The 233,352-nt window shown below is 41.3% G+C and overlaps 2 protein-coding genes and 2 long non-coding RNA genes across 14 annotated transcripts in view; 1 reads left to right on the forward strand and 3 right to left on the reverse strand.

Annotated features, from left to right (window-relative positions):
* The window catches only part of LOC309531345 (claudin-8-like), a 1,536-nt gene extending 970 nt beyond the window's left edge, over nt 1-566 (reverse strand). Inside the window, exon 1 of the mRNA XM_082220812.1 lies at nt 1-566. This exon is cut by the window's left edge and continues 970 nt beyond it. Within this exon, the coding sequence (XP_082076938.1) occupies nt 1-406 (406 nt within the window). The 5' untranslated portion in view covers nt 407-566.
* A 38,823-nt stretch (nt 567-39,389) lies between these two features.
* On the reverse strand, nt 39,390-41,958 carry LOC309531405. The gene is made up of 2 exons (XR_014219301.1): nt 41,682-41,958; nt 39,390-41,344 (listed from the first exon to the last, which is right to left on the reverse strand). It is a non-coding gene; the product is annotated as an uncharacterized lncRNA (long non-coding RNA).
* A 1,066-nt stretch (nt 41,959-43,024) lies between these two features.
* On the reverse strand, nt 43,025-231,936 carry TIAM1 (TIAM Rac1 associated GEF 1). 11 transcript variants are annotated; one of them, XM_082220684.1, is made up of 30 exons: nt 231,885-231,936; nt 187,873-187,926; nt 181,830-181,999; nt 128,633-128,808; nt 124,229-124,392; nt 120,865-121,844; nt 98,076-98,520; nt 94,060-94,232; nt 91,196-91,429; nt 88,840-89,025; nt 86,226-86,372; nt 85,563-85,637; nt 83,551-83,721; nt 78,331-78,435; nt 76,838-76,919; nt 74,775-74,861; nt 73,158-73,382; nt 69,665-69,768; nt 61,469-61,648; nt 60,400-60,468; nt 59,965-60,090; nt 58,588-58,696; nt 56,928-57,107; nt 55,796-55,914; nt 54,570-54,678; nt 52,182-52,240; nt 50,776-50,878; nt 48,753-48,840; nt 48,141-48,313; nt 43,025-45,925 (listed from the first exon to the last, which is right to left on the reverse strand). In XM_082220684.1, the coding sequence occupies exons 6-30, from the start codon at nt 121,831-121,833 to the stop codon at nt 45,441-45,443; spliced, it is 4,803 nt and encodes a 1,600-aa protein (XP_082076810.1). In that variant the 5' UTR covers nt 121,834-121,844; nt 124,229-124,392; nt 128,633-128,808; nt 181,830-181,999; nt 187,873-187,926; nt 231,885-231,936; the 3' UTR covers nt 43,025-45,440. The 11 variants fall into 11 exon arrangements, with proteins under 11 accessions (XP_082076810.1, XP_082076812.1, XP_082076814.1 ...); XM_082220686.1 differs by having other exon boundaries at nt 124,225-124,392; XM_082220688.1 differs by lacking the exon at nt 124,229-124,392 and having other exon boundaries at nt 61,469-61,573.
* On the forward strand, nt 220,454-227,006 carry LOC309531372. Its single transcript, XR_014219265.1, has 3 exons — nt 220,454-220,497; nt 222,889-223,055; nt 225,901-227,006. It is a non-coding gene; the product is annotated as an uncharacterized lncRNA (long non-coding RNA).
* Nucleotides 231,937-233,352: the final 1,416 nt, after the last annotated feature.

Raw genomic sequence — 233,352 nt, forward strand, 5'->3', positions numbered from 1 at the left:
CGACGATGCCAGTCACAATGAAAGTGATGCCACCTGCCAGCAAAATATACCCTTTTATTCGGTCGTCATTTCCTGTGCACTTTGTGCACTTCATGCCAAGGACAGCGACTGCAAATGCAAGGAACGCCAGGGCTGAAGCTGCGCACATCAGACCTCTTGAAGCCTGGAGGTCAGGAGGCAGAGCCAAGAGGGAGTCGTAGACCTTGCACTGCAGCCTGATGTTAGATTGCTGTATGCAGTTCATCCACAGGCCTTCCCAGGAGGTTTCAAAAACCACCACGTTGCTTTCAATGAAAGCAGTCACTCGCCACTGGGGCATGCCCGTGATGGCGAAAGTCCCAACTGCGCCAATGCCTCCAAGGATCAGTCCAGCAAACTGCAAAGCAGCAGAAGCAGCAGCAGCCATCTCTTCATTCCAGAACAGAGCTCCAGATACGTTCTGTTCAAGCGCAGGGCTGTAGGGTGTTTGTTCGTTTTGCAGGTACAGGTTGTCTGCAGAAGAGAAACCTTTCTCAAGCAGCTTGTGCAGCTGTCACCTGCAGAAATGCTTGCTAATTCAGACCAGTTTGAATCAGATGCATGCTGATTAGCACTCGGCTGCTTCCTTGCTGCTTGAGTGGAGCATTCCACTGCCCCCATCATTTGGAAAGGATGGAGTTATCTATCAGGTTTAACAACTTTCAAAGCCAGTGGAAGGTCAAACACAACAGGGTTTGCAACCAGAAAAATTCTTTCTGGAAGGCACACCTGTGTCTCTGAAGAAATTCTGTCATTTACCTTTTTTTTTCCTCCTCCTGGCAAAAGGTTAGATAGTACATAAACATTCTGAAATGGAGCCAAATGGCTTTAATATACAATCTGTAAACAAGCATTAAGTTTCCACCCCAAATAACTTTCAACGAGCCAAAGAGAAAACCCACAGGAGCGTTCAACTACAGTTGTGCTCATTAGCCTATGATTAGATATGTTTGCATAGAAAACTCCTTAAAATATTTTTGTGACGTGCAATAGTTGTCTAAAACTCTCAAAACACTACTGTGGATGTGCTGAAGTATACTCCACAGGCAAATTCATCTTCGGAACAGCTGCAGGTTAGTGGTAAGGCATCTGCCTTGCATGCAGATGACCCCAGGTTTAATCTCTGGTGTCTCTACGTAGGGGCTGGGAAAGACCCCTGTCTGGAATCCAGAAGAGCTGCTGCCAATCAGTGTAGACAGTAGTGGACAGCATGACCACCTGACTTCCCTCCAGCTAAGTCCCTGCTGCATGCTGCAACAGTAAAAGGGGAGGTGGAGGTGGGCACTACATTGGCAGGAACACCAGATTGGCTGGCACCATGCCCCTTCTCCATCCTGGTACACAGCAGCAACTCAGCCGGAGACAGGTCAGGTGGCAGGGGGATCACATAACAAGCCTAAGCCAGTTTCTCCTGTTCGCATCTTACATATAAGTAGCTTTACACAAATATCGCAGTTTGTAAATATTAGTGGAACAAGCTGATCAAACAGAAAAGGGTTACTTGTGCATGCAGAAGCCCTGTTGTCAAGAACAACTGAGGTAATACTGAAAGCTTGTACATGGGTTTAGAGTTTGCCCCTGGATTTTGGTCCCTCCAGATGAACATATTCTTGGTGGAATCTGCAGCATTCTAGAAGTTTATTAGTTGTTCTGCAACGCTATCACATTATTGCTATCTAGAGGGGCTACTGCACAATGAAAGCAGGACAAAAAAACCCAAACCCAGGACACTTGTAGTATGAAAAGGTTACAGGATTTCAGAAAGAAATCATGGCTAAGCACGAATTGGAAACAGAGTAGTATAACTGCCCCAAAACTTTTGCAGGTGCAAATCATTTTGAAAGCCAGGTTGCTTACGACTGCCCTGACAGCAATAAAAAGGATGTCTGAAGGGGTGTGGAGTTTGTGAAGAAGATCATTGTGCTTCGGTTTGACCTGCATTTCTAATCCTAGCTTTGTGCTGGTGGCACACAGTTTGTACTAGGGTGGATTGTGCTAGAATTTATAGCTATATCCTCAGGGTAGAGGCTGGGGCGACCTTCTTCTTGGGTCAGAATTCCATCCCAGCCTCTGCGTTGGTTGCCTGGCTTCTCATATTAGCAGCCCACAAACTCACTGACTTTTTAGATGTGGCGGCAGAGCTGGAAGTTGCCAGCATTCAGATCTTGGTTATATGAGAGGCCAAGTTCCAGTTCAAGAATGGATGGAGAAAGCTGATCAAAGGGAGCCTTTAGGGCCAGATACTGCCAGTAAGCCTGATGTTACCATCCTCTGGATTAATACATGGTGCAATCCATATTCAGCTCATTATCAAATCAATAAATGCATAATTAGGGAAGTACTGCAGCCTGGATTTTTGCCCATTTCCGCCTCATAACTGAAATCAATGTTCTCTGCCCTGTAACTCCTCACCTAATAACGTCTTCCCCTCAAGTCTTCCAAATCTGCCTTAACTAAGATAAGGCACTAAGAAACAGTCCTGTTAAAAAGTACAAGTAATGAATGCATGATGCAGACCCACTCCAACTCTGAATTTATATAGGATATTCAGAAACTTTGTAAATTAATCAATAGCACAGGTACCTGCTGAAATTAATTATGTGATTGTGCTGTATAAATTAAAACTGCTGCAATATAAAAAAGGTAGTACTTCTTATCAAAAACCTCCTCACCTGCAATTGGAAGAACTGCAACCACTGCAGAAGACTGCGTGCCCATTACTATACGTGTGGTTTCAAAGAGTGATCAAAAGCCCCCAGCAGCTCTCAGACATAACAACAGTAGAAATTTCAGCCTGGGAACTCTTGCTCTATTCCTTTAGTACTTCAATGTCAGATTGTGCCTTGGTAGGTAGGAAGTGAATGAGCACTAGTGAACTTGTCCCAATGTCAGCTCAAGACATTTTTCAACCTTAATGGAGTGTGTCTGCACCCCTGCTAGGGCCAACTCACTTTAAATTCTTGAAGAATGCTGCAGCCAACCAAAAACACTCTCCAAATATAGACAAAACATTGTTCTCTCTCTGTCTCTTTTACACATGCATACACACAAGAGACAGCCTTCCTTTGTCTAAGTGAATAAAACTGCCATTGTGTCAAACCTTATTTCCTCTTCCTACACACACAGCTATAATGTAAGAAATTTGTTTTAGCTCTCCATGCCCTGGACTTTTATGCAAGGTTTGAAATGCTTCTACACCACAGCTTCTGATTTTTATTAGGTGAAATCCACTGCGGATGTTCTACTCGCGGAACAACATTTGACCCAACTAAGGCGTCTACTAATGTTAAGAGAGGGGGAGGCCATTTCCTCCTGTTTCTCGTTCCCCCCTGCAGCCCCCCCCCCCACCTTCCATGCTATTTTGGAGGGCCCTCAACTGAAACAGATTTTCAGGGGGTTGCAGCAGCAAGGTGACATTGGCTGCCAATATGCTCCCAGGCCAAGTTCAAGGTTCTTGTGTAAATTTAATGAGCCCTAAACAACCTGGGTTCAAATTTCCTTGAGGATTGTCTGATCCCTTGTGCTACACCTCAATCACTGAGTTTCTCCAACAGAGGAGCTTCTGGTGGTTCCCCATGCCCCTGAGGTTCAGTTTGCCTTCACTAGGAACTAAGTCTTTAGGGTGGCAGGCCCTGCTCCATGGAACTCTGATTGTAGAACCACCCTGTCTTGTTTTAGATGTCTTCTGGAAACAAGCCATCACAATATGAATTTCTCTTTAAACCAGCCAGTATCAACTAGTGTTTTTTAATGTTTTAAATTATGTTTTATAGAAACATATAATCATAGAGTTTGAAGGGGTCCAAGGGTCATTTAGTCCAGCCCACTACAATGCTAAAGCATCCATGACAGATAACCATCCAACCTCTGTTTAAAAACCTCCAAGGAAGGAGAGTCCACCACCTCTCGTGGGAGTCTGTTCCACTGCTGAACAGCTCTTCCTGTCAGAAAGTTTGTCAGCAGCTCCTTTCTTGTAACTTGAAGCCAAGCCATTGCCTCAAGTCCTACCCTTCAGAGCAGGAGAAAACAAGCACCTTCCCTCTTCCATGTGACAGTCGTTAAGATATTTGAAGATGACTATCATATCTCCTCTCAGTCTCCTCTTTTCCAGGCCAAACATACCCAGCTCCTTCAAGTGTTCCCCATAAGGCTTGGTTTCCAGACCTTTGATCATCTTGGTTGCCCTCCTCTGCACATGTTCCAGCTTGTCAACATCCTTATTAAATTGTGGTGCCCAGAATTAGACAAGGTATTCCATGTGTGGTCTGACCAAGGCAGAATAGAGTGGTGCTATTACTTGATCTGGACACTATACTTCCGCTGGTAGTGTAGATATATTCCATGGATATTTATAGACTAGCTATATATATGTTGTGAGCCTCCTTTCTATATTATGTGAAAGAGCGGGCCAGGTTATGAATGTTCAAATAAATAAGCAAAATAGCTTAGTAACAGATAAAATCACCCAAAATATTAGCACAGAGATTTGGGCCCTGATTCCTAATATTTTTGTGCCTGTTTGTAATACTGATAGATTCTTGGGGCAGCTGCATATAGCTTGTGGACATTTTCAACTTCCAACTCTCACAAATGAATAAAAACAAAATCATTCCATTCTAGCAAGAATAGTCTGAATGAACAAAAAGTTGCTACATGGATAATAAAACAGCAACAACCCAGCATTCAGTCCCATTAGGTAGTGATTGTATTGATTTGTGTTAAATCGGGGCTAAATATGATGCCCACAGAGGACTCAGCGCTGAGAATTTTGTTGGTGCACTGGGAGGGGGAGTCCCACCCAGCACAAGTTGGCAAGGTGATTGGCCCTGATAACCAGCTATGCTGCCAAAGGGGACAGCTGATATATCCTGTAGGTCCATGACTGTAGATCCAGGGACTGATGCTGAGAATTGCCCAGGGTAAGAAAACAAACAGAAAAATGATAAAATAAAACATACAGATAAAAATGTGCTTAGCAGAAGAGTCTATTAAGAAGTTCACAACTAAAAACAGAACTTTAAGATTGTCTTAGTTTAATGGGACTTAAATAAATTGCTTAAGTGATGATGATGTTGATAATGAAACATAGTGGGGCTTGCCCTTCCTGAAACAATACATGCAGTAGAATTATTGAGACTATTTTTAAATGCTTAGACGTATTTTTGATTAAGCAGTATGTAACCTTTGCTAAATAAATAAATTAAATGGATCGAGATGTAGCAATGAAGCTCTCTAGTCAAATACTGTGTACAAAAAATGCATATACGTATTATGGAAAAGTGTGCATAATAATGCATATATTCATGAAAATAACATATAAAATGTATTATATTATTGGAGATTGCTTGCAAATATGCGTTTCAAATCTGTGAATCAGGAGAAATGTAATTTAAAAGCATGGCAAATTTTCATGAGGACTTACATTTTAAAAAGTCCTCGAGAATTTGCCAGCGTTTTAGTAGCTTCATTTAAACATGGCTCTGTGTAACAATTAACTTGCTTGTGCAGGATTCCACATGCTCCACAGGATGCTCTGAAGATATGAATCCCTGATGTAGTAATGCTGGAGGGACCGGCACTGGCAACCTGACTTAAACATGACCCTGACCCCCTGGACCCCTGCATCCAATACTCAGTTCTTGGTGAACTTTCTGCATTTCATTTAAACCATACCTTAGGCAAAGATATTTTTTCAAAACTATTCTTTCTTTCTTTTCTTTTCTTTCTTTCTTTCTTTCTTTCTTTCTTTCTTTCTTTCTTTCTTTCTTTTTCAACTCACATTGAGGGAGAAAGGCGTTTTCCATCAAAACTGACACACATTGTCTCAGGACCCAACTGCATGTGAGGCTGAACACATTACTTAGAAGCAGGTCCGGTTTTATAGGTTTAATACTAGGCATGCACATCAGAATTTATTGTCACTGCAGCAAATGTGAAGAGGAAATTTCGCCGTCCCCATCTGTGATCCAAATTAAAATTACTCCTGACCCCAAACTGCTATTAGCCTTTTAAAACATTCCCCTCCTTCATGTGCTTTAGTCTCAATGACAACCATGGGGCCTCGTCCTCACTGCTGCCTAACTAACTACAGTCATACCTCAGAAGTTGAACAGAATTCTTTCTGAAAGTCTGTTTGACTTCTGAAACATTCGACTTCCAAAGCGTGGCTTCTGATTAATCAAAAGCTGTGGAAGCCCCATCAGACTTTCGGTTTTCAAAAGAACATTCGAAAACCGGAACACTTACCTCTGGTTTTCGATCATTTGGGAGCCGGAACATTTGTCTCCCAAGGCGTTTGGTAGCTGAGATACAACTGTATTGAGTTTTTGGTTTCAGTAGGTCTTACGATCAGTATGTACAGTAGTTCTAAATCTTGAGTTGACAAGACACTGGTAAATATGCATGAGAGAGCAATCGTGTATTGACACGAACTTGAAAGTGATGACTTAATTGACCTTTTCCATCCATGGGCAATAGCACTTTTATTAGATGAAACTGCCATTCTGTTTGCTTTTGTCAGAAACTCACAGAGAAAGCATGAGTTCATTGAACCAATATCTGTTGGCAGGAATGTGCAAGCTCTGGAACTCACAGAGTTAGTTCATTAATGGACAAGATGAGATGGGGGGGGTTTCCCTATAAAACAAATAAGCTTAATTAAGAAACCAAGCACTGCAATCATGTCAGATGAAAAGTAGGAACCTCAGCTAGCCCTTGCCACATGAAACACATACAGTTGGGGAACAACGTTGCAATGATAATTTGAACCAAACTGTTATCATAGATTCATGAGGCTATGGTAACTGTTTAGTTGGAGCTAAAACAGCCTTATTGCAACACAGGGGGCATTTTCACATGGGATGCAGCTGGGAAGTGAAGTGTTAGCCCTCCCCTTGCAATGCTCAGCGATTTCCACCAATAATTCTCCACCATGCTGCAATTGGGCTTGAAATCGGTGTTTCGTTGGATCTAGTGAGACTGCAGGAGGGAGCAAATGGTTAAAGCTACCTACCCCATGCCAGGATCGCTATCTAAACTGGTGGTCTTGGTCCTGGTATTTGTGAAAGGTAAGACCTTGAAGGAAAACAATATGAATAATGTAATGTACAATTTGGCCTACAAGCTCCATAGCCAATGAGAAATGAGGACCAGGAAGGGCTATGTAATAGTCTGCTATCTATGGGTCTTATCTGCTGTTTCGAGTGACCAGATACTCCTCAGCTTTACTGCTCAATGGTTTTTGTGCTGCTTTTTCAGTTTAGAGTTTAAAGAATTTTAAGGTATTTGTTTGTAAGCCCCTTGGATAAACTTTTGTTTTGAAAGTTGGCATATAAATCCTTACAATCCTTAAATAAATTCAGCAGCTGTAGATTCTCTTTCTTCTCTTTCTGCCTTCGATGGAGTTTCCCTACCCTGACTTTGTTGAAATTACTGACACTAAGAACAGAAACTCTTTGATTTCACTGACCCTTGACCTTTCGGGATGGGGGTGCTTCTCTGAAAGGGGTGGTGCTGGGGTTTTCCTTATTATTTTTTGCAGAATATCTAACTGAATGAAGGATAGTCACTTACACAGCACATGTGCTTATTAATATGTATAAGCATGAACAAATATATTACAGAAATATATCAAACTGCAGAGGGGAAGAAGAGGACCAGGTGGCTTCTCAGTCTGCTCTTTAGGTGCTAAATGTTGGCTGGCAAGATCAAGGCCCCTGCAGATCTCCCTTCTTACAGTTTTTATATTTAAAACATACAGGACTCAAATTTATTTATTTTACAACTTTTTATGCCGCTTTATAATAGTAAAACATCAAAGCAGTTTGCAAATGAGGAACTATCCTTTGCAAACTAGAGCACCTGGCTATCCTAACTATATGCATGCTATTAGATTATTTTTATGAACACACATGCTTATCTCAAATATATTTTTGGTTGTTATGTTGAGTATTTCATTTCTGGATCCTTGCCTTTCCTCTAGAACTTTACGCCCCTAGACAGCAATGAGTCTTTTATAGTGCTAGGCTTCCACAAAGAGTTTTGCAATGGTTTCAGAAAAATCTTCACTTTATAATGAATATACATCAGGCAGCAAAAGTAAATAGCCACACACTTAGCTTTATGGTCGCTAAATTATTGAATGCTTGGGTTATAAGCACATTGCCGTTACAAATTACAGGCAAACAAAAGTTTGGAAATTATCGTTTAAAGTTGTTGTTGCATATTAATCTTAATGAGCAAAATGGAACGGTATGCCCGTTTAATCCCAAAACACTAGAAAGAGGCGCACTACTTCTTGCTCGCTTTTATGACTGGTTGCTATTCCCACTGCTGTTGTAATTCACTCTACTGCTTTTCAGTGCCAACAACATTAAAATCTCATTTCTCCTAAAGTATGTGTGCCTTTCTAGGGCTCGATACTCCCCACCTCTACCTATATTTTTTTAATGTCTGGAGGATGTTATTGGGGCAACTCAAGAAAACTATCAGTCGAAATAAAGTTTTGTTCAGTATGCATTTTTCTACTGTAAACAAGCAAAGTGCTGCAGTTGGTTAGCCAATCAGTAGTAACAGATTAAACACGGCTCTAGAAGGCAGGCTAAAGCAAGCTGTGCTGAGCTCCAAGAACTTCCCATTAATTTCAATAGGAGGGACAGGTTCACCTGCACATAGGAATACCTATATGAATGGACTCATTCCACTGAAATGAAAGGGGAACCCTTCCAGATAGATGAGTCCCTTGTGTGCATCTTGCCCAGAACAGATAATATTAGCGTCATGATTTCTAACCAATCCACTGGACTTGTAGGCTCACTGAGTCATTAACTACCATATGTAATTCTCCAAATGGGTGAACAAGGCTCCAGTCCTTTACACTATTAGAAACCTAGCCAACTTTATTTTCATTTTACTACCAGATTTACAAGGCCACATGAAGATTAGTCTAACTGTGTATTCAACAGCTACAGACTACAAAGCTCTAAACATTAGCACAGACATCTGCAGAGAAGAAGCCTACACATGATATGACAACTGCAATGCCTCAAGGACCACCACTCAGATGAGCCAATCCAGACTCTGCAATCATCCTGAGGCTCTTCTCTGACTTTATGAAGCAACTGCTTGATCCAATTGCCTTAAAGTGGCATTGGGTGCTCTAACCCAGTGGGGGTGGCGGGGAATAAAGTATAATTGAGGTGCATTCCTTCTTTTTCCTTATTGTTTAGAACACCCAAAGGCAAGACCATTTGTTCCACTCTCAACTCATTCCAGCAGTGACTTGTAACACAAGTTGTTCCAGGTCCTGAGACAACAACATACGCAACTCACCGCCATGGCACACAGTCATATTTGAATGTTATGCAACCTTAGGACCTTCAAAGCACAACCAACTCAGGTGTGCTTCCTTTTATCCTTTCATGTTATTTGCTTCCCCCACCCCAGTGTCATAAGAGACAAAGACCGAGAGCAGAACCCTGTAGATTTTAGACATCTGATTGAGTCATCCTACCTGGTCATTTCATTTCCTAGTGTTATCCATTAAGCACCTGTTTTCCATGACCTGAAATAAAATAATAATAATTAGGTTCTGGTCTCAGTTTTTATGATGATTATAAAAATTCTGTAACAATAAGGGCATTTTATTGGTGTGCATGGTGTGCATATTGTCAACAAAAGAGGAGGCAGAAGATACCATTTTGAAATTGAATGCACAGTTTTAATTAATGTAGGCTTTATTTTTACATTGTAGGCACGAGGGAAACTATTCAGAATCTAGGGCCTTCTGAAGACCAAGATCCTACCTAGTATGTACTTAATTTGGGAAGCTTCATTTCTCCTTTCTATATCTCATTAAATGATCTGTGAATGGATCCTAAGCCTTTTGCATAAAATAATGTTTAAAATGGCTTTTAATCAATCTTCTTGCAATGTAACACAAAGACAATTCAGTGACCCCTTTAAGATAAATTATCATTGCTCAAAGTAGCTAAACATAGAAAGTGTTTTTATGAGACAGAATATGAGAATGATTGAAATAAACAATTTTTGGTTTTTTTAATGTCAGAAATACTTTTTATTTATTAACTTCTTGACAGCTCTTCATTCAAATAGGGTCCTAGGGCATTTTACAAATGCCATTTAAAACACAATAAAGCAAAAATTAAACAATGCAATGATGATAAAACAGTCAACCACCAACATTTTCTAAAAACATTTGACAGTAGTGCTATTTATTCAGCTCCCCTGAATTTCCTCCAAAATGATGAAGCACTTACATAGGTCAAAGGGGCAATAATTCAAAACATGTGAAATTTAATAAATGCAGCAAAGAAATCATAGTTTTGTTGCTTTCTCCATGCAAACTTGTTTTCATTCCGCCACATATTTTACAGAAGTGGGAGAAATATATATATATATTCTCATTATAACTGCATGCAGCTTTCTCAGAGCACCTTTGAGAATAAGAAAAAATATTCAGCATTAGCAGGGCTGCAGACACCGTTCTTGACTTCTTTCTTGTTTACAAAGAAATTCAATACCTGAATGTACTGGAGAGAAGGGGGAAATAGCTATAACCCTCCTTTTCTGCCCCAAGCACTTCTGCACTTGGACACTATCAAGCACTGTCACAAACTTCCAGAAAAACTGGTATACTTTCCTTGGATGACAAAGTGTATCTCTGCATCATTAAGGACAAGAAGAACTAATGGCCTCAAATTTTAATCTGCTGTATCAGCATCAGGGACAGAAGAGCAAACATTCATCAGAGATGATGTTGTCAGGAGCATCCAAGCCAAGGTCCATCAACCTGGGCAGTTAGGCAGACATAGCACCTCAGATCTGCTGCCCTTTTATACTTTGCATGCTGATTGAAGCATCTGGGCTTGACCCTCACCTGTTCTGAGTCTACGCCAGCTGAGGAATCATACACCTCCTCCCAGAGCTAAGGAGCCCCAGCTAGGCTGTAGGTCTTTGCCTGACCCAGCTTCACAGAGTGTAAATCCCAAAGCAATTTAGAAGACAATGCAACCCTAATGCTCCATCTCTCCGCATTCATTGCTAGTCAGTCCCTTATCCCCTGTGATTCTTGCAGCCTGCCACTGCCTATGCTTATTTAAGAATTAGAATTATGTATATCACACTGTGAAAAGAGGAACTTGTTCCCTAGGAAGAGGACACAAGGTTGAAGTTTTTTATCCGCTGCCACTGACAAAGAAAAAGAAAAAGGAGTAGGTCCAAGTTCTGAAACAGTCTTTCCAAACACACTGTGCGTATTTATGAAGTCTGCCTAATTTTGATACTGTATTCCAATAGCAGGATTTGATTTAGGGTTGCAAAATCAGAGCATTCAACACACAACTAACTCGATACTTAATGATAGGTTCATGGTGACTTTTTAGGCAGCTGAAAAGAAACAAAAAGGTCACACTTTGTTACCACTAGACAAGACCTAAAATAAGCTGTTGTGCAGTGATTCTGTTTATTAAGCCTATCAAACAATTAACTCCTGTGCCTGCTAACACCTCAGGAGGTCCAACTTATGCTGCGCACATATAATAGCCATACTTCTCTAGATACATTATTTCTTAAGTATCAATTACTAAGTGACAGCAGTACAAGGGCATTCTGAAGTGGAAACTCCAACACTTTTCCAACTCATTTTAAAAATGGAAGGATAAACTGTGCATCACAAGGTAGACATGACTGTAGTCCATGATGCTCCTCATGCATGATCTGAACACACTCCTGATTCTTTCAGAAAGTTTTGCTCTCAAAAATTGTCTTCTGCATACACACCCACATGCCCTTTCAAATTCCCCAAGTGTTTGCTTTCTGTGTAAAGTGAGGAGTTTTAAAAAATTTAAATTGAGGTTCATTCAATCATGGAATTCCATTTCCTGCAGGTTTTAAGGTACTGAGCTCTGGAACCATTTTATCTCATCTTCTGTTTGACTGAACCAGGAAGTAAGAAAGAAGACTGCTCCAGCAAACTGAGATGGAAAAATACCGGGAAAGGGGAACAAAACTGCATATGGCCACAGGGCAAAGAAGAGACAAGTCTTAAAGAAATAGGAAAGGAGGCATAAAAGACACAGTGAGAAATATACTGGAGAAAGAGGCATGGCAGGTCCTACCATGGGGGTTTTATTGTAAGTAAAGAAGTAAACTTTTATTAAGGCAGTCTAACTCAGTGGCTAGGAAAGAGCAGAACCTAGACCCCATGTTCTAGAAGGGTCGAGAAGGAAAGACCATAAATCAATTACAAGAGCAATTGCCAAGTTCCAAGGGTGCATTCAGATGAAGGGAATCTTGTGTTAGTTGTTTTTTTTCCTGATTAAATATGCGAGGAAACAGTGCTCTGCCGTTTTTGCCATTTGTATTTTAATAGATTTGTTTTTATATTGTTTTAATTCTATTATAATTACAATTTAATTTGATTTTTAACTATTATATTTTATATGTTCTTAGCCTTCTGTATTTATTCTGTGCTGTTTTAATTTGTGTAAGCCGCCTTGAGTCCCAGTCTGAGGAATGCCAGAATTTGTCTGCAACAATCAGACTGAAGAGGAGGCAAAAGCAGAGAGCACAGCTAACAGCACCTGCCCCCACCAGAGACGGCCACAGGGCAAGCCATAGTGGTGGTTTCAGCATAGAAACTGGGTTTGTTTACACCATAGGTAGAAGAAGAAGAGGAGGAGATTGGATTTGATATCCCGCATTTCACTCCCCTTCAGGAGTCTCAAAGCGGCTAACATTGTCCTTTCCCTTCCTCCCCCACAACAAACACTCTGTGAGGTGAGTGGGGCTGAGAGACTTCAGAGAAGTGTGACTGGCCCAAGGTCACCCAGCAGCTGCATGTGGAGGAGCGGAGACGCGAACCCGGTTCCCCAGATTACGAGACTACCGCTCTTAACCACTACACCACTCTGGTAGGCAAACTAAGGCTGGGGGGATCCTGCCCAATCGCCTTCTAAATCCGGCCCGCAGACGGTCCAGGAATCAGTGTGTTTTTACATGAGTAGAATGTGTCCTTTTATTTAAAATGCATCTCTGGGTTGTTTGTGGGGCATAGGAATTCGTTCATTTTTTTTTTTTTCAAAATATAGTCTGACCCCGCAACAAGGTCTGAGGGACAGTGGACCGGCCCCCTGCTGGAAAAGTTTGCTGGCCCCTGGTTTACACCATCATTACCAATTGCTAAAATGATTGACTTGTAGGGGAAAGTTAAAATACCATAAGCATATCTGACCTTAGTCACATTTTGTTTCAGGCAGAATTTTTCCTCTTATGTGGTCTATGTGCATCAATGTAAAGTTTACTTAAGTGAATTAAGTCACAACCACAGCATACATTTAGAGCACTCTTAACCATTTTACCGCCATGGCTTGCCTCAAAGTTGTCTTTGCCAACTGGTGCTCTACCATGTTTTTCACTACAACTCCCATCAGCCCCAGGAAGCACAAATCTGGCCTGAGGTTGATGGGCATTTTAGTCAAACACATCTTGAAGGTACTAGGTCAGTGAAGGCTACCGCAAACTATAGTTACCAGGATTCTTGCAGGGGTGCAGGAGTGCTTTAAATGCACGGTGTGGGCAATCTAAGCTTCACAAGAGAAATGTCTTATCCCTGTAGTCCAATTCTGCCCTGCCTGATAATGGATTTCCAGTCCTGTCCATTTTGATGATTCAAAGAATACATTTGGAGTCGAGAGAGAACTTTTTGCAACTCCAGTAAGCTCCTAAAACACCAAAAGTAGATTTTTGTCAGGCTGTGTTCATTTATCTGGCTCTGTTTTTAAAATTAATTGGGTTCTTTGCTCCCACAATGGCTTTAAGAATAATTATCCTATTAACTTCAAGGCACCCATATAATTTTATGTGATCTAACTGTGTTCTTTAATTGTATTGTGAAATTGGTTCGAGATGCTTTATAGGAAGCGATTCATAAATGAAATAAATAATAATAATAACTGTATCAATTTTGCTCATACGCTAATGAAAACTAAATTTCAGAACTGGGCTGCAAAACTGAATGCTCCCAAAGATTGCAGGAATCCAGTCGAAGGACTAGATACAAATGATACAAATCCTGCCCAGGATTTTGAGTAGAGGTTGGGATTGTGCTTCTCACATAAGACCTCTTCAGACATTCAGCAAACAGAGTATAGGAGCCAACTCCTAGGGGCTGAGGTCCATTTAGACCCCCAATAAAAAAATTTGAGGGGGCCGCCCCCCATGTTGATGGGCATTGTCATTCAAATACTGTGTGCATGCCATGTCATGTGAACAATTACCGGTACACAGGGTGAGGCTTATCTGCCCTCCCCCCAATCTTTTATTAAAGCTGGCAGCCCTGAAACTGGGTATCCTAACATGTGAGAAAGGAGGGAAGGTTGTGCAACATGCAGGAAACTTACACAAGTAGAAGAAGCAGGCTCCCCATTTCAGACTATCAGCCTCAAACTTGTAGAGGATGTCAGAGATGTGACTAGGGAAAGCGGAGCTAGCAGGCTTGTTCCTGCACACATTCACACACACACTTCACATGTTAGGCCACACAGTTTACTGAATGTCTGAAGAGGGCTATAACCTTAGTCAGAACTAGGGCTGGAGGAGAAATTCAGTTCAGTTTGCTCTTTCCAAACTTAAACGCACGAACTGCAACACAACCAATACTCCAAAATTTGCACTCCTCCACATTTTCTCCAGCTCAGTAATGTTTACAAACATTACTGCAGCAAAGCATGCATTAAAATGCATACATTCAAGGAAATAACGTGCAAAATATGCATTAAGGGAAATTGCTCTGCACAAGTGTGCATATTAGGCAAACCTGCATGCAAAATGTATATATGTGAAAAACCAATTTGTGAAAAACCATTTTTTCCCCTTTGCAATCAAGTGGTACATATGTTTAAAAATTGGGAGAAATTCAACACTAAAATGTTGGTGAATTTGCATGAGGCCTTCCCCCCCCCAAAAAAAAATACAAACTGAGTGGAAATGTGGAGAACTGAATTTAAGAGTGGAAAGTGAACAGCTGTTGTTCAGACTGAGCTCTGGAGCTGTCCTGATCTAGTAGGAAAGTACTGCTATGTCAGGGGCACTGTTTACCGAGAAGCAAGATCAGAAGTGAAATCTTAGCAAGAGGAAACAAGCAAGACCCAGATATGATCTTTTACTCTTGAATACACACAGTCCTTATTCTCCCAGTCCTTATTTTTTTCCTTTTGTAGAAGCATTTCACATACCAGTGAGATCAATATTTAAGAAATATGTATATGGAATATTGGAAGCATTTCCCTAAATCAATCTTAAATGAAAGCATACTCCCCCTCACCCCAACTAATGTTTGGGAACTTGACACATTTGGATCTCTTCCTCTGCGCTCAGGATGGGAAGGAGAATGGATTATGCATTAGGTCAGGGAGGAAGGATCTGAAAGATTGTGTTCCCGCTAAGCTCCTCTCTCTCAAGCCTGATGCCCATATGGTCTATTAATAATAGAGTACTATAATTGAACAGCATTTTCCTTCAGATAAATCCCAAAGTAAGTTCCACGCAGACAGCAATCATTTAGCACAGTCTGACCAGCCAAACTGCAGTAACAAATGCGCCCAAGGGCACATTTACAGGAGAAAATCCCCGAGGGCCAAACACAATTCAGATACAGATACCAACAGTTTGACCCCTGTCCATTTTTAGAAAAATGATTTTAACCCACTCAGCTCCAAGCATCTGAAACACTTATAGTCTCTCTCCACCCCCGCCCCCCCAGTATAGAAATATTAAGATGTTTTTAATACATTCATTTTATGACATGCTTAGTTTGCCATATTGTTGAAAATGCCAAAACCAAATAAAAAGGTTGGGTTTTTTGGGGTTTTTTGAAAGCAGTTAAAGAAAAAGGATAGAAGCAGAGCAAGGTGGTTAAGAGCATATATCATGAACCAGGGTATCTCAAGTTCCAATATCTCCTCAGTTATTAAACCTACTTAATTAAGCCACTATTAAGCCCTTTTCAGACAAGACTGCGCCTCAACAAGTAGGCAAAATGAGGCAACCCTCTCAGGCAGCTGATTTGGGGTGCCGAGCAAACTTACACAGTTATTTATTTCTATTTTATTTTTAGTGCCAAGGAACAGGACATACACTTGTGGGGTTGCCTGCTTCAGGTACCAAAATAACTTCCCTTGCCTTTGGTACTGTGCACCAAATAGAGGTACGTACCATTTGCTAATTGGGCTCAGGCAGCAAAATGTTTTGAGCCAGCCTGCAACTGAGAACACTGAACACATGGAAGGGGAGCAGATCATGAGCAATAGTTATTCTGCCCTCTAATCTTTATGCAAAATAAAAAAATTCCTTCCAGTAGCACCTTAAAGACCAACTAAGTTAGTTCTTGGTATGAGCTTTCGTGTGCATGCACACTTCTTCAGATACACTGAAACAGAAGTTGCCAGATCCTTCTATATAGTGAGAAGGTGGGGAGGGGTATTACTCAGAAGGGTGGTGGGAATGGGAGATTGGCAGATAGCTGAGATGAGCCTGTTGACGACTCTTAACGACTGCAATAGGTCTTACAGGAAAAGGCAAGGGGTGAGAAGGTGAAAAATGGCTTAGTCATGTATAATGAGATAAGAATCCACCCTTCTGAGTAATACCCCTCCCCACCTTCTCACTATATAGAAGGAGCTGGCAACTTCTGTTTCAGTGTATCTGAAGAAGTGTGCATGCACACGAAAGCTCATACCAAGAACTAACTTAGTTGGTCTTTAAGGTGCTACTGGAAGGAATTTTTTTATTTTGACTATGGCAGACCAACACGGCTACCTATCTGTAACTAATCTTTATGCATAAGTCATACTTTGCAGACAATCTTGTATACAGAACCTAAGCTGACTCAATATATTTCATAGGGCCCTCTCTGCTGAGGGGAGAGAGAACCTACTCACCCAGCCTCTGTGTGCAAGACACAATCTATGAGGAGAGGTTGGGGCCTAGGGCCTGCTGTTACGATCCCAACATACTGGGTTCTCATTGTTTGAGCAGGTCTTTGGCCTCACTAGGACTTTATCCTCACTTTAATCTCTAACAAAGGGATAACACTAGTCTACTTTACAAGACTGAGGTCTTATATGTAGAGCAATATAAAACTGCTAAGAACTATCCATTCTTTGTCAAGAAAGCTTGTTTGAGTAAAAAAATATTGGATTGCTTTGAAACAATAAAAGTTGTGTTGCACATGGCATTTCGCCTGCACAGGTATGGAAAAGATTTATACTATTATGTTATATTTAAGCTTACTTCTAATCATGCATGCCCAGCACTATTTTTTATTTCATTTTTTTATATTTGGCCATACATACAAAACATGGCAAGATAATAAAAAGCATCGCTACAGCCCAATGAAGAAACACAATTTTCTTCAAACCTTTGCAATGTCTACTCAACAAACAAGGGGACACTGCAGAGGCACCTCAATCACAAAGGTGAAAAAGAAAGGAGAACAGATCTTCATAGGATGACCAATTAAACTGTGACATCAAAGTGCAAGTAGATAAATAGGTACTGCTCCGGCGGGAAGGTAAACAGCATTTCCGTGCACTGCTCTGGTCATCCACATGACCCGGAAGCTGTACGCCGGCTCCCTCGGCCAATAAAGCGAGATGAGCGCCGCAACCCTAGAGTCGGTCACGACTGGACCTAATGGTCAGGGGTCCCTTTACCTTTAACTAATATAGCATGATAGACCAGTACGCCAACTTGAATACCTTCATTCACAAGAAAAATGAAATGGTCCTTGGTCTTGGCCTTTAGAGAAGTTGATCAGTATCAGAGGTTAAGGGCTACGTGTTCACGAGGTGTTTCAGAAAATACACACAAAAGGAGCAGCATTTACAGCTGCAAATAAAACGCTTTAAGTGTGTTTTAAGTGAAATATACAATGTGAAACTAGATGGCTATGGTGAGCCTTGTGGAAAATTCAATGTACTTTTAAAAATACTTTTTTTAAAAGCATTTTCAGAACAGTTTTTATATGTGTGTGGATTCCACTTAAGTGCTATACAGTATATCTAATAATTAGTACCCAGTTATTCCACTGGGTCCTCAAAGTAGCTCATAAAACTTTCAGAAAATGCAAAGAATCCATTAAAATCCTTACAAAACAAACTCAGCCAGCATCTGATGGTCTTCAATGACCATGTGAGGTTGGAGTGGATCCACAATCCAGCTAGAGCACCTGCCAATGTCTTCATTGCATGCCTTCCTCTCTCTAGCCCAATTTACTTCTGAAGATTTCCCAAGGTATCAATTTCCTCAATTCCCTACCCACGTAATTCAGCTCTTCAATCTCTACCCACAATTATGTTTTAAGGACAACAAAAAGCTCTTTAAACACACACATAAAAACCACACACACACGGCTCCACTTTGCCATAATTGGGGATCTATATTGACTTTCTTTAGAGCAGTAATTGTGTTTTGTCTGCTTTTTCTTTTTTGCTTCAAACAAAAGGAGAGAAAAATGATAAAAGGTGAAATCCATATTTGGAAAGAAAGAAGTTCAAAGCAATACAACCTGTTCAAGAACAATAGCAGCAAAGTCAGGGCAAAGTTAAACCCGCGTAGTAATTTAGATGTCCATTAAGACAAGCAAAAGAATGTGTACTGCTTATGTAATTAAGTTACTGATAAATACTGGTTTGATCCTGACATACAAGTTGATCTTCTATTGTGCAAGAATTTCCTCACAGAGCTTTTCCAATTGCACCAACTAGTCTTGCTTTTAGGAATACTAACATTTCTCATTATTTTGCAAAAAAAACAACAATTCATTGCAGGAGGAGAGTTTGACAATAACAGTTTTCCTTTGTGAATATTCTACAGCTCTTTTTCAACCACATGACTGGAATTTTCCTCTGGATTCCATACTAACCTAGTGTGAAAATGATACAGAGCTCCATTTTGTATTATACTTTCAAGATTACTTCATTCTCTCCTAAAACACTCTTGGCATAAAAGCTGCGCCGCAGTTAAAGTTCTAGTTTCTTTTTCCTTTCTTTTTTAAAGGTGGGCGGGAGCATGCACTCATGGTTTTATAAAAAGTAATTTCATTGACATTCTCACAATTGTTGCTCTTTCACAAAGCAAACTATGTATACTGAAAGCTCAGGTTTTCACAAGGCTGTTCAGAGCGTCTCAATGGAAAACCCTGACCCAATGCCAACATGCCTTCACGTGGTGTCCAGAATCTAAATTAAGGCTATATGTTCTATCAAACTGTTGGGGTGGTGGAAAGGAATGGAGCGACTTAGCCCTGGCTTGGAGCACTCCACACAGCAACATTTTGTTACAGGGTCCCATTGTTACAGGGCACATTTTACGGCAAATCTATTAAACTCACAGTTTCCAAAACAACATGAAAACAGTATGTAAAGCATAGTTTCAAGAAACACATACTTTTTCTCTGATTTATCTGGTGTGCTCTCAATACTTCATTATGCCTGTATTTCCGACTGCATTGTACAAGCCTACAGTACTTGCTGAACTACTTACTCTGTTGATACATGGAATCTATCTATGGAAAACCTACATTAGCTATCCATGCAAAGGCTTAGGTTTGGGCTGAGGATTAGTTTAAGAGTACTTACGTGATGCAAGTAAATCTACTTTAGCTGCTCATTGCTATAACGTTCCTAGTTTAAAGAGAATTTACTGTATGGAAAGCTGCTTTTCTTCACTTCTAAAGTATATGCAAGAATATTATAAAGCGTAATTCTTCATGATCTACCGATCGCTATGTTCTGCCCCAGTTATATCTGCTATTTGAAATTCAGTTGTATTTCCCTGCAACATATTTCTGAGGTATCCCTTTCTGTTCTTGCTTTCTCACTTACATGCTTGTAACATATCACTCGAGGCTATGATTGGAAGCCCTTCTCCAGCGGTCTCCCACCACAAGAGACAGGCAAGTAGTGACTGAAGATACGGCCTTTTCCATCGTGTCACTCCAGCTTTGGAACTCTCTCCCTATAGGTTCTCACCTGGCACCATATCTACCAAATTCAAATCACCAGGTTACAATTTTTTCCTACCTAACCATTAATTTTCTGAATGGTAATTGATGCATTTGTACCCGCCGTTTTAGATGTGTTGCTGTGTTGTTTATCAAATATGAAGAAAACACATGTTAGAGAGCGGCCTGATACCAAGTCTGACCACTTATCTATCTAGCTCGGTATTGTCTAAACTCATTGGCGGTGGCTCTCCAAGGTTTCATGCAGAGAACATTTCCAGCCCTGTTTGGAGATGCCGCTGGGCTGCAGCTCTCCCCCCAAAATATGAGAATCTCCCAAAAAAAATCTGTTGAGCTGAGCAGGAACAAGATCCCAGAATAATAGCTTCTTCTGGTGGCTTTCTATTATAAGCAGATAGTGCTGAGCATTCTGTAAAATCAACATGTCATATATGCTTAGGAATTCCCTCTCCCCCATGTCAAGAATTTATAGCTGACTGCGTGCACTTAATATCAATTTAGATGGGAGTGGGAGATCATGTGCAGAAAAGGACAGCCAAAATGCTAATGGGAACAATTACCCTATGAAGAAAGGTTACTATATTAGGAGCTTTAAGACTTACCCCCCAAAAAAAGGTGAGAATGGGGCAGACATCATAGAAATGTAAACAATTATGCACCATCTGGGGAGAGTGAATAGAGAGAAGTTTTAATGCCTCTCTCATAGCACCAGAACCATCCAACATAGCTAAAGACAGGCAAAAAGAAGTACCATATTTTTTTGTGTATAACATGCCCTCGTGTATAAGACACCCTCTACTTTTGGGGATTCCAAATTAAGAAAATGGGGGAGAGTGCCTAGATTTGTTAAACATTTTGGGGGGAGGATTGCCAAGAATTGTTGAGCTTATTTTTGGGGGAATTGACCAGAGTTGTTGAAATTTTCTGGAGGGGGAGTTTTTGAGCAATTTTTTTGGGGGGGAATGCCGACAATCACTCACCCGATGGACAAACGCAAACAAATGCACATGTCGAAGAAGCCCAATTGCAGCAACGGCATCCAATCCGCAGCAGCCATTGCCGCATCCACCAATAACCCACCAAATAGGCGAAGCAGCAGCCAGTACACAGCAGCCATTGCTGCAGACACCATTCACCCGCCCAATCGCCACTGACAAGCTCCAGCTCATGGCTGCAACCAATCGCACACCACCTGCCTCAGCACTATCCATGTATAAGACGACCCCCCCCCCATTTTAAACATTCTTTTAAAGTAAAAAAAAAACCTCGTCTTACACACAGAAAAGTACAGTACTTCTTAACAAAGCAGCACTTAGTAGGAATGCTGACTGCACTACCACAAGACATAGCGATGGCTGCCAATTTGAATGACTTTAAAGAGGATCAGACAGATTCATGAAGGATGAGGCTCTCAGTGGATAATAATGGTTATATGTGCTTCCAGAATCAGAGGCAGCATGTTTATATCCCGCTCATCTGCAGGTTTCCCTTACACATCTGGCTGGCCTACATAAGCCCCTGTTCTGCTCTAACAGGCCTCTTGTTCTCACCACATTTTTCACTATTGTTTTTTCTGATTGCGACTCTTCAGCAATTATTGGGTGAAGAATGTTGGGGAGTGAGTATTGATTTAGAAATGGTGCAACCATTTGGATATTGATGAGAATAACCACAAATAGCCACAGGGAAGGTAGATACAAATATGAAATATGACATGTTTTCTAAAGATACTTATCAACTGGGTTTATTGTATTTTATCTGCTGTAAGCTGACAAAAGGAAAATGTGGATTTAAAAATTTTCAAATGAATAAAGCAGTTTGGAGTGCCAAGCTGCACAGTGCTCAAAGCTCTACAGAAGCTTGTGGGGAAATTGGCTATTTGGGAAAGCAATTCTGTAGCCCATGTTATTGCCTCAGTAGCTTTAGGGACTTTACACAGAAGGGGAGAGGGGTACAGCTTTTCTTTCTGCCAGGAATACCCAAGTTCATGGGGATCAGGGTGGAGGAAAGCCTAGTTGTTGTTGCTTTTCAATTATATTTGTGGGAACTATAGAGAGAAAAAGAGACAGCCACAGAGGGAAGCTGGCAATATAAAAAAAACATCAAAAACAAGCCCATAATGCTGCTTGCTACTAACATGCCAGTCAGTCCTTGAATTGTGTTAGCCCAGTCAGTGGTAGAATTCTACGTCTGAAATTGTAAATTTGAATGTTGTATGAATCACACACAGTCCTGAGTGGTGCTTTTGAACCAAGAGGGTGGGATATAATTGTTTTAATAAATCAAATAAACAAACATTTAATATATGCTACTCACTTCCAATTATGTATTTTTGCAATCAGGGTAAAGTGCAAACAACTGATTTCCTAAACTGAAGGATCACAATCAGAAATATTTTTCCCACTTTTTCCTATGAGGCTTGTCTGATGTTGCTGGGTAACTATCAAAGGAAACTTCAAAGCCCAGATCATTTTCCTTCACTTTAGAACACAAATTCAGTATAGCTCAATCCAAAACAATCTTACTTGGATCCTTTTAAACCCAGTTTATTCTGCTCACAAAAGATATATATTTTCAAAACATGTTCCATCTGTTTGGGGATTTTAGCATCTGTGGTGCTGAATATAGAGAAGAGGGAAAAGTTTCTGGAATTTCTAGTTTCTCAAGGCAATAAAGGTTGTGATTCTAAAAATGTTCAGGTTCTTAATACTTGCTAGAATTGAGCCCCACAATAATAATTTGTGGTCATTAGAACTATAATTTGTGAGGATCACTGGAAATATTTTAGGTTATCAGTAAATATGGGCAAGCACCAATGCACTATTTTAGTTGAAAAAATTGCTGATAAGGTTCCAGGGGTTCTGTGGGACATAGTTCGAATACCAACAATTAGGAAAAGAAAAAGATCCCAAATGTTAAATAATAGTTTGATTGTGTGCCATTTTCACTTTGGAAAACACATAACTTGATATTCAATCAGGATTATTCAAGAATAGTGACCTTTAACTTCAAATGTAAATACTTTCTGGAAATTGTTCATCATGAACATATTGCTGATAGTGCAAAGGAAATTCACATTTGAGTTAGCTGCAAAAACTCTGGCTTAACCTTGCAGTCATCCTTAATTAAAGTGGGATTTTCTTCAGTGTTACAGGTCACATGGACTTGAGCACTTACATAAACAGAGCAAGCCCTTTAGCTTGCACTACAATTCAACTGCTTCCATGAATTAGAATGACAGCACTGTGGCTCTGTCTTATGTCGGCTTTTTGACATATTAAATGCCTTAAACTATTTGTGAGCATAGCGAATCAATATTTATTCCAGCAATTCCGAGGTATTATATCAATGTAATGATGGACTTGTTCATTCATAGTGTATGCATACCAATGCAGGATGAATGAAGAATGTCAGATAGAATGCTAAGAAACTACTTGAATTATAAGGTAAAGAAACGCTTCCAGCTCTAAGTTGTCAGTTTAAAATATGGTCCATATGAGAGCAATTGTCAGAATATACTCATAAAATCATCACACAGTTGGAAGGGACCCCAATGGGCATCTAAGTTCAGCACCCTGCAATGCAGGAATCACAGCTAAAGAGTTCCTGACAGATGGCCATCCAAACTCTGCTTTAAAACCTCCATTGAAGAAGAGTCCACCACCCTTTGAGGTAGTCCAGTCCTGCTCTTGCAGTCAGAAAGTTCTTCCTAAAGTTTAGTTGGAATCACCTTTTTTGGAATTTGAATGCATTGGTTTGGCTCCTACCTTCTGGAGCAGCAGGAAACAAGCTTGCTCCATCTTCCATGTGACAGCCCTTCAGATATGTGAAGATGGCTATCATATCTCCTCTCAGTCTCCTCTTTTCACACCAAGCACACCTAACTCCCTCAACCATTCCTCAAAAGGCTTGGTTTCCAGACCCTTGATCGTCTTGGTTAGGGTTGCCAGACAGAAAATTTGTTGACCTTTTTCGCAAAATCTTGGGGGGAAATGACATTTCTGAGCTATTTTTAAAAAAAATTGCCCTAAACGACACTGCCAACATGGGTTGTGATTTATGCGATTGGGTTTCAATGATTTCTGACAGCTTCCAACGGCCAATTGCCAGGTAGGTCCAGGAAATTCTGGACGTATGGCAACCCTAATCTTGGTTGCCCTCCTCTGCACACATTCCAGTTTGTCAATATCCTCCTTATAAATGGTAGTGTCCAGAGCTGGACACAGGACTCCAGGTGTGGTCTGACTAAAGGAGAATGGAGCAGTCCTGTTACTTTCCAGTATACTTCTGAAGAAATAAAATTGTAGTACTGGACCATACAAGCCTTCACCTACCTGGTGCCCTGCAAATGATTTGAGGAAAAACTCCCACCAGCCCCTGCCAGCTGTTGCAGGGCATCAGGTTGGATGAGGCTGTGCTCTACAGTTATTAGCCTGAGGATAACTAGTGGTTGCATTAATCTGTTGTGTCAATTTCTCCTGTGGAGATAATTTTCTAACCCCTAATATTCCCCTCTCTGCCTCTGGTGTCTAGTAGGAAGGTGAGAAAAGCATTTTTGTGTCATTTCTTTAAGGTCCCCATCAGTGATGTCCAATATCATTTAACTGAAAGTCTAAGCGGATAAGTTTACTTTTTTATTGCAAACTTGTTTCTAGAATGTTTGCATGTCTTTGCAGTTCCTTACCAAATGACAACAGAGGAGCCGTTTTTGGAGCAATATTAACAGAAACAGTCATTCTGGTTGGTTAAGGCCAAAAATATTGCTGTTTGATTAAGAGCTGAGGATTCATTTTCTCCATGTTGGAAAAGCCTATTCTGAACCTTACAACCAGAGGTTCCAATACTTTTTGTACGGGCAGAAGAGAGCTGAAATCAATACCAATGCCTTATAAAAAAAAATTAAACCCTTTTGTCACTTTCTTGTTTCAATCTGTGGCTTTTGTTCAGTTAATTATGGGTGCCTATTGTGCTCTCTGAAGATTAGATCTTTTTCTTCTACATTTAAGTACTTCAAGCTAATTTATTTTTATTTCATGCCATCAGCTGCTTTTTCCAGCTTGCAAGAAGTTCATTGCTTTCCCCCTTATCAAATCTAAGGCCTTGTGCAGTCAAGCATCCATCAAGCACAAAAAGCAGAGTTTCCTTGCAAGAGCAGTGTCTCTCAGGGAGGGGGGATTTGGTTTTCACAGGCTCAGTTCATTTCTTTTCCTCTATACTCAGGGCAATAACATTAACAGAGTTAAACAGAGAAGAAAACAAAAATGCAAAATTTGCCTATGCAGAAATGACATAAGGAAACCTGAAAAGCTGCTCTTTGCCCTGCCAAAGCTAAATTATTGCCAAGGCCAATGTAATTGTGTAACATCTGAATTAATACTGCACACAATTTAATATGAATAATAAAAGAATGTTTAATGGCAAATACTTTGCAATACTGTAGCATTTCCTGCCCTGGTGCCATTCAGATGTTTTGACTAAAATTGCTATCATCCCTTACTATTGTCCTTTCTGGTTGGGGTTCGTGAGAGCTGTAGTCCACAATATTTTATTTATTTTATTTTATTTTATTTTATTTTATTTTTAAACCCGGCCTCCCCAGCCAAGGGGGCGGCTAACATCAGGTATAAAAACAATTGATTAAAATACAACTTAAAAACAAGGTTAAAATGCTACTTAAAATGCAGCCTCATTTCAGTGGAAGCCCAGATCAAAAACTGTTTGGGGGAGAAAACGTCAAATCTTCACCAAGGCCAACTATCCAGACTGGTCCTACGTGGGCCAGAAAAGCCAGGGAGGTCCCCAAATAGGGGTTCCATCACAGAAGGAAAAGGAATAACTGGAGGGAACGTGATTAGGAATGCTGTTTTATAGTACAGACAGCACTTAACTCCCCTGAAATATTATTATCATTGATGTGCTCAAAATGGAGTTGTTTCTCCTTCAATTATTTTTTGAAAAATTGTTTTACAGAAAAATTGAGTCACCACATATTATTTCAGGAACTGAAAAATCTGCCCTTTCCAAGGAAAAATATGAATATGGTAGGTGGCAGTGTGCATAAAAATGCAAACATTAGTGAAAACAACATTTAAAATGCATTCTATTGAAGGGAAACTACTTGCAAAAATGTGTGTATAAAGAGAAATGTGCAATAAAATGCAGATAAATGTTTCTGAGGGCGGTTTTTATTGCAAACTAATGTGGAAATGTGATGAACTTTAAAAAAAATGGGGGGGAAGTAACTGAGGGAAACAAAGACAAATTTGTCCATCTATCTGGGACCTTTTACATGCAAATTTTTGCTTATCATTAGGCTATGTTGCTTTCCCTAATAAGAGAAATACCTTTTGTGAAACACCAATATGCACTGGAGAACTGGAAAACGGATAAAATCCAGAGATGTTGGAGGACTTGCCATCCTTACAGGACTGTGAAAGCTGAGTCCTGAGGAAGGATCACAACCCACAAGCACAGAGTAGTATACCTCCATTATTAGATACCAGTAATATTTCCTTACAGAAACACCAGAGATGCATATCCTGGATCAAGAAACACTTGAAATAACCAAATATCTGTTTGTGAGGCAGGAAGATTTCATTTTTTCCTCACCCCTTCAACTGTTCAGTTTTTTCGGGCAATGTGGGTCCTGTGAAAGAGATACATATCATACTATCCCTTGTGTACATTATCCTATGCAGTCTATAGGAGCACTTCTGCCTCAGGTTCAGAAATGTTTTGAATCAAAGGGCCTTGTCACACTTGTTTTTTTCCATCAACAAAATTGGTCCCCGTGCTAAACCTCATTACGCCCTAATGCCTCCTCATGCTCTCTTCCAAATGGCTGGCTTTTATTGTCTGGATAACTGGAAGATAATAAAAAATCCTGACAGCAATATTACACTTGTCAAATCCCTCACCTACCGTGACAGCAGACAGGCATTTGGAGGAGACATTAATGCCATTACATCAACACAATTAATTCTGTTCACTGACTAAAACCTTGCACTCAGGAGAGAGAGAAAAAAGCATTAGCCTAATATCTTTATCTGTCTGACAAAGCTCAAATTAGTGCACTGCCAGGGAGGTGAACTTCATGTCAACATACAATTAACATAAAGAGAGCAGGCTTTTTGCAACAATGCGTTTTTGTTGCCATAGTGGTATGGGAGTAACAATACCTGTGTATGAACTCTGACACTAACCTCCTATGACGGCTTTGTCAACTCATGTCACTTCTCTGAAACTCAGTTTCCACTTGTCTTGCTACTGAATTGTCCTTCAACAGCCTGGCATTAGAAGTTGTTAACTTCCACGGCTAGGCATGCATACCTCAGGAGGGAAAGAGATCTTTAATCTCCTAGCCCTCAGTCTCTGGGGCTTAACATTATTATCATCATTGAATTATTAATCACCTTCTACTCCAGTGTTTCAAGGCAATTTACACATAAGATTATCTAACAAGAGTTAAAAACTCACCAAAAAAATCAAATACTGTACACACCAATTCAGCAACAGCAATCAATATTTAGAAACAGTTTCCTACAAATGTGTCAACCCGCCCAGGCCCACGAAAGGCAACTCTTCAGCTGTTGCTTGTATTTCAAAATCATTTGTTCTCCCTATTATCTCTAGGACAAAACCTGTGTGTTACTGATCAACTGTTTTACTCATTCTGAAGCTACTTGTAAAAAGACAGATACTATCCAGTCTACAAATGCTGACCCAGCAAAGTATCAAAGCATTTTTATTTATTTAATAGCACAAGCAATCCCTTTGAAACTAAATAGATGAGACCTATAGAGAAACTTAAAGGTTAGGAAAGTACCCTTAAAACTTTGGGATCAGTTGCTTCAGAGATCTCAGAAATTTCCTCAGTGTGGATGGTGAACACAAGTCTTGCCACTTTGTTAGTAGGCTAGATTGATTTCTGTCAGAATATATTTATTTATTTATTCATTCATACAAATGTTTATACATTCAATGTGGTGGCCATTTAATGCTGTACTATTTTAAATTAAAATGTCAAGATAAATTGTTGTCATTACACACAGCAGAATTACAAAATACACTGCCACAAGTGTGAGAGTACAAGAAGGTACATCGTCTTAAAACTGGGGGGGGGGGAGGGGGAGGTTGCTGAGAAATGATTAAGCTGCTTACCTTCTGAAGATGCTTTTTTAAAAAAAAACAACAACAAAAGACAACAACCATGCATCTAATTCTATAAATGCTCATTTTATTTAAATATTTTTACAAAATACTTAATATTTAAAAATCTATAAGGAGTGTACAGTATTAATAAACAATATCAATAACACAAAATGTAAAAGCAGTAAAATAGAAGTATAAATCTGTATAAAAACAAGTAAAAACAGTAATTCAGGGTCTAACTTTATGGGTCAGAGAAAGCCGGGGCAATACAGGCATTCATTCATTCACGCACACTTTATTACTACTGCTACCACATTTACACGAGTGGGGATTTGAACTTTGATCTGCAGGGTCCTAAGTCCAGCACCAACTATCTTGATGAGAGAGGGGTACACATAGCCTGAGGCAAAGGACAAGATGGGGTCCCCTCCTCATTTCAATTACAGAAGCTGGCTGAACTGGCAGCTGAATCATACTCCAACAATGGTGACAAAATGGCACCCTCCTCTGCGTCTGAGGGCCAGGACAGGCCATACAGCTTGGTCCTCTAACAGCAGGAAATGGCCAGGGGGCCTTAGGAGAGACAGCCAAGGGGCTGCCACTGCTGCCCTCCAGCATCTGCCACCTGAGACAGTTGCCTCACTTTGCCTAATATCAGGGCCTGGCCTCTATGCATACCTGTATGTGAAAATAAGTGAGTTGGGCCTACAGTAAGTGGCATAAAGGTTGAAGGGCTGGGCATTTATTTGCTCTGTTAATTGACTTTTCATTGCTTTGTTTCCATCACTAACAAACCTTTTTGACCTTGGCAGTGTCTGCAAGCATCTGGTGTGTTAAGCCAAAAGACTGTGCCGAGAAAAGGAATTTTATTAACCTAAGGGAGACTAAGGAGGAGACAGTATATATGGAGGCCCTGGCATGAGGCCATAGCAATACCCTTTTCTTCAAAGCTGTTTCTCTGAAACAAAAACCAGCTCACATTTCTGTTTTTCCCCTTGAAGGCAGAAGCACTCCCCCTCTGAGTAGCAACTTATTCCAACAGCGTTCAAATTAATTGCTTCAGTTGGAATGATAACTGAACAATAGCTAGCTTCTACCCAACAGCTACAGTTTCTGGAAGAGTGAATGCAAAACCCCTTGGGCGACTCGAAAAAGGTCCAACATACAGAGCATTACATACACAGACTTCTCTCTCTTTGGTATCTCAAGAAGGGCAACTTCAGTTTATTTATTTGAAAAATGTGGTCAGAACAGCAGGGCAAGGAAAGAGAAGAGTCTTAGGGTTTTAAAAAAGGATGTTCAAGGTTACAAATAGAATCATTCCCATCTCAACAGGATATTACATTGGCCAAAACAAGGATAGACTATATATTATTTATCTTCTGTTAAGAGATGTTGTACTACAAGCAAATCTCTTTGGTCACAGATGAGGTGCGAACACTTTCTCTGAGCAGGACCTCCCCCTCATAGAAGTTACCTCTATCTGATGTCCTGCACTCCCTTCCTTCTTCCTCAGCCCCACATACCACAGTTCCCAGGAAAGTTCCAGAACTTTGAAAGGACTGAACGAGTTACCAGAGAGAATGGGGCACCAAAGTTATCCTCCACCAATCCCCTTCTGCAGAATGATCTCTGGTTCCAACCCTTTGTGGATGGGCATTGTGTATATAACATTTCATCCTCATTCACGATGTCATATATTAGCCCTCCCCAGACCAGTGCTGTTCAGATTTTTATTTTTTTTATTACTACAGCTCCCATAAACTCTGGCCAATGGTCAGGGATGATGGTACCTGGATGGCAGCAAGATGGGGAAGACGGTTATGCACACTATTCTGTATGGCAACTGCAACAAAATTAGGAATTTATTTACCACTGTTTCCTTCAAGAGTGTTCACTTGCTCATCCTGAATTATTATGATCTCGGCATGAAATAATAACCAATCGCAACAGTTTTAAACTTTGTAAACCAGCAACATTTGGGGAGCTGGCTATGTCACCCTAGAAATCTTTTCTGAAGCACTGAACTTTCAGATATCTGTTGGAGTTTAGCTGTACCTCGTCCTATGCTTGCCTGTATATATGTGTAAATAAACTATATAGATATCACAACAACTCCTTAAGTCTCTTTTTGGCTTCGCTCCAAGAAAACAGAACCCAGATACATGTAACATCCCTGAAGTTCTCACCACTTGAAGAACTGGAATTTGTGAAACAATTTATTATCTTTTTAAAATGTTCTTTAGTCAATAATTCACGTAGGAAATATTTATCAATGGGTGGTTTCACAAATTCAATAAATAAAATAATCAGTAATAAAGTTCCAGTGATAAAGTTGAATCAGCACATCTGACTGCAAGACCCCCAATTACTGCTAGGCCCAACTGATTAACATGCCTTGTGTGGGTGGCCCAGAGGGATGATAAGACATGCTTGCTAGTACTACTTCTGTGAGGCAACTTTCTATCTAATCTGAACTCCATGCCTCCTTTGCCTCTCCAGCAATATATTCTTCCAACCAACTAGTTCCTTTAATATAGCAGCAGCTTCTTCACACAGACCTTGATCAAATACAAAATATAAGCTTGGAACAATCTTGGGCAAGATTCTTAGTCCAAGAGCTATCAGAAAGTAAGAAACTGAAATCCAGCTTCTTACTGTATTCAAAATATCGATTAAAAAAACAACAACTATGGGCTATCCCAGTCAGAAGTAACCAGTATGAGGTCCTCCAGATGTTGTTGGCATCCAGTTGTCATTAGTGCTGCCAGCATAGGCAATGGTCAGGGATGATGGGAGTTACACTCTGGCAATTTCCGGAGGGTACTAGGTTGGATAACATCATCTCAAATAGTGTAATGGAGAAACCAACGCTAATAGCAGAGGTCGCTGGAGAACCTGGTTTGTTACCTGAATAATGACTGGACAGAAATACTACGTGCGCTTGACTCCAGGCTGCCCTGGTTAGAGCAACGCATAAAAGAATCCTGCTTCAGGCATAGCTTGGTGTAAGGATAAATTTGGTTTGTAAAACTCACAGTGCACAGTCAGACACATCTGTTAGAGTATGTTTGCTCTCTTGCCAAGATAGTAAACAATCGAACGTAGATAAAATTTGTGCAGCTTTACAAGACAAAAAGTCTTGCCGGTTTCATAACAGGGTGCAAAACGTATGTTTAGCCCGCCAAGGTTTTAAAAACTGTCTATAAAATTGTTGGTGTGCAGTCTCCATATTTTCACCTGAATTGTCAGTGTGTATTCCAATTCACCAGTCAATTCATATTTTTCCTTAGATATCTAAAAGAGAGTACAAAACATCTGTCCTGCTCACAGAAGAACATCTGAAGTGTTCATGCCTTGAGGAACATTTACATGGCCAGATGGAGGTTATCAGGCATCTCTGCTCATGGCTCCCTGAGCAGCAGGAGCTGAGCTCTACTGTCCTGCCACCACCTGTTGAAGACATTTGTCTTCCAACAAGCCTTCTAACTGAAGACTTATGCATCATATACAGTGGTGCCTCGCAAGACGAAATTAATTCGTTCCGCAAGTTTTTTCTTCTTGCGAGTTTTTCGTCTTGCGAAGCACGGTTTCCCATAGGAATGCATTGAAAATCAATCAATGCGTTCCTATGGAGACCGTCCGGGGACAGAGGGGAAGCGCTGCTCTGTCCCCTCTTTTGAAGCAAGGGGCTGCGGGGAGAAGATAGCTTCTCCCCGCCGCCCCTTGCTTCAAAAGAGGTCTGGGGACAGCGGGGAAGAAGCGCTGCGCTTCCCGCTGTCCCCGGACCTGGGGCTGCGGGGAGAAGATCGCTTCTCCCCGCCGCCCCTTGCTTCAAAAGAGGTCCGGGGTGCGGGGGCAAGCTTCGTTTTGTGAAGCAAGCCCATAGGGAAATTCGTCTTGCGAGGCAACTCGAAAACAAAAAAACCTTTCGTTTTGCGAGTTTTTCGTCTCGCGAGGCGTTCGTCTTGCGGGGCACCACTGTATCTGTATTGGACTTGAATTTACTTCATATATGTAGTGCTTATTTACGTAATTATTTATTGAATTTATATACTGCCCTATACCCGGGGGGGGGGAGTGGGTCTCAGGGCGGTTCACAGAATAAAATCAAGATATAAAACCACAAAATACATAATAAAAATAAAAACAACAACCCAATAGCCCCCTCCCCCCCCAAAAAACCTGCATTTTAAAAGGGCATAGGATGTCAATCAGATCAACCAAAGGCCTAGTTTAAAAGGAACATTTTTGCCTGGTGTCTAAAGGTGTATATAAAGGCACCAGGTGAACTTCCCTGGGGAGAGCATTCCACAGATGGGGAGCCACTGCAGAGAAGGCCCATTCTTGTATTGCCACCCTCCGGACCACTCAAGGAGGTGGCACATTTTAAACTGTGGATATATATATATATATATATATATATATATATATATATATATATATGCTTTCGTAGATTTTCACGGGTATAGGAATGCAGGTTTTGGTGTCTTCGGGTGTCTTCCCGTGTAAGAGTCGGGGTGTCTGTGCGACGTTTCGACGAGGTCTCACTCGTCATCTTCAGGCTGGTGCTTTCGGCTTCTTGTTACTGGAACAGAGCAGAGTCTGGTGTTTGAGTTCCTATAAATACTGTTGAGGGGTGTGGTGTATAGCCTCCAACGTTCTGGGCAGAGAGGAAGTTCCTAGATTAGTGTGCCTTTTCTTCTTTTGTTCCTTAATTACTTGAGGGATATCTTGGGTGATTTCATGAGTGATATTCTGAATATCACTGGGTGGGTCATTAATTACTTGAGGGATATCTTGGGTGATTTCATGAGTGATATTCTGAATATCACTGGGTGGGTCATTAAGTGTAGATTAGTTGCTAAAGCTCTCGTGTCTTGACCTCTTGAGCTTGTGAAGAGTTTTTCTGAGAAGATGGCTGTGCTGCATTTAGTTGTGCTCTGGCTTGGCTTCGTGTATAGGGGCGAGCTATGGTTTTGTGCCTTGTGCCAGCCAGATCTGTGTAGGGATTGCAGGGGGGTGCAGCATCCGGAGGTGCCACTATAGTTTGGTTGCTGGATGGAGTCTGTAATATGTCTGTGGAGAGGGTCTGGGTTTGGGTCTGGTGTGGTTGATTGGTGACGGCGTTCTGTGTGCCTCTGGTTCTGGTGTCGGTTTTTGTGGGGAGGGCTAATTTCCAGATGTCTGGCAGGCGGGACGTGTCGTCACGCTTGTTCATGTTGTGAGGGTGTTTCTCTATCTCGATGGCTTCCATGATTATTCTCTTGTGGTGATGTTCCATGTTAAAGAGCAATTTGGAATCTGCAAAATTAATTTCGTGTCCTGTTTCTTTCATGTGTTGGAAAAGAGAGGAAGTTTTTTCTTCTTTTTTGACGGCATTCTTGTGTTCTGCGATACGTGCATTTATTCGTCTGTTTGTTTGTCCAATGTACGTGGCTGGGCAGACTTTGCAGGGTATTTCATAGACCCCTTGGTTTTCCAGCTGGATTTTGTCTTTTGGGTTTCTGAGGATATTTGCTATTTTTTGGTTGGTGCAGAAGGCTGTTTTGATATTGTGTTTATGGAGGATTTTGCTGATTTTGTCTGTAGTGCCCTTGATATAAGGAAGGAGGGCCATGCCATTGTTTTCTTCTGTGTCTTGGTTTTTGGGGGGTGTTTCTTTTTGGATTAGCTTCGTAACCCTGTTTTTCTGGTATCCATTGGCGATTAACACATTTGAGAGATTCTGTAACTCAGTTGTCAAGTGGTCTTTGTCAGCCAGGCGTTTGGTTCTGGAGATGAGAGTCTTGGCTACGGAGTTTATTTGTGCAGGGTGGTGGTGTGATTGTGCATGTAAGTAGCGGTTGGTGTGTGTTTTTTTCCGGTAGATAGTGTGTCCTAGGGAGCCATCAGGTTTTTTGTAGATTAGGACGTCAAGAAAGGGGAGTTGGTTGTTGTCTTCTATTTCCATAGTGAATTGTATTTTGGGGTGTAGGCTGTTGAGATGTGTGAGGAAGCTATCTAGTTTTTCTTTCCCGTGTGGCCAAATTACAAAGGTGTCGTCAACATATCTGAGCCAAAGTTTGGGTTTGTGTTCTGACTTGTCTAAAGCATTGGTTTCAAAGTGTTCCATGTACAGATTTGCGATGACCGGTGAGAGGGGTGATCCCATGGGTGCTCCTTCTATCTGTTTGTATCTTTGTCCATTGTGGATGAAGTACGTGTTGGTTAGGCAGTGGTTGGTCAGGTCCAGGATGTATTTGGGGGGGTTGTATTTGTTTTGAATGGCTGTCAAGGCTTCATTAATGGGCACTTGAGTGAAGAGAGATACAACATCGAAGCTCACAAGTAGGTCATCGGGATGTAGGTATTGTTTCTTTATTGTTTCTATGAACTGGAAGGAGTTAGTAACGTGTGAAGCGATGGATTCTGCATAGGGCTGAAGTTGCTTAGCGAGAAATTTAGCGAGATTTTGTAGAGGTGAGCCTATGGAGCTGACTATTGGTCTGAGTGGTGTTCCTTCTTTGTGTATCTTGGGGAGACCGTAGAGTTTGGGGCATCTGGATGATTTTTCTCTGGGGATGATTCTTAGCTGGATTTCTTCACTGATAGGAGAGGCTTTTATTTTGGATTTGGTGGTTTTTTCCAGATAGGTGGTGGGATCTGTTTTTATAGGTTGGTAGGTAGGGTCTTGGAGTAGATTTGATAGTTTTGCTTGGTAGTCCGATGTGTTCATCACAACAGTGGCGTTGCCTTTGTCTGCTGGGAGAATGATTATGTTGTTGTCTTTCCTCAGGTTGGTGAGTGCTTTCTGTTCTTCTTTGTGTAAATTGCTTCTGGGTGGTTTGCTGGAGCAGAGGATGTTGGTGACTTCAAGTCTGATTTTATTGGCTTCATCTGGGTCGATTTTGGTCAGGCTAGCTTCGACTCCGCATATGATGTTTTCCGTGGGGATGCGTCTCGGGGCGACTGCAAAGTTGAAACCTTTGGAGAGTACTTTGGTTTCAGTTGGGGTGAGGATCCTGTTTGATATGTTATGTACTGTTTGTTTCATGGGTTGTTGTGGAGGGTGGCTGGGCTTCTGGCGTTTTTCTAGTTTGTAGAGTTTGTTGGTGTGTCTGTCTGTCTTATGTGAGGTCTCAGTTTCAGCTCTCCAGACGGCTAGTTGTTTGCATTTGTCCCAGAGTGCAGGGTGGATTTTGTTGCATAGTTTGAGGTGAAGAGTGAGCAGATCTTTGTTGGTTTGGTTTAGTAGGTATCTTTTCTTATGTATTTCGTTTCTGATTAGGGATAGTTCAGTTCGTTTCAGGATCCTTTCGGTAGCTGGGGTTTTAGAGTGGAATTTAAGTTGGAAGCATGTGGGAGTTAAGTTGTTGTCTCGGCAGTTGCGTAGGAACAGGAGATCACATAAGATGGTGGCTCTTCGGATTTCTAGTTTCTCGTAGGTTCTTGTCAGCTGGAAGGTTTCCTCCCCGTAGAGGTGAGATATTTGCTTTCGTAGATTTTCACGGGTATAGGAATGCAGGTTTTGGTGTCTTCGGGTGTCTTCCCGTGTAAGAGTCGGGGTGTCTGTGCGACGTTTCGACGAGGTCTCACTCATCATCTTCAGGCTGGTGCTTTCGGCTTCTTGTTACTGGAACAGAGCAGAGTCTGGTGTTTGAGTTCCTATAAATACTGTTGAGGGGTGTGGTGTATAGCCTCCAACGTTCTGGGCAGAGAGGAAGTTCCTAGATTAGTGTGCCTTTTCTTCTTTTGTTCCTTAATTACTTGAGGGATATCTTGGGTGATTTCATGAGTGATATTCTGAATATCACTGGGTGGGTCATTAATTACTTGAGGGATATCTTGGGTGATTTCATGAGTGATATTCTGAATATCACTGGGTGGGTCATTAAGTGTAGATTAGTTGCTAAAGCTCTCGTGTCTTGACCTCTTGAGCTTGTGAAGAGTTTTTCTGAGAAGATGGCTGTGCTGCATTTAGTTGTGCTCTGGCTTGGCTTCGTGTATAGGGGCGAGCTATGGTTTTGTGCCTTGTGCCAGCCAGATCTGTGTAGGGATTGCAGGGGGGTGCAGCATCCGGAGGTGCCACTATAGTTTGGTTGCTGGATGGAGTCTGTAATATGTCTGTGGAGAGGGTCTGGGTTTGGGTCTGGTGTGGTTGATTGGTGACGGCGTTCTGTGTGCCTCTGGTTCTGGTGTCGGTTTTTGTGGGGAGGGCTAATTTCCAGATGTCTGGCAGGCGGGACGTGTCGTCACGCTTGTTCATGTTGTGAGGGTGTTTCTCTATCTCGATGGCTTCCATGATTATTCTCTTGTGGTGATGTTCCATGTTAAAGAGCAATTTGGAATCTGCAAAATTAATTTCGTGTCCTGTTTCTTTCATGTGTTGGAAAAGAGAGGAAGTTTTTTCTTCTTTTTTGACGGCATTCTTGTGTTCTGCGATACGTGCATTTATTCGTCTGTTTGTTTGTCCAATGTACGTGGCTGGGCAGACTTTGCAGGGTATTTCATAGACCCCTTGGTTTTCCAGCTGGATTTTGTCTTTTGGGTTTCTGAGGATATTTGCTATTTTTTGGTTGGTGCATATATATACAGATATATATGAGATATATATATATATGAGATATATACAGTGGTATCTCAGGTTAAGAACTTAATTCGTTCCAGAGGTCCATTCTTAACCTGAAACTGTTCTTAACCTGAGGTACCACTTTAGCTAATGGGGCCTCCCGCTGTTGCCGCCGCACAATTTCTGTTCTCATCCTGAAGCAAAGAGGTACTATTTCTGGGTTAGTGGAGTCTGTAACCTAAAGCGTCTGTAACCCAAGGTACCACTGTACTGTGTTTTTATATATTTTCATTGACATTACTAACAGCCCAAAAGTGCAGTGGCAGGATATTATATCATACCATATACAAAGCAAACAATGAATAAATAATAAGAAAAGGAAATGGTAATACACCAGTATGAATTGAGAGATCTGTATTTGCCAAGCTGGTGTGGATGGTGAATATTGACAATCTAGGTCCAAAGCATAAGAAATAACATCCCACCAGATGACACAGAAATGTTTTGGATCCTCCACCCTCCCACCTTGGAAACTCATAGTTGATGTGTATTTCCCCCACAATAGCCAAATTCCGTACGTTCTTATACCACACAAACAAATGCAGGTTTTTCAAGGTTTTGAATTGCTGGGCTATTGAAATCCTAGCTGCAGCTTACATCCATGTCAAAAGATCTCCAAAGCAACAAGCTTTCATGTTACCCATCCACATATTCAATAACGACAGTTATGGGGAAGCCTGAACCAGGTGATTTAATTATTTTTTTATATTTCTTAGCACATTTGGTATACTATACTATATTTTTGTAAGGGGAAAAAGTTGACGACAGAACAGCATGGGAGGGATGACGGAGCTGTGAGTGGAGGGGTGTTGGCAAGAGGCCAAGGGGGTTGGTGGGGCTGGCAGACAGACAGGGGTAGTGAGCAACGCATGCAGGGCTAGAAGCGTATGGTGTGTGTGTGTGTGTGTGTGTGTGAAATTGTTTACATGTGTGAAAATGTTTTAGCTGTTTTTACGCAATCAATTCTTCTGTGTGTGTTTTTACTGCTTCGTTTCATAAAGGAAATGAATACAGTTGTACCTTGGTTGGCTTGCGAGTCAAACGTTTTGGCTCCCGAACGCTGCAAACCTGGGAGTGAGTGTTCCCGTTTGCGAACGTTCTTTGGAACCCGAACATCTGACGTGGCTTACACAGCTTCCGATTGGCCGCAGGAGCTTCCTGCAGCCAATCAGAAGCCATGCCATGGTTTCAAAATGTTTTGGAAGTCAAATGGACTTCTGAGTTACCACTGTATATAAATAACTGGAGTTGTGGCCCTACAGATGTTGCTGCCCTAGAGCATTGCAGTCACAGTGGAGAACAGAGGACTAATTGGACAACTAGCCTGACCTGCTATAAGGCAGCTCACTACGTCCCTAAGAAGTCGGCTGCTTTAAACTGGTACTATTACATCAAACACGATTAGGCCATTTTGTGATTAGTGATTAAAAGACTAGAAAGGCGCTCCACTCCTAAAGGAGGTATTAGAGAGTTAATTAAAAGTTTTAATCTTCCTCAAATTAAAAGCAAATCTAAATTCATCCCTTAAAATTGCTTTTTCCTGATTGAATGACGCAAAATTCAAATGCAACCTAGAAAGATCATTGTTCTATATCTATCTGTATTCCGTTCCAGCGGCAAATACAAATAAGCAGAAAAGGCCTCTCGGTTTTAATTTAATTTTGATCTAAACCCAAATAGCACTGTGCTTACATTTTACCAAAAAAAAATCAATCAATCAAGGTTTTACACATTTTTCTTAAGGAAGGACTGCCCCCTTCTGGCCACACAACAGAAATGTTCCCAATTAATCATACTGACAAGTGTCATCAAATCTTTCTTTCTACGTGAAATTACTACGCAGCAATAAATCTATGAAATCAGAAAATTCTTGAACTACAGGGTTGTAAATTTTACAACCACAAGTATGTTTGGCATCGAAATTCACATTTAATGCTTTGACCAATGTAAATATGTTCTACACATTTTCCAGCATTCCAAAAATAACATTAGCTCTTATCTTATTAACTTGGTGTCTTAGCTTGGGTGCGCAGGCTGCCACCAGGGACCATATGTCTATTTGATGCCAGTTACCTATATTTGATTACCAACTTTGCCATAAATTTCATGCAACATCAATCAACATAAAATTGCATAAAGGCATCAAAACCTCAACTTCTTCAGTGGCTTAAAATTGCAGAGGTCTCCTTGATCCATTACAGCGCATGGCTCTCCTCCAACCATCACTAGGCTGTCCAGTGGTGTTATTTTATCATTACAGGATCTGTGCTTATTCCTTGCTCCTTTATTATTTTTTGTAAAGGATTTCCCCTCTAGTGGCCTTCATTGTAACGGATGCAGTGGGCAGGAAGCACCTATCTAGCTTTATTATGCATTCTTACTTATGAGAGTTGCTTCATTCAAGTCAACCGAAAGACACATACAAAACACCACAGTGTGGTTATAATTGCATTTCATTATCTTGAAGATTTTGTTTAGTGTTTGAATAACTTGGTGAAACGCCCTGCAGAGCCAGGGAAGGACTCAAGGGAGTTCAGGAATGCAGGGATTCCAAAGAAAGATGCATCAGGTCTAACAATTTATTAAAGAAGGTTAAAACTTACAACAAAGGTCCAACAGTTCCCTCCTTGCCCCGATCACAGCATTCTGCAGAATGGACTCCACAGAAAGGAGATTACTTGTCTGCACTCAAGTAAAGATACACACAGTCACCTGGGAACACAGGTGGATGGTATTAATGATTACCTCCCCCTCTAGCTATGCCTGGGGCTACATCAAAGCATGTGAAATGCATATGAGCTCAGTGCTACAGCTGCTACCAGTTAGGTAGGGGTCATCTTGACCATCAATATGCCGCAAGCGAGGCTTCCAGACCAGCTTGCCTTTTCGGGTCAACACATTTGGCTGCTTGATCTATGCACTGTTACGCATGCAATTAACTTCATTGGGAAAAAAGAGTAGTGCAGAATTATTAAAAGCAGATAATAAAACAGCCAGGGCTGAGCAAGATCAGAAAACACTCCCATTGCTGCCACCCTTCAAAAAGAACAAATTAGCAGAAGAAATGTGTGACATTTGCACAAAATTGGCTGTTTGAGAGGCTTTTAGAGGCTCCAGTTATGACCGGACAATGATAATGAAGGACAATGACTGGGAAGAAAAATGCTACCAAACATTTCTGTAGACATCCAGGCCAGTAGAAAACCATTAGTCTGTTAATGTACAAAGATAACCTGCTGGCCTTGCTCTCTGATAAAATACTCAGGCCGATGGAGGGCAGCTTTTTTATCAGAGAGGGGCAAGAATCCGGCCCTCTGGGGTCACACAGTTCCTCAAGGGAGAATTCTGGGCTGTTGAGCAAATGTCTCATTTTCAACTGTCTCCATTTCTCTTTTCTAACCAGCAGTCCTGGTGGCATACAGAGCAATGATCCAGCCCTCAATACACAGAGGTCCTGGTTCAAACCCCATGGCACCTGGCATATAGTGTGTGCTTTAATTAAAACTGAGATTGTTTTATTTTTAAAAAACTATGTAGACCATTAAAATAGACAGTGGCACATATTAGCTCAGCAAACTTCACTGACACCAACTTGAATCAAATTGCATGTCCCTTCAGTAGCGGACAAGCAAGGAATCTGGAAATCCACTCCTTTCTGGGTGTACAGATGTAGCATGGCATCCAGCTGGCTTACCTCTGGAAGGCTGCCGTTCAAAGACTCTGTTTAGAGCTGTGCATCTACACACACACACACACCATCATTTTTGTACCAACAGCTGCTCCCCTAGTGCTTAGATAGAAGTATCTGAGGATGTTCTTGAAATTGACTCAAGTTTCATGAAACAGATGTCAGATTATGCATCAGGTAGAACAGAGGAGATATCAGAAGGGCAGACTTGAACATCTACTGTGCAGACATTTAATTCGGGATTGGGAACAGAACGCTAGATGAACTGGGCCTCTGGTATGATCCAGTTCTTTCATTATTTTAACAGAAGAGTGAAAACTGGAAAGATAATTTTGTTATTAATGTGTTTTTGAAGTATTTGAAGAAAAGTGGCAGCTTTTAGACCAAAAATCTAAAAGCCAAAATATGCTAGGATTCCCTATTGTTTATCAAATGTCAGCCACAGCACCTGTGAACCAAGGGAAGTGCCTGTATAAACATCAGGATTACTGTGATGGACCAGGTGCAAGTTACTGGATTACACTTACCTTGTAACCTCTTCTCACTAATACTTCCCGCTGTTAAATCAAATTCGTCCTTGTATGGTTGGTTGATTTATAAATCAATGTTTGGTGCAATTATATTAGCCAAAATCCATGCCGATGGTGAACAATACACGGCGAATTTCAAAGGAGGTATTTCACCAAAATGAGATTAGTTCAATGGAAGTTGAAAAAGAGTGGCTTGTATCCAATGCAGTGCTAAGTAAACATCCTACCAAGACAAGGATTCCCACTTGCACTATTGGACTTCTCTTCTTCTCCCCCTTGCATACCCTGCCCCCTCCCCTAATCTGCTCCAGAGAGTTAAGAGGAATCCCAAAACAAATTTAGGAGCACACAGGTAAAGTCCCATTGCACAAGTGGAAATCCCACAAAACCCAGTTGCCCTTGAAATATGTTGTGGACAATTACCTTTTGTTAATCGGATAGCAACAGCCAATTCAATATTTTGAATTGCTTGCTACCAGTTAACAGATAAAAGTGCAGATGTGTTGTGGTGCTTGCCCAGAGAACTGCCCAGAATCTGTAAGCCCAGATAGGCAGTCTATCTTCCTGGAGACAATTCTATTGTCCTGTCAAGGAGTAAGGAGACTTTTACCATAGATCAGGTGCAAATGTGTGGCAAACTGATCAGCTGTATCCTCCGCACCATAGATGGAGGACCTGGAAATGGAAGAAAAGTAGCAGAATTGTTAAGCTGCTAATTTAATTGCTGGGGGGGGGGTCACTTTTCGCCACATGGTTCTCCAAGTGGCTTAAAATATAACGTGTACAAAATTCAGTAGGGAGGAGATGGGCCCACAGCACTGAAAGCACGGTTCCTTGATGGCATGAGTCATGCTTCTGGCCCATAGGGAACAACTAGTGATTTCTCCCCAATGATTTCAGTGATAGTCTTAGGGTGTGCTGGCAAGGTGGCCCTTAAAGGTATCCTGGGCCTTAGCTTTCAGGGCTAGTAGAAAAACATTGAACTTAGTTTGGTAGCAGATAGGAAGCCAGTGCAGGTTTTTTAACACCAGTGCCATGTGCTGGAGGTCAGTTCCCAGCACCAGTCTAGCCATAGTATTCTGCACTAATTGAAGCTTCCAGACCAGACCCAACGGCATCCCCCTCATAGGGCGCATTGCAATAATCCACCCTTGGGGTTACCTGCACGTGAACCACAGTGGTCAGGTTATCCCTATCCAGGAATGTCCAGAGCTGACAAAGCTAACAAAAGGCTCTCCTAGCAACAGAGGCCACCTGAGCTTCAAATGACAATGGTGGTTCAAGGAGTATTCCCATGCTATATCTCTTCTCCTTCGGAGGGAATGCAACCCCATTCCATTCAGCTAACTCTCCCAGAAGACCACCCACCCACAAAGCCGCCCAGGGTTCACACTCAAGCTTGTTAGGCTGAAAGGGGTCTCATGCCACAGCGGCCCTTAAGTGGGAAAACGAAGATGATTGATGAAGAAAAGGATGAAATAGGTGTCCATGCATACCCATAGCCTGTGCACCTCTCCTGTTTGTTCACAAGACTTAGAGAATTTCTGAATGTGCAAGCCTGCCCTGTTTTGGGGAAAGAGTGATGCGGGTGTACACTTTATGTTACCCAACATCCTCTTACAAAATAGATACAAGGACAGCACAGTTGAAACTTTGAGTCACAACTGACCGACAGTGCCAAATCAGGACCAGATCTGCAAGAAATTCAAGGTTCAGATAAGAGGACTTGTATTGTGCTACATATGTTGGGATCAAGAAACAGGTGTGTGTATTTGAAATGAGGGGATCTACTCAGCCAAAGTTAAGGCCTGCCTAAGTCTCATCAGTTTCAATAGGCGACCTAAACATGGGCTGGAACGTGCTTTCGGAATTTTAAGAATGCTTAGGCTTGCCTGGGTTGTGGTGATGTTCTTTCGTTAGCCAAAGGCAACAGTCTATACTGAAAGAGACCAGGATAGCCACACGCAGCCATGACAACGCTATTCCAATATTTTCCCCCGTATTGTTTTATTTGACAGGCATTTACAACGTTCCATTCATATACCTAAAAACATAAAAATAGACCTTCTTTCAGCTTATAAAAGAAATATATAAGAACCTTTGACATTGACAGTTCATGACGTTATGTACAAGAACAATGGCACCCTCCAAGTACAGGACGTTCAGCATTTGACAAGCTTATTGTATTCTACTGGGGACAGCTAAAACATTGTCATGTCTAATAAATTGGTACACAACCGACTTGAATTTAAATATAGTGAGATAACACAGGGTGTAAAAACCTTGCTAAAGCTTTTTAAGAAAACAATGAAGAGATTGCAAAAGTTAAAGACAATAAAACTTTCAAAACACTGAATATAGTGCGGGTGAGACTCCAATATTGGCTGGGACACAAGGCAGCTGGTGCTGCCGCCCGGTAACATTTTCCATTCATGTCTCAAAATATAGCCACAGCTGATTGTATAAAATAGAATCCCTAAAGCTATTATAAAATTTTAGGCTTTCAGCGTACCTACTAATGTGTCAAACATCAATAGATACAAAAATGATCCCTTCAAAAAACCCGAAACCAAACAACAAAACTCTCTCCCCCCTTTTTTTTCGCAGATCAAAACTAAAATGGGAAAGCTATATAAATATTTAAACAGAAAAAAGTGCTCTTTAAAAATTATTTGGAAATCTTTAAATTTCGGTCACAACTTTACCCTGTTACAGATGTTTAAATAAGAATTTTTTAATTGAAAAAAAGAAGAAGTTTTATTGTTCAGAACATTGCTCATATTCCACAGTGGGTTGGGGCAGGGGAGCAATCAATAAGTACACTGATATCACAGAGGATAATAATAGGAGGAGGTCAGGTTTTTTGGCCACAAAATGTTCAATTTTTCCTGAGCCCTAACTTCATCAACCACAGAGGATCAAACTCATCCTAGATGCAGACTGTCTATTCCAACAGAATTTACAGCAGGGATTAATTTAACCCTCTTGGTTTCTCAGCTATTTAATGACATTGCTAACTTAATTCCAGTCTCAAATATGTACAGCTGTCCAGTTTTATATTTATTTTACAAAAAGGAAAAAAAAGATTATCCCTAAGAGTTTCCAGTTTAGAATTATACTATAAAACCAACATCCTCAACCCTTTCTAAAAGGGTTGCTTTACATCCTAGAGTTGGAACGAAAACACAATCTCATGTACCTTTACTCGGAAACAAGTCCTGCTGTGTCAAATGAGACTTAGTCCCTAGCAAGTGTGCATAAGATTGCAGGCTAACACTGTAAAATTCCCATCCCTTTGTGCCCTTGCATTTCAGGTAAAATACAAAAAATATCTTTTTCAAGTGTTAAATTTGGATCTCTTTTTCAAATAAAAAAAGAGTTTGGCATTGTTATAATTTTTTTCTTTAATGTAAAACTAGAACTTCCAACGTTGACATTAAATCAGACTAGCCACAGACCAAAGAGAACTCGGCACAACATAAATTCCAGATTTTCCCTCACACATTCCTAAAATATACATAGTGTTGCTGGATCCAGAGATCCTCCCTAGGCGACAGTAAGCTTTGTGAATGCTACTGTGTACAAGTACCTCCCATGCCAAACAAACGCTTGGTGTTGTCAGTACTGATCACTTGTGAAGGGATGGGGGAAAGGGGAGGCTGGTTCTGGTTCCTCCCCAAGCAAGTGACTGGACCATTCCGAGCTGACAGCCCCAAATATCTGTTCAGCAGTGCATGCGCAGTGCAGCTCCACCCCATGCATACCCCTGGGTACTGAATGAAAGATTTTTTTCCCCTCCACTCAAACGCAAACCATGGCATCCCATAAATTAGGGAAGTCCATGCACTGATGTCTGCTTCTTGGCATGGAACTCCCTTGCTGGAGGAGAGTGAGAAATGTTGACGTTTAAGGGGGATATAAGAATACTGCAGCCTGAAAGAGTTATTCCTTGCAGCTTCCTTGCTTAAGATGAACCCATGATTGACATGTCACATATAAAATTTGTTTGCTGCTTGTGCTATCAACTTAAGCAAATTTGATGCATTATTATTATTATTTTTAAAAACCACATACACACAACCACAGCAATGTGTATTCTAGTAAGATCTATGCATCACATTTCAATATGCAGCGCCTGATTAGTTTCGAATAAATAAAGCCCTTGGTAATGTACAGAGAAGGACTCAAGCTCATTCCAGTTTGTTTTGCTTCCCCCTCCCCTGTTACGCATTACCTTAAAGGAAAAGAGAAAGTGGGGGAGGCTGTGTGGTTTCAACCAGTTTAGCTGCCATAACTGTATGTGCAAGTGTGCATTCCATAGGGTCATTCTCCACAATGTGTAAGGGGTGGGGGTTGGGGGCACATCTATGCCTACCATCTAATGAGAAAGTGGCAGCTCTAAAGCTCAGTGTTCAGTTTCCTTGGTGGTACGAAATCTTCACGGCGGACCCAGATGACCTCTTCACTGTTGCCTTCCATGCTGCCATTAATTCCAGAGAGAGCAGCTTGCTTCTTTAGCTGAGTCATTCTGGACGCATGCGTCCCCAAAGCAAACCGCACTTTGTCGCCTCGGCACGACTGGCTGCTTGTAATGGAAGCCGCCTGTAGCTGCTCCTGAAGTTCTTTTTCCACCATGGTGCTCCGCAGAGGCTCGCAGTATTCTTCGTCGTCACTGAGAATGTCGGTTTCTTTAATGTCCTCTTGCTCTTCGTACTGGCCGAGGTCAAACTGTTCTTCTACCCAGCGGTCAGTGTCCTTGTTGTTGGAGGCCTGCTGGGGCTCTTTCTCAGGACTGCTGGCGAACACGGCATCTGAATCAATGGTAAATCTGTTTCGAGCCAGCCTCCGCCGCCGCCTCCCAAGAGACTTGCTTGGGGCAGACACTGTGTGCACACACAAAAATAAAACCCCAGATGCTTTTACAAACAATTGGTTACAAAACACTTCCCCCCAGAATTTGGCTTCCAAATCCTTTTTCACAATTATATTAGTCAAGGGTCAGCTGCCAAGAAGAAGGTTGGGCAACACCAACGTTTTCTGTGCAGGCAACTCGAATTTTAGACAGTTTCTGGGAATTATAAATTTTGCCAGTGACCTTTGAGAAATCTGGCCTCCAGCAGCTCCTCACTCTAGGATAATGGACCCCATTTTGTTGCCTGTTTGCTTTTCGTGCCAGGGCCATAGTGACAAACAGCCAATCCTGCTTTGTGGAAAGGGTGGTTGGTATTTAATGGTCCTCCATCTTTGCAGCTCTATTATTCTATGGCACAGGTTGGGAACCTTTTGTCAGCCTGAGGTGCCATATGCCCTCATGGGAAGACTTCCAGGGTCTGCCTGCCAGAGATGGCAAGAGGCAAAAATGGCTGCAGTAGCAGAAGTGACTCTTACTTTGGTACATACAGTGGGTTGCATTCTAGCCATGCAAAAGGCAGAGGTGCGGAGCTACGCTGGTGAAGGGTGTGGCCTGATGGAAGGACTGCAGCTTGCGGAGAGTTCCAAAGGCTGGATTCAGAGGCTTGGCGTTTGGCCCGCAGGCTTGAACTTTCCTGTTCTAAGATCTCCTTAGAGGGAAAACATGCTTTCCCAAGAATTCTGCATGTCTTGCAGTGAATGCCATAGCTTTTGATGGGGGGATGCATTTCTGCACCCAGAAGAAACAAGCAATGGGAGATGCATGAAGAAATGCTGTTCAATAAGATTCTCTGACACATGCACCTCCCCTTCAAACTTCAGGCCATTCACTACATGACAAATGGTGTCCATGCTCAATAGGTCTCTGATGAACTGAAGCAACCAAAAATGCCCCGTGTGTAAATGCAGACCACCCTACTTTCTTATGAAATGGACCAAAAAAATGTATTTAAGGAAGGAACCAATTTCCTATTCCTTCTTGCTTAATTGTGAGCTTAAGAGGGGAAAGTGAGTTAAGGTTATACTCTCCTCCCCAGAAGTCCGCATAGCACAGGCTAAGTATGGATCAGATCCAGAGATTGTAGGGAACTGATAATGAATAGATGCTAAAGAAGACTGTACAAGTCCATGGATGTGTGTCTATTCCAAAGGAGAAGCAAACCCCTTTGGTCATTCTCAAGGTCTTCCCAGCAACTGTGTAGCTATTCCAGTACAAGTTGCTTGCTTGTGAATTAGGCTCAAACCTAATTCTAAGCTGTTTGATACTTAACCACCAATCAGAAACACCCCTAAACCTGACATCATAAAGTTAACAGTCAGGCTGTAGAATTTTAAAGTGGAGAAAAAGGTAGAGCATTACACAGTTCCTGCTCTCTTGAGACAAATGTTCTGCTATTTAGGAACAAAAGGAGTCAGCAGGAAATTAAGGGAGCTCTACAGCAGAAAGGAAAACGCCAGTTTGTTTTTCCTCAGCACTCATAACCAGGCCTCTGAGGTGCAGAGTATTGCACAAAAAGTCCTGCTGTGAATATTATTGGTCTGTTACAAAAGAGGTAAAAATACCCAGGATACATGGTTAATTTTTCACTTAGATCCAGGATAAAAATCCCGTAAAGCTCCATATTTTGCTTTTTTCTTGAAGACAGCACAACTTTTCCTCTCTACTCTGTCCCACAATTATACGCTTTCCAGTTTGTTAGTTTGCTGAAGGTCAACTGATAATGTGATAATGCAACCACCTGCCCTAAGTCATGGGAAATACAGGTAGTCCCCACCCCCAAAAGGCAGCCTATGAAATAAATAAAAGATGGAGACAGAAGCTGAAAAGTCAGCAATTTCCCTCTTGCTTCAAGGTCTACTACTAAATTGTGTAGGCATGGATCCACCTTACAAGGGGTCTTCTAAGGACAGAGACACTTGCCTTCCTAAACGTAAATGTCTGCCTATTGGTAACACATCTGATGGACTAGTAAATAACCCCACCTGGATAACTTTCAAGCTTGAAAGGTTCTTGCCAAAGTACAATCCCCCACACCCTGAGCAATGTGCTTTTAAAGGAAGAGTGAGATTTGAACTCATGAGGAACATGAAAGCACCACCACCATTTTGCACAAATAAAGAACTCAGGCGTGTCTTACAGCGGTGGTTGGGTTACCGGGATCTTGAAAAGCTGTAACCCTACAGTACCTGCCCTGTTCATAGCTGGCCTTGCACCTTTTAAAGCACTGAGTCTTTTTCCTCCAAAAGGAACATACTGCTGGGATGAAGGCAAACTTTCAGTTTTAAGAAGCTGCCTTCTGTGCTTGTCGCGTAATATTGAGTGAATAGACTTCAGAAAGTCCTTCCGATGATCTGGGGAACTAGATGAAAGAAAGGAAAAAAGGAACACAAGTAAGGCACCAAGCTAGCAAAACTGTTTGCATTTGCATTCTATTTATTTAACTTAATTTGCTGTATAATGTTGCAAGCTGCTGTACAATCTTAAGTGAGTTCACCCTCACAAGAATCCTGTTAGATCAGCCACTGTTCTAACACTACAGACCGGGAGCTAAGGAGCAGAACAATGTCAAGGCCACAGAAAGACCCTGGCAATGATCAGAATCAAACCCAGGTCTTCCAGTTCTATGCCCAGCTTTCCTCAACATTATCTAGTCCTCTGTGTAACTATTGATCTGTTCATTCATCTTTTGTTGGCTGCTCTTGGCTGTGGCTTTCAGAGTGGCTTACAATAAACAGTAACAATAAGCTTCATTACAAGAGTCAAATATATTTGTATATTTAAAAACAGCACTCTCTTACCTACAACAAAGGTGGAATGACCTCTCTGGCCTGCCTTCAGACTCAGATTTCACATGAACAATCTCACAGACAGAATTGGCCTCTGCGTCTAGAAGGAAGATAAAAACACTTTAAAAAAACCCAGTGTTTTGAATTTTCATGGCTACTACGGCCATCCCCCGTGACTGACAAAAGGGAGAGCTATGCAAGATTCACCAGAACTGTGTGAGCATCAGCTTCTAAAGACTGCACCAAATGAGAGTTTGGGTACTTCCAGAGGAGCCACAGGCTGCACAATCCACATTTTAAAGCAAAGAGAATGAAATAAGAGAACAGCCTTTGGGATGATCTCTTATTGCTTATTCTGGGGCTTCAAGGGCAACATTGCCAGTCGTAAGTTGTACTCTTGAGCCTGCATGTTACAGCACAACAGAGAAAAGAATTGTAGGCTCACTTGCCACAAAACTATTCCGCTATCTGTTTTTAGGGCTTCATGCAGCTTCTCTGCTTGCTAGTGGGCTTCCAGCTGTTCAACAAGATTCAGCTTTCACCAGAGTGAACCTAACAACTCATACAGCCAGGCCACATGCAGTGTACACCAGCAGCGCATATTAGGAATACTTGTTTCATGCACTTCAAAAAAGTGTCTCTCTATTTATTCTCCATGACAGCAGTTTCTGGAGATCAGATCAGACAATAGAATTTTTGTAGACCGATATGCAGTACTACAAGACAAGTGAGTTGCAATCAAGGAAGGACCAGATGAACATCAATGCTGACCTAAACCACCTTCCAAGTTGGAAACACAATCTGGCAGCTTGAGGTTTAAACCTTTCTTTATATATGTAGGAAATGAACGGTGGTTTGCTTGTTTTAATGGTTGGTCAGCAACATGAAGCCACTGGTTAAAAGGGATTGGGAATGCTCTGAAATAAGAAAAACTAACATTGCTATAGCATAGGACCCAGTCGTTCCCAGAAAGTCTTTTGAGTGACTCAAGCTCAGCAGTGATCAACCTCAAATAAGGCTGCCTTGCATGCCTAAACAAGCATTTCACTGAACATGGCAAATGAGGCCTGGGATCATGGCAGGATGATTCATTCAGTGCTCAGAAGAATGGCTTTGAGTGGCTTACAGAATATTAAAGGAATCAGTCACAATACTCCATCAAAATAAAAAATTTAACAGGCAAAGATTTAAGCCATTTCCTCTTTTAAAATCAGTCAAAATTTAGGCAAAGGTTTGCTGACATCTCTCACTTATGTGGCGGCAGCAGGGAGGCCATCCCTGAGCAAGATGTCTCAGCACCACCAAGGTGTTACCACCACCAAAGAGGCTCTAGAGTTAATGGTGAACCACTGCAATTAAATGGCAGGGTACCTGCTTCCTCAAAGGATCTGGAAGCACAAAAACTGGGGAGGCTTCCTTCAGTACATAGGTCATGTGGGACATTTAAGGTTAAAACCAGAATAATGAACTGCAGTCAGAAAGAAGTAATTAATCCATGTTTTTGGAGTGAAATTATATGGGTTCTACACTCGTGCCAGTGTTAATAATGAATTTTGGAACCATGGTATTTTACAAACTTTTTTCAAGGGCAAGCCCACACAGAGTTCACTACAGCAGAGATAGTGTGTTTTAATTTCAGGAGAAGCTGAACAGCCACATTTGCCACACCAAAAGGCATAGTATGCTAGACAGTTGCTGTATTTTTTCAGTCTTTCATTTGGTTTTACATCGAAGAGTCTGTTGAGGTTATTTTCTATTTTTCTGTTGTTGGAACTTGCTTTTATTTGCTCCATTTTTTGTACGTATGTTTTGGTACCTGCCTTGAATGTCTGGGAAAGCACAAAGGTTTTTAAGTAAGATAAACACATCATGGATGTTGGCTCATATTATGGCTCTTATGATCTGTATTGTTTTCTTGGTACTGTTGCTGTGGGTTGGTTTGTCATGATCTTTGGCTAGAACAACAAACTTACATTGTAGTAAAAAAATAAATTAAAAGCAGATCCAAACACAAAGAAAAATGTTTGCTTGCTACCTGCGCTTGCCGGTGCCCGAACTTGCAGAGCTTCTAAAGGAATCATGTGACGGAAACGGAATGGGTCTGAGTCTTCGTATATTGAAGCCCTGTGTGATCCTCCCTATATAAGAGCAGGGAGAGAACCATGCCTATTATTATTTTTATAGCACTGACTTCACACCTGTGGTCTGAAGTATCCACAGAAATAAAGCTAATGAAACTCTTTCCTACGAATGTGTTTTCCCTTTCCTTTAGCAATCTATCTCTGCCCATTTCTTAAGAATAATGTTGCTAGCCAGCACTGCATTCAGGTTTCTTTCATTCCACTTGCCTGGGAATGAAAGGCAATCACTCCTCTGTTGACCACCTCCCCATCCCACAGACCTGAGAAAACTTTAGGTTCAAATATCTCACAAATACTATTTGTCGGTTTTATTTTGCAATGTGGTGTACTGTCCATAGTATACTGTTTGCAGCTTCTTCCAGATCTGGGAACTGGTAATGACTTATCAAAGTCCGCTCAGCTTCTCTCAGCTAGTAAAGTACTAAGGCAGTGTTTCTCAATCTTTTTCAACCCATGCCCTCTTTTAACTAACATTTAAATCCCATACCCCCTTCAAACCTGGCTCCCCTAATTATTTTATTTGAATTTTCAAAAGGATTAAAACACTCCTGGCCCTCCGATCTACAATAGTCCCCCCCAACGCCCCTCCACATTTGAGAAACACTGCACTGTACAATGCAAGGTGTGCAATGCATTGTGTAGTTGCTGACTATGTCCAAAATAGCAACTGCAAGTGCCTGCAATGATTCTGAAAATGCCATATGAAATTGAGGAGAGCTGCTTAATATAAGCAACAGTTGTGCTCAGTTCCTTCAAAAGAATTGGGGTGAGGTGCACTGTCCACCTCAAGTTGCCCATCTGACTTTACTGGAAGTCACCTGCGATGTTGCCTATCCATTGGGAGGCTACCTTTGAAGGATAGCATTGTGCCCCTCAAAGGCATCCTTTGAGGGGCACAGCTTCCCAGCTGAGATGCAACCTGTGAGCACAATGCTATCTGTACACTTGGAGGTGGCATGCTTCTGAATACGAGCTGCTGAAACAAACAGGAGGAAAGAGCGCTGTTCCACTCAGATCCTGCTTTCTGGGTTTCTCGCAAGCATTTGGTTGGCCACTGTGAGAACAGGATGCTGTCCTAGACGGGCCATTGATCTGATACAACAGGGCTCTTCCTGTGTTCTTAAAGCTAACAGAAAGATGGAGTCCTTCAAAGGCAGCCCGGCTTCTGCCTCCACATCCCTTCCTGAGAGGTGACTTCACATGTGTAAGTCTATCTACTGGGAACTGCAAGGAAGCTTCAGCATGTGTTGGTTTTAAAGGAGTTACTGATAGTGTTATTTACTGTAATAGAATAACTTACCAATTTTTTCTTCTGTTTGGAGCCATCTTTATAGACAAGAACCACAGCAGTTTTGAATACTAGAGAGGGACCAAAATATAGAGAAAACCAGTAATTTGTAGCATGGAATAGATGGTTAAGTCAAAGGAGTGGGAAAAGGGGAGGTGGATACATCCCCAAGTACATATCCCATGCACCCAAACAACTAAGTTTATGCTTGGAAATTTCAAATGATTATCACATCATCATCATTTTCGTATTTATACCCCACCCATCTAACTGGGTTGTCCCAGCCTCTCTGGGCGGCTCCCAAAATATATAAAAACATAATAACATTATCATTGAAATATTTTACAATAAAAAACATGGTTGGGAAATATTATCATATGTAATGCTGATACATTAGCTTTCAAAACAATATAGTGATGGTGGGGGGTTATGAATGCAAAACATTAAAAAGACATAGCTTATTAAAAATATGAAATAATTTATACTACCTAGAATAGATGCTGACAAAATCAAGTGTCAGTACACTGTTTCCCCCCCACCCCAACTGCTACAGATATATTATTATACCTTTGCATGCAAGTATTCTAAATCATGCATGCAAGTATTCTAAATATATCTCAATCTACTGGTATATCTCTGATTGGTTTGCAGTAAATAGGCATGGATTTCTGACTTCCCCTCATCCTAACATTATATTCCTGAAATGAAGAAAGATTAAGGTAAACAGGAATGGGTTTGAGCATGGAAGGAGTGTGAGCACCATTCAGCTCTGATACCGAAAGCAAATTTATGGAATTTAATACTAAATTCATGTCTTTTGCATTAGGCTCTGGTTGGTGGATCTAAGTAAGGGCTCTAATAAAAAACGAAGCACATCTCACAAACCTGAAGTCTGCCCACCATACTTCTAGATAATAGCTTTATATTAAAACATTACAGACACTTAAACTGGTTATCATCAAACTACATATTGTGGGAATTATTTTATGCATTATAATGGGATTACTCCAGAGCAAGCAGTTTAATGATTACCAGTTAATTTTCTTGATTGAATAAGGTTCCTATAAGCAATCAACATAATAGTAGCTCATATATTTAAAAAGGACAAAATTCAGTGAATAAAGTCCCAGATATCCATAAGTTACAAAGCCAATGTATTACTTCAAAAGAGTTTTTTTTAAAATCCATGCTGCTAATCTTATTAAATTGTCATGCATTCCTAGTTCATCTGCAGGCAATTAATTCTGCCACACTGCTGTGCTAAGGAAAGGAACCAGCATCAACATTTACATGGGAGTAAAATGTAGGCCAATAGCCCTGATGGATCTAAATTGAGGATGGAAGGAGAAACTGGTTGATCATGGTTAGACACCATTTTCAACCAGAGCAGACTGGGCTCCTAAATTTACATGACTGACACGTGAAGAGTAATTTTCAGGATGTGCTGATTCAGTTCAGCCAAAACCTATAAGCTCATGGTACCCATGCCTAAGGGACGCGGGTGGCGCTGTGGGTTAAACCACAGAGCCTAGGATTTGCTGATCAGAAGGTCGGCGATTCAAATCCCCGCTACGGGGTGAGCTCCCGTTGCTCGGTCCCTGCTCCTGCCAACCTAGCAGTTTGAAAGCACGTCGTCAAAGTGCAAGTAGATAAATAGGTACCGCTCCGGCGGGAAGGTAAACGGTGTTTCCGTGCACTGCTCTGGTTCGCCAGAAGCGGCTTAGTCATGCTGACCCGGAAGCTGTACACCGGCTCCCTTGGCCAATAAAGCAAGATGAGCGCCGCAACCCCAGAGTCGGTCACGACTGGACCTAAAGGTCAGGGGTCCCTTTACCTTTACCCATGCCTAACCTACTCACAATACAGAGGCGATTTCATGAACTATACATTCCACATGGCAAGAGGAGCAATTTTGGTGCATGGAAGTCCTGTGGCACAACAGACACTACTTTTTTTTTAGGGGAAGGTACTTTTTCTTGCACTTACTGTTTATTGCTAAAGTAGTTTACATTTAAGCACTGGCCTGGTAGTCCACCTCTAGCAGCAAGGACTCCTATGCAGGCCAAACAGCAGGGATAGAACACTCTGCACCTCCCCTTTGCTTAGCATAAAAGCCAAGCTACCAGAAGAAGAAAGCCCCCTCTTCTGTGCCCAGCACAAAAATTTAGCAGGCTGCTGCAAGCGGAACACAGCTCCTCATTTCTCTTCTGCCAGGCCCCAGCACTGTTGCAAGCTAGCAACTTTTGTGGGCTTATTTGCAAGGCTGTGTTAAAGCACTAACCTGGAATGGTAGGAGACGCCCCTGGAGCTGTGACCCCAGAAACAATCACTGGCAAATTCTGCCTAAGTTCTAAATGAAAACTATCATTTGCTTTGTTTTGGGGGGGGGAAAGCACATACCAAATGCTGCCAATTCAGGTTCCTTTTTCCACTTCCCAAGCGATGTGGGAGGATTAAGCCAGATGACTGTGGTGTGCAAAAGTAAGTCTCCCATAGAAAGATCTGCAACCTGCCAACCAGAGAAACGCAGATAGAAAAGAAACGTCAGTGTGCATTTTAAAAACTGGTTTCATAAAATTATTGACACTGAAGCATGCAGGTGAATTCTTGTAATGGGATTTTAAAATGATGGCTTTGCAAGTCTAAACAAAAGAAATGCTTCAAAAACTGCAACGTGTGTCAAACGAAGGCCTGGAGGAGCAGATCTGGCCCCTGGGCCTGAGGTTCTCCATTCCTGGCCTACTGCAGGCTGTACTCCCTACCCCAAATGGAAGAGAGAAGATGCACTGGCTGGTGCTGAAAAGCAAGGCATGTGAATTTCATGTCCTCAGCATCAGCTGATGCTAGGAACAAGACAAGCAGTTCCAATTTTAGGCATTCCTAGTATATTTAAGATAATGTTTTTTCTTTGAATGATGCATGGGTAAATGTAATCTAACATAAACCAATGAAACCCATACAATTTATTGGCTAAGATTTCCTTGAATGACAGCCCTAGTCCTAACAATTTCCATTTTCAGCTTCCAGATAGGCTTTCTTTACAGGTATTAAACATTACTTTCTAATGCACCATTGGCCACATCATTGTTTCGAGGAATATAGGCTGAAAGCGAAGGAAAAGGAAACAAACCGAAGCAGCCTGGATATATAGATAGGACAGTCATATAGTGCATGGGTTGGATAGTTATGCATTATTTATTTAATTTAATAATTTATAAATCAGTTCCACTGGGGCATCCCAAAGTGATTTAAAATATAACAAAAATATAAAACAGGCTTATATAAAAGAGTTGCATATGTAAAAACAATTACAACTTATATGTAACAGTTTCAGACAAGAGACATAAAATCAGTTTAAACCCAGCACAGATATCATCTGGGATAAAGATCTCCTTTCAGAAGGCTATATATACCATACCAACACAGTACCTGAACCAGAATTTATACAGTTGCCACCAAGGCGTGTCTTCTGGAGTGTATGTGTTGTTTATGCTTTGTGAGACAGTGCAAGAAAATAGAACTAACAATTAGAAATAAGAGATTAAATTCTTAAGTCACAAAAGATATATCATCCTTTAAAAAAAATAATCAAAATATCTTCCAAACTATCAAGAACATGCCCTTACCTCTTTTTTGTCTCCTGTTTGCTCTGCAATGAGCTGGTCAAACACAGCACCATATTCCTCATGGATTTTCTGCATTTCATTAATATGGCTGGCAACTTTGTTCATTGTTTTTATGGCCACTAGAAGAAGAAAGGCAAAGAAACAGAAAGCAATGAGAGCAGAGATATCAGACTGCATTACTATCCTTTGGGAGATTTTGTCTGCATTACATTTCTACTGCATTTTTAGAATATATAGACAATTGTCCTTGTGCTCTTGGTTTGCAACACAACACCTTCCATCACAATGTATTTGACCTGCTGGCCGGGAATAGGTTATTCTTTTTCCTGCGTTATCTTTTCATTATGTCCCTCAGTCTGCAGCAATGCTGTGATTTATCAGCCAAACAGGAGAGTTAGTGCAGGCTGGGCAGAGTGTGTGAAGAAGCAGTGATTAAATTTGGACTCACTGAACTACAGTCTTGATAGTACTGAGGGACAGTAGCTGTGCAATTTTATTTTTAATGAATCACAACCAGTTAGGCAGCCATGCAATGCATACTACAGTATTGCACATACACCGTTTTTAACTACTCAGCAACACATGCAAAACTGAATGCTCTGCATGTGTTAATGCAACAGCATGACCACCCACTGGTGTGATCAATTACAGAACAGAATGTGCAGGTGTTGCCCTGTGTATGCACTCCTAGAGACTATCTTCAAGCACATAGCTTCTCAGTTAAGATCCCTAAAGTTTCCAGGGTGGGTTGACCTTATCTTTTCTGTACTGCTTGAAGGGCTTTGGCACATCTGAGAACATGCAACAAAACATCCCTTTATCCCTACCCCACATCTTCATAAGCAAGGACCAATTAAACCTCTAGGTGCAGGTTCCCCACATACCTTTAGCTACATGAACTCCTTTCAAGAGTTACAAATGTGGGTCACCTTGTAACATGTTAAGTGGCTTTACAGAACACAAGAAGGGCCCTCCTGGATTAGACCAAAGGCTTACCTGGTCCAGCATTCTGGTCTCCTGCAGCTGTCTGTGGGACACTTGCAAGTAGGATGCAGGAACATTTGACAAAAACAAATGCGTAATAAAACTTGGCACACGTTAAGCTTTAAAATCGCACTCAATATCAGCTTACCATCCAGGTGATAATGCTCTTCACTGTCTGCATCAGTGAGGGCAAAGAGTTCTTTCAGCAAAAGAGGGTACTTCAATATCCTCTGGATGGGTTTGATGAGGTACGACTCTAGCGTGGACGAGTGTTGTCGTCTGGGATTCTGAGCATCCAAAAAAGCCTTAAACGCAGTGTCTGTCTTAGCTAAAGGATTGGAAATAAAAAGCAACTCTCAGGACATGACAAAAATGTTTCGCTTCATTTTTTAAAAATATATATTATTACATATTATTTATCTACCACTCTCTCTGCCTGAAGGTACTCAAGGTGGCAAACAAAATACAGATTTACAATAAGATGAATATTATTAAATTTTAAGGTGTAGCCACCACCCATATGGTTTGTGGGGTGACAGATTTCTCAAGCACCATTCCAACAAGAAAACAGGAAGGCAGGTGATGAGGGTGGTGGGGAAAGCGGTGAGAAAAATACCCAAAACTCAAGCATGGAAATGTGACTTCATGAAAATGGATACGGAAACAGTCAGTTGAATGAGGTGCCTATAATGGAATCAGCTGACATGCACAGGGTTTGTACAGGGAGGTAAGGGAGTGTAAGTTTGCACATGGACTGCATTTTTTTTTAATCCACTTGGAAGGCACAAGAGAAAAGTATTGTTGGCTGGCAGTATTTGAAGATTGTGGTATGCAGCTTCATGGGCAGGTCATTAACAGAAGGCCTCTTCCCCTCCTAGGGCTTGCTCCCTGGAGGAGAGGGGGACTGTGGCACAGTGCTAAAGCAAACGCTTTACCTGCAGAGAGGTCTTAGGTTCAATCTCAGGCGTTTCAAGACACAACTAGGAAAGACTCCTGCCTGAAATCCTGGACAGCCCCTGCTAGATGGATCAATATTGATCTAGATGGACCAGTGGCCCAGCTTCCTCCCTGTGGTTTCCCATCAGATATTAAATACTGTATGGTGATTACATCCTCCCAACGCCATTTGAACTTCCTTGGTTGCCAGAAAGCTGATTAACGTTATATGACAATACAAGAAGCAACTCTCCATCTCCTCTCCTACCTAGAGCTACCTGCCTCATCCCACCCATAGCACCAGCCAACACATCCTCTATGTACACCATCCATGATAAATATTTGTATGGACTAGCAGAAAGGAGGCTTCATGAAATGGCTCCCTCTTTGGCCTCCCCCACTTGATATGTGCACAGACCTGAATGCAGTCCAGGGATCAATGGATCCCTGTGCAAAAATAAATCAACCTTATGTTACACTACAGAACTTGCAACTTCCTTTTCCACCATCTCGTTTGTTTGGGGAAGAGTTTGCTGATACAAGCACCCCAGTTTCCAGAAGATGAATTACTTAAGCAAAGAGAACTCTGAATAGGTTTGTTACCATCCAATATACAAGAGAAAAAAAGAGAGAAAAAGTGACACACATATTGTATCACTCATCATCCTGGTATTAAACCTGTATTAACAGTTTTGAAAGACCTCAAAAGATCGCACAGCAAAATAATCCATGTCTGTATTCACAGGGCTACAAGCACATATAGCTCTAGTATTGCCGAAACCCTGCACGTAGTGATGCAATGTTACGGCTTGAGAGAGGCTACCACACAATTTGAGAATAAGGGAGGTATGTTGCGTTCATATAGCTCTTACCTTTCACAAGAACTTTTGGAACTTTTGTATGGCTGGCACAAAAGGCACTGTAGAGCTTGAAACGATCAGCATAATAAAGGAATGACCCACCCAAGGAAAATAACACTTTCTAGGATCAAGAGAATGGAAAGCAGAGAATTTTAGCTGGTTTGTTTGTTTTTTAATAGTGCATTCAGACTTTCTATAAAGTATACAATACTTTTTCTCATCCCTCCGCCCATATCATACGACTAGAGCTTTTGAGACCAGAAGGGGAAGGAAGTTGGTAATTCGGAATACAAGGAATGTCTTAACTATCAACCGATTTCATTGGCAAGCCTCAGTTTCAAGCACAATAAGAATGTAAAAAAAAAAATGCACAAGATTCTACTTAGAACATTTCTATTGACAAAAAGCCTTGACGTGGGGGCAGGGGGAAAGGGCTACTGGAGTTTCCCTCTCTTCCTAATAAAATCTTAAAATGTGAATTCACAGGAATTTATTTATTTATTTATTTAATTCATAAACTTCCCTTTATCCAAGGATCACAGGGCAGTTTATAGTATTTACCCCCTCCCTACATTTTGCCATCTGGACATTTATGATGGATGCTTTTGGGGACCAATAAGAAAACACTGGCCCCTTTGGAGGAAGGTGGACATTTTCATTTCTGAAGGAGGTAGTTCAGAAATCTAGAATTCCCTCCTACCTTCAGAGGGAATGAGGAAAGTTTCTGGGTAGCATCCATAGCAACAGACCATCAAAAGCTGCTTCATGAAGGGAGAGATCACTACCAAGAGACTGACCTTATTATTTATTTAATGCACAGCCCTACAAGAAACCCACACCTAGGGATCATTTACCACACAATCCTGCTCTCTTACTGAGGTCAGATGAAAGTAAAAAACTGAAACAATCTGCACTTAAATGAAAAAGATTTATAGAACATGCACATATTCCCGTTTAGTAATGTTATAACCTAATAATACAATATTTAAAACAGTTTTCAGTTCTTCTGATACTGCTTCTTTGCAATTATTTTTTACTTTTTTTCTTTACATTTCTTTTATGTATTATGTAATTCCTGGTAACAGGAAAGAGAAGGGTAATAAAGAAGTGGCTTTCTTTTCTGCTTTTTTGTCAAGAGCAAACAGAATGCAGTTTATAGTTCAGATTTCCACAGTTATTTTCTAGAAAATGGCACACTAGCCTTGCCTGAAATGAGGTCTTAAGACAAGACAATGAAATTTCTGTTGTTTACTCTTCAACAAAAATACAAGTGAGAAACTGGATATGAAAACATCCTTATGGCATACTATGAATTGAATTGAATTGAATTAAATTAAATTAATGGAGAGTTAGGAGTAATGCTAATGAATAATTAAAATAAATGCTTACTTTAAACTGGTCAACTTTTTCAAGCTTTTCCAGATCTGGAACCAACCTCACCCCATCTTCAAGCGTTTTCAGGAATTCAACCTGAAATGCCACCATTTCAGTCAAATTTCCAAAGAGAACGTCAAGCTGGTGAGAAAGAAATAGGGAAACATGGGTTGAAATTTATTCCTCTCACATGAAATATGTAACAACACATTATCTCTACATTTTTAGACTCCTAAATGCCAGCAATCTGATTTTAGTATAAAAGTCTAATCCTGCTAACCAGCCTTTATTTGAACATGTTTGCCCTTACAAATCCTTGGCAATATCAGTCATCAGCTTCATTATGCTAAAAAATCCATTTCAGAATTTCACGGTTCGAATCTACACTGCATCTTGTTTAATTTCAGCCAACAAACCTTCCTGAACAATATGCTGGGAAAAGCTCCATACCTCTTCTTGAGTGAGGAATGTTTCCTTTTGCAGAGGCATCAGGTATCTCTCCATTAGACAATTTAAATCCTGGAAGTAAAAGAATATTACTTTAGATGCATTTTCTCCTAATCCTAGAAAGTATAGGTTTAAAGCATCTTCCTAGAGCTAGTTTGCACATAATGTAAACAGAATTTAGCAAAACGTAAAAGAAGACTCAGCACGTCTGATCTAAGCATTGGGCTCATACTCTCCCCCAACCCTCTCTTCATTCAGTGTGGTAAAGAAGGGTTTCTGCCTTGTTAACTTTCAGTTGCAAAGAACCCCTACATAGTGAACCATAAATTGTGGTAAAACACAATGATTGGTTAAACAAGCCATCTTAATAAACTATTGGCTAGGTCACATGACACAGTAAACAAAGCCAAGGCTTACAGGGACCATGCAAACATGTGGGCTCCCAGAGAGAGCCATTTGCAGCCACTTAGCTCCTGCCAGAACTTTGACATCAGCGGGGAATAGAAAAATGCCCTGCTCTACCAGGTTTGTGACTAAGAGACAGAAGTTTAAGACTAGGGATTTCACAAACAATCTAATGGGAGTGCTTGCAAAGGCGAACATGCTTTCTCTGGTGAGCAGGATACAGAGGAGCAGCTACTACTCCCACCTGACTCTAAGTTTCCACCACCACCACCCTTTCTTGTTCACCTCACTAAGCTTATCCAGGACTGGAGAAGATGGGAGATGGCGGTGGCGATGCTCAGAGCACCCATGCCCTTGTGAGGATTACACATTCCAGCATCACTTGTGGGAAACTGAGGGTTGTACCAATTTCCCCGCAGGGATGCTAGGGTGCGCAGTCCCAAGTGCTTTTCTGTGTCTGCTTCTTCCCTTTCTCCTGCATCAGCCAAGGTTTTCAGGCCATGGGGTGGGCAGGTGAAGACAATGGACAGTCCAGTTGCCCATGCGTTTTATGTGCAGGCTTCAGGGGAGCACACACAAAGGATCAAGCCCCTTTCAGGGTGAGCCCATCCCTCCACACTGCCTTTTATACATGACTATTAAGCATTTCCCAAAAGCAGCAGTTCACCTTGACATATGTGCGTTCTGTTTCAAGGAGTTCACAAATAACCTTGCGCAGTTTGTCAGCATCGGTTAGCTGTCTTGTAGTGGCTTGCTGAGGCCCAGTAAATTCCTGAGGGGTCACACAAGAGTCAGACGAATTCATCTCATGAAGACTGCGACAAAAAGCAGCAACCTGTTCTGTGCTCTTGAAAATTAAAAACACACATATAGCCGATGTTATTTGCCAGAAACAATGGTGCCATCGTTACCAGTCCCATTGAAATGTCCAGATTAAGCTATCATCATTGTTTCTCCGATTTAAAAAACGTCAAATTACCGGGCTCTTCTAAAGCAAAATGTGGCATATTACATCGACACCAGAAGAATGCAAATTACACATGATTACTTTTCTAAAGGAACTATGCGATGCTGTACACAAGGTAATTAAAGCATGCTACAAGCCCAGTCCTGAAGCCTGCTGCACTAGGAAATAGCTGCTTAGGACAGGGTTTACCAACTGCTGCATCAGCACAACTTCACAAGAGGTTATATCAACAGTGCAGAAATGTTATTCAGATGTCGCAGTAAGAGAGCTGGCTCAAATGTCCAGGTCTGAGATGCCAATTACTGAGATATTCACACCCTTAGGAGTTTGCTAGAATTGCTTGACACAAGATTGTTCCCAGGAGGCCAAGCAGAGAAGACACTGAATATGCCTTTTATTTTAAACTGACAGGTTTTACTACCACCCGCTTGTTTACCTCATTTGCCATTTTGTTGTTGCTGAGGGAAAGGGGCACGATGGCACTCCACAATACAGAAATTGCCCAGCTGCGCTACTATCTGGACAGGGATAGCCTAATTTCTGTTCTCTATGCTCTGATAATCTCTAGGTTTGATTACTGCAACATGTTATATGTAGGGCTGCCTCTGAAGACAGTTCAGAAACTTCCACTGGTGTAGAATTGCCATGTTGCTCACTGGGAGAAGACAATTTCAGCATATTACACCATTTCTGGTCCAGCTGAACTGGTTGCCAATTAAGTTTCTGGGCCCAATTCAAAGTGCTGGCTTTGACCTATAAAGCCTTAAATGGATTAGGACCTCACTGAGGTGGCTATCCATTTGTGCAATGCTCTCCCCAGGAAGGCTCATCTGGCACCATCATTACTTATCTTTACATGCCAGGTGTTTGTTTGATTAACCTTCTATGGCTTTTTAAATGTGTTGGTGGGAGAAGGGTTACTGATTTATGTTATGAAATGTCCTGTGACCTTCAAATGAAGGGCAGTATACAAATTTAATTAATATGACAACAACAGCAGAAAGGTCCAGAAGAACTGACAATAATCTAGACTGTTGCTGACCAGAAATGTCAATTAGAGGGTTGGAAGCTTGTAGCCACTATCTGACATCAAGCAAAAGTTTCTACAAAGCCTATTATTAGTTGATTAGCTCAAGAGCAGGAAAGCACAACACATACAGGACACAGTAGAGCATGAGACTCTTAATCTCAGAGTTGAGGGTTCAAGCCCCATGTTGGGCAAAAGATTCCTGCATTGCAGGGGGTTGGAGTAGATGACCCTTGGGGTCCCTTCCAACACTCCATTTCTACAATATACCAGGAGAGTAAACAGGAGCATTTTTGTTGGGGTCAAGGAATATGGAGATCTGAACTGGAAGGGGTGTTTCTGGTTCCAGTTCTTAGAAGAGGGAAATGTACCCTAATCATCCACAGATCATGAGGACCAAATGAACCTCTCCAGCTACCATATGCCCCTTGGAGAGCATATCAAAGGTATGTAGGAAACCAGAAAGCAATTGAGTTTCTTTATTGGTGTGTGGGATAGGTAAGGTTGAGTAATTGAAACAGAGACTTCAGCACAAGGTTATTTTTAGAGACTCTCTCCTACTGAATCTTTGCAGGATTTAGCTTGTGCTAACAGAAAGCTAAAAACACACACACAGCACTGACCCAATAAAAGTTATATAGCTTATGAAAATGTTATTTCATATTGCAATATGTGTTTGTATGTGAATATCATACAATGTGTATGTAATATACACACATATTCCACCAAGTCTTGCAAGTTTGCATTTGATTGTGAAGTTTATGGTTTGCTGAACCAGAAACAGAGCTCTAGTGCCTTATTGAACATTGTGTTTTGTTTTTTTGTGTGATTTCCATGAAGACCAATGAATTTAAATACATGACAAAAGGCATATGAGGCCAGCAGGTTTATAAGCCAGCAGGGGTTATATGGACATGCCTAACACAATTTTGATTGCTTAGAAAAAGGACCACCATAGTTGTGCAAATTGCAGTGGTCACATATAAAGCCAAGCCCCACACAGAGGAACAGTTTGACGCACAAGACATCAAAGCACAAATAAAAGTTTTAAAGAGAACTACAATCATGGACTTATTGACAGGACATGTCAATATCCTGACAAATACCGGTTCATAACAATTTTCAGAAGTTTTTACACAAACTTTTCTATCTTTAGACAAATTGCCTGCTATTATATCCAGAAGGAACAACACGTGATTCTTTAACATGCCAAAGATACAAAATACAGCCGAAAAACTGTACATGGAATTCTTAGCTGCTATAAGCATGAGCTTTCATAGGCAAGAATCTACTTCATCTGAGACCTGCTTAATCACATATCTTTAAAGTTAACTGATAGTAAAAGCAATAATTATCTCATCCACTAATATGGATCTTTTCTTGAAAAATATGTGTATTAAAGATCAGCATTTATTACATATTTTAAAGAGAAGTAGTAATTGCTGGAGATCCAAATTGTCATTCACTTCGGTTGGAAATAATCTGCATTTTTAGGCTTGCAGAATTAGATGCACCCAAGGACCAATAAAAGCCACATTAAAAATGCTCCCCCCCTTTCCACAATACAATAACATTTTGCTCCCCAAGATTTCTACCTCATCCAACTATAAAACAGCTGAATCTCAAATTTCACTGCTTATTTAATGTTCTTTCAGCTGGATAACAAATTTCACCCCCATCTCACCTTGTGTGATATTCTGGTGACCCAGATTATTGCATGTTCAAGGCAAGACTTGGAAAAAACCCCAATTTGCTTTGATAGCATCAGCCAATTATTCCTTTAAAATGCAGCATAACAACATAACATTCTCTCATTATTTCCGCTATATGGTAGATCTCACCATATGAAGCATATGCCGAAGAGAATCAGAAGCTCTCCCAGTGCCTTCATTTCTGGGCTTACGTTTAACTCTCCAATAAACTGACATCACCAAAACGATGTTACTCTGACAATACCATTATTCGCCATTTTCAGCAATAAAAAATGGACGGAGGGTAGACACACCCCACATCGAGATTTCTTGACCTACTTTATGGGTAAAAAAAAAAATACATATGCTCATTCCAGTTCATAGTATTCCTGACTGCTGGATACCTTCTTGCATGTTAATGAGAATGGGCAGCTACCAGATTCCTCTTGTATTCCTCTTCAGACTTTACACGCTCAATAGAGTCAACTAGAATGAAATTCTCTGATTTAAGCTGCAGAGTCAGTCCTTAATTCTCCCTTTCAAGGAGCTTTCGAAAAAGTACTCAAGCAAGGACAGCTTAAACTTGAAAGGAAGAAGCAAAATCCCCGGTGGAAAATAAATGTCTATTGCCTGAGGCTCCGGAGAGCTGATTGGCTACAACCTGTGCTGCACAAGAATATTAACATTTCCAGAAATAAAGCAGGTTGCCAATTAGAAATCTTTGAAAGCCAATAGCTGGTAAGATATTTTACAAATCATACCAGTAGACGGTGAGAGAACGTAATTAATGTGCTTTGAATGCAAGAAGCAAAACGACTGTCCTTCATTGCTAAAATTTAAGGGGGAAACATGTTCAAAATACTTTAATAATTTGAACAAAAATCATGACTCTTTGCTACCATCGCTAGCTAATTAGCTGCAGTGCTAAGATATAGCTGCCTTAATTTAGATGAAAGGCAACAAACAGCCAGCAGTTTTTTCTCCCCAAAAGGGGATTTGAAATAAAAATATCAAGTCAAAACAGGGCAGAGGGTGCATTTTACACCCACACAACCAAATCAGCACAGCTCATTTCGGGAATGAGTAGTACAAAATATATTTGCCCATTCAGAGTGGGTACAATCCACACTCTAATTTAGCTTTGTGATATCATTATGTAGGAAAATTAGACTGAACAGGTTTCATGCAGAAAACCAGATTTGGCTATATCACGAATGAAGAAAGACAGAAAACCAAATCAGAGTATAGACAATGCTTTTTGCTCTTGCTCTGAATTAGCACCATGGTGTTGTCACTTAGCCAATCTGATGGGCTGTAATGACAGGTTGTTATCGTGATGGCCATGTGATCCTTGACTGGCTCAGATTCTCTAAAGAAGAAGCCCTTTGAGCTTTTCGTTTGCTTGCTTTAAATTATACTGAGCCTGCGGATTGGGGAGAGAAGCAGCCCAAAAAAGAGGGGGGGCTATACCAGAAAAGCAAGGGGGGCTATATAAAACCTTTCAGCCTGTTGAAATCTCCTTTCCACCCCCCAAAAAACATTTTCATGGGTACCAATTCAACCCATCTGTGTGTACATATATGTACATCGTGTGTATTACAGGATAATACAATGGCTCTCCTCCCGCAGGGAGCATCTCAGTGACAGCCAGACCACCCCCAGTCAGATGTGAATTGAACAGCACAATGCTGTTAAAGTGTGATTGGTTTTTTTGGCAGAAAGCAAAGAGATGCAGTTGGAAACATCACTGGGATGAGAGGTCAACCAAATCCTTCCTTCTAGAGGTTTGCTTTTCCCAGCTTCATCCTATATTGCAGTACATCAATTTTGTCCAAAAGAAATAAATGGATACCATTAACACACACACACACACACACACACACACACACACACACACCATACTTCCAAGCCTGGATCAAGCCTAAGAAGGTTTGTTCTTTTCTATACTACTGACCTAAGTATGTGTGGTACAAAGCGGCTAATAAACATTTGGGGGTAGGCATTTAAGACTTATTAGAAACACTGTCCTACGAAGACTAATGATGCAACTGATATAACATAGTCTGCAGAAGAAATCTAACTGTAGATGTACAGTGGTGCCCCGCAAGACGAATGCCTCGCAATACAAAAAACTCGCTAGACGAAAGGTTTTTCCGTTCGCGATTTGCCTCGCAAGATGAATTTCCCCTATGGGCTTGCTTCGCAAGACGAAAACGTCTCGCGACTTTTTTTCTTTGACTAAAAACAAAGACATGTTTTGTTTATAAAGTTAATTTATTTTCCCTTACATTTTTGAACTGCTCTTTACAGTATGTGTGACTTTAAAGAGCAGTTAATAAACTGTTGTTGTACCAAATTTGGCTTTGTTTGGACTTTTTTTGACCATAGGAACGCATTAATTGATTTTCAATGCATTCCTATGGGATTTCATGCTTCGCAAGACGAAAAATTCGCTAGACGACAAAAATTGCGGAACGAATTAATTTCGTCTTGCGGGGCACCACTGTACAAAAGCACATTTAGTGTTGTACAAGGAAGGTGCTATTGCTGGAAAGCTTTGATTTAATTCAGCATAAATATAATGCTATGATAGAATTAGGAATGAAGTACGTAAAAGAACCACTTTTCAAGCATACACCCACATAAGGTTAATCAAGTGAGCTCCTATAATCTTTTGTTATTAAAGAGTCATAAATCACATAAGAATATAGGAAGAATGTGCTGTGCTAATGTGCTATGCATTATATATGAACGATTCAACTCAAAATACGAATTCATTTGCAATGCTTTCTCCAGTGTAAACACACACCTTTAACACAGGTTAAACAAGCAGCGTAAACACACACCTTTAAAACCTTTAATAAAAATCCAGAATTAATTCAAAAGTATGTCTCTCTTTAAAAACAAAACATGCATTTCAGCACATTAAGAGCACATTAAATAAATGGCATTTCGTTTATACAAAGCAAGTTTCCATTCCTTATTGTATTCTTCTGCTACAGAAGAGATTACACAAGTTAGAAAGGTATTACACTCGTCTACTGAGTATTAATGACTCAGCTAGTTTAAGAAAGTTGGTCATAAACGATGTATGTTTTGCTACATAGAGCTGACAAGCTACTGCATTTTCCCCTAATATACATATTTATTAACCTTAAAAACATATCTTTATCTAAGAGGCGGGTTCCTAAACTGTGGTCCGTGGACCAGCTGTAGTCTGAGCTTCATTTAAATGGTCCATGGCATGTCCACATTAAATATTCATATTGATCCCTAATTGTATGTTTATTGATTCTTTTATTTCTTATTTTATTGCACAACAATCTGAATTCTATAGAATTCAAATTGTGATGCAATGAAATATGTTATATACAAAACAAAAGAAGCATAAACATACAATTAAAAATAATACTTCATCCAGCAAAGTGCACTGCAATTGCTACAACAAGCAGAATAATAATTAAGTGATTCCACCAAGACCATCAGCAATATTCAAGTGGTCTATGGGGGAGAAAGTTTGGGACCACTGATCTAAGACATCTGCAGCTGAAAAGAAGAAAATCTCAGGACATGACCACTGCAGTTTGCAAAATGTAAAAATCTAGATAATAGCACAAACACCAGCATAAGAATATTTTAAAACTATGAACCAGTTCCCACACTACTCACTTTTAAAAATGAGACATACCCTTTCTAAACACCTTATTAATCCAGCAAAGACCATACTTAACATTTTAAGATCTACATACCTCTAGAGGTCAGAACTTCCCTTCTTTTCTAAGCCAGAAAACCCACCCAGCATCACTTACTATAATAGGTCCTGCAGGAAACCAGAGTGCAAACTTCAACAGCCTCCTGCTTGTCATATGAGCTCTGCATCTGAGCTCTAGTAGCTGATGCAATTTTGCAGCTGCTTCAAGCTTGGGAATACCTCCTGCTAGCAGACTTCCACTGTCTAGCTATCAAAGGAAGGGCTATAGGCTAGTTAGACAAAGGGGCAGGAAATCTGAGGCCATGAGGTTTTTCCTTCCTTTCCACTATGATATCCTAACAACACCATTTGTGGATTAATTCGTAACCAAGAGCCACCTCCCACAAGATTACTTTCTTACCTGGATACAATTTTGAGATTGGATATTTCATGTAACCCACATAAATATAGTCACGTATGATAATTACACACACATTTATTTTTTTACGTGTACACCCCACCAAATATATGATATACCACCAAATTCAGCTTCCTGCCTTGTGTTAATAAACATTAAAGTGCTTGTCACATGTGACAACCTGCATGTATTACAAACGTGGAATTTCATTCACAAAAAGTGGCATTCATTTAATAAATTTGTAATATGTGAAGCTGTCTTCAGGCAGAAGTTGTAATTAGTAAACTATTATGGGGAAACCATTGCAATACAGGAACACAAAAGGAAGCTCAGACCTACTTACCTTATCTGTTACTAACCATCAGAAAAATTCTGAAGGGGTTACACGCTTTCAGTGGAGTGTAAAATGAAAGCACTCATCAAACAACTTTTGAAATGCTTGTCCTCTTAATGCTGAATTGTATTTTTGCACACACAGTTACAAAAAAAAACCAACCTCGTCTTCACAGGGCACCCATAAAAATAAACTCATATGTTAATAAGCTCCCAATTGGGATGGGTATCCCAATTAATAATCCAGTTGTTTAGTCAGTTTAATTTAATTGTTGAGTTCCACTACAATTAAAAGGTAGAACACCTAACATTTCTTTCCATTTAGGATGCCTCCATGCAAACTCTGCAACAAGCAAAAATATATTTGAGCATATCATATATTAAGAATTATACGCAGAGGCAGGGCTGCATGTGAAAATGTCGCAAATGGCATTCAGGGAGACTCACAACCAAAGCAAAGGGGCTGTAGTGTTTTATATTCAAGATCATTATTACCACACCCACCCATGATGGGCAAAGGGGGAGCATTTGGGTACAGCAGGTGGTGTCGAGCTATAATCAAGGCTCTAATTGGGTTCATTCCATATCATGTAAACACTTAAAAAAAAAAAAACACCCCAAGGTAAACATTATCCTGGAAGAGACGCTCTAATCGCACACAGCTGTGAAGTCAGCATGCCAGCTTTTAGCCTGCAGTGATTCTGCTATTTACAATGTGAAAATGAAAGTTTCACACCTTGCCAGTTTTATCACCCTCACTGGACGACTCCAAGACATGCACTTCTGCCTCTTCTGGAGTTGTCTCAGCACAGCTGTCCTGATCATTGCAGAACAAGTGTCCTGTTAGGATGAGACAGAAGTGTGAAATAATGGGTTGAACAACAATTCAGAAGTGCAACACAGCAAATACTGTTATGTCATGAGCAAACACAAACACTTTTTAGCTCTCCAGTGCCATTATTAGAGCACACTTCACTTAGATCACTTGAAACTGCCATTAATGGAGCCTATTACTATTTGCAAAAAGTATACATCAGAGTGGGGTGGGGTCAGAGTAAAACTGAGTATTTTTCATAGCTTTGTGTGTAGTGTTGCTTGCATGAAACAACAAACATTTATGACACTAGATCTGCGGGAATGGGAGCAGTAATAATGAGATGACTTGATATATATTTAAAATTACCTACATTCTGCTCTAATAAGTAATACATTATGTTCATATATTGCTTCCAGAAATACCTTGAAGAGCTCAAAATAAAATACTGTATCTCAGATGGGCACAACAGTACTGCTTTTATTGGTCATTAAATGGTTGTTTTAATTTAATTGTCGTTGGCCACTTGAGTTCTGCTGAGGTAAGGCAGGCTACTAATGTTTTAAATAAATACATAATGAACAAGTAGTTTGTCAAATGCACCATGCAAATTGCCATGTGATCTACTGGTAAATGCCATAGGCTTTTAAAATTCTGCTGGCAAAATTGTTTCTTAACAACCTGAAAATTTGATATAATATTGATATTATTTCATATAATCTGATATAATAGGCAAACTCACAATTGCTACGTGAGTTTTAAGTCTGTTGATGAAACATGCTGAAGAGAGCAAAACTCAGAAAGAGCAATGGTGTATTTGTTTCATATATGACTCAAATCAAGAAGATACCTCAAATAATTGATATCAAAGCTGAAGTAAAATCCCTAATTGTTCAACTGGCTTGATTACTTGAGAATAGTTTTTAAATAATTATAAAAAAATCTAACACCATGGCACTGAAAATATATTACTTGAATAATAGATTTCATATTTAATCAAAATACTACCTATTCTTTAAAATGCCACCGACATATCCAATCTTGTTTGAGCAGCTTCATTTTGTCTACTATGATCAACAGTCCCTTTAAAGCCTTGTGGAATCTCACCCTATTCTGATGAGCCTAACACTTTTTATAGTTATCTGGGCCCTCTTTCCTGTTATAGGAAAAATGTGCCTTAATCTACTTCCTGCAGTATAGACTCCAGTCCCAGATAGAGAGCAAATGTTCATTTGGGCCTTAAGTGAACAGCTGAACACATGGAATGCTTTTTACTGTCTGCATCTATTTATTGGAAAACATGTTTGTGTGTACAAATAATTTCTACTGCTTGATATCATCAAATCCTTAAGTGGTTTACAAAAAAAGTAATGCAAAAACATTCAATAAAATTTCCTAAAACCAAAACTGTGTGTCACAAATAAAAATGAGTCATGTGTTATTGTGCATGTACACACATGCACAAACAAACAAACACACACAGAGCTGTCCCTATCAATTTAATGAAACCATATATTTTTACAATTGCTATTTAAACACAGTGCAGTAGTGTATGTTTACAGTTCACCTTTTAAAAACTTTTTATGGCACTCTGTAGTACTACGAAACTCTGGAAAAGACACATTCAACAGCGTGCAACTGCATGCTTCTTGTTCACATGAAACTGCAGCTTCATTTATTGTTCAGTGTGATGTGTGAACCAGACCACTGTGCCCAACCAAAATTGCACCAGGGATTTACGCACATGAATTATTCAAGTTACTATCTGGCTTGGATAATATACTGCCCTCAGTGAGGAGCATCTGACAGTGCAGTAAGTCATGTAAGAAGCTTCCTGGACATGGCCAGAACAATGTTACTTCACAGAAAGTAACAATGTTACTTCACAGAAAGTATGGGGCAGAAAATAAATTCAATAAATGAAATAATAAAAAAGAAAAAAGTGTAGCTTTAAACTCTGCTGGCTACAAAACGTTCACTCTGGAATCCTTAAAAAGTGAGATTTGAAAACAAGAATGAATGTTATTAAAAATTCATTTCCTGCTTCTTGAAGCTTTCCCTCCCTATGCTATGCAGTGCAAAGGGGCTCAGGAACAAGGCTGGCTGATGGTCCTGCACCTTGGTGCTTTGCTGATATACAGCATGGGGATAGGGGTCAACCATGGAAGCACATTCCTTCTTCCAACCTAATGCACACTTCCAGGAGATTATATCCTGTTCAGGGCTCAAGCAGGTCAGTTCCCTCTCCCCCTTTTCCGTTTTCCTCAGTTTTTACCTTACACTTCAAACATGTTGTTCCTCAACTGACCTCAACCATAGACTAAATTGTGCTTCTGCTGCTGCTCTTTTTCTTCTTCTTCTTCTTTTTTGCAGAAGTTGCAAACATCAGTGATATCCCAGAGTTCGTGACTATCTTTCCTACCATGCAAAAAGCCTTATCTTTTGTGCTGGAAAGCAGAAAAAGGAAAGATCTGGGGAGCTTCCTGTCTAGCTGCTTATTGCGCTTGTGTTTTCACACATAGGTGATATGGCACAGCTAGTTATCCCATACTTTCCACTACAATTTCCCATCACTTTTCTCTCAAGACTTTTTGCGGCTTGAAAAGTAACAAGGAAATTGTGCTTAGAAAGTGTAGGATAGCAACCAAATTTCATACAAATAGCCTGCCTGTTGGGAAGAACCTGGGCTTTTCTGGTAAAATATTCACACAAACAAGGTGAATCCATTGCTTCCCTTCCTTTCTTACCTGAACTCTTATTTCACTATGAACATTTAGGACCACAATGACTTAAAAAGCGTATTTCTTAGGATTTGTTTGTGCTTGTTTTGCCACTAGGATACTGCAAGTTTCCTGGTGAACACAGTAGTGTATGAAAGATGTTATAGTCTGTGGGCATACAAGGACATGCTTTGAACACCTGCTGTCGGAGTCTAATACCTCAGTCAGTATGAACTGCATGTTCAAAAGGTCCATTCCTCACTGCATCATTAAGAACATTTTCATCTTTGTTCTGTTATTAACCAAGCATGTTCAGTGGACAAATGAATCCTACACAGAACCGCTTTCACCTAGGACACTGCTGACATCTTGTGGCAAAACAGAGAGACACTTTCGAAAGCTGCCATAGCCCAAAAACTAAGCAACGTTTGGAACTTTTTAAATGTATCAATGTTTGCATCAGGTTTGCCTGGCAGTAGTATACATGAAGAAGTGTTTTTTTTTTAAAAAATAAAAATAAAAAGATGTTTGGAAGAGAGGTGAAGGAAGACACCGCAAGAGAAACATAAGATTAAAAAAAGTATCCTTTAAAATTGCAGCAGCTTCTGTTTTTGAAAGCAGCAAGTCTCTTTTATAGAACTGAAGAGTTGGAAGATTCAAAAATGTAAGCCCACAATGCTAGTAAACATGGGTACCTTGGCTATTGCCAACAGAGCGCAATGGACTGTCGGTCAGGTCGAGTGAACCATCTGTGCGGCGTTGTGGCAGCTGCATTAGTTTCTGCCCTGCCTGTCTCTCAGGATAAGTCCGTACTGTAAGGCACAGAGAAGGCTGAACAAGAACATCTCTTAGCATGGCTGAATTCAAGTCTTCAGCAGCTTTCTTATTGATTTCAACGATCTCATCACCAGCTTTCAGGCCTGCAAAGAGAAAGCAGAAAATCAAGAGTCGTACTCAAAGTTATCCATCAGATTTGGATTTCTATTCAGAATTTAAGATTTCATGTCTGCCTAAGGTGGGATTGGCTAACCTGTGGTCCTCCAGATGTTGGGGGACTCCAGCTCCCATCAGCCCCAGTCAGGAATGATGGGAGTTGGAGTCAAGAAGCATCTGGAGGGCCACTTCTGGCCTATATGCTATTTCTTTCAAACAAGAAACTTTTCGTTACTGAAAACCCCTTTTAGGGCACAAACCACAAAGATGTGCTGTAATGATACAACAGCCCAGTCCAGCCAAGCCAAGTGTGTCTGGCAACATGAGGCTCAGTCCAGAATGGAAGCGTTCTGGGTACTGTGCTCCATGTTTTACAATCTTGATTTTATTTGTCCATTCAATCATTTTATTAGAAAATAAGAATTATGTACATTTTACAAGTGGAAAAACTAAAACCAAGAAAGGTAAGTAACTCACCCAAGAGCATTATGTCAGTTCATGACTGAACAGGGAGCTGAGCCCCTTATAATTTATTTAGTTTTGCAAGAATACTAAAATTATGTTGTAATGATTGTGTGAAGGTTTCCAATGGTAGGATAAATGTCATAATTTAAAAAAAAAAATTTCAAAAGAAATGTATATTGCTGTCCAGTTTTCAAAGTTCTCACGTTAAGATATTCATGTTCTCAAAACATGCATGTAGATAGATATTTGAAAAAGAAATAACCATAATGTGATTTATCCCTGCCCCAACCCTCTTCGGAGGTTACTTCTTGTGATCATTTGAGTTATTTCTCCTATATCAACATGAAACAAAAGCATCACAAGATATAAAGATGCAGCAAAGGGAAGAATATCAACCTTCAGTGTCCAGAAAGATGTACAGTGGTACCTCGTTTTACATACTGTCCCCCTTATGAATGCTTTGGGTTACACACTCTGCTAATCCGGAAGTAGATGCCCATTGTTGCAAACTTTGCCCCAGGATGTGAGTGGAAATCACACACCAGCAGTGTGGCAGCAGCAGGAGGAGCCATTAGTGAAAGCCCAGCTCATGTTATGAGCTGTTTCCGGTTATGAACGGACCTCAGGAACGGATTAAGTACATAATACGAGGTACCACTGTATAGTCAACCTTCAACATAACTGTGTTACCAGCTTTACAATAAATTCATCTTTTAAAATTAAGAGACAGACTGAACAGTATCATAATTTGGAAGGTACCGGAGTTACACTTTTTGTCACCATTCCTAAATGATTTTTGTCATAGGTGCAATGGAGATCTGGTATAATCTTGAATAGCAGAAATAGGAAAGGGCTCATTTTGTTGAACACTGGAAAAGTTTTAAAGGGAAATACAACACCCCCTGGCACCCTACCTTTTTTGAAAGCCAGGCCTGTCTCTTTGACACTGTTTACATGGAGCCGCCGAATCCCCTCTTCTTCCACAGAGGACAGAGAAAAGCCTGTTGAAATACCCAGTGGCAAAACTGAGAACCATTTGATTTAATTTCACAAAAAGATCCATTCCATTAACTTTGCTTTAATCAAGTAAAACCATTTCTTTACCCTGTCAAATCTGACCAAACTCCCACCATTATTCATATAGTCTGTATGGAAATAATCTATGCAAGTTGCTCTCTAAAACAGAATACCACACTCCATGATGACGACAATAATACATGGTTTTTTTTATTTGTTTTGGGCAAAACATTATGGTTCTGTTTTCCGGATTCTGCACGTGCATGATACACAGAGAAAAAAGTGAATATATTAAGCAAAACATAGATCTCACTTACACTGAATTGTGTAATACACAGGCCTGACCAAGATTAAAGCCATGTTACCACTCCACATATTATACTTCTTCTAAATGTGGTAAGGCACAAGTGGCTCACATATATTTAAAACTGTGGGGGTGGGAGAAAGGGAAACAGACGCAGAGATACAGAGTGTTTCAGGGAAATGTTTTTTCAGGAAAATAACTGCCAACACCTGGATTAGATGTGTGCATCATACTTGATATCTGCATTTGACTTTGTCCTGCCTCGAGGTACATTCCGTTTGTATCATCTGCTCCAAAGTATGCAGGATGTAAATACATGTTAACTATCATGCATTATTTATTGCTTTCTCTAAAACGAGGCATTTGCTGCTCTGAAATTCGATGGCTTCCTAGGGAGATGTAGGCAGCAGCTTGCCTTTTTGTTTATTAAGCAAAATATTTATGACCCTCCTGGGGGAAATATATTTAACATAGTATTGGCCATTAGCTATAAGGAAGCAGATGTGATAGGATCCAATTCTCAATCAAACTGCCTTCAAAGTAATTTTTGTAGAGGGAAAGATACTTTCATTCATCACTTTCGAAAGAGAAAGGACAAAGAAAAGACAGTAGAATATCATTGTGTACTACGAAATACAGAAATCTCATTGTGTTTAGAGATTCAAAGCCAGCAAGAAAGGGTAATCTTAGATAATATATTCACTATGAACAGGACTGCCTAATGGAAGCCCAGCAGGAAAAAATGAGACCGTTGAATTATCACAGCTTCAGAGATGGATATTTGTGGTATAAAGGCAAAAATTGGTTGGGTTCAGGTGACTAGCACTAGGCAGTGTCTACATAACAAAGAAGTCAGTAGTTGTACATACTTTTAAAAAGGAGGGGGGTTTAATAAATTGCAATGCAAGCTAAACCATAACTACTCAGAAGTACGTCCTATTGAATACAATGGGGCTTAATCCCAGGTAAATTGGGTTAAGATGGCAACCTTATTTGCTAATGACCAACACATAATTTCTGTTAGAAGTATGTAAGCTACTTTAATGTGGGCAAGTAATTAAAAGTTTAAGTAATTTAACCCTGATGGTTTTATGTTATTTTTAATTTTCTATTGCTCTGTTCACTTTTACATTTAACAATTATGTATTGCTGTAGAGTTAATAATGTTGTTTGATTGTTCTTGTTTGTGATCGCTTTATTCTAAGCTGCTTTGGGGTAATCTTTGATCCTGAAAAGTGGCACAAGAGTCATTTACAATAAATGAATATCTTCTGCCGAAAGAAAAGGCAGACCTTGAAAAAAGTCTTTCTTGGGGATGATGCTGTGACTTGCTTAGTGTGAAAAGTCTTTATTTATTTAGCAAAGAGAGGCTTGATTCCTGGAAGGACTCATCTCTTGAAATGGCCAGCCTTTGCACTTAAAATCAACCCTCATGAAAATCTAGCACACCACTTCAGGCAAGACAAAAATGGCAGATTTGCCATGTTTCATTAGAAGGCTTAATACTGAGGCACACACTGTGACAGCTACGTGAATGACAGTCCTGAGATTTGACCACAGATGGTTTATTCAATAAATCTTCTGAAGATGTATTTAAAAGCATGCTTAGATATGTAAAGGCAAATATATATATATATATATAAATGTCAAACTCACCATAGTTATCAGACGACGTGTCAGATTTTTCAATCCGAATTTGCAGTGTAATTTTCTCACAGATTTCAATTTCTTTATACAACTGAAAATGCAAAAAGAGAGAGTAAGAGTCTGTTGTGAGGACATATATTGTCAGTTGTTATTTTTTCACACAGTCTCCTTTTAAAATTAAGAGTGAAGACAAAGATGTCTAAAGAAGAACCACAGCAATGTGAAGAGAATCTTGCGTTTCTCATTTTGTATTGTTATGTTGTGTTCTTCAGATGAAGGGCAGTATACAAATTTAATAAAAATAAGAACTTGGCAGATCATACTGCTAAATTAAATACTGGTTCACAACGTCATTGTTGACAGAAGGTGGTGGGAAAGGGATGGGTCTGCACTGAGGAGCAAGCTGAACTGCATGAATCAGAGTATATGCATATCTATACTCTGGTATACGCATAGCATTTCTAAAGAACAACAGTGAATTACTGCAGAAGTGTTGAGCTTCACTTTCAGCTGTTTAGATTTTCAGCCACAACCCTAGATTTCTCCTCAGAAGCAAGCTCCACTGAGCTCAATGGGACTTACTCCAAGGCAAGCACATACAGTCGTACCTTGGTTCTCAAACGGAATCTGTTCTGGAAGTCTGTTCAACTTCTGAAAATGTTTGAAAACCAAGGCGCAGCTTCCTGCACTCAATCGGAAGCCATTGAAGCTGCGTCAGACGTTCAGCTTCCAAAAAAAAGTTTGAAAACCAGAACATTCACTTCCCAGTTTGCGACGTTTGGGAGCCAAAACGTTCGAGTCACAGGGCGTTTGAGAACCAAGGTACAACTGTGTAAGATTGCTGCCTTGACCTCAGAAATAAAAGCACATAATTTCCCCTTTATCCAGTCGTCCTACTATTCATCTCCACTGGGGGTCAGTATCTACCATCTTTTTCATTGCATCAGAAATCCACATTTCTTTTCTCCATCTTGCTTGGCAAAGACCACCCCTCAATATCCATGGAAGCTTTCACAATGATGCTCCCTCTGTCTGAGAAAACGTAGACCCACCTCCCTTCTTTCCATATACACCAATCACAAGCCATGAATTTTATCACCCTGTTTAAAAGTGAATTACTAAAGTTAGTGTCTCATATAGCAATTAAGAGTGTTGGACTAGGATTAGAAGGCCTTGGTTCAAATCCTCACCCAGACTTAAAGCCTTCGGCCAGTCTCAAAACTACCCCACAGGGTTGTTGTGAAGAGGGGAGGACCATTTATACTTCTGTGTGCTCCTTGAAGGGTAGAATTCAAGTGTAATAATAACAACAATAATATCAGAATCAATATCTTTTGTTCCGCCACACAAGTAAATTATCTTGTGCTACTAGTTTAAAGTTACTGATCTTTATGAGTATCAATAGCTTGCAATTAATTACCAAAAAAGACCAAGCACTACAACAAGAGTCTTTTTCTCACAAGAAACGTTGCACAGAATTATTATTGAAGGGTGAGCATTACCAGTTCATAAATATCCTCTTCTGGCTTTGGTATGTAGGATTGCATTTGGTTTCCTGTCAGGAACTTAAGACGTAGATAGTGAGCTGAGTAATCCAGCTGATGTGCCTGAAAGGGGGGGGAGGGGGGAGAGAAGGTTACTGCAAGATATAGATAAGAGCACAAGTAACCATTTTCTTTTCATGAAAGATGTTCCTGTAAAATGAAGGGAAGGTCTTTTTGCTTAAAAGGATGTTTTATAAAGATACTGTCTAAACAACCCCGGAATAATTCTTTATTTGCCACTCAGAAAAGAAATGCTCGCTTATCCCCGTCTTGATATTGCAAAGATAACAGCATTCCTCTGAGTGGGAAGCCCTGCTGAAGTCCAGCTCTGCTCACCTACAGTGTGGATGAAAATACTGCTGGCGTAGATAAGAAGTTAATTGTATCATAGGAAAAGGGAACGGCTTGCTCCTAAAATCTGGCACATACAGTAGGAGACCAGGGGTGCTGCTTTCTGAATCTCACCAAAGTTTGCCATCACGTTATCAAATACTTGCTAATTTTGAATGATAAAGGGCTCCTAAAATTCCAGGCATTACATAATATTATCCCAAAACAGATAACCATGAATGTGTTTACCAGATTCTCTCATTATTTTTTTTTTAAAAAAGAGTTAGTTATCGTTAGCTGGATGTTATGGCATTTGCACTTCCACCTTCTTATTCCCTATTCCCTACAAGTGGAATTTATATATGCCATTTTAGAATTACTTCAGAAATCTGAAGCAGTTGAGGAATCCTAAAGCAAAGTCAAACAAGTGCAGCTTCAGCATTGCAGGGCTTGGACTAGATGACCCTTGGGCTCCTTCCAATTCTATGATTCTTTGATTCTCCTCACAATTAACAGAAGATCCGTTAACAAACAAAAAACGGCCCGCAGAATGGGCCCACATCTGCCTGAAAGGTAATGAATGTCTGGCTGTCCCACTACTACCATACTATCCCTACCTTTGAACAAACAGCTGCCGCTTCTGGCCCACTGACACAACCACAACTCTTTTCCACAGTAGGTAAAAGGACAGTAGTGCAAGGAAAAGTTCAGTGCGGAACAGAAAGCCAACCCAGCTTCCCCTCCTGTATTGAAAGGCTGACAGAAGGATTGGAATGTTTCTTCCCAAGGCCGGTGGCAGAAGTAGCAAGGCTGCATCTCTTTCGAAATTAAAACCCCACTAGTTCTCCAATACTCTGGCCTTTGGGGAAATAACATAACAGCATCTGGGTGGGAAGGGAGTGCAAATGAGCGCTGCCATTCATCTACACACCCGAGGGCAATCATTACTTGCCTCAGGCCTGTAGCAAATTCTAATCGGAGCCACATCAGCTATTGCATATGACACTGAGTTAACATCAGTCCCAATGTGGCCTACTGCCTCCAAATCTGTTGTGAAGACAGCATCTCTCCTTGCCTATTAGCACAGTTTTTGACCTAGTCAAAAAGCTCTAGGTTGTTTTTCATTTTCAGGCATCCCCTTCCTTCCCGCCCTCCCCCAATAAACCCAACTGAATTTGAACCGTTTTCAGCGTTGATGGAATTGGAAGGCAAGTCAGCTGCGTATCAGCGAACAAAAAGACTTGGTAAAGCCTGCCGCTTGAGAAACGTTCAGAAATGAAACTTGACAAGGCAGCGCAAGAACAGGCAAACAAAACCACGTGAATGGAACCAATGACCCACTAGCCTCCTTCCGACAGCCTCTTTCTGTCAGTCAGCAATCAGCAAAAACCTCATGTACATTCCACAGCTCATTCAGCTTTAGAGCTGTCAGGAGAAGCAGTGACTGAAAGGCATGTCAGCGAGATTTACTCCGACATGTTAAGAGAACCTACAGGGACTAGTGTCCCAGGCAGCACCAAGCTAACCACACATACCGAGGGCTATATGCTGATGCACAGCAATTTCTAAACTATTTACTTTCTTGTGGGGAAAGCCATAGCTCTCTCAGAATAAGGGAGACCTCCAAGAAAAGGTTGGTTGCTATGCCTATCATCATCATCAACTAAAAGGTCTGGCGGGGCAAGATTTGACCCTCTGGTTCTGAAGTTCAACTTACATACACCTTGTCTCGCAGATGTTCCAAGTTGCATCCACAGCAAACCCGGAAGTAAACACCAGGTTTGCCGTGATTCGTGCATGCGCGGAAGCAGCTTCTGGCGTCTGCACAGAAGCGCACTACTGCCAAATGTGCAAGCGCACAAGACGCCTCTTCTAGTGTCCCGTTTCGACCAGCAGACGGACCTCCAGAACAGATTATGTCCGCAGAGGTTCCACTGTAAAGCATGGGTTCTACCACTGAGCTACCTTTGTCCCACCACCCCAATGCTCAATACACAGCACACTACCCAGACAATCAACACAGTTATAGTAGGACAATAATCCTGGGCATCTATTCATTCTAGCATTTGAAACCCTTGGGTTCCCACCGTCAAGGGAAGATTTACAACATGGGGAATCTTAACAACACAATCTAGGGCATGAAGGAGTTCACATGAAATGTTTACTATACCAGAACTCGACTGGTTCTCAGGTGGCAGGTGGCAAACTGATGTGAAATGATGTGGATCAGAGAATTAAAGGAAAAAGAATGAGCTGAATACAAGAGACAGAAGAGAGAGATTTATTATTAGATGTTACAGAAAAGAATGCAACCCTAAGTATTTCCCTAAGCTGATAATTTGGTACGGAAAGAAGCAGATTCACAGGTTGAACTACAGATCAGTTTAGTCCAGTGGACTTGAAATTAATACAATTCCAACTGTGGCCCAATAGGTTTGTGGCTCAAAGCCTAAAAAGAAGTAGAACATGGGCTTAGGAATTTATCTTCACAAAATGTAAAGTATAGGGAAAAGAGCAGTCAATATCTGTTGGCTGAGAATCTGGCTTACTGCTTATGTAAAAGTTCTAAAAATAAAATGATTGCTAAGAACATTTTATAATTGTTGCCTATTGTGTCTTTTTTGAAAGTGTCATCTGCCTTTGGTTACAATGAGACATTTCTCACTGAGAGCGTCAGTACTCTCCAGAAATTCATTTGCCAGTGAATACAATATATAATTACCCATAATAAATGCTTTTCTTCATACCTTCTGTGCAACACTGGGCTTTTCTTTAAAAGTCATAAAGTTATGTTTCTGAAGGCATCATTTGAATATGAAAGATTCAAAGTGTTAAACAAATTGCTTTAAGGGTTTCAATTTAGTTGGTTAGTGGATGTTACAAGGGATGGACTTATATTTACCTTCCCGCCATAGTAGTACCTATTTATCTGTTTGCACTGGTATGCTTTCAAACTGCTAGGTTGGCAGGAGCTGGGACAGAGCAATGGAAGCTCACCCTGTCATGGGGATTTGAACTGCCGACCTTCTGATTGGCAAGCCGAAGAGGCTCAGTGGTTTAGACCAGAGCACCAACCGCATCCCTTTGTCCCATACTTAAAAGAATCCAACACTACAACTCAGAAAACAGATTAGTTAAATTTGTTGCAACCCAGCTAACAGTTATCTTTATCTGAAAATTCCTTCTCCTTTTTTTCCCAAACTAACAATTCACAAATTGTGACAGTCAGCAGACAAACAATCCCACTAATGTTTACTATGATACAACCTTTCATGGCTAATCTAAGTGTGAAAAGAGAGAATGTGTCACAGTACTAGAGGAAATTTCAAATGCTACTTGTATGCAGATTCAAGACCCATTTCCATGTTTGTATAGATCAGGGGTAGGCAACCTAAGGGCCGCGGGCCGGATGTGGCCCACAGGCCTTCTCAATCCGGCCCGCGGACGGTCTGGGAATCAGCATGTTTTTACATGAGTAGAATGTGTCCTTTTATTTAAAATGCATCTCTGGGTTATTTGTGGGGCCTGCCTGGTGTTTTTACATGAGTTGAATGTGTGCTTTTATTTAAAATTCATCTCTGAGTTATTTGTGGGGCATAGTAATTTATTCGTTTCCCCCCCCAAAAAAATATAGTCTGGCCCACCACATGGTCTGAGGGATGGTGGACCAGCCAGCGGCTGAAAAAGGTTGCTGACCCCTGGTATAGATGGATGTCATTAATCCTAAAAAATACACCTGAGAATCTAAAAGTATATGAATTCTTGTGCTGATTATAATGCAATGAGGTGCATATATCACACTCACAGCACACCTGAGTTCTGTCAACATCTTTCTTAGTTTAACCAAATACCAAACTTTAATTAAAAAAGAGTGAAGTTGAAAAGTTTTATTGCTTAGCGTGGAAACTGATAGAGAAGATACAGATGAAAAATAGGTGAATCACATGAAAAAGTAATAGAACATACTTAACTGAATGACAGAAAAATGTTTTGCTGAATATACAAATATAATCAATGGAAGCACACTGGAAGGGAACTGGTGCAAAGTTCATTATTCAAATGTGAATAAAAATAAATTTAGACCAAAAAGCTCAGGAGAAAATTCATTTCAACAGAGCTCACTCACTTTTCCAGTGGATAACAGCATTAAGTTCAGGTACCACAGGTGACAGGAATACTCAGCAAGAAGGTGTATAAAACCTCAAAGTTATACATTAATACAAAATAAAAATGATTCAGCATAAAAGAGCTCTAGTGCAGACAATAAGCTCCCGTTCGCGTAAAGCTTCCACCATTACTTAAATGGAAGGAACAGCTCAGCACGCGTGGAAAAGAGTGTGACTGAAACATTTACAGACCTCTGCACTGGAACATCACTATCTTGGATTTTGAACATCTTAATTTTAACCAAACTCACAATTGTGTGTGTGTGTGTGTGTGTGTGTGTGTGTGTGTGTGTAATACATATATAATTCTATTAAAACTTGTGCTGAAATGATAATAGCATAGGAGAATATAGGCACAAGCTACAAATAAATGCTAAGAAGCCAAAATAAAATAAAAAGGTAAACCTTAAAATTTAAATCTTCCATAAGGAGTGAGAATGTCAGAATGGTTTTTGGGATGTGAAATGACAAACATTTCCATACACATATGGTTGTCACAGATTGCAGATCATTCAAATGTGGGAAATCCATCTAGTTTTTGGTAAAATTAAACTACAGGACAGCTCATTATAGTTGGAACACTCTGAAACTGGGAGGGGGGAGGGGAGTAAAATGACTATAATCACAATTTCAAATAATCATAGAAAATTCAAAAATCTGTTTCCTATATTTCTTTTTTTACCTTACAAATCATTTCCAGGACATCCCGTGTTGTGTCCCCCGGGTGGACTACCGTCAGAGCAGACTGGTTATTTGGCAGGCAGTACCAGGATGGCGTAAAATACTCATGAACCCAGATGTCAGAATCAGGATTATGTGGGTGGACTGTGGTGAGCGCCACTTCTTTTTCTCTCTGAATAGAAATTCACACAGTTATTAACATGATTCTGCTCAAATACAACTGATTCATTTGCCAGTTAAACATAAATATAGGGCCATAAAGTATGCCTTTGTTTTCTATCAAATTAAATAACAAAATTAAAGCACTATATTACGGGTAGAGAGCTGGCTTCCCTGAAGGCAACCAATTAAAATTCAACCCCCAGAGGATTGTCAGCTGGCCTCCAAGTTGCCAACTCCCCTTCTTCTTCTTTGACGCCTATCCACTCTGGTAAAGGACAATTATTTGATGCCTGCATCCTTATTGCACATGCAATAGCAGAGTCAAGGGGGAAGCGTGCTTGCAAAAAACGCCTGGAATACATTGGACTTGGGACCAGGGGGGAATGTACGCACACACAAAAACCAAGAGGATAAATAAATCTAAGAAGAGACACCACTATTCTCACTATTCACAACAGAAAGAGTTGCAGGTGAGAAAGTCATTGTGGGTTTGGTTGAACTGTCCAGTGGCAACCTGCTGCATGCATTTAATTTTTTTATCATTATTATTATTTTGTAGGTTTAAGACGGACCCCTGAGGAATATAATTCCAAGCAAGTGACAGATGTATGGAATTCTCATTAGTTTTTAAATGCAATCACATCCCCATTTGCTCGATTAAAAATATGCCCCCTGGCCCAGACTTAATGGTGCTTCATCGCAGTATTCTTTAGGGAGTTACAGGGTAGGGCTGTAATTGGCAGAGCAGAAGTCTCTCTACAGTGTAGACATTGATCAAACACAGAGAACGGTGTGTTTATATGTCCTCATCAACCCAGATTAGCAGTGGTCTCTGTGAAGTCATTTTCCACATAAAAGTGAAATGTTCAATCCCTGTCTTTACATATCACGTTGCCTGTGCATTGTTATTGTTTGTGATATGGAAGCAATGTGAGGTTTCGCCATGCACAAAATAGTTTTGTGACAGTGGTGAAATGCATAATGTTGCCAAAGTATTTTTGACCTCATGAAAATCTAACACCTCTTCAGAGGAAAAGGACAGACTATGCTTCGCAGAATTAAGAGCAAAGCCACGTTTGGGGGCCTGGGGAATTGCTGAATGCAGGAAGGGGCCTTACCCTGAAGAAAGGGCTGCTCAAACCTTGAGAGGGCAAATATGGAGAACAGTTGTGGCAAGGTGTCAAGGAATATCAGGAACCACTGCATGCCTGGTTCTCCAGGCAAATAAGCAATTACAATTATAATCTTAGTGACCATAAGGTGGGATCCATATAAGAGGTAAGTATTATCCCAGTATATTCAGCTAAAGCCATTTTCCCCCAATGGCTACTTCAGCTCTACAGAGCTTTGAACACAGTAAACACAGCCCTGTAATTCCTCCTCAGTTTTTTCTTGAACCCGTGAAAAAAGAACTTTAATTTCAGAAACCAAATGAAACTCTCTGAAAATCCCTTCTGGAATCTGGGAGGCTGAGTATTTGTTTTGTTTTTGTTTTTTAGGGTGGGGAACCTGTGATCCTCCAGATGTTGCTGGACTCCAACTCCCATTGGCCCCAGCTGGCATAGCCAATGATCAGGGATGAGAGTTATAGTCCAACAACATCTGGAGGGCCACCGGCCCTCTGCAGCACACTTTGGAGCTGAGCAGTGCCAAGCTCCCTCTACCTCATTGCTTGGCCATGTTTCAAACAGGCTGACATCTGGCAGAGCCGAGCTGCTGCATGACTCGCTCTTCCCTTCAGTACTTTTACTTTGTCCTAAAGGAGTGGGCTTCATTCTAAAAACAGATTCACGAGCTAATTGGACTCCTTTGTGTAAATTAATAAAATCTTCTTCTTCTTCTTCTTTTTACCTTGCTTTCTTGAACAGTGTCATCAAATATTCCTTCTAAAGATTTCTTTACAGAATCAGCTCCTTCACCAAACACCTGCAGAGGCACAGAACGTGCTATTTTAAATTACAATAGGATGATGCAAATGCTTTCTAAATTTGGAAAGATCTCATGTTACTGGGACAAATGAATAAGTGTTTCAAGGGAGGAAATTATCATCTCAAATTAAAATTGGATAAAATTCCTTCCTGGCTAGGAAAACAGCCAAATGCAAATGGCTGTCTGGTCTAATCCAACAAGGGTGGTTGCCCCATCTAAACCGCGACCTACTGAGACCCATTCAGGGATGTGTGGGGAATCAGATCAAATGGAAAGTGGAGAAATGCAAGGCCAGAAAAGTGCACTTAAGAAACAGCTCATAAGCTGTGGTGAAATTCTAGCAATACTTCCAACAATTTATGAAGTGGTAACTCCAACTAGTGCCGATCTCATCACCACCCCAAACACCCTGTGTGGGAAACCAAAGGAAGATGCTTACCAAGATCTGCCACACTTCATTCCTGTATTTGTGGAAATGCAAAGTTCAGAGATTGTAGGAAAATTATATCAGATCCCCCAAAACAGGTTGGAGCTCAGGATCCAACCAAGAAGTTTGCAATTTTTTTCTCTCAAGAGGTAGGCTACCTGATTAATGCTTGGTCTCCCTTGCTTTTTCTTTGAAGTGGTGTCCAAACCCCAAAGGGAAGAGAAACGGCTTCTCCGTTTGCTTGCTGATCTCGACATCACCTGTGTTCTTCTCCTGACACCAGATTCGCCTGTGCGAGCGGCCACCTGCAAGGTGCATTAAAAGCCATTCAACCAAAGACACCACAATCAGAGCAAAGCTAGAGGGCCAGACCTCATAATGTTAACGAGGACCCATAGATGTTAAGGTGTGCCAAGATTTTAAAGAGGTTTGTATAAATTATGATGAATCAAAAATTACCTTGTATGTGCTGAGGACTGGGGCAGACATAGGGTGGTAATCAATAAAGTTTTCCTCAGAGGATACCCATTGAAATCAATATACCTAACTTAGTATGTTCATTATTTTAAACGGGTCTGCACTGAGTCAAACATCATACTTCTTTTCAGAAATCTATCAGTTTAAACCCATTTTTGGTTTGACTTTTAGAGCCAGATGCTAACACAGTGCTTCATTAGGACAAACTGCTGAACATTAACTATGTTTTACAATCAGCATTCATACACTAGATACATTTCATAGGTGGCAATTCTGTTACCATCCTACAAATTATATAATGCTTATAAATATCAATTGCTACTCTCAACAACAACGGGCTATTGTTTTCTCATCAAGGACTACGGCTAGCAGAAATTCCAAGTTATATTTTATTCTGAAAGCAAATTAAGGTAACATCACTTGGGCAGAGGACAACATTTTATACACCTGGGATTTTTCTCCCAACTGGTGAGTCCAAGTGGAATCACCAACTCTTGAGTCAGGTCGCCTATGTGGTCATTTTGTGAAAGACTGAGCAGCGAAAGGTATGACAAGGATGACTTATTATAGGAGCGCAGTTGGGAAATGAAACCAGTATGGCTATACTGTATTACGGAGAGAGCCCAGGGCAAGAGCTATGTAACATGCGTAAGAGCAATTTAATACGAAAACATCCTTTAGCTATAAGAGTTTATGAGTTAACAAGCACTTCTGTCAGTAACCCCTAGAGGGCAAACTGAGACAAAAAAACAACAACAAAGCACACCCTCTTTAAAGGGGGGGGGGCAGAGAAAAGGAGTTACTTCACTCCTAGGTTACCTCCACTTTTGCCTCCCCCAGCAGCTTATCCTCTTGGTCTCTCTCTCCATGGGGCTCAGTCTCCATGCCTTCCTACTCTCTAGCTTTCTGGGGCTCTCAGCTGCCTTTCTTGCTTAGGTGGCTTAGAAAGACTATCTCTGGTGCCCAACACTCTCCATCTGCTTCTCCCCTCTGAGAAGCAAAACAGAATATATTCAAATTGCCTTTCAGACACATTTTGGCTGCCCCTTCCACTCTGTTCTGGCTGCAGCTGTGGTGAGGGTGGGATCAGGGATAGGTCACTCTCTTACACAGCTCTAAAGTAGCTAACTACAAACATTGCTGGATAACTTCTCACTTTGTTATACATTATCCTCCTTCAGCATGATGAGCTGAGACCAGACAGCTATCCTTTTCTGGATAAAGTATTATTAAATCTATTAACTTGTTATCCAAAAGATTTACACGATCTAATCACAACACTAGCAGAAATAATGTAAAAGGTACCATAGATGATTGTTTCCACTTTTCAACTAAAATAGTTACCAAACTGGTTTTCCAACAATTGCTTATGCAATAATTGACTCAGTGATAGTTACGTCTATAATATATCTGTATATGCTCATGGGATATGAATTGATGGTGGTTGAGTGACTCCCCTATGAAGAAAGGTTGCAGCATTTGGGGCTTTTAAGTTGGGGGGAAAGGCAAATAAGAGGTGACATGAAATTATGCATTGCCTGGAGAAAATGGATAGCTAAAAGCCCCCCCCCCCAAATTCATGGACATCCAATGAAGCTGAACACTGTAATATTCAGGACAGATAAAGGAAAGTACGGAGATAAAATATGGAACTCGCTTCCACAGGAGGCAGGGATGGCTACCAACCTAGATGGCCTTAAAAGAGGGTTAGACAAGTTCATGGAGGAGGAGAGGGCTATTGAAGGCCATGACAGCTATGCTCTGCCTCCAGAGTTGGAGAAGTAATGCTTCTGAATAGCCATTGCTGGAAACCACAGGAGGGGGAATTGCTCCTATGCTCGAATCCTGCTTGCAGGTTTCCCACAGGCATCTGGTTGGCCAGTGAGAGGAAAGGAATAGATGGGCTATTGGCCTGATCCAGCAGGCTCTTCTCATCTTCTCACCATTAAGAATGAATGAGAATGATAGCCTTTACAATAAGGAATGGCAATAAAAAGGATTCTAGCATCCAAAATATATGAAACATAATAATAATAATAATAATAATAATAATAATAATAATAATAATTTTATCTCTGAGATGTTAAGACTGATTCAAATTTTTCACCCCCAAAATGCTAAAAATATTTGGAGGCAGACATATTTTTTGCTGACAGCAAAAGAGACCAAGCACAAACTTATATCACCAAGATGTACAGAGGCTGCACAGCAACAACACTCAGTTAACCTTCTTACAAAAGCACCAAGTGATTTCTATTTTAGCAACAATAACCTCTGGCATCAGTTTAAACTCACCAGTGCATGAAAAGAAGACACTGAAAAGATTCCAAGACGGCCCATTGCATCTTTAGTTGGGCGACTTGCAAATGCGAGCAGCGTTTTTGGATTTGGCAGTTCCCCGCCCTGGAGGCTAGCTAAGTAGCAACGATACCGAAAGAGATCCATTTGGAATTGTTCCAGGTTTTGTTCCCAAACGAAGATCTAGAAGAAGAAGATCACAGAGGTAAGTAAACATTAAAGTCCATATGATACAATATAATAACACACAAGTATAGATACCAGATTTTATAAAATTGTCTTTCACTGTCCAAATTTATTATATGTATAAGGGGGATTTAGATCTAAGTTGGAGCAAAGTAAATATCTTTATTTTCAAAGGGGGAGACATCCAAATACAACTATTACTTTGATACAATGCTAATAACATTAAAATTCTGGTTTTAATTTCCTTTTTATTGCAGCTGGATTCTCCTCTCACCGAGAGAGTGTTTTCCTGAAACACAATAGAGGTATGAAGACACCAGAACTACAGCAAAAAAAAAAAAAAAATCCCTAGGCTGTCAGCAGCAGCAGCAGCTTAAAAAGCAATGAAGTTTGTCATTGTACTAAAGAAAATGAATAAAGCACACTGGGGAATACATTAACATCTGTCAGATGCAGAGCAGAATGCCACCATCAGCCTGTGCCGTGCAGATTGCTAGTAGGGAACACTTTGAAAAGGATAGAAATCTCCATAATACTGCATAGTTTTTCTTTGGTTAACATTCTAGTAACATTTAGAGGCCTGGTTAAAGAGCTGCTGCAGCTCAGCAAAGGGGGCTCCATATGTTCCTTTCCATGATTAACACTGCAATCGTAAGTACACTTACTCAGAGGTAAGGCTTGGTGAACTCAGTGGGGCCTGCTCCTTAGTAAGTATCACACCATGAGAAGCCCACAAGCAGGACATGAATGCAATAGCATTTTTCCACTTGTGTTCCTTAGCGACTAAGTTTCAGAGACATAGGGCCTCTGAAGCAGGAGGAGATACATAGCCATTGTGATTAGCAGTCATTGATATCCTCAAAGAATTTGTTTAATCTGCTTTTAGACAAGGATGTAGCTCAGTGGCAGAGCATCTGCAGTGCATGCAGAAGGTGCCAGTTTCAATTGCTGGCATCCCCAGGTAGGGTGGGGAGATCTCCCTGCTGCCAGTCAGTGTAGACATCACTTGGGAAGACAGGCAAACTAATGCCAGTGTACTGGAAGAAGCAAAGATCACCAGTGTCAAAAGCAATGATTCTTCAACATCAACTTCGTTGTATCATCATGTGTTGCTTTTCTGCCCCACAGTCATATGTGGTATCCCTGCCTGATTTAGGGCAGGTTTACACTGGAGCTCACTTCACTGTACAATGGCTGCATTTGCCCTAATCTCAGTAAAATAAAGGAATTATGTGCAATAAAAAAACCCCCACATCAACTCTGTTGGACTGGTCATGTTGTGTGGATGGCTGATTATCGTCTTCCAAAGCAACTACTCTATTTGGAACTTAAAAATGGAAAGCGTAATGCTGGTGGTCAACACAAGAGATTTAAAGACTCTCTCTCAAGGCAAATCTAAAAAAATGCAGAATAAACACAGACACCTGGGAAACACTGGCCTGCAAGTGCTCCAACTGGAGAACAGCCTATACCAAAGGTGCCATGGGCTTTGAAGACGCTTGAACTCAGGACGAAAGGGAGAAATGTGCTAAGAGGAAGGCACGCTTGGCAAACCCTCGCCATGATCAACTCCTGCCTGAAAACCTATGTCCCCACTGTGGAAGGGCATATGGATCCAGAATTGGCCTCCACAGTCACTTATGGACTCACTGTTAAGACCATGTTCATGAAAGACAATCTTACTCAGCTACGAGCAATTGCCGAAGAAGAAGAAGAAGAAGACCAACCATGGGTTTGACTCAGTAAATGCAGGTTCCTATGTTCCCTTGCTTACAGCTACAAATGGCCACTGCAAGAGTAAGACAGATATTTGCCACCAGAGTAAATTTTCTTTTGGTCAAGTCAGCTGAACGTTGCCAAATTCAAACTGGAAGTATAAGGTACAGAAGACGACCAGATGCAATGCTCCACGGGGGAAGAAATATATGAAGCTTCTGAAGCTTCATTCTGAAGCCATATTAGCAATGACCACGCAAGCAACACAATTGAAAAAGAAAGCAGAAAGTCCAATGGATCCTCAGTTTTACACCAGCTACTTAAGATCATCACAATCGCTCTGTTACTACTGTGTTGTTTATTTAAAGTAGGACAATAACTGGAGCAGACACTTGTGGACACCTGAATTTTATTTTATAGTCATATATTTAATGCATGCAAGTGAGGTTACCTGATCAAGAATTGTCTTCTTCTTCTTGGAGTCTCTGACAGAAGACAAACTGAGGAAATGCATTTCCCCCATTTTCTTCATCTTCTCGTCCATATCAATCTTCTGCTCCAGTTTTTTAATCTCTGTTTTCAACAGCTTGACAGTGTCTTCTTTGTGGTGCTGTCGGGCCACTGCAGTCGCGCAAGCAGAATGAACTGCTGTAATCCAGTTCTCCAGTTCCGTTTGACTAGAAGTCTAAAAAACAGAGAAGTAGAATCCTGTTGGTTAAAACATGCTGGGTTTGAAATGATTCCACTTCTATTCATCTCACTTATGAGACATGTGATGAAGAGTCATTCTACTCTTAATTTGCCCTTTTGAAATCAGCATTAGAATCAAAATCTTCCACCAGTGCTTTTTGGCTGCAGAAGGTTCCCTAGCAATGGCTCAGGAATTAGCTTTTTAACCCATCGCAAATGCTACAATAATATTCGGCTCATCCTTGAGCACAATGATTTAGACCTTGAGGTAACCAGAAAGCATGCCTGTATATTTTATAGCATAATAATTACTCAGCTAGTCCGCTACAATTCATAAAATAATTAATGTACATGGTGCCCACTGATATCGTAAACGTAATGAAAACTATAGTGCTTTGTTGCTGAGAAAGCTTATAATCATTAATTATTATAGCCCCACAATACCTCTGTGAGACTACCAATGCTTTACAGCTGAGGAGGGAAACTAGCAATGAACAGAGCAGCCCACATCAAAGAGAAAGCAACTAGATTTTGAGCCACAAGGCAAAATACTCTTGCTCACCAAGCAATGCTACCAAGCTGGATAGTAACAACAGCTCTTTTAGCTGTGGAAATCAGACAGAACAATCCTGATTCTAAATGTACAGAAATCTGGGAGTGAAGTTAAAATTATAATGGATTTCCACCTCAAAAAAAAAACAGTCTTTGGTTACGGCAATGTTTTGACTGGGTGGTCACACAAAGGGGACATTATTATTATTATTATTATTATGTTAAGTTGCACTGGGGAGCGGGGAGATGTAGGAGGCCAGACTTACACAGCAAGTCTGGAAATAAGAAGGCCACTCTCCTTCCAAAGAAAAGGTGAAAGCCTACAAAGAAACTGCACACACCTGAAATACGAGCATGCAATTTTAAGATGCGGTAAGCATCTGGCAACACCAAGGGACTTTCAAATTTAATGGCTCTGTGTAGGCCTCATCACAGCTGCCTGGCTGAGGAGGAAATTAGTAGCAGGCGTGTGGCATGTTTGGATGCAAAAATGCAAGAATAGGATTACAATGAAAAATATCTTTTGGCAGGACTGAAAGACCATTATTAATGTTGTTGCCGTTGTCGTCATCGTTTTGAATTCAGTTACATCAGCAGTTTCTACTGAACCTAGAGAGTGGTAAATGAGATAAAAAAACCGTCGAGAACTTGTACACAGAAAATTCTAAACAGCAATTCCCGGTAAAGAAACTTATTTATTCTGTTTGCATGTTACTCTAAATGTACATGAATTATGTGGGCTAGGCTATATTATTGCTAGCTCAAATGATGTACATGCTCTAGCAGTTCTCTGAACAACACATCAAGCTTGTAGGCTACAGTAACTTGCCAATTATTTCCATAATTATGTCCAATTGTTCTTCCTCCCCTCTCATCCATCTCGTGTTTCAGCCTCAAAATCCTTTAGATTCAGAAGGGCTCCAACACACTGCAAACAAATAGCTTTACAATTCAAAAGAAAAGAACCCACTAATTCATTCTTTTTCCAAAAAAAAAGAAGTTCATTTTGTGCTCTTTCCCATGCGAGGTTACTGGAAAACCTAAGCTGATGTCTCAGCATGGAACTTGCAATAAATAAAGGTCTATGTTGCCATAAAAGCCATGCACTCCATGCGACCTTTCTGCCCCTTCCACATTTATTTTCTGAGAATCGAGGTTTCCTAAACAAAATGCATCTGTACAATTTTGCAGCAGTCTAAGTATGTAGATACGATTGGGGAGGGTCTTCATGGTCTATTACACTAATGCTGTTTCCATATGTTCTTGTACTACCCCCCCAGCCCAACCAAGTGAGCCACTCCAGTTTGGAAAAAGCACTTCATGCATGAAGGAAGGAAACCCCCCCCCCTTTAATGTAAATTATGGTACTCTCATTCGCTGCATATAGGAAAATAAACATAAGGCAGACAGATTAATTTAAAAAAAGATAGACAGAAGGCAAAAGCATAACTCTGAGGCTTTGTAGCCCCTGTGCATTTAGAGATTAGGACTTGTTTGCCAATATCCAGTATCTAAGTGTCAATAAAGAACAATGGTGGAGAAAGTATAGATGTACCGGTGGTCTGGCTCTGTATAAGGCTGCTTCCTATGTTCCTAGTTTGCGCTAAGCAACACAGTGTTCTATACCCTGATCTGCAACATAAAGAATTATTGGTCTGTGAAGTATATTTTCCCCAGATCTACTCAACCCTAAATATATTAACTGCACGTTTTACACATCTCCCTTTAGATCCTAGATATTATTTCCTTGTGGCAGAAGACGGTGCCCCAAATATGTCACAACATAGTGACTGCTCTACATAACAGAGTCTGGCCTCCCTAAGAAACTGGAAGCAGCTCTTTATCAACTCCAAGCTGAAGAAAGTCACAAAGCCATTTGGTTGCATCTTGACACTGAAGTGTATTGGAACCTGCCACAAAAGCAAAGACTACCCGCTGATAAAATAATTAGGCCGCTAAATAATCAGGTGTGAAGGTGCCATCTTTCAGCTGCTGGGGCACCATTTGGGTCTTTGCCTGAAGGAAGTGCAAAGAAAGAAAACAATTATGTAATGAACCAAGGACAGAACAAACCTGAAACAGAAAAGCATCACCAAGGGAATTGCTGAGGCAGAAAACATAGTCTTTCTTTGGGTGCTCAGGCACTGCTTGCACTATGCTGTTTTCCACCCAGACAGCATGTTTTGGGATGCTGTTGTGGTCTATTCCAGATCTGCCATCACTTTCGTAGAAGAATAATGTGCATCCTTAAGAAAAACAGCAAAGTATTAGGAAACTGCACACCTGAACAAGATAACACTGCAATTCTGTATCAAGCTTAGCATTGAGTTTCATGTTTACAAGCTATACAATGTCAATATTTCCAAAAATCAAAAATCTTAACACATATGGAAGTGCAACAGTGTGGAGTGCTGCTTTCAACCATTCATGCCTTCCTTCATAATACCTCATTCCATTTCACCTGGGTTCCTATCCCCATCTCCAAGAGTTAATCAGCATGCTGTGGCTGATGAGCTCTCTCTAAAGGTTTCCCCTTGCTTTTTTTGTATTTATGCAAACCTTGAGACTCTTGCTACAACCCATCTTGTGTGTTGGCCCAATTAGCAAACAGCACTCTCAGCCAGAACAACAGAAACAGGGAAAATGATAATGATTCCAGAAAAAGAATGCTTTAGCGTGATACAACATTGCATAGGCAATTTATAATCTGTGACCCTTTGTGACTGTTTTTCACACATATCATGGGTTTCTCTACGTGTCTCTTTCTCAAGAGAGCTCAGACAGTTGAAATTCCTTAATCACAGTACTCATTTGTACAGCATGCTCCAGAAAGTAATATGTTTTATATACATTTATATATGTTTTATAAATGCTGAATATATTTGTGTCAGCTAATTGCTAAAAGGTTGTGGTCCTTCAAACCTGATATTGTTCTTCAGGTATGCATTTTTTCCTTAGCACTGGTTTGAAATTTAAAATAAACGAATTTTAAAAATCTCTCTGGCCAAGAGACTCCGGATCTCTAACAAAAGTAACGTTACAACTAGCCTAGACAATAATAAAACTACAACATATATTATCCTCAAACACACCCCTGCCAGTACTTCCTGAGGTCTAGACTGGTTCATGTGCAACCCTTCAACCTTCAAAGTACTTTTGTGTGACTCAAAAGCAATTCTGAGACTCGAGGAACCAAAGGTTTTATTTTCAACGTGACATTTCTGGTCTTGATCTACAAGCAGCTCCACGACACAGAAGCAAACATGCTACTGCTGTAATGTATGAAGCCGTTGTAAGGAGATGGAAATAAGAAAAGGAACTTTCCATTTGTCCGAGCATGGTTTCAAAATTTCATATGGTTGAATTTATATTGCCCCTACAATGCCTTTGGCAATATGAGTATAGCGTCAATCAATCTATATAATGGTTGATGCAGGTTAATTCTTCTGTGGGTCCATGGTGGACTGGCATTATAAACTTAAAGGCAGGTCAAATTGCAAATAAATTTGTGAAAGTAACAGGCCAATATTAAGTGAAAGTAAAACCAGTTGTTAAGGAGAAACAGACCTGAAAATGATTGGCTTTAATGATTTAAAAAGCTAAAATACAACTGATGCCAGTTACAGTGTTTTATGGAGGTGAATAAACAGTCAGCATGTAAATAATTTTTAAGGAGTCCTTAAAGGCTAACAAATTTACTTTGGATTTTCTGGACTACAACCCACTTTTTCACATGCAGGAAATGATACACTGAGTTGCACTTTTACATATGAACCCAAATTCATGTCAGCCTTTACCCATAGGCACAATTTAACATATTGGTTTTTATGCATCAACCTATGAAAAGGGGGAAGTTAGCATGCAAATACATTGATGCTTAAAAACTATGGTCTGGTCTGAAAAACATTTCTTGCATTAATTGTACATTAGATGTGTAAAAGTAAATATATTCTATTTGAGTGGTGGGGATGCTACTAACTGATAAAGTCCTAACTTTGAGAAATGAACTTTGAGAAATTTTCTGAAAAAATAAATATGAGCTCATTTTATTAAAAGGCAGCAGAAAACAAACCCATAAGGTTTCCATTCTATTAGAATATTTAATCAGGTGATCAATGTGTTGTTATCAACACAGAAACTAATAGTTACTTAGAGTTAAGGTAGAACTTGGAAGGACAGAATTGAGGTTGCAATCCTGCACCTACTAATCTGTACCACTGAGAATGATGATGATGATGATGATGATTTATACCCTGCCCATCTGGTTGGGTTTCCCCAGCCTCTCTGGGCAGTTTACAGCATGTTTAAAAACATAATAAAAACATCAAGCATTAAAAACCTCCCGAAACACTGCACTGAGTGGAATTTGTTTTGAATAGATATGTATAGGATTGCACTGAAAGCATTCATGCTTTATCATGTAAATATAATAAACATCACTCTGGTTGCCTAACAGAAAATTCTCATTTTGTTTGGTTTAAAATTCTACATAGATTTTCTGCTGTCAAGTAATCTGCGGTTACCATGTTAACCCAAGACTGGCAGATACAATATTTTCAGCAAAAAGTACTTTTCAGCAAGACACAGCAGATGTTAACTTCAAAGCCTAAATACAAACATTATTAGACCGCTATTAAGCCTTGGTAATCCAAGAAACAAACAATCAGTGTAAGTCACACTTTAAAGTAACACCTCTTTTATGTTCCTCCTTCCCCCTTTCTTTCCTTCCAGATGGCTCTTTGTTTATTTGCACCACACCATCACACTCTCCCATCATGCTGCCTGGACTGGGATGATTGTGGCCTCTTCCTTTGCTCAGTCAGCCATGGTAAGTCTCTGATCTATTTCCCTGACCTCAGTTGCAATGTTACATGCATTCACCTCCTACAAACTGCTGCTCCAGGCAATGCTCATTACCAAAAGGAATAATAGTGAAATCACAAGGCCCACCTTTTATTCCTTGGACTCAGCATGTAACCTTGCGGTCTTTTGTGACCTTTCTGAACAATATAAAACAGAACTTGGTTGTAATGTGACTTCCCCCTTTTGATCTGCTTTGCTCAGAGTTCGTTTTTTGTTTTACTTTGGTCTCAATTCTTAAATAGATAGAATTAGAAAATGTATTTTAATTTGGAAGGAATCGTCCCAAACAGATCAAGGAAACCTATTTAGGTAACAGCTTGTCCTCAGTTTTCTCAGCCTGTTTAAGGGAATAGATAAGACTTTTCAGAACTGTGGTTCTCACACTCCTATTTCCAAGCCCTAACATTTTCAAATACATGTTCCATCTTAAGCGGAGAAGCAGAGGCAAAACCGCAAGAAGAATACCTACATTTCATATGAGCAGATTCAGAACCATCTCACCTAGGCTACACTTACCAGGCACACTGGCCCTATATGAAGAGCCAAATAGCCATAGATGAAGAGCCAAAGCATTGACTTTAAAGGACTGCCGTCACAGATTGGTTTCTAACATTCACTTTCATCCGCAGATCAAAGTGGATGAAGAATTCTGGTGGGTTTGAAATTATGCTTATAGCAAAAGCAGGGAAAATAAATAGCCAGTGGAAATAAAGACATGCTTAGAGAAGCTTCATGTTATATCTTGCCAGTTCCCATTATCTTTTACTGTCTGTCCACCTGTACTATCCCCTGTACAAATAGCTCTTCACAAGAAGGAGCACTGGCATGTGTGACAGGCATATTTTGGGTCTTGGTTTTTTGCATGTCATATCTGTATCTTCTCTTTACTCCAGGGAACTCCAAGTAACATTTTAGCCCCAGAACTACTCTTTTGTACATGTTTCTATAAGAGGCAGACCTAAGACCACTTCCTGAGCTTCCTGCCTAAAACTGGGGTGCGAAACTGGACTTGTTTTAAAAAACTGTGTTACATAAAAAAGTAACGCCTAGTTGTGCAACAAGCCTTTTGCAGAGTTATTTTAATAGATTTCATCTTATACTGCACTTTCAGAATATCGTGACCCACCCAATAAGTAAGCTGCTTAAGTAACACAAGATCTTCACTGCCACAAAATAGTTGCTGTACTCTCTGATCTCTTAAGAAAATAAGGGTGTATTCACAGTACCTTTTAAAGAAACCCAGTACTGCTTCCATTTCCTCCGTGCGGCTAACTCCACCTTCTTGTTCTTTTTGTGTACAAGAAAGTTCTTCACTGCAAGCGCTCCTGCTTTCCGTACCGTCCCCTGGCCTGCTGTAAGAAGTATGTCCGACTGTCCTGGGGAACTCAAAGTCCCACTGCTCTGCTCATCGCTCAGGGCAGATCCAGCTTCATCCAGGTTATCATTGGTGCTACTCATCTCCAACTCCCTCCGGAAGTTCTCATAGACTCCCTGACGAGCCCCATCTCCAGTGGAAGAGCTGCCACTGTCGCTGCCAGCAAAGGCCCGGCTGGTCGTTGGAGAGTAGCTGGAGTTTGTGGCATTGGAACGTCTGGAAAGAAGGTCGGTGTCAGTCGTTGCCCCCTCTATCCCACTGTCTGCAAATTCACTCCCTTCGCCTGCATTCACATCCTGTATTAACACAGTAAAGAAAAGCAAACATTATGGAGAAATGATGTCTCAATATAGTTATTGCATACTTTTTGAATAATTCTAGTACCATTCTTTTGCCTAAATATAAAAGAAGCTCCATTTCAAAATCAATTAAGTTATTCACTGCCCCATGTAAAAAATCCCTATTTAACTTATCTGACCGACCCGGTGATTACTCTTTTAAAACTTAATTGTTACGTTATTTATTTAACATAATTTATATACTGCTTAACTGCAAAAACCTCTAAGCAGTTACACAGAGCAGAAAATGTACATTTAATCCTCGGTAAAAGTTTATAAAGAACCAATTTGACATTTAAAAAAATTCAAAATATTAATTAAATCAGCAGTTTAAAAACATATGTTACAAAATAAAATTACATACATGTAAGTTTTATATATAAAGTGATTAAATATATTTATTGGAAACAATGCAGCATTTCTAACCCTTAATTATGGTCAGTGTGAGAGACTGAAACATGTGCTTAAGTTTTTTAATCTATTTTAATAAATTAAATATTTTTAGTTGAAAAGATAATATATACTCACTGAGAATGAAAATGCAAAAAGCCAACTTTTTTTTAAGATGGCCTTTGCTGATAATAGGTTTTGCTGTTGCTTAAAATGGCATGATCCCCTGACCCTCAGGCATATCTTTGGCAGGTACAGAGGTACAGGGGGTGCAATAAAGAAGAAGTGATAGGAAGACTCTATTGCATGAGCTGAGTTCTGTTAATGTTTCTTTGGATCCAAGCCCAATACTGGATGATGCCCATCAGTTTCTAATTGCTATGTTAAATCGGAACAACCTAATTTGTGTGCCTATGGTATATCAGAACTGAGGCATAAAGTACCTAAACATTGCTTAGAAATAGTCACCATTCGACTGCATGGGACTTTTTTCTATCATATGCAAAGGTCTGGAATAACAAACAGATAAAATAAAGCATTTTGGTTGCCATTTCAAAATATTTTCTGCATCTTATCAATGTTCAACAGCTGCAGAATATGATGTTCTCTTTTAAATGAACAAAAGATTCCCCACCCCCACCCCAAAAAAGTGAGGGGAGAAAAACAACCTCCAATGGAACGATGATTGCCCCTGAAAATTCAGAGGGGAAGTGCTAAATATAGATGTATTGAAATACGACAATTCGTTTTTGATATCTCTTCAGATTATCACTTTACTATTATTCCCCAAAGTAGATGCCTGTTAAAAGCTGTCAAATTTCCATCTCTTTCTGGCTAGAGGGTAGTTTCAGAACGTCGAATTACATATTCTTAAAATATATGCAAAGTAGTTCATAGAGCACTTCCATGGGATAGGAAGTGGGGAGAGAAAACAAGCACCCCAGCTAGCGGATCAAGGAGAATGTCTTACAAATCTGATTGGGTGCTCTGAGCAAAGCTAAGTGGTACAGCTGCTCCCTAGGCAGAGCTCCCTTTGAAATGGGACTGAACAATCACACCACTTGGAGCAAAGAGCTTTCTGAATGCTGGAAAATTGTGAATGGTTGCTGGCTGATGGGAGAGTCTGCTCAGCATACTGGCTTATGAATAATAATTCACATATATTGGAATATGCTTTTCACTTCTGCCCACCCACAAAAATCAAACTTATGCTTATACATATGCTATAGTGTGACATGAAAAGTACAGGACATAACTCTTTCTCACAGAGAAGATGGAGTGGTGTCATCAGCGCAGGCCTTTGGGACAGAACCCGTGAGTCCCTCTCAGAAGAATGAGGAGGGCCCATAACTGAGCTTCTCCATTTTCCCAATAAGTCCACCCAGTCCACTACACCACTGCAAAGAGGTACACAAGGAAGCAGTCTGGTCTTGTGTGACTTCCTGAAAGCCTATTAGATACCAAGTCTGAAATGCTAAGTCTTGCATCATCCTAATTTCTCTACTCCCAGTATTCAGCCTATCTTCAGCCATCTGAAGACTGAGGGTTTTGTTCTGCTCTTTATCATTCACTGAACTGGGGCAATTCCCAACATCATAAAATAATTTCCTAGTTCACTGGAACACACTTAGAGAGGAGATTTTAGAGAGACCCATTGGAACATGGTCTACATACCTGCCTATCTATCTATATAATTTAGCCACAGCAAAGGAGCGTGGGAGTTAAATAGGGTAGGTGGGTGGGAAGAGAGATTCCAAGAGGTTGCTTTTGGGATGACTGGCTACCAATACATAGCAAGCCTCATTTCACTACTGTGCAAATGTCAGTATTAGACTGACACAGCCCCTGTGGTTAATCTAGACCAAGCTGTCAAAAAGGATAAAAATAAGAGTCTCTCTGAGGAGGATTAAATGCTTCTTGTGCTTGGTTATTAGAAAAAGTGGGTCATCCTTATATGTAATTAATTTCTAATTCCATCGTTATGAAATGGTTACTCGGTATTTTAAACACCGTTTCTAAGTAAAGGTTACTGAAATATCCATATTTTTGTTTATTGTCTCTATTTTTTTTAGATGTCTACTTTAATAATACAGTGGTACCTCGGGTTACAAAAGCTTCGGGTTACAAACGCTTCAGGTTACAGACTCCGTTAAGCCAGAAGTAGTATCTCGGGTTAAGAACTTTACTTCAGGATGAGAACAGAAATCGTGCGGCAGCAGTGCGGTGGCAGTGGGAGGCCCCCATTAGCTAAAGTGGTACCTCAGGTTAAGAAGTTTCAGGTTAAGAACGGACCTCCGGAATGAATTAAGTTCTCAACCAGAGGTACCACTGTAATTGTTTTATTGAACTACGTTTAGTACAGCTCAATAATATCTAAGTGTGTTTTAAATAAGAGCTATTGAAGCAGAATATTAACCAGAGATATTAAGAGAAATTTTAAACTGTTACATACAAATAGAATGGATTTGATAGTTCAGAATTATTCCCTATCTCTCCAGGACTTGAGAATTACAGCCCTGCAATACTGCTTCTAGCCACCAGCCACACAATCCAAAAAGTGCAGAGCACCCTACAATATTATCTAGGACAGGACCACATGAAGGCACCAATAAATAACACCACATTGTGCTCATACCAGACAATAAAATAGGTATATAATGTAAGATGATGGTGATTATTTGCTGCAGTAAATGGGATAACCTCTCTTTTAACTGTGGAATTTTATTTTGAAATAAACTTTAAAAGATACATGAAACAATGAGGAACAACACCACATAACAACTTCAGAAGTCACTAATTGTGTGTGGTGAGGGGACTCGTTGAATACTGTTCCTTAGTAATACATGGTTACATATTTGGGGCAATTAGAAGCTTAAGGAGAAGTTCCTAAACTATGGAGTAAATTAGCAGAAGCTTGAAGGCCTTCTACACAGGAAAAAAATGGAAATAAATTTATTTATTTATACGCCATCTTTCATCTGAGGATCACAGCACAGGGTGGTTCTGCAATAAGCTTGCAAAAAGTTTTATGTCCCAGAAGTCAATTCTGGAGACAAAACAGTATTTTTGGATTGAACACAATGAGGCTGCTTCCAAATTGAGCTCAACGCTCTAAAAAGTTATATCTGTGTTCACCTTATGCCACTCTGTAACGTATTAAACTGTTTATATTTTACATAAACACAAAGAAACCAATGACATTTCCTACAGGCACTTTAAAATGTTGTGATTAACACATTTCTCGCTTTCAGTTAAAAGCAGATCATCTGAAAGTCACATAAAATTATCCCTTGACAAAAATATTTCACAACTAATCAGTTTCACAGTGAGCGAGTGAGTCAGGCATTAAACAGGTGGGCTTTGTTTAAGTCATCATTTTGGGCACATAAGACACTTGGCTCCATGTTCAGATTTGCAAAATGCTCGCTCATTCACACATCAGAAAATACACATCAGGTGGTTTGAATTCTCATGGTTCCATAGTGACTACTAGCCCAAAACCTTTGGCTGAAATTCTAAGTAAATTTAGTTATGCTTCACATACTACATTACTGAAATGCACATGGACCGCAAAGTTGCTGCAGTCAGCTTTTCAGAAGCAGTAAGCCTAATCTGGAAACCCCCTCAAAGTGATTCTGGAACTCGTGGATAAGTTGTAGCAAAGGAGAGCCCTATAGAGACATCCTCTTTTTATGGTGTAGACTAAGGATAGGGAACCTGTGGTTCTCCAGGTGTTATTGGCCTCCCAACTCCCATCAGCCTCAGCCAGCATGGCCAAAGGACAAGGATGACAGAAGGTGCTGTCCAACAACATCTGAAGGGCCATAGGTTCCCAATTGAGGTATGGGAAGCATGCGGCCTACTATTCTTAACTTGTGAGCATCCCACCTGAAAACTCACATGGGGAGGAAACAAGTAGATACTGAATGGCTCTGACACAAAGTGACTTGAATGAATCAGAAGCACATGAAGGATACATCAGAAATGCCAGTATGCTATCAATATGGAGTAATGGTGGTAGGAATTAAAGGAGGTAAATTGAGGATAAAAGGGTGTTTTTTGTTTCATTTGGTACTTCTACAAAACTGCTGATACCTTCCCGCTCTTGCGCACAAGGATGGTGATGTTCTAGGACAGCTCAAGTTAAAAACTGATGAGTACGTGATTACAGATTTTCTGCATTTCCTTTACAGCTCTGCGAATTCTACAGAATTGAATGTACTACAGAGGAAGGAGAGCTGATACTCTAGAAGGCAGACAAGAAAGGTCAAAAAAGCACAGGATGAGTGAGTCAGCCTTTTAAGCATGCAACACTAAAAAAAATAACAACACCAATAAGCATTTATAGAGCTTCAAGTGTTCAAAATACCTCACCTACCTCTCAGCAGTTCTTAAAAGAGGCCCATAAGACAAATTTTTACTATCCCCCATCCTATGCATTCTTATTTGCACATATTGCGGAAACTGGGTGTTTGGAGGAGAGTAGGGCGCTGAGCCTAAGAGAATATTCACTTGCTAAGGCCATCTAGTAAGTTTAATGCATGTGGTGAGATTTGAATTTAAACTTGTTGGCTCATAACACACACTCTGAGCCACTCCATTAGACCATGAAGAAGAAAAAAAGATTTAGGACTGGCAGGATGTGTGCTATATATTGCTATGAAAACAGAAACTCTCTTTGCTGGAAACAAACGCCAAAGCTGATCCAGGGAGAATAGTACTTTTAACTTTTAAGAGCTATTTTGTGTGCAAAGCCTTCCAAAATATGAAATGTTACCAGGTATTTTACAACTTTCCTGGAAGTGAAGTTCAAAAATAAATCACCTCCACTCTACAAAAAATACATCATCTCCACCTGCACCTGGGTGAAACTCCACAGGATCCATATGCTCATTGCATAACAGCTTCTCTTGCTTAGGTTGCCTGAGGGTAATCTCCAGCTTTTTCTCAAGCTGTTTCTCTAGAAGCAACAATTAAAAGGAGTGAAAGAGGGTTTAACCCTTTCCTCTCACAAATCGAGTATGGATTGCAATGCCTAGGTAATATAAAGAGGAGAACAGGTACAGGCAGTCTTCTTCCCCCCTCTAAATTATTGTTCTTACAAATCCAGGGAGAGCTGGTTAGGTTGAATGGATCTGTACTGAGTTTGTTACATGGAGGCATGATTAGGTGATTGCTTCAGGATAAGCCTCGCCTTCAACCTACAAGTACCACAAAGGTACCCTTATCACAATCTTTGTAGCACAGGAGGGAGCTTCTGCAGTGTGAAGAGAATACGGGAAGCACCTAATCACCTAATCACATGGGAATCCATACTGAGAGTCCTCCCTGCATGAGCAATGCTCTTGTCACTTCACTGCTAGAAAGAAATGGAGGTTCTCTTTCACTAGACATAATACTGAGGTGTGTCCTGTCTGGTTTCAGGTACTGGGTACCAGTAGATTAAAAAAATGGCAAATACTGTATTGGCCTGAATATAAGCCACACCTTTAAAATTCGGGGGGGGGGGAGGGAGAGAGAAAAAAGACAATATCCAAATATAATACATTCCCTTAAATTTCAGCAAGCACTCACACCCATTCCATTTGTCTGTTTCAGTGGCGACGTTGTAAAAGCCCATTTTTGTAAGGTCGCAAATTTAAGCCGCACTTTAATTTTTGTAAGGTCGCAAATTTAAGCCGCACTTATATTCAGGCCAATACAGTGACATTATTCCAACACTTTCACCCTTGTTTGATAGACTCTTAGCTATCTTCTTCTCAACTAGGGAAACAATTCCAACACTGAAGCACATAAACCTCTTCATGTTCTCTGAGAACAAGGCCACAAATTTATATTATCATCTATCATATAAAATGGACGAATTTCGAAAGCTACAGCTGAGTTAATTTTTTTTAAGCTGGTATATCATCGAAGGAAGCAAAATACCTCATACTTATAATGTTACATGCAAAAATCCTCCAGGCTTTAAAATTATTTTTTATTAAGTGCATTCATTACCTACCCTTCACCAGGAGGTGCCAGAGGAGGCCACGCGATAATAAAACAAAACAGTGTAACACAAGAATCATAGCAAAAATCACATCATTACAACACTTATAAAAATCACTATCAGTGGGATAAAACAACCAAAACATTTCCAAAAGATATGCCTTAGCATGCGAGAACTGCACTATGTTAAAAAGATAAAGACCAACTCTACTGATAAGCTTTTTGTGGGGGGGGAGGAAAGAAGAGAAATCTGTTAGCAAAGAAACAAGAGTAGGCCTCTTCCATCAGAGAGTCCACAGATCTAGTCAACCAGGGAAGACACAAGGAACAAAAAACTCCTTGCCCAAGTTCACAAACTGCAGTGATCCCAAAACACAGAAAAGTCTGTGATATGTGGCCTGCAGTTCTGTTGAACTCAAAACCAGCCCCAAAGTATTAAGCTACGGTGTATCTTCAACAAGACTGTGTGCATATTTACTAAAAGAACTTGATAATATTAGCCCAGTGGAATATAAACCATCCACATTACTGCCAGTATCCAATTTCCCCACAGTGTCTGTCATAGACTCTCCCTGCAATGCTAAGCCTTAATATGGCTTAGTTGCTTATTCTGCCTAGCATTTTCTTCTGCAGAAGGAAGCAGAACCTCACCCATTTCCTAAACTACATAATTCAGTAGCAGAATCCAAAGATACAGAGGGAGGCTTCTTTCCTGACAACCTACTGGGCCCCTCCCTACTATCCACTTCCCAGACCACTGGGTCCCTCCCCAAGGATCCAATTTCACACTCTCCTCTTAATGCTCCTTCCCCTCTGACCAGCGCTGCCAGAAGTCTCCATGGGGGTCACAACAGGAGGAAGGGTTGGAGCTGCCCATCTCAGGCAGTGCGCTGTCTTTTGCGGGCCCTGGACCAGCACCTCCTCTCCTCCACCAATTCAAGCTCTTCCCATAGGTCCAGTAACCTAGAAAAAGCACCACTGAATATCCAGGTTTGTATTTCCCCTGCAATGGGAGGCAAAGCACAGGGACCATTTCCTTTCGTCATCTTTTTGTGAACTCTGATCCCAAAAGTTCATTATCTCCTCATTCCAAATCTGAACAGCACTGCTTTATGGTAAACACAGGACAGCACTTGGTTGGCTTTTGATACCATCGGCCATGGTATCTTTCTAGAGCGACTGTCTGAACTAGGTTTGGGTGGCACCTCTTTGCGGTGGTACCAGTCCTACTTGGATGGTCGTTCCCAGAAGGTGTTGCTTGGGGAATGCTTTTCAGCCCCGTGGAACCTTCAATGTGGGGTTCTGCAGGGCTGAGTCCTATGCCCACAATGTTTAACATCTACATGAAACAACTGGGTGCGGTTATCCGGAGATTTGGAGTACATAGTCAGCTGTATGCTGATGACACTCAGCTCTAAATCTCCTTTACATCTGCAGGTTAGGCAGCAGAAGTGCTGGACCACTGCCTTGCCTCGATAATGAGAGCCAACAAACTGAAACTCAATCCAAATGAGGCACTGTTAGTGGGTGGTTACCTAGAAAGGATGGGTGGGAGATCGCCTGCTCTTGATGGGGTTACACTTCCTCTGAAGGAGCAGATTCATAGCTTGGGGGTACTCCTGGATCTTCTGCTGTTGCTCAGGGCTCAGGCGGCCTCCGTGGCCTGGTGTGCCTTCCATCAGCTTGGGCTGGGGCCCAGCTACGCCCCTATCTGGACAGGGATAGCCTAACTACTGTTGTCTATGCTCTGGTAACCTCAAGGTTAGATTACTGCAATGCGTTATACGTAGGGCTGCCTCTGAAGATGGTTTGGAAACTTCAACTAGTGTGGAATTCAGCGGCCAGGTTGCTCACTGGAGCAAGACGGTTTGAGCATATTACACCGATCTTGGTCCGACTGCACTGGCTACCGATTAGTTTTTGGACCTAGTTTAAAGTGCTGGTTTTGACCTATAAAGCCTGAAATGGCTCAGGACTGCAATACCTCAAGGACTGCCTCTTTCCATATGAACCTACCCGAACCCTGAGATCATCTTCTGAGGCCCTTCTCATGTGCCTCCTTCCTTGAGAGGTTCAGAGGGTGGCAATACAAGAACGGGCCTTCTCTGCAGTGGCTCCCCATCTGTGGAATGCTCTCCCCAGGGAAGTTCACCTGGCGCCTTCATTATACACCTTTACGCACCAGGCAAATATGTTCCTTTATAACCAGGCCTTTGGGTGATTTGATTGACATCCAATGCCCTTTAAAAATGTGGGGTTTGGGGGGAGGGGGGTTATTGGGTTGCTGTTTTAATTTTGATTATATATATTGTGGTTTTATATTTTGTTTTTGTTTTGGGAACCACCCTGAGACCTTCAGGTATATGGTGGTATATAAATCCAATAAATTAATAATAAATAAATAAATAAATAAATAAATAATATTATTACATACATTTTCAGTTTCTTCCCTTGCGATTATTAAAATGTCGCAAATGTTGGTGCCCCAGGCAAACAAATGAGTGGAAAAGTTACTGTGTCACAATAGCCAGGGAATAGGAGCAATTGGTAGGATTATAATTAAAGTTTCTTCCTCCCTTACCCAGCTGCATCACCCATCTCCCACTGCATCACCTATAAATTTGCATGCTTGTGCAAGAGCTCTTCAGTTACTACAAAAGAAAAAAACTGGTGCAACAAGATCTGCCCTGCCCCATCATACAATTAAGTATGTAGATTGCTACACACTTGCTGAAAGAGGAGTGCTGCTTATTTATCGTACTGATGATGTCATTTGCCATGTCATATACATGTTGGATAGAGCTGGTAGGTAAGAAGATATAATCATGAGCCTATCCTCTGCTACACTCACTACTTTTTTGCAGCAAACTGCAAACACAGTGAAGAGCTGGCAAACTAATGTTACTACTAAAGTTTTCCAACTGTAATATCTAATTCCAGTTTGGGGGCAAAATAGAATTAGTGGCAACCACAATTTGTCCAGTTCAGATACAATATCAAATTATGGTTTTTGGTGCAATGCAGGAATATGTGGAAGGCAAATATGCAAAAGATTCATATAGTTCAGCCTTAATGTCTAAATCATTTTCTTCCTTTAAAAAAAATATTTTTTTTTTTTCATGCATAATTTTTATTAGTTTACAAAAGTCAAAACACAAAATAAGCTATATCAAACTCATAACATTCACCAAAAGAAAGAAAAAAGACTTCCTTCAGTCGTTCCACGAATCGTCCATAATGACAATAAACAATATATCCGCGTTTCTATGTTTGTAATGCCATAAGTCGTTCTCATTCATCCATTTTCTTTTGGCATTACCCTTTACCTCTTACAGAGCACCTCTGAAACCTACTAGTGTTATTTGTTCATTACTTAAGCTTTCCAGATATTTCGTAAAGCTTTCCCAATTTTTAACAAACCTCTGATCTTTTGTATATCTAATTTTACCTGTCATCCTGTCCATCTCCACATAATCTAATAGTTTGGATCTCCATTCCTCCGTTGTCGGTAAGCTCTCTTGTTTCCAGTTCTTAGCTATTAAGACCCTTGCTGCCGTTGTTGCATATTGGAACAATTTGTAGTCTTTCTTCTTTATCTCCTTTTCTACCAAACCTAGCAGAAACGCTTCAGGTCTTTTAACAAAGGTATATCTTAGCATTTTCTTCAGTTCATTATATACATTCTCCCAAAACTCTGTGACCTTTCGGCATTCCCACCACATATGGTAGAATGTCCCCTCCCTCTCCTTGCATTTCCAACATTTGTTACAGGATCCATACATTTTAGCTAGTTTGACCGGAGTCAGGTACCAGCGGTAAAACATTTTCATTAAATTCTCTTTAAGTGTCACACAGGCCGTGAATTTGATATGTTGATTCCAGAGTTTATCCCACTCTTCTTGGTAGATATTACGACCGAAATCCCTGGCCCAACCATCTTACAAAACTACATGGATTGTATTGAAAGAAAACGTCTTCTATTTTTTTGGCTGGCAGAGTTTAGCAAATTGATTACTGAAGAATGGATATTTGGAAATATCTGTTCCATTTGGGGGCACTCAAAGCACCTGAGGTTTGGAAAGATGAGGGCAGAATTTTGCAGGTCTGTCATTCTCCTTTCTCTTTTTGGCTTGGCTGCTAATAAGTTTAAGTGTTGAAACAAAGGCACTATTAACTTTAACCTACAGCCAGCAATAACAATTGCCTTATCCCAGGAGTATCCCTTTGCTGATCCCATCAGTGGTTGGATAGCCAAGTGTGCTTAGTTAAGAGCTCATTCTCAAATACATAATACAGTGGTAACTCGGGTTATGAATGTAATTTGTTCCGGAAGTCCATTCTTAACCCGAAATCGTTCTTAACCTGAGGAACGCTTTTGCTAAGGGGGCCACCCACTGCCTCTGTGCCACCAGCACACAATTTCTGTTCTCATCCTGGGGCAAAGTTCTCAACCCGAGGTACTACTTCCGGGTTAGCAGAGTTTGTAACCCAAAGTGTTTGTAACCTGAGGTACCACTGGAACAGAGAAATGGAACTGTAACCAATCTAGAATTTTGTTCTTAGGAAGTGTTTGCCTATTGATGCAAGAAAATGGTTATAATCTATATTGTGCTATGAATTTAGATATGATGGGACTGTGCTGCTGTTGTCAGCACTTTCACATAGCTGGTGTCACTGTGTTATGATGAAAGATGTGCCATCTGTGCCCAACAACTCTTTGTCCTACATTTAGTTAGACTATATAGATACGACCTTGAAGGTGGTATCAGTTTTGGTGGTCTAGGTAGAAAATGCAGATTCCATGAGATGAACAATGGTCTGACTTTAGGAACGCTTTCTTTTTCAAATAATTTTTGTTAAAGGTTTTCTTGGTTTACAAAAGTGCATGCACTGTCTCTTCTTTCAGATTGTGAAGTCTTTTCTACAGATCAGTGACATTTGATATGAGACATTAGTGTGGGACACAGTATAGGGTTGGGGGAGAAGAGAGAGGGGAAAGGGGTGGGAAACCTATGCTCTTTTATATAGTGTGCATGTGGGTTTTTTGACAGCATCAACTGGGTAGGCTTTCTGCATGGTGGTTTGTCTTGTTCAACCGATCTCTTTAATTCTGAAGAAATTGGGCCATTTCATATGTCAAAGCTTAAGTGGCCCATCAAAGTATATATCAAAAACTGTGGCTGTGACACCTGTGTTTTTGCAAAGGTGTACTTTGTAGGTAGACCCATCAGGGAGCTGATTGGTTGCAGTTCCCTATTTGAATGTTGACTTGATTGCCTCTGCATAGTGTGAGAGAAGGGCCTATGATAGGGGTCACCAACCTAAGGCCCATGGGGGGTCATTAAGCTCTCCCATGGACCCCTGCTGCCCACTTGGGGACCCCCGCCACCCGCTCAGTGGGCTCCCATGCACCGCACTAAACCATCACAGAGCAGGGACCGCCTTCTGCAATGGCTTCCCATTGGCTGCAGGAAGCTCCTGCAGCCAATGATAAGCTGCGCATGCCTCCTCCGTGCTGGAAATAGCATTTGCACATGCGCACGCACACACTCCGGCCCACCGCGGCATCTGCGGGATCGTGAACCAGCCCAGGTCACAAAACTTTGCCGACCCCTGGCCTATGACTTTGCTGCCTTTACACAAACTATTACATGATCTATATTAAAGCAAACTTAAACCTTGCTTTGAGAACATGTTTGAACATGCGCAAGATTAAACCAGAAAAAAATGCTGAACAAGTCAATAAGACATCTGGAAAAGGTTTACCTGAACAATCATGTAAATGAATAAAAACAGTGTCTCATGGCACCCCTCTGAAAATGAATGTGTGTGGCTGAGATAGATTTCCCAAACCAGATGCCAACTAGGTCATAGCAAAATGCACAAAAACATTCTGAAAATAAATGTTTCAAACATGCACTTAACTGGAAAGGTTAACTGTTGGAAATTACACCCATCTAATCGAGCACAGTACCCCAAACTGTCAGTTGTGGCAACTCATTGTGCATTTTTGCATGGAGGTCCTTGAAACGTATAATATATAACCAAGAGGTTTTCTGCAGTTAAAAAACTACTATTGTCTAAATCTCAAAATCCCACTGCTAAGACATTTTGTACAACAACAAAAATTATTAGAGCCATTATCTGGAGCTGACTTTTGACTGATAGCACAAAATAGGAGAGTCAGAGAAGAACAATGTCTATTCTAGGAGTACAAACCATTTGCTATTACATACTAGAATACGAATCCCTATCTGTTTTAATACATGATATTATCTCATACACTCAAAGTGTGGCCTTCAGGTCATGCTTTCAGGATAACCTTAAAGCTGTTTGACTGATTTTTGGAATAATTTTATGTTCATTACAGCAAACACATGGCGGAAAATAAGAGAAATTTTATTTCTCATGTTAAACACAGATGCATCTTTCATATGTCAAATATTCAAGGCATAAAATGATTTTCCTGCACATTTGTTTGCAGAAGTTATGCATGAAAACCTAAGAGGGTAAGTGGAGCTTTTCTGGCCACATTAGTCCAAAATCCTGCATCCCACATTGGCCAGTCAGTTGTTTTTTGGAACCCCACACTAGACATGAAGGCAGCAGCACTCCCTGCTACTGCCACCCAGCAATGGACATTCAGTGACTTTGTAGTTAAGCAACGCCTACAGAATTTGTCTAATCCTCTTTCAAAGACACCTAAACTCATGGTTATCTCTGCATCTTGCAAAAGTTTAATACCCAGTGCTATTTTTCTAGAAAAGGAGGTGCCAGAACTCACCATGAACACCTCTTTCACTCTCTTAGAATGGCAATGGTACCCACCTGAGAGGTGCCGGAACTGAGTTCTGGCAAGTTCCAGCAGGGGGGGAAAGGCCCTGCTAATACCACAGATTAATTATGCATTATGTGTGAATAAGCCATCTCTTTTCTTCATCTCGAATCTACTGCCAATCAACTATTGAGTGACACCTTCCCATGTTTTGATATCATGAGAGAGACACACTGAACATGATTTTATAAATGTCAGTCAAACCTGAAACACATTAACCTTTCCTCATAGGAAACATGTTCCAACCCTTTTCTCATTTTGCTTGCCCTTTTCTGCATATTGCTTGATGTATATGCAATGGGCTTTGAGAAACACAATTTTTTTTAATACACATCACAGAAATCTACAAACAACCTATGTCCTTTCCTTATCAGTATTATCTGTTCCCCAACAGACATACAGAAAAGCATATGCTGCCTTTTCAATGTGGGTTGAATGTGACAGCAACTCTCATTGCACTCAAAATTAATTGCTTTCATTAAAGATTAAATAGGGCCAAAGTTGGATAGAATGTTAAGTTTCAGATCCTGTTTTGCTTTTAAATGCTTTGATAGAGCAGCGTGTGCTGTATATTGGCTTGGTAGCATTTTACTGTTTTTATTACTGCAGACTGCACAGAACTGTTGATAACAGAGCAAGCTAAAAACACCCAGAGAGAGAAATAAACAAACATACAACATTCCTTGCGCCCTCCAGAAACATGCTGGTCACAGCCCATCTAACGCAGCTACTCAGAAATATTCATAAGCATTTTACATGTTCAGCAAACAAATGAGGGAAAGGGGCATCATTTTATCATCTCTCAGTTCTCATTTAATTCCTTTTGAGATTTCACTCCCTCCAACTTCTGGTTTCATTTGCCCAAATATTTTCTGTACTTCTGCATCCTGTGGGGTTCCTCCAAGCCTGCTGGCAAGTCCCTCTTCAGCATGGGTGGTGCCATTTTAACTAGATAAGCAACAGCTGAACATCACAAATAGAGGAAATGATTAAAAAGTTATCAAAACATTAAACAACTGTTTCTAAGTCAGTTCCTTTGGCATATATTGAAAAAAAGGCTTCCATGCCCAGGAATGCTATGAAGAGCTACGTGTCTCCTGAGTTCTCCTTCTGCTAACCAAGCAGGACCTCAAAGAAATAAAATGCTACCCCTTCTGATCACTCCATGCACCTTTGAAGCAGAGCAGCAGTAGGTACCTTGAGGTTCACTAGATCAAAGTTCTTAGGTAATACCTGTGCTATGTTAGTCCTGTGAGATTGCATGCCTCAGATCTTCAGGAAAAAAATTAGATCTGCTCTTAGGAATGTAGGAAGCTTGATTTATCTTGAGTCACACCATTGCTCATCTAGCTCATCATTGCTCAGTTGCTCTCAAGGGTATGAGGCAGATGTTTTCCCCATCACTTGCTACCCAATCCTTCCAAATGGAGATGCCTCAGAACTTCTGCAAGCAAAAGATGTGCTCTACAATTGAGACATGGTCTAGCCTTCGAAGGCCCAGTTCACATGTTGCTTGAAACCACAATTAAGCTTAACTGTAGTTTAAAGGTGAAGGTGCAGCATGCTGCTGCCCAAAGAGCAACTTGCGGCTGTTTTGCTCCTCCTCCTGTTGTACTACCAGGATCTGACCCATGGCTTGCCTTAGCAAAACATCCAAACCCAGGAACATGGTTAGTCTCTCTCCAAACAAACCACAAGCTATAACTATCATTTGTTCTTGCCTTACCACTCATTGTTTGTTTGGAGAGAGACAAGCCTTGATTTGGATATAATGCTAAGACAAACCATAGCTTGGTTTCTGGTAGCATGGTGGCAGCAGGAGAGCAGCGTAGTGCTACAATTCTTCCCTATACACCAGCATGTGGCATGTTGATCTTTGAACCATTGTTTAACCAAACTATTGTTTAAAGTGAACTGCTTATGTAATTTAAGTTCATCTGAAGAATGTGTGTGTGCAGACAGAACAACATGAGTGCTGAGAATGAGTTTATTTTTAGTGGATTTTATTAATTTGCTTGTTTTCTCATTATCAATCCGCACCTGGAGTAATGTGTCCAGTTTTGGGTGCCACAAATGAAGGAGGATATTGACAAGCTGGAACATGTGCAGAGGAGGGCAACTAAGATGATCAAGGGTCTGGAAACCAAGCCATATTAAGAATGGTTGAGGGGGTTGGGTATGTTTAAGCTAGGAAAAGAGGAGCCTGAGATGACCTATGATAGCCAGCTTCAAATATCTAAAGAGCTGTCACATGGAGAATGGAGCAAGCTCATTTTCTCTTGCCCCGGAGGCTAGAACCTGAACCAATGGCTTCAAGTTTCAAGAAAGGAGAATATTAATTAAAAATTTAGGACTGTATCTTTCATCCTGCTCCAAACTACGGTACCTAGAAGTCAATCACAGTGGTTTCAATGGAGTTAACTTCCAATAAGTATGCTTGAGATTCCACCTAAATCCCAATGTGGCTTTGTGCCCTGGTATTATTTCTTAGTGTTTTAACTCTAATTAATGCCACTAAATACAAATTAATTACCTTGGTTTTAAACCCAGGGGGATTAGACTACAAAACCTCTTATGGAGACAAGGCAACAGAGGTGCACAAAGTTTCCCAAATCCCCTTCAGTATGGAGTATATCTATAATCAAGAGGGGTCACAAGTATTTTAAAGGCCATTTTGGGCTATGTGTCTCCACCCATCCTTATTTTTAATGAAAGCTGTGTTTAGTCTACCAGACAAGTGGTAGATTTCTCAACTCCTCAGTGTTACCTTCTGACAAACACATCCGATTTCAATCTTGTCTTTCAGGTCTGAAAAGCCGAAGCTGTGGAGAACTCATTTGGAAACCTAAACAGAACGCAATTACTGCAAAGTGCTCTTACGTTTAACGTGTGTGTGTGTGTGTGTGTGTGTGTGTCACAATTGTGTGACAATTTGCTCCTACCTCCAATGATATGGATTTAAAATTTTATTTTGAAGTATAGTGTCAGGACACATAGCTATTCATTTTGTAATCAAAATGACAAGCTAGGTAACAGCTCTCGCTCCCACCAGCCATTACTTTAAAGGAAGATTCATAGGAGCTGACAATGGTGAATTAAGTATTGATTGCAGAATTATAATTCCAGCTAAAAACCCATCCGTAGCGGGTGAGGGAGGGGAGTTTAAGGGAGCAAAAGCACTTTGCTAAATCTGTACATTTTTAGGCGCGACAGCTGCACATCAAATCGTTTTTTCAGAAACTTCACACAGTATGGGCATATTATTGTTACTAATTTTATATTGATTTTATATGTACACAGGTGCTGTGGTTTTCTAACTGCTTTGAATCCTAGGATCCGAAGCTGGTAAGGATTATGATGATTTTTTGAGGGAAAGAGATCTAGTCCCTTATCAGAACTGCAGTCTGCAGGGCTTCTGTGGTGAAACGGAATGGCTACTAAACCAGTGAGTAAAGCAGAAAGGCTCTGTGTTCCTCTTTCCATTGATAATTAGCACTTCAAAAAGAGGGAAACTGTAAACAGTAGAGCAGAAAAGGAAGGAAAGAGTCACACACACACACACACACACACACACACACAGAGAGAGAGAGAGAGCGCAATAAATTGTTCCTTTTTTGTTTTCCATAATCACCACTATTCCCAAAATGTGTATTTACCAATTCAGTGGTTTGTAAAACTTTGCCAGAGTTTTGTTTCAGGGAGGAAGGATGTCAAATAAACTGCTCATTGGAACATTTGCTCTCTTGACAGGTGAATAAAATGCAAGAAAAAGGTGGTACCAAGCTGAATGCAAGGAGCTGGTCTGGTATTCTTCCCTCAGCGGCAAAAGCTGAATTGTATTTTCCCTTCAACTCTCTAGGAGGTCTTGCTCAGCTATAGTGAACACTTAATATTAAAATGAAACTGCTGTGTGGGTGCCCCCAAAACAACTCCTAGATATTAATTGCATGTGCATATTGACACTAATTATTTCCAAAGCACTAAAAGGCTGTCCCAATTAAAGAAAAGCAACTCCCACGTTTAAGCTCCAATTTAAATAAGTGATGCTAAGAAGGGGGGGAGTTATACTACTAAGCTTCAGGAAACTAAGATTCTATTCGCTTTCTCAAAAGAAAACAAAGAACATTTCCTTCGGCTATGTCTGCATAATGAGGTCATAAACACTGGTAGACTAAAAGAATACTGGGTTCTCTGCTCCTTTTCAGTTTCACTTTGTAAGTGAAAGACTCCAGAATCCATTTTAGAAGCCAGTTTGAGCACTAAAAAATGGATCTCCCATTTTTTCCAACCAAGAGAACATGTACACAGTATGTATAAAGCAACTTCTGATCAGCACTGAAGGACAGCGAGGTAGGAAGTTAGGCTTGTAGTTCTGACAGTTTTGAGGAAGGCCAGTACTTTCAGGCACCCCTTAATTTGTTCTTTTCCCTGTAGCTTAAAGCTGTCAAGAGGAATGTGGGCGTGTTCAGATTTGTAGCTTTCATTGACTTATTGATTGATTGATTGATTGATTGATTTGATTTGACTTTAAAACCATTAAAAAGATCCCAATGAAATCTACAATACCAAATCAGAACAATAAAAAATCCATTAATAAAACCATTAAAATATACATAAACCAATTACATTTAAAAATTACCACCTATCAAATTTAATTAGCACAATACAGGCAGCATAATAATGGTCTTGGGTACCTCAGTCTGTCAAAGGACCCAAGTGAAAGTAATGTCTTCAAATGCTACCAAAAACTCAATAATGAGGATGGCAACTGGATCTCTATGGGGAGGTAATTCCGCTGATGTTGTGTCCCATATCACTGCACAATGGGCTGTGATGGTCAGAAGTAGCATCATAAGGGCTTCCCCCAACAGACCTTAACAACTGATAATGAGAAACATACTCAAGCATTTGGGACCAAACTCATTCAGCATTATATGTATTAATTCCAAAATTCTTGATTGGCCCCAGTAGCATACAATATATTGGTAAACAGTTGTTATGTGGTCCCAGTTAAATATGCCACCACAACTCCAGCAGCCATAATCTGCATTAGCTACAGCTTCCAGACTGTCTATAAGAGCACATTATGGTTGACTAATTGCAAAGTTACCAGAACACTGGTTCTTCTAGTAAGTCTATCTTGATCCAGGAACAGCTGTACTTGGTGTACCAGCCGGAGGTGGAAATAAGACACTTCTTGCCACTGCTGCCATCTACGGTACGTCTCCAATGCCAGTGTTAAATTGAAGAGCACCTCTCTTCCCCACAAGCGAAGGAGCTGCTCTTTCAGGAAGAAAAGTTCTATCTAGAACCAACTGTCTCTCCATTTCCTGAACACAAAAGCTGTCCATCAACACCTCCATCATGTCAGGATTCAGTGCCAATTTACTGGCTCTCATCCAGCCCATTACTGCCTCCTGACACTGCCCTTTCCCCTCAAGGAACCTAGATGCTAAAACAGCATAGAGACAAGACAGAGCCCTGTGCTCATAGGACAGAGCAAAATACATAGAACAATTGCCCAGTGGCTGAGCAGCAGCACCCCAATGATGCTCTTTCAAAACAGCACTGCAGCACTGGAACAGAACCACTACACCGCTGTTCCTCACCATATCATTGTATCTCCAACTCCCAACCTGCAGAGCTACTTCAGGAGGACATCATGGTTGATGGTATCAAAGGCTGCAGCGTGATCAAGAAGAATCAACAGGCTCGCTCTCCTTTTCTGTCTCTCTACCAATACAGGTTATCACCCAGCATGGTCAAAGCTGATTTAGCGCTGAAACCAGGCCTGAATCCAGATTGAAATGGGTCAAGATAATTCCTTTCATTCCAAACAAATCTGAAATTGTCCAGCTACTGCCCTGTCCACCACCTTGCCTGAAAAGGGGGTATTAGCAGAACCTTTGGGTCAGTCAACTGATTTCAATGGGTTTATTTTCAAGTATGGCTTAGTTTGATAGCGTAGAGATGCAGGTGGTGCTGTGGTTTAAACCACTAAGCCTCTTGGGCTTGCCAGTTGGAAGGTCTGCAGTTCAAATCCGCGTGACGGAGTGAGCTCCTGTTGCTCTGTCCCAGCTTCTACCAACCTAGCAGTTCGAAAGCACGCCAGCGTTAGATAAATAGGTACCACTGCGGCAGGAAGGTAAGCGGTGCTTCCATGTGCTCTGGCACTCGTCGCAGTCCTCTGTGTACCAGTAGCAGTTTAGTCATGCTGGTCACATGACCTGGAAAGCTGTCCGTGGACAAACGCCGGCTCCCTCACCCTAAAAAGCGAGATGAGCGGCCACACTCCAGATTCGCCTTTGGATGAACAACTGTGAGGTTCTTTACCTTTGCCTCTCTAGTTGGATATCACCAACAGCTTTAATTTGTGCTCAGCAGCCTTGATAGAACTGTGCAGAACGTCTATATTGATGTTGCATAAGCACCCCTACTAAAAGGCTGATGCTTTTTGGGTTTTTTTTGTTTTTAATATAGAGCTTCTGCTGTGGGAAAACAGCATCATCTGTTTCAGAATGTCATTTTTATATTTAGAAACAGCACATCTTCATGGATCAAACGCAAGCAGCTAATCCAGATACCCGCCTCCAGTTACCTCCTACAAGTTAGTGCCAACTGATGCATTCTTTTTCTTCCCGTCTCTCCCCCTCCCCATCCATTCAGGCTTCTCCTTGCCATCCAGTGGGCATCTTTCGCTGATGTGTTATTTATCCCAACACCTACACTTGTAGAAGCTGTTCATCTGACCAGCTCACACTGTCAGATCTAATTGCACTTAAGAATGGTGCATTGCCCAAACTTAACTCAGCATCAGGATGCAAGTCAGATGGTTTATCACCCCTATCCAATTCCTACGTGAAGTGTTTTTCTTTTTCCGGGTCACAAGATAAGAGTCTGCATTCTCTCCTACATATGTACTAAAATGGAACATAAAATAAAATCAGAGTAGTCACTGAAGCATGCTGTCTAGCGCTAGTCTTGACCTATTTGTTCAGGCTTCTTTCTGGGATTGTTCAATTTCATCCGCTAGCTACATTTCACAACAGAGAGCTACAAAAGGCAAATACCAAAAACCAAGAAACGCTATAACTAACCTCATTTGAGCAATTACTTCTTAGAAGATGAATGCCGTAAAGACTATTAATTACAAATATATGTCAACAGGAAGAGTTGCACATTGAATATACCGTATACAGGATAAATTTCATAGTTTCCTTTTGACCTGACTCATACTCTTACTTAGGTTGAGAGCAGACCGGTACAACATGCAGAATATGCCATCTCTAGAACTTACAGTAGCTACAAAATAATAAAGAAAATAGCAAACGTTTAAACTTGGTCAAGTCAAGAAATTTCTGTTTGGGACAATGTTAAGCCTATGGTTGGCATGATTGTATATTTATGAAAATATACATTTTATGTCATTGGATGTCCATATAAAGGGGGATAAGAAAGGTATGGTTCTTTCTTTATTAGCCCCAACATTTCCCGTCTTGGTTTGTCAGCTATTATTTGTAGAACTACTTGACAGAGGAAGTTGGCTTATATTTGTCTATTCATGCATGTTGTATTTATACCATACAATGAAAAGGCACTTACATCCCTAGAAAACATGGAGGTGTGGTCCCAATTAATAGGTAAGTAGATTTTGGAGTAATAGTTTGGTTGGAGAAAAGGTACTGCGTTATCCCTAGAAGGCTGACTTGGTGGCTGTGCCTGAAACTGGCACATCAGTTAAAGCTACTAGCTTCAGGACATGCTTCGTAGCCTATCTCAAAGCCACTCATATCATCTGAGCTAAAAGAACACCTCCATGCAAGGTCTTGGCAACTGCTTAAGGCCTGAGAAAAAAACAACATCATGCAAATTTAAGACCAGAGTCTCATATCACTGCTACAGCTGGTCACAGGAAACTGACAAGGGGAAAGAGGAACTTGAGTATATCAAATCAGGGAGGAAATGATGGAATAGAGAAATCGGGCAGCAGAATAAGGCATTTTAGAATTTCTTGATAGCGATAACCAGTATGGCCAGGGAGATGATCTGGGAGATAAAGCTGATGGCACTTTATGCATGCTGATAAATGATGGAAATTCCCACCCTTTGCACTAGGAGTGGAGACATGCCACAGCCAGCACCATGCAAGTGCAGAGTTGCTGAATGGACAGCTGCCCCAGACACGAATTCTACACAAACTCCATTACCAAGCAGCAGCTACTGGCAATTCTGCCTACAAACCATCTCACCAGGGCCACTGGTGACAACAAAACAGCTCTCACCTTCAATTTATATGTCAATTAACTGTGATGAATGGTTGTGGTATTCTTGTTATTTTTTATGCACTGAGAATGAAACATATTTAATAAAAAGTAATAGAACATCAGGAAATGTTAAAAGTAGCATTGTTTCAAAGCCTACAGAGCCACCATTTTTCTTTTTGACTCGACAAAGTAGTAGTTTTCTCCTTTTCTCCGCAGCAGCAGTGGGCAGCAGGCTCCGCTCTGCGCCGGGAGGAAGCTGGGCAGCTTCCTCCCGGCGTGGAGCCCGCCGCCCACTGCAGCCATACCCAGCATATAAGACGACCCCCGACTTTTTAACCTCTTTTCCGGGGTTAAAAAGTCGTCTTATATGCCAGAATCTACAGTACGTTGCTGCTAACAATTAAGCCACTGATAACTAAGATGATATTTGCATATATGATCTTTTACCACCCAAATGTTTTGTTATGTGAATATTTTGTCATGAAAATATGACTCTCATGAACCATGGTAGTTCTATAGTCTAATAACTGCAATCTGATTCTTAGGAAAGTCCCCTTACCAACAACTCCAATACTAAGAGTGTATATTGTTGTTGTTGTTGTTAGAATAGGTTGTATATAGATAAAATCACCTAGGAATCAAGTTCTACTTAATCATCAGGAAAGTATTGGTTCTGTCCGTGGCTGCATTGACTCTTCATTACAAATCAAGGATCTGAATGGAACATAGCTAGCAAACGATTTCAATTTTTAAAAACCCAGCATATTTATAGCAGTGAACACCACAGGTTGTCAAGTTTGAAATAAGATATGGGTCTTTTACCTGAGTTGTTTTTGCTCGTCTGCCATGCATACTGTTGCTATGGCTCATTTTTGGGTGAGTGATTCCTTCCGAGAGGCAATGAGATTTTCTGCAGGGGAGCGTGTTGTAATTACTGTAAGAAGGAACATTCTCTGTTGTGGCTGGTGACATTTTGTGGTTCTCCATATCTGGAATATGAGACATTAAATTCCGACAGTACCCTCCTAGCGTATTTCGTGGACCCCCATTGATTGCAGCATTTGAGTTTTTTGGAGTATACAAGTCACTCATGGAATTGGCGCGCTGGCAGGTGACCAATGGCTGGCGACTGCTGCCCGCCTCTCTCCCTCGAGTCTCCTCACTTTCCTTCTCCTCAGTAGAGCCTAGGATTTCTTCGTTGCTTGTCAAATGTTCTTGACTGAGATCAGAGAGTGAAAATTCCAAACTGTCCTCGCGCCATATATCTGCAGATTTTGAACGTTTCTTCTTGAAACTTATAGGCTCCAAGAAATTGGTCCCATTTGTTGAATACGAATGTTGCCTGCTACCCCCTTCAGCCAGATATGTTGATTCATCTCCATAAAGTCTACCGCTTTCTGAATTTGGCATACTCTGTACTGAGGCTGCCATGAGGACTGTGCTGCTATCCACGCTGGGAGTAACCGAAGAATCAGTGTGGTAAGAAACTGGCCTTAAACCCATATCCATCCTGTCTACCCAGATTGGGCTTCCAAAATCCTCCAAGTTGGCTTCTTGGGTAAAGGGCTCCAGGCCATTCTCTGCTAATGACTGAGGAATACTAGGAGTACTGCTAGATCGTGTGCTTACTTCTGAATTCCTGTGAATAATTTTTCCTGAGGAAGCATGTCTGGTCCGGCGTGATGCTTTGTTCGAAAGGCGAAGGGAACGTGATGTATGTTTTCTTCCCAAGCTGGCATGTTTCTCTCCATAAAATTGATGTTCTACATTTTGGCTCTCTGCATTTCCCATGGTTTAAGGGTCTGAAAGAACAAGAAACATGAATGTGTTACAAATGCAACCTATATTCTCCAAACGTAAAGCGTTCCCCCCCCCCCTTTTCGTGTTAATAAAAGATTAGTTTAACCTGCCAGTGTTCCTGACAGACCCACTCATTATCCTATATATCAAGCAGCTGCTCTGTATGGATCTGACAAAACATGCCCAAGTCTCACAATGCCATGAGGTAATAAACAATACATATGCCATTACTTCCAAATTCATATGTTGATCTATGAAATATAACCTGAATAAAAAGCAACACAGGCTTCACTGAAATAAAATCAAAAGGTAGCCAAGGGGTTGAATTAACCGATTATTTTCCCCACACCCCACAACAATACAAAATGCTTTTCTGTGACCCATGACTTTGTTTAACCCTCAGTCTGAAACTGAAATGGTTTACGCGAGGTGTGTCTGACTGTGAGTGGGTATGTATATACATGTATCTTTTTTGTGCTCTCATACACAATTCAACAAATACCTGCCCTCTGTATTATGGCATGTGCTCATATATCAGTGTTTGCTGAAAACTTATTCTCCCAAGACTCAATTGGTAATTAATCCAACTGTTCTTATTATTTTATTGCTTTTATTATCATCACTGTATAGGTGTTAAGTTCCACTGCAATTTTTGCACTGTGCTGTAAACTTCTTTCAGATTTTTAGAAGAAAACAAGTATTAAAATATTTTTAAATACAATAAAATATAACGAAATTAATAGGAGTGCTGACTATAATAATCCAGTGGAATTTAAGAGTCAACGTTGCTCTTTTTCAAGTTTTATATTTTATATCTCAGCAATGTGTCAAACCGGTTACCAATGAACACACTTGAACACAGTGGAATTTTTATTTTAAAAATTTGGACTTATGAGTTAAGAATGTATTCACAAGCCACTCAGGGCAGTGAGAATGGCAAAATTAGAAATCATGTTTCCCTAAAACAGGATGCATACATGTTGCAGTGCTAATGGGAGATCAGGATAAACCAAGTTACTACTACTCAGGGGGTCAAACCAAACCTGAATGAAAATCCCAGAAAGAAACTTGATATTTTCTGGACAGAACCCTGAACCATTATCCAAAAGCCCCTCTTGAACATGACCTGGAACCACAACTCTCATCACCACCAAAAATCCAGACAAACTGGGCTACTTATTCTGGAATAAGAGCTCAGCCAAAAAAAAACCCTCTGGTGTGGAAATCTTAAAAGCTCCACCCGAAGCAGAATGGCTCAGAATAAGTCAAAGAAGAAAACAAAATGTCCCAAAGCGTTAGTGTTTCAGATTGCTCAAGGCTCTGGAATCTGCAGACACCTCCATGCAAATAGATTAAATGAATGAAGGCTTCCTTGCCTCAGTCAAACTAATGAATGGACAGCAGGTCAAGGGCTGGATCCAAAGGGGAGCTCACATTCCAAGATGGTGGATGGCATGAAGTGATAGAGGTAGAATTCAAACTGTTTGGAATAACAAAAAGGAGGAAAAAACAGGGCTGTGTGTATCCCACAATTCTACAGGAATGCCGAAAAACCAGCAAATGTGATATTCTTAAAAATGCTTTCTAGTTTTAAAATGGTAGTTTGTAGCCTCATAGTTCTGGTGATTGTGGGCAATAGCTGATGAAACCTCAGAAGCCAGAGAATTTGCTAAACATTCTTCAGTTGTTTGAGAGAAGGACGTTATACAGCTCCTGCCCTTCCCACAGACAAACACAAGCAGATTATGCCTAAAGATAGATGCAGAAGCAGAAAGAGCTGCAATTGCTTCTCTTTTTTATATTAAAATCCATTTTTAGCACACCAGTCGCATGGTAGTATGTCATTCTTGCCTCTCCCTGATACCACCTTGCCCAGCTGGGAAAGGAAGTGTCCTGCACTTGGGTGCCAGAGATGGCTTCCATCTCAGCATCCTGACTTTCAAGGCACTTTGTTCCTCAGACGGAAGAGGAGAAAGCCAACAGCAGCAACCAGGCAGCTGAGCAAATGTACTGCATAAGGACAAGAATGATATGTCAACTGTTCAATTTACTAGTACACTGGAGACAGGTGTTAATACCAAATGAGGGCTGACAGCTCCATGAAAGTTGTTTCTATACTAGATCTGTCTTTAGTCTCAAATATGCAAAATAGTACAACCTACCTATGCAAAATACAAATTCATTTAAAGTTAGTTTAATTTGTTACATGACTTATACAAGTTTCCTCGTCACTGAATACTGGTTACCCTTGGTGCAAAATTCTCTCTTAACAGTGTGAAACACACAGTCCTGGGGAAGGTCCACACCCACATACACACACACAAGATACTCAAATGTCATCCGCAATTGTCAGTAGGACATTTCAAGAATTAAATGTTCTACCTACATAGCGAGGCTCCACTGCCATTCTTTTGGAGAAGGGCTTACAAATTTGACAACAGAGCAGCTCCACCATTCTCTCCACCATTTTCCATTTTTGTTTAAAATTCTATCTCCCCCAACAGTGGAAAGGGCAGCAGAAATCCATCCATTTATCACTCTTCGATCATCCTAAGTAGAAGCACAACACAGTACTTAAGAATGTTCAAGGGGCAACTAATCTCTTTCAGGCAACCTTAAGAGTGTAGTCTTAACTGCAATTAGGAGACTTTCAGAACAATCCTATACTTATTTACTCAGAAGTAAATGTCAATGTGTTCAACTGGCCTTGCTCCAAGGCAAGTGTGCTTAGTCTCAACATGTTCTGCTGTGTATTAGAAAGGATACAAAGAGGTTTTACAGTGAAGGTTTGCAACTACCAACTAAAAGGTTTCAAACCAAAGCAGCCAAATTCACCTTACATTCTTTAGAGCTGGGAAAATCTAAGTTCTAATGGATCATTCTCGAAAATTATGAGATCACTATTTTGTGCCAGATGAAGAAGGAGCATGAGACTCCACTACTGAGAAAGGAGCTGCTAATTTTAGACCAACTTGCTATACAGAAACTCAGTCCCTAGACACGCAGCAACTTGCCCAATGAATAAAGCAACTGCATGCATTTTGCCAGTTCAGCACATGCAATGAACCCAACACAGAACATAAATAATGCACAAAATCATAAAAAAATTAAAAAGCTTCCCCCCAAAAAAGAACCCAAGAGTAATCTCTATTGAGCAAGAAATAAAAGCAGCTAGGAGAAAAGTGCTTTCCCTCAAAGAGCATTCATTTGCTACCACAAAATTCAGTAGCTGTGATAATGGTTCTCTTAATACCATCATCTTTGGGAATACAAATACAGGTGTTCGTGGGTAAGTTTTAGCAAGAAATAGGTCGTGATAAAAGGCATCTGTTGAATAGTACTCTGACGTAAGCAGACCATCCTTAATACGTTGGACATGATGCAAGTTGAGGGTTTTAACTTGTCCTGGATTATGTTCAAAGAATGACAGGCATTACACAAGACTTTTAACTCACCACCCAAGTTAACAAAAATGTAAATCCTACTTTTTAAATGAGACTTTTAGGCATATTTGAAGGGTTGAAATACAGGTTGGATACCAACAGACTGCAGCAATCATCTGAGGGCAGAGGGCCTTCTTGGCAGTAGCACCCTCCTCGTGATACACCCTCCCATCAGATGTTAAGGAAATGAACATTAAGAAAACATCTGAAGCCAGCCCTTTATCAGGTTTTTAAAGTTTGAGGTTTGACTATGTTTTTATATGTATTATAAGCTTCCCAAAGTATAAATAATATATAGCAACAGCAGCAGCAGCAACAGGAACAGCAGCAGCAGCAACAACAACAACCAACAACAACAACCAACAACAACAACAACAACGTGGCATAATGGCTAAAATGCTAACTTAATATATGAGCTTTTAAGTCAACCTGTCTGGTCCAAATGCCCTCCCTCCTTGGGCTCCCACTAAACTGCAGTCATTACTGCATAAGCGGTGCGGGAGGGAGCACAACCAACAACCGGACCCTCTTTTTGTGCTTTAATAGGACAGACCCTTCTTTGCCTTGTTTTGAGTGGCCAGTATTACATATTTCTTTTAGCTGCCTTGAGTTTCAGTTGGAAAGAAAGGTAGGATGCAAGTATTTTATATCAATCATGAAGAAAAATTGGAGGTTCTTGAGGAAGAGAGGAAGTGGAGTCACCTCCATGGCGTGGCTTGAGTGGGAGGAGATGGGGGGCTGCATCAAGCCACCATCAACAGGGAAGCCAGCGAAGATGCACATCCACTGTGGCTGCTGCTGCTGCTTTCCTACTGACTGAGAAAAGCTGCTCCGCCTCAGTACCAGGGGAAGGAAGTGCCAGAGGGCCTTGAAGTGAAGGTAATCAGCAGACCTGTTCTCCATAGGTGTGAGGGGAAGGCAGCGCCTCGCAATCGGCTCCCCTGTTTTCCCTCAACGTGAGAGAAGGTTGGAGTGTTCCGAGTCTCCCTCAGCGTGAGGGAAGGCAGCTCAGATCAGCAGTGTCAGCGGCTGAGATCATCGTGCAGTATCCTCTCACGAGGAGCAATATATTGCTGTGTATTGCCAGGTCAAAATCGTTATCACAGTGTGGTTTCAAAAATGATTTTGGCCTATATATTGAAAAATCACACAGTGCGAAAACAGACTATAAAATTTGCGATATTGCCGTGCAAAAGTGACTAAGAATTAGTTGGGGGGAGGCAAGGGGTGGGACCGTGGACCCTCTGGGTGTGCTCCCAGGGGTCCCTGGATCCCTAATTGGGAACCACTGTTCTAAGGCATATGCAGGTAACTTACAGCTCTCGAAATATAGTCTCTTACTCCTATCAGTCCCAACCAGATAGCCAATGGTCAGGGATGATGGGAGTTGTAGTCCAATAACATCTGGAGGGCCATATCCTTGGGTAACAAGATAACACATGTGAAGTTCCTGGAATTCTCTCAAGTGCTATAGAAATGCTAAAGTAAAGTGATTGGGTGATTAAATGCAACAAGATGATTTGTTTGAAGGGAATTGGCTATTGGGTTTATTGCTCTCACATCAAAGTCCACCAAAGAAGACTTACAACATTGCAGATCTGCCATTAAAAGCCACAATCCAATACAGAGTTAAGCATGCTTGATCCCACTGAAGGCAAACAAACTTAAAGCGCACTTTGGTCTGTGTTAGCCATTGTTTTGATAATTGAACAGGGACCCCCTACATTACTACACACACATTTAACTGCAAGACCAAATCAGTCATTATCCATCTTTCTATATATTAGGTACAAGGAGAAGATTTCCAAAGATAGAGAATGCTGATTCTCCCAACCCTTCCATGCAGACAGGCATCCTCATCAACTAAGTTTTTTATTCTATTTTCCTGGAACGCTTTTTTATTTCCGAATTAAGCTCCATACTATATACCAGGGTTTCTCAAACTTGGGTCTCCAGCTGCTTTTGGACTACAGTTCCTATGATTCCTGACCACTGGTCCTGCTAGCTAGGGATGATGGGAGTTGTAGTCCAAAACCAGCCGGACACCCAAGTTTGGGGAACATTGCTATATATGAAAGAACTATGAAAAATTAAATTTAACCACCAAAGTTTTAGGCTTTATGAACTTCATAGTTTCACCATTAAATACAAAGTACCTTGTAAGACAACAGATTGCAAATTTAAAATTAGATTCTGGTGGGAGGCTGTTAGCATGAAATCTGTATTTTCTGCTCACAGCCAAGCTTTAATACTGTGAAAATGGGACGAAAGATCCAACCAATAGCATGCCCTTTGTTTCCAAAAACAAACCAGCCATCCACTGAAATAGAATTTACCTTGTTTGGGCTCAAAGCACACGTAACAGCAGGAGACTAATTTCTCTAAGCCCAGCTATGCCATAGTCACCTCCAAAGTCATGGCCAAGGTAAGATTTTTGGAGCGAAAGGGGTATGCAGGAAAAATATCTGAACCAACCTGGCAGCTGCCATTTAGAACAGGGCAGGGAACCTGTGGCCTTCCAGGTGATGTTGGACTGCCAACTCCCAGCAGCCCGATCTAGCATGGCCAATGGTCACAGGTGATGGAAGCAGCCCAGCAACATCTAGAGAGCCACAGATTCCTACCTCTTCCCTATAGCCTCTTGCAATAGGTGCTTTACAGTTACATCAAGAATATAGGAATGTGTGCCATGTGTAAGTGCCTATCCCGCCTTTCCTCTAAAAAGCAAAATGAAACCGAGCCCTTCACCATTCCTCTCTTCATTATATAATTGGAAAAGACCTACATTTAAAGAAATGGATCTGCCGGCATCACATTTAAATTGTGTCTCAATCTGATGAATCAGATAAAATAAAGCACTATAGTCCGTATTCATCAAAGTCTTCTTGTTTGTGCACATACTCCTGTTCCTTAAATTTATTTTTAATATCCTCTCTGCAAATAAAAATTAACTTAATTTGCTCATTTATTCATCTACTTTAAATATATACCCTTATAAACCTGCAGTAGTTTTAACCTTTTTAAAGTCTCTTATTACTCGGCACTTCACAAGAAACCATAACAAAGCATATCACAGGTGTGGGGTTTTTTAAGTTATAAATCTATGGCCAGATACTTTGTTTCATAATCAGCACATTGAAGTATAAAATGCATTCGGGAAACGTCCTGCAGGCAATTCAAAGCAGAAAACAAAGGGAAGGAGGGAATAAAGGATCTCATCAGTTGCCACCAAATGGAAATTCCAGTTCTCCTATACTGCTCAACAGGTAGACTGGTAAGCCACATTCTCCTCCCAAAACTGCACACCAGGGAGCAAATTCCCATGCAAAATGCTTAAACATACATACCTTACAAGGCAGCACTGGTATGCTGCACTTTCTCCAAAAGAAATGTGGGATATAGATGTATATAACTGCAAATGCTATTAAAATGAGCAGTTACTGGAACTGCAGAATCTGTCACCAGCTGCCACCCAATGACTCCATTACTGTCTTGTCGGAGCCTGTGAATATATGCCAAAAACCTGTTGGGGAAGAAAAGAGAGAGAGAAGCAAAGGAAAAGGATTAGCCAGTCTGGATATAAAGTTCCACTTTAGTAATTTACTGCGTGGAAATGACAAGAATCAACATTAAACTGTATAATAATTACACTTGTATATTATTAGAAGTGTGTGCAGGCAGGGAAACGATTAGGACATTATATAGAGGTACGCCCTGTCTGCTTTTCAAAATGAGGTACAGTATACAGTCATGGTTATTCCATGGGAAATTTATAGAAGAAACGGGATATTCTTGCAAATTTGCATCCTTCGCTTAAGAAGGGCAAAGCAGAGGGGAAGCAAAACTGATACAGATAGAGGCAGACAAACAAAAGAGGGTTCTATTCAGAGAAGTATTTTTCAGCCATCTTCATAAATTCTTGTACAAGGAGGCTGTCTATGAACCAACCTCAAAAAGCAAAGAAAAGGAGACATGAAAGCACTCTATTGAAAATGTCTTTATGCATTGACAAAAGCTCAGAATACAAGCTGAATTTTAAAAGGGCGGCAACTGAAGGAACTGGTTTAACTGGATTCTTTGAAAAGAAATTACACAATTAAATACATAGCTACCAGTACAGGCCCCACTGACAGAATGAGACACAAGCAACAGCCTGGTTTTCCACCTATTTCTGTATTAAAGGCAGCAGGTAAGTGATGGAAGTGCATTATTCAAAACAAAAAGAATGCAACGTATCATTCACCAATAGGGCATTAAAGTCACTGGCATTTCAGAAAAAGATACCTGTTTCTAGAGTGATAGGCACAGTAAGTAGGAGGGGGCAATCTCATAAGAACTCACTGAGTCCTGATGGTTCTTAAAAGTGGGAAAAACAAAAATTAAAATAAGCTTACACTCCTCTGTTCAGCCTTGCTCCTCATTTACAGGGATCAGAACAAGAAGGAAGAGGGTTAGTGCCATTTTGTTTACTTCCTTCTGCTCTGTGCTTCTCTCCCCTCATATTTCTTTAAGCTGCTGTTGAGCTCTGAGTCTGAAAAGGAATTTATGTGTTGCCTAGAAGCTGGCAGAAATTAATATCATGAAGCTCCTGTACAGTGAAACAGGCTCATTATCACGCCAGCTGCCAATAATTTACTATGCTAGATTCCCAATAGCAAACAAAGGTCCTACAGGCAACTATTCTTCCAACTGCATCTTGTATTCCGTCTTTTTTGTTTTAAAAATATACTTGAAAAGAAAAGGCATTGACTTGCGGAAGGGGGGTGGTTTTAAAGCAATGATAACTATGTCCATAGACTGTAATATTGTTCCAGTAAACTCTTCCATGACAATGGCTCAGTTCTGATGAAACTCAAACTATAGTTTGGTACTATTTGAAAGCTTCAAGTGTGTCTATTTTCCTGTCCTCCTCCTTTTATGTACACTACAGTGGTACCTCGGGTTACATATGCTTCAGGTTACATACGCTTCAGGTTACAGACTCCGTTAACCCAGAAATAGTGCTTCAGGTTAATAACTTTGCTTCAGGATGAGAACAGAAATCGTCCTCTGGCGGCATGGCGGCAGCAGGAGGCCCCATTAGCTAAAGTGGTGCTTCAGGTTAAGAACAGTTTCAGGTTAAGAACGGACCTCCGGAACGACTTAAGTACTTAACCCGAGGTACCACTGTACTATGATTTCCTTCCACCATGGAAGTAGAACCAAAGTTGGAAGGTTCAGAGGTAATGAGAAACTATGGGTTTGGCACAAACCAGGAAAAGGAATCTCAGAATGCAAGGAGGAGGAAGAAGGCAGGTAGGCGTGCTTGCACCCAAGACTCATTCACATACTGCTAATCCTCAGTTCAGTGTTTTATTTATTTATTTGTTTCATGAGATTTATACAGCACTTGACTGTAAAGTACCTCAAAGTGGATTACAAAAAACAGTTTGGTACACCTGAACCAAACCAGTATTTGGCAAATAAAGAGGAGAGATCTTACAGCACAATCCTAAGCATGCTGACTCAGAAGGAAGTCCCACAGAGTTTAACTGGAACGTAATCTCTTGTAAGTATGCATAAGATTGAATATTTAATTTTCAACATTTTGTTCTAATAATACCATTCCCTTTCTATGAAGGCTTGGCCACATTACCTAAAAGCCAGAGACACAAGCACTGCAATGCTTCAGGTTCAAGACTTTGGAATTTCAAATCACAAAGAAATGATTTTGAACAAAGAAAATACCCAGGAGGAAGCAGATTACTTGCCGCTCCTGTTTTTCACCTTCATTGTTTTGTGGTCGTTTCTGAATTGCAAGCTTCTGTTGGATTTTGTTTCCAATTGCTGCACTGTACATACCGTGTCAAGAGTGAAACATGAATGCTTCCACATAAGCTAAGAAATAAACCCTGCTTGGAAATGGTACAGTCTGGCTCTCAGAACATGTTCCTTGAGATTGCTAGGAACTCAGCACAGAGTCGTAACAGCTATCAATTAAACATGTCTGAAAAAGAGCACACACTAAAACTTTTGCGGACAACTTGCCTTTCTGCCAGCAACTAAGCTTCCGCTTCACAAGGTGGGTCATGTTGCTTCACCTTCACGAATATAGCTCTAGGAAATGCCAGTTTCAAAAGGCAGGTTTCACTGTAGGAGGTCCTAGCAAGGAACATGCCTCAAAATAACCAATTCTGGTGGGGAAGGGGAAACCTCTCAATGAGTGGAGCAACATTACAATTAGAGCAAACAGCTGAGTTCCTAAGAGAGAGGGTTTTAATATGGCAACTGGCAATTCCATTTAGCTGGAGGGCAACTTTGCTCAGCTGCTGTGCTACAGTATATTGCCATCCATATCCACTGAGCAGAGGATCCCATTCAGAAGCAAGCACACACCGTTGCCTCCCCAGTGGTCACCAGTTTACATCACAACAGCTGTGTTCATTAAGGCAAATGCAGCACTGCCCCACTTGTCTCAGTCTTGATTCCTCCAAGCCCACTTGCTTTCTTACACACAAGCAATCCAGGCTATCTGCTTCTTCAGTCAAATGTTGCTTCTCGTGGAGTTCAAGAGGCATGAGGATGGGGACAAAAAATTAGCTCTGCCTCTCTTGGCTCAGACTCCACCTACTGCTGGTCTCCTTGCTTTCCACACCACGCTTCGCCAAAAAGCACCAGCCACCACTGAACAGGGGTCTTTAGACATTTCCAGGGACCACCAGCATCAACCGTTCTAAATTTCAAGTGATGAGCAGCAGTGACTAAGTCAGAATCTAGATGTCATTTCAGAAAGGTTGGTTTATCCCCTCATTCTCCTTAATACCCAAAACGCAAATTGTGATCTTCTAGTGAAAAATCTGTATTCCTTCCTCCAGCCAAGCATGTCTATGATTGCAAGTGCTACTTCTGCTACAGATGTCAAGATTATGAGTACTCTTGACTAGGTTCATATATCACTTGCATTCTCCAATATGTTTTTTAAAACATATTTAATCTCTCCCTGTCCCCCATTCCTAGGCTAAAAGCTCCCAGCTGCACTTCTCCAGCACAGCACCTATTTTACCAACTGAAAAATATGGGAAAATGAGAAAGCTAGAAGCAGCCGTTACACACTATTTAGTATGCTTTTTTCTTTTCTCACCTTAGTTATTGGCTGTGCATAAGCACTCTTTCCCCACACCCCAAGTTTTTGAGCACATGTGTAACTTGCTTGTCTGCAGCAATGAAATGTGATCTCCTGGATCCCAGCTAGGCTCCTTAAAAACAAGGCAACTTTGCCCCACAGTGACTCACATCAGGATAGTGTTCGTTTGTTTGTTTGATTGATTGATTGCACTATCAGTACATGGTCCAGCCTAGAACCAAGAAAGAAGGTGGTTAACTTTTCAGCCACCTCAAGAAGCTCTGGGATGATAACACATTTTGGAATGCTGCTGTGTGGGAGTAGGTGGCTACATCTGATAAATTTTCACACAAAAATATTATGCTACAAAATTGGTATAATTTGTGGTTGAAGCATATGGCTGAGGTGTTTGAGCTAATGGTGAACAATTATTCTTGGTAAATGCGATGCAATGTGAATCAGCGTAAGGACTTTTATTGTTAGGTATGTCACTGCAAACCAGTTTATATAAAACTAGAAAATGTCTGGCTGTCCAAGTCCAAAACTGACATGTATCACTGAGTTCTTTATACCTCCCCCCCACCTCATCTCTTCATAAACTACATTTACAGGTTTTTCACTCGGTGAATTATTATCATTATTATGTGTTTATTTATACCTCACCTTTTTTCCTTGACAGTAATTGGTCTTTTAAAGTTCCCCGTTGCAACACAGATGGACACATATACAAAACACAAACACCTAAACTTGAGGTGAGGGGGGAATGTATCAAAAAGTAATTTTATAGATATTTATTTGGGCTGTGTGGAAGGCAACTTTCTTTTTCAGCCATAGTAGTTGTTTTTAAAGGAACCTTCACAAACAAAGAAGCAGATAAACCTGTCAAATAAATTATTCCTCCAGCATGAGCATCAATCCTACACAAATTCTATAATTAGAAATATAATTATCCCTCTCAAAAGACCTTGTATCTCTATGTAAGTGACAGGTCACATCCTCCAAACAACAATTAAAACTAGCAAAATCAGAAACGGGAATTAATAGCAACCTATAAAGAGCACAGCACATAGGCGGGCACCACAGCAGGGGACACCCCCTGTACAAATGCTCTTCTGAGTGCAGGGTGCGTGTTTGCGCATAAAAATGATACCAAACTCTAGAAGAATGCATTGAAGAAAGCGAGAACTCCAAAGACAGAAGTTACAAAACATGGGAAGCAACACCACAGTAGAAAAAAGTGAAGTGCTACAAGACTGGGTACTGTACTTTGATTCTGGCCAGTGGTTCAAAATGCAAAACAAACCTCCCAACCAGTGGCGTAAAAAGTTCAGGTGGTACCCGGTGCAGAAAATTTCTTCTCACATTGAATTTATTTATTTATTTTTTGCCTGAAAAAATGGTTTGGCTTTATTTCATATTTTGAGGGGGAGCCGGAGCTGTTGAACTTTTCTGGGGGAAGCCCAAGTTGTTGAGCCCTTCAGCTGAGGGGGAGCCAGCAGGAGGACCATGTTGGCAGCGCGGCAAAGCCACAGCATCTATCACACCCGGGGCGGACTGCACCCGCCACACCCACCTTGCTCCGCCCCTGCTCCTTACCAGTAAAGAACATTATGATCGCTAACCACCATGGCTATGTTCTTCCTTCAGGGTTAGAGGCAATATGCCTCTGAATACGCGTTGCTAAGAACTCCAGGTGAGGAGAGCTCACAGGTATCTGGTTGGCCACTATGGAAACAGGATGTTGGGCCCGAAAGGCCTTTGGCCGGACCCACCAGAGCTTTTTTTATAGTCAGGTACAAGATACTGGCATCAGGCTTTGCAGTAGTATGGGAGTACTACAATAAGCCAGAAGCTTTAAGAGTTAAATAATAATAATAATACTATATTTCAGGATGCTGCCACGGGGAAAGAAACAGGGGCTGTTTGTTTTTTAAAAGTGGAACCTGGGTCTCAGTTCTACTATCTAAGAAGCCTTCCTTCTTAACAGTGTGGAGACAATATTGCAGCACTCCAGTAACATGGGGAAAGGCAGTCAGATTATTATTTACTTCATATTATCTGTTGTTTTAAGTAAGAGGAACAGCTACAGACGGGAGTAGTGCTAAATGGGGATGAATAAATAAGGGGTGGGGACTAGAAGGCAACAGCGGCTTCAACTGATTTTTTCTTTTCTTCCTACTGGCTCAACTGCTCTATAATAAAATACCTATATATTTCTAGGACAGCCTCAAGGTCTTCTCTGGCTCTCCCTCAAAGAATTAGTCTTTACCAGGTGAAGAATCAAATAACTGTTCCCTGCTAATTGGTGGCACTGAAGATCAGCACAGAATCCCATGTCTTTTTCCTGCCCTTGTTGGGTACTTTCACTATCTGAGTTCAAAATGAGTATCTGGGGTTAGTAATGTGCCACACAGCAGTATTCCTGGGCCTTGAAACAAATTCTTGCAAACTGAAAAAAACTGTTACTGGCTGAACGTTAAAAGCAGAGTAGCGCAAAAATGTTTGGGAAGAGTCCAAGATTTATCCTTCTCTGCCCTTAATATTAAGATATAAGAGAAAACTATGAGAAACCATTTAGCATCCTAATTCCAGGGAAGCAAACAACAATGTATTACAAGGAAGAGCAAGTGCTGGTGCTATCTGTGAAATCAGAGGAATCTTTTTTGCCCTGGGGCTCTCTGTGTTGTAAGATCAGGATTCCAGAACCTTGCTCCCCACCCCCCTGGCTAGTCCAATCTTATTCTTGTCTTTGTTGCTCCCAAGAGTTAGTAACATTTTCTCTTTCAGGTATTAATCAATTTAACTGCAAATGTTATTAAGAGCGTACTAGGTGTTATGAGGAAAATTCACAAACCACTTTGTGCTGGAATCATGCCACTGTTCCAATTCCTCTATGCCAGTTCTGTGAATTGGACAGTGTTGTTTGTATGTGATATTTTCCCAAATGTCCGAACTGTTCATGAAGGCTTTAATTAAGAGTTCTGTGTAGTTATTTTTGCAACTGCCAGCAAGTAACTATAAAATTCTGCCTAGCTCAATTCTAATATTCTGGTACACAGTGTCGCTGCAGAACCAAATGTGCAGAAAGGTGTCTTGTGGACGTTCCATTGTTGATTTCAACAGGGCTTCTACAGATGAATGTTCAGAATACATTCTGAACCAGAGTGTTCAGAATACAAGACTCTTTTTGGGTACAATCCTTACTGGACGCTCCTATATGTGCAATACTCAAGTTTTCATTTTAGAAAAACAAATACATAGTGCACTGCTTTATGCTGAGCAAACTGATACTAAATCAAAGTATTAACATTTTTTCATTTCCAATGAACACTTAGCATCCCACTCCTAAATATATTTATTTAGAAGCAAGGATTGCCTAGAACAAGGGGGAAATTTTATACTTTCATATAGAAAACAGCACACAAGCTACCTTTAAAAACCTTTATTGGTGAACAGCCCTAATATCACTAACTATGATGACTATACGCACAAGTATTTCACTGTGAGTCTATGTGATGAGGGGCTATAGTTAGTCACAACTTCCCAACATATGTACATATAGTGAAATGCATATAATAATTATATATGGCCACAAACAACAGATTATTTTCTACAAAGGAAATGCTTTCTGCATAGGGATTTTATCATATTTGAACCAGCTCTTAAAAGTTAATGCAGCTTTCTCATAGGCCTGTTAGAAGCGGGAGGTAGCAGAATTTTAGCTATTCACTGAGCTATGTTACTTGAAAAATACAGCCAGCATTATCCAGCCAAAGTTAGGCACTTTAAAGTCCTATCAATTTCAATGGAAGAATTAGGAGTGTAGAAATGAATTTATCATCTAAGCTGAGGCTGCCAAAAACTGACATTTACACAAGATGTAGATTCTAAATTGAGCAAAGTTTTACTGCTGTGACAAAGTTTTATTAGCAAATTTGAAAAATTCTACCATGTTCAGGCATATAAGGGGGCTGGGAAAGGTAGAATCAAGAACAGGTTGAGTAATAGTGCAGATCTTCATGGGTTCAGAGATCTCTCATGTAACTTTACAATTTGTATCTGTTATCTTGATAAGTAATCCAAATACTGGCTGCTCACATTGCATCTGAAAAGTAGCATGTCACTCTGAAAAACTACTGATATCTTAGAAGATTAACAATAAATCTGGAACTCTTTAGGGTACCCACAATACTTTTTTTTTATTCTGTGAACAAAATAGCGTGACTGCCTCTCTGATATTTTTAGATAAAGTGTTACTGAGTCAAAGAGAAATGCATGAACAGAAGTTGCAGAGCAACCATTTCACCTGAACCTGATAAATTACTTGCAGATTATGCAGTCTAGTTGAGAACAGGGCCAGCTTCCTGGAATTTATGCAAATATGCAAACCAGCTGAAATCTACAAGCGATTGTTGCACCCTTTTTTAATTGATTACGGTCAAATGTTGCAAATTGATGTGGTAGCTTGCAGAATGATACTTAATATTTTGCTCACTGGATAAAACCTGCAATTGGAGGTGGATGCTAGAAAACCCTGTAAGACTGCCCATTTATAAATGAGTTATATACTCAGGGAGAGGGAGGGAGTACAAGGTGCTGTCCCTTTGAATCAATCTGCAAAAGGTATGGAAAAGTTCAGAGCTGGCTTTCTGTCCTAAAATCTGAGTTCAGGCAAGGACTCCAAGCAAAATACAGACGCTCTTGCTTTCATTTCAAACTGTGTAATATACCCAATGAATCCCACACCACCAGTGGGTGACATCTGTAAAACTGTAATTAACTACTGGTATTTGAACAGCGCTCAGAATAGCTAAAGTCACTTCTTGATGCTTCTTGTGACTTTGTGGGGGTGGTTTGAAGAACAAAAGATGACGTTCTAATATCCTACTTCACACCATTAGAATGTGGAAAGATCGTGGTAGTTCTCCATTCTTGTTCACAATAATGTGTTGAAGGGTTTATCACTTATCATCCCAATTTTTAAAACAGCAGGAGAAAGCACATATTGCAAGTTTATCTGTGTGAATGCATCCCTTCAGTGCAAATTCCTTGACTCACATATTCTTTTCATTGAAATTAGTCAGTGGGACAGTCCACATTTTTTCATTTGTATATTAGAGCACATTTATTAACATTTTATTATGTTATTCTTCCCCTAGCCCCAAAATTAAAACAGCTTTGGGAAGAGGTGACATTTGAGGAGGCATTTATTTTATTTAGACCGTTTCCACACTGCTTAAACTATAACAAAATCTCTAAGTGGAATACAATTCTTTTTAAGGTTACCAAAATGCACAATGAAACCATGAATACAAATTACTAATAAATACATGCAGATAGCATTTCTTTATCCTTTCAAAAAACTTGGGAAGCTGGGATAGCTAGGTTGGTAAAGCATGAGACTCTTAATCTCAGGGTTCTGGATTCAAGCTCCTTTTTGGTCAAAGGATTCCTGAACTGCAGGGGACTGGACTAGATTACCCTCATGGTCTCTTCTAACTCTAAGATTCTATCTCCACTTATGACTTCTCAGCTTCCTGCCTCTCACTCAGGGCCCCAACAAACTCAAAGATCACTCCCCCCAAATCCCACCCTGGAACCTGCTGACATACTAGTCTCCCACTCTTTTCTTGCTTTTTATGGGAAGGAACAAAGGTAGATGTAGCGTCCTCAGGCTGCTCACAGCTATGTTCAGCTGCTCTCAGCACACCCAGTTCCAGGCTACAGCAGGTTTGTCCTGGCGAGTTTCCTATGGAGTCTAAAGCATCGGTAGGCAAACTAAGGCCCGGGGGCCAGATGCGGCCCAATTGCCTTCTAAATCCGGCCCGCAGACAGTCCAGGAATCAGTGTATTTTTATATGAGTAGAATGTGTCCTTTTATTTAAAATGCATCTCTGGGTTATTTGTGGGACATAGGAATTAATTCATTTCCCCCCCAAAAAATATAGTCTGCCCCCCCCCACAAGGTCTGAGGGACGGTGGACCGGCCCCCTGTTGAAAAAGTTTGCTGAACCCTGGTCTAAAGGGTGGCAAATAGAACACCGCTCACTCAGTTTTTTCTCTGGCACCTCTGCTCACTTCTCCACCTCCATCTACTTTCAGCTGGGGGTGGGGGCTTTGCTTAAGCTTCCACTCAAAACTATACTCTCTTTTCTTCACCCTGCCAGGAACCCTGTAGGGGATGGAACAAGAGGGGTGAGGAGGGGCAATTTGCCATGAAGAAACAGCAGGTGGTGAAAACATAAAGACCCCCCCCCCCGAGTTTCTCTGTACAAGATTTCCTCTTTCCAAAACTGTTCTTTCTTTAAAACAGAACCGTGTCAGGGTTCCATTACATGTGTTCATGCATAACGTATAGTTAACAGCCAACATGTGTTTAATTTCCATTCATTTCAATCACGCTTAAGACTGGATGGAGATTTTGGGCCTCTGATTTCAATCAGCCCTGCCATCAAAAGGCAGTGTGCGACCAAAGGTCCACAGAAACAGTGGGCTTTCCATTGGTGGAGTTGTTTGAAGATGACAGATCCTGAGATGAATGAATGACAGAGCACCAAGCAAGCAAAATAGTCTCTCCGGAATGATATATGGCTGACCTCTCAACAAACAATTGCCATACAGATAGATGTTTTGCTGGTTTCAAAAGCAGCTGCATGCCAGAAAGTGCCTGGTGAAACCTGATATTTAAATGCATGCATCTTATCTATATTTACTGAGGGAATGATAAAGGAATTCTATTACCATCTTTTGCATAGGCCTTAACATGCCTCAACACATTTTGAAATTTTGAAACAAAACCATATACAGGATTGTTGACTGCATATTCTGATGCACAGGACATTCCCCCTCACCCTCTGTGTTATTTGAGAAGCTTACCTAAAGCTACACTGCTAAATATGGTGTCTACAGACTTAGCAAAAGGTAAACCAGACATAATATTTTCATGCAAATACCTCCCTCGGGCAGTGTAAGGATGTTTCAAATTAAGAAAGAGAGGTGTTTGCACATTCTGAAAGGGGCAAATGGATGCATGCTTTATATAGTTGTATACACATATGTATATCCATGAACTTACTGAAGTTCTGCTTGGGAAATCATGGTAAACTGGTATGCTTTGTTTTTATTTTGCCACATAATTTTTGTATCCTTCACAATAGGAAAACACATACAAGTAATTGGGGGGGGTGTAAATATTTGTTGCCTCAATTTCCTGTTGAAATTGACCATAACAGTAAAATCCAGACACTCCTATGAAGTGCAGAACATCCCTCTTAAAATCTACAAGATTCCTCCAGTATAATTAGCTTCCAGACAACAGCCATCCACTGCCATTTGAAAAATGCAATCTATATGTAGGCACAGGGTTGGTCATTGTTGGTTTGTTTTTAAAAGAAGGTGATTAGGTGAATTAGATGCACAAATGCCTTCTGTATGGGGAAAACAGATTTTTATCCAGCAATTCTACAATGTGGGAGTACATTGCAAGGGCACTGCCAAAGCTATTAAGTTTGCGGTAAGCTACTCTCCTGGTTGCTTGTGACCAGTATTCAAAACTGGGATAGAAAAGCTAGGAGCCAAATAACTTGTTGGACCTGGGTTGTGGCTGCCAAAACAGAATGTCTAGTAGCCATTGGGGGCGGGGACAGTTTTTATTTATTATTTTGATAAGCATGAACTAATACGCAGTTCACATTAGAGACACATTGTTAATATCACATTTTTGTCAGAAATTCTTAATACATGTTTAATTTTGTGTTTAGAATAAAAATATTGGTACCATACTTCAGTTTTCAAAACACTCTACTCTTTATTGTTAAACTCCTTAATATATAGTCTGTCTTTAACTTATACTTTGGGAGTTCAACGCACATTCTTTTCAGTAATCCTTGAGTGTCAGCCAGGTGCAAAAAATGCCACCCAGACTTTTTGAGGTCTTGCAAATGGGAGAATCTTTAGGCGCAAAATGCGTCTGGTGACCTGCTAATTTTGAACCCTGCTTGTGTCAAGAAAAAAAATATTTAGAAAAGTTGTTTCTAAACAGCAGGCATGTATGTGTAGGCAGGGCATCTGTTGACTTAAGGCCAAACTAGATACCTGGTGCATGAAGACCGTGATTTTGAGAGGAAAAGGAGAGGGTGGAGGATAGATACACCAGCCATTTCTCTTCTGCAGCTGTCCCTCACCCCCCCCCCACACACACACAATGCCAAACATTTGTCTGGGAATCAGAGTGGAAGGAGTGGTTGCAGGATAATCAAGACAACAGGGGAAGGATTGGAGAACCCCATACCTACTTGCATACCTCTACAAACCATAGCTTCACCCACTGCCTTTTTCTGCTAGGTTCCCAGTCTCAGGGTCTGCTGAAGCATGTCCTATTTCAGCCCATATCTGCAAGGCTGGCTTTACTCTCTAGACATTCCTATGTGAAAGGCTGTACATATGTTTGCAAGCTAGGCCACAATGAACCTGTGAGCACAGCAGTACAAGTTCAGCATTGTTTTGCTCGTATTTAGAACCGGGCAAATGACATCCAAAAGAAACCATAGTGCTCATAACCCTCAATAATTACAATGCTGTCTGCAAATTAGTTAGTATTCTGATCTGTTTCAACAAAGGCAACCATCAATAAATATAAGCTCAGATGCTCCATGGCAACTCTAAAATACAAGCTAACTAATTAAATCTCTTACTACTCATAACTACTGAGCTGTAATTGATGGGTTTCAAGGAGCATTATACATAAAGAAACATTCTCACAATAATTTATAACTTGTAAGGCACCGACAGAATACTTTGGGTGATCATGAAGTGCACAGCCTGGAGGCTGAAAACACAAAGTTTGGAATGAAAAATGGCTAATGGCTCTCTAAAGATAACTAATTAAACTCACAGAGTGCATTTTAAAAAATTTAAATGGTAATATCATATAATCTATGGCCATCAATGATCTTCTACTAAATTAATTGATATGAAGAAATAATTTGCATCGGATTTCGAGGGTTTCCCTGGTAGTTCTTAGCACCATTACTAGGGTAGCCATGTATTCTCCCTTGCAGAGGGTCGCCCAGGCTGCCTAGTCTAAGTCTAGAGCAAAGGCAAACCAGAACAGTAACTTGACAACAGACTGAGCAGACACACAGGTCACCTGGCCACAGCCTTTCCCACTAGAAATTTATATTTATAATAATTATTTCTAAATCTGCATATATAAGCAAAAGCAAAAAAATTCTGCAAATTCGCATTATATATGTTCAACTCTATTGGGAGAGGGAAATGTGGGTTAAATTGATCCTAGTTCCCAGCAATGTGCTTTGACTGCAACAATATTGTCCCCAAATAGTAACTGCTGTGACCTGGTCATCTGATCCCTGACACAGCTGACAAAACTATATCTATATATTTATCTGTCTACACACATTTTCACCTCCAATTACTCTTTTAAAATATTGTGCATGGTAAGGTAAATAGAGATGATTATTTTTCCTTCTCCCTCTCATATAATATAAACCTGGGGTCGTCCAACAAAGCAGAATGTTGAAAGATTCAGGATAGACTCTGTACAAACTGCATACTACAAAATTCATTACCACACAATGTAGCGGTGGTTTTGTAAAGGGTGTTAGGGAAATACACAGAGAATAAGGCTGTCAGTTGACTACTAGACTATGTGCCTGCAATGTCAGAGGCAGTATGCCTTTGAATACCAGCTCTGGGAGCACAAGTGGGCCTTCCTTGAAAAGCTGGAAATATTAAGAACATGTTTCAGCCCTCTTGAGCACTAGGGATAGGGAAAGTTGCAAAATTGGAATGAAACCAAAGGAATGAATGGGCATGTGTTTAGAACTAGGCAGCTGAATGATGCTATCTGTGCCTTGGAGTTCTAAGAACTAATAATTGGTTATGGAAACAAAGTAGACATCATTTAGCAATATTCAAGTTAATAAAGATTTTTAAAACCCACAATTTCCTTAGTATATGAACAAATATTGTAATAACTTTAGAATGAATAGTTCTAATCAACTCACATTGTCCCTATGTTTGGAGCTGGAGTTACTTACTGATTGTGAAATTGCAACACGATTTTTTTAAATGGGAAACAATTTATAAATAGAATCAAATAAATATCAGAATATGGCACTTATGATTCTCACTTTTCTGCCTTCATATCCTCTCTCCCATTACCCCCACAAAAAAAGAAATTCTTAGCAACTGTTTTTGAAGTTTCCAAAGATGAAGGCAAGCTTAGTGGGTTAACGTGTCATCACTAGATAGAAGTTTAGTGGTGCTTTTGGTCTTTGTGGCTTCTGGCTTAACTACATGGCAAAACTACCTCAAGGCTTTTAATTTCATACTGACTTTGTAACTCTGGGGGATCTTCATTACAGAGGCCTTTCTTTTATGTCAATGGTTTTATTTCAGGTCTGTTTGACCTGACCACTCCCTGTCTAACAGATGCCTTTCCCTAGGCCTTGGCCATTATTATTCAAAAGTTTTAACAAGAGTTTCTTCACAAATGCATATGCTAGAATATACACCAAAGTGAGCACGGCTTTATTCATGCCTCAGGCTGATGAATGATAGACCAACAGGCCCCAGTGTATTAAAAGCCCCAATCCACAAAACTGTACTCTCAAAGAGCCCTCACTATTCCCAGGGTGATAGCTGTTGCTCAAGTTCTTACTGAACCCCAAGAAAGCAATGTTACAACATTTTCCTTAGACTTCACATAAGCCGCCCTGGCATGCCATTACAGCAGTGAAAACCTATACCTTCATTATTCATGACTGTTGCTTGGAGGAAACCCAAGCCCCTTTCTATAGGACAGTTCCTTATGTTGTATGCCTATACTCAACCACTGCTAGCCAAGAACAGTGATCATCTGCCTCGCATAAGACAAAGGCAATCTACAAGATGCAGATGTAGCTTTGCATTATTACAGACGCTTGGAGCACTTTCTAATTAAGCAGTTCCCCCATAAAATAAAATAAAATAAAATAATAATTGTGGGCCCTAGACTGGCGTAATTTATGGTCACCACTTCTCTCTCCTACCCCCTATGCTGTGTGTGTGTGTGTGTGTGTGTGTGTGTGTAACAGAGTAGTCAGGGGAGGGTGGTATCTCATATTGTGTAGGGCTTTGGAACAGGACGAAGGACTCTCAACTCTTGTGATAGCCCCAAAGCTCAATGCAACATGAGAAATCCCTCTCCATAGAGACTCAGGGGAAAAAACCTCCATCTCAATGCATCCTACCCATTTCTGTGTAGGGGGAAAGTGAGGGTTTCTACTATCATGTTTTGAGCTCCCAGTTCATCACTCACAACTATCTTGGCCAATGGTCAGGAATATTTCATAGATATTGCACAGAATCAGAGTTGGAAGGATCATTTATTCCAACCACCTGCAATGCAGGAATATGCAGCTGTCCCTTACAGGGACTGAATCTGCAACCTTGGCGTTGTCAGTACCATACTCTAGCCAACTGAGCTTAGCAACAGCTACCACCCTTGTGGGTTGAGGGAATTGTAGTAGTGTTTTCACTTCAGTGCTTTGTATACTCGTTGCAGAGTATTTTTCCTCTTTCCACACTAGGCTGTTTTTCTTAACCCTTCCTTAAGTGCTGCTACCATTATAGACACATTCCTTGAACTGGTAGAAGCTAATATACCCAAGAATTACCATATTATCTGCTTCTGCTATGAAAAACGGTAGACAGAATATGGCTTAATATACTTACTTTGCATGAGATCATGATCCAACCAGTTCAGCACGTATGAGGGAGATATACACAAATGCTTTAATCCTGCTGCAGTCTATAGGATTTAACACTAGGCTAAACAACGTCCAAACCTTCAACATTTCTAAACAAAGAAATCCACCCTTTCATATAAAGAAAAGTACAATCAAGTGAGGTGGATTATTATTTTCCCACATTTGCACAGAGTTTCATCAAACAACCCCCTTTCGGGCTGGATTTGTTGGAAATGTTTTGTGTTCTGACTTCTTGAAAGCCTTGTGACTGTCCCACAGAGCAGCCAAACAACCAAAAGAGAACATACCTGCTGAGCTAAAGAAGGGAAATCTTCACATTTGTTTATTTGAGGGGGTATAGCCAGCAGTAAATATTTAAAGGCAAGCTGCATTCTGAGTCTAAATGCAGTAATGCTGAAGTACAATTCCATTCCCAACCGTAATTAAATTATAAATGTTTAAGGGATTTGTGTAACTTTTTCCCTCCGGTTCTGCAGTATCTGTAGCCTGACTCTGCTAATCCTGTGTTCAGTGCTCTGTATTCTGACCTTCTTAATATCTCCATGCAAGAATGCTGAAACGCTATAGTCTATTAATAATTTATTCCTCTCATCTAGCAATGGATTATTGTTCCATAAAACTCACTGGAACATGCTAGACGCACACTCCTCCCTTCCCCCTACGCAATCAACAGCCCAGAAATACACTTTAAAAGGAAACAATGTTAAGCCTAGCCCCTTTGAACATTTGCTCTTAAGCACTGTGGTCGCTTAATTCTGGATTCAGCTGTGATTTACAAATTATTATTACGAAAGCGAAAACGGATTAAAAATGCAAGCGGTTGACGAGTTGCCATTTCACCCAGAGAGCTTTATCGCTACTTGTATCAGGTTTTCTTGCATGATCAGTTTTCATAATAAAGCACAGGTGAACAGCATCAGGGTAAGACTGAGCATTCATTGAAACAGTGGCACATACCAGGTGACACCATAAAAATGAACAGATTGATTATGGAAAAGGTTTTTGTGGGATATTTCTGATGAAGTTGACTCTAGGCCATGAAAGCTTTTGCCACAATTAATTTGCTGATTTTAAGGGTGCCGAAAGACTTTTGGTCGATGTTTAGGAATGCCCCAAATTGCCCTGAAAGCCAACAGTGAAATATGGGATGCACCAGTCAAGAAGAAAATCAAATGATGTGAACTGAAAGTTTGCAACTCAAAATAAGAACAAGGAGAGAGGATGCTGCCTACATCCTTAGATTAGAACAATGTTTCCCAACCTTTTTTGGGCAAAGGCACACTTGTTTCATGAAAAAAATCTTGAGGCACACCACCATTACAGCCCCGTGACGTCAGCGCGCAGTGTCACGCCGGGAGGGACATGAATTGCTAGCAAATTACATAATCACCGCCTTGAGGGCTGGCTCATCTTCTCCGAAGGCAGAACCCCATTAATTAACAGCACAGACTCACACCATAGCCAAGACGAGGGGGGAAAACCTCAGTCATGCACAGTCATGCACATGTGGGGGCTAAATGAGGACGAAGACCGGGCAGAGAGCAGGGTTCAAATCACCCCACCTGGCCAGGACAATCCCTGGGTGCTCCCTTGGGCCACTCGCCTGACCCACCTCGCAGGGCTGTTGTTGCGAGGATAACACGGGGAGAACCACACGCGCCCCCGGGAGCTCCTTGGAGGAGAAAGCGGGCGATGAATGCAATGCACGAAATATATGAGAGGCGATCAGGTTTTGCAGGTGAGGGGCCCCCGCCAGCCTCCGCTTCCAACACCCGGCGCAACGACGCCGAAGTTTCCCCCCGGGCTCGGCTCGGGGAGCAGCGCTGCTCCCCCCCGGCTCCCCTTCGCCCTCCCGGCTCTCTCTGCCGCCCACTGGGGACCCCCCTCACCTGCCAAGTCCGGAGCGCCGGTGGAAGTTGCATGCATGCATGCAGGGCACTGCATTGCCATTGCATTGCACTGCACTCCATGCAACGCCTGCACGCATGCATTGCCTTGCACGCACGCCAAGGGGTCTCCCCGCGGTCCGATGCGTCCCCTCCGGCGCGGATGCAGCATTGCAAAAATAAAACCCCCCGACGCAGCCCTACCTGGGGGGCAACCTCCGCCTCCGCCGCTCCGCCTCCGCGGGGATCCCCGGGCTCCATCCTGCCGCCCGATCTCCGCGGGGGTGCAGGCAGGCTGCGCGGGGGCTGCGCGGAAGAGCCCCTGCCCGCCCGGCCGCCGCGCTCATTCCATGGCCGGGAGAAGAGCGCTTCAAACAAAACGCCCGGCCTGCCAGGCCACGCTGGGAAACGTAGTTCGCGCACCCCGCGCAGGCGCGGAGCCCAAGGGCGAGGGGACTACGGATCCCGGCAGCCCCCATGCCGGGGACGGAGGAGGAGAGGCCGGGTGCAGGGATGGAGGGACGGGTGGGCGAGCGAGCAAGTGGCAGCCGCCAAGCCTTGGCCGAGAGCCAGGAAGGGCCTCCCCGGAGGAGGAGGAGGAGGGAGGCGCAGAGCGGGAGGGAGGGAGGGAACCCCAGGGGTCATCTAGTGACGGCGCCCCGATCGAAAATTTGACTAAAAAAAAAAAATCTTTCGAATTTTTTAATTTTTCCCGCGGCACACCAGGCAACATCTCGCGGCACACTAGTGTGCCGCGGAACAGTAGTTGGGAAACACTGGATTAGAAGACAAGATCCAGGCCCTTATTTCTTGTAGGTTAATAGGTGCACAGGGAAGAATCTGTGAATGACCCAAGACAGATAGCAAAGGATGGCTGAACAACATTGGAATCTTCTAGGCAATATCCAGATAACCAACCTGGGATAATAGTCAATGAATATGGTTATGTAAACAAGTAGATTAGAGCTGTTCCTCTTAACACCTCACCCCATTCAGTGGCCCAATTCAGACGTAACTAGAAAACTTGGATCAGATTCTGGTTCAAATACGGCAAGCCAGGTTCTGGGCAATCCAAAGTTAATGGTTTGCTATATATGGATGAGTTGGCAAAATGACATTTGTTCCAAAACACAATTGGGAGCTTGTCACCTCATCCCCTCGTGTGCAAAGAACCACAGTTCATATCAACAAACCATAACTGCATATTAAAACCAAGTTCACATATTAAAAATAGTGCATTTTTGTCTCAAGCAGAAGTCAGTGTTACTGAGGATGTTAACATACTAGACATATGGTATCAGTAATACTTTATCACTGACTCTATAGAAAGGAGAACCACAAGATCCAGTTCCATATATGTAAAAGCTGGAAAGTATGGCCCTGACAACTACCTACACACGCCCCATGAAATGTATGGTCACTTTCATAATATTTGCACATTACTTTTGAGGAACCAACTAGTAAGGAAAAGTGCTCTAAATAAAGCATTTTATAGGTGCTACCATACCTAAGCACATAATTGCCACAGCAATTTTCGGGGCATTTCAAAATGAAATTATCAGTTTTAAGCTCAAGATGAGGTGGCACACCCACACAAGCATTTCTCAGAGGCTTTTTTTTTTAAAAAAATGTTAATCCTCTTTAGATCAGCCCAGGAATGTAACGCTTCCAAAATGAATAACTGTCTTGACAATGGGGTTTTCAGATGAAGTGTCACAAGCAGCAATCACCTGTCTTAATTAAGGTACAGAAAATATATTTTCTGTCTCTGCCCCTGAGAAATTATTCTAGATGACAAAGTACCACGTCAATGGATGACGTTTGGAATCCAGCTAAACTGTAGCTATATAATATCACACAAGTATCAGCAGAGAATATTCTTCTGAACTATATACCTACCATATGGAAATTAACAACTGTACAACTGTACAAAAAAAATTGATTTTTACGTGTTCTAATGGTAGCCAAGAGGCTGATATTGATGAACTGGAAGAGTAAAGATATTATCTCCTTTAATCAGTGGATTGATAATAACACTTGCAACCTACGAACGGACTATTTACAGACAGAGACTCTGCCTGGATAAATACGACAATATTTGGAACAAATGTATACAAAAGGTAAAGGTAGCCCCAACCATTAGGTCCAGTAGCAGACGACTCTGGGTTTGCGGCGCTCATCTCACTTTACTGGCAGAGGGAGCCGCATTTGTCCGCAGACAGCTTCTAGGTCATGTGGCCAGCATGACTAAGCCACTTCTGGCGAACCAGAGCAGCGCATGGAAACGCCGTTTACCTTCCCACCGGAATGGTAGCTATTTATCTACTTGCACCTGATGTGCTTTCAAACTGCTAGGTGGGCAGGAGCAGGGACCGAACAACGGGAGCTCACCCTGTCATGGGGATTCGAACTGCCGACCTTCTGAACGGCAAGCCCTAGGCTCTGTGGTTTAGACCACAGAGCCACCAGCGTCCCTATACAAAATGAGGTATTAATACAAAATGTAGTAGACTATTAATATTTCTATTAGTATTAGGATAATAATATCAAATTTATAAAAGGATGTATGGGTTAGGGTATTTTTTGTATATATTCATATAATGTCCCGTCCCCTCCCCCCTTTACACAGTTCTGTGTTTTGTTCTTTTTCCTTTTTTCTTCTTTTTGTATCACTTTACAAATGGGACTTCTCTGCAGTGGCTCCCTCCTTGTGGAATGCTCTCTCCAGGGCGGTTCAGTTGGTGCCTTCATTATACACCTCTAGGTGCCAGACAAAAAACATTCCCCTTCAACCAGGCCTTGGGCTGATTGACATCTAGTCAATCTAAATTGTGCTGTGGAAGGGGGGAGGGTTATTGGTTTGTTTCTGTTCTTATTTTTATTATACATTTTGTGTTTTCTGTATGGGAATTTTATGTTGTGAACTGCCCTGAGAACTATGGATATAAGGCAGTATACAAATTTAATAAATAAAAAAGTAACTAAATGCAAACTGCTAACCTGAATGCTTTTTATAGGTAGGAAAAGGGGCACTGGGGGTGAATTTATGGAACCAAGGGGGCAGCGGAACCACTGCTTCAATATCTCAAACAAACAATAATACTACAAAAGGGCTGTGTTGCCTTAACACAAAAGTTAGGGGTTGCCTTAATAAAGTTCAGAGTAGCCCTGCAGAATGCACTGCAGTGCTCAGAAATAGTTTGAAAGTCCAACAGCAGCAGACCACAGCCCTTCGTTACATGTGTAAATGCTGTAGAAACAACCTTCCCGGTTTTCAAGATTTCACTACTCGTAACAGGATCGTGAGCGATACTGGAAATTTTCACAAGACGACTTTAAACTGTTCTAGAGAAGGTAACTGGTAATTATGGAACCAGACAGCTTTGGGGAAAGGTGCATATTTAATGAGTAACATGAGATGCCTCTCTTTCTCTCAGGAAATACTGCTACTAAATCCAGCACTTCTTAACATTCAAAAACCATGTGCCTTTTCCTTCTACTGCCCTGCAAAGAGGGATAAATGCTTCGGGGGAAATGCACCTTTTAATTGTACATGAAGGAGGGAGATATGCCTCCTTTTCAGCACAGAGGAAAGAACCATGCAGGTTATAATTCTTTCAGCACATAACCAACACCACAACGCATAGTGTGCGTACACACACAAACACAGAGGGAGGGAGGGAGTCAAAAAAAGAGCTATAAACTATATCCAACAGGAGAATTATCAGAGTTTCTTTTTACAAAGGTAACCACTTACCATTAATCAGTAGCACCAACATATCCTCTGGTCTCATTTCACAAAGCACTCAGATCCAGCCAGCAACAAAAAATGAGGAAGCGTGAGTCTTTCATTCCGCTTCTGGCTCAGAATGTGGGTGTAACTTGCTAAGTTTCATGCTAAGTAGAGATGGGTCATTTGGGTGTGTTTAAAAGGTTCTCTCTCATCCCCCTCTCCTCCCCCTCTCTGTAGTCAAGTCTAAGGCTTTGCTTTTGCATTTTTCACATGCAGAAGAGAGCAGGCTGTTGGGATCCTCTTCAACTTCCTCAAATCTAAATACAAACACCACCTCAGCAGGGTCTCTTGAATAGGGATGCCATTAACAGCGGGTTTAGCCAGTCACTGAAAAACACAGCAACCCAAGAGAAAGGCTAAACGCTTGGAATGGCACTTCAGCTGCTTTCACACATGTGCCCCATGAGCAACAGACTGAAGCCAAGTAATCTCCAGGAAAAGTCAAAACAAAGAGGAGGTGGGCTGCTCCTGCCTGAGGAGTTGGATTAGGGGTTATGATGTTCCTGCCAAACCATGGCAGAATGAATGGCATGCCCAGAGGTTCAGTCTAGGATCTCTAGTCTCCAATACACACTTGAGTGAATGACATAGCTATAGCCCCATTCATTCCCACAATAACCGTACAGCTATAATCCTTGAAGCACTTTAGAGGAAATCTGTCCCCATGCAAACTGTTCTCACATTGAGAGCTTGTGCTTCTCACTGCAGGGAGTGTGGGAGAAGTGATGTGAAGCTTCTGTTTTGGAACATACAAAGAAGAATAATACAAAAAAAAAGAAGCAGCGAGTCACTTGCACTTCCTGTTCCTACTCCTCCACTCCCTCCCACATATTGCATAATGTTCTATCTTGGGAAATGTTCTTCTTCCTCACTAGATCCACACATATCAAAAAGTTCTAGGCTGACCTGGAGGTTTGTTTCTAAGACTCAAAGAATACTTCCATCACATCACTGAACAGTGTGCCAATACAGAGCCATGTTCTTAGTACTCCAGGAAGAGCAGCCCTGCACAGAAAGTCCTGGATGGTCATAACACCAGACAAGAATTCTTATTTTTTTACTGTATGTTTTATTTACCATGCCCAAGGGTTGTTTGGAAAATAGCATTACTTATTATATTCCCTCAGTCATGCAGAATATGACTCCACATAGAGCTTGAGAAACAATTCTGACATCATAAACATGAGTCTGGCAAAGGAGGACTGTGGTCATCATGAACAAATTGGGACTATGCATGGGAGGGTGAGAGGCAACTCTCCAACACCACATTTTACAGGTCATCACCGTCTGGAGGACCTGCTGGGGAATATGGAAAAGCACTTTGTAACCAACTTCACCATTTCCTGATAATATACAGAAATAAATCTTTAGACAAACCCCAATACAGTCGTACCTCGGAAGTGGAATGCCTTGCAAGATGAACGTTTTGGCTCCCAAATGCTGCAAACCCAGAAGTGATTGTTCCGGTTTGCAAATTATCTTTGGAACCCGAACATCCGTCATGGCTTTCGATTGGCTGCAGAAGCTTCCTGCAGTCAATCAGAAGCCATGCCTTGGTTCCCAAACATTTTGGAAGTCAAACGGACTTCTAGAATGGATTCTGTTCAACTTCTGAGGTATGACTGCAGACCAAATCAGAGGCCTTCCAACTACCACCCCAAACTCACCCCCAAATAGGCAATTCTATTTATGAGATACCACTATCTTCCTTAGGAAGCTATAGTTTAGCAACAGTACCCTGGTGAATACTATTTAGGCAGCCGTGAATTCTATGCACCAATATTCCCCACAAAATGGAAGGCTACAAGAAATTTTATCTCTGATGATGCCATAATTCATCTGACCACCAAGTTTTGCCATTTTCTCATCTCTATCCATTGTTTCCCTTGAGGAGGTCTATTCAGGTTGGTGACACTACCATGCATAGCTGTCAACTAACAGATTTGAAAATAAGGGACCAGCAGCCTTGAAAATAAGGGACCAGCAGCCAAAATAAGGGACCTGCAGCCTCACCTGTTCCAGGCACTTCAGTCTTCCTGTCCTCCTGCAGTCTGGTCAAACTCATGCTGGTAGCTTTGAGAACACTGTCCAACCAACTTTATAACCAGAGGTTCAACTGAATATAATCTGAATCACATGCACCACAAGGCCTATGCAGCCTCAACTTAAGATGGCTCCCCGGCCTGGCTTTGCACTGCAAAGTTTGCAGCAGCACGTGCAACAAAATGGCGTCCAGCATTCAAAAAACCCCTCAGCTTGCATTAACTAGCCACACACAAGGCATGCAAGCTCCACCCCCCAGTCGTTCTTAGACTTCTTATTGGGTGAGCAACACAGCCAAGCAACACAGTTGGAGCCTCCCTCCTCCCTGGCCGGCAGGAAGGGAGGGAGAGGAGCTGCTTCCTTTGAAATTTAAGGGACATCATTTAAGGGACATCCATCAGTAAGGGACAGCAGCGGGACATGGCGCTGAAATAAGGGACTGTCCCTTCAAATAAGGGACACTTGCAGCTATGCTACCATGCAGACTCATTTTGCAATGGTATGCCATCATATTCATGGCTGACTTCAAACAATACTTCCTCAGCTTCTATCTTCAAAAGGCATCTTCTGCACCTGAGATACATCACCTAGACCTACATAATGGAGGACCTTGAAAAATCATACCAGGATTTCCAACATTTTCCATCCCTTTATCAACCTAAGCCTAGACCAGTACATGTAGCAGTTTCAGTTCGTGGAACTATGCAGTGAACAGATATGTAATTACCATCTTGTATTAAAAACCCACTGAACACAACATGCTTCCAGCTACTGCCCCAAGCATATCACACAATCCATCATCTCTATAGCAGAGCCCTACAATACAACATCAACCACTTGTGCTGTTCTTCTATTCATGTTGTGTGCATTACCCAACTCTGCTGCTACAGAGGATGGAACTGAATCCAGGTTTTGTATGCATCCAAGCTATATATGTACACAACCACACTATATGTGAGTTCCTCTGAACTACATGTAAGTCAAAGAGATATGAATACAACCACACATACTACTCCTTCTGTTGGGGAGAATCTCACCTTATAGGCAATAGTTCTTCATACACAAGGCAGTGTGAATTTGGAATTTGGTTGTGAAACTGTAAGGCACATGAGTGAGATGCAGTGATCACCAAAACAGCAGCACAGATAAGCAATTTTCAGACATTTTCCACTTTCTTCCTCTGAAATACTGCATGATTAATTCACATAGGAGCTTTTCCTAACTTCATTCTGAAATGCAGCTGATTCAGGAGACTGTAAGGAAACCCGGGAAATTCCTTATCCAACTGACATGATAAATTACTTGGAAAGTTAAGTGGAACTTTGGGGTTTCAGTACTGAGAATACAACTACACAAATCTGCCATAAAAACACTACACTGAGATTTTCCAATATTACCATCATACATTATTGCTACTTGAAACGATCTCTGTGTGATGGCTACTCCATTCAGCAACCTTCGCGTACTGGCTCATCATGCAACTCTTTCCACATTGTATGGTTTATTCCCACACCAGTAACAAGCGGTTGTGATGGCAGCTCACAACAACAAGATAACAAACAATTTTGCAGGGGACAAGTCAGCAATGCATATAAATGGGTAGATTCGACTTTTAACATAATTAATGGTGCTTGCAAAATGAATCACAGCACAATTCTATCTGGAAGGAAGCTCCATGGTGTTTAATGGGGGTTGTTCACAGGTAAGCATGCACAGATTGCAGCCTTAATTAATGCCTTTTCTATCGTGCATAACCATGCACTTTGACATGTGATATCTCTGGATGTCAAATGGTCAAGTTAAATCAAAGGCCTTGCTTCACTCAACCAATAAAAGAAAGGCCAGCACAAACATTAGTTTAAATTCAGGTTGGGAAAATGAACAACACTGATTGTGAAATATTATTACCAAGACACTGAATAAAAAACCTCATATTTCTTAACAAAATCTACAACAGAATCTAAAGCATTGGGGTCAGATCCAATGTTGTTGTTCTGTTAGTACAGACTGCCACTTGCTCAAGAAAACTTCATGTCTCCCCTGCAGCCAACCCACACTCTCAAAATATGCCCTAGAGGATTGGAAGACCCGGGAGGCAGATTCTGAGGGCGCTCAAGGAAATGAGACGAAGGGGAAGTCCCAGGGCATGAGTGGAACTTGTAGACACATAAAGTTGGATATACAAATGGTATTCTTAGAATTTTCCTGGGGCTAATCTGAATGTTATTTCAGAGGGGAAGCTACATTATTCAGCTGCAGCAAAAACAATGAGTGATTAATTTTCCAACTGTTTGGTGTAGATATGTTTAGGAAGGCCATGGTTATGCAAAAAGAAGAAGTACAGTGGTGCCTCGCAAGATGAAAAGAATCCGTTCCCCGAGTCTCTTCGTCTTGCGGTTTTTTCGTCTTGCGAAGCAAGCCCATTAATGGCTTAGCGGATTAGCGCTATTAGCGGCTTAGTGGATCAGCTGATAAGCGGTTTAGCGGCTTAGGATCAGCTGATAAGCGGCTTAGCGGCTTGGGAAAAAGGGGGGGAACCCGCAGGAACTCGCAAGACATTTTCGTCTTGCGAAGCACGCCCATAGGAAATTCGTTTTGCGAAGCACCTCCAAAACGGAAAACCCTTTCATCTAGCGGGTTTTTCGTCTTGCGAGGCATTCGTCTTGCGGGGCACCACTGTATTTTATCGTTCTAAGAAGATGCACATGAACATACACACATACATGTACTATGATAATCCCATTCACAGGCAGCTTGCGTTCCACATTTCTCCACTAATTTCTCAATTTTCACGCCACTGCAAACACTTTACCTATAGCCCCCTAAGGACCTCCTCCTTTCCCTTTGACACAAACTAGACGAGAGCAGCCCAGCACACAGAAGTTCTCCTCATCCAAGTCAGCCTTGCTGCTACAGAGGTGTATTCAGTGAGTAGCTGTAGGGGAAGTGATGGGATGGAGGAGGAGGAGGACCACAACCAAAACCATCACAGGCTTTCTGATTCTCTAACCTTACTTACCAAGCTTGATGGATTACAGCAGGGGTAGCCAATGTGGCACCCTGCAAATGTTGTGGGACTCCAACTCCCATCATCCTCAGCCAGCATAGCCAATGGCCAGAGGTGCTGGAAGTTGCAGTCCAGCAACATCTGGAAGGCCCCATGCTGCCTGACTCTGGATTAGCGATTTTAAAAATTAAACATAAAATTCTCTTCCCAAAATCCCAATGAAAAAAATGGATGTACGGAATACCTACTTAAAACCCCATTAAAACAGCTAAAACATAATGAATTCTACCCGGCCCTTGTATGCACTTAACCCTGGTCCCCGAAAGCCAAACCTAATAAAAAGGACTTACAAGTGCAATAACAGTCGGTTATTTATAGGCACTAGTCATACTGATGGCTGTAAAATGCAAATTGTTATAACGCACTCCTGTGTTCTGGGCCACTAGGGCACTTTAAATATTTACAAGTTCACAAGACGGAAAAGAGTATCATTCATTATCCAGAAACACAAGCATTGCCGACACTGCAGTTCCATGGAGAAGTCCTATCTATTCCAAATCAAAAGCAAAGTCTAGCAGCTAAGCAAGTGTAGGCACACACTCCTAAGAGGAGAAATATTCCCACCAACTGCAACTGGTAGAGAACAAATGACAGCAGGTCCATTATTTTGTCACAACAAACAGCAATATCATATCCAACTGGCCTTACCATTTTGTAAAGTCATTATTAGAGTCTTGTGCTACCCAAGATTCCTATATAAACTGATGTGATCTTCCTCTGGAGAGCACTTCAAAAAACAACAACACACAGCTAACAAAGGGAGTCATGTCAATTTGACCTTTGGCTCATTTTTAATTAACGGATGAAGGAAAACACAGAGAATCTGACCTTTCAACATTAAGGGGTAAAAGGCATACCAAAAATAAATGCCAACAGGTGCAAAGAGAATGACTGCAAAGATACAGGTAGAGTAGTATACCTTGCATGTATTTTATGCTGACACAGAGCTTGATCCCATTTAAAGTTAAAGGGTAAAGGGTCCCCTGACTGTTAGGTCCAGTCACGGACGACTCTGGGGTTGCGGTACTCATCTCGCTTTATTGGCTGAGGAAGTCGGTGTACAGCTTCCGGGTCATGTGGCCAGCATGACTAAGCCGCTTCTGGCAAACCAGAGCAGTGCACGGAAACACCGCTTACCTTCCCGCTAGAGCGGTACCTATTTATCTACTTGCACTTTGATGTGCTTTCAAACTGCTAGCTTGGCAGGAGCAGGGACCGAGCAACAGGAGCTCACCCCGTTGCGGGGATTCGAACCGCCGACCTTCGGATCAGCAAGCCCTAGGCTCTGTGGTTTAGATTACAGCGCCACCCGCGTCCTATTTAGGCCCATGCAAAAGCCAAATGTTCTGGTGGAGACAAATAGCTCTTTCCTTGGCCATGCATTTGAGAAAGGTAATTAGCTTACCTTTCCTCTCTGGTGGGAATCAGCTGTAAGCCCAGCAGACATGCCTACAGTTCAAGTCTGACAAAGGGAGGTGATTCATAGAGATGACATACTATAGTCTGAGCATGTTCTAAAATAACGAGTGACACATACCAGTTGGGGTAGGTTCACAGTAGAGAGTTTGACTGACAACACCCTTGCCGATAGCCCTTGAAGGCAAAACAATGACTTGTTGGCTCATGCCCGCAGTATTTTGAGAACAGGCCTTTCCAGACTCTCGCTCATCCTATTAAATGGCCAGCGAAGTTGAGATAGTCTGGTAGAAGCCTTCGCGTGTACTGAGGGACCAAACCCCTTTGCCTTTCTTGCCACATTAATCCTAGCTAAAATGCAGTGTTTTTACTACCTGGGCTATACAGTTTTGCACCCAACTTGTAAACTTTCCATATAAACACCAAAATGGCACTCCATCAGCCCATGTCCAAGAGCATGCCGGGTCCAGACTTCATAGCAGATCCTGAGCATGTTGCCAAAAATACACAATCTCAGAGTAGCAAAGTATTCAACAAGTTGCCTCTCATCTCAAGTGGTGCAATATAAAGGTTGGAACAAGTTTTACTTTTAGTGAGACACAGAGAGCAATTCTCTCACCTCAGTGACCTGTTGGCGTTTCCAACTGCATCTCTTTTCCTTCTCCCTACAACAGTCTGAAGAGCAAAGCTATAGGCAAGTAGAGTAAGAAAAGGAACAGCAGAAAAATAACTAGGGGGAAGGGATTGACAGCAGAACTAAAGGCACTGCTCTGCTCTGCTGGCTGCTATCTGCTGTCCCCAAGTGTACAGTGTACTATGTCTTTTCTAGAGTTGCCATATTTCAAAAAGTAAAAACTAGGACACCCTGAAAGTTGTTGATCTTTTTAAAGGAAGACCCCAAAACTGACTTGCCTAAGATTCTGGACAAAGCACCACTTTTCGGAAATTTCCCATGGATGTCAATTCCGCCTTTGAAATCCCGCTAATGTCTGGGGAAATCTGGACGTATAGCAGCCCTGTCTTTTCCCATGCTGTGTATAAACACGTGCACACACCCGCTCTTGCTCATTACCCATAAAACCAACTTCATTCTGAAAATTTCTCATGGACCGTCAGGCTTGCCACATCTAAGTGCTTCAACTGTTCATGTATTCAAAAATTCTCCCCCCACCCGCACTGTCTATATTTTAACACCCAGGAGTCCACCTGCCATGTACTTCAAAATAAACCTTTTCCACAGCATGGGTTAAGGCTACAGTTTTCTGGATACCTCCTACGCCTGACAAACTGCACTTGAACTAATTAAGCTGATATAAGAAGAGCAAGTTATAATTCAACTGTTGTTGTTTTGCTTCTCTCCCATTCCCTTTCCCCCTTTTTCAAAGCTGCTTTGGTACAGAGTCACATTCACCTACATTAAACACCTGAGTGCTGAATAAAGTATTACAGTTTTATATCTTCCTATTAATATCAGCTCTGGCAGAGTTCCTTACCCTAATTATGCCACAAGACTAGATGAAGAGTATCCTTCCAGATTCCCAGACAAACTGGAGACAACATGCTCTTCCAAATGCAATCCCGTATCCAAGCTTTGGGATCTGCCTCTGTGAAGTGTTTGATCAACATCACCCTGTCTGTGTCCACACCACGCTGAAGAAATCTCTACCTGACACACAGGGTGGGGAAAACAGGGCTATGCAGCCTCCTCAGTGTAGGTGCATGTTGAAACAGAACACTGGGAACAGACACAACTGAACCCTAATAAATGTCAACAGATTGTCACACCCTGAAACACCTGCTAATTAGCATCCACTGTCATGTGTTAACCCATTGCTTAAACGCTATCATTTGGAGCAAAAATAGGCTTGGGAGTAACTTTCAGAGCATTTGAAATGCAAGCCATCCTCTGATTTGGGTAGCACTGAAATGTGAAATTTTAAAACAAGGAGCTGACTTTACTGCAGATCATTAAAAAAAGCTTTTGAAGGGAGAGAAAACCAGGGAAACTGTAGCAGACCACTTGAAGCATTCATCCCCCCCCAAAAAAAAATCTGGGAAGTATAGTTTGTTAAGAGTGCTGAGAGGAAACCCCTATTCCTCTGACAGAGATACAATTCCCAGAGTTCCCTAAGAAGAGGGATTGATTCCAAACTACTCTTAAAATTCTAGCTATGAGGGGGAAAGGGGTTTCCTAAGAACTCTCAGGAGAACAAACTACAGGTGTTGGGATGGGAAAGCTCTTTTAGACTGGGAGTGTGCTTCCATCCCCCAGCCCTGGTCTCCACTGACTGTCATCCTTGACCATTAGGCATAATGGTTGCAACTGATGGGAATTAGGAGCCCAACAACATCTGAAAGGCCACAGGTTCCCTAACTCTGACATAGAACAGATCCTGCAGTACTATACTTATATTGGGCAGAGCCAGTTCATGGGAACATCAGTATAGTATAAGTGTGGATTACCTAATTAAGTGTGTATGAATCTGTGCTTATATGTTCAGGTTACCCAAAAAATATTTTCTCTGAAATGCCAGATTTCCAGCCTTTTCATTCATGCATCTTAGCCAGTAATAAAAGATGCTGCAGTCTACCATTTCCTGCAAAAATTAAAATAGTTAAGAAAACCTTTTTACAAGCTATAGGAGCCCTAATGACTATAATCCTGTCTTCTCTTCTTTACATTTTATTGGGAAAATATTTCAGGTACTGAAAGGAAGATTTGTGACGCCACACAGTTCTTTATACTATTCAAAAAGAAATCAGAACTAGTCAAATCCTGATTCCCACCCCTTACCCCAAGGCATTAAAAGTACACCACTTCCCTGTAATGACAGAGAAGTTGTGGTCTGAACAATATGGTTAGAAGGCCAATTAACAGATCCGTTTTGGGAAGCGGTAGGTGCCTCTGTTTTTTTCCTTTTTAGTGTTTGTTCTCTGTACCTTAATTTTCCTTCTTGCAGCAAACTGCAAAGCATATTACAGTGGTACCTCGGGTTAAGAACTTAATCCGTTCTGGAGGTCTGTTCTTAACCTGAAACTGTTCTTAACCTGAGGTACCAGTTTAGCTTATGGGGCCTCCTGCTGCCGCTGTGCTGCTGCCACACGATTTCTGTTCTCATCCTGAAGCAAAGTTCTAAACCTGAGGTACTACTTCTGGGTTAGTGGAGTCTGTAACCTGAAGCGTCTGTAACCTGAGGTACCACTGTACTGGGGAATCAAAGAGCTGTGGCTCAGTGCTAGAGCACACGAGGGCTGGGCGATGTCAGCTTTTCAACATCACAGCATATCACCAGCCAAACATCACAGTCTGGCGATATACCCCAATGTTGAAAAAACAATCTACATTGGTCTCAGCCTGTGAGAAATTGCCACAGCTCTCACTGCAGAAGCTGAGGCGGTTTCACCCCAGTGCCTAGTAAGCTCAGCTGGGGTGCCAGGCTCCTTTAACTGCTCCTTTAACTGCTTGGCCGAGGGGAATGGCAACCGCACACTCCTCAGCCAAGCAGTTTAAAGATTCAGAGGGAGGAACAAGATGTATCGGTGCCTTGCCGATACAGCTTTTTTCTCCCACTATGCAGTATGATATATCGCTGGCGAAACCGCCACCGCTCCTCAGTCCCTCTGCTAGCAATGCTCACAAGAGGAAGTCACCAGCAGAGGGACTCAGGAGCAGTGGCAGTTCCACCAGCGATATACCGCTGAGTGAAGCTGACATCGCGGTCTGCTCCTCATACTGGTCCTGGGTGATATATTGATATGTCGCCCAGGCCTAGAGCAGACAGCCCCAGATTTAATCCCCAGCATCTGCAAGTGAGGCTGAGAAAGACCCTGATCTGTAAATACCGAGGGAAGAGGGAAAAATACAAAAAAGGCCCATTCACACATTTTCCCCAGAGTTTGCAAGAGGACACACACACTCCATTCCAGCTTGCAGCCAAAGCTTTTCTCCAAACCAGGCTGGCAAGCCATCCTGCAGACCTCTTTTGAAAAAACTAAATCACTCATCTGCGGGTTTTACAAAAAACAAAAACCCTGCTGTGTGCATTCAGTTCTTTGGCAACATGTAAATGGGCTTTCTGGATCCTGGCAAAAGCCACAGCAGAGGCACATCTGCCTCTGCCTTTTAATCATTAAGGCGAGCACAAATTTGTTATGTATTACTCCAACCATTGCTATGAAAATGATTTTTTTAAAAAAGGGGGCAATCAACAAAATTGTTTTACATAGTGGTGTTGTCTTCAGAGACAGAAATATTTTGCATTTCGGTAGCACCTCAGAAGGTACCATTGTTATGTGGATGGAGAAATAGCAAATAAGTGCTAAAAACAGGATAGACTGTAGCCGGAAATACATTACAGGCTTGGAATGCAAAGAGCTTGTGTCAGTGTTTCAGACAGATATGGCAGTTCTAATGGTAAGGGCTAGGGTATGGGTTATTTGTGCAAGGAGAGAAAGTCACTACTAAAAGGTAGAATTCAAAATTTCATTCAAGACAACAAACTATGGTTTGCAACTCCGCTGCAAACCAGGATCACATCCCAGTACAGTGGTACCTCAGGTTAAGTACTTACCGTATTTTTTGCTCTATAAGACTCACTTTTTCCCTCCTAAAAAGTAAGCGGAAATATATGTGCGTCTTATGGAGCGAATGCAGGCTGCACAGCTATCCCAGAAGCCAGAACAGCAAGAGGGATCACTGCTTTTGCTGTGCAGCGATCCCTCTTGTTGTTCTGGCTTCTGAGATTCAGAATATTTTTTTTCTTGTTTTCCTCCTCCCAAAACTAGGTGCGTCTTGTGGTCTGGTGTGTCTTATAGAGCGAAAAATACGGTAATTTGTTCCGGAGGTCCGTTCTTAACCTGAAACTGTTCTTAACCTGAAGCACCACTTTAGCTAATGGGGCCTCCTGCTGCTGCCGTGCCGCCAGAGCCCGATTTCTGTTCTTAACCTGAAGCACTATTTCTGGGTTAGCGGAGTCTGTAACCTGAAGTGTATGTAACCTGAGGTACCACCGTATACTGTTTTGGGGTTGCAGAGCAAGCACAAACCAAAGCTTATTATTTTGGACAAAACATCCTTATTATAGCTCTGTTAGGCATACAAGATAACCAACCCTGCCTTGTCATGTGAAGGTGGGGAGTGGGGAGGATGGGGCACTGCAGTACACTTTAGCCTTGAAGAGAGCTTATGGCTTTTCTCAAATGAGGAAGAGGAAATAAGACATACAGAAGGGGAGGTGGTTGAACATGAGCCCAAGGCTGAGATATGATACTAACTATGGGACTTAGACACCAAACCACTTCATGTTTTTTACAGTTTTCACATGAAAGCTAAAAAGAAACCAAAGTGTGCTCCTATATGGCTGTGCTCTAGGAGAAGGCTGCAGGTTTTGTAAAAAAAAAACAAAAACTTCTCATCCATGGGTACACCCCCCCCCCCCAGTTATGTGAAGAACCTGCACACCAGCGCTGCTAATAAGCTGATGGGTGTTTGCGGTACTTTTCTTCTAGAAAAAAAGGTGCTGGTGCTGTGTACCCTTGAGTAATCCCAGAGAAAAGCACTGAGTGTTTGGGGAATGTGCCTGTGGTAGTTGTTCTCTACACAATCAGGTCAGTGCAAGCAGAGCTGCTTACAAATATTATAGTCCCTGCCTAAAGTGCTACCAGACAGAAGTGATTTCAGGATCCTCTCCATAAGTTCTATGAAATAATAATAATTATTATTAATATTATTATTACCCCGCCCATCTGGCTGGGTTTTCCCAGCTGCTCTCATTTAGCCTTCAGAGAAAGAACATTCAACAGCTATCGGAGGATGTGATTAGAAAGATTTTTATTTTAATGTCTATCAGTTACATGGAACGTATCTGTCAGTTAAAAATGACAAAAACAGATTCTGGCTTGCTATCTAGGAAAAGATCATGATTAAACTTCCCAGTAAACACACCTGATTAAAAATAAATAATTTGGTTCATCGTGCCTACTTTGAAATTTGTCTGAGTGTGCATGTGTATGTATACTCTCTCTCTCTCTCTCTCTCTCTCTCTCTCTCTGTGTGTGTGTGTGTGGAGAGAAAGAGAAATAGAGAAAGAAGCACACACAGACACACACATATAGGCTAAATAGTATGCCAAATATTGCAAGTTTTTCGTTATTAAATCAGAGCACTGAGTTCAGAACAATTAGTTATCTTGCACGTGGGTTTGCATTTGGAAGTCTTTAGAGGCCGCCTGCTGCCAGGCTCTTCTGGAAATCCAGCTGGCAGTCATAAAGCTATTACTTCATTTGGTTGCATTTTGTACTTGTATCTGCCTTCTGGGTACAGAAGGCACCAGGCGAGGGCAGTGGGGGGGGGAATAAATATGTGCAGACCAGAGTTTGATTCCATATAGTACTGTTTCGTTTTAGTCAAGTTGCTCCTAAATTTATATTCATCCACAAGAGATTGTGGGTGGCATCTGATCGTGATTGTCTGCTGACACAAAGAAAATCAGTCAGCAAAACGGGGTGGGGGAAATTTCTGGCGATTCCCTCACTCCACACACAGTGGCTCACATCCCCACTAAATCTGCTCCAGAGAGGTGGAGACCCCACAGGAGAGATTTAGGGAGATTTACGGAGAGGGTTCAGGGTGCTGCAGGAGAGAAGATTGCCAAAAAATCTCTTTCTCCATTCAAGTGATGCATCATTCTCTTTGTCCATATCCTTCTTGACATTCTTCTTCCAACAGGCTTTTGGGAACTGACTTTTTTAAGGAAAGGCCTGGAACTATGATGTTTTTATTGTAAAGATCTGTATATAATAGATCATATATATTAATGTTTAATTGTTTTTTTAATTATTGCTTTTTCTATGTTTTAGCTGTAAGCCACCTTGAATCCCTGTCAGAGCAAAAGACAGAAAGCAAACAAACTGTCATATCCTGTAATGTTAGACATCACTCATTGTTTTTAGATAGACACTTAGTAATCACCATTCATAACAGTGTAACTGGTGTAAAACACCTGCAGCAGCAAAGTGAACCCCTATGTTACTATAATTCAAATTTGTAATTACATTTATCTTGCAAAACTATTTCAACTATTTAATATTTCGCAACTCAGAATCCATCTGTTCTGTAGCTCTTGTTTTCATCCAACGAAAGCTCCTTTATAAAATTCAGTAAAAGCATCCCACCCCACTTACAAGCGGGAAAGAAAATTGAAGTGGTCTCAGTATACTTCCAGCAAAGGCCATGCTAGTTTCCTCAGAGAACAGAAATACCTCCACACTTATATTACAAGCAGACAATCCCAACACCAGTGCAGTGTAACCAGTGCAGAATAGACAGAGGGCCTTTCCAAATACTCTTGACAGCCCATTCTATCTCAGCAGTTGATTTAAGTGGAAGGCAAAAGAGACAGAGAGAGATAATGCCACAGCATACAAATGAAAATCTGAAAGGGTCTCTCTTCCTTGTGTTTTAAAATAAGAGATCTGGCTCTGTGGAGGTGACTCATGAGTAGAATGCCTTATGTACTGAAGGCTTGCAAAACTAAGGCCTGAACATGTAAATTAAATTGTCAACCTGTGTTGGTTTTATTACAGGCAACATAAATGACTGTTATTGCTTTTATTCTGTCTGCAATTTGTGTACAGCAATCAGCATTTTAAAGCTATAAATATACAAGCCTTTTGCTTTGTTATTCCATACAAGATTTAGTGTGCGGTGGAGCTTGGAGAGCGGCAAGTAACTGGGTGGCTGGAATGGGTAATCTCATATCCTCTATTAGCACAAGGAAAGAGATGCTGTGGGGAGAATGGCATCCAATCAAGGTCTTTTACACACAGACCAGTTATCATGGAGTAACTATGAATCGTGCGTTGCATCCCTAGAGCTACTGCCTATGTAAAACACTTCTTGAACTAAAAAAAAAATTCAATTAGATTTCATAAGCAGCACAGCATTACTGAGAGTTAGCTCTGGGTTGACAATTTAGGAAGGACATTTTTGCCAACGTGATCTGACTCCTGGCTCAAAGGCTGGCTTTACTTTCCCTACCACTGATCAAGGCAGCTTTGTATTTAAATTAAACACTTTCTGGGTAGCCACAGAGAAAAACAAGGAATTACATACAGGGAACTGAGTGGGAAGGTGAAGGAGGGACTCTGCACGCCCTCCCTCCTCCAGCCCACTCACAAGGCAAAATGTATCAGCTGGTTCAGGAATGGTTCCAATATGTGCCTAAAACAAGGCCCCTTGAAGCTAAAGCGGTAGCTCAAACTTTCAAAGACAATCGTCCTTCAAGAAATAGTTTTTGCTTGGAACATGACAGGCAGAAAAGGTTTGTGGTACTTGCTGTTGTTCTTACACAGCTGCTATTTTTCTTTTCCAAATCAAGACTGACCAAGAGGCGAGCCCACAACATATATGTGGGTTTGCGACTGATATACTCCATTTGCTTTGAAGTTAATCACATCCATTTTGTATTGGCTAAATTCCCTGATATCTGCAAATGTCCGTGCACTTTTAAACTCTATCCCTGTAGTATGGGGATTAACAACTGGGCAACCAAAGTGGATTTTATTGTGGCAGCCAAGAGACTTGTGTTTCAAAGTTGGAAGGGTAATACCCACTGTCTATATTAAACAATGGTTTGAGGAACTGGCTCATTCAAACTCATTTCACATAGGCATCGATTCTGTGTGGATACCTATTCTGACAAATGGAGGGCTTGTATTAATTTGCATGTTTCATTTAAGATCCATGTACTGTATTTGCCACTGAATTTGCAATGTGAACTGAAGGTGATTTATTCTTATTACTATTTGTATATAATAATAACATATATTATTAATATTCCTTTTCTTCCTTAATTATATCCCCCCTCCTTTCCCATGTTAAATTTGCAAATAAAAATAATTCTAAAAACTACTGGCAACAGGAGGGAGGGGTGAAGCCAGATAATCCTCCCACAGCTCAAAGCATCCTGAAGGAAATGCAAGCACTTGCTGGGAGTGAGTCTCTTCCACAATACCTGCAGTCCATTTAATGTGCATATGTTGACTGTCAAACAGCTTAACTAAATAGCCTTGGCCCTAGAAGTCCAATAACCGTTTCCAAAAATGAAAAAGGAATGCTAAGTTCTGGCAAAGAACTGGCAGGCACTTTGACCCTAAAACAGATTCATTTGGCAGTCAGCAAAGCTGATTTCTAAGGAACTAACTTCAATATGAGTGTGTTCAAGGCAGAGCTGCCAGACTCAACACATGGGAAGTTATAATGATAGAATTTGAGTGTGTTGTTTGAATTGTTCCAAGTACACACTTAAAATTATTTTTTAAGGCTTTTAAAATTGCATTTATACCATAATAGTTATTTTTAAGTGACATCACCATTATATTTCATAAGGGTAGTATTAAATCCTGTATTTCTGAATGGGAATGTAACTTAAGACAATGGAACATTGGTTTGCTTAGTATTAAGTATTTTTGAATTTTGTTTAAATAAATATTTGCATAAATATTGTTTAAAGGTAAGTCACTGAGAAAGAGCATATTCCCAGTGTTTATGTGGTAGATTTTATTTATTTGGTAAAGCTCAACACAAAAAACATTCTGAGTGGTTTGCATAGAAACAGTAAAGAACAAAAATAACATTTCCTAGAAACTAAATAGAAATGAGATAGGCACAAAGAACAACTGTATATCACAACTTAACAGTGTACAAAAAAAAAGCTTTAGAGCCAGAGTCTAGTAAAGGTTAGGTAGATAAAAGTTTCTAAGAGACATTAAAATGTCATTACTGTCTCTGCCTTATGAGTTACCTATGAGTTAACACCCACCTTCTGAATCACTATCACCAAGGAGGGCCACTTCTGCATTGACACACAGTGACAATCCACTGGTTGTCAGAAAACCAGCGATTTCTTCTTGGAAGATCATGAAGATTGGCTTGATCTATACCAGAGGATACTGTCTACTAGGTATCCTTGTTCCAAGTTGTTTGGTGTTTTAAGAACCTGTGACCTCAGCTCACCTTTGGCACTGAAAACAAATTCCTATGTTAAGAATGTGGTCCAGAGGGACCACTAATACATCTTTTGCAGCTGGATCTGGTTGGTAGATCTTGCAAATGAAGTAAAGCCAAGCAGATTTGATTAGCCGAATGTCTGTCCACTCTTGTTCTCAAATAGGCTCACTTTTCTCTTTACACCACCTTTTTGCAAACTCCTCTTTTCTCCATTGTACAAGTGTTGACTTTGAATTACCATGGGTGTACCACATCACAGTTGTCCTCTCCCCGCCCCCCACCAGCATGGATTTCTCTGCGGGTGGGAAACAGACCGCAAACAGCTAGTATCTGGAATTCCCAATGGGGCCACAAATTGTTAGGGAAGGGATTGCAGCCGGCCCACAATCCTTGTACAGGCCTGCTCTCTGGCAATGAAAAAATAGCTAGAGTTTTAAATCAAAAGCACTACATACATTGAAAGGAAAAGAAACCCAATGCTACAAGTTTAGGTATGCAAAGAATGCTGCCCTTGGTGACCTGAACAAATTGCTTCTAGACCATGAGCCAATTCAGTCCTACCCTCCCAGCACACCAGCAGGGAAGTCATTATCATCAACTTAAGTGAGCAAGTTCTTGACTTGAGAGCATCCAATTTAATACTGAATTCAAGATGCAGGAGGGAAGCCTGACAAGAAACTGACTACCAGTGTTAACTGCATGTGCAATGGAGAACTGAGCTCAGGGTGGTTGAAAGACGGCACAGAGCGTGATGTAATTTCCTAAAGAGCACATCTATGATTCTACACAAAAGACTGCTGTAGACCAGCTGTGTTAACACTCTCTTGTGAGGCTAATGTTTAACAGTTGTGAGAAGAGTAATGGAAGTCTACAAGAGCCTTGCAGAGCTGTACTTTTTGGTAGCATTTCCACTTATTAAGGCATTAATATTCATATTCAACTTAATTCCTCAAGCTTCTTCCTTCTTCTATGCTGCTTCAGTGGGCAAACTGTTTTCTTCCTGTACCTCACCCTAAAGTTCCAAACTGGCGCCAACACTGTTAATTTCCAAGCACTAACAAAACAGGTTGTCTTCGACTGTAGTCAAGCAAATCCTGACTAAATCTTATGAAGTTTAAATTTACAGGTATTTTCTTGATTTTTAAAATAGGCTTTAGAGATACAATAATCTCATGTGTCTGAATAGCCTGGGAGATACGTGAAGAATTTGGTTTGGAACAGAAATCACAAAGGGGATTCCCTAGATTTAAATTATACCTGACAGGTGAAATTCTGTGGTCACCTTAAAACCCTCCAGGGAAAGATTCCAAAACTCTCCTCAGTAGCTTTGTTTTCAACTTATCATGCTCTTAGGTCATATTTCCCAATAGCAAAATGGCTTTGCGGCAACTTGAACTCCTTCTAAATCTTCTGTCAGGGTGTTTTGTGTGTGTGTGTGTGTGTGTGTGTGTTCTTCCTCTTTATTATGACACCCTTTCAGATGTTTTAAATCATCTGCCAGGACCACCATTTCATCTTTTTCCCCCTTTAACCATGAGCAGCTCATTCAGAATTTCTTCTCACATATCCCAAAGCTTTGATTATCTTTGCATAACTCCTCTTCATATCCTCCAGTTTGCTGGCTGGTAAATGCCATCAAGTGGTAAAATCGAACTAGGCCCTTGGCACTCTGCCCCAACATGGACTGATTAAAGCACCAGCACCATCTTCTTTACCGTACAAGTTTATGTCAGAAGCAGCTTTTTAAGATATGAGCTGGCTCTGGCCTTTAAGATTATTACTATTTACTATATCCTGCCCCACCTCTCAGAGAAGCCTAGGATGGCAAAATCCACAAGCAACAAAACCACCAAAATATCTAAAAGCAATTCCAATAACAGACACAGATTGCGGGAAATATCTACTTGAAAGGCTTGTTAAAAGAGTAAGGTCATTAGTAGGCAGCAAAAAGTCAACAAACATGGCATCTGTCTAATACTTAACAAGAGAAAATTTCAAAGGTAGGTGCCATGACACTAAAGGCTCAATTCCTATATTGTGCAGAATGGACTTCCTAATATGATGGTATCTTCAGGTGGCCCTCTCCTGCATTGCTCAGTGGTTGATTGGGTGGGTAATATAAGGGATGAGACTATTTTTTAGGTTTTGTATACTGGAACCAGCACCTCAAACTTAGCCCAGTTCCAAATTGGCAGCCAGGTCAGTGAGTTAAATCAGAGCTGTGATTGATGGGTGCTAGAGAGAAATGTAGTGTCATACAAGCCTCAGGGAAGACCCAAAAATAGCTTCAAAATGAGCCACAAAGTTCCTTCTTTAGGCAATGAAGGAGGATCTTCCTGGTTCGTTTTGAAGCTGATTTTGGGCTTTCCTTGGTGCCTGTGTCACTCTAGTTTTCTCACTGTAGAGTCAGACAATGGAGAAGGACTACAGGGTTCATTCTTAACAGGCTACTGCTTAATTATGGAGCTGGTTTTTCATCTTCCGTGGAAGAGAAGTGATTGTTGCCCAGAGGAAAAGAATGGAGAAATCCAAGGTTTTAGTGTAGCTGTGACCGGGTAATAGCATGTCCACCCAAAATCAAAAGGTAGCGGCAAAGACACGGGTGCATGCTCTTTCTAGCTCAGGTTCAATTTCATGTAAAAAAAAGCTGCGTTTTTAATGGGTAATTAAAAAAGAAAAACCCTCATAATGCAAATGTAAATAAAAACCCATCATTAGTATGTGCATTCTGCTGCAGTTGCTGAGAAATTATGAACTACATGAAAAATAGCCCATACTAATATCACTGGGGGTGGGGGCTGTGAGAAAGCTGTGTATGACAACCCTGCAGTATAGTCTAGTATTGTCACTTAGTCCTTTGGTGTGTTGGGCTTTTTTTTAAAAAAGGGAAATGCAATGCAAGGGTCTGTTTAGTTGACTGAAGCAGCAATATGGGGGAATGGGGGAGATTATTGATTTCTTTTCCATGTGCTTGGTGGGGAGCTGTAGTTCAACAACATCTGGAGGACCAAAGGTTCCCCCCACCTGAATCAGATAATACTGAGCTAGATACACCAGTTATATGTCCTGATATAAAGCAGCTTCCTATGTAAAACTATCCTGCTATGCACACATGCACCCTTCTAATATGGGAGCTTCCCATATGTGATGGGTTGGGACCATAGCTGTCAAGTGTCCCTTATTTGAAGGGACAGTCCCTTATTCCAGCACAATGTCCCGCTGCTGTCCCTTATTGATGGATGTCCCTTAAATTTCAAAGGAAGCGGCTCCTCTCTCTCCCTCCCTCCCTGCCAGCCAGGGAGGAGGGAGGCTCCAACTGTGTTGCTTGGCTGTGTTGCTCACCCAATAAGCTGCCTGGGCTTTCTGCCTTTGGCTCAGAGGGGCTCAGAAGTTGAACATACCTGTGCTGAGTGCTCGGATCGGAATCGGAAAGTTGGTTGGACAGTGTTCTCAAAGCTACCCAGCACGCGTTTGACCAGACTGCAGGAGGACAGGAAGACTGGAGTGCCTGGAACAGGTGAGGCTGCAGGTCCCTTATTTTGGCTGCTGGTCCCTTATTTTCAAGGCTGCTGGTCCCTTATTTTCAAATCTGTAAGTTGACAGCTATCGTTGGGAATGAACCATGAATGAAGTATTTTAGGAGTTTCCTATGCTATAATGTAGCACAGCCTCTAGAACTCCCCACACTATAGTGCAATCATATGCATGATTTCTCAGAAGTATATTAGCATAGGATTACAGCACCTTTATCTTAAGTCTTCTTTACCAGCATCTTAAAATTTCTCCATAACTAGTGATGCCTAGAATCTTTAAAGTGCCTGCAAAAAAATGAAATCCATTGCTTTTCACATCTGAAACCACAAGCCAGGTGCCACCCTGTGTGTGGCTTACATCACTTTGCAATGTACCTTTGATGGATGCAGAAACTTATGCCTAAAAAGGAACACCTGTGTTCTTAGCAACCAGGCAATCTGAATTATACTGCTATATTATACATTTGTAAGTTTACATCAACAGAATATTGGTGAGCAAATGTCTTCTTACGTCAAGGTCAGATTGCTAAACAAATTTTTACAGTTGTTAACAGTAGTTATTTTACCTCCAGGAAGGGGGGAAATGATTCAAAGGGAACCAACTGGGAACCAATTCTCCCAAAGAGAGACCATAGGATACATTTATATAGCCTTATTTATTCCAGCAGAACTGTATCAGTTTAACATACCTCTCAATCACGACACACTATATAGCCATTTAAATATATGGGTAATGCTTCCCTTTCTTCCCACAATAGCCATAATCCATCATCTTTCACTCAAGGAAACATGAAATGTTTCGAGCCCTTACACAATTCTCCACATAGTATTTTCTTCCATTTATTCAATGGCAGGGGGAAAGCAGATCTTCCATTAATAATAAGGCAAAGAAGATTTCAGAGGACTGTACAGACTGTGATGTGCATGCTGATTTGCAGGATTCAGGGAAGCGCAATGCAGAAGGCAGCAGGCAAGGTTCTCAACTGCTGTGGCTGCCAGGAGCACAGCTCAAGTTCAGCTGTGACCTTAAAGAGTGTCCACCAATCTTTACATGATAGAAAGTAAAACTCCTTTAGCACAGATTCGCAATAGGAGGAAAAGTAAGTCCATTTTAACATTGGGTGGCCGACCCAGAACTGTCATTCTGCAGAGCAACGCCAACAACACACTGCACCCATCCGAGGGAGCTTTGAATAGAACAATCCTTCCTTGTGCCAGAACTGCTGTGACGATAGGCATTTTGCCAACACTAAATAAAGGACTGATGTATCTTAGTAATCACGCTGATGGACCTTCATCAGTAATACTCAACGGTGTGCCCCTGATGGTTACCTGTGGCCCTCCCAACTGGTTGGCCAATGCTCAGGGATGAGTGGGGCTGTAATTCAGCAATGCTTGGAGAGTCACAGGTTCCCCATCCTGTTCTATGCCCAACCATCTATGAAGCAAGAGAGAAGAGTGCTGGTCCCTATGGTGTGGCCCTAGGCAGCTGCCAGTTCACTTGTCTTCTGGCATGGGTCATGAAGTGCCCTGATCTAGATTACAGAACTATCTATTCCAGCCAAACATTAGTGTTATAAAAATTCTCCATTTATTACTGACCTTTCATTCTTGCATGTATGATGCACGTTTTCTGCTTCGGTGCAACACCATCTGCTACCCCAGCAGCTGCACTTACACCCAAATTTGTGCCCAAATGTACTCTTTTCTGTTGTCCTATTTAGATCAGCAATGAAGTTCTGTGTTCCAAAAACCTCACATTTAATGAATTGTTTGGTTAGTATCCCCAATCATCTCTATACTTTTTCTTATAAAATTAACTGTTTCAGGTTTTGCCTGTCACAAACAGCCACTATTTAGTAGATTAAAAATGAATATTTGGGACAAACCCAAAACCTAGTTTGACTGGTTCACTCTATGCAGAGCCAGAAAATAGTTTACGTATATTTGACCTTGGAAACAACTTTTTGTGCAAAATGTATCTCCACTGAAGCAGAAAATTTAATTTTGTGAAGTATGGTACAAGAAACTACAATTATTACAGTCTTGCTTTTGTATTTATCAACACAGACTGGCCTCTGCTTTTCCTGGACCCAAGGCCTGCTGCTGGGACAGCAACTTTGCATTTTTTAAATTAAATTCTGGAATCTCTCTCCAATCACAAACTCCTTTTGAAAATAATGGGTTTTTCTTTTCTTTTCAAGAACACTGCACCTTGAAATTTGGTAAGGCCAGTGAGGATCAGTTTTTTTGTGTATGAAATGGATTAAAGCCACAAACCCCTATTGCCCCAGAATAATCAACACCAAATTTTGTTACTGGGCACAATGAATAATAAAAAATGTACAGTGTTTTTATAAAATACATTTTGCTTGATTTTTAAAAGACACAATAACAGTGTAGCCCATTGTTCAGGCTAAGCATTAAAGACAGGAAAGCATTTCCATAACAGCATTTGGAGGGGGAGAAGGAGTTGATGCGGAATTGCTTCAGCTGATCAGTTCCAGTCCCAGCTATGTGGTCCTCACCACAGTAAACCACTTCCTCATGGACTGCCACCACACAGGAGCATTTTTAAACAGTGCTCACTGTAATGTATTAATCCACCTTGAGTCAAAGTTCCTGCACTTGCTTTCTCAAATTGCAGCAAAATCACACAATGCATACAACTCCCTTTTAGGATGTTCTCCTTGGACAGTCGCCAGCCATGCCCAACATTCTGGCAGGGCCCACGGCTGATGCCTCCCCTTGTCTCACCTTAGAAAACTTCTGACCTAGCATTTCAAACAGTACCCTTTGAATTTCCCACAATGGCCCTGGTTTAGCATCACCCTGTGACAGGATGAGTGTTGGTTGGAGTACTGCCAACACAGCCAGATAAGCCTGCCAAGGCCCACTGGAAGAGGAAGAGGAAGACACTTTGTACAGGCCCCCTTCAAACCTGGACACAGCCCCGCCTCCTGGGTTTCTACTACTACTACTACTACTACTACTAGCCAGTGTGGTGTAGTGGTTAAGAGCGATAGACTCATAATCTGGGGAACCGGGTTCTCGTCTCCGCTCCTCCACATGCAGCTGCTGGGTGACCTTGGGCCAGTCACACTTCTGTGAAGTCTCTCAGCCCCACTCACCTCACAGAGTGTTTGTTGTGGGGGAGGAAGGGAAAGGACAATGTTAGCCGCTTTGAGACTCCTGAAGGGGAGTGAAAGGCGGGATATCAAATCCAAACTCTTCTCTATTATTATTATTATTATTATTATTATTATTATTATTATTATTATACCACCCTTCATCTGAAGATTACAGGGCAATTTACAATATACAAACACAAAAATCCGCACCATAATAACGAACAAAACAATAACCCAACCCAAACAGTTTAAAAGGCCAAATACTGTTTATTAGCCAAAGGCTTAGCAAATAATGGGGGTGGGGGGACCCTGCACATAATGCTATTTTATGTTATCAATCAGCAGCAGTGCTTCAGAGAGCCTTACTTAAACCTTACTTTCTGAATTCCACTATTCAGTCAATAGCTTTCATTAGTGACTCCATGTTTACACTATAACCCTTCAAAAAGTTAAGCAGCAAAATGGAAACCCATGCTGTATACCAAATGGCTGTTATGTTCTGAAACATCCTTACACTTCCTGTAACCTGTTCCTGCTGGTGACTAGGAATGCATGCTTGGGGTGCTAATTTTCTAAAGAAATGACCTGCATATGTCTTTAAGAGCACAAACAACTCCCCATTAACACTATTGTTTACGCAAATTGACTACCAGCTCTTCCACATTTAGATGTTCTGAATCATCCTCATTTATCTTGCATAGTTAAAACTTGTTGAACACTTTTTTATCTTTCTCGGATGTGGCTGCTGCACTGGCCTGCCTCTAATTACCCAATCCATTTTACATCACCTCATTTTTTCACATGGTACTCTCAGGTTATCCTAACTAAAATGAGAGGTAGAAAATAAATAAATGTTTTAAACAGAGGCAGCTAACACGATTTGCAGAGGGGTCTGATCTGTCACCAAGGAAATTCTTCTGGTCCCCCAGGACTCTAATTTGGGCAGCATTGGGAAAAGAAAAACAAAAAAGTAGACACAGCACTGGGTTAGGTAGAGAGGTTTAACCTCTCCATCTAGATAAGCTCCCTGATGAGGATATAAATTGTCCCCTCCCTGGTCATCAGACTGATCATTACATGAGCAGCATGGGGTGATAATCGCCTGCCCCAGCTCATCTGGGTTGGTGCCAATGGTGAATGTGGTCTTCCAGGCAAAAATGGTTAGCTACCCCATGGTTTTATAGAAAAGTTGTCTATATAACGTGAGTGACTCCAAGAGCTGCAGTGAAGGAATAAATGCAACACTTTAAAACCAAATAATTCAAATGCAACAAAACAGAATAGAGAAAATGTGAGTATTATTAAGCATCCAATATTTACATTACCCATACTCATATTTACATATTAATTCTGCTAACATTCGTGTTTGCTAAACAAATGCTTGATATACAATAAAACACATTATCTATTCAAGAAGTAACATAAATTATTTATTCCAAATTTGATTTTTAAAATCCTTTTTATAGTTCCTTGAAAAAACATGATTTATCATTGTCAGTTTTAACTGGAATTATCTTTCTAGAGCAGCTATGCAAATTTGGTCTGAAATGACCACTGGAACAGACCAAAAGCCTATTGCGTCCAGCATCCCATAACACAAACAAATTTGTGTTATTTGAAGGAGGGGAGATGCACACGCAGAATGCATTATACACTGTTATTGCATCGGACATCCCATGGCTATCCGCTACAATCTTCAAAGATACAGGACAAGTATATGGTTCAAACATTGTACGGCTTTTTCTATAAATTTGGCTTGCATAGTTTCATCTGTCCTGGGATGTCACTTTGCCTTTATTTATAAAGCAGAATACTTACAGAAAGTGGTGAAACTTCCAAGTGGGGTCACTTTGCAAAAGCATCCCTTCTGTGTTATGCCTTCTGGAAGACTGACTGGCAGAAAGGTTTTGCTTGTATGATGGCAGCAACTTACTGTAGTACCAACAACTATAGCCCTGTTTGGGTATGTTGTTTGCATATATGTTAGATGCAAGTAGGGTGAGCAGGGATGAATGCACTCAGCTGTCCCTCCCTGCCACTGCCATGCGCCTTACTCGCCACAAGTTGGAGGGTCAAGCTTGAAGAGGGGACCCTCTTCTACTTGAGGAGCTCGCACCAAGTGACATCGAACTCTGCAAAATTGGCATTCAAATTCAGGAAGGGAGTCTCCACTAGAAGGAGGGAGCTTTCCACTTCAGATTTCGCCCTCCAACTCATGGACCTTGGGGGGGACAGGACAGCAATTTGAGGAGAGGCACTATCATGCTCATTCTCACATGTAGCCTTTACACACGAGCAACATACCTGAATCAGATCAACCTCAGACATGAGTACTCAAAATGCCTAGTTCTTTTATTCTCAAGGGAGGGAGAGGGAAAAGAGAGAATTTAATCTGAACCAAAAGTGTGTAGGAAGAATATTCAGCATGTAGGAGTAAGAGAATAATATTTTAGCTGGATATTGCAGCTGTCAGAGAGAATTCTGAGACTGCACTCCCACACAAAGCAGATGCATCTATTCACTTCTGATTTTAGGTGGTGTTCAAATGTTCTCCCACTTCCCAGTTACGGAAAGTGCTCAGAAAACCCTTTCCTCTGCTCATGAGCATTATGCCCTCACTGCTCTTCCAGCTTCTGAAAATTAACAAAAATGTAGATTAAGTTTATCTTTTAGAAGTTGGATGCTTGCATTGCAAATTTCAAGAAGCTTTTTGCCTTTAAAACAGATGCACACAACTCATTTCAGAATTATGTTATCCATGGCAAAATTAAAACAAATGATGATTTAATGACCACAAGTGTGTTGCTCCTGCCTTGCTCATGCCTGTGCTACACAGGAGAGAAAACAAGCCAGAGTCCAGCTTGCCATGAGATGTAAACCCAGGCTCATGGCTGGTTTCTCTTCAACCCAGAGGTAAGACAACAAACCTTTGTTTCTCCTTCTGGTTTGTTTGGTGTGAAACAAGCTACAAGCCATCATCATGATTACAAGCCTTTCCTCTCGGCTTCCAGTTCCATGACAGTGGGAGAGCGTAGGCGATGGAAAAACAAGGATGATAGAGGGTAAATCATTCTTGCAAATTCCCCCCAAGAACGGGCTTCACTCGCACTCTGTCTCAGTACCTGGCTCTAGCTGCAGCATGGAGTGCAGGAGCCAGGGAGGCGCTGAGTACAAAAGTACTTCGCGTGGCAAAAACCCTCCAATGCTGTCATTAAGAAACAGAGGTTCTCTTGTTAATCAGAGCTTAACTGGACTAAAGTACAGGTGTGTGCTAGAAGAGATGAGATCGCAAACTGAGGACAAACCAACTGCAAGGACTTTAAGGTTTGAATTTGAGATAAAATTCAATTTGCACTTCATTCGGTACAAACGTCGGCGGGAAGGGGAGCCTACGGTTTGTTTATTTAAAGTTTTCCTCTCTACATTTATGATTCGGCAACCCTCCCCTGAATGTTAGTTCAAATTATACCTGTACAAGTGAGGATGGAAGAAATTGGATTTAAAATATGGATTATAACATCAAACTGAACTGTGTGTGTAAAAAAGGGGGAAAGGGAGGGAAGCTCTATTTTGCAAAAGGTTTATGATGGAGACTTAGAGCTAACTCTTCCGCATCCTTTATTATCTATGAAGTGAACTGAATAACACTAAGAGGACTTGGAATTTAATTTAACTGGAAGGATAATTGGCCATATATCTTCAGCTGGAAGGTTGAAAGAAGTCTGTGAGCTGCCAAGGAACTGATAAGGTTTCTTATTAAGTCATCTATAATTCAACAGGCTGCTCTTCTTCCCAGGCTGAGGGGGGAAAATGGTGACAACAGTTTATTTACTGGGACAGAGCAACTTTTGCAGCTGCTGTTCTCGGTGCAAAACAAGGAAGCATGAGATGGAGAAAGAACAATGATATAGTTTGAGTCCCTCACTTGAGGTTTTATAAATCATTTAATGTGTCAACACAAATAGAAGTTATTAACATGTGGGGGGCCTACTTTAATTAAATTATATAATTTGGTATGTGAATAATTGGTATTAATAATTGTATTATAAATTGGCATTGTTATAATGAGGCTGTTATTGGAATGTAATTGAAAACGAATAAAAAAATATATCTATGACCAGTCTTTCCTCTCCATGGAACACATTTAAGAGCAGGAGAGGAGCAAAGCACTTTGTATGCATTCAACCATAGTTTAATTTAAACTGTGGTTTAACATTGCATGGGAAGTGGGTCAGAGGGAGGCTTGATTCACAGGGCTTCTTGGGAGAGTAAATTCCAAGGTTGGAAAGGAGCACCATGAACACGATCTTCTGCTGTCCCATATAGTATCCATGTCAAGAAGAAATTACATGACTGTAGGAAGTGGATTCATATTAAGACCAATATACTGCTCCTTCCCCACCCTGCACTTACTCACATTTACATGATAGAGTCAGTTTATGTACATCTGAACACAGTCATAGCTAATGCTTTAGCTGGCTCTCCAAGCACATAAGTAAACTGCTAAACCTGCCTCTAAGGGAGGATGCCATTACATCTTCTACTGTACAAGCATCCATATTGTGGATATGGGCAAAGGAAGAATTTGAATTGGCATGCAGCTTCTGCCCTGCACTTAGTCCTGAAGCACAAATTTTTTATTTAATTTATTACGGCATTTACCATATTTACTCGAGTCTAATGTGCAGTCGGATCTAATTTTCCAAACCTTGAAACCCCAAAAAAATCTGCTGGAAAATGTAATGCGCATCAGCAAAAAGTTCACTCTTTACAAGAATAAAAATTTATTAGTAGCTTCTTCATGGCTTTCCCCGCAAGCGAAAAAAATAAAAATATGAGGCTTTTCCTGGCAGAAAAAACCACGAAGCAAACACCAGACCTGCCACAAAACCCTGGCGGCAGCAGAGTTTTGAAGAAACTGTATTTACTCGAGTCTAATGCACCATCAAATATAAGGCACATCACATTTTTCACAGTGTGATTTGGCAAAAAAGTGTGCATTACACTTGAGTAAATACAGTATATCCCACCTTTCCTCCACAGAGCTCAAGCTGGCACACACTGTTCTTCCCACAGTATTTATTTGGTTATTTATTTCGGTGTATATCCTACCTTTTCCCACAACACAATGTGATTGATATATAAAAAACAGACTAAGGTAATCATCATATATATGTACCCATGAAATCAGTGTGAAAAAAATCATCATAGGTTAAAGTCCTGTTGCTTTCAATAGGAACTAAATGCAACAAAAAGGAAGAAGCATTCAGCTGTGTTTTACTCTGGATCTAACCCAGAATATTATCCTAACCTGGTTAACCTCAGCTATTAAAACCCAGCCCAACAAGGAAGTCTTGCAACGCCTCTGGAAGGGCATGCAGCTGGTTGTTAAAATTTACTGCCCCTAAGAAAAATGTGTTGTCAGTAAGCAAAGAGTTCCACAGCAAAGACCAATTAATTCCATCCACATAGATAGAAATTCACATCTGTAAGACAGCAGCTCATAAGAAAATACAGACTCCCAGACCCCTGTTAAGGAAATAAGTATGTCCAGCTCAGGAATTCTCACCTCTAACAACACTGATCTGTCCCTTAGGTTCCACTTCTTGGCCTACTAAGAATTTTTCAGAGTGATAAGTAGCCTCTTGATGAAACATCCCAGTTAAGCGTTGTTGCTCAGCTGTCTGACTAGGAAGATCCTTATTCAAACCTCACTCACACACGAAGCTCAGTGGATTACATTGGAACAGTCACTAGCTATCAGCCCAATCTACACCACAGGGTTGTTGCAAGGGTGAAATTGGGAAGTGGGAAGCATGTATGCTTGGAAGAAAGGTGGGATATTGATGTAATAAAAATGGTTGTTGCACATGTTGAATTAGAAGCAAGTGCCACTCTGAGACTTATTACCAAGTAAATGTGCCTTACAGCCTAAATTCCCAAATAGGGAACGGGGCTCGAATATGCCCATGCATCTCAAAAGGGCATATACACAACACACAACAGGCATGATAAATGGTGTTGTGATGTTTTAAATAAACGGATCTTTGAAATGCTGATAGATGTCTCAGTCGCCACACTATTATTACCATCAAGGCAATAACACGCTTACTGAGATGCAATAAAATGGGTTGTTACATTAACAATAGCCTCCACGATAAAATAATTTGCCACCTTCTCAATTATCACAAGGAAAACATTATGCAAGGGAGTCCCAAGCTGCCATTTAAAATGTGGTGCATCAGCTTTGGCTCTCTCTGGATACCTGTATATGAGCGCAGAGGAAATGGATAGGAAGAAAGAACCAAAAAATATACCCCTTATCTGGCAAAAGGGAAGCACCTGTATTTTCTCCTAGAAGAGAGGATGGGTTAGATCCAAAGGGACTTTTGTATGAACTGAAGGTATTTCTGCTTGTGCAAATAGAGTTCACAATTGTACTGAATTACACACCTTGATCCCTGTTACAACCCTCCCCCCCCCATCACTTCTCATGTCATTCCAAAGGGCTTCTCAACCCCCCACCCCCAGGAGCACATTTGGGGGGCACAGAAAGCACAAAGAGATATAAGCTAAGAAAAACTGATGGAGAAATCATCTTGTGGATTAACAGATCAAATCTTTTAAAATTTCTCTTGACAAGAGCTAACTATGGCTTAAATTGGAATACAGGCAGAATCACTTTCTTTTGTTTAGATGTTCTAATAGTGTCCATATCACTATTTAATGCTAACAGATGTTGAATATTGCTAAACTAAAGAAATTAGTAGCATATGGGGGAGATATGCTAAAAAAAAAAATACAGCTTACTTTTCATTTTTAGCTTTAGACTTAATGTAAATTATACATCTAATCCCAACTATGAATCACTATACTGATCACAGAGTCATAGAACTGCAGAGCTGGAAGGGATCCAGAGGGTCATCTAGTCCAACCCCCCGTTATGCAGGAATCTCAGCTTGATCATACATGACAAATAGAGCAGCTTCTCTTGTTTTAGATACCAATATGGAGATTAACAATATCACCATGTAGTAAGCATGTCACATGTGACTTGGAAAAGAAGAAAGTAGCAGAAAGCATTAAATGTTTTCTGACACGTTGGAACAGCTTGCTATAAGATCAATTATCAGAGAAAGGAAATCCCATGTTTCAGGATGAAGTCCTATCCTTGGCACATGTTAGGAAGGAAGCTCAACCACATAAAACACTGCTGCTACTCCCCTCCTTCCTCTAAATATAAAAGGAACTGGCCAGCAATGGAAGGGTGATACCAGATGTGGAAGGAAACGCTTTGATCAATAACTAGAAAAATGTGTTATAATTAAGATCTACCCCTGGAAATTAAGGCACATAGCTCCTCTTCTTTCATTTGCTTTAATCATGTCAACATGACAAAAATCTGTCATCTCCTGGCCTGGCCATAAGGAAACAGTGGTTCAGATCCAGACAAGTTCTTCCCAATTTGGTTTTGGAGAGCAGGTGGGTCACATGCAGCCGTCGACCACTCTATGCAGCCCACCAAGCCCCAGGAAGCCTGTCTGCAGTTCCCAGCTCATGAGTTATATCAGCTCTGCAGTAGTGGAAAGATGGAAACAGGGACAACAATCTTTTCTCCACTGCCCAGATGATGGCTGCTCAGCAAAGCAGCAGGGACCTTGCATGGAATGATAAACCAAACAATGGCATAACAAAAAAACGTAAGCATAAGAGTTCCGGGAGAGAATATCAAGGTCCTCCTCTGGTCCTGATGCTGAGCTGCAGTAAGGTAAGGCATGGTGTGGGCTGAGTGGGTAGTCCAAACCCAGGATTGTGGCTTATCTCGCTCCAGACAAATCACAAGGTGTAACCAAGGTTACATGCTGAGTCAAGTTCAGCAGCAGAAGGTCATGAGGCACAGGAGGAGCAATCTGCTCTCTTGTGAACACCCAGTCTTACTAAGCCATCATTTGCCTCAGTGGGATGTGCAAACTGGCTCAGTGTGTTTCTGTGCAATGTCATTGAATATCCCCAAGTTCTAGTATAAGAGATAAGGAGAAAGGGGAATATATGTGCATCTCTAATTCCTTGTTGCTACTAACACGTCTTTTATAAATATTTCAGCTGGCTATTTTGGAAGGGATTTTGCCCTCAGTCCTCTCAGAAGTCAGTTGGGGGGCAAATGTTCTCCTCACCAAGTGATCTATCTTTGAAGCCACCATATTTTTTTTAGGTGCTTGGTTCGTATCCAGCAAATGGTAACTGCAGAGCCCAGAGTTATAAGAACTGAACTATGTAGTTCTACCTGATCCCCATCACATGGTTACTACAAAGTTTAATTCTTGTTGGTAGTGTGTGCAGTGTGGAGAATGATAGAGACTTGTAGGAGGACAGGAACCTCCGGGTGTCAAGTCTGCCCACTGGTTGATGAAGCTCAGTACTGTCTACAGTGACTACCAGCAGCTCCCTAGAGTTTCAATCAGGAGACTTTCCTAGCTGTGTTTTGAATTCTCGGGGATTGAACCTGAGATATTTTGGCATGCAAAGCATGTACTCAACCACTGAGCTATGGTCCTTTCCCAAAATAGGTATACCATAGAGTTGTTGTTGTTGTTGTGTGGTTAAAAAAAGGAAAAAAGGAAGTGCCTGCCTTGGAGCAGAAGACTGGACATGATAATGGAGCATTTCTTACAGCTTCACGTTCTATGGCTTGAAGTCTCTCACAATGAAAAGGCAGGCTATTCATTACTGAATATTATGTATATTGCATAACAGATTGAGAAAACAGTACAATAAAATTACAGAACGTACCTCTGCTCCATGGGAAAAGCAGCTAAATGCTCTTGAAGTATTGCAACCCTAATGCGTTGTTTTCCAGGGTCCAACAGCAACAATTTACGCAGCTCACATCAAAGAACAGCGTGGCTTTTCAAGGCAATACATGTCTCTTAAGAGGATGTGTTCACCAAGCAGATCACAAGCTGGAAATTAAGTCAAATACATATATACAGATGAGGGATAAAAAAATACACATCGAAAAAAACCATATTTTAAGTTCAATTAACATTTTATTTTAATGTGGAAACAGCAAAAGGAATTTCTCTTATGGCTCAAATAACCTTACCTAATTCACAGTGCCAGTCTTACATACAATACAATAAGCCTCATTTGATTCAATTACTTGAAGGAGACTGAAGGCATTAAGGGAGACCATAATGCTACATCCTCACATTCAGAGATATTCTGCCACATTTAAGTATTTCTGGTGCTGGGCTTGGGGCTATTATTAGCTATATCTGGTTGCTAGGGAAGGCTTTGGTAATGACATGCACCAGCCAGAAAACAGAATCTGATTTGCAAAAGACGTTGGGAGTGGAACAGTTTAAAATTATGGTTGAAGGGAGAAATGTATAGGTCCAGTCATATCCTGTAATTACAAAGTGGCATATCAACAGAACTGGGAAACACCTGCGCCCTGACCTTAGAACTCATTATCTAGCAAGAAGGTGGAGGTAAGCACTGTATGTAACTGACCATCTTTTCCAGGACAAGAAAAAAGTCATTCACCAATCGAGGACTCCTATATGCTTCATTCAGGGAAGGGACGAGCAGGTGTTGAATTTCATTTTATCTCTCACATTGTAATTCTACTTAAAAGCAATCCCCATTGCGTTCAATGGGACTTGCTTTCATGTAAGTGTGCATGGGACTTATCCACACATAGGAATAAGCCCTACTGATCTCAGTAGACCTTTATTCTGAGGAAATATGCTCCACAATCCTCCTCATTCAACCATAAGATTATTCTGGTTATAAATTTTACAGGTATAGGAACAAAGCTGAGAGGCAGAATGTCCTGTTAAAAAGGTAACATACTGAATGACTTTGTCTCAGTTCCACTGAAACATTTCACACGTACAGCTAAGTAAAATTAACCAGGTACAGTCATACCTCGTGTTGCGTTCCGCTCTTGTTAGAGACTTTCAGCTTACAAGCACGGCAAATCCGGAAGTGTTTACTTCTGGGTTTGCTGCCTGCGCATGCGCAGAAGCAATCTGCGTGCTTCGCGCACATGCAGAAGCACTTGATCGCGATGTGCATATGTGCAGAAGAGGCGCTCTAGTTGCAGACTTTTTGGGGCACGAATGACACCCCAAAACAGATTAAGTCTGCAACTAGAGGTACCACTGTACAAAACTAACACCCCTACAACTTTTTTCAGGTCTCATAAACAAATTAGGTTACACCTTTAGAAAACAATTTTGAAGTATTTAATCCCCAAAGTGCATTTTTTGGAAGGGGAAAAGAAAGGGAAAGTAGTTTTGACATAAAAAAGACAATGAAGATGGGAAGAATTTCTCAAAATGTTTTGAAGCATGAAGACCTGTTGAACTTCTAGCTTCTTATGAAGGTTGTGCATGGATTTAACATATTATCTCAGGCATTTAATCAGGCCACATCTGCTGAATCCGGCAAGCATTAAGCTTCTTCTCAAACCTATACTTTCTTCACTTTTTGGAACGTAAAATGAAGAAAGGAAAAAGCAACTTGTCTAAAAGCATTCAAGACCAATGAGTGATCTACTAAGCTATTAAAAAAACAATCTAACCTTTCCTCTTAGTAGCTGGTGGATCAAGTTTGCAGAATCTTAGGAGCTTCAGAAAATGTATTGTTTTAGCCATTTTAAAATTATCATGTTACACTACATACAGATGTTATTCGTTACATGAGTGCAACAGCAGCAACTCTCCCTTGTACATTTTAAATCAATAACTGTGTGCTATTCCTTCATTACAATTTCTTCATGCACAAAAATAAGCCCAACCATTTCACATTTGTTCACAGTGAAGCCTACTGATGCTATTATAATGTGTAGTTTGGAAAAGTCACTGCCGTCTGCCAAACCAAGAGGGTAAAGTTCCAATTGCTCCTCAGAAGGCTTCCCTTCGGACAGTGCCATATCTAAGGGAAGCGGAACACTAAGAAAGTATGCATATCAAATTTTAGAAAACCGCCAAGCAATTTTTTTCTGGGTGAATGCCTTTAATGGCCTAAGATACATGCAGTAATTAAAAGAATAGTTCCCTTATGGCCAACAACGAAGAAGATTTAATTATGCATTAAGCTATTGGGGATGAAAGAATCATATAACACTTTTGTATTTCTCCTTGGCTGCATTATATAACTGTTGCCTAGTAGAATTTAGCATGTTTTATGTATGTTTTGTTAGAAATTCAAACCACAGAAACACAGAAATCTCTATCGTATGAAGATTGAAGAAAGGTGTGTGGGTGTGTGAAGATGAAACAACTTGTAGCATTTATCTTGCCTCCAGTTGTATACTCTGACATATGCCCATATTTGGAGCTTTGGTATGACTCAACATGGCAATTTTTATTAAGTTCATAAGCTCTCTTGGTTTTAAAGAGGGAAAATCAGACCATAAGAAGTATCTAAAGATATTGATTAGACAGACACAAATAACAAGCACAGGACAGCCCAACTTTTCATACCTGTGGGCCGCTGACTGTCTTGTTGCACAGGTGGGAGGAACAAGGTGAAAATTTCACACACACACACACACACACACACACACACACAAGCCCTCACGCTGCCTTCCCAAAGCTGGCTAAGCAAGGCGCCATGCTTTGGGAAGGAGGCTCTGGAAGGGTCCTAGAGCCTTCCCATCTCCTTTCCAAAGCTGGGAAGGAAGAGGGAGAACTCTAGGACCGTCTCAGAACCTTCACATCTCCTTCTCAAAGCCCAGCACTTTGCTTACCTGGCTTTGAGAAGGCCACCACCAAGGGGCCGCATGCAGCCCTTAGGCCATGCGTTGGACCACCCTGAACTAGCAAATGTATCTGTAGTTGATAGCATCCAACCCCAGAGGCCTCATCAATAGCTTCAATTAGATATTTTGAAATGAGTTCTTGCAACCATCACAACTGCGGTGAAGATTCTTACTTGATCAGTTTCTCTACCCCTTAATATTAAGGACACAGGACAAGAGTAACATACATTTCACTTTTGATAACAGGGATTCCCCATGTATCAATACCAGTTAAAACAAAATAGATCAATCAGTGTCCAAGTATAAGCCTTACTCATAAAAAATATATATAATTGACGAATCACCGTTTCTGATCAAGATCTAAGTAATAGGTGAAAGGATCTGAGCAGATTTCAAAGGGAACATATAATTCTGTGCACTGGTCAAAGACTCCAAATTTGAACACACATCCAATGGCACATGAAAAGAGGAAGAGAAGAAAGAAGAAGCTTCCAGGAAGAAATGATATACAAAATGTTTTCATGACAAAGGGTTATATCAACATTAGAGTAGAGCCATTGAAATTAATGGACATGACTAAATTAGGTCCACAGATCTACTCTGAATATAACTTGGTTGGATACAACCCAATATCTTTTTTGATTAAGTTTACCAGCCCTTATTCCATAGAGGGATGTCATTTGAGGTCCTTACTGTGAACAGAATATATATATATATATATATATATATATATATATATATATATATGCTTTCGTAGATTTTCACGGGTACAGGAATGTAGGTTTTGGTGTCTTCGGGTGTCTTCCCGTGTAAGAGTCGGGGTGTCTGGGCGACGTTTCGACGAGGTCTCACTCGTCATCTTCAGGCTGGTGCTTTCGGCTTCTTGTTACTGGAACAGAGCAAAATCTGGTGTTTGAGTTCCTATAAATACTGTTGAGGGGTGTGGTGTATAGCCTCCAACGTTCTGGGCAGAGAGGAAGTTCCTAGATTAGTGTGCCTTTTCTTCTTTTGTTCCTTAATTACTTGAGGGATATCTTGAGTGATTTCATGAGTGATATTCTGAATACCACTGGGTGGGTCATTAAGTGTAGATTAGTTGCTAAAGCTTTCGTGTCTTGACCTCTTGAGCTTGTGAAGAGTTTTTCTGAGAAGATGGCTGTGCTGCACAACTAAATGCAGCACAACTAAATGCAGCACAGCCATCTTCTCAGAAAAACTCTTCACAAGCTCAAGAGGTCAAGACACGAAAGCTTTAGCAACTAATCTACACTTAATGACCCACCCAGTGGTATTCAGAATATCACTCATGAAATCACTCAAGATATCCCTCAAGTAATTAAGGAACAAAAGAAGAAAAGGCACACTAATCTAGGAACTTCCTCTCTGCCCAGAACGTTGGAGGCTATACACCACACCCCTCAACAGTATTTATAGGAACTCAAACACCAGATTTTGCTCTGTTCCAGTAACAAGAAGCCGAAAGCACCAGCCTGAAGATGACGAGTGAGACCTCGTCGAAACGTCGCCCAGACACCCCGACTCTTACACGGGAAGACACCCGAAGACACCAAAACCTACATATATATATATATATATATATATATATATATATATATATGGCACTAGAAAAGGATACTGTATTTATTATCACATTACTTGGACTGCTTGTCATTCGGAAGTGTTCTTTTCTCTCAATGCTCTCAAGTTTATTGTAAGTGTTTAAAACTGCTTATCAGCTCAAATGTTGGAGTGAGCCCTCACTGTTAAGGTGAGGTGGAGACAATAACTGAACTAATCCAATTGTTATCTTAATTTTCAAGTTATATATGCAGTAATGCTTCTACCTTCTGATCAACTAGTCACTAATCTTTATTTGAACACAGGGGGTTAGGAGACCTATTACTACAGATACCGGGGTTTAATAAAATACACAGAATCCAGCCATCAAAGTACTCAGTGCTTCTTTTACTCAATACAATACCAGACCTTGCACATTTATTGCCCTTACAAGGTCTTACAAGCCCCACATGCATATGTATGCTCTAAGACAGTGCTAAGAGGGCAGTTAAGACAGATCAAGGAGAAGAGGTCACAACTCTGCTGGTGAATGTGGTCCAGCAGGTAAAGACCTACAGGAACTTGGTAGGCCCCTGCCCAGAAACACCAGTCAGAACATGCAAGTTGTAAGGCCATCTGTTATAGCTATACAGAAGCCAACTCTACCTTTCTTTGGGATGAAAGGCATGGGGCAGGAGATTTCCTGATAAAGGAAGGACTGAGGAACTCATGGGCATCCCTGGCCTGCAGAAAGATGAAGGTTATTGCAGGAGAGAGAAAAGGAAACAAATGGTGAATGCCCTATCTCCCTTACACAGGGGGCCCCACTACAAACACATCAGAGGGATATGGGAAGCACATGACAAGTAGCTAGAACATGTTAGGGTCCCAAGTTTAAAAGAATGGTTCATTCAATGGGTGACTCTTGAATTATGTCTGTCGGAAAACATCACACTGGAACTGAAAATGTGCATTTTATTTTAGGGGGAAATTCCAAAAAATACTCTTTTTTTTTTTTTGCAAGCTCCTGATTATGGATCTTCTTTCTTCTCTAACAACCTAAGCTTGTTATTTTCAGTCAAGACTGAGCACCACTAAAGAAATTCATGAAAAGAAGAGTATGTCACATTAGGAGCTCTTAGACTATTTTGGGCAATTGGTTACTAAAACCTAATGTACTATTAATCTAGATCCACCCCAAATTCCCTTTCTTTTCTCCAGAGCTAACAGGACCACCATTTCTCATTTTAATATTTGCTCCTTAGGTGGTTAATCCTTTCTAAAGTTCTCATGACTCATATGTGTATACTGCTAAAATATTCATTTATCTCACTACAGTGTTTTTATTCTTAATCCCACACTTCATTGGCAAGCTCACCCAATGGAATGCATCTGTGGACGCAGACAAAGAATTATCCAGTCTTAACAAGCACCTTAAACTTTAAAAGAGCTTTCATTTATCCTGGATCTATGTAAACAATGAGAATGGGGAAGTATTATACGTACAAGCCTGGGAAATAGGAAATGCAGGAATCATTTCTTCACTTCACAGCTTTAACCCTGGAAAACAAAATTACACAAAAGCCATCAATGCACAGCATGTGCCAACCTGCATATTTAATAAGTTCTGGTCACACAGTAATTAAATCATCAAAACAGTATCCAATCCAAGAAAAAAGACACATACTTAAGACATCTTGTTCCTTGGGAATAATTTCAAAAGAAAAGAAAACAACAACTCATGTGCTCTAGGTGATATGACCCTCCCCCAGTGCTTTTTTCGGGGGGCAGGGTGCAGGGGTACGTGTACCCCTAAACATCTTGTGAATCTAAGTTTGACCTCATTGAGGGGCAGTATTTCAATATGAGCAGGAAAATGAGTGTACCCCTAAACATTGTTTTAGAAAAAAAAACACTGCCCTCCCCTATATATAATGCATACAAACAATTTTTCTAGTTGGTTCTCTCAAAAACGTGGCATCTGCAACAAGGCCGACTTTACTTCTTTAGGACAGATACAAGCATATTCTCAACTGTTTCACAAAAAATTGATGGGACTTAATGGAGAAAAGCTAGTCAATGTTATTGTGCCAAACTTGCTTAAGCGCTAGATGCCACAACTACATAGACATGTATTTAGTGTAATGTTCCAAAAAGGCTATTTTAGGAAACTACTAATTTTACTTGTGAGATAATGATCAGATGGAACACAAGCAACGACAACACTAACAAAATTTGAACCGGGTATCTTCAAAAGGCAAACTTAGGAGTGATTTGCGCTATGAAGAGCCAGTATGACAAAACAGATACAGTCCTGGTAAATAGACACAACTGAAGTGTATGCCACCTTTTTTGGAATGTTCCTCAAAGGGTTATTATTTTGTTATGTTACGCATTTTGTATTTTTATATTGTAAACAGTCCTGTGGTCCTTGGATGAAGGGTAGTAGATTTAATATTAAATAATAATAATAATAATAATAATAATAATAATAATAATAATAATAAATTTTTATTTATATCCCGCCCTCCCCAGCCGAAGCCGGGCTCAGGGCGGCTAACAACACTAAAAAAGTGCAACAATATAAAAACATCATAAGAATTAATTAAAATCAAAATTAATGGCAACCATAAACTAAAGTATTGTAAAGATTGCTGAAGGAGGGAGTCAGGCTGTGCCCTAGCCAAAGGCCTGGTGGAACAGCTCTGTCTTGCAGGCCCTGCGGAAAGATGTCAAGTCCTGCAGGGCCCTTGTCTCTTGTGACAGAGCGTTCCACCAGGTTGGAGCCGCAGCCGAAAAAGCCCTGGCTCTAGTTGAGGCCAGCCTAACCTCTCTGTGGCCTGGGACCTTCAAGATGTTTTTATTAGAGGACCGTAAGTTCCTCTGTGGGGCATACCAGGAGAGGCGGTCCCGTAGATACGAGGGTCCTAGGCCGTATAGGGCTTTAAAGGTTAAAACCAGCACCTTAAACCTGATCCTGTACTCCACTGGGAGCCAGTGCAGCTGGTATAGCACCGGATGAATGTGATCCCGCAGCGAAGACCCCGTAAGGAGTCTCGCTGCGGCATTCTGCACCCGCTGGAGTTTCTGGGTCAGTCTCAAGGGCAGCCCCACGTAGAGCGAGTTACAATAATCCAGTCTGGAGGTGACCGTCGCGTGGATCACAGTGGCTAGGTCAGGGCGAGAGAGGTAAGGGGCCAACTGCTTAGCTTGGCGGAGATGAAAAAATGCCGCCTTTGTTATAGCTGCAATCTGCGCCTCCATAGAGAGGGAGGTATCGAAGATTACACCCAAACTCTTAACGGACGGTGCTGGCACTAATTGCACCCCCCGCAAGAGATGGGAGTTGCCCCCTCAATCCCATATCGTCCCGTCCCAGCCAGAGGACCTCTGTCTTCGAAGGATTTAACTTCAACCGGCTCCCACGTAACCATCCAGCCACAGCTTCCAAGCATCTGATCAGTGTGTCTGGGGCCGAGTCAGGATGGCCATCCATCAACAGATAGAGTTGGGTGTCATCGGCATACTGATGGCAGCCCAGCCCAAAACTCCGGACAAGCTGGGCGAGGGGGCGCATAAAGATGTTAAAAAGCATCGGGGAGAGAATTGCACCCTGAGGCACTCCACACACCAAGGAGTGGCGGGATGACAGTTCCCCCCCAAGCGCCACCCTCTGTCCCCAACCAGAGAGAAACGAGCGCAGCCATTGAAGGACTGCGCCCTGGATCCCCACGTCGGCGAGTCGGTGGTCCAAAAGTTCGTGATCGACCATGTCGAAAGCTGCTGACAGATCTAGAAGAATCAGCAGCCCCGACCCGCCTCGGTCCAGCTGTCTACGGAGATCATCTGTTTGGGCGACCAGAGCCGTCTCGGTCCCATGACCAGCGCGGAAGCCGGACTGGAATGGATCCAGAGCCGATGTTTCATCCAGAAACCTACCAAGCTGTTCAGCAACCGCTCTCTCAATCACCTTGCCCAGGAATGGAAGATTCGAAACTGGGCGGTAATTGGATAGATCTAAGGGATCTAATGATGTTTTCTTTAAGAGCGGACGCACCACTGCCTCCTTCAGTTCCCCTGGGAATGTCCCGGTGCCAAGGGACAAATTGATGATATCCCCCAGGGGGGCCCGCACCTTGTCTGGACATGCTCTAATCAGCCAAGACGGGCACGGGTCGAGAGGACAAGTGGTGGGCTTTCCAGCTCGGAGGAGTCTGTCCACATCGGCTGGGGATATCCGGTCAAAGTGGTCCAATACTGGACCCGAGGACAGTTGAGGGGCCTCCAGTTCTTTTATTGTATCCAAATTGGCAGGGAGGTCATGGCGGAGCGACAGGACCTTCTCCGCAAAAAAGCTCGCAAATGCCTCACAGCTATGTGTCGAATTGTTATTTAAATTTGGCTGTCCTTCGAGGGACGTTAAAGACCGAATTATACTAAATAATTGTGCCGGGCGAGAGCTAGCGGATGCAATGGAGGCCGAGAAGTAGGACTTCTTGGCGGCCTTCACTGCCATCTCATAGGTTTTCATAAAAACCCTATAAGATGTTCTTGAGGCTCCGTCACGGGCACCCCGCCATACTCGCTCTAGCCGTCTGAGGTCCCGCTTCATTTTCCGGAGCTCCTCAGTAAACCAGGGAGCCCGGTTTCTGCGGGGTCGCAGAGGGCGCTTAGGTGCGATCTCATTGATGGCTGCCAGGAGCTGGGTATTCCAGCCCTCAACAAGCTCAGTCAATGAGTCGCCAGGGGGAGAAAGGTCCCGCAAGGCTTGACGGAATCTATCAGGGTCCATCAGCCTCCGCGGGCGAGCCCAAATCGGCTCACCACCTAAGCAGGGTGGGGGTGGAACATCAATCCTGGCTTTCAGAGCATAGTGATCCGACCATGGCACCTTCATCGAAGGAGACAGGATCACATCTATACCGACGCCAAAGATCAGATCCAGCGTGTGGCCTGCTTGATGTGTGGGGCCCGAAACAAACTGGGAGAGCCCTAGTGTCGCCATGGAAGACACCAGGTCCAGAGCCTGTGAGGAGGGAGTGGCATCGGCATGGATGTTGAAGTCCCCCAATACCAATAGGTTAGGGAACTCCAAGGTCCAGCCGGCCACCGCCTCCAGCAGGCCTGACAGGGTGGCTGCTGGTGCGCTAGGTGGCCGGTACACCAGCCAGACAGCCAAGCTCACCTCGGAGCCCCACACTAGGCCAACACATTCAATGCCGGGGATCGATGGCGGTGGTACAGCCCTGAAAGAACAGTCTTCCCGGATTAATAATGCCACCCCTCCCCCCCGGCCCACAGTCCGTGACTGGTGGAGGACGGAGAAACCCGGGGGCGCCATCTCTCGTAAGGTAACAGTTACCCCTTCGCGCACCCAGGTCTCCGTCACACAAGCCAGGTCGACCCCCTGCGAGATGATGAAATCTCGCAGGGTGGCGGTTTTGTTGCCTATAGACCTGGCATTGCACAACACCAGTGACGGAGGTGAGTAATCCTTTCTCACCCTACCCTCGTCTCTCGGGATGGGGCGCAGATTGGAAGGGGTACGAGCATATCCGTATCTCGATCCCCTTCGCCTATGCCATCTGCCCCCACCGCCATACCTCCCTCGCCCCTCCACAGTAGGAATAATAATAAATAAATACACAGTCATACCTTGGTTGTCAAACACCTTTGCACACATACATTTTGGCTCCCGAATGCCAAAAACTCAGAAGTAAGTGTTCTAGTTTTCAAACGTTCTTTGGAAGCCAAAAGTATGACGTGGCTGATGTGGCTTCCGATTGAGTGCAGGAAGCACTCGAATGGTTCTGGGAGTCGACTCTGGACTCCCTGAACAGATTAAGATTGACAACCAAGGTACCACTGTAAAATAAAGTATGCACGTGTGGCATCAATTGCAAAAGTGTACTTTCTTTTATGTACTATAATAGGAACATCTCAAAAATTCTTTGGAGGAGTGGCCAGGACCAAGCAAGATTTAAACATCTCTGGTGGACTTGTAGGACTGTGAGAAATGCCTAGATTGAAAAGATCGATTGCAAAACACAAACTATAATTAAACACTATGGTTATTCTATTGGGAAAGTTAACAGAGATCACACTTCAAAAAGTTAGATCAGTGGTAGCAACACACAAACCATCTACGAAACAATAGAATTTGAATCCAATGTATAAAGCATCACATGATGAGAAATATGGAAGGAAGTAGGTAAGTGAACCAAGTTGTTAAAACATTCGTATAGGTTTATTTTTCACCAGCACAACAAATAAATTTCATTTATTATAGTACTCTCTGGTGTGTTTCTTTTTTGTTTTTCTGTACTAACAAACTTTTTTTCTTTTCAAACAAAATGATGGAGTTATTTATTACTGCATTTTTACTGCTTTTTTAAAATTGGAGGGTAGATACAAATACCACGCAATGAAAATGGCTTTTCTATTTGGCATGTTCACTACATTATTAGTGAGCAGAAGATATCTACCCATTTCCCCCTGTAAAAAGCTGGAAGATATGTTGGGGTATTTGTAAAATATTATGCAAATGATTATGACCTACATTAAACAAAATTCAAAGACTGACTGAGAAGCAAACCTACCTTTGCAAAGCATTAATGAAACCCTACAAAATGATCCATTGTGGATACTGACCCATGCCTTGCTCAGGGCCCTAATGATTTTATGACTGCAGTACATCGGCCATGCATTACCCATTTCATATTCCAGAAATAATGACTGACTTGACTCTTCCCACCCAGCCCATAAATTAGCCTGTCTCTTCATTCACCTTCCAGAAATTTTCCAAGGAAACCTGTTATGACTCTACACATCAGAAAGTAAGACTTAAAAAATGAATATCTAGCCAACTATAAAACAGAAAATCTTAGATTGTTCAGATTCACATCAATTTGTACAGATTGCAGATGACAAAACTGTACAAATGGGGTGTAAATGCTACAAGAGAAGAACAGAAGCCTCTATAAATGTCTGTTCCCTGGGTAGTTGGAGCCCCTTAAACTCCTGCATAGAGAAGTCAAAGACAACTGCTTTTATGTTAGGGCTCAATGAGAGTTCATTAGGAAATTTTACAGAAAACCGCTGAACGGTTGCCTAACAGCATAGAGACTTCTGTGCTGATATGACCTAGATTAAGAGATAAACATCTATACTGGGGAAGGGGGGTACATTTACCCTCCCCCAAATGAATTTTTCGCATACAGTTTTATATTTATAGAAGGGATCGTTTATTCTTTATAAAAGGACAAGTGCATGTGGAGTAGAACCGAAAACAATCTACCAAACCATTTACTCCACAAATACTGGCTACAATGCCTTCCTAGTACTGTAGTTGCTCAAGAAGAGAGGTAAAAACCATCACTTTCTCGCAAGGGTCACTTGTTCAACTGCACATGGAAAAATAAGGAATGAGTGATTAATTGCTGCAATATGGAATTTCTTACTGGCAGCTTTTATTAACAACTTCTTAGTCAGCAGGGCTTGAAAAGTCCACTCACTTGTAGCAACTCGGAAGCTCTCCCTGGAGAGCAGAGGACCCACATGCTATCAATCTGACAATACTTTTAGAAAAGAAAAAGTCATAGCTCCAAAGAAAATAAGAGCTTGTTCTAAAGATCCTGCATGTTGCTGCCTGTTTTTTCCTCCTCCTCTTTTTGCATAGGGTTATCTAGCGGCAAATAGTTATCGATATACAAGCCGAAGAAGAAGAAGAAGAAGAAGAAGAAGAAGAAGAAGTAGTAGTTTGGATTTGATATCCCGCCTTTCACTCCCCTTCAGGAGTCTCAAAGCGGCTAACATTCTCCTTTCCCTTCCTCCCCCACAACAAACACTCTGTGAGGTGAGTGGGGCTGAGAGACTTCAGAGAAGTGGGACTGGCCCAAGGTCACCCAGCAGCTGCATGTGGAGGAGCGGAGACGCGAACCCAGTTCCCCAGATTACGAGACTACCGCTCTTAACCAATACACCACACTGGCTCTAGATCGATTAAGCACTCCTAAGAAGAATGGCAACTTCACACTGCACTTACGTATCTGGATGTCAAGAACTGTATTATCCAATTCAGGACAGGCTTTAAGTTGCTTGTGGGGCAAGACAGAATACATTCCACCTGTCCTACCCCAGGCACTGGAGCTGAATCGGCAACAGATATGACGTATAAGGAATTGCCACATGCTAGCCAATTATGAAGCAGCTGGTGTTAAGGAAACCAGCCATTACATTATTGCACCTGCACGGAAGAAAACAAGGCTCAGGGAGCCTTCTCCTTTCAATTTCACAGCACCCAGGTGGCATAAGCACTCACCCATTAAAAGAGCCAGCTGGCATCCGCCGACCAAAGAATCAGGTTGTTTTGCCTGTCCAAAGCCTTCCCCTAACCTGGCGGCTGCACAAAAATATTTGGTTGGTTGAATGTTGATACTGGGTCACAAATTGGTCACTCCTGGTAAAATTTGTTTACCCCTACACCCCATTATAGTCTGGCCATGGCAATTTTTGCATTGAGAGCCTCAAGAATGGATTGCTGAAATGTGCTATATGTGGGGCTACCCTTGGGTCTAGTCTGGAAGTTCCAGCTGGTGTCAAAGGCTGCTGCTAGACTGTTGGCAGGGACAGACTACCACCAGCATGTTACTCTGTTGCTTAAGAGCTTGCATTCGCTGCCCATATGCTACTGGGCCAAGTTCCAGTTTCTTGTATTAATTTACAATGCCCTTAACAACTTGGGTCTAGAATGCATTAAGGACCACCTGATTCCTTATATACCAATCACCAAGGTCTATGAAACAGTTACTGATAGTGGTCCCCAGGGCAAAAAGACATAGCTTGTATCAAGCAGGAGCTATGTTGCTCAGTATTGTGGGCTCCATTCCAGGGAATTCCCACCCAGCTGAGATAGACAGGTTCCCTCCCTGTTGAATTTCCAGCACTAGGTGAATAGCTTTTTCATCCAGCCGAAATTGTAATTACAATTTTTTCTGATTTTACAGTTAATTTTAGCCTATTTTATTATATCCTTTGAAACTTTATTGTACACCACTTAAAGACTACAGTGTTAAGCGACGTATGAATAGTTGAAATAAATACATAATAAATATGTCCAAATAAAGCATTTGGCTCAGCTGAAGTGCTATTTACATAGAAGAACCTCAGTTGCATTGATCCTGACAGTTCAAAATACAGACTAAGAGATTAAAATGCCAGGCATACCACCTCCCTGCTGCAAAACAGGGCCACCCATCCATCAGCTCCCACACACACACACAAACACACACACAGATCTGCTTACACAAATAGTTCCTTGAGTAGAGAGACAGCTGGAAAGTCTGTACAGCAAGCAGCTCCTGATTATTCAAACCACACAAGAACAGCTCTGCCGGATCAAGCCAGTGGCTCATCGAGTCCAGCATCCTGTTCTCACAGTGGCCAATCAGATGCCCAGGAGAAGCTTACAAGTAGGACATGAGCACAACGGGCCCTCCCCACTCCTGCAGCTTCCAGCAACCGGTACTCAGAAGCATTACTGCCTCCCACTGCAAAGGCAGAGTATAACTAACACACATTGCAGGGACAGGGAAAAACACATGCACAAACAAACACCAAAAACCAGGATCACCAGCCGATCTGACTTGAAGGAAAATCTGAAACATGGCATCCAAGCTTTGATCAAAACGCATCCAATGAATTTTTCCAACGGGACTTTTTCTCAAGGTACATCTTCAAACCATCCAAAGGTGCTTTTAAAGCAGATTTCAAAGCAACTCAAACTCAGCACAACCATAGAGTAGAGCTTCATTGCTTCTTCAAACCTTAGAAAGCTTGGATACTACTCATTGCTGCAGTTGCTCTTGGCGTCAGGAACAATCAGAAAACATGAATTCTTGCTGCACTTCAAGTGGCCTCCAAAGCTTAGTAATGTCAGAGAGAAGACCTTCACTTCCTACAATATTCAGATGAAAGAGGCATGATCTTGTCCAAAGATAAATTTTGGCAGACTACCAAACTTAGCTTAAATTGGTAGATGGCTATACTCTAAGTAACTCTCCCCTCATGGATATAAAACGGTCACTAATGTTAAGCTTCAGACAGATAGATAAATAAGAAAAGTGTTCTGAAAAACATTTAAAAAAAAAAACAACAGAATCCAGGAAGTATCCTACTACTGTACTACCAAATATATTTGGTGACAAGGTATCTGGGCTATTTGCTCAACTGACAAATATCTACCGTAATCACCAGATATCTGATCTTGGTGGAGGAGCCTTCTCCGCCTTTTCCCTTTCATAAGCCAATATTGTACAACACCAAGACTTGCTGAAACTTGTAAACTGTTCTCATACTTTTAATTTTCTTGCATAAACCTAAAAGGAGCAAACAGTCTTTCAAGAACTATCTTTAGTCAAAATGGTTTGGGTGATGAGGAAAGAGAGGGGGAAAGGGAGATAATGAAAAAGCAAATATCAACAGACTCCATTTTTTTTAAAGTCTGTTTTATTTACAGTGGCCTCAGAACTATAGGCAATTTTCTCTATGTAGCACAGCAGTATGCTACTAGTCCCAACCTGGAATTGCACAGAGGGAGAAGCTCTGCTAAGTTTGGTAGGACGCAAACTGTGCAGATCTTGCAGATGATGACCCATAAAATACTTATGTGTCCTGGTTTTACTGCTTGCCTGGGACTGCAAAAACATATGAATTGTCACAACCTGACAGACCACAAGTGTAGCTGGTATGATTTGCTCAGCTTGATGGGCCACAGGTTGTACAAGTCACTGGGGAACGGGGAGAGAGAAAGAGGAGACAGGCAGGCAGCCAATTTTTCACCCAGCTACTTCCCTGCAGAACTTCTGCTACTCACCTCCAGGCAAGTGACAAATTGGGAAATAGGCAAGGAAATATCTTTTATTAGTATCTGCTCTGCTGGCATGTCAAGGTACCCGAGTTCTTCACCAGACAGTCAAAAGGGAATTCTCTGCTCTATAATACAGGGGTAGAATATGCTTTGCTCTATATATACTCCTCCGATATAAACTCCCAACAAATCCTGTTATTTTCTTTCACACAGATCTACAGCATACCACAGCTTTGACCCCTGCAACTTCCTTGTTCTATAAAGTCGGTTTATTAACCTTAACACATGCTGGTGAGCCTAATAGCAAGTAGAATATTAAAAGGAATAGAGGTGCTAAGAAAGGTACACAACTAACATGATGTCTTTAACAGCTTGTAGGTATTTTATTTCCACCAGTGATGTTTGTTGTAAGGATGCTCAAATTACGTATGCTGCTGACAAATGCAGCCTCACTAGGTAAGATCCAGAAATTGGCTTCTTTTATATAACCTCCTGCGTCTGTGACTCAATTATGGGGGAGTGCTTACCATGGAAACTGCAGGGAAGATGCTTTTCTCATGACAGACTGCACACTTTTTTGGAGTGGGGGAAGGAATTGTCAATAGAAAAAGGTACTTCCAACATCTTGATGCAAAGATTTATCCTCAGTAAAGCAACAAAACAAAAGCTGCATCACGTGGCTTTGCGTCTTTCTATTTTCTAAAGCAGTTTTTCATGACTTGCGTATCACATGCCTCTACATCAGCTTCCCCCAACCTTGTGCTCCCTGGATGTTTTTAACTACATCCCCCATCTGCCTCGGCCAGCACAGCTGCTCTACATCTTCCCTACCAAACCAACACCCCTCCCCAAACCTCTTCTAAACAGTCTTTGACAGTCTGAGTCTCCAATTTAGAGTGGGAGAAGGACAAAGATGAACTTTGCTATATATCTTCCTGCCAAAGCAAGTAGCTTAGGAGCTATCCGTGAAGACAGGCAAAGTCACTACTTCTCTGAACCAATACAGCAGAGCCTGTTTGTGGCAAGTCAGACAATATGTCTGTGTTTCGGTGTTTGTATCTACTGCTATTCCATGCATGAAAGGAGGGTGACACAGCCCATGAACCTTTGCCCGTGTTACAGGGAACCAGGCAGAGGGCCTTCTTGGTAGTGGTACCCACCCTGTAGAACGCCCTCCCACCAGATGTCAAAGAGAAAAACAACTACCAGACTTTTAGAAGACATCTGAAGGCAGCCCTGTTTAGGGAAGCTTTTCAAGTTTGACGCACTATTGTATTTTAATATTTTGTTGGAAGCAGCCCAGATTGGCTGGGGAAACCCAGCCAGATGGGCGGGGTATAAATAAATAAATAAATAAATAAATAAATAAATAAATAAATATTTTTATTTTTTATTTTTATTCCCTGCAGCAACCTGCTGGCAAACCAGTGTGCTAGTCCTTTATCTCCTTTCCCACTCTCACCTGAAACGGGGGGAGAAGAGAATATAGTACTTCAACAGTTGATGTAGTCCAGTTTGTGCAGTCTCCCTCCCACCTGCTTGGGAAGACCAAGCAAGATCAAGCCATGTCAGTCATAGGGGGGTTCTTGCTCTCACCTGCACGGCTTGTTCCTAGTTTTCCTTCTCTACAAGTTGTTTTAAGAAGCCCAAAGTAAGGGAGGGAGGAAGCTGTCAGTGGAGAAGGCTGAGCAGCACCCCACGTGAGTCCAGTGACACATCAGCTGACAATTCCTTCTCCAAGAATACATTTTGCTAGTGTCAGTAATGTTATTCTGTAGCAGACCTGCATAATCCCAAAGATTAGAGCAAGGCAATAAAGATTTCCATCATCAAGACAACTGGGAGGTAAGGCTTCAACTTCCCAACTATTAGTAGTTCAAGGTGATCTCAAAAATGCATAAAAGGGGAGGTTAGGCTGTTCCTGCTCTAGAGTGCTCAACATTCTGGAGCATTTACATCGCTTCTCAATAGGTGGAAACACCCATTATAAAAGGCTTGCTCATGTGCCTAATTCCACCTTGAAAATACAAAAGCAAGGTATACAGGAGCACTGCAGTTCAAAAGCTGTAAAGCAGCGACCATGTACTTTATCGAGTAACATGTCACAGTGCTATCTTCCAACTCCCTGAAGCCAATCAGAAGAGAAGGCAGCAGCACAACAAAACATACAGTGCAAAGCACTTCAGAATTCAGACGTCATAAGCTTCCTGTAGTAAGGGCAAGAAAAGCCATGAATTCACAGCAAATAACCTTCAGAGAGATCTCCAACTGCTCACAGTAAGAGGGAAGATAAAGCAATGTAAAATTAACTAGCAGAGATAATCACAGGTGTTAGTGCAACAGAACAGGGTATTCTGCGTTAACAAAGTACAAAAGTCAAACATCCTGGGTTTATGTCGAGATTTACTTAGCATTACACACCAGAGATATTAACAAGTGGGTCTGCATTTATAAGATAACTTAGTGCAGAATGTTTCTGATAGTTATGAATTTGTGGTATATTGATGTTTTCCCTTGCCTTTTGGGGGCATCTATCACTTGCTACAGAGCTGGCTATTCTATATTTTTATGGCATATCAGGTTTGAAGAGATTACCATAGTACATTCTTATTGCAGAGCTTTATGCTATCCCACCCCTTGCCATGAACTGAAAGCATCATCAATCTTGTGTATATCACACTGTCAAATTGCAAAATTACATATATGAATGAAATTTGACTTGGAATCAAATTCTTGGAATCAATTTCTGCCTTCACTTTCACTTAAGCCATATGCTACGTATAAAATAAGATCCCTACCTTGAAGAAATAAAACAGAGGAATGTTGCAGAGGAATTCAGAGTTCATTTTGCTAGCATCATCATTCTATGCAAGACATTTTTCTCTTCCTTCCAAGCGCCAATTAATATTTGTGTACCACCAATTAATATTTGTAGCTAGATTATTTTGTTAAAAGGCCAAGTGGTTTTCATAGACAGTGCTGCAATGCCATTGACATGCTTCTGGATTAATAAAAGGACACATTCTACTTATGTAAAAACACACTGATTCCTGGACCGTCTGCGGGCCGGATTGAGAGGGTGATTGGGGCCGCAACCGGCCCCCGGGCCTTAGGTTGCCTACCCCTGCTCTTGCCTCTTGCCCACCCAAGAGAATCTTAAAGCCTTTAGTCTTAGAGCAGCATCCCACATTTTCAACTATTTTTTTCTTCAAATTGCAAAAAAACACAGATAGCAATGTTGACTCATAAGAAAAAATTCAAAATCCACATCAGGGCACCAGGACAATTTAGGCCAAGCAAATGTTATAAACTATTGTGCAGGTTTTTGAGTTCATCAGGCTGGGTGGTAAACAAAACTTGGGGGTGTAGGGTAGGAGATGGAGAGATGAACTGGCTGAAGTTGGAGCCATGAATGGAATCTGGATTTAGGTCCCAGTCTGAAAATGGAGTATGGGAAAAGTTAGCAGTCATTCAAATAAGGCTCTGCTAGATGTTTTGCAGTTTCAGGTTGTATCCAAGTTTGTTAGGAAGGGGTGGTTGCAGGGGGAACATACAACAGTCTGTTCAAGTTTTCATATCCAAAATGGCAAGGATGGGAGACTTGTGGGCCTCCAAAGGCTGGGATCCAGGTCCCATCAATTCTGACCTTTCACTGTGCATAGAACAATTGGTAATTTAATTCACAACTAAGTGAATGATTAAGAGTTTCAAAGAAGACCAGATCTACAGAAACGAACATAATTCTGTTTCAGATACTCATAAACAAGCATACAGATAAAAAAAATAAAATAAAGTGTATTGTATGTTTATGTACAACTGCCATAAATTCAGTCACCAAAATTTTCAGATATTTTGGTTATTGGAACATAGAATGTCCTGCATTTATATTGATTGTGTACACTGGCCAATGAAGAGTTTTATGGCAACTTACAAATTTATTGTAGCATAAGCTCTTGTGGTCCAGAGCCCACGTAGTCAGATGCAGCTAATCAGTGACCCATTCACCAACACTTGTAACTGAAGCAGGTTGCTAAGCAACCAATTTTTACTCCAGATACCTTTGAAAGCTAGCATAGCACTGGATAAAAGTAAACAAAACCACTACCCTAAGAACCCATTTTAAAATGTTCACAAAATCCTACACATCTTTACTTAGGGGGAAAAATACCCACTATGTTCATAGATGTTTAATCCTTTAAAGAGTTGGAAGCATAAAAACACAAAAATGCATGCCATAACAACAAATAAATAAAATACCCCCCCCCCCAGTTTAAAAGGCTTTCTTTAATTAGCCAAAGGGCCTGAAAGAGGAATGCTTTTGCCTGGTGTCTGAAGATATGTAAGGAAGGCAACAGGCAAGCCTCCCTGGGGAGAGCCTGCCCCATGTGGGGAGCCACTGCAGAAAAGGTCCTCTCTCATGTTGCCACCCTCCAGACCTCTTGTGGAGGAAGCACATGAACAAGGGCCTCAGGTGATGATTGAAGGGTCTGGGTAGGTTCATATGGGGAAAGGCAATCCTTGAGGTATTGAGATCCCGAGCCGTTTAAGGCTACATAGATCAAAACCAGCACTTTGAACTGGGTCCGGAAACTAACTGGCAGCTACTGCAGTCAAGCCAGAATTGGTGTTCTATGTTCAAATCATCTTGCCCCGGTGAGCATCCTGGCCACTGAATTCTGCACAAGCTAAAGTTCCTGAACTGCATTACAGTAATCTAACCAAGAGGTTACCAGAGCACAGACAACAGACAATAGGCGATCCCTGTGTAGATAAGGGCAAAGCTGGGCCACCAGTCGAAGCTGATGGTAGGCACTCTGCGCCACCGAGGCCTCAAGCTACAACAGTGGTTCCAGAATTGGCCCCAAGCTGCATACCAGCTCCTTCAGAGGGAGTATAATCTATCAAGAGCAAACCACCTCTCATCCATCCAGTCTAGGGAACGGCCCATTAACAGTGCCTCAGCTTTATCTGAACTGAGTCTCAGTTTATTGTACAATGCACAAATTTAGGTGAAGTTCACACAAAATGCAGATTGACTGTGGGTATTCATAGATAAGTCTCTGTTGCAGTTTCACCTCTCTCTCTCTCTCTCTCTCTCTCTCTCTTCTTTCTTTCTTTCTTTCTTTCTTTCTGTGTTTCTCTTTTAAGACCAATATTACTATTAAGTATTTTATAAACATATATGCCTGAGCAAAGTCTCAGACATGCACAGGCATTTCCAGTCTGACTATTGTATTTTAGACAAACTTTTAGACAGTGAAGAGAACACAAGCTCTCTTTAACATCAGGAACTTGTCAGACTTCATAACCAGCATTTTAAACACACCTTTCCAGTCTCATCAGAATGCAGTGCATGCAAAAGGGGAGCAGATGGCCTTATAGTAAAAGCACAAGGCATAATTCACTGGAGGTGCCAAGAGCAGAACTGGAAGCAGGAAAAGGAAGCCACAGCTCAACACCATGACTGATTTTATTCTTGTATTTACACTACCTCTATGTTGCGAGTTCTGCTACCACGTGGTTTGGCCAATTTTAACGGGAATACATAGAAGCAAATACAGTACTCCAGAATTACACTTGTCCTCTCCTTAATGAAATTATATAACTTTTAAAAGGACATTTGCAGTCATTTTCCCAACTACTTTTCAGCATGGTAGCTGATACTCAAGCTCATTTCGACCACCAGTGGACAGGTGAGTGTTGACAGAAGTCTGCACACTATGATCTTTAGAATACCCAGTTCTATCAGACTGCACAGACATGCTGAAACTCAGTGCGTTCACAATTCTTATGCATGTCATCACTTTACACCTATTATTATTATTATTATTATTATTATTATTATTTGTATACTGCCCTATACCCATAGACCTCAGGGTGGTTCACAGTCCTGGAAGCTGGTTGTAAAATGGGCTCTCCCAGTTTGCAGTATTTATAATTTTCTGTGTGCATGTGGGGGGGAGAGGCATGTTCATGTTTTCAACTTTTTGTTTTGAGAATTTGCTGGATACTGTTCTCCTGCGCTAAATTTCTACAAGACTATAAAAATCCACTATGCTTCATTTCAGTGGGACATTATTTTTCAGTTTGGTTAATTTCAAGGAAGAGATGTGTAGGTCTATCCTATGGCCTAGTTAGGATGGCTAACATGATGTAAGAGCTGACACAGGCATCAGGTTCACATACCCGCCCAGCAACAGGAACAAAACCACAATAGCAGCAAAAGGGGGGGGAAACACTGACTTAACAACAACCACCATTCCCACAGAGTCCCTTGCAACTGCATTGCTACTATTAATCATGATGATGTTTAATTATGACACCCCCACATACACGGAAGCCACTGATCAGCACATCACACACCATGACAACATCACGGAACCCAGTCTACACAGTCCTCCCACACATGATGCATAAGCACATGGCCAATGAATAGACACGAGAGCTTCCCATTGCCCAGGGATTAGGAAAGCAGTTTGCAGAAAAACTATAACAAAGTTATAGTCCTGTGGCAGGATCAAAGCTCCTTGTCTGCCACTCACACAAAGAGATGCAAACATGAAAGGGAGAAGGAAAGGATCCAGATGCACAAAGAAGAATGCACATGCAACAGAAAGATCACAGAAAGCAATACCACAAAATGCCTGGTGGCACTGCAGTGTGCAATGAATGGGAAGTGTATTTTTTGTGCAGGCACCTGCAAATCCAGTTCACCAGGGGGAAATGCCCTTGGCCTTCTAGACAGCAGCTCTTACTTGCACCACAGTTTGGAGAACGTAAGCAACAGCAAAATTATTCTAACAAGGCTTCTTACATCCTTTCTGCTCAACCACAAATAAGAGAAATTGCTGTCTTCAGGCTCTATGCACAAGCCAGAGAACATGGGGAAGGGAAAGGAAAGGGGTGGGTGGGTCGGCTGGTGGCAAGAACAAATAAGGTTAGGTTAATCAGCCCAGCTAATTACTGGGGTGCTAAAGTTACACACAAATAAACCAGTACTTCTGAATGCATTTATACATGATGGAGTGATTACATAGGTAAGAGCTTCACCGGTGGCAGCCATCTTGTATAAATCAGGCCTTAGTCCACTTTGGGATCTTATTTTTTCTCAGACACATATATTTACACACCATTCAACACAACCTAACAAGGGAGGACAGAGACTGCAGGAAAATTTTCTCAGTCAATACAAAATCAAAAAGGTGAGACACAATTACCGGTATATATAAAACAGCCACGAATGCTGAGGAATGCCACATTTCATGCACTGGTAAAGCCATGGAGTCCAAGAGGCTCTTTGTAACAGTCTAAGAAATGAAGTCCCAACACATGGCATGGAAACATTCTGGAGTTACCAATCGCTTAGAAACATTCAAATTATGTGTTATCTTTTCCCTCTATCACAATGTTCCATACGCGTTTATAACATGTGGAAATTTGTAATCCTTGCAATGCCTTCCATTCTTGCACAAAATATATTCTGGCTGTTGCCAACAACCATGTAATGAGTTCTTTTGAATGCCCTTGTTGTGTCTGATCATCCCATAGATTTGAAAGCGAAAGCTGTGGAGTCTTATAAGAAAGGATAATTTTCCTGATACACCTCAGACTGAAAGTTCTGTACAAGTGGACACTCCCACCATAAATGGAGAAATGTCCCTAGTTCCCCACAGTCACACCAACAACATGGTGTCATTTGTGATGTTATATGTGAAAGCTGAATCAATGTTTGGTACTGTCTGTGGGAAACTTTCAACTAACATTCAATTAACATATAAACTGATACAATTTCTTCCACACCTTGGGATTTTCAAGAGCTGCAGTACATGTACTGTATTGTAACACTGTAGGTGCTGTAATAAAGACTTTGTTCTACTTAGCTAGGTAGATGAGGAACAAAATCAACCTTTAAAAAAAAAAACCTATAGCAAAAACTTTAATGTAGCATCATGGTATTGAATATAACATATTAAAGTCGATTTTAAAGCGATGTTAAAAATGTTTATAAATACATCCGACAAAAAAAGTTTTTAAAAGCTGCCATAGTAAATATTTTATTACATGTACAGATGCAAGACTTTTTCCCCTCGAAAATAAATCACTGGTGCTTCTATCCCTTCCTCCTTGCTGCCAGCCTGCATTTCTGTCAGCACAACCAATTCCAACTTCTTAGACTCTAATCCTGTCAGAACAACTTGCGCAAGGCCAATAAGGGAGGGAAAAGTTCATATTAATCCACTTCTGTCCTTCTTTACACAGATCACCCCTTGGAGCTCTAAGACCCCTAAGTTGGATGTGAGAGCTTGGATTTAGTTTGTAATATAACCATATAAGACTGTACAATCAGCTTGTTCGCTGTCTTCAGGCAATGAGAAATTTTCAGAGAGAGTTCTTTTTGAAGAGTCCAGTCAAGCTGAAAGCCCCATCTGTTCACTTTTAAAAAAACTGGCATTTTATAGCATTTTGCTTTAAAGACTTGCTTAAAATTGCATTGAAGTAGAGTTCAAGTATATGCTTAAAGGACTTGCCTGAATTTTAGCTAGTTACAAGGACAGTATCCTTTCGGTCAAACGATCTTCATGGTGGAGCTGACTGCGTTTCGACAGGATGAGGGGGCAGCACGCTCCTTCCCTGGCCAGTAAATGGAGACAAATTGTTCTCCCCCTTGCCAGTACTCGGACACCCAACTTTGTTAGCAGAGTCTGCAGTACAGTTATCCCCATGACCTTGGTGACAGGGATGTACAGAGCAGGCTCACTGTTTGATCTATCCCCAGGTACCTCTACGGGGGATGACAACTTTTCACTGGTGAGAGGTGGCACTGGAGTCACATCAGTCTGCAGTGACTTGTCACCTGATTTGTTCACATGAAAGTTGGAAGATGCCAGCTATTTACTAAGCTTTTATGTCAATTTGTGTTGGGGGGGAGGTGACAAGATATTGCATCAAGCATTGTCCTACATGTTCCAGTGCATTTTCCTGCCGTTTTCCTTATTGCAAAAAATGGGAAGGGGGTCTGTTGTGCAAGACCTCCAAATAAACTTTAATTGCACAGCCTGAATTTGGCAGTATGTGACTGAGCCTCATCCAAAAATAGGATCGCCCATAGTAAGAAAACACTAATAAAGTTTACTTAATTCAAAATCCCAACATGTAGTTTTGCAATAGTAGCCACAACCTTTATTATAAAGCTTGTAGATATACAGAACAGTGGCATGCAGTCAGTAGACATGGGTAACTAGGCTAGTCCCCTAAATGTTCCCGCTAACTTAGAGTATTAAAGTATTAAAGCCTGGCGCCTCCTTCCCAAAGCCCAGGAAGCTTCTGCCCGGCTTAGGGAAGGACGTGTGATGCTCCAACAGGGTCCAAGAACCCTTCTGCTTTTGGAAGGAGAAAGAAGGGCTCCAGCTTTCTTTCAGAGGCCTGCCATCTCCTTCCCAAAGTCTAGGAAGCTTCTGCCCAGCTTAGGCCAGGAGGCGCAACACTCACACCCACAACATCACCTTCCCCCACCCCCACAATCGCCCTTGCAAGCTGGCACCTCGGCCCTAATTGTTCTCCTAAAAAAAAATTCACCACACACCACTGATATAGAAATAGGTTTTTTTAAATATTTTGTGATGACAACAGACATTATATTTCCTTTAATATAGTGTTAAGGAAAGGTATTCATTTAAAGTTAGAAGCCAAAGCAACACTGAATTTGATGCAACCAGGATTTCATCCTGAGACACAAACAATAAACAGCATACCTTGCTGTTTAGGAAACACAAGGCGAATATGAAGGAGGTTCCTTGGTTGCCTGAACACCATCTCCCCTCCACCACACCCCCCAGAATGACCTTCAATTTTCATCTGCCTTTCAGAATGATGGGAGGAGGGTCAAATATTCCTGAGGCGACAAGCTAAACTATAGAACTAGACTTTCAGGCTCCAACAGTGACAAGGTTATCACACTGAAAACCAGGGGTGGGGGAAGAAAGAGACCATCTGAATACATATCTGATTTGAAAGCTGCTGGTCCAAATCAAGGATATAGTGCAGAGCAATGGAGAGGGCATTCCTTCCAAGTTACGACAACCCGGATGCAATTTATCTGCCTCTTTATTTGCAGCATTGTATAGCTTTTTTAAAAAATTAAAGAAGCTAAACAGAATCCTGAGCCATTTATTTTGATGGAGAGTCACCACTTTAATCCCTCGCTCAAGGTACGTCACCTCTGTGAGAGAAAGGAGGTTGCTGAATCTAACAATCCTCAGGATTTTTGCAGTCCAACCTGGTGTGAAAAGGTGAGTACAGGAGTCAGTTTCTTGGCTAACTCAAGGCACACCTGGCTTGGAGAGACTGTTATCCTGTAGCAAGGATAGCTAAGTGAACTGGCTTTGCTATTCCTGGGAGGAAGTGGAAAAACATTTCAAGAGGAGACTTCTGCAGGTATAGTATTCACTTCTGGTATCTTTGCCACTTGAAGAGAATTAGAAGCAATTTTAGAGACAGTTTCAGAATTTAGAACTCACAAGATATCAACTACTCCAGGGAAACAAAAAGTATACATTTTTTCAGAGGAAAGGAACAGATCCCCACCATAAGCAAATCCCATATTATTTGAACCATCTAACAATAAACTTGTGCCATGCAGTACTAATAGCATAAGAGGAGGAATGGGGAGACCCAAGTTCAGATCCCATGAAGTTCACTGGGTGGCCTTGAGACAGTTAGCATCTCTTAGACTAACCTACCCACACAGTTGCTGCAAGGATAAAATCATAACCATGTATACAACTCTGAACTCTTTGGAGGAAATGTGGAACATATTAGGGATGCCATATTTCAAACAGTGAAAATCCGGACAGAAAGTTGTTGAGCATATATCTGGATTTTCCCTGACGGTTTGAAAAGACATTTCACTAAACCCACAAAACCCACAAAAATATTCACTAGAAATACAATGTCCAATGAATTATTCCCTAAATAATAGCATCTGGTTTTCCCAGGAAGAATCACAATTGTTATTTTACACAGAAAGTTGCAAAAGAGCACAAAATTTCAGCCAACATTTCTGGGGGAGGGAGGAGAGCAAGAAAAGGGGGAGAGGGAGAGAGAGAGAGATTGAGACTGAGATTTTCAGTCATCATAAATCATCATTTAATCTGATGAGAAGCTGCAGTGAACCTTGGGGTCACATGCTATCTCCTCCAGTGTCCTTCTCAAATGCAGTTACAAGAAGCAGTCTGGAAGCTTCCAGTTCCAGTTCAGAATAACCACAGCTTGTTGTTTCATCCAAACCTGACAAACTGTGGTCAATTGAAATTGATGCAAAAGCTTCCAAATGCCTCCTCACAGCCATGCCAAAGAGGACAGGGGATGGGTAAGCACACAAGGCCAAGGCTTTTCATGGCTCGTTATAATCACGGACTATGGGTGATCTCTCATATTCAGGTTGCTTTCTACTACTAAGAACGACAGTGTTCAACTTTACTCTTGGGAGAGTTCCTGTGATATTAATAGCCATTTTCCCAGCAGGGTGATGTGGTGACAGAGAAAAGGTCACCTGCTGAAGATATGTAAGGCACACAGATGTTAAAAGCACCTTATAAAGTACAAGAAAAGTTTAGAGGTGGGTTGCAAAGAAATTGAATAAATAAATAATGGCTAAAGTGCAAATATCCTAAAAGTAGTCCATCATTTTATTAGTAAACCTTTAAGGCTTGTATTTTCATTTCTTTTTTTAAGTGGCAATATTCACACAAACTAGAAATTGTCTCTGCTCTTTGTTCAATTGCAGGCCAGCTGTTATGGCACCTCATAAAAATCAAAGTTCTTCTCCCAGAGAAAAATTAACTTGGATGACAAAGAGAAGGTTTGAAGGCAATAAACAAATGAAGGAAGGAAGAATCTTGAACCAATATTAGTTGAAAAGAGACTGACAAGCATTTGATAAGTCAATCAATCCTGTATCTCATGAGAAGCAGATCCAAAGATGATGGATAAGCACAGAAGGTGGCTACCTAGCAAGTCTTTCAGAAACACTGTAAACACTTTATTGCACAAGCTGGTGAGTCCCATCCAAGTTGGCTGACAACACAGCAAATTCACAGATTGGAAAAAATAAAGGCAGACAGCTTTCATGGAAGCTATATGTTCATCCAATTTCACAGTAGTTGGGATTATCAAGACCAAATTATACTCTACCATCCTGTCAAGGGTTTGGGTAGATGGGCATTTCTACTAACCATAATGATTTACCAGCTAAGGGAGCTCACAAATAATTGCTTCTCCTTTCCTGCAATGTATGATAGCAGGGAGGGAAAGCCTAGAGCTTTCTACCAACAAAAGGATCTTTCGATAGATAAGAAAGGAAGGTAAGATGTCTGCCCTTGAAATATAAACAGGTCCAGACACCTCTTATAGACAGATCTGCTGTCTCGTATAACTATTCCGCCCACAATTTTCAAAGACGGCTTTAATATAACCATGGGAAGGAAATACGATTTGCAACAGACACTTTGATGGTATAAACAGTTCTGTTGTCCCTGGCTTTACTGCGGCAGTGCTTCTGCTGACCACAAAAGGAAAGAAAATTAAAAAGCCACTAGATACAGCCACTTTTAAAAAAAAGGCAATGCCAGATGTGAAGCCTTGCTTGAGCAAACATCTTCCACTCATATGCTTGCCACCAAGAAAGTGTGAGGAATGTATCAAGGTGGGGAATCTTGCATAGCCTTTGGTTTAGCTAGTGTGTCAAATTAATTGTGGGGATAGAATAGTAGGATGCAGCCATATTCCCATATCCATAGACCACCTTACCTTTTCCAGTGACAGTGCCCCTCTCTCATATATACACTCACACACAGACACGATTACAGTTCTATTACAACTCCATTTCTCTCACACACAAGAATATATGCTTCTATTTACATAACCTGACAGGCCAGAGGATACCTATATTTTATGAGCATACATAGCAAAGCTCTCCCTCCCCCTCAAGTGTGTATGCTGCATTGTTCTGCATTATATATGGACAGACTTCCGATTTGCTAACGGTGATGGAAAAATTTCCAGGGCTTTGTTTTTTCACTGAAAATTTTAAATTTTCAATCTTAGTAACAATGAATGGGTGCCAACTGCAAATAAATATTCAGGAAGCATGGCAGTTTCAGAGATTTTAGCTTTGCTTACTAAATGCAAGTGAAATAAACATGCTAATTTTGATCACTCTCTCGGTTATCAGGACATTTTCTAATGCAAACTGAAAATTTTCTAATACAAATTACTCTACTTTGCACATATATTTTAAAATTCAAATTCATTCCCCCCCCCTGAAAGCAGACATTGCTGCTTGTGAGATCTACTTTGTCAGACAGAGCCAGATGCAAAGCAGTCTCTCTGGGGGGGGGGCATTTATCTTTGCACATCATGAGCCCATAGAATTGGGATGACCCACATAAACAAATCTACATTTGAATTACTACAGATCAGAGATTCATACAGCCCAATTTAAAAGGAGTGGGGAAACCTTTTGGTTGTTGCTGTTTAAGTTTGGAGTCTTGCTATTCTACTAGAACAGGGGTCTGCAACCCGCGGCTCCGGAGCCGCATGTGGCTCTTTTACATCTTTGCTGCGGCTCCGGGGCGGATACTAGTGAGGGGAGGAGGCGCATTGTGTGCCCCGACACTCCTCACTGTGGCGGGCACTATACTGACTGTGACGTCGCATGGGGGCGGTGCGTGCGTTAGTCACGCACCATCCCGACATCACCTTCCCATCCACTGTCAGATCGTGGCTCCGGAGATATATTTGTTTTAAATGTCGCAATGGTTTTGCGGCTCCCAGTTGTTGTTTTTTCTTCGGAAACGGGTCCAAGTGGCTCTTTTTGTCTTAAAGGTTGCAGACCCCTGTACTAGAAGTTATATATCCATTTACCAGTACATACTGATCCATCTTCAGCTCAACCTTGTTCTAGATCTCCTCCTCTTCTCCCAGATAAAGGTAGCCTTGGTGGAGTACTAAGAGGAGGAGCTGATCTCCTCAAGGACTGCCTCTCCCATATGAACTCCCCCAGATCCTGCAATCATTCATAGACAAATTACCACGTTTCATTCTAACAAAACAACAAAGTTGTACTTATTTTAATTTATTCTTTTGAGCCAGCCTCTCAATTGTTTCAGCCAGATTTATGTGCTGGTAGCCGGCATATTTTATGAGGTATCTATCCTTGCCAACATAAAACTGGCTTTTGTCTAATGAGTGCTGGAAAGTTTGCACGGCATCTTCACTAGATGCTGCCTGGTAAATAAAGTCACCTTAGCCTACTTTGTCATGCATTACCCATGACAAAAATAGAACATATTTTGCCTTAAAATAGAACATATTTTGCCAATATTTTTATCCAGAATCACACTGTGTTCCAAGCTAAATTCTGAAAAGTGAAGCAATTTCTCTTCTGCTCGCTTGTCATTATACCTAGGCTTCCATGATTATCTGAGTCAACATAAAAATGCAATGTTTACAAATACTTAGACTTTGATGCATGTTTCTTTCAGCTTTCACGCTATAAAGTAGGGGGGAAATTACCCTATCATCAACCCCTGTACAGTGGTACCTCGGGTTACATACGCTTCAGGTTACATACGCTTCAGGTTACAGACTCTGCTAACCCATAAGTATTACCTCACGTTAAGAACTTTGCTTCAGGATGAGAACAGAAATCGTGCGGTGCAGCAGCGGCAGGAGGCCCCATTAGCTAAAGTGGTGCTTCAGGTTAAGAACAGTTTTAGGTTAAGTACAGACCTCCAGAAAGAATTAAGTACTTAACCTGAGGTACCACTGTATTGTGTTCTGCAATACCCCTCCCAAACCCTTAAATCTTCATTTGAGGCCCTTCTCCAAGGCAGATTTGGAGGGAGGGAGAGCTCCTCCATTTGTGGGTCTCCATCTATGGAATGCACTCCCCAGCGAGATGCCTTCCTAGACATCTTTTTGACGCCAAGTAAAGATTTTTCTCCCCCCCCCCCCCCGGCTTCTGATAAACCAAGATGACATTGTTTGTGGTGCCAAAGCTTCCTTTGGCTGTTGTTGTTTTATTGATTTTGTTTATATACAGTTTTATATTTTAAAGGGGGAAAGTCTCAAATTGGTTTACAAGCTGTTATGGGGAAGCAGGTGTTACATTTTATGTTATGCATAATATACTTGGTTTATAACAGTGTTGCAAGTCACTTGGAGTTTCTTCAGGTAACAAGTAACTAACAACAACAACAGTCATCATATGTGGCTTATCTGGTAGATTAATAATTATCTCCAATAAGTGCAAAAGGAAGTTGTGCAGTTGCCTCTTGGTTTATCCTCTGGCTAGTGAACCAGGATTTGTGCTTTGACTAATTGCACCGACAAAAAAAAGCCTGTTATATTAAAGCAAAGTTCCGTATTTGCCAGAAATTGTTCAAATGTGGGGAAAGGTGTGTTCTGCTTTACATCTGTGTTAAAAGATCCTGTTCCTTAAACCTGCCTCTTTGCTCCAGAAGACCATGTCCAATGAACCAGAAATGGCCAATGCACAAAACTCTCCCTCACTTTTCTAGCCAGCACTAGAAATTTATTGTGGTCAATGTTCATTATGTGAGAAATAAACAATACTGAATTCAGTCATTCACTTATCCGCTCAAGCTAGGAAGAATCCTCCCAGTTGTCAGAGGCAGGGATACGTCAAGTCTAGCTGTCAAATTTCTCAGGCAAAAACAACAAAGGAAGTTGCTAAAACACATTCAGGTCCACAATTCCTTGGTAATGCTTGGGAGACTGAATGAAACCATTTAGTAGGTGTGGTAGGTAAGTGGCAGAATTACTCTACCCCAGCCCTTTAGACTCACAGTTCTGTGGTTTTAACAGTGTCTGCTTTGTAAACCAGACAGCCTCTATTATAATTTAATATATAGATGGAAACCAAAATACAGCAGTTTTCTTGTAATTCAGATTCTATTTATTTATATTAATGCACACATGACTTCCAAGAAGCCCATCTGAAAGACAAGTCAACTGTTGTATTTTTCAGCCATGTAGGACTTCCTTTCCGAAAAGGATACTCTAGACAAGTTGCTCACTTTTCTAAGGTGGACTTTGCCATTAAAAAAATTCCAGAGTCGTTCTGTGTACTTAAATAAAAGTTACACACTTGCTACTGGCTACAAGCACAGAGAAATTGACTAAGGGAAAACATATGCTAGGACCTCCTGGCCTGCCCACAGTGAGCAACCACAATCAGTATCAGGGGCTCCACCTCCAAGGAGACAATCTTCACCAATCCCAGGAACAAGTGAGCTTAATTAACAGCTGAGGTTTGTATCCAACACAATGCTAAGTGAATGTCTCATCAGCAAAAGGCTTTTACTTGCACAACAGAAAGTTCTACCCTCCGCCTGCGTGTCCCCTAAATCTCTTCTGGGTTCCCCCAACCCTCTAGAACAGATTCAGAGAGAGAGAGAACCCATTGCACAAGCATAAGTCCTTGCACTGACTGAATGTACCAGTCTACTTCTACTGTATTAACAGTAGAAGTACAGAAGGCTGGAATACAGTAGTACTGTATTCCAGCCTTCTGTATCAATTTAAAATTATTTTTCTCTCCCCTTTAAGGACTTTTCCTTTGTATAACCTTGCGAGACAAAATAAGTTTGATTAAAAAAAATAGGATTTTCTAGAAATGATAACATTTGACATCCAACGTGGTCCAAGGAAAAATCTATTGGGACCTGGGATAACAGAGGTCAAATCACTGCTCCAGTTATAAGATTACCATGAATAACTCTGTGTGTGTCTGTTTCCCATCTGTACATGGGAATCATGGATGTCTCTCACAAAAAGGAATAGTACAAGAGGCTGAAAACGACAGAAAAGCAGTTTGGATAGAACATTAAAGATTGCAATAATATGTAGGGTGTTCGTTAGAGTTGCTAATGCAATCAACATTAAAAAGAGAGAGAGAGAGAGAGAGAGAGAGAGAGAGAGAGAGAGAGAGATCCATAGTTTGAATTGAGCAACCATATATTGATGATGAAAGTTAATTCTCTAGAGTAGTCAAGTGTCCAGGATCATCACTTATTTATTTATTTATTTATTTATTTATTCACTCATTAGTCAGATGAGCACAGTTGTATTCAAAACTAAAAGCTTTCTCTGTGAGATGTGATAATTGTCTCCAGAGACATCTCTCAAAAAAAAAAATCATTCTTAGGTTTAAAGTAATAAGAGCCTTTAAAGTTACATTCATCTTATATCAACAGACAAGCTTTCATGAAAGAAGAAAAGATCTAAAGATGGCTCTTGGGGAAATCATTTTATGCTTAATCTACATTTAATTAAACCTATTTTCTGATAATTAGTTATTGATTGTTTGTTAGCAGTTTGAAAGAACATATTCTTTCATACATATTCCAGCTCATTAATCCTAAAGGAGTTCATCCCATTTAAAGACCAAATAGATTGCTACTCATTTTCAGATTATATCACACTGAAACCGACAGTGACATTCACAAAAGTGAAATAACTTCCTAATCTGCATATCACTTTTGTGAATGTCTGTTTGGTTCACCCTATCAACTTTCCATTCCACATCCCTCCACTGACTTCTGAATCCAGCTGCACTTGCTCAACAAAACCCTCCCTTTTTATTACTTCATGTGTTCCTAGACTGAACCTTGACGCTGGAATCAGTTCTGGCAGAAATTAAGTCCCACCCAAGTCACCTGTATTAAGAAAGTTCCCACGTATTGGTCTTACAGCAGTCTTCTAGAACATCAAGTACTCCTTAATTTGGCCAATCTATTAAAAAAAAAAATCTAATAAAACATCGCTTTTAAATGTTTGTGAAGTTTGGAATTAAGGATTAAGTAATACAGCAAGGGCTGAACTATTCTGCTGACTCACATGACAGCCAGATCAGGTATATATATTTGTTTCTGCCAAGAAAGTGTTAAATATCACATTCTTCCAGTAACCAGGGAACTTGGATGAAATATCTACTGTAGGATTTCCTCCCTCCCCAGCCCAAAAGTCTGCTACTCATTATTGCTGTGACTCCTGAGGGCAAAAAGACAGATCACACAATTTTAGGAACAGCTAACAATTTACCCATCTTCATAATAATAATATAGACAAAGAGTGCAAATACTTTATAAAATCATCTCTTTTTCTGATTAATTTTAGGTGTGCTAGATAAAAAGATATAGAGATAGATGATTGATAGATAGATAGATAGATGTTAGATAGATAGATAGATGACAGATAGATAGATAGATAGATAGATAGATAGATAGATAGATAGATACCGTAGATAGATAGATAGATAGATAGATAGATAGATAGATAGATAGATAGATAGATAGATATAGATAGATAGATATAGATTAGATAGATATAGATAGATAGATGATAGATAGATAGATGATAGATAGATACTGTACTCTGAATTGGATAGTTGCAATTGGAATGTTCCCCTCAGATAATAAATGGCCCAATCTGGTTTCTGTTGATTTTTAAAACTAAACACCTAATATGACCCTATACTTCTGTTAATAAAGAACTGTGTAGTTTCTCTTTTTTCCTCTCTTATACCTATGAAGGGTCTTGTGTTTTTCTAACAATGGAGACAGACCTGGGTAACAAACATTTTATTTTTCTAGAGATGGGGAATCAGTCACTGTATTATTATTATTATTATTATTATTATTATTATTATTATTATTATTATTAAACTTTCTATACCTCTCTTCATGTGTCTCCATTCCAAAAGGCAATCTGAAACTTGCATAGCATTTAAAAAGTTTTTTTCTTTTTCAAATGACTCCTACTTCTTCATTTCATCTTAAGAGTTCTTACAGAGATTAAAATTCATAGCTTTACCGTAAACTAACTTTCACCTCCTTCCCCCCACAGCCCCAGTTTTGTTTATCATTAAATCTGATGAAAGCTTCTAGAGATCTTGAAAGCTCACTCACTATTTGAAGACATTTTGATTGGCCTGGTATGGATTTGGGATTTTCCCCCCTTATAGGACACCATGCCTACATTTACTTTTTGTGAGAGTAGAAATGCTATTATCCAGGAGTGAACTACAGTCTTTGTCTCACATGAGCAACATTAGTAATCAGACCCTTCCTACAAAGTTCCATTGTCCTCTAACAATGTACCATTAAAATGGAACCATTTCACTAAAAACCATTTAAAAATCAATCCTGAAAGGACAATTTCAATGGAAGTGTTCTATAATTGTTAGCATGGATCATGGGCATGTCTGTCTATGTAGATTTGAGCTTTAAGAATGTAACTAAAGCACTGACCCAGAGAATCTTTAATTCTGATAGTGATCTAAAAACACAAAAAACTAGAAGCTTGACTTGAAAAGTAGGTGATTGAAAATCAGTATCTAAAGAAATTAAAGTGACTTGTATATGAAGAATGATGAGACACAAATAGAAGATAACATGTTAAGGCTGAACTAGCCTAGGGAGATGTGTGGCCCTGGAATACTTTTGCGCAACAATTTTGTCACATTTTAAAGAAAATCTTTACAATAATAAAAATTATGTAAAAAAAACAATTTTGTCAGATTTTGAGAGTCAATAAAGTCTCTAGCCCTCAGGATTACAGAAAAATGCTTGAAAAAACCATGGCCAAAAACTGCTGGATTGTTTGAAAGTATGCTACAGGTTCAAACATTCCTCCTATCAAATTTTTGCTCAGATATGATGAAGCTCACTGGGTAGTCTTCACACGTCATCTTTCAGTGCAACTAATACTCCACAGGACCATGAAGGATTGCAAAAGAAAACATTTTACTTATTAATTGAAAAGCATTTATAAATTACCGTATTTTTCGCCCTATAGGATGCACTGTTTCCCCTCCAAAAATGAAGGGGAAATGTGTGTGCGTCCTACGGGGCGAATGCAGGCTTTCGCTGAAGCCTGGAGAGTGAGAGGGGTCAGTGCACACGGACCCCTCTTGCTTTCCAGGCTTTAGGAAGCTATCCCCCCAGCCCGGCAAGCTCCCAGAGCCCTGCCAAAGCTGCGCTCTGGGACCCGTTCTGGGGGCTGGGGTCGGGGGAAGCTCAGGCTTCCCCCGCCCCTAGCCCCGCAAGCTCCGAGAGCGATCGCGAAGGTGAGCACACCTTTGCCAGCGCTCTGGGACCCGTTCTGGGAGCTGGGGAAGCTCGGGCTTCCCCCGCCCCAGCCCCGCGCCTGGGGGAAAAAAATATTTTCCCCTTTATTTCCCCCCCCCAAAAAAAATCTAGGTGCGTCCTATGGGCCGGTGCGTCCTATAGGGCGAAAAATACGGTAGTTAATATTTTTTAAATCTCTATGTGGTATTTGTGGTACACCAGCAAATACAAAGTCAGAAAGACATAATGGGATTTTTTTATATGAGGGACAGAGTTGGCGTACTTTGCTCTTTTTCCCAGCTGTAGTGATGCAACATTAAGTGAAATCGTGCAAGTCACCAAAACAAGATATATGTCTGCATGATAAGTGTTTTCAAGACTAAACTTGATATTCTGCACTTGAGGGCAACTGTTTCAGATTAAGAATGTTGCACAACAGAGGTCCAGACCTAAGCACTGCCCTGTGCAAACTGTGTTTGCCCTAGAAGAGGGCGGCCCAGGGACAACCAGTTCAAGAAGTTGCCCATCGTGGGGAAAAAATCTTCTTCTTAGACCCCTTGATAAGCTCATTTTAAAGTTCAAAATTAAGGGCCATCATATGGCCACCTTGAGTTATAATGCAACACACTAGATTCATCAAAATAGGTACATTGTCTCACTGTAGATGTCGTGTTAAATTAACCATTGTTTAGTATAGGATGGCGCTGTAGTCAAAACCACAGAGCCTAGGGCTTGCCGATCAGAAGGTCGGTGGTTCAATCCCTGCAACAGGGTGAGCTCCCATTGTTTGGTCCCTGCTCCTGCAACCTAGCAGTTCAATAGCACATCAAAGTGCAAGTAGATAAATAGGTACCGCTCCGACGGGAAGGTAAACGGCGTTTCCGTGAGCAGCTCTGGTTCGCCAGAAGCGGCTTAGTCATGCTGGCCACATGACCCGGAAGCTGTCTGTGGACAAACGCCGGCTCCCTCGGCCTACAGAGCAAGATGAGTGCCGCAACCCCAGAGTCGTCTGCGACTGGACCTAATGGTCAGGGGTCCCTTTATCTTTACCTTTTAGTACAGGATATGCATTGCATGTTAATCAGCATTAGCTTTAGCCAGTGTTTCAAAGCAGCTTTGAATGCTGCTTAAAAGCTGGATCACAATTTTATTATTCATTAAGACATTTTTACCTATGGTTAACCCAAAAGAAACAATCACGATTCATCTCAACAAGGGAAGAAGGCAGAGAGCACAGGAGCCTGCTTCACATCTCTTACACCAGGCTCTTGTGTTAATAGCATGCAAGTAATAAATTAGCTATGCCTTCCAGATTATGCATTTTCTTTATGGCCCACATCTACACTCTTGTGTCAGAGTACAGTATCCCTTTAAATTTTCTGCCTCTTTACTGCAGCCAAATCCTCAAGCATCAGAGATTTGATGCACTCAGTTTTTTTCTGTCTCACAGCAAAACAGGAAAAAGATAAAAACAACCAGAGAGAACACTCAATTACCAGTTTGTTAACCCAAAAGCTTAGCAGGAGACACTAAAATGAATAAGGTGTGGATAGAGTGAGCAACAACATTCCAAAGAACAGCATTTTAAACAGAAGCAGGGGAGCAAATATACCCAGAGGAAATTAATGTGAGAAGGAAGAAAGATGGAAAGTATACCCCATAACCCTGCAGTCTGCCCACAACTGGCTGGTCTATGTTGTCCACTCTGTGTACGCGTGACATAAAAAACACCAGTTTGTACACACACAAAATGCATTTGTTACATCAAAATGCTGTCCTGACCTGCAGCTTAAGAAACTGTGGATCCACAAGCACATTGTGGACATTTACCCATTGTTGTCCAAACCTTGATTGACTACAAACATCATATTCTCCCTAACTGACCAGAGTACAGCCAAAGAACAGCTCAATTGGCTAAAGTGCCCAAGAATATTAAAAGCAGGAGGGGGGGTACACAGTTATTCATAAAGACTTTCTTCTGTCTTTTAGCCAATGATTAAAAAGGTGCTGTCTATTTCTGCCCATTGCAAGAGTTTCTATACTTCCCTTGCCAGTTAAAGCAATTTGGCTCCATTTGGCCACGGCAGTGTTATTCTCCTGCACAGGTGGACATGGATTTTTACAACCTGAAAAAAATCAATGGGCAAGGACATTACTTTTGACAATATGGAAATAAGCATTATTATATTACTGTTTAGTAAATTAAAGTTTCAATCTTAGGGTTGTACTGCTGTTTAATACTGCCTCAGGCGTCTCCCTATCTACCCTCATGGTGCCATATCATAAAACAGGCGGCTACAGGCCTGCTAAATGATGTAATGGCAACATTTAATACACAGGGTAATACAGGGGGGATATTTCCTGGCACAATAAGCACATACGTATGCCAAGTTTTAATCCTTAGATTTCAGAGGATCTCTGCAGGTAAATCTCTGCACAACTGATGGAAGTTCTTCAAAGCTTTATGAGATCATTCTTGCATTAAAACACCAGTGTTGCAAAAGACTTCCCCCCCCCCCCAATAATAGGGTAGGATGCACTGAAGAAAACAATGAACAGTCTCTTGCTTGTTCAGTGAAATGCCGATGGAAGACAAATGTCAGAGCAAAGGAAGCCAAAATGGTGCCCAGGTGTTGATGGATTACCATTTCCATCATCCCTGGTCAATGGTCAAGCTGGCTGGGGATGATGGGAGCTAGAGTCCCATAATATCTGAAAGCTCCATGTTGGCTACATGCACTTTGGAATCACTGGTGGATTAACCTGGATGGCATTCTATTTTCTGAAGTCTGATTTTCATCCCAAAAGAAAAAGAAAATGAATAAATGTCAAAGTATTTGTTTTATTAAGCAGTTAGACACATAACTGGTGATTCCACAGAACAGGACATGGGGATGTCCTAGAGAGGCCATCTCTGAGCAACAGGATGACACAATCAGGCTGTCACTGACATTCAGTACCACAACTAGCCTGAACACTCCAAGAATAAGCTACTGGGTGTTCTGGAAGGGCTTGAATTACCCAACATGCAGGTTATTCCTAGGGAAAAAGCGGTGCTGTCACACAGAAGATTACTGGGGAATAACAAGCTGTTAGATGTTACCAGGAAAGGTACTGAAGCCTTGGCATTATGGGCTTGTTCCACAATGGCGGCCTGGTGCAGAGGTGTTCTGGAGAGGGTTGGGAAAGCTAAGCTGTGCATGTGTTTCAGTGGGGTACAAAAGTGAGCTGCACCCCAAGATAATTGAGTCCATTTCTTAAATATGATTCATGGATGATTCATATTCAGGTATGGGAAAACGGCACAATGGTCAACCCCATCACTTTATTCAGTTCACCCTGAGTTTTTCCTGCTCTCGTTATGAGCCATGTTCTTTCTATTGACATCTTCTGCACCAACCCACTTATGTAATAATCCCCTGACTAATCAGTTATGAGTAAAAGCCACCCATGAAGAACCTGTTTCGCTGACAACACATGCCAACCAAAAGAGTGTCCCTAAGTGTTGGGTAGCGTGGGAAAATTCAGCTAGCCAGAACCCTCTGTCCACCAAGGAGAGACATTGCCAGCACATCTTGCAACCACACCAAGTATGCAATCCAGCCAAATTTAAATGGTTTTGGTTTAAATTTGATTTCAAATGGGAGGCATAGTCATGGCCACAGAGGTTTTCCCTGACCTTTTCTAGACCAGTTTTTGCATGTGCATCTTTTGGGCCAAGAACAAAGATGCAAATTTGCTTTAATGTCTCACATCTGATTAGAAACACTACTATAAACTAATCCTTAAAATAGGTATACCACCCTTCAGAAATGCTTCTCAGTGGTTTACATAAAATTAAACAAAGCAAAAACTAGGCATTGCTCTACTTTTGTTGACCCTCTAGATGAGTTTGATGTATAGAACATTCTTCAGATTCTTTCTCCTTTCTATAATGTATACACTGGAGTCTTAAGAAGTACCACAAATACCCACGTCCTATGTATACAACACCCTATGTATCCACCTTCCTTTGTTTATTAGGGAGGTTCATACAGGGTTTTCTTCCATACCTTAAGAGAAGCTCATTAAAATGAAAATTGTTACATAGCCTACTGTGCATCCAAAGGAAGACAGGCTGTGCTGTAACATAACTACAAGAGAAAACAAAATCTCCCAAAGTGCCCTGTTCAGTAATGTAATGCTCCTGTATCAGAGCTTACACTTAAGGAATTCTGCCTAGAATTCCCAAACAACCTTCAGGCTTTATGGAATCACTGCTAATTGCACTAACCTTGGGTTTCTAGTGGAGTGATATATAGCTAACGAAATGGCAGCTGCTTCCCAGATAATAAATAATAACAATTGAAGCAACAACAGCAAGTCATTATTGAGTCTATGTAGACTGCTCGTACCACACACCCATATAAAACAAAGCTTTATAGAATATCTAGTTTTAATTGTGGCTCTAAATTATAACTTCAAATACTACAGGCATCTAGGAATATCCATTCCAGTTTAGCAGTGTTTTCAATAGATGGATAACCACATTACATAGATTGCGGTTTAAAGTTCGTGGTTTACATCACAATCCAGAGAGCAGAGCAACAGTTTTCATGTGTTAGAGTTCTGTGTATAGAAACAGTTATCCTGAGATAATTGAATGCAAATATTTGATTTGGGGGATACTTCAATAATGTACAGTTAGTGTGGAAATAACACGTGAACAACAAATTTAATGTTCTTTTTCCAAAGTTATTTTATTGAACCAGTTGGAAATTATTTCAAAGACACAGCAACTCAACGGCACATCCCTCTTACATAAATATAAATTTTAGGGGGTGGGGAATAAAGACACAGAACTGTATTATTTTTTATTATTACCTTTGCCTGAAAACCATAAAGGCAAGAGTCAGAAATGTTCTTTTCCACTATCTTCCACATTCTCTTTCAACTCTATGTGCGTTCAGTGATGCGTTCTGCAATCTGTTGATAGTTTTGTTGGCATCCTATGTAAAAAATATCATGAGCTTTTGTGTCTTGGCTCAATGTGTTTTGTGATGCTAGCAAGCACCACTTTTGTGATTTTTTTACTATCAGAAGTTATGATTTGACAGTTGCTTTCTGGAGACCATGAAAATTCAAGAAAATCTGTTTTGAAGATTTTACCGGATCTGGATTTAACCTGAACCCTATAAAAAGTAAAGAATATGCATATCTGTCTCTCTGGGATGAGATGGGGGCGGGCGAAGCAGCCAGGAAGGGATGGTGCCCATAGCACTCTATCCCAATTCCATATGCCCATATTTACCCACAAGCTACAAAAGACCGACTACTCCCCCCCCAAAAAAAATCTAAAAGTGACTAAGCTCCTATCTGTATTGTGGAGTGCTATCACACATTGTTTGTCGGAACTGTTGTTGTTTGGGGGTGGAGAAACCCACACAGTTAAAACAAAGAGCACAGAGGGGCAACAGACACTTGATGTCTAAGTAGCGATTTTCTGGTCCGTGCATCTTGCAGCTGTTCCAAGAGTAGGTGGAAGCACAAAAGGCGTCATGAAGCTGTTCGTGGGATGAACAGGAGAAAGCAGGAAAATGAGAAAGGAAAGAAGAGCTGAGAGGAGAGTAGGAGGAATGAAAGCAGGGTGTGGGCAGGAAGGAGGAGTTGACGTGATAAAGCATGAAAGGGTAAGCCTTTTAAAAGGGGGAAATGTTGCATACATCCGAAGAGGCTTCAGTAACAGTTGCTATGGAAACCATAACTTTCAATCCTGCAGCTCAAGTTTAGGAGTAGCTCAATATGATTTATGTGTGCTTGAGTGCTATCTTGAGTAGAGAAACTCTAAGAGGAGCAGTGTCCCTGAAGGGATGTTTCTGTGGAAAAATATGCAAACTATCACACAAACCATTATTTTCATTACCATACAACAAGCAAATAGGCCTCATCTGCACTATACATTTAAAGCAGTACCATGCCACGTTAAATAGTCATGGCTCCCTGAACCCCAAAGAATCATTTTGTTTAAGACAACATCCTTTTCTTTAAAAAACAACAACAACTTGGCTCAATTAGACTCTGACCAACAGATTGGGTGCCCTTTCAAATTTCAACAGGGGAGGCCAAAGTGATTGGGGAAAGGGAAAGATTCTCAGCAAGGTAAAGGCCAGATCTTGAACATATTCAAAAAAAAACCTTCAAGAACTCAGGTCCAACAGTCACCCCTTAATAATAATAAAAAAGCCAAGAAGCAGCAAATGTCCAGATACACTTGTCAGTGGCAAATACATACTTTATTCTGTAGACTCCTGCTCGAGTCCAAAGAAAGAAGCAGTCAGCGGTTCTTAACTCTCATTGGGTTTTAGAGGCAGCAAGCAGTCCTGCCACTTCTGCAGGCCCCTGACTTAAGTTACCAGCCTTTGCCTTGATCTACTTGTGCTGGGCTTCTGTGTGCTTCTGACACTTAATGAAAGCACAGGAATGTGGTTCTACTCTTCTGTGCAGGTGAGCAGCGAGCTCTTGTATCTTCAGTCGCACAGAACTTTGGAGGCACTTGGAAGCAGCAGAACCAATGTCAGAGGCAAGATCCTGCCCCTCAAACAAGTTGGGGAAGGGGCAAGAGTCAGGAGCAACCACAGATTTTGCTTGATTATCAAGAGCAGTCAAAATATGTGAGCTGGCAAACAATTAGGTACTCTTGATGTGTATGGGGAGCAGAAGAAAAACACAAGTAGTATGAAACGTTGGAGGGGAAGAAATAGCCTCCCCTCTCCCCATGGCATCCATGTTCATCTCTCACTTCTCAGAGAGGGCTCGTTCAAATGCACTCTGTGCTTGGGGAAAGCTGTCACAGCCACTCCCAGATTCCAGACCCCACAAATGGATCTGCAAGCAAGAAGCTGGTGAAATGTGGCCTTGACATGGACAGGCAACTGATTTAGAGGTGGTTGATCCTTGCCATTTTTATTACAGTAGGGGCAATACACCCCCCCCCTAAAAATTCATAATATCCCCAAAACATTTTCCCTATAAACATTTTCCCCAAGACTATAATCCTTTGTACATGTCCTTGTATATAAACTGGGGGTGGGCATGAATCAGTGCAACCTATTCCCAAGTAAACGAAGATCACACAAATAGTTTTCAGGAACCCATTTAAATATGATTAACCCAGAACATCTCAAAAGGCATTGGAAAGGGGCAATTTATTACTTTATTATAAAACAAAATGCATTGCCAGTCATATCTTATTGTTCAGGGAACTGAAATCCAAAACTTACCACTTTCACAATTTTACAAGTAGGTAACGTAATATGTGTGTGTGTGCTCATTTGGTAAGAAATGAGGGAAAACCTGAGTAAACGGATAAAAACAAGACGTTTGGGGTTTTATCATTTGTTTTTTCATTGATTTTTAAATTCAAAAAATATAAATACTGTATACTTGCTTTGACTTATAAATTTGGTTGCATATGAACATATAACCTATAACAATAAAATAAAAGTCAAAATAAAGAAGATCTACAATAAATGCAATATATTAATTATTATAGAAACCAAGGCCACAGTCCTACACAAAAATTAAATGCCACTCTACTTAGTGAGGTTTTCTTTTGAATAAACAAACATAGGATCATAAGATCACTGTCAGAAACTACAAACTCCTAACACGAAGCTATACCTTTCAGCTTAACATCCCTCCTGTTCTCCTGACCTTCTAAGTTTCTATAGCCACAGCTGGATTACAGTGAGACTTCTTCAAGCCTGCACATGAAGTATCTGTGTGCAAAAGAAATCCCTTATATTCTCTCCCCCCACCAACTGCACTATGCATTGCACATAAAATGCTGATGAACAAAAATAGCACAAGTAAAAATGTGCAGCCTGTATCCAAGGCTTTCCTTGCTCTTCTTCACTCTGAAGCCCTCCAAAACTTCTCCAGAAAACTGGAGGGCCCCTCCAGAACAGATCTTGAAGGCAAATGGGGGAGGAGAGGAAAGTGAAGTCTCGAAGTGCACACCCACCTGCACAACACTGGATTTCACCCACATTTTAAAATAGAATGCCCTACATATGTTGAGACTGTTAACAGAGCAACACTCTTTCCTCTGTCCAAGGGAGAACAGAAACCAATGTACAAGGTTTAAATCAAAGTTAACCATTCCTCCAAATAAGAAAGATCCTCTTTGAGGAGAGAGCAGTGAGTCACTTGTTCCTTAACAAGCTTTGCAGAAGTACCCAATGTTGTTTACCTATGCTCATATGAATATTGCCATAGCAAAAGATAAATCCTTCGCTTGCGAAACAAACAGCTAAAATAGAGCGAAGCAGAGGAAGGATATGCACAAAATGAGGGATAAATGCAAACACATCCAAATTCCTTGATTGAGCAGGCCTGGCAATTCTCCCATCTGTTTTGCACAGTACAACAGTGGCTGGGCCCATCAAGACTAGTAAGGCAGAAGGCAGGGAAAGTAGTGGTAGGCGGAGCCAGAGCAAATTAATTCAAGTTTTGTCCCCATCTTCCTCCCTGCAGAGTTCTACAAGGACATCACTGAAGCTAAGAAACATGAGGAAGCTTACAGGCATTGCCACCTCCTGGGTTGGTTCTCAGTAAGAGGTTAGGCAGCTGGAGGCTGGCTGAGGGAAGAATGAGGTTGGTGGTGGGTCATTATCCCATGTGCCCTAATGGACAAACTGGGGTAACTGTGACACTCAGCCACAGGGCTACTTTCTCATGAAAAAACGTTGGCCTATTGTCCGGGTCAAGTCTTCTCTGAATGCTCAAAGGCACGGGCGGGTTTGTGTCTCATTTTAATACAGAAAACTGAACTGCATGTGTAAAGCAGTATACGGATTGTCTCCATTCATTAACATCAATTGAAAAATTATTATTAATCTGGGAGTTGGTGGGGCAGTGCCCCATTTGCCACAATAGAGCAGCCTGCATTAGCACAGTGCAAGTTTTACATGGTTATAATCAAGGAGCAGTGTGCAGGAGGGATTTCCCTGAGGATCATTTCAGCTTCGCCCATGCTGGGGTTCTTAACAGTAAAGATGACAGCAAGTGTCATTCAACCTTCTTGAATCATTTATCTTAGTGCTGAAGTGTTATTGAAAACGTTTCTGCCAGTTTCAAAAACACGGGAAGAAGAGATCTAATCAGAGACTAGGAAGCAGTAGTATGTACACGCAAACGTTAAAGCGGCAAGTGATCCCCTGGCAAAACACCTAAGTGCCAGTCTCCTGTTGGATAAGTACCTGTTTTTCAGCTGGGTTCAATGCCATAATGGTCACATATTGTTTTTAATGACGTGGTTACTTTTAACATAAAAACTCCAGATTCTTGCAAGTTTGTGTGAATTTATCCCCAGTGTAATCCTCAGACAAGTTAACAGCTGTGGTTTTATTGTGACCCAAAAGCTCTGTAATCTCCAAGCTTCCCTTTAATATATCATTGAGTGTAAGAGCAAGTCAATTTTTGTTTTAATACGAGAACAAAGAAGGTTCCAGAACTGGGTACCACAGTCTGCTGCCAGGTATGCAAGGGTTCTGTTCCCCCCACCCTGTTTAATATAAGCAAGTCTCTTCCTGCATTACATGCAAGGCTTAATTTGAGTGACTGTTTTATGCTTGAAATATACTGTATATCAGGTTTATCAGTGTATATATATCAGTGTATGTATGTGTGTGTGTGCGTGTGTGTGTACACACACACACACACACACACACACAGAGTATATACTGTATATCAGTTATATCAGTTATATTTTCAGTCTGAGGGCCATGTTCCCTTGTGGGAAACCTTCCAGGGGTCACATGACAGTGGGGGTAGAAGGGGAAGATAAGACAGAGCCCTGGATGTGACTCTTTCATTTGTACAGTAGGGTACATTCCACCCAGGCAAAAGTCAAAGATTGGTATACACACACACACACACACACACACACACTCATAACCACATTTCTCCATCCATGCAAGCAAATGGCATTATCACAGTTCATGGATTGATCTCAGCTAAGCAAAAGCACTTAAGGAGGTCAGTAAGGGGTGTGGCTTGAGATGGTGTGATCTAGGGAGAGCCACATAGGAAGACCTAGAGAGCTGCATTAGCCCCCGGACCTGAAGTTCCCCACCCCAGCTGAATAGTCGAAAGCAAGTCATGCTATGATCAACAGGGCTTCTCCCAGGAAACTACGCATACAGGATTGCATCCTAAGCCACAGAACTAATTTTAGTGCTATTTCTGCCTAGCACATCTAGGTTCGTTACAAAAGGAAATAATGAATTCTGTCAGAGTCAAACATAGGTCAGCAATAAAAAAACCAAGGTGTAAGTACAGTTAATTATTCAAAGAAACCATAATAGTGCATGACTAGTGATCACAGCAACTCTTCCCAGTAGGTACTGCTCCAATGAGGCAATTGCAAGGACTAAAGGTCCCCATCTTCCCACCACTCTCTAAGGCTCCTCCTCTCAAGGCTATTTCCCACGCAGTCACAAGCTATGTCTGTGCACAACCAAAAAGAGCTCTGCTCTCTTCATTTCTCTGCATGTTCTAGGAGACATGGGGGGAAGAGAGCTGGTTGCAGCAGGAGGGGGAGACTCCCTGGATTCTTCAGCAGCCTGTCTCAACTCTTGCCTCTTGGCCACCCTCCTCTCCAGCCATGAGTCTAAACTGCTCTCTGCCACAGTCTCTTTCTGCTCACTAAACCCTGTTACCTCTTCTGTTTCCAACACCACCTCCTCCCAGTCTGCTCCTTCTTCTTCCTCTGACCACACATCATTGCCCCACCACCAATCCCCTGGCTCTGAGCCTTCTTCTCCTGGGAGTTCCCCAGCTGGTGTCTCCCACCATTCCTCTGCATCCAGCAAGTCCATGACAGATTCATGCCTGTGAGCTTTCATATCTCTGGTTATTTAAGTACCTGCTGGTAGCCTCTCTAAACTATGGATTAGTTGGAAGCTACATGTTCATTTTATGAATAAAGCTCAATTCACACGTGCAGAACATGATGTGTCCAACACTTGCTGTTCAACATGGGAATTAATGCCACTGATGAGTACAATGGAACCTCTACTTACCATCATAATCTGTTCCAGTGGCCCATCCTTTAGGCCAGGGGTCTGCAACCTTTAAGACAAAAAGAGCCACTTGGACCCATTTCCGAAGAAAAAACAACAACTGGGAGCCGCAAAACCATTGCGACATTTAAAACAAATATATCTCCAGAGCCACGATCTGACATCGGGCGGGAAGGTGACGTCGGGACGGTGCGTGACTAACGCACGCACCGCCCCCATGCAACGTCACAGCCAGTACAGCGCCCGCCACAGTGAGGAGTGTCGGGGCGCACAATGCGCCTCCTCCCCTCGCTAGTATCCGCCCCGGAGCTGCAGCAAAGGTGTAAAAGAGCCACATGCGGCTCCGGAGCCGCGGGTTGCAGACCCCTGCTTTAGGCAAAACAGGTCACTGGTAGAAGCACCAATGTGCGCATGTGCAGACGGTGACAGCCACTTCTGCACATGCGTAAACGGCAGAAGCCGCTTCTGGGTGTACACAAATTGTGGCAAACCTAGTATTTACCATATTTTTCCGTCTATAAGACGCCCCCATGTATAAGATGCCGCCTATTTTGGGGGACTCAGATTTAAGAAAATGGGGGGAGATGGCCCCGTGTATAAGACACCCCCTAATTTCTGACATTATTTTTTAGGGGAAAAAACCTAGTTTTATAAACGGAAAAATATGGTACTTCCGAGTTTGCCGTGGTCACGAATTCGATTGGGCCCAAGTAGAGGCGGTCGTAAGTAGAGGTTCTACTGTATTGTGTTGTATGAAGTGTAAGAGGATATGAAAGCCTTACCTTTGGTTTGATCTATAATGGCTCTCTTATATATTAATGCAGTCAAGGAATCATAGTTGTGGTCACTGAACAAGGGACGCGTATGTGAGAACTCAATCTCATGTGCTGGAGAAATGGAACACTTCCCTGTTGACTCTTAGTAAAGGCACACACAATACAGAAAGAGGGTATTGTGAACAATAGAACACATGAACCATATCTCTCCCCAACACTGCAGTCCATCTCTTCACCCATTGATTCATACTGATAAAGGAGCACCAGTGAGTTTTCACACTCAGGTGCACCACAAGAAAAGATTGGTTTCCACTTTATCACCAAGAGTGAAGAAAGCCAGTCTCAACTTCCGGCTTCCCCGTCTGAGAAGAGCACACAATCCTCTAGTATCCAATCAAAAACACACTCATCCATGTTGTTCCTTACCTTGAGCCTCTTTACATTAGAAGGTGGTGGGGAGCAGAGAACTCTGTGTATGGAAACAACATTGCATTCATTCATTTGTACGCTATATCATAGCAGCAAGCTGAAGCTACCAGATAAAGAAACACTAGGATTCCATTCCTACATCTGTTTGAAGGAATGAGGTCTAAAAAATTAGCCTGCTACACTACTCTACAAAGATAGATTTATAGGATACAAATACACAAAGCATCTACTTATGTACTGCAAAAATTTGCAAGACTGGACCACGCTGAACATGTATACAGTACACATACTTCTGAAACCCAATACAATGAACAGGCTGGTACATTTTAATTTTCAATAACAATGCTGCAACATATTTCCCCTGAAGCTTCTTCTTATATATTCATATTTACTAAACACACTATACATATGCATTGCATCATCTGCAACTAATACGTTCCTTAAACAAAGCAAGCTGCACTTGGGGGGGTGCACAATGCAGAACACAGCATGCAGCAGAATTACAAAATGTAAATTACAGCAGAACTACGTTACCTTCTTAAACTACATACCCACTTAAAGACAGACATTAAATTCTGACTTGTTTTTTAGTTTGTCAAGTAATTTGGCATGTCTTAGCAGCACTGAGTATTTCCACAGAGAAGTGTTCTTTCCAAGCAAGAAAGAGAGAAGTTATGTTAATTTTCAAATCCTATTACTTTCCATGGCATCCATCTACAGCTATTTAAAATGCATTCACTGACACAATGTAACTGATCTGACAAGAAAGCTGGAGAGCAATTTAAAAGAAAAAGGAAAAAAAACTCAAGTGAAACTAATATTCCATGTTGATGGGATTCAGTTGTCACAACAAACAGCTTACAAATTTTACATAGCATGCAGCGCGATCCTATACATACTTACTCTGAAGTAATTCCCTCTGAATTAAATGGGGCTTATTCCCTGACAAGGCTTACAGCCAAAAAACTGAGAACTTTCTAAACCATCCGTGTTTCGGGGTCTTTGTGCTGGCTGTATTTGTGATTTTAAAAAATCCTCATGAAAGCAGGATGAATTATGCAGAGCACATCAGATATACAGTGTCGTCCAATCAAACCATCAAAACTCACTACATCCATATTTACATGTGTCCAATCATTGACCGGAAAGAAATCTCTGGAAATTGACTACATAAGCATTGGTTCCTTAGCAATATGTCACCTACATCCGCCTCCTGCCTGAGTTATGAGTATTTGAATCTAAACACTATTCACCAAATACGACCAAGGATGCAGTCTATAAACAAAAGCAACCCTCTCCCCTTCTCCAACGGGACAGGACATCGCAAGCAGCTTGCAGCAGTACTAGCGGTGTGGCAATGTCACAAAACGAGGGGACCATAACACACAAGCACATCAGTGACTCCACCACACGTTTAAGAGGCACACTCCACATTACACTGGCTAGCTCCTATGGACAGTTTATTGGCTTTGATCTCAAGAGCATTTGAGATGCAAATGAGAGGTTGGGGAAAGGATTATTCTGTGTGTGTGTGTGTGTTGGGGGGGTGTACCAAAATCCCTCTGATCCATCTGTGCCATTATACCCTTTCTGGGAGAACAAACGATTATCTTCCTTTCTTACTCCTTGCCATTGTGCGAATGTTTTCCTTGCAGCTGCACACACACACCGGCCGCATCGCGCCAGAGGCACAGCAGCCAGAGGTTATCCCAAAGCTTTATCCAGCTTCCTAATCCCTGGACGGCGAGAATGTAACATCGGGTCTGAGCGCAGAAGATTACACTCAAGCGGAGAGACAGACAGACAGAGAGACACCCCCTCCCTCCAAGCTGATGTTCACAACAGAGCGATGGCCCCTCGGGTAGCAGAGTGTCGGGGGGGTGGAAAGGAGCTTCTACTGCTCGTAGGAACAAGCACTAGCTCAGTGGGCCGTCTCTCTCGCACGCCCTCTCCTCGGCCCTCCTCGCGCCAAAGCAGTCCCCATTCCGACGACCGCCTGTCCATTCATTGTGCCTGAGAAATGCGCACAGCGCAGGGCTCCAGCCTCGCTCCTACCGGCTCGAGGCACTGGCGAGAGGAGACGGGGACCCCGGCGGGGAAAGGACAAGGAGGGAGGGAGGGGGCGTCTCTCTCCGCATCTCCATTTCTCCCGCTTCCACAGCAGCCAGCCAGCCAGCCAGCCCTCCATTCATTCCGTCCGCCTCATAAGCCAAGCAGGGACGTTACTTACCAGCACTCGGGGCGCCCCGGCCGAGCGCCGCAGCCCACAGCGGCGGCGGAGGCGAGGCAAGGGAGCAGCGCGCTCGAGAAGGGCAGGCGCTCACGATGGCTCCTTTCCCGCTGCAGTGCCAGGGTCGCCAGTGCCGCCGCCGCCGCCGCGCTCAAGACGAGCCCATTCTGCCAATAGCGGCCGCTGCCATATTGTTACCGCAAGCGCTGCGGTGGGCGGGGCCTGCCGGTTCCTTGGAAACCGAGCTCCATTGGCTGCGCCGCGGGCCAATCTAACCGACGCGGCCCAATGAGCCGAGCCGGCGGCGAACAGCGGGGCGTTTGGAGTTAGGAGCACGGCAGGAGTGGACAATAGCAGGCGCACGCGGGGAGCCAAGTGGAGCGGGGGGGGGGAGGGAGGTGGCAGGAGAATAGGCGCCTCCGACCACCGGAGCGGTCGCTGAGGGGGCGCTGGGCGAGAAGCGCGTCAGCTACGTTCCAAAGGCGCGCGCGCACCTCTCTCTCTCTCGCCCGCGCGCGCTACCTGCGAAAGCGGCGCTCTTTCTTTCCTTCAGGGCCAGTGACGCTAACCCCGTTGGGCTGCCAATCTGATAGAGAGTTGCCCAACCAGGAGAGAGACCTGGGTTAAATTAACGCGGGCCGAGGGAGAATGCTAAGTGATTGGCTATTGACCGGGGGGGGTTAAAAAAAGGGTGGGTTATCCCACCCACTTGGGCAAGGGTACAGACGTTTAGCCTGTAACACGTGGATAGAAGGAATGCTTCCACTTTGGTTGGGTGGGATACTGTTAGCCCCGTTGAACTGGTAGAGCAATAAGCTGCGCAGTTGCTGGGAACTTTTTTCATGTAGAAAATGCTGTCTCGGTAATTGACCACTGTAACTTTTTTCCCCAGGTCCAGTAATTGCTCCCGTCTCTTTTTCATTTCCCTCTATACTGGCTCTTCCATATCCCACCGCTGTGTGTTTGCCAATTCAGGAAAGTTTATAAGGTGCTTGCAATGTATTTTAGGTCTCTCTTTGTTGTAAACAGTTTGAGACTCGTTTCTCTTTGAAGGGAGACTGAGGAAAGTACAAAGTTGCCATTCTTGTAAGTAAATATTAGCACCTTCGAAGATTGCAGTCTATGAAAGCTTATACCATAAGAAACATGTTCCAGGCATGCTTACATTCTGGTACGCACAAAGCAGTGCAGCTTCAATAACATGCTTCAATACACTTTTACCGTAACAGACTTAACAGGGCCTCTGGAGATTTTTGTAAGTACTATTTAAGAGTGAAATAAAGAAAGCAAAAACTTGTGTTCAGACGGAATTGAGCAATGTTTATTGAACACTAGTGTAACAAGGCATATTCTTCACAAAACCCAAAATATTTGACATGATAACAATGTATCTCTAATAATTTTGTTTTGTTAACTTTATAGTGTTGTGGCACACACCCTTTGGAATTCCCTCCCCTTATTAAACATT

Source organism: Podarcis vaucheri (genome assembly GCF_965113315.1).
Source record: "Podarcis vaucheri genome assembly, chromosome: 4".
In the NCBI taxonomy this organism is placed as follows: domain Eukaryota; kingdom Metazoa; phylum Chordata; class Lepidosauria; order Squamata; family Lacertidae; genus Podarcis; species Podarcis vaucheri.

Bases quoted from the DNA above. Each gene is read 5' to 3' on its own strand.
- TIAM1 (XM_082220678.1), bottom strand. From the start codon at position 121,833: ATGGGAAATGCAGAGAGCCAAAATGTAGAACATCAATTTTATGGAGAG. The intron at 89,026-91,195 runs GTAACCTCACTT...TTCTTCTTCTAG, and splicing joins AGAAGACAATTCTTGATCAG to ATCTTCGTTTGGGAACAAAA. The intron at 61,649-69,664 runs GTGTGAAACTTT...TTAATTTTCAAG, and splicing joins AGGGTGATAAAACTGGCAAG to AGCACAGAACAGGTTGCTGC.